The sequence below is a fragment of the Pygocentrus nattereri genome, chromosome 20, assembly GCF_015220715.1.
Source record: "Pygocentrus nattereri isolate fPygNat1 chromosome 20, fPygNat1.pri, whole genome shotgun sequence".
NCBI lineage: Eukaryota > Metazoa > Chordata > Actinopteri > Characiformes > Serrasalmidae > Pygocentrus > Pygocentrus nattereri.
In genome coordinates, this window is record NC_051230.1 from 10,967,078 (window position 1) to 11,185,831 (window position 218,754).

The following is a 218,754-nucleotide window of genomic DNA, read 5'->3' on the forward strand; positions in this document are numbered from 1 at the left end:
CTTTGATTGGCTGGTGTCTGCGAGGTGGGCGTGGACTGATAGGAAATAGTGGCAAAGCAAACCTATTTATTTGTTTGCTTATTTATTTTTACACAGCCACTTTATTAAGTATACCTCCTTGTGTTTATACTCTCTGTCCATTTTATCAGCTGCTATATATCAAATAGAAGCACTTTGTATTTCTACAACTACAGACTGTAGTCCTGTATACTTAATCTGTACACTTATCAGCCCCCTTTCACCCTCTTCTTCAGTGTTCAGGACTCCCACAGGACCACCACAGAGCAGGTATTATTTGGATGGTGAATCATTATCAGCACTGCCGTGTCACCGAGGTAGTGGTGGTGTGTTAGTGTGTGTTGCACTCTGACTTCACATCTACAAGGTGGACTAACAAGGTAGGAGTGTCTAATAGGGTGGACACTGAGTGGACAGTGTTTAAAAACTCCAGCAGCACTGCTGTGTGTGATCCACTCGTACCAGCACAACACACACTAACACGTAACATCAGTGTTACTGCAGTGCTGAGAATGATCCACCACCCAAATAGTACCTGCTCATTGGGTGTCCTGACCACTGAAGAACAAGATAAAAGGGGCTAATGAAGATGCAGAGAAACAGATGGTAATTTTAGAACAACAAAGTGCACCTATATGGTAAGCGGACCTGATTGAATGGACTATGAATGCAGATACAAGGAGGTGTGCATAAAGAAGCGGCTGGTCGGTGTATATTTATTTCATTATTATAAGACAGTAGTGCGTCCTGCTATGATGTATGGTTTGGAGACTGTGGCTCTGTCTAAAAGACAGGAGGCTGAGCTGGAGGTGTCGGAGATGAAGATGCTGAGATTTTCGTTGGGAGTGACAAGGATGGACAAGATTAGAAATGAGCAGATCAGAGGGACAGTGAAGGTGGAGCACTTTGGATATAAAGCCAGAGAGGCCAGGTTGAGATGGTTTGGACATGTGTTGAGGAGGAATAGTGGATATATTGGTCAAAGAATGTTGGAGATGGAGCTGCCAGGTAGAAGGAGAAGAGGTAGACCTCAGAGAAGGTTTATGGATGTAGTGCAGGTGGACATGGAGATGGTGGTGTGAAAGTAGAGGAGGCAGTGGATAGGGCAAGATGGAGGCAGATGATCCACTGTGGAGACCCCTAAAGGGAGCAGCCGAAAGAAGAAGATATGCATGCATGCACATAGAACACACTAGTCAGTGTTTTATTATTTTTTATTATTTGTTATGGGTATTAGCCTGTTCAGAGCCTCATAACTGTTTCTACACTTGTCTTGAAGAGGCTAAGAAAATAGGAAATGGTCACTTCAATCAACCCAAAAGCCTTATGTGAGTTCAGCCATGGTTCTGACTACAAGACCTTCATTTAGATAAACCTTCAAGCACAGTATAAAAACACTAATATTGAATATGACACATTAAAGGAGACTCCACAAAAGTCTGATTTCTTTTTTTTTTTTTAATTCAAGGACTTTGCTTCATACAAAATGTTAAGGTAGAAACAACTGCAGAATTCAAAGTCTGGCCATAGAACAGAAATCAGGCAACAAACAAGTCAGTCGCAGAATCCAGATAAAGGGTGTTCCAGCTCCGTCCTGTGGAAGGAGCTGTCCACAATGTTCAATACTGTGTTTATAGAAAGTTTTTTTTTTCCTTTTTTCCCCTCAACAAACCCCCTAATTCATATCAAAGGTCATTTAAAAATCTGAACAGAAAGAATATAGTGTATCAAAAAGGTACGAAGATAAACAATGTGTAGTTCAACATGCACATACATTGTCAGACCATGCAAACATTACGTTTTTTTCCCAAGGAGAACAGCCACATTAAACTAGATGTGCAGAAAGGACTTGGAGCAATTCAGTTTGGCAACAAACTATGAAAGTTTTAGGGGTTGAAGGTGACTTTTCTCCCCTCAAATAATAACAAATCTGCAGTTATGGATTAGGTGGAGTATATATGAAGTACGATTTGAAGCCACGATGGCGACATGCCAAAGGACAGTGGATGTATCAGGAGTGCAAAGAAGTTGTTCCACACTTCTACATGAACAAAGTGACAACTCGGAGTCATCGGAACAGTTTTAGTACGGCCTTTAAATGAAGCACTCTCCCGCGTAAGAGTGCACATATAAAAATATCCACTGTTCTGCTTCTCTTTTTAAAACACCTGCTTGTCTTTTACGATGTAAGTGGGTAACTGATGCATGCAGATACGTAAGATTGCAGTTTTTTTCTTAAAGATGTTACTGCTTGTTTCATCATTGTGCCTTTATGCATTCTAAAATATACTTTTTCATACATTTTTTTTAATCCTTTTTTTTATAGAAAAGATTTGGTCACAATCATGCGGAAGGCTGAATCTGGACATCCCAGCAAGTAAAGCTACAGAATGAATGAAGTGTTGATTTTTTTTTTCTTTTGTCTATTTTATTTGTCAAAAGTGTCTTCTTGTTGCATAGCCCTACTTAAACAAAAGTCAAAAAGTCCTCTCTTTCAGTAAAGTCCTGCCATTAGAATGGCTGAGGCATTACAGTCCCTATCCTCTTACTATCCCCCCATTGCTTACTGCATGCTAAGCCGCTAAATGGACACCAAGTTAGATCTGCAGTGCTACAAAAGAAAGTGGTGGCGCTCAGACACTGCGATGTGAGATTTGCTGTAATTGAGTTTCGGTCAGCTCAGGTATCCTAAAGCCACTCTGACTCACTTTCTCTTCTCCAAGACACAAGATCCCATTTGCAGGGCTTTTAATTTTTTTTCATTTTTGTCTCAGGCAGCTTCCAACACTGATACTGCTTCTCCATTCAGCAATCATCATGGCTAAATATTCCTCTTGTGTTATGGGCAGGATGAAAGCAAGCTAGCTGAAAGGCTATACAGCCAACAGCAGGGCGGTTAGGGTAGTTGTGAAAATGCTGGATGGAGGGGATCTCAGGGGAAGTACCTGATTCAGTGGCATGGATGGAAAACTTTTACCTAAACACAGACAAGCCCATCACACTAACTCTGTTTCTCATGCTCAGCTACACTCTGAAAAATAAACGTGGCACGAAGGGTTCTTCAGAGGATGCTATAGTAAATGAGGGCAAGTGTGAAGAACTCTCACTAAGTAGCACAGCACTGTGTCCTTCAACCTCACAAGCTTGACAGAATGCATGATTTTGTCTCCTTTTTGTGTTTTCATGCATCAGTGTTCTCACGTTTCAATGCATTGTGCAAAATACCTCAAACACTCGGAATCTTTCCCACTGCATAAAGAAATCTAATCTGAAAAATACAGATGTGATGATCAACTTTCAAGAAACTTCAAGGCTTCAATCTGCATTATCCACCCCGAAGTACTATATGTTTTTTAAACATTCCTCCCACCTTCAAGATCATCATCTGAAGAGGATTTTTTGGTCTCTTCAAACCCAAAAAAAAAATCACTAACTGGTCTACTGTGGCACTACAGTTGGAAGCCAGTAGGCATGTTTAAAGCAGATATCGCAATGGTTATAGTTCTCATTCTGCCCAGAGTGGCCCTTTTCAAAGTTCAAAGAATTTACACACAATGTAAACGTTCTATACAAATTAAAGATTTCTCCCAAAACCAAATGTCCTAGGCAAGAACCATTAAGGAACCTTTATCTTTGAGAGTGAATGTCACTCCGGCTTTTCCTGCAGTCTCCTCATTCCTGTCTTTATGTACCATTAGATAAGATAAGGCAAATATCTAACAATGCTGTCACAGCTGAGCTTCTTCACCAGAAGGGGAAGTGTTCATCACCTTCGCCAGCTCAGTCATTTTTAAAATCATGCAATTGTGTAACTGTGTGGTTATGTGGTCCGCTCTGGACTGATATACAACTACCTTAGTGTTCGTATTTTGCCCTAACTAGTATTTTGATTTTGAACTAAGCTTGTACCCCTCCCCCATTCCATGTTCTAAAATGTATGAAAAGAAACAAAAGCCCTACTAGAAAATGAGGAAATAAATGAACACAATCATACTGTCATTTTCATTCAAAACCTAATTCGAAACTGAAGGTACGGTTTCTTTTGCTTCCCGATTAAGGCCTACAGTCATAACACCTTGTAGTTCCAGGTAGCCCCTAGCTTACTCAGTCCCCTCTCTCATACGTGTTGATGCATTAAAAAAGTCTGAGGTCGCATCATTACTACGATATATTCAAAAGGTTAGGCACTTTGTAAGAACGTCTGGAGCAGTCTGTAAGAAACGGTAGACCTGACAGGATGGTGAAACTGTAAGCAATTTACGTAAAACACCATAATATCTTTACAATATAATACAAAAAAACGCACATAATGAATAGATAAAAGATCTACAACAGTTTGATACAAAAGAAATTACATTTCATATTTTGCCATATCCTCAACATTGTCACACACAGTGATATGTGCTAGGAATGGTCATCAGCAGCAAAACAACATTCATCACCTTCATGGACAGTGTAAAATAAATGTATGCATGAGTGTGTAATGTGTGTGGGTCACACAGCCTACAGGCATGGTCCAGTTTGTCAGAGAAAGGGAAATGCACAAAGCAGATAATGTTGCCTTAGCAACGTGTCTGCTAGAGTTTTTCAGCACTATAAGTTACATGTGGAAATCCCAGACAGTATCATTTTTCATGGGATTTTGCATTTTGGAGGGCATTTGCAGACACAGCTCATTGAACAGCTGGCCAGAGCCCTGCAGAACTCTGCCTTCTAAAACACAGACTATGCTCATTTTTTTGACATCACTTAGACTGTGTTTTCTCTTAGAAACGTGAGGAGTTAGGAGAAATAACCCCTGTATCTCAAACATCATGATCTATCAGAATTTAAGAACCCCATCGGGCCTATTTGGATAGATTTGAATACAAGGAAAAGAAAAGCAGTCTGGTACGTTCTTTTTCTCTGTATAATGTACATGTAGCCTCTGTTTTCCCTCCCTTGCAAATTTAAAAGCAAAAGAATGTCCACATATAAGTGATATACATTGTCCATGAAACAACAGATGATAAAACTCATCGAAATTTGACAAGAAACGGAAAAAAAACACAAAAAATCATCATCAGCAGAGGATCTGTGTGTATATGTGTATTTCTGAGTGTGTATATGTGTTAAAGCCATACTAGCACCATTCGTCCTCCTCTGCTTCTGGGTAGTAGGGTGGGGCCCTTTCGCTGCTGGGTACACCCAGGACGTAGTGGTACCCGTTAGGTAGCCCATGGGGCTGCTGCTGCTGCTGGGGCAGGGGAGGGAGGGTGACTATCTGCTGCCCTGCTGTCCAGGGTGAGCGGCCTGCAGGCTCCTCGAAAAGGCTGGAGGCCTGGGGCCAGAGGTTGCAGCGGGTGTCCAGTGGGCCCAGGAAGGGCTCGGAGCTGATCCGGGTGACAGGGGAGGGCGAGCTGGGGCCAGAGCCACACTGCAGGAGGGCGTTGTGCTCGGAAAACCCACGGCTCAGCCTGCCGGGGATTGGGGGGGCAGGCAGAGTAGCCTGGGTGCCCATGAAGGACACAGGGGAGGAGTTGGCGGTCCTGTACGCCACCGCAGGACGCGGGGTCAGGGGTGTCTGGGGCAACTGCCTGCGCCCACGGCTGGGCGTGCTTGCCCCTGAGCTCAACAACACCGGGCTCCCTTTAACCCAACCACTGCCCTAGGTGAAAATTGAACAAGCAAATCAAAACAATAAAAATGATGAGGGTAACATGTACAAAAAAGGTTAAGGAGAGGAACAGGTCCATGGAAAGGAAAAGACAAGGAAAGGAAAGGACAGGACAGGACAAGACAGGACAGGAAAGGACGGGAAAGGACAGGGAAGGACAGGGAAGGACAGGAAAGGAAAGGAAAGGAAAGGAAAGGAAAGGAAAGGAAAAGAAAGGAACAGAAGGGAGACACAGTACATGTACACAAAAGACAAAGAGGACCAAAGGACAGAGCCAACAGGATAGTGAGAAAAAAGAAAGGAAAGACAGACAAAATGCACAGAGAAATGGTGAAGAAGAAGAAAAGAGTAGAAAGAGTGAAAGGCCATGAGTGGTTGCACTAAGGGCAAAGAGAACAGAGAGTGAGTTTCATTTGGCAAACAGTAAAAACGTTAAACTCATAGACTATTAATCACCCGGCTATCAGTTCTATATGTTTAATAATATCCTTAGCAAAAGAATACAATCAATATGCCCTAATACTGCCTCAATCTCAATCCACTGACTCAGTACCCACACATAACTATTACTGATCATAAACTGCATCTCTAGAGTCCAGCTCAGAGTAGACCTCCTGACTAGCTGCCTCCCTCATCCCACCTGCTTGCTGAAGGTGGTCTCCTGAGCCTCTCCAGGAGAGGTGGCGCAGCTGGCAGGGGCAGGCTTGGCAGGGCAGTGCTCCCGGCTGCCGTAGCGGTCACATGAGTAGTAGCGCTGCTTCTCCGCCGTGGATGAATGGTGCTTCCTCTCGTGGGAACGGCCTCGATCATGCCCCCTCTCCCGAGACGAGAGGGTTCCCCCGAGGTCGGCTCCTGTGCCTGAGAACGAGCCCAAAATTTGAGCAGTTCAAGGAAAAAAATCAAAGCATGGAAATCAGTAAAACAAAAATCTCAATCTCTTGTTACTACTTATATATTCAGTGTTTACTTTAGCCTGAATAAACTGGCAAGGACATCAACCACAGATTCCTTGGTAATAATAGATATTTCTTTATTTACAAGGCATGGAAATATCCACAGTTTAAAACCCTTTAACCAAAGAACCATAAAGATATGAACCTCTTATTTCTCACTGTGCTATAAACCAGAATTTCTCACTGCAAATGCAAACTACTATTCTTGTAAACCGCTGCTGTTGGAAGAAAACCTTGTATCTTCATTTTTGTCTTTTTTTTTTTCATATAATTTGAAAATGCCTGTTGATCTTTACATGAAGAATGGACCAAAAGAAATGGCCAAAATGACTTGGAAAAACGTCTAAAGTATGTTTTTTCCCCTTCTCCTTTGATGTTACCATTTTGGAGATGGTTGACATTTGTTCCTAAAAAAAAGACTCATGTAGCATTTTTATTCATTGGCTTGAGATCAGGACCTACAAGACTGTAGTTTAGCTATATTAAGTTAATTTAGAGACAACTGCATGCTAGGCAATACCACTCAATCAATACATCTACAGCTGATTACGTTAAAATGATTTAGATGAAGATCAATTAAATTTAGTTATGATTCTTACAACCACTTGCTTCAATTTAAAAAAAAAAAAAAAAAAAACAGGAGTAAAAGCCTGCAGCACTGACTGATCAGTCTGGATCAAAAGGGAACTACAACATGTACGGAAGCGCTGATCCTCCTAGCCCCACCTCCCCTCCAGAATTCCACATTCTTGACACAGCAGACCGTGGTTCTTGTTCTATCCTTTTTTCTGTGAGTTCTGACATTTTTCCCCAGTGTGCATGGTCGGCCTGCTGAGAGGTGGCCATAAATTAGCAGGTCACTGGGTCTGCAGCATGTCTGTCAGCCCCTTTTATCTGGGTAATGGATGCCAGCTGCATGTTAAGGCTCTTGCTGCAGATCCTACTGCTGATGCTGGGGAGAAGCTGCACTGATCTCCAGCACATGTGAGCTATGGCTGAAATCTGCAGAACAAGTGCACAGCGGTATAGACTGAGCTGTACCAGCTCTTGCTAGAACTCATTTCATTCTGTACTCACTGGCACAGCAGAAATTCCTCAGAGAAACTGATTCCAGAAAATACATATCTTCTCTAACAACTCCACCTGTTCAACTCTAATGTCTGCACCTAAACACTAAAACTCTCTCTGGTCCAATCCATGTAAAGCTATTTTGTGACAAAGTTATAAAAAGCAATATACAACCTACACTGAATGGAATTGAAAAGATGGTAATGAGATGTTTCAAACAGTTGTAAAGCTAGAGTGACCAGATACCTCATATTTCCTGTCTCCTATTTCACCATCGTTTTAAGTGTCCCATCTCACTCTCAGAAATTATTCATTTGTTCCATGTGTCAGATAAAAATGATCCTTGCTGGAATTTGCATCGTGCACGATGCAAACAATATTTAATGTAATCACCACTGAGAGGAGCTCTTATAATATGCTGTAACATTGAAGGTTATTGGATAGACCAAATTTAGCCAATCATATCTAGCCCATCATCTTGCTAGGACCTTGAAGTAGCTAAGACTATGCTAAATCAGCCTTTTTTAAGCAACTGATATCAGAGTAAATAGCCCAAATGTGTTTATGCTCATTTAATAAGGACCTTCAGAAAGTTTTTTTGAGAAGATACCGCACCACTGGGCAAACTTAACTTGCCACATCTGACAGGCATTCATATGGGTCTTCTAATTCTCTCGATATGTCAGAGAGCTAGCCTGCTTTTGCAGTTAATATCTAATCTGGGTGTATATAGCTTCTCCCCTGTGTAAAAGAAATATATGTAATGTGTTATATTTTGTATGACCCTCCCAATCTCTCTGGACCACTGAATATCTGGTCACATGCAGAGCCCTCAAGGATCTACTATTGAAATTCTCCCAACATGGAATCTCTTACACCATCTTCAATGACACTATGCTCTCAAAGCAAACTCCCTGGCTAAATAATGGTTTAAAGTGGTGAATTATTCATTTAAACTGCTTGTGATGTCAAGACATCCAATTATAATACACAAATTATGAGACATTACTTACCAGTGCTAACCGACTTAAGAGGATCATGTTTTGAGCCTGTATGTGGGTGTGAGTTTGTGTGTGCCTGGATGCATGTCTTCACTGACCGCCAATGCTAGGAGGCTGGCCACTGGGTGACCTGTCCAGTGACCTCTGCTTTTTCTCTCTGTCTCTGCGGTGGTGGCAGCGGTGATGATGATGATGGTGGTGTGGTCGCTCCTGAACAGGCTTCTCCAGAGTGTATTCGTTTAAGTTAACCTCTGGAGGGCGCTGTGGTGCAAATGTGGATGCAGAGCGCCTCATAGGTGAGTCAGGAATAGGCTGTGGGAAGAACACAGGAAATATTTATAAATAACTACAGTTACCCACTTTTTCCTTGTCCAGTACGGGTCAGATTATCCTTATAAACTACTAAGCTTTAAAATGAGCTGTTAGCACAGTCTACTACCCCACCAGAAGAGATACACAAATAACAATATCACATCACACAGTGTGAGACGGTGCTAATTCAAGCTTGATTTGTTACAGAACTGGACCAGATTCTTTTTTTTTTTGCTCCAACATCTGATCCAGCATTTTTGCTGTTAGCCTGATAGTGATACCTGGTATTATAACTGTTAAATAAACTATTCTCTGAATGACACTATAACCGTATTTTAGAGCAAGATCAGTTCTGAGTGCCTCAATGCTGCCCTCTGCTGACGAGCCATATTTGACCATATTTGCAAAGAGGCCTTATCTCCCTGTCTAAAAACCTAGGTAGGTTTAAAGTCAGTCGCATGCTAGAAATACTTATTAGAGTGACACTCAAGGCAAAATACAATATAAAAGTATTAAAGGTCAGTCACAAGGGTGTTATCTCTAGGACACCTGCACAAGCCTGCTATAAAGCAGATTCATTTTAGCCATGACCTGCACTTTGGACTTAGCATTAAACACATATTGCTATCAGCTGCTGTGTTTAAGTGGTTGTTGTGTTTGAGAGTCAGCTGGAATGATTAAAGGTAAGGGATCCACTGAGACACCATACCTACTCAGTCTCTTTGATGCCTTGTTTAACAACAGACAACCTACTCAGACAACCTAACCCCTACTAATAACGGGGTAAAACACTATTTATAATTTAAGCTTATGTTTTAAATAGCACCCAGTGATACTTAAATTATAGTAATAGGTTGTGTGAAGCTATTAAGCATGTTCTCAGTATTCTTGACTGCAAAATAATTAGGATTCAAAATAATACATACTGCTAGTAAAGTTCCGGGAGAGTGGCGAGAATGACTTCTCTGTCAGTGCCATGGAGGACAGCATCAGAGGGAAGAAGAAGAAGAAATTATTTGTTCATTATACAACTATAACCTGACACATAGATGTCACATGCAAGACTACAGTTTCTAAAGTTTTGTGATGAGCTGACACAGATGCCCCTTCTAACTAGTGATTTCAGCTATTTTAAGGTGTGCCCATTGCTGACACAGGTGTGCACACAGAAAGCTCATATAATCTCCATAGGAAAGCCCTTCCAATAGAATTGGATGCTCTGGAGCGTCCAACAGTTTTGGGGTGATTTGAAGCAGCATCTGCTCTTGTGGCTGAATACAATCAAATGCTCACAGTAATGCAGCAAATTCTGGTATAACGCCTTCCCAGAAGAGTTTGTTACAGCAGCAGGGGGACAAAGGGGGGACAAACTCTCTATTAATACCTGGGACTTTAGAAGAAATGTTGAATGAGCAAGTGTCTACAAACTTTGGCACTCATAATGTCTATATAATATTACACATACTGAGATAATTATAAGATTAGTAAAAGAAGTAGTAAAAATATTCAACCTATTTCAAGACATTACTTACTTTAAATCATGTTATCGAGTGAAATTAATTTAATAAAACTAACATTATATATGTTAAGTAATCTATCTTAATGTAAATGATTCAATAAAGTTTTTAATGGATGTAATATTGAAAAACAGACTGAATAACCTTACTCTTATGCCCACACTCACTTCATTGTTTGTAGTGAATGAAATTTATTGCTTCAGAATAAACCCCTTGGACTAAAGCAGAGATTCTGCTATGTCCTGTGGACTCCACACTATAAACATTGTTTTGCCTTTCATTCATCAAGCAGGCTTGACTTAACTCACTACCCAATTAACAAGCTCTTCATGTGCTGGGTCAGGTAGATGCAAAGCTGTCTAAAGGGGTCCTCAGGACTGAGATTGGGTACCCCAGTGCTAATGTTTTATTGCTGCTTTTTTGTTCACCACCAACACCAGGTCCTGTGGAGGCTGTGGAGCTGTGTGAGGCTGTGGAGCTTTTGTCATTGTAAACCAAACTGCAGGCCTGGACTGAGGCCAGAGCTAGATTGGGTGAGGGGTTTCCCCGGATGGAATCAGAGGGATTTTAGATATACGAGCAGATGCTGAAACTTCACAGTCCAAAGTTAATGGTTATTATCAGCCTGCCAAGCACTTTCCTGAGGTTTGGCTCTGGGTGGGAATCTAATTTGGGTGTGAAACAGGAGAAACCCCAACATTTTGAAACTGTTATATCATCTCATCACACCGCAGACGTGTGGTATGGGTGTCGGGTGTCGGAAGGCAGATCATAATCAAGCTCTCACATTGATGGTTTGCACTGGAATCTTGGCAGAGAGAGTGGCCAATGAGAGCCTCTTAATCATGTTTGAATATCACTGGTTAAATCGGTAAAATCCTCATATGCTGCAGCTAAAATGTGAGTTTGCCACAGTTAACCAAGACGCAGGATTATTTCTCCACTTTCTTATCATTAAAATCTTGGTATAAATGCTAAAGCACTACATGTGAAACACTGATCACTTAAAATCTCAGAAAAAAGATACATAGTACCAAAAATGGCATATATATATATATATATATATATATACATATATATATATATATATATATATATATATATATATATATATATATATATACACATACATACATACACATCATACACATACAACCCCAATTCCAGTGAAGTTGGGACATTGTGTAAAACATAAATAAAAACAGAATACGATGATTTGCAAATCCTTTTCAACCTATATTCAATTGAATACACTACAAAGACAAGATATTTAATGTTCAAACGGATAAACTTTATTGTTTTTTGCAAATATTCACTCATTTTGAATTTGATGCCTGCAACATGTTCCAAAGAAGTTGGGACAGGGGCAACAAAAGACTGGGAAAGTTGAAGAATGCTCAAAAAACACCTGTTTGGAACATTCTACAGGTGAACAGGTTAATTGGAAACAGGTGAGTGTCATGATTGGGTATAAAGGGAGCATCCCTGAAAGGCTCAGTCGTTCACAAGCAAGGATGGGGGGAGGTTCACCACTTTGTGAACAACTCTGTGAGCAAATAGTCCAACAGTTTAAGAACAACGTTTCTCAACGTGCAATTGCAAGGAATTTAGGGATTTCATCATCTACAGTCCATAATATCATCAAAAGATTCAGAGAATCTGGAGAAATCCCTCAGGCAGCACTGGATTAAAAACTGACATCATTCTGTAACGGATATTACCACATGGGCTCAGGAACACTTCAGAAAACCACTGTCAGTGAACACAGTTCGTCGCTCCATCTACAAGTGCAAGTTAAAACTCTGCCATGCAAAGCGAAAACCATATATCAACAACACCTAGAAACGCCACCGGCTTCTCTGGGCCTGAGCTCATCTGAGATGGACTGACGCAAAGTGTCTTGTGGTCTGACGAGTCCACATTTCAAATTGTTTTTGGAAATCATGGACCTCGTGTCCTCTGGGCCAAAGAGGAAAAGGACTGCCCGGATTGTTATCAGTGCAAAGTCCAAAAGCCAGCATCTCTGATGTTATGGGGGTGTGTTAGTGCCTTTGGCATGGGTAACTTGAACATCTGTGAAGGCACCATTAATGCTGAAAGTTACATACAGGTTTTGGAGCAACATGTGCTGCCATCCAAGCAACGTCTTTTTCAGGGACGTCCCTGCTTATGTCAGCAAGACAATGCCAAGCCTCATTCTGCACATGTTACAACAGCGTGGCTTCATTGTAAAAGAGTGCGGGTACTAGACTTGCCTGCCTGCAGTCCAGACCTGTCTCCCATTGAAAATGTGTCTCCCATTGAAAAATACTACAACGACGATCCCGGACTGTTGAGCAAATGAAGTTATACATCAAGCAAGAATGGGAAAGAATTCCACCTACAAAGCTTTAACAATTAGTGTCCTCAGTTCCCAAACGCTTATTGAGTGTTGTTAAATGGAAAGGTGATGTAACACAGTGGTAAACATGCCCCTGTCCCAACTTCTTTGGAATGTGTTGCAGGCATCAAATTCAAAATGCGTGAATATTTAAGTTTATATCCATTATAAGTTTATCCATTTGAACATTAAATATCTTGTCTTTGTAGTGTATTCAATTGAATATAGGTTGAACAGGATTTGCAAATCATTGTACTCTGTTTTTATTTATGTTTTACAAAATGTCCCAACTTCATTGGAATATATATATATATATATATATATAAACCTTTGAAGAACAATTTTAAAGGTGCATAGGACCACAGCACTATGACTATGAGTCATTTAGGAAGGAATGATCATCCTTCATGACGGGAAACTTTAGCTCAAAGTAATATTTGCTTCAATCTGAAGGTTAGCCTGATAAATAATCCATTTTAACTTGATAAAAGGATTAAAACCACAGTGACCAAATGACAATCAAAATGAAAAGAAAGAAAAATGAATAGTGCAGGAATGGATCTAATGCCATTAAATGGACCCTCTGATCTTGAGTACCTACTGTCCAATTTTCATCTCTTAGTCTGAGCAGGAAGATAATCCACTGCCCACTTTCCATCTCTTAGCTTGAGCATAAAGTCAATACAGGCCACATAGCTGGCAGCCTTCCAAAGACTAATCACGTTATGCTGTACTTTTCTCCCTGCCCTCCAAAGCCCAACTATCCCATATTCATTAGAACTGCACTGTTAAACCAAAGCACTTTTGTGCAACAATACATCAATATTGCCTTATATCAGGTAACGAGAGAATTATGCTTCCTGCTGAGTCCATACACTGGGAGAATCAGGTAGGAGAATGCTTTCTCAACTCTCTGCACAGGAGCTTAAGATTTTGACCTTAGGCCTAAACATTATGCCAAGTTAAGGTAAAAAATAGTTTTGGAGTATGGAGTATTTTAATGCAAAAAAGGAGAAAATCCTCAATCTAGCAGGGTACCTGCATCTCTGCATTGAGTTTGGGCATGGACACTGCACGCCCTTGACCATCTAAACCAGCAGGTGCTACTGTGTTGGCACTGTTCTCCATCTTCCTCATCTCTACTGACACCTGCCACAAACACACACACACACAAACTCACACAATTGAAATAAAACCAAATTAGTCTGTAACTCTAAGGACTGAGGGATAACTGTTTAAGACAGAATACCTGGGCAGTGTTTGCATTTGAGATGTCCTCTGACTGGCCTCTCGAGATCGGTCGTCTCTTTGATCTATGAACCTCTTTGGTTTTCTCTGACACCCAGGATGAGGATGCTTTGATGGCGTTATCATGGCTAGATTTACTTCATAACAGAAAATAAAAAGGGTAATAATGATTTAAATATGTACTTCAAGAAAACCAAAATTGACATCAAGAAATCAAGTCTAAGCTTTATAAACAGTTTGCGAAACAATCTATGCATTCTCTTTGCACTTTTTTATGCATGTCTGAGTATGTGGATGTGCAGTGATTAGAGCCTACAGTGTACGTCCGTTGTTAAGAGTGGTAGAGCTGGGTTTGTGAGGCTGGCTGTCAACTGTGCTCTTGGTCTTCTCCTGCATGGGTGTCAAAGGCAGGATGGGCTCCAGGAGAGCTCTGACTTTATTCTATTCAGAGAAAGAGGAGAAAGAAACTCTAATACACAATAATGTGGCCGGTACCATTCTGACACTGTCCAAAGCAGAAGCTGCTTCACTGCTTCTGCATGAAAATGAGCAAGCGATTGTTTATAATGCACACATTTATCTCTTACTCTTGTGGACACTGGCATATAGTTAGGATTGAGTGATTATCTAAGATTATCCAAGAGTATATAAAGCTGCACCAAGGCAAAAGGGAGCTCATTTCTAAAATAATTTAAAATAGATATATTTAGATTTGTTTAAAATATTGTTTAGTCTCTGTTTCATAGTTTTGATTTCTTTACTATTATTCTAGAATGTGGAAAATACTAAAAATAGAGAAACTACGAGTAGGTGTGTCCAAATTTGTGTACTGAAGAGGAAATTAGCAACTGCTCTGCAGCAGTAAAATATAACTGAAATAGAGACAAACTGCATTTGGAGTCACTGCACTATATGTTCACTGTTGACATTGCTAACAGGAAAAGCAACGAAAGTGAACATTTCCTTCTTTTTCATGCTGCTCAGATGTGTTTGCTTGGTCACATTTTGCAACTCAGGAGTAGCTATTAGGGTCAGAGGTGGGTATGTGTGGTATCTCACCTGTTGGCCAGGTCCTGTCTGCTCTTTGGCCTGCTGCTGCTGCATCTGTAGTCTCTTGGCTCTGTTCTGCTTGTAGTAGTCAAAGATCATGAGAGCAGCATAGACTTTCCCAACTGTCAACTCATTGGCTGCAGGAAACAGTAATGCATCATAAATAAGTTAACCAAGATTCATAAATCAAATGTACATCTTTGTCCTGGCTATTCAGACACACAAGGACTTCTACAGCCTACTGGGAGGGTCATATGGTTAAAAGGGTGACAGAAAAAACAATCTGATTCTGACCACTAGATGGCAATAGAAGCACAGCTTTCTGTTCAAGTCAATTCACTTCACTTTTTAATTGCATGTGTAGTTGATGGTAAGTGGTGCTTACGTTTGTGGGGAGTCACCAGCAGGTCCATGGTCTTCTGGGACAGGTTTGGCCAGACGGTAGCCAGCTCCTTCTTCAGCTCGGCATCACAAAGACGCTGGGCCACCATTCCTACAGAGAACAGCCACAGAGAAGGTGCTCAGCTCCCAGAGAGGCACATTAAAAACTATCTCTTACAGATAACCAAATTATAATGCAGCTTGGAATCACATAGAATGGAACAATGCTTCATCCCAGGTTTTTGGGTCATGACACAATTATTTGTGTATCTGGTGGTATCATTCTCAAATCTCTCCCAGAGACCTGAAGGCAGTTTGGTTGATGGTGATTCAGCTGTCGAAACAGCTCAGTCATCATTGGTACATCAAGTGAAGTTCATTCTATATTATAGCATATTCTTTGACCTGGCAGAAATCCAAAACCTTATCAAAAATACATTCTTTATGGGTCTTCATTGGAACTCAAGTTAATGTACAAACAATACACATTTCTAATGGAATTTCCTCAGTATTTTTTGGGGATGAGCAGGTACAGTGTTCCTCCGAGGCAGTGAAAAGGACTGCGCAGTCAAGCATTGAAAAGCCATCAGGCAGTCCACTGTGATTCAGCAGACGGTACTTGCGCGCACACACACACACACATACAAACACACACACACCACACACACACACTCTCACACCTCTCTAATGAGTCCTGATGGGACACATGGCACTAAGCACACCACTAACACTCAATGAAGGGAACAAAATCAAGTCTGCATATGTCTCTACAACTCTGTCACAGCTAATCATTAATATCAACAGGGCCTTTTCTTCAGTTCACTTTATCACAGCAGAAATTTTCAGTGCTTTAAACATCTAATTCAACTAATTAAAAAGCTCATCCTGAGTTGATTTGTGTCTGTTTTGCTGCGTTTACATGTTGGTGGAGGACAGACGACAGCATATTGGATACTGCTCCGCTTACCAACCAACCAGCGCATCCCGCTGCCCAAAACCTTTGCTATAGAAAAAAGGAAACATACAGATTTTCTTTGCTATTTAATGAAATACAAGCTTCTACTTTCTAAAATTAAAGGGAAGTTCTGGGGACGTGATTAGAAGCTATTTTAGCTGTTTGTTTTTAGTAGCTTAGCTCCATTCACCCCCATTCAGGACTCACTAGTGGATGCCCTCTGCTGTTTTGCAGTCATGCTTTTGATATAACAGGGTAAATAGGAAGTAGCCAGGCTTCTCATCAACTTGCTCTGACAGAACTTTGAATGACTGCAGCACAATGGTTTAATTAAACTATTATTGAATAATAGTTGATAGATTAAGTGATTATAGAAATAATCGTTAGTTACAGCCCTATATAGTAGACCGCATGCTCGGACAGAAGAAAGGTCATGTGACTGACCTGAGGCCAGCTTGATCTCCAAAGCAGTGCGGATCAGGGCCATGAGTGTGGAGGTGAAGTGCACCGTGTTGTCGTCGGCAATGGGCATGTTCATCTTCACCAGACGCTGAGGAGAGTCAGGAGGGCCGTTAGAAACGCAACACCATTCTGCAGTAACTTAAAAAAAAATAGCAACCCAGGCCAGCAAGACGCCCCTGGCCAAAACCATCTGTGTGCTTGTGAGAGTCTAGCTGTAAATTTTGTTTTCTCACTCAGAGGGCCACACAGGGCTAAGCTGCAGTTTTCCACTATGTATCCTCTCAGTTTGAAGCACACAAAATGTTTTGGCCGAAACGACAGTGTACAAATACGGAGACATAACAGTATTCAAACAGTCACATTCACTTCTATAGGCTACAGTCTGCAACCAAAGTGCGTCGGTGAGAGACTGACACTGACAGGAGAGTGGAGAAAAGCATGTACACATAACTATGAGGGTGCCTCAACAGGTCACAGGAGCTCCACTCTGCTGACTTCTAATGTAGTAACACAATATGCTGGAGATCTGGAAAAATTCCAAGCTGGGACAGTCCTTTCTAATAGGGCCCGACCGATATGAAAATTCTTTCACTAATTCAAGCAAGGACAATGTTAAGAAGCTAAAATTTCTGATAACTGATATACACACTCAAAATGTGAACAGACACCAATAGCTTTAGCCAAACTGTGCTGAACCAACTGATAGGATTGTCAGTTCTCATTGTACATTGACATTAGCAGGTGAAAGAGTGACAGGCATATGATTTGCAGTTGCAATTTGGTGGCCAGCAGCAAACAACTCAGTGGCAGGGTGACACGTTGAGTTGAAATGTTCTCAGCTTTATGGACTACAACATGGTGTAGCACAAATCTAAATGATTGCCTTAAACACATTCTTCGGACCAACAGTGGACATGGGGGTGGGAGCTGCCCAGCCTCTCCTCTTTGAATGGTTCTTCATTTTGACATTTTGTTGCTATTCCTATCTAGTATCATGCAAAAAATGAAAGGGACATTTATAAACTTGTAAACTTATAACCGATCATACTGTAAAGAAAATGGCGATCCATTAACAGAAAAAGCTTTATGTATGTCAGAACTGGACAGTCTATGAGCCCATATGCAACAATAATAGCAATTTTAGTGTTTTTGTTGGTTTCTATTACTTCTCTCTTATTTTTCAACAGTTCTCTTCACATAAAGGTTTGTGTTAAAAATGATCTTCATGCCTGGGTTTAGGTTTAAAAGCAATGACAATTTTATTATTTTAAGCATAAACTACAAATGTCCCTTATATCATAGCTGCATGATCATTGGAATATAAAACAAGTAGTTTATATATTTTTTTTCAGTGTAACCTTAAAGGTATTACATTTGACATTTTAAACGTTAATATAGCAGTAAACAACTATTTTCTATGTAAAGACATAGTGGAGTTATGGCATCCTGAGCAGAGAATGAAGTCACGACCCCTCTGCATGTGCTGTAATCCGAGTTTCTCTGTTTTTTTGTTTTCATAGCCGGGACAGCCGCACATTCACGTAAGTCCCACCCAGTGAACATGACAGCCCTCCCCAAACAGTGACCGCACAGCATGAGGGCACAATTTAAGGGAATGGGAATATTCCAACAAGAAGCTGGTGAAGAAGAAGCTGACTTCAGCATCACTAAGATTTTTTTTTTGTGGTATTTTTTGTAACGTTTGCTAATATGTGATAGCAACTGGTTAGCTTCACAGCAGAAACTGTGGTGACAGTTTGCTACCCCTCTACCATTGCTACATTTCTTGCTGTGTTGTTGTTCACTCTAATGTTATATCATAGTATTTGCGTGTGCAAGTTTAGCAAAAGGTTTTATGGTCACAAAGATCATAAAAGGGATGTTGTCCTCGACAATGCATGTCCACAACTTGGGGGTAGAGTTTCTGAAGAGCACTGAAGGGAGGGTTGTGTTTCTTTTGCTGGTGAGTTCAAATATCAACAGTCATTCTCCAGAATCATACAGTGCTCCTTTAATATAAGATTTTAGCAATCAAATGATATATCGGCCAGGCTCTATTTTCTAAGACAAAATACTGCATTAAAGCTCTGTTCTAAGACATGTGCATATCACTTCTTGCCAATTCAGTCCAAACCACTGTTGGGTTCCTGAACAACTAGCTGTATGGTTTAATAGTATGGCTGTGAAGAGTTGAGCTCCCCTGAACTAAAAGAGCATACATCCACTTGCAGTAGCAGTGCAGAGACATAAAGAAAAAAAGTCAGAATGGAGAAAAGGAAGGGGACTGTCACACACAGCCAGGCGCTCACACACTCAGCCGGGGAAAAGAGCACGGAACAAACAAGAAAGAGAAGAGAGAAGAGAGAGCAGAGAACATGGTGGATGAGAGACAGTGAGCACGAGCAAGATAAGGAGAGAAAGAGAGAGAGATAGAGAGACAGTAAAGCTCTCAGGGTTGAAAGCGACTTAGGCAACACACATAGGCATATATGCACTGCTCCACAACAAAGAAGAATGAGAGGGAACAGCTGTTAGGGGCACAAGTCTACTCTAGGTTAAGAGGTTAATAATTAACAACAAGTTTGCTAAGCTAAATGTGGGGCCACTAAAAAGAAGGACCATACCTACAAAATATATTTTGTCTGGAATGGTTCAACCAACAGCAATCAAACACCAATAAGGCACACCATTGTGAGGGGATGGTTTAAAGTTACTCATTTTTAGTAAACATCTATTGCATAACATGAATTGGTAATCGAAATTGCTTGCTTTGAACTGCTTATATGGTGCACAAACAATGCAGTGTAAAGACGTATTTGAATAAATGTGAAAGGAGACAGCTTTGAAAGCAAAACAGACCAAGTATGGGGCTTAGGGTTCTCTTAAACATCACTAATTCAAACTACCATTTTACTAAACTGTAATACTGTGATCACCAGGTAGTGAAGGGGCGCAGTTGTCCAAGAAAAGGAGTAAGAAGAAGAAGGGCCACACCAGAAAGATCAGAGAGCGGGCAAAAAAAAAAGAAAGGAAAAAAAAGAAAAAACAAGGAAACAAGGGGCAGGAAACATTGCATAGCACAGAGATTGGCTGAAGGATAAGCCAATGGGAAGACAGGGCGAGCAGAAGTGGGGGAGGTGGGAAGTTGGGCAGGCGAAGTCAAGCTACCTTGTAGGCGACTCGTGGCGGACATTTCTTTCCCAAACCTAAAGGTGGGGACATGTGGAGCAGCATCTCATACATATCGCGGTACTTGATACGGCCACTTCACAGTGTAGAGAAAGCAAAAAACCCAAAATAAAAGACAAGGATGGGGAGTTAGAGAGACGGGAAGAGGAACAAAGGGGAGGAAATGAAATAAAAAGAAAAAAAAAGAAAACAAGGACAAAATGAAGAAGAGAAAACAAAACAAACAACAAAAACAGAAATCTGCGTTATTTAGATTTCCAAGAGTGTCATGGACAGGGATGCCATCCTTGCCCAGGCAGGGACAAAGATGGATCCTAAAGGTCAGAGGTCTGAAGGGATAGGAGTTGATCCCTGATGGAAGAAATGGAATGGAGCAGAGTGAGGTTCACACATGGTGTGGATGGTGACAGAATGGCCGCATTGTTTGGAGGATGTCTGCTTCTGCATGCTGAGAGACATCAGGTGGGGTTTCCTCGTTCAAGTGCTTGGAAACAAAGGTTTCAATGCCAGGCCTTCCATTAAACTTAGCACTTATCTGGATTTATTGCTACATCATTGTGTTCTCAGCTATGCATGTGTATCATGCATCTAATGTCATAAAATAGATGGGCTCAGTACTTGCATACATACACTGATTTACAGTATTAGCTTAATAGTAAGTATGTATGAGTATGTACTTCATACAACATTATATACAAAAACTTTGTGGCTTTGAAAGCTTTGTTTCCCAATCAGCATCATTAACCATAAGCCAGTCAAGTCTGAAAGGGCAAGTGCTTGTGTATAGGCAAGTCATTTAGTGCACAGCCATTCAGTTTGGGTCTCTGGGCAGTGGCGCACAGAGCCCACAAAGGTGGAGGAAGTTTCTGGGGTTGCAAACCTTGTATGCTACCCTATTAGGGCAGTTCTTCCCTAAGCCAAGAGGGGGTGAGATAATTCGCAACAAATTGTACATATCCTTATAGGAAATCCGTCCGCTGCGGAGAAAACAAGCAAGACATGACACACGTATAAGGACAGCTTAGAGAGTACATTAGCATAGGCAGTGGACTTCATTAGACATGTATGGGTACTCTTCGAACCCACAGGCATCCAGTCAGGTAGTGTATGAGCAGGGCACCTATAAATACTTAAAGGAAAACAGTTCCTTCACACATTATCTCACAGAAGAAGACAGAGGAAGGAAACAATGCTTAAATAAATCTGCACGCTCTAACCTGAGAACTGCAGAGGCTTTTCAGCCCACACGGACAGACCCTTGCTTTCTGTACCACTGCCAGACTATGTTATTGGTTATTTTAGAGAATCAAAAATAATCGCCTGGGGCGGGGGATTGCGGGGGTTGAAGCATACCAAGCGGCTGGGTCGTACTCAGCCCACACACGGATGAACTCGTCCAAGTGGTGCGGACCAAGGATGGAGGAGTCTCGTGTCAGGTATTCAAAATTATCCATGATCACAGCCACAAACAGGTTCAGCATCTGCAGAACACAGAGTCACAAGAGACAATAAAGACAGGAGTTGGTCTTTCAGGCCAGGACCTGCTGGTCCAGCACCAAGATTAATGTAAACCACTAATAGAGATGCAGCACAAATGCTTTTAGGTCAGTGTTAAAAGTGCAACTTCAACACTGCCTGAAGAGACACTCATTGCACATTAACTTTTAGAAATTAAAGCCTAGAAGAAGAACCATTTTTCTGAGACTTTTAGTTTCCATGGAAAATAAAACAGATCTGAAACAGCAGGGATGGTTATGTGGTAAAATCAAGACCCCAGCACCTCAGTAAACTTGTTTTTTTTTTGTTTTTTTTTTATCATTTTCAGACCCTGTACACAGAGAAGTTTCAAACAAGATGCAAAATGGAAGTATAAATGGCAGATACATAATTTAATAGACACAGAGAGAAAATCAAATAACAAACCAAATAATAATGTTAATAATAAGCCAAAGTAATTGACAGAGAGCACTAACCAGGAAGGAACAGAGGAAGATGAAGGAGACAAAGTAGAAGTAGGCGAAGTCACTGCCACACTCCTTCCCCTGAGTGCCCGAGCGCTCATCGCATACACGGTGACTCAGGCACGACAGCATGATCTCATGCCAGGCCTCCCCTGTAGCACTCCTGAGTTACCCAGAGATCATAAATACATCAGAACACATCAACGCTAACAGAGAACTACAAAATACAGCATTTGTACAGAGACAAACTTAAAGGAAAAAGTCCGCAAATATCTAATTTACGCAATTTTCCCCTCATAATTTGCTTTTTTAGCTTTATGTAGACAATGTAATGGAAGTTTACCAATTAGCTTTGTGCAAACTGCATGCCTAAATCATCACACACTTATCTCTAATCCTCACTCAGTTGCTAAGTAATCTTAAACATACTTGCTTATGTATAGAGCCATAAGCAACATCCCATATAAATAAAAATAATGAGCGGCCATGCCTTAGTAACGAGTGGGAACGAGATCCAAATGTGTGGCCATGACTTAGTAAGTCATGAGAATGAGCTAATTAAGTTGTGGCCACCACTTAGTAAGGCATGGGAATGAGATCATGCCTTAGTAAGTCATGGCCACGCATTAGGATCTCATTCCTATGCCTTAATAAGCCATGTCCATGACTTAATGATCTTGTTCCCATGCCCTATTAAGTTGGGGCCACACATTATTTTCATTTATACAGGATGTCCCCAAAGGGGCTCCTTAGTTATGTGGATGTGGACATCACTTACTGTTGTCTAAAAAAATACAAAAGAGCACCACATAGCTAAAAACAGGTTTTATAGTTTATCAGCCATCTTGCAGTTTGCACAATGGTAATGGGCAGATCATAAGCCTCTACTGCTTGCTAGCCACATTAGACTAACTCCAGTGCAAAGTTTAAACACCAAACACATTGACTAACCGGCTACATATGGGGAACTGTGCACATCTGACTTCTCAAACTATTCCTTTAAGGATGAGTGAACATAAATTGGTCTAAATGGAGGAAAAAGGTCCCACATAAGACATACAATACAGGTGTGGTTTGATTTTTTTCTAGGCCCGCACCAATTTATTTTCAAACCGCTACGTGCCCTTTTCTGGCACTGAGCCGACAGAGGAGCAGTGAGAGGGATTGGGACGGGTTCATTAAAATATGGAAATCTGAAGTCTTTCTGTGGTATCAGCTGCCCTGATTCTCCAGGTGGCACTTCAAAATGCATTTTCATCTTACTATGGGCAGGAGGAGGGAAGAGGTGGAAAGAGAGTAGGGTGGTAGAGGTAGAGCAGTATTTAACACAGCGTGCCTCAAGCAAGAGAGTGTAAACACGTCTGAGATAAGTACAGAACAAAAGGTTATGCTGAGCCAGATACACTCATGTACACACAAACACACTGTCTTATATCACAACAATAATGCCCTAACCAGGGGGCACAGTGAAGCGTAACACTGAGAGGACACAGACAAACCCCCTGTCTGCACAGCCAATTAACAGTTCCCTAAGAGACCCAACAACAGAGAGAGAGAGCCCTCGCTCTCCTCTTAGTGTGCAGTCGTCCACCCTATTAGCACCCGTCATAGAACTAAAGGATGGTGGTATGACTAGAATAATATTCAGTTCAGGGCATGCTGCTCGCTGGATGTCGTGCCAGGAGATGCAGCAGCTGGGGGGATGTGATGGGAGAAATGAGATATCTTTTTAATTCAAGAGTCGGTCTATGTGCACACTTCTCTTCTGTACGGCTCTAACTGGCCTGAAGTGGGGCACTGTATGAAGCTTCAATATAGTGCATAATTCAAACTCCATCCATCCATCCATCCATCCATCCATTTTCTAAGCCTAAACTTATAAAATAAGTACTAGCGCAATAAAATAACTCCACCCCAGTCACCATGAAATAGCTTAGTCATATTAGGTAAACCTTCACAGTAGCCATACAATGCAATTTCTGCAAATGTTAGAACACATTTCAAGGGTTTGCCCTGCACCCCCACCTACCCCCCCCCCCCCCCCCCCCCCCCCCCAACACCCAAACCCCCCATCACCCCCTGCAACCCACAAGGACAAGCAGTTTAGATATGTGTGTTTTATTTGTGGTGTGTGTGTGTGTGTGTGTGTGTGTGTATGATTTCAAGGGTTTCATTCCAAAATGTTTTATATCCAATAGTTAAATTGGTTTTAATTGTTTTTTTTAAGAATTAAAGCTGATTCTAATGGAAAACATAATTTAATTTCTCTAATAAATGTTGTATTAATCACAATGTAGCACTAATATTTATTTTTAAAAAAAAACTGTAATGTGGTGTAAAATGTCTTTGGTAATAAAGCCTTTCATTTGAAGTTTTTACAATATGCATTTTTGCTTGGAATAGGAAATGTGTATGATTTACAAAACTGGAAGTGAACTACACTGTTGTCAAGCAACACCCCACCCGATGAGACGAACTCTGTCACAAGACACAGAAGTAAGGGTTGAAACTACCTAGGAAGTTAGAGTAAATCAGGTGTGGTGCTCCTCCTAAACTGTTACTATCATAAATCCATTCTAATTAGCAGAGTGAACCATGTGTATTATTCGCTTGCTTCATATGTCTTCTTGTCTCAAACTTACAGGTTCAAGCTTCAGAGGTGTATCTAAGATGCATCTTTACCTGAAGAGCAGCATGAGAGCTTGCAGGAACGTGCGGAAGTTGTTGTGGTGGTTGATGGCAGTGTCCTCATTTAATTCGATGTTTCCAAACACCTGCACAGACAGCATAGCACCAAACTAAGACTACAGCTGCCAAGAACAGGTAGAAAAAGAATATTATACTATTTACATACAATCCTAACCATTTTCATGACTGATTAAAAGTCTGAAAACATAGTTTCAAAGTGTGGAATTGATATTTTCAACATAAAAATGATTAATAATAAAAAAAATTGGTTAACTGTAGCACATATATCCATCAGTGCACTGACCTGCATTCCTATGATGGCGTAAATAAAGAAAAGCATAGCGATAAGAAGGCAAACGTAAGGCAGGGCCTGGAAAAAGACAAAGTAATTTTATTAATAATGAATTATTTCCAGACCTTTCTTTGTTTAGACAAGTCCTTAACTGAGTACCTTAAATGACTGGACAAAGGTCCATAGGAGGATGCGGATGGTATAACCCTGGCGGAGGAGCTTGATGAGACGGGCTGCTCGGAAGAGCCTCAGGAAACTCAGATTTAGCAGACGGTTCTGAAGGATAACATCTTTATTTAATCATTTATTAATTTATTCATTCATCTAGCAGATGTCCCTTTACAAACTTTATTCCACATAAACAGGCCCTACCTAGAAATGACCAGCAGTGATATACCACTCTGTAAGAAAATGACCTTCATTCATCAAGAGCCAGATCTAATTTACACTAAACTGTACAGATGCACAATATCATCAGTACTGGCAGACTGTTGTTTTAAAAAACATAGTGACACTTTATTTTGAGAGGTCCTTTGTAGATTAATGAACTTCTAACAGAGTATCAGTAACATATCAGTGAAGTGGCAGGTGAGCAGCATCTGAATACAATGAGGTAATTATCTTAAAAATGTACTGTTGTTACATTACTTACATTATGTAGATGAATTGTCGATATGTTACATGAAGTAGGCTTTATATGGTACTTCAGTTAAGCAAAACCTAACCTTAACCCTGGCCCTGATCCTAAACCTATCAAAAAACTAATCCTAACTCTCACCCTGGCTCTAACCTACTCCTAACCCTAATCATAACCAAAACCTAATCCAGTTAAGCTCCAGTTACAGAATGGTGTTAGCTGCATGTCTATAGCAGCTTGTAGAGGATGTAGAGATGGTCTATATTAGATCTGTTACATGTTCAGTGACCTATCAGGTCAGATATGAACTTGGACACTTCAAATAAAGTGAGAAACAGCTAAATTGAGCAGAGTATAAACAAATGTTATTTATGCAGTTAAATAAAATTTTCTTGATAATCTACTGAATGTATAATGTAGTTTTGATAATGTACTGAATGCGGCTACGTCATTGATCATTGATATGAGTGTGTTTAGTGTTGTTTTTCTTATATATAAAAACGACCACTCCAAATAAAGTATCACCATAAAATATTGGCATTGGGCAGGTGATTGGATTTAACCATTATTTCAAATGTAATAACTGATTTTGTATTTACTGTACTCCAGAAGAGCAGGACATATACTTGGTCGTGCTGTGCAAAAATGTCTGAATTGTATTAATTTTCCTGCAGACCTTTAGAAACAAATGTTATATTTCTTCAGAATTTTAATCCAGTTAAATGTAGTCCCAATTTCTACATGTAATAAATGTTTAAGTATCTTAAGCATCAGCAGATATGTACATGAAAAATATTGCCATCAGCCCAAAACTCCTATTTTGGCTATTGAACTGCTAACACGCCCAATGCATCCACACTACAGAACCAGTTTCAAGAAGGTGAAATGGATATTCATTGGCACAAGAAGACGTCACTCACCGCCATCTACAAATGAGGGAAAACATCATGGCAGCCAAGATGGCGTGAGAACAACGAACAAGAAGAAGATCAAGCGGAAGAAAGAAAAGGTAAAGGGAAAGAGAAAGAGAGAAAGAGAGAGAGAGAGAGAGAGAGAGAGAGAGAGAGAGAGCAAGAGAGATACGAAAGAAACCATGAGGAAAACAGGAAAAAATGAGCAGTCATCACATACAGAGAAAGTTATATTACAGACAATAACATTAGTAACACTATTTGACAATGAGATGGACATTAGGACATACAGTACAGCAGTTTATTAGACTTGATACACTATACATGTAGCTCTGGGTGGAAAAACAAACCTGACCGTGTTAAATTATATGGAATTAAATCATTAATAGCTAAATTAAATGTACTTTTAAACATATCTTTAGTTTCAACCTGCATTTAACTTGCTGCCCCCTCCTTACTTAATAATAATTATTTGATCCAGTCAATTAAGCACTTCTGAAAAAGCAAATTAAAAGGAACAGGTGTGAAAGATTGTAACTGGAACTAATCTCTGCATGAAGGAGCAGGTTTGGTTGTCACTGTAATAGACAGTATTCGTATTTGAATGACTACACCATTTTTCTTTCTCAGGATTTGATTACTGTTGTATTAGAGATACTATAAAAACAATACATTAAGTGGATGAGTGTTCATCATGTGTTAGTCTCCACAATCAGAAGCCTCTTTAATTCTTTATTTCTTTGTCTTCCTCTTGTTGCTGGAGTTATTATTCTCGGCTTAGTTCTTGCTCTGAAAGTGTTCATGCAGGATGCTTTTGCCTTTCACTTACTTTAAATTCGGTGACTAGAATATCAGTAATGCTCCCCAGCACCGTCACAAAGTCAAACACGTTCCAGGCATCCTTCAAGTAATTCTGGAACGAAGAGGATTAGCAAGATCACTCACTCACAAGCTGGAAAAACTGCCCATTCAACACTCTCAGCATGATGTTCTATTAAAACCCATTATAAGGGCCATTTTTGCCACCTCAGGGTATTCCTAGATCGAAGTGATCAAGATATGACAGGCTTATACTTACCAAAGGGCCAAAAGCAATGATCTTAAGAATGCACTCCAATGAGAAGAGGGCAGTAAAGACAATGTTGAGATACTTCAGCATCGCTTCATAAAACACAGGGGCATCATGGAACTGTTGGGGAAGATAAAAATCCACACATTTTAAAGGAATTCATGAGGATAAAAACAAGACACTTTGGTGTCATAAGACAGTTGATAGAAGAAGTTAGAGGAACAAGAAAAGTTAGGCCTCACCTTAAGGTTAAGGCTAGCATTAGACTGCATGATATGCTGGCTTTACACGGTGAAACTTGCAGACAACATGCTTGAAACTTACATGGAACTAAATTTCACAAGCATTGCATAATGTAAAACCTCCATAAATTCACTTGAAACAGCCACCTCAATTTATGAAAACAACTTTTAATGCAACAGCGGAAGAAAACACAGATAATCGTTAGTGTTCCTCATCAAATGATACCATTTCACTCAACTGATACCAACACATCATCGACACATCATGGACAAGAACATATAAATTAAGTTTTCCTATGAAATGTATTTTATTTGCTGGCAACTATTTAGCTAATGTAAAAATAGTAAGAGTCTGAACAGCCACAGTGTTTGCTCTGCCTTGTTAGCCTGTTGAATGGTGATGTACATCGCTAGATCCTTCATTTTACATTCTCTTAGCCAAATGATGCAATGATTCAAATGTAGGCTAAATAACACATTGCTGGTACCTTTATCCAGCCAGAGCAATACAATGGGTAACACTTTATTTTGAGTGGTCGTCAGTGGACTCTCAATAACATATCAAAAACATAGGAGGGTTAGGATTAGGTTCTGGGTTGAGGTTAGGTTTATGATAAGGATGGGTCAGGTTAGGTTTGAGTAATGGAAGCAACACATTAACAATACATCTACTTAAAAGTAGTTAAAGTGTTAGCATACTATGTATGAAAAATACAACATGCAATATTAACAGCGGGATAAACAAATGCAGCACATGCAACTTTGTTTATTGTTTGATGACAATGTTTTGTCAACTGTCATACATCTAACCACATGAATATTTCACCACGTAAAGCCAGCCTGAGTTCTAGGGAAAAGTTAAGTTAATTATTTTGCTGAGCATCTGCAGTGAACCACCAAACTCTACAAAGGTAAGAAGAAAAGACCAGTCCCTGACCTTCATCATGAGGACCACAGTGTTGAGAGCAATCATAATCATGATGGAGTATTCAAAAGGTGGTGACACCACAAACTTCCACATCCTGTACTGGAAGGACTGCTGGCTTTGGGGCATATAGCGGGTCAGTGGCTTGGCATTGATGGCAAAGTCGATACAGGCTCTCTGAGAAAGAGGGAGCAAACGAGGAATTCATTCACAAAACAAAAACCATCACGCTCACAGCACCATCGTGTTTCAGTTTTTAATTAAATATAATCATTCTGTTCATGACTTCTGAACTGTGGTTTTGGATGGTAACATTTGGTAAGAGGCTTTCTGGAAGCGCATGTGCTCTCTCGAAGTCAAAACCGATTAAGAAGCAGAGCCAGCAGCAGCTTAATGAAAATTACCATACAAAGTGCAGCAGCTACCTAGGGGTATTGCTTCTCAGCATGGCCTGGAGAGAGACAACCAACTGCACTGATTGAGTCTGGCTGCGCTATGGCAGCGGCAGGGCCATCTCACCTCTCATATTTTCATCCCTATTTGTTCATTTAGTACATGTAATGCTAGCGGTCGAACTGGGAAGAAAAGTCGTTTTATTCATTTTTGCTCTGTTATTTTACCACAGCAAGCCTACAGTATACCAACTGCTGCAATTTAAGCAAGACAGTTAAAGACATGCTACAGACACAGGAGTACGGATATACAAAGGCAATAACTATTCTTAATTATTAAAGTAAGTTCCCTCTGCATTCTAATCAGACGAAGAAAATGGACACATTTGCATTTTGTGCATTTATTTTTGTTACTGAGGTTTGAGTTTCTGCTATCGCTGGTCAGACACCAACTATATCTATGTTTGTGCCTGTGCAGATTAGCTGGTTATGTCTTAGGGAGTCTTAGAGGAAAAAGACAAGAGATGTCTTCAAGTCTGCTCTTCCACTGGGCTAAATCAATCTTGCGTGTGAATCAATCTCGTCATTGCCAGGACAAACTCTACCTACTGCCATGGCTGTCTTCACTGCAAGACCACCACTGAGTATCAGACTGTAGCTGTACTGTAGCTCTACAGCACCATGCTGAGTTTATGTGCATTGTGTGTGTGGGTGTGTATCTGATATGTCTAAGAGAGGCTTGATCATCGTTCATTTTCTGTCTAATATTCTAGACCTAGGACAATAAGATGAACAAAAGAATTTGTAGAGTTTTGTTTAAAAAAACAAAATATTAATTCCTGCGTTATTATGACCCCGATTGAGTACAAAAAATGTTGACTTTGAGCAATAAAACAAATAAAATAGATCATAGTTTTGAAGTGTTTTTAGCATTTAGTGTTTACATTATGCAGTTTATTAATGAAAGTTTGTTATTGAAACAGTGTTTTTGCTAGTTAACTTCAGTTAACTAAAGCAAACTTTATGACTTAAGAATTTTAAGAGATTTCTAAAACGGAGTTTCATACAGTCAGTATCAGTCTTTTACAGAATGTCCTGTCTTTTTGACAAAAGGACATGCATAACAGATGAAAAGAAAAAATGAAGATATCACAAACATAATTCCAAATATCTTGGTTATCATGACACCAAGAAAGCTGAAACTGGACCAGAATTGTTTGAGCCTTTAAGCAAAAACAAAAAATGTAGTAAAAATGTGAACTGTGTTCGATCCGTGGTGATGCTAAAGCCATTTATGGGTGGGAGCCCAAGAGAGTGCAACTAGCCTTGCTCTCTGGGTGAGCACTGAGGAGGATGTTAATCAGCGCATGCATCTGTTAGCTGACGTAACAGAACTGGCTATTGGCACTTTCCTCTTAGAACATTTGGATGTCCAATGATGTTGTGTGAGCCTCAGTTTGAAAAGATGGTGCTTTACAGGTCTCAGAAGAAGCCTGTGCTAGCCTTCACCCTCTTAGCGCTGGTTATTTTGTCTTACTGGGAGTGTCCTAACCAGTGGGTGGAATTGGACATGACTAAATCGGGGAGAAAATTGGGGGAAAATTGTTTTTGAAGTTGGGAAACATGTCTATAATACTACTCTGCAGCAAGAGCAGGAGAAGCATTTAAAAATAAATAAGCTGACTAGGAATTGTAAGGTGAGGGCCTCTAATTTTGCCCTATACATTATAAACATTATATTATAAACATATAAAAACCAAAGGCATTCACATATTTGCCAGTGTTCAACAAGCAGTGCTTACATCTCTGTAGTTCACTGCACATGCAGTGTACACACGTCTTGCATTATCTGAATCAAATGTACTAGGAAGTAGGTCTGTTTTTAAAGCACTTAAAATGCTCCATGTGGTGCCTCAAGGATCACCACTAGGTCCTACCTCATTCTTCTCCAGAGTACACTCAGACAATGCCTTATCCCCCTGCTCCTGGAATGTGATGATTATCAAGGCCACAAAGATGTTGACAAAGAAGAAGGGGAAGACAACAAAGTAAACCACATAGAAAATGGACATCTCGATACGGTAGCCTGGACTGGGACCCTGGTCCTCAAAGGTGGCATCCACAGAGTGCTTCAGAACCCTGAGGAAAGACAAACACTCAATGTAGGCTCATTAGTGGACTATATACAGAACACATACACTGGGAAAATAGCCATTTTTAGCTATTATTATTGACTACCTTAGCCTTGAAGTTGGAAATTTATGAGCTGAAGCCAATTAAAGTGCTCTGGCACTTTTAATTGGCATGAGATTCATTAATAACATTAATCTCATGCCTATTAACCTTATATCATCAGCAATTTTTCACAGTGATGAAAAAAACAGCAAAATTAAGAAAAGTTAGCTCCTCTCAGTTCTAAAGAACACACTGTATTTAATTAACTTTGAGCTTGACCTAAAAACCTTTGTGTATTTTTTTTTTACATAGCATGCCTTAGTGAATTATATAATAGCCTATTTCATTTCATGATTTTATCAAGAAAAGCGAGCAGAGAGCAAAGAGGACATGGGAGTGGGTGTTGAATGCGTTGACCCATCAAGCCTGTGAACTTAAATAAGACATAAATCACATACAGTTACATAGATCGCATGAACATTATCAGAACAGAGCTCCGTCACCCATTGGTCTGATGGGTGCATAAGGACTATTGTGTTTAGCTCTCAGTGTGAAGCCTCCAAAGGGCAACACTTCAAACTGACACACACCTTTGAACTGAGATCAGAGGATGCCACAGTTGGGGCAGAAGGGCCAAAGGATATGCTTAAAGAGAACAGAGGGCTTTTTATGGGCTTTTATTGCCTTCAAAAACACATGCAGCAAATAAATATGCAAACATATACATTGCTACAAGTGAACAACTGTGCTGAATGATGAAAGGAGAAAAGGTTGATGGGGAAAGGCTCTGTTTTTTTGTGCTTCTAACAAGACAAATTGTATATAAGGCTCACAGTGTGGAACTGTATGTGTGTGAGCATAGACTCACGTTGGCCAGCCTTCTCCTGTGGACACAGTGAAGAGGGTGAGGAAAGCCCACAGTACATTATCATAGTGGAAATCGTACTTCTTCCATAACCTGGTTTCGGCTGAGACCTCATCTTTGTCATAGTCCAGGAACTGCCCTCTGGCAATAAAAAAAAAACAGAAACAAAAACATAACAAATATATTATATTAGAAAATATGAAAATGTATACATATTTTTACTCCTTGTAACAGTTTTTGTTTTGCATTTAATACATAACAACAACAACACAATAATAATAATAATTAATAATAATTATTATTATTATTGTTGTTATTGTAATTAGTTTATACTATTAATTAATAATATTTGGGCAGTTGTGGGCTGGAGGTTAGGGATCTGGCCCTGTGACCGGAAGGTTGCCGGTTCGATCCCCAGGGCCGACAGTCCATGACTGAGGTGTCCTTGAGCAAGACACCTAACCCCCAACTGCTCCCCGGGCGCCGTGGATAGGGCTGCCCACCGCTCCGAGCAAGTGTGCTCACTGCCTACCTAGTGTGTGTGTTCACTTGTGTGTGTGTGGTGTTTCACTTCACGGATGGGTTAAATGCGGAGGTGGAATTTCCCCGGTTGTGGGATCAAAAAAGTATCACTACTACTACTACTACTAATGACAATAACAACATTATTGTGGTTGTTGTTATAGTTGTTATTGCTGTTGCTGTAAATGATGTTGTTGTTATTGTTGTTGTTTTTATAATCTAAGCCCTCCTCTGCTCCAGTGTATGCCAGGCAGTCCTATCGGTCTATACATCTTATCTGGTTGAAGCTGCTTTCTCTACTCTTGTATAGTATGACTGTATGCCTACAGGGGGAGCTAGCGATGTGAGCTAAGTGAGCCTAGTATGGGCAGTGCTGCCTGTGGCGCCTGTCTATACCTGCAGTCCTTCTGCAGTCCTTTGGACTCATCTGTGCAGTAGAAGAACTTGCCCTTGAAGAGCTGCACAGCAATGACAGCGAAGATGAACATGAAGAGGATGTAGACGATGAAGATGTTCAACACATTCTTCAGGGAGTTCACCACACAGTCGAAGACAGCCTAAGGAGAACACAGGCATACAAGCACACACACACCAACGTCTGTAACCTGCTGTAATGTATGTGTTACTTTCTTGACAGCTGATTAAACCCCTAGAGCAAAAAGTTAACAAACACAGCACACAAAACAATTGCATTAGAGAAAAAAACAGCAGTTTTTGTACCTTCAGCTTTGGTAACCGTTTGATAGTCTTCAGTGGTCGAAGCACTCGTAACACTCTGAGAGATTTGATGGTGCTAATGTCTTTGCCTTTGGTCCCTCTATAAAATGCAAGTGAAGAGCAAAGAGCTTCATTAAACACAGAGTTAGTGCTCAAGGTACACTACGGCAGCATAGCTAGATTTCTTGTTCAAGACAAGACAGTAGATAGCAGAAAATCTGAAAACATGATGAGTTAAAGCTATGTCTATATTACCAAAAAGGAATCGCTAGCCAATGAAATACACCTGATTGACACTAAACAGTTGAAACGTATCTGATACCTTCTTAAAGTATTGCCCTATTACTTTATTGCTTATTCATCTGTATATTACACCCAACCAGGAATGAATTGTAACACAAAAGCACACAACCACACACAACGTAATCCATGTAATCCTGCATTACATGAGTGAGATGAGTTTGTAAATCCTCTGCATGCAAGCAAAGCAGTTATCAGTTAGTCTACTTCATGGAGACAACCTGCAATATTCGTTTACTCCTAAAGCCTCTACAAAATGTTCAAGCATGCAAAAATAACAAATGTACTAAATCAAATAAGGCTGTGCATCAGATTTCTAAAGAATAAACTGCAACCAATGATACAAAAGAAACTACACCCAAAGGGAATTGTTTCTTTGTGGGGAACCAGTGCTGTTATCGCAAAAAAGGGCTTTCCTACAGAGCAGCCATCATGGCTCAGACATCACTGACTTTACACAGGTGTTACTTCCTTAAAGGAAAGTTCCTGTCATTTCTGCAAAGTTCAATTGATGAGATGTACAGAAACTCAGAGTGGGTTGATGTGAAACGCTGCACTGTAGAGACACTTACTGATTTATTTACATAAAGGTCGTAGGAAAATTTTTTTCTGCACAGTTTTGTAAGTAATGCTGATAATGGTGAAATACACTTTTTATAAACTAATCTTTTAAAACTGAACAATAAAATAAAAAGCCTGGAGACAAGACGGGGTGTGTGGATCAACTTAGAAAATATAATTTCAATGGATTATGGTACAGTTATGTTCCTTGACGAAAGATACTGAGATGTACCCCTGAGGGTTCCTCCCCAGTCACAAAAGGGGTACTGCCCCAGTGACAGTGTCAAACCATTTTTTTCTGAGGGTTAAGTAGTAAATCTGAAAAAAATATGTTGGGGGCTATTTGGCCTTACAATGCCCTCCATGAACACTTTTTGGCAGGGGGGTCACGATCGTGAAATTTCAGCTGATTATTAACTATCATATGCAGAATTGCAATTAATCATTTAATAGCTTTGTCTTATTTATTGTATGCAACTATTAATGTACAAGCCAAAAGTGGCCAGACTGGCTGATCAGCTATCTTAGAGTTATAGAGTCTTGAGAGTGAAAATACATGCAAAAACACTCATTAAGAATGTTAGCACACAGGCTAAAACATTAGAATTAGCTACTTGGATAACAAATAAATAAGCATTACTAGCACTGCTCTCTAAATATGTTACAGCACCAAGTTAGAACTTTGTTTTTATAAGTCCCATTAATGCATTTACTGCTTTCTTATATTTACATGTATTTTTCTCAACCCAAAGCACACAATTCACATTTTGCATTTTGTGGCATAAAATGACTGATAAATGTTTGCAAACAGCTTAAATAATTGTGATCATCTCAAATAATAATATATATATTTCAAATAATTCCGTTTAGGCAATGATGGAAAATTGTGACAGGCCTACTTTTTGGAAAAAAACAATTAATTCAGCCAAATTTGCAACCATTTAATGTAAAAACTTTGTGAAGGAGCTTTTAGAGTTATTAAACACATCAGATATCTGGTTGATATTACCACTGTGAACAACTCTGATTCATTAAGTTTCTCTAGAATGGTACATTTCACAACAACCCACTTTGAAGGCCTTTATTGAATGGCTAAATTATGCAGAATTGAAAATTTGGTGGAATTCTCCTTTAAGCATATACAGCAAATCAACCAGAAGGCAAACAAACAAATCTATTTTTAATGAAGAAAAAATATCTCAAACAGCAACACCAAATGCAGCGCAACCTCAAGGTTCTATCTGCATGGAAGCCAAGCAGCACCTTCTGCAAAATTTAGCCATGCTCTGGCCTCTGGATGTCTGAAATAAAATTACAAGACTATAACATCATTTCATAGATTTATTCAATGCACAAGCGCTGCCTATGACTGAATGCTCAATGTTCAAGTAAACAACCCAGGGGTCAAACATATCCCACAGAACAAAAGTCCTGCGTGCAAAATGCAACAAAGGCTTCGTAATCCTATTTCCAAGCATGCTACTGAATAATTAAACCTGTTTGAATTTATGAGAACCCGTTAAATGCTAGACATTCAGTACATAGGCTTCTATGGTGGGATTTCTGATAATATACCATGATGAAAACTTCCCAACCAGCTGATGCTGCATCATTAAATCTTTTATTTTGTTTTTCTGGATCTGGCACAACCCCAGGGGTTAAAACTTTCTCCACTTCACATCATCTTAATGATGCATAGCTTCAGGTCAAAGCTCAGAGCAGAATACTTTAGAAGGACTACTGGGCTGTGCAGGTACCGTTTGGGTCTTCCAATGCAGCAATGAAACAGAAAACAACAACACATCACATCTCATTCAACTGTCACTCAGCAAATACAAAGGTGACAAAAATGATCCTGTGCATGAAGGATGCTGGGAGATGGATCAAATCAAAGCAACTTAACAAATTTACTACAAAATAATACAGCAGCACCTTCTGCAAATGAAAGGAAAATACAGCTGCGATTACTATCTGCCTACCGAAGACGTATAGAATGTTGATCACCATATGATAACACATACTTTACGCTGTCACTGAAATGTATCTTGCACCACAAACTTCAACAACCATCAGAGAAAAGATATACAACACTTGTGAGTATCGTCAACATTTAGGAAAATGTTTCTTATGTTAATATTTTGATGTTTATTAGATATGGATCCACACAAAAGTACAATATTTGAGACTTTAGAATGGTACAGAGGAGTTTAGCCTGATCCAGCAAGAGCTGTGCTCATAGCGCCTAGACCTAACACTAGACACATGCTAATATGTTAGCCCTAAGCCATTTATTTAGCTATTTATAATATATAATTACAATATAATAATTTATAAAAATATATAAATTACAATTATATGTATCTTATACTACAGACAATACAGTGAAGCATTTGTTACAATACAAATTGACAAAATATCTTTTATTATTATACTTCAATTGATGGCATTAAGGCAGCACAAAGAAACGCATTACAGTAATGTTTTTACTTCTGTAATGAAGTATTGTAACTCGTAATTCAGTTTCAATTCTCATAATCACATTATAGTTACTGACTTGATAAGGACCTCTAGATAAGATCTACAACATTAATTAATTACAATGTTAAACAATATCAATTAATTGAGATGCATTTGAAATGGAAATTTTGTCTAAATTTTATCAGTGCCTGTCTATAACTCACTATAACTGACAGAAAGAAAGAGCACACAAGAGAACCAACTTGACCTTAACAGGTCAGGCTGGATTTTTAGTCAGAAAAAGCTCAATAAGCTTCATATTTTGTTCATAGTGATTATATTTTTGAGGCAGCTGTTTTTGCACTGTTTCTTCTGTCTACATTTTTAAAAAGACAGGGCCATTTATAATTTTAATCAGAATAATCGGTCTTATTCAGATCAAAGGCAGGGATTGTGACAAACTTTTAACCCCTTAACATTCCAGGCTTATCATTCATTAACTATAGGGACTTCAATGCAAACAAATGGAGCTTTTCATCCGTTTTAGGTGTGTAATAAAACAAAGCCCATGGCTTGGTAAGGGGTTAAATGATGTTTACTCTGATTGGCTAGTTCTATCTGAGGAGTTGTGTTTTTCACGGAGCGTTCTAGTTTGTATAGATTTGAAAGTAAAAAGTAAAAGTAAAAGTAAAGTAAAAATGAAAGTAAATTAAGTAGTGAGACTGTTTTCCAGTAATAAATAAAGTAACTCCATCACTGTTTCAGAGAGGTAATTAGTAATGTCTAAAAGAATATTTGAATATTGATATTTTGAATAACTACCCTAACACTACACACCTAAACCTTACATTAAATAGTTATATTTTTTACATATTGAGATAATAATAAAATGAAATTTAACCTAATTTGAGACATTCTCCATCATAACTTGACCATCCTTCTACAACAGTCACTTTACACTACAGCCCTTTCTGAACCAATCAGCACGCACATACCAATCTACCCATAGTCTATTGCTCTTCCTTGAGAGTGTCAGCGCGAGAGTGAACAGCACGGCCACACACATCATGGCAGGGTTACTCCCCTGGTCCAGTTCTCTATACCGGCATGCACTTTCCCCATGCTCTCTGATGCACATTAGTCCAGCATGCTTTCACTTGGATGTCTGGGGCCTGCTCAACTCTAAACCACGACACAAAACTCACAAACTCACAGGTACTATGGAACATATGATGCCACACTGGTCTTCCTGATAGCTTTCTCAGAAATATCTCTGCATTCAACAGCTGTATTCATTTACTTATCAGGGACTTTGTTAAAAGCTATGAGAATGACCAGTGCAGAGGCCCCTCCTCTTACACAGAATTCACTACACAGAGCTGTTTAAGGCACACTGTCCCTTAACTCCAGGAAAAGTAGAGTTAGAAGGGTTCTGAAGCAAGAAAAAAGGAGGAATGTAGGGGGTTTCCCACCTGTTTACACTTTGATGCGATCTAATGGATGAACAAAACACATTAATCAAAACATTATGAATGCTCACAACATATCATCCAGATGACTTAACTAAGAGACAAAACAGAAATCAGCCTTGAAGTGCACTGGACTATGAAAAACATTTGTATTTAAACATGTATGCAAAGACATTTTTTGCTCAGAGTCTCTATCTTATCTCAAAATTTCCATTATTTTGTGTTTTCTTTGTACATTTATTTTCTTTTGCCATACACGGCGACCAAACAAAACATATCTGATGTGTGGCATTTGCCCTTTTATGTTTTCCCTGGAGCTTTGGGGCTAATACAGTAGAGATCTATGTCGACTGCTGTGTTCACATATTGGCAATAGATGGACAACAGCAATCTGGATATTTCATTGTTTTCAAATGAGCCACGACCGTAATTTTTTCCAGTGACAGTTGCAACACTCTGCAGACTGCTGCGTTGAGCAGAACATTGTGTCAAGAGTTATATATTGCCAATTTTTGCAATTAAATGCAATGAACAAATTAACTGGATGTTTTTGGTTTTTTTTTTGTTTTTTTGGGAGCCATGGATGCCAAACATGTTGGTTTTGATTTCCAGAAACCCATTATTTTACAACAAAAAAACAGAATACAGAGCGTCCCCTCCTTCTTTTTTCCACAGACAATCTACTCTGCTAAAGCTCTCTTCTCATAATCATCCATGTTTGGTGGTAACACTGTCACCATGCCAACTTTCTCCTGGCTTAATGCCACCATCAGTCACGCACCACTACGAGGTGCAGAATGACGGTACATGTTTATCAATGCAAACACATGAAAGCTACAGAGCACTGCTAGTGACATCCCATATAAATAAAAATAATGCATGGCCACAACTTTGTAAGGCATAGGAATGAGAAAAATAAAGTTGTGGCCATGACTTAGTAAGGCATGGGAACAAGATCTTAGTATGTGGCTACGACTTAGTAAGTCATGGAAATTAGAAAATGAAGTTATGGCCACAACTTAGTAAGTCATGGAAATGAGATAATTAAGCCTTGGCTGCAGCTTAATAAGGCAAGTTCTTATTTTAGCCGGATGTCACCAGCAGGACTCCATGGAAAACAACCTATGTTTGGATAACATATAGCAGAGGTAGTCAGTTATAAAAATCTGCATTGGCCTCTCAGGCTAGAAACGCACTGAAGTTATATAAGTTGTATTTACAAATAACAAGCATACTCCAGTTATTAAAAACTTTACATTAATAAGAATATTGCTCCCATTATTTCTTAGCAACATTAGCCTCATTGCTCCAGTACAAAATTTCAGAAGCAAATTTCATACACCAAAGATGTCTTAGCTGATTGGCTTGGGTTAAGATAAAAAATTGTGTACATTTGATTTCTCAGTGAACCATTTCTTTAAGCTACAACCCACTGGAATAACAGTCCAAGGCATAATCGTTTTAATGACTGGAAGATTGAAGGCGAAAAAAGAAACCTTGGAGAATTTTTGGAGATAAAGTTACAAAGGCTGGCATAAGAAAATGCTGTATGGCTGGTGGAACACTTCTAAACTGATGTTCACCTCTCTTCTCAATACTTAAACAGTGACAGGTTATTTTGGTTGTCTTTGTAGAACTAGGACTAAAAGGGAAAAACTGACAGAAAGGAAGCATCTGAGGTGGATGTAACAACTGCAGCTATTCCTTTCTAAAGGAACCTCAGAAACTTGGTTGAAAAAAGAGAAACACACTAAAACACACTGTAGCTGTTCACTGAAAAATCCAATTCATACAATCTCGTTTGTTCCTTTGAGTATGGATGCTGACGCCAACGAGGCACATCCTCACATTCCAGCTGCATAATTACTGCAGTAAATGATTCCGACCTCAGGGGGCTTGATGAGTTTGCTTGAAAACAAATTACCACATTTCTGTCTAATTAACCCAAAGCAAAAGTTGCTGATGAGTCCGACTCAGAGTGACATGAGTCATATGAAAAGGATTTTTGCTTTCTTGGCATAACTTGGTACATTACGCAGACACAGAAATTAGTAGCTTAAATGGAACTGATCACATGACCCAATAGAGCAGTAGAGAACATTCCCTCAGTGAACCGCATGGTGACATGCATTAGCGTTTAGGGAGAGATATTCTCAGTTGTCCTCATGCCTAGAGATGCTGGAGATGGAAGAAGGTAATGAAGAAGAGCGAAAAATGGCAGCATGTACAGCAGCAAAGAGAGCCAGAGTGACATATATTATACAACGTGATTAGAGGAAGTTCACATTGACAGTGACATGCACTGATATGAACTACATGTGATCACTGGGACTCCTCCATTGGGTGTTCAGGCTGACGATCAGGCTGATGTTCAGATTGCTATTAGATTGTATGGAGAGACAAGGCGAAGACGCTGGTTATGTATGTCATAATGGTAAAAATTTAACCCTTAGAAGAAGATGGTAGTAAAAGCAAGGTTTAATTCAATATATATTATATCATATAAAATTTATTATATAAAAATTATATTCAGTATAATTTTTGGGCAGCACTTTACTTGAAGGGTGTCTACATAACACATTCATAACATCTCACTGACACATTTCATCACATCACACTAACATTTATAAAGTGTACGTTTTACATGATATTAATATGGACTACTATGTCTTTGTGTATTTTTCAAAACAAAAGACCTCATTTTTTATTCTGTTATTTATTGGTCCTACAAGGGAAATTTGTCATTTTGCTGTCTAACCATTAAAATTATATTTATGGCATTTGGCTGATTAGCCAGAGCGACTTACAATTTGATTATTTTACACAGGCAGGCCAACGTGGTGTTAGGAGTCTTGCTTAAGGACTCTTATTGTTATAGTGTAGGGTGCTTGCCCCAGTAGGGGATTGAACCCCTGTCTACAGTGTAGAAGGCAGAAGTGTTAACCACTACACTATACCAACCATGCCCAATCTGGGAGCAGCATAGCGTCAGCAGAACAGCGCTACCTGGGGCGGTGGGGGGGTTAAATGCCTTGCCCAAAGGCACAATCAGGAACACCTAGTTAGTTGTGGCATTTGACGCTGCAACCTTCTAATTGATGGCTCATGTCTTACATTAAAAAACATATTTTCAGTGCAAATGCAAGAAAATAAATACGTACACAGAAGTTGAAAGTATAGGCCTAAGTGTCAAAGCATTTAATGACCAAAGGAGTAAAGCAAGGTCATTTTTATTTTGGCTGTCCAGAAAGATTTTCACTAAAAATAATATAGTTTTTTTAAATAAAATATGAGGGCTTCTATTTAAAAAGGTCTCTCAGTAAAATGATATACCAGTTTATACTAACACCATGTTAAACTTATATGCTTTGTGATTGTTGATTTAAACATTCATGAACATGTTTTGAAGTGTTTATGTAAGATGTTATGAATATGTTATGCAGATGCTCTTTAATTAAAGTGTTACTATTTTTTTACATGTAGCTCATTGACACAAGCAGACCATACTTGGGTTTGTAATTAGAAGAGAAAATATATTTATTATTTGAGTTTATGAAAAGTTATTTTGTGAATGTATTGTACATCTAATGTATATGGAATTATTTATGTAACTTGCAGAACCAAAGGGAGGCTATACTGTGTTCTTGTAATCAACAGGTGCAACTGAACTCTGGCGAGACAATTTCTTGGCTTGAATTTGGCAAAAGATTGTTGTGCACAGTGTTTTTGCTATGAACAATGAAAAATATAGTTTCTTGATTTTGAAACTAAAGGAAAACGAGGATGCTGTGCAGCCTCAAACCAGTTGATACTGAATGTATATCCTCACATAAATTATTATGTAATTAAGTATATAATAATGTGATTTCAATTGAATTGTATACAAAGCGAAAGCAACAACTCTTGACTTCTAAGGGTTAAACAATGAAAGAGAAGTTAGGTGAGCAAACAGATGAGAGAGAGTCACTGATTCAGGAGAGCAATGTTATGAAGAGACCGCAGGGGAAATAATCCTCTGCTACATCTCTGGTCTATGAACATGGCACAGAGCCGACAGGCTTACACAGAGACAGGCAACAGGACAGACAGGGAAAGGAAGAGGCAGAAAGAGAGAGGGGGAGATAGAGAGAGTTAAGGCATTACCCCATGAAGCTCCTTCACATGGTTCCGGTGAGAGAGAAAGAGAGGGAAAGTGGAGAGTGAGTGAGAGAAGAAAAGGGCGCTCACACTGTGCACACCACGTCTCTGACAGGACATCACAGCAATAATACATAGAGAGAGACAGGAAGTGGGAGAGACTACAGTTCTGGGTAAAAAACAGCTTGTTAGCTCAGAGGCTCTTAATACGTGTCTACAGAAAGGTGTCCTGACTAGGGTGTAAAATGATCTCATAAGGATTCAATTTTAAATACATTTTTTTAGGGAATTATTTGGTTTAACCTGATTTTGATTTAACCTGATTATTCATATACAATTAAGAGTTTATTTTAAAAAAAAAAAGAAAACAACAGTGAATACATAAATGTGACTTAATGAACTTGGGGTGTAATAATACACATATTTTCAGGTTCAAATGTCAAAGACCTCTGAAGTCTCGTTTGACCTCATGATGTCATTCTGTGGTCAGCGTCATGCCCATTTTTGGAACTCCAGGTGTCAGCTGGTTTATTCTTAGAGAAAAGTGACCAGTGTTTTTAAAAATCACTGCTATCCCACACTGCTAAAATGTTATGAAGCCGATAAATTCTGCTGTATGGACTGTTGCTGGGTCCTCTGAACAATGAGGTCACTAAGGATCTGTGACTGGCAGCTTCACCAAAAATACCATCTGCAAACCAGCAAGCTTCATTAATTGTGGTACAGCTGCTTCAGCAGTAGTAGTGAAAACTTGCAGTAGTTGGTGTTGTTATATAATAGTGTTCAAGTTTAATGGAAGACTCACTTTCACGCAATGTCATTTCAGTGCAGAAAAGTTATCTGACATGTAGCGCGTATGTATCATTACTTGTATTTTGACTGCTGAACACTCTTGTTTTTGAGGATCCTTTTACACCTGGAGGAGAAATGTACACAGGACAAATTACATCAGGTCTGGAATATTTCAGTTTACTGCAGGGCACAATGGCAACATTTTGGCATTCATTTTTCTCATAGAGAAAATTTGTTTAGACACAGTGGTCCTGATATGGGCAAGACAGTGACCACAGAATGACACATAAGGTCTACATTAGCATGGGTCTATGTAATACACACCCAGCTGATCACTGGGTGCACAGTGAACTGAAAAATCTTGTGAAAGCACAAAAACTCCAACACTCATTTTTTCAATTTTTTTGTTACTGTATAGAAATCATCACACCCTTATGCTGACAGTATATCTCAAATGAAAAGCAAAACCACATCTTTTTTGTGTTTTAAACGATGCAGTGGTCTGAATTTGTGCAGTGTGCAGTTCTGTGGTAGTTTTATTTTGTTTAGTTCCCTTATTTAGTATTATGAGGAACTATTCACACTGTAATAGAATATAGACAATATTACTTAATTAATACAGAATATAGACAATAAATATATTTTTGTGGAAAAATAGCCAAGAGTTTTAATCTGGCCAACATTTATATTTATTGGAATACTAATATTCATTCAATGACGAACATTATTAATATTCATTGACTATATTTAATTCAAATAGTTCAGTATTGATGTAGCTCTACTTTTACACTTCAACACTTCAAACTGGTGAAGCATTTCTACACCGCTAGTCCTGATACTTCAGAACAGGCTGTCCATTTGTTCTCAATGTTACATACAATTTCAACACATACTAGCATGTTTGCATGCTCAGGAAATGCTCTAAGCATTATTTTGTTTACAAAATATCTAATTGCACATTTCTTTAATGCCCATGGGAGTACAGTTAAAGCTGCAAATTACTGTTGAAGTTAATCTCAAATCAACACCCAAGAATGGACGCACATACACTAATGAAGAACCAAAGGGAGAATAAACTGTGTTCTTGTAATGAAACGGGTGCAATTGACCTCTGAGCAGTTGATAGTGAGGAAAGCGGAACAGCAGGAGTTGGCAAAACTCTTACTCGGCGCTTTTCTGCTGCGCTCGGCAGCCTGCTTGATGAATGGGAGGAATTTAGCACACATCAAACGTCTGACTGGGGAACTGTACAATTATGGTACACAAAGAGACACTGATCTGGCTGCAAAGAACAATGCATAAGCCTATTTGCAGGGAATCTTTCTGTGGAAACGCAACCTATTCAAATCGTTCACAACATTTGAAACTTAGCTCTGGCCATCTTTGAAAGTCTAAAGAAAAGCTAACCCAAATTTTACTTACGAGAATGCAAACGCCACCAGAGCTCCACTGACCACAATGAAGTCCAGAATATTCCACAGGTCTCTGAAGTATGAGCCTGGGTGTAACAGCAAGCCCAAATCCACCATCTTGGAAGGCAGGAAAAAGAAGGAGCATGTTAAATGGTAGAACACTGAATTTTTAGTAAACTTACATTCTAAACGAGCCTCACTTGTCCGTTTTGAAATATGAATAATGCGCTATGGGCTTTGACTGGTAATTAATTCATGAAATCTGGGTGAAGGAGAAGGATGGTAACCTAAAACCGTCATTGCTGAGGGGAAAGTGACATTAGACAGTCGTATCAGTGTCAAGCAAATATAGCACAGCACATTTAAGGAGCATCTCCTGTGAGATCACATTATTAACTACCTGCTCCGAATGCTGTCTCAAAACTGTAACTAAGCCAGAACTCACCTTAATCACCATTTCGAATGTGAACACACCAGTGAAGACATAGTCCAAATACTTCAGCACCTTTTAAAAAAACAGTATTTTATATCTCCATTCAGATAAACACAAAGTTTTAAATCACTCTTTTTAAAAGTGCTTGTAGATTAATTTATAGAAATAGACAATAATACAACATTAGCACTCTACAACTTCAGAGTTTCAGCACTGGGCTGCAGACATAATTTTGCATGTGCCAAGAATGACAAATGAAGCTGTAGATGATTCCATAATAACTGGAAAAGCTGTCATTGTGACTTAAGTTATAATAAAATTAATATGCAAAATACTTCATAAATGAAGCATGGTGACCGAATCTCAAGGCAGACTATTTGAGAACATTTTCTCTACATATATTACAGCTACATTTATTAAAGACATCAAAGGCATCTTGGTGTTCTCAGAATACTTGAAATACTGAATAAAACATCTAATAAAACCTTTTGGTTTTCTAGTTTACAATCTTTAAATCTGAATAGTGGAATTGACAGTTGACTTGGGCAGATGTGTAATGAGACTACAGTGGTCACCAAGCATTTTCCTGCATTTCCCCACCCCTTACCTAATGTTACTACTATCAAGAACTTCTAAAGATGTATACAAGTGGTTCTGAAGAGGTGTTAGGAACTAGATTTAAAAAAAAAAGAAAAAAAAAAGACAGATCTCCAAAACCAGGGCCGATAACCACTGGACAGTGCCATATTATTGTAGGCATTAACAGAGACACTGAGTGGGGATAAACTCACATTGTTGCGAGGGGCGTTGGCCTGGACCGGGTCTTCCGCAGCCAGAGCAATGCTGCTCATGGCTATTACCACCAAGATACACATCTCAAAGTAGCGCAGACTGACTATGTAGTGACACAGACGCCTCACCCTATATTTGACATATACACAGAACATGATGAAACAAGAGGGAAACTGGAGCATCATTTAATGTTATATAATTACCACAAGGCACTGTATTGAATATCACATTCAAGATTACAGAGTCTGCTTGAACAGAGTCTGCTCTTAAAGCACTGCAAATACCATTACCAAGGAGTGAGCATACACACAAACGAACATGCACAGAGGCTCTTTAGGATAGAGAACGGGGAGTCACACACATAACCCATAACTAAAACTCATAACTCAAAGCATATTCTCTACACTGACAGGCAGGCAAGGCTTTATGGACCTTGTATTTGTCTGTCTGCAGTTTTATGGGCATTTATGGACAAGTGCCAGCAGAGAATGGACAGAACGTAGACTTTAAATTGAATTAATATCTGAAACACATACAGTTTTTTAAACAATGTCACTATGTGTGTATACATACATATATACATGTATATAAATGCTATGCTGTGTAAAAGTCAGAGACCACCTTTCATTTATTGAACTTCCAGTTTAAATAGGCACTAAGTATATGTTTTTCATTTGTCAAGAGATATTTCTGAGGAAACCAGAATTAAGATAACCCCTTAGTATAATGAATAAGAAAGTTAGGAAAAATAACAGAAGTTTCTGAAACTGGAGTTAAAAATATAAACAGAAATAGACAACAGGGACTCCTAAAAACCACCAAAACTTTAGATGTGTGAAAAACTGAAAGCAAGTCTTCTGAAAAGAAAGGTAGCTGTAATAAAACCAAAGAATGGACATACTAAAAACTAAAAATTAGAAATAAAATTTGAAATATTTTTTTCTCTCTCTCACTATGACTGTTGCCAAAAAAATGTATAACTTACAGGCCATTTTGAATAGTACTTAAATAAATAAAGGATGCTGTCTGACCATAACTTTAACCTTAACCTAACCTTAGTCTTAGTATATTTTAGTATTATTTAAAAAAAAGATGATTTTATTGGCCCTGAAAAGGTAGGTCATCTCTAGTTTTCTGTTTTGCTTCAAAATTCTAAATGTAAGTGCACTAAAACAAAACATACACATGCTGCAGTCTTTCTCTGCTATGATCCTTAAGAGCAATGATGAAAAATGTATGTACAAAATACAGTCTTGGTACATTGCCAGTGTCTAGCTTAGAGCAGCAGTGCGTGACTGAAGAACCCTAAGTCTTGTTCACATGCACGCATATACTCACGGGTTAGTCTGGCTGAAGATGAACATAGAGCTGTAGGGCAGGATGGGCCGAGGGCCACTCTGGTTCACCTCCTCCAGGTTCTTCTCCGTCATGGGCACAGTTTCACTGTCAATACTGTTCACTGAGACAAGCAGATGCAACTTACATTTAAGAGACCAGGTATGAACCATAGATCTGTGCTAAAAGAATATTCTGGCTGCACTATTTAGCAGGTTTATTATGAGCAGTGCTTACTGGGTATGAGAGTGGTCTCCCCTGGCGGAGAGGTGATGGTGACCGGTATGTGCACTCCCAGACCCCCTGTGCGGCTGACGTTTCTCTGGTTGTCTGAATCCTCTGGTTTCTCCAGACCCCACCTATTCCCCACTGTAGGCTGCTGAGGCGTGGCTGCTGGAGAATCTCCGCCCATTTCTGTATGCCTTCAGGAGCAAATTTAAGTTCTTTCATACAATATGGAGCCTGTATTTCTGGGCAACAGTACTGTCTAGATTAGGGGTCAGCAATCCATTTGAATCCATAAGAAGAGCCATTTTGCCCCGTTTCAAAAAAATTTTATCATCTTTTTATTTAATGTTTATTTTATTGGTGTAACATTTTAACATCTTGGCTGCGTATAAGTCTTTGTGCAAAAGTACATGCTTAGTACATGTCCTGGTATAGGCAAAAAATAAATAAATAAAATAAAGGAAAAAGCAGACTTACTCCGCTCTGCTTAAAGCTTTTGCCTAGCCAAAAGCTGCTTTTCTTACGTCTCTGGCAGGATATTTTTCCGCAAAAATACAATGGTTTGTTGTAAAATATCTCTCAACTCTGGTGGCTGACAGTTTCTCATTGCAGATTAAACCAGCTGGAGTGCATGTAAATGCAAATAAGTCTGTCCATTCACCTCTAAATTATCTGTTTGTCTTCAATCTTTCTCTTCTTTTCTTTTTTGTTAGCTACTAGCTAGGCAAAACTGTATTACTATGTGACCAGCAGTCTGCGTGCCAATTTTCAGTGTTAACTGTTGGTCAATTAGCAGTTACACATTAATTCCAGCACTTAAGGTCATTTATTTAAATTGATTAAAAAAACTCATTTAAGGTCATTTATTTAAATGACAGTTATTTAAATGACAGTTAAAACTGTGTTTTATTTACTGGAAAGCACTATTTTACCACAAAATGAGATTAATTTATTTTTACCTAAAAATCTAATTCTGCTGTAGAGCTGCAAAGGGGCAGATAAAGAGCTGCATGAGGCTCCAGAGCTGCATCTTGCTGACCCCTGGCCTAGGAGCACACATGCTGTTTAAGGAATTACATGTGCTACCAGGATTGAAAGAAATACGTGTTTACAACCTATATGCTGCACATGAATGTCCCTTCAAGTGGAAACTTCAGAAACATTACTGATACCCGAGTCTACACCCTGTTATTGACCTTTACTCTTTCATCACGATAGTGGAAAGGATGGTTTCAGTGGATTAAGGTTGGTCGTTTTTTATTTTTCTAAATTGATTTAAAGAAATATGTTTTAGTTTCTCAAAACTATTGTAAAACAATGTCTCAGGCATCAGCCAACATATTCATAACCATTTCATGTAAAACCTAAACTTTAAGGCATTAAACATTCTGGTTTCTATCACCAACACTGAACAATTCTGACCCACTAAGGTTCTCTGCAATTACAAGCTGCTGTGTTTATTCCTTCCAGCTTAAAGGACAAAAGGGAAAAATTACTTTAAAAACAACTGTTACCTGTGTCCTGGAGACTTGCCCTCTTCCATCTGCCCGTTTTCTCTCTGCTCTTCACCATCCAGCGTGGACTGGGCCCTGCCTGCTCTCTGCCGGTGCCTCCTCCTTCCCCCGTTTACTCCATCCTCCCCACGCCTGTCTCCCTCTCGCATCCCTGAGCGTGATCCGTCTCTATGATGGGAGCGTCTCTCACTCCTACCACCACTGCTCAGGATGCCATTACCCTCTCGGCTGGTTCTATGCGAATGGTGGTGTCGGTGTTCCCTCTCTCCGCTCTTGGCCTCGTCTGTTGACCCCTGCTGGTGGTGGTGCCTGCGTGCCCCGTCACGGCTGCGGCTGCACTCCCCTTTGCCCTCTTTGCATTGTGTGCCCTCGGGCTCTTTGCTGCTGCGGCTGTGGTGGACGTGCCGCCGGCCTTCCCGTGAGTTTCCTGTCGTCTCTCCATTCTCCTGTGTTTCATCAGATTGACGTTCCCGCCGTCGGTGGTGCTTCCGGGGCAGGTGCGACTGCGGAGGCTCCATCATGTGGGGATCAGGGGCATCCTGAGGAGTCCCGGGCTGGCTCTGCATATTCCTAGGCTCGTCCCAGCAGCGTGGCTCCACCACCAGTGGCCGGTCAAGGTGGGTGGTAAGGTCAGGGCGCAGGTGCTGGCTGGAGGCCAGACGTGGGTTGAGCTCCTCAGAGTAGAGTGCCTCACTGCTGGCCCGCATGTGTTTACGGATCTGTGCGGTGCGCTGCTCCCACACGGACATCATCTTCAGAGAGCGCCGCTGCTCTTTACTGGAAGGAAAAAAAATCAAGGAAGAAAGGTTTACCATTTAAATAATGATGTTCATAAAGACAAAATTAGTGAGAGAATAGGGATATTAATCAATCAAGCACATTCTGGGGGAAGAAATGGACTTTTATAATTGTTTTTCTCCATCCATGTCAAGACCACCTTTTACTCTCTTAAGCTCCCCAGTGAAATGCCTTGAAATGCCTCTTTCATTTTCTTACTCACAGTTCACTGAAACAAGCATTTGATTTGACTTCTGCCGGAAGTGTGGGTTTTAATCCATACTAAGCATGAGAGGAATTTCAGTTTAACAATTATATGATGTAAATCAAATGAACAGATTAATGACAGTACTAAGACTAGACTTCCAAGTGAATACACAATGTGATTTTTCCTCCAATTAAAAGTCCTTTCCTGCTTCATGTGTCTTATTGCATTGTGTTTCATAAATGCCTTAAACTACACTTAGCATCTAATTAGCACAATAACAGAGCCATGCTTTGTTGTGTTAAAACTAAGCAAAAGCATTGGCTTCCTTCTGGGCTGTTGTGTGTGAGACAGAGAAAGAGAAGAGAGGGAGAGAAAAGAAGGTCTTTATGGATGTCAAATTCCATAAGTCAGTCAACCGTGACTGGACATGCTGTATCCGGTCTGCTAATGCTTGTGGATTATGACTGACCAAAGTTGGACCATGCATCCCAAACACAATATCAGATGCCTATGGATCATGACCTTTAGGGAGAGGGCATATGTGACTAAGCCTGCTTTGATGAAACTCTGGAATTGTATCTTAACTCTCCTTCCACACATTTGATTGACTGCAAACGTCTCCCATTGCAATCCCATTGCTGTTGCCATTCTGGGGATATTTCACATAGCAAGCCCTATGGCTGTCAGTTGTGACAAGAGTGCTATTTCAGTCAGAAGTGTGCTGGGGAATTGGTGAAACTTTGATATGAAATGATTTTCATGCTGGTGTGACACCTAAAGCTATAATTGGTTACAATTGGCCCATTTTTATAATAAACAATGAAAAGTTCTTTTTTCAAATACAAACTGTCATTTTATTCAACTCTGTGGTAATATCAAAACCTAGTTTAGCAAGCCAGGTGAACTTAATTTAAATGCATTTTGTTCATTTTGTTAAATGCAAATCCCCTTTTCAAATCATTTATCTATAATCAAAACCTTGGCATTATCACAATTAATAAAACTCCTGGAAAAAGTGGTAACTTTAGTCTCCCTGCATGAATGAATAGCAACCAAGGGAATCAAGTCATCTTAACTTACCTCAGCTTAAACCCCATTAAATTGACAGTATTAAGAGAAATCCTTTTTTTTACATTATAATGGACAAAAGAGGGGGTTTCAGATGCAGAAAAATGAAATATGGGTGAATTAATTCAACTCCAGTAAGCACCAATGCACCAATACACCAAACACAATGAAGAGTACAATGCTGGTACATATGGCTTATAGATACACGATACAAATTTAAGAATGTAAGTCCCAGATCCTACACAGTACCATTACCTCAAGTAGTGATGGGCAGGGGAGCAGACATAACTCCTAAAACACATACAGGGGCACACAGTCAAAAATACACAGACACACACCATAGGAGTTCTCACTTCGCCACATAAAAAAGGTTACAAAACAGAGAAAATTAACAGCAGAAATACAGAGGAGTATACAGAAAGACAGACAGACAGACATAGGACAACAACAAAGCAACATAAAAGTTTCAAAACACACACACTTATATGACAGAAATTAAAGAAATTAAAGCAGACACATACAGGGTGTTAACACACAATCACTTCACTTTTTGCTCTGTTGAGTCAATAAAGATGAATCAATCTAAAATGAATGCCAGATTACTTTGGTGGTTTCCACTGCACAAAGCACCAGAACTGTGCTTTTTCCAGTAGCCATCGGTCCAGTTACAAAGGATCCAGTTTTACAGTTTTTGATACCTGCTCAGTGTCTAAAGGTACTCAAGGGTTCTCTCCTTTGGTGGCACTTGTAGCTCTTTTATATGAAGATAAAGACACCAAGCACGTTTACATCACAAATACATGCACCAGAATGTGAACTAGAATGGTGTGTTGATGTATCAGTTATTAGGTTTAGAGTTATTACTTTGAAAAGAGCTCACCGAGTTGTCAAGCTAGCTAAGAAGCTAATACTACTAGCACTTATGCTAGCCTCCACAGAAAGAGCGCATTTGTTCTTCCTGTCACTGGAAACAAAAATATAAGATCTTTCTGATTCTACACGTGATTCTGTGTTACTGTAGACATTTGTCAGTCTACTGTCAGTCAAATATCTGTCAGTACAAGTTTTAAGCTATAGTGAATGGCCAGCCATTAAGTTTAGCTAACTAGCAGGCAAGGTAATTAATTAACCAAATTAGACTATAGAGTGGGAATAAAATATTATTACAGCTGCCTCTCAAGCACATGGAAAATAAAATAAAACATTTGTTTTTGAATGTGCAGCCACATAATAGAGATAATATTTTGATAGAATAATAGAATATCAGCAAATATAAAAACAAACCAAGTCGTTTCAGTAAATCTAATGCAAACCAGTCTGCTGTGAAAAAAATCTAATCCCACCTGCTTAGTCTTAGAGTTAGCACAGCTGAAAGAATGGCAGTGTGTTTCTGTGTGTATGTGTGTTTGCAGATGGTGGGCACTCCAGGGCTTGGCTGGCAGAAGTGCTGACTCACTGGGCATCAGCAGCAGTAGGAGCAGCAGCAGCAGCAGCTCTAGTAGTGACACTCATTCACATACAGACAGCTGGCTCTGAGAACACGGGACACTGCCAGTTACAGTGCCAGGCTAACAGCTAACAATCAACACATGGAAGAGAAACAACAGCTAAACCTCACTGCTAACACGTCAGCTAACAGCCCTCCATACATACATACATTGCTACATAAAGTCCACTGATGTCAGCAAAATTTTCTCCATCCCCCCTAGTGTAGTCAATCAACTGACTTGCTTATATGCTTTCTGACATTGTTATGACGCATTTTCCATAAAAATGGACAAAAGTACTTCACGTAGCTAAAACATATCAGCAGCCATCTTGAAGCCAGAATTTAGCCCATAATTTTGTTTCGGGGATTTTTTTTGATAAACTATTCCTTAAACCAAAGCACAGTGCTCTCACAGGCAAAACATCCAAAAAAACTAAAGCAGATTGATTCCATTCAGACTAACAAACCATGAAACGTCACTTAAAAACAGTGACTCTAAAGCTAGCCGAAACAACAATCTTTAGGCTTCAGATATTCTTTGGTAGTACCAAACGAGTACCCAAAATCTCATCCACAAAATAAAAATAGTTTTTGTTTGCTACTGCAGTTCAAAATATATTCAGGAGGCGGCAACAGTGTATGACTAGTAAGGCTGAAGCTTCTTGCATACGCTGTATGTCGCTACAGAAGCTGCAATAGTAGCCCTCTTGTTCAAATACAGACACTGAGGGTGTAACGAATTAGGAGCATTGTTTCATTTATCATGGTTTTAGTAAGCTGTTCTTATTTATTTATAATTATTAGGCTAGTTTGTCATTTTTTTAGCACAGAAAGAAGAAGTAAAGGCAAAAAGTGGGCCCTTGCAAGCTCAGTCATAGGTGAGCTACAGAGATTATTGCAGAAGATTGAGGCCATATGTCTATAGGAATGTGAAGAAGACCAGCCCCCAAAGATGCAGGGCAGGTACCCTTCTCAGCTTGTGCAGCCTTGTACAGTCTTCCTGGACCCAGCAGCAAGCTGACAGGATTCACTTCAATGCAATTGGACCACTCAAACTCTTTACTTCCACCCCACAATACAGCTCTCTGTGAACTTTACCTCCATGCCAAACCCCTCTGCCTGAGAGCAACCATGACAGAAGCAGCAACGGTGTTCTCTTCTTAATTCACTGCCAGAATTCACCACAACAAGGTTTGGGGGCTGTCGTTTCCTAATTTTAGCAATGCCCTCACCAGGGCCTAGTGGCATAAGTACCACTATACTTACATATCACTGCTGTCAGAAGAAAACCTCATATCTCCAAAAACTTTACAGAAAAAGGAAAAAAAACCTGTTTCTCTTTTAATGGAAGTCAAAGGATCCAGATTTTTTTTCCAAGTCATTTTAGGCTGTTTCTTTTGGTCCATTCATCATGAAATTTGCACTGAAAATGGCAAAAATGGAGATACAAGGTTTTCTTCCGACAGCATTGATATCTGAGACAATTCATGTATTTTTGTTCCTTTAGCTTCAATAGCCATTTGAAAAACAGTACAGCTTCTTGCAGTCTGAGGCTAGGTGACGTGGGTGCCTAGTAGAAATTTCTGATGTATATTAACCAAATCTGATACATTTCTTTTAGTAATTTCCATATATAAATTGATCTTTTTGAAGGCCTTTGCAGATTAAATGTGATGTAGAAAGTGTTGTTGTTTAGAAATTGTTTGTGGCCTGAAAAAAAGACAAACCTTCGGAATACTAAAAACAGAAACAAATAAATAACACACAAATACTTTCGCAGTATTCGGGCCGGTCCTAAATCACACTAATATAATATCTAATAACACAAAAATATTGCTCTTGAAATTCCTTCACCACAGGATGGACATGCATATGAGATTGAATATACTGTACTATACTGTAATATACAAATTCATAATGAAGCACATTCAGAGTTCTGATTTGGTATACATTTAAAGTGAGTGGAGATGGAGCGACACGGTGCAGAGGGTGTGCGTGGAATAAAGGACAGGAAATGAAGGAGCAAGCTGTAGCAGAGTAAAGAAACTCACGGTGAATCAGAGCCGGAGTGGGAGGAGCTGTGTGACAGTGCACCTCCATTTGGCCTTATAAAACTGCATAAACCAAACCAAATCAACAAACAAAACAAAAACAAAAACAAAAGATGGGAGGGGAAAGAAACAGCGGGTGGGCCTTGAGACAGTGGAGCTCTTAGTCACACTGACTCTGGCCACACCCCACAGAGGTCAACTCAATGGGAGTAACAGTTTCAACTAAGTCATGCCAGATTTCAACAGAAAGGTTTACATATTATTTACAAAGACATTTATCCTTCAGACATATGCAGCTTAATTATGGTCCAAGAACTGACCTTTTCAAATGGTCTCCATGAGAAGGATAAATGAGTTGTAAATGAACAGATAATTCAGAACAAGAGAGTTCCAAACTGATACCAAATCAAGCAACGAAAGTTCAAAATGTAAATGTCATTGACATATTTTATGAAAGAAATCGTAATTTTATCAGCATAAAGATTGTTACAGTAAAATGAACTAGTCATAATAACATGACAGTTATTTCAGTTTAACTATCAGATTTAGATTAAACTCTTGAGCCTACTAGGCTAATGCTCAGTTAAGAGTGTAATATAATGCAATTTGTTAGGTTAACTGATATTCCATGTCAAGGACAGATGCATTACTGTTTTATTGCAATAAAAGAACACAATGACAGTTATTTAACCAGGCAGCTCATATTACCAAGGACTGTATCATTAGATATAAACTTGAATGTCCCATACAGAGAACTAACTACTTGCCTAATGTGCTCCTCAATTTGTTTTTCCCTCTGCAATAGACTCTTCTCTCATGGCCTGTCTCTCAAACATATCAGTCAGGATCTACACATGCTGCGCTGTCTAAACTGCACATAGTCTGATCCATTCAACTGCTAAAATATCCATGCTGTTCAGTGGGGACAGAAATATTCATGTAAATAACTCAAACAAAACACGCAGATGAGTGTACGTGTGCAGACACACACAAACACACATGCAGTGTAAACTCAACACACACTTACACATACACTTAGTATTAAAGAATTCAGCACAAATGGGATTAAACACATACATAACATACACAGACAAAACAACATAAATATTAACAAGGAAAAGAAAAAGGAAGGCTGGAAGTGGTGTGGTCTAACTGCACTGGGGTGTAAATTCCCCCTCACTTACGCTGTGAGAGAGATGTTAGCAGCTGACATGGGGCTGACTTCCTTCACCTCTTTAGCTTTCTGCAGAGCCAACTTCTTACTGATAGCCTCTTCCTGTTCCTGCTCATCCTGAGAGAAACAAAAGACGAAGAGAAAGTATTACTGTGTTACGACCATCACCAGCAAATCAGAATTACAACATCCCAAAGCATTAATATCAGCAATATACTACATTTTGTGGGATACACAGCGTATAAGTAATACATAAATGATCTGCAACATACACAGTTGTTAGTCATGCACACATGGATCAACAGTTTCAGTTATTGTTCACATCAAACATCAGGACATGAAAAAAATGCTGACTGTGGCATAGTTGCTGGTGCCAAACTGAGTAGTTTGAGTGTTTAAGAAACTGTTGATCTCCTGGGATCTTAATGCACAACAGTCTCTAGAGGTTACAAAGGTTACATGGAGTATAAAATAAATGCCCATTGACCAGCAACTCTGAGAACGGAAACAACTCGCTGATGACAGTGGTCAGAAGAGAATGACCAGACTTGCTCCACCTGACAGGAAAGCTACAATAACCACTCTTTATAGCAGTGGTAATCAGAACAAACCTTGGGGGAGATGGGCTACAACAGCAGAAGACTTTATCAGATTCCGCTCCTGTCAGCCAAGAACAGGAGGACTGGAAAACGTCACATGCTCTCATGTATCTCAATTTCTGATTCAACATGCAGATGGTAGGGTCAGAATTTGGTGCAAACAGTAAAAATCCATGCACCTAACCTGCCTTACATCAACAATTCAAGCTGCTGGTGGTGTAATGATTTGGGAAATGTTTTCTTGGCACACATTCTTGGCCCCTAATACTAATTCAGCATTATTGTTTGACTGCCATAGTCTATCTTAATACTGTTGCTCACCATGTGCTTCCCTTTATGCCCACAACTGACCCATCTTGTAATTGCTATGTCCAGCTGGATAAATGCATCAAAGCACAAGTAATTTTAAACTGGTTCCATGAGTTCAGTGCACTGCAATATATATATATATATATATATATATATATATATATATACATATATGCACATACAGTATATTGCCAAAAGTATTCGCTCGTTTGTCTTCTCACGCCTATGAACTTGAGTGATATTCCATTCTTAATCCATAGGGTTTAATATGATGTCAGCCCACCCTTTGCAGCTGTAACAGTTTCAGTTCTTCTGGGAAGGCTTTCCACAAGGGTTATGTGTTAATGGGAATTTTTGACCATTCTTCCAGAAGCGCATTTGTGAGGTTAGACACTGATGTTGGACGAGAAGTCCTGGATCGCAGTCTCCACTCTAATTCATCTTAAAGGTGTTCTATCGGGTTGAGGTCAGGACTCTGTGTGGGCCAGTCAAGTTCTTCCACACCAAACTCGCTCAGCCATATCTTAATGAACCTTGCTTTGTGCACTGTTGCATAGTCATGTTGGAACAGGAAGACACCAACCCTTACCATTCCCACAAAGTTGGGAGCATGAAATTGTCCAAAATCTCTTGGTGCTGAAGCATTAAAAGTTCCTTTCACTGGAACTAAGGGGCTGAGCCCAACACCTGAAATACAACACCACACCATAAGCCCCCCTCCACCAAACATTATACTTGGCACAATGCAGTCAGACAAGTACCGTTCTCCTGGCAGCCGCCAAACCCAGACTCGTCCATCGGATTGCCAGATAGAGAAGTGTAATTCATCACTTCAGAGAACACGTCTCCATTGTTCTAGAGTCCAGTGGCAGCGCTTTACTAAGTTTGGAGGTCTGTAACGATTGAGAAAATTCTCTGCAGAAAATTGCCGACCTCTGCGCACTATGCGCCTCAGCATCTGCTGACCCCGCTCTGTCATTCTATGTAGCGAACCACTTTGTGGCTGAGTTGCTGTCATTCCCAATCACTTCCACTTTGTTATAATACCACTGACAGTTGACCGTGGAATATTTAGCAGTGAGGAACGTGGACTTGCACAGGTGGTATCCTATCACGGAACAACGACAGAATTCACTGAGCTCCTGAGAGCGACCCATTCTTTCACAAATGTTTGTAAAAGCAGTCTGCATGCCTAGGTGCTTGGTGTAATACACCTGTGGCTATTAAAGTGACTGGAACACCTAAATTCAATGATTTGGATGGGTGAGTGAATACTTTTGGAAATGTAGTGTATATATGTGTGTGTGTGTGTGTGTGTGTGTGTGTGTGTGTGTGTGTGTGTGTGTGTGTGTGTGTGTGTGTGTTCCTGTGATTCTTCACTGTACTGTAGGTACAGTATTAATGTGAACATTCAAACCCTGCTAGCAATGCAGGGCTCTATTACCTTGAGTTACTGAGTGAGATAAGCATCATTCAATGGTGAACAGCCCTTCCAGACAGTGTTATGGACCCAATAAAGGGCGGCAGTGTATGGCAGGGTATGGAGATAAGGTCGCTCAGTCTTTAATCCAGCATACACAACTCGCAAGGAAGAGATCCACGGTGTGCCTGCGTAGTGACAGACTGCTGGTACAGCATGAAAGAGTATCAGAGGATGTGTGTGTATGTGTGTGAGCTACCTTAGTGAGTTCCTGTGCATTGGCGAGGTTGTCAACAGCAATGGCCAAGAACACATTGAGGAGAGTGTCTGATCAGACATGTTAAAGTAATAAGACTTAAATACATTTAGCACACAGTTTACAAAGATGCCATTAAAACAATACAAGGCATTTGCTTTGGAGTTTTACAGTGTTACTCAGTATTTTTCCCAGGGTGATCTAAGAGTAGGATACAGTTTCCGAACAGAGTGAGGACGATGAAGTAGACAGAAGAGAACATACCACGCTTCACCCCTCCCTGAGATTCAATCCCATGATACATTACTGCATTCCAGTCTTCTCCTGTCAGAATCTGTAACAACAAGTAAAGTAGCTGTGCATCTGCAGGCCTTACCAGACCCAAAGTGCCAACAAGAAACTACACAGAATCAACTTTACCTGGAATACTGTCAAAATGGCAGCTGGAAATGTGTCAAAGTTTGTCGTTGGGGTTTCTTCTTCAAAATTAAACCTACAAGACAAAAACAATGAGTCAATTTTTAACCACGGAACGATTTGGCAATCAAATGCAAGAAGCAAGTAAGGTAATATAATGGACATCTGGATTAAGTTAAAAGTTATTAGTACCATTTTGTTATACTATTTTAATGTAAGTATGTAATTGCACATTTAATTACATAGTAATTTGCATAATAAATTAGAATTGCAATCTGTATCCACAAATCTGCTATTTTCATTGTCAACAAACACATGCAAAAAATGTAAAGACTGGTTGGTCTTTCTATTAAAAAAACAATACTGTACACACTACAATAACTTGTTTCCCAATCAAATCTTAATATATCCTCATATATTAATGAGCACAAATGTAGCATTGATTGAAAGCTGCATTTTCATAGAAACTTAGCGACAGGGGTAAAATATAAAAATATAAAACTACACCATGATTTTGTTATTATTAGTGATAATAACTTACTACAGATGCACCCTGGAAGTTTTTTCCATAAAAAGTTGCCTGAGCAGCCTTTTGCCCTTTCTAGCTAAGAGTCATGTCTAACTCAAAATCATGTGGACATCACTGCCTTTCAGGTACCAAAAGATGAAGACACAAGGTGCTCTTCCAGTCTACCTCACTTTAATACTAAATTTCAATTAAAACATATTTCCAAACATGACAGTGACTGCATTACTCTGGACACATACAGTGCAGCACTGCAACCTGTGAAACAAAGACATTCATACAAATGTTTCTGTCTGCTGTTTATTCCCATATGCATAAAAAGGACAAATGAACACTGTTTCCTGAATGTGCAATTGCTTCTGGAATAAACATGCACAAATCCTCATTCTACAATCCAATCTAACGCCCACCGTCCTGCACTTTTGCATTCTCTCTATAGGGACCTAATTACAATGCTACAGAAAGAGTTGAACAGGAGGGAAGAAACTGAGTTTTTTCTGTTTCTCTAGGAAAAGACATACTTCTTGGCAGTGAAACTACCCTTTTTCCTAAGTGAGTGAATAGGGGAAGCAGCTGAATGCATTAGCCTTCATTATTTAAATAAGAGATAAAAAAAAGAGATCTGAATTATTCCTTAAATATAATAATGATTATGAAACCTGTAAAATTTGAGTTAATTTACTGTTCAGTCAGTACGTTCTGTGCTTTCAGACTTTTATGTATCTAGAATAAGTAGAATATATTTGACAATATGTTAAAAAACATTAGAAAGGATAAAGCAGAATAGGTAGCAGAATATTTCTTATGTCTATGGGAAAGGCTTTGTAGAAGCCTGAGACTTACAGTCTGAGAGATTCCAATTTATTTGGTACACTTATCTCCCACTTATACTCACAATTAGTGGCCATTTTATCAGAAACATCTACCATATAATTACAAACAGTAGTCCATCTTTAGTTAGACACAATTAAAAGGGAATTCCACTGATTTTGGAAAACTTTGCATAAACGTGTAAATGTAAACGTAAACGTGTAAATGTAAACATTCAAAGTGGTTTGTTGTAAAATGCCCTCTTCTTACAAAGTAAGGAACAGCGATAGGAATAAAACATCCCAAGAGTTTAATGTTTCTGAAAGCTACCTCACAGAAAGTAATTAGTTAAACTGGTGAACAATATGTTGCCTGATGCCAGAGACATTGTTTTACCACTGTTTTGAGAAAATATTTTGACCTAAACCATTTTAAATCAGATCATGGTGGGTAGGTACAGTGGGGCAAAAAAGTATTTAGTCAGCCACTGATTGTGCAAGTTCTCCTACTTAGAAAGATGAGAGAGGTCTGTAATTTTCATCATAGGTACACTTCAACTATGAGAGACAAAATGAGAAAAAAAAATCCAGGAAATCTCATTGTAGGATTTTTAAAGAATTTATTTGTAAATAAATATTTGGTCACCCACAAACGAGCAAGATTTCTGGCTCTCACAGACCAGTAACTTCTTCTTTAAGAAGCTCTTCTACAATAGGCAAGCAGGTTGGTGTGACTAAATCAATGGTGGGAGGAATTGTAAGGAAATAGAAGCCATACAAGACCATTGATAATCTCCCTTGATCTGAGGCCCCATGCAGGATCTCATCCTGTGGGGTCAAAATGACCATGAGAATAGTGAGCAAAAATCCTAGAACTACATGGAGGAACCTGATGAATGACCTGCAAAGAGCTGGGACCAAAGTAACAAAGGCTACCATCAGTAACAAACGACGCTGAGAGGGACTCAAATCCTGCAGTGCCAGGCGTGTCCCCCTGCTTAAGCCAGTACATGTCCAGGCCCATCTGAAATTTGCAAGAGAGCATATGAATGATCCAGAAGAGGATTGGGAGAATATCATGTGATCAGATGAAACCAAAATAGAACTTTTTGGTAAAAACTCAACTCGTCGTGTTTGGAGGAAGAAGAATGCTGAGTTGCATCCCAAGAACACCGAACCTACTGTGACGCATGGGGGTGGAAACATCATGCTTTGAGGCTGTTTTTCTGCAAAGGGAACAGGACGACTGATCTGTGTTAAGGGAAGAATGAACAGGGTTATGTATCATGAGATTTTAGCCCAAAACCTCCTTCCATCAGTGAGAGCACTGAAGATGGAACGTGGCTGGTTCTTCCAGCATGACAATGATCCCAAACACACCACTCGGGCAACGAAGGAGTGGCTCCGTACAAAGCATTTCAAGGTCCTGGAGTGGCCTAGCCAGTCTCCAGACCTCAACCCCATAGAAAATTTGTGGAGGGAGTTGAAAGTCCGTGTTGCCCAGCGACAGCCCCAAAACATCACTGCTCTAGAGGAGATCTGCAGGAGGAATGGGCCAAAATACCAGCTACAGTGTGTGCAAACCTGGTGAAGACTTGCAGGAAATGTTTGACCTCTGTCATTGCCAACAAAGGTTATGTTACAAAGTATTAAGTTGAACTTTTGTTATTGACCAAATACTTATTTTCCACCATAATTTACAAATAAATTCTTTAAAAATCCTACAATGAGATTTCCTGGATTTCCGCACGATGGCGTGGTGCGTAGTGCTGTTCCGCCCGATAACCCTGACGGAGAAGCGGCTTAGAAAATGGATGGATGGATGGATGTATGTATATGCAGGGCAATAAAAGGCAAAATATTTCCCAAAAAAATTTAGCTTTTTTGACGAACCACTATTTCATAATTATCACTAATGCACACTCAGAAGAAACATGCAGGTTCACTGATTGTTTTGGCTAATAAAAAAATAAATACATTTGTATTGACATTGCAACCTCTGGTTTCTATCACGACCAATGTAAGAAAATCCAAGTCAGTATGTTTCTCCACAATAAACTATTTCACATCTAAACAACTCAACTACAGATTTATGCAGAAACGTGGAAAAAATGGTGGAATTCTTTTTTTTAGGGCTGTCTTTGAAGGTACCACCATAGGACCATCACTGAACAAATTTTACTCGGATGGCGAACCACCATAGTCTTACCATCTTGGTAGCAGAAAGGTAATGTGTTTCATGGTATTACAAGTGTATCACATAGAGCAGCGCTGCTGGGGTTTTATGCACTGTGAAGAGTATATCACATACATAATGTCATTTTGGACAGGTACCATAACTCATTCCTTAATCTCAGTCGATGCTAAAAAAACATGATGCATTACGTTCATCCACCTCTGAACACATTCAAGCTCAAAATGCAGCAAGACAAAGGCACTTTTCTATCTCACTGAGCTCTGCATTGGAATTCCAGTGAAATCTCCTGCCTGTTCCATCAGCAGGGGAAAATTGAGTGTCCTGAGGCTTCAGCCCGTGTCTCTCTCAGCCTCATCTCAAAAACATTTGTGCAAAGTATTTGCTTATGCAACTCAGCGATCGTTACTCTGGATCGTATGACTGGATGTTTACGCGTTTAAACTGATATTTACCTTGTGGCGAGAGTGCATGAAGCCAATTCCTCTGTTACACAGGCCTATCAATAATTCATGGCACGGAGAAACGAAAACCTCCGCTCTTCCATTCCAACACTGACATGTTTGTTAACGTGAAGCACAGGGAAAATGAAATGGCAGACCCTGGAGGAGTCAATGTTGCTTCTGATGAAAGTGACTTTAGTAGAGCGTGACTTTCCCTTGTCAAGGGACAACAATACAAGTTTGTCATTTTAAAGAGGAATTCCACTTTTTTTTTCACAAATCTCTGCATAAACAAATCATTAAGATGTAAAGAAAGTCACCGAGGGCGGTTTGATGTAAAATATGGCATTTTAGAAAACCTGCCAAGTCAGAAGTGTTTACAGAGGTGATTGATATGGCACAGTGTGTAACACCTCTGCCCTACACATTTACAGACTTTTGATCCCCAGCCCAGGTTTGATCCACTGCCCAGGCCAAGCACCCTACACTACACCAATAAGAGTCCTTGGGCAATACTTCTAACACTGTCTTTGCCTATCTCTATAAAATGGAATAAACTGTAAGTTACTCTGGATAAAAGCCTCTGCCAAATGCCATAAATGTAATGATAAAAACGACGTCTGAAGAGTTCAGTACACTAAATGGTAATGAATCTTATGCCTGAGACATTGTTTTATGATAGTTTTGCTATAAATGTTTGGCATAAAACATTTTTTATCACTCTTATCATAATCAACAATGCATATAAAAACTCATAAAGACACATGTAAGTTCACATGTCATTTTAGGTAGTAAATAAAATGTCTATAATACCCCTGGTTCTGATCACCACTACTGGATAGAACTCTGACATGTCACATTCCCTAGTACAGTGTGTTTCAAATAAAACACTATGAAGGACTTAGTACATGTCAATGAATGAATTACTGAATTATGGAGAAAATGAAAACAATTTTGCGGGAAGGAATATACATACAGTTCATCTATCCTCTAAATATGCACGCACAACCCAAGTATAATACCTCAAACAATCTGCAATGTATTCACTCTCTAAAATGGAAACCTCTGCCCTAATACTCACTGGCCCCCAAAGAGCTGCATCCCCAGCAGAGCAAACACCACAATGAAGAGGAACAGAAGGAAGAGCAGACTGATGATGGACTTCATAGAGTTGAGCAGAGAAACCACCAAGTTCCGTAAGGAGTTCCAATACCTTCACACAGACACACACAAATAAACCACACTCAGAATGCTTTCAGTCAATCAATACAGCATTCTGAATAACTTTGTTTAGGAAAGGAAATATGTCTGGAAAGAGTCTTAGAATACACAATAAATCATCAGTGCATTAGAATATGAACAGAGAACACTGGAAATGTACACTTTTATGCAGTAGTCTGAATAAAATTTGGACAGGTCAAATTGGATGTTTGTGATTTTGGAAGTGAAATGGAAAAAATATCTGTGCAGAATTAGCAAAAGGGCACATACAGTACTTTATGTTTCATTTTGTCCAATACATTAAAGCAAATGGCACATTTATGTTTGTTCTCTGTAGAGGGTGTGTTAACTTACTAGCAATTAGAAAATCATCAGAACATCTAGTTTGACTCTGGGTGCTTAAACATTTTCAAATGACTGTACATCCAGTGTCAAATATCATAAAACACAACAAGAGTTATTTCACTTCTCTTACTTTGTAACCTTGAAGATCCTCAGCAGACGCAGAGCTCGTAACACACTGATGCCAAAAGAGGCACCAGGTTTAACTGCGGCCCATATCACCTCAAAAATGCTTCCCACAATCACCTGCACAAAACAGACATGAAATACATATCCATTCTCATTCGTTCTGAAGTCATGAACATGCATGCAACCATAAGATAATTACTGAGTTATTAATCTTATTCAGTAATTAGTATGAATATATGCAAGTTCTACTTTTGTGAAAACGAATAACCAAAGTGTGTTGTCATGTACATTATTGACCCAAGTTATACCCAGTCTGGGAGCAGCACACTGTCACCAGCAGAGCACCTGGGGTACCGGGGTTTAAATGCTTTGCCTGGGGCATAACCAAGAATACTGAATCAGTCCTGGGATTTAAAACTCTGACCTTCCAGATAGTGACTCATCTACCCTAACACTAGGCTACTGGCCACCCCATGCAACATACAGACCCTTAGGGTTTAAAAGGTTAAGTACTAAGATAATTAATTTCATTACTAAGGCAATAATGGTACTGACAACAACAGCAGGGCCTGGTGTTTTAATGAATACTTGTCATGTGACAACAAAATGTTTGTGGAAAGACACCTACCCCAAAGTCGAAGCAGTTGAAGGAGGAGTGGAAGTAACTCCTGGGCCCAAGACCGTACATCTTCAGACTCATCTCAGTCAAGAACAAGCCCAGAAACACAAACTCTGCCAAATCTGTAGCCATAAATACAGTATACATTAGTAATGATGTACTATAAATAAATTACTTAATTTATATACCACATATAAATTCATCTATATACCACCCTTTAAACATTTTCAGTACAGGATAAGAAGATTAAAAAGGCTATGAAAAAAGGTAATTTTTCAGCTTGATCTTACAATAAGAACACCTTTACATAATTTGTAAAACACATTACAGAGTATGTAAAATATGATCAAACAGATGCTATTTGCACTCCTCTGTTAATAGTAATGTATACTATTTATACCAAAGCTGTATGCTATTTGCACCCATCTGTAATCATCAGTAGAGTATTGGTGGCCCACAGAGTATTACATACTAAATCTAAATTCTTTCAAAAGTGTGTTATTATACTATAAAAATTATACTTCTTGACCATTGCGCAATGTTTATGCGAGAATCTCATATGTATCTCATCAGCTCATCAGAACCACTACTGCAAAGACATTAGAAAGCTCTTAACTAATTTATCTAGCTAGCTAACTACACAAATAACCTGTTTAATTGTAATTGATTATTTGAATAATATTGATTTTTTTCCTGGCTTAGACCAGCAGATAATTATTAAACTCTTCATAACTAAAATTGGTTACAAAAGGAGAAACAGAGCATATGGTCTGGAATTGGGAATCAGTGTTTGATAACCTGCTACGGGGAATAATGTATGTAGTTGGTCTCCAGTGTACTCACAGAGTGCATAGGTGAGCCACTCGGGCTGCTCGTAGTGCACAATGGCCACACACAGTGTGTTCAAGCCCACCAGGCATAGCACAGTCCAATAGAAGCCCTGTGACTTCACCATGCGGCGGATGAAGAAGCGGATCCTCTTCTCTTTCCTCCGGAAGTACGAGGAGCTCTCATTCTTGCTGCTCTTCACACTGGCCCGGGCAAACGGAGAACCCTGGGGTGCTGTGGTGGGGTGCAGAGAGAATAACAACACTGCATTAGAGCTGAAGGCGGGGGGGCAAGTCCCCAAAAATCACATATATGCACTTCTGTGATCACAATAAGCCCTTCTTAATATTTAACTGAATTTGCTTGATTTAAATGTGTATATTATTTTCATATGAATAACACATATCACATCAATAACATTGTGTGTTTTAGACTACTCAATTTTGGCAATAACTGTGTTCGTGTAATATATTTTATTGTTATGGAAATTATATACATATTTGATACAAGCTAATTCAGTGCAGTGTGTGCTTTGGTTTCTAACATGATAGTTTAGTGGGGAACTCTTATGAAAGAATAGATCCCCTAATGGTATTTGAACATGAAACCACCACATTTCACTCAAAATCACAACAGTGAAAGTGTGAAAGAATGCATTTGAGGGTGGAGCAAGGATAAGTCAAGACCCACCAGTGCACCACTATATCAATACTGCAACTTAATTTTTCACCTGCTGAAGCCCTACTCTTCATAAATATACACTTAGAATCTGCAGTTGGATCCTTAATCAATCATGCATTAATAAATATTCTATGTGTTAACTGACAAAGCTGCATGGATGAAGCTGAGCTCACTTCCCAACTTGGCGTCTGCCTCCCAGCTTCTGTGCTATATTAAACCCTCAGTAACTCAAATTAAACTCAAATGTCAAGGGTGTGAAAAAAGGCAGAGGTGAAAAATCGGCCCATTAGCATCTCGTAACTCGCCCTGGGAGAGACGAGGAATAATCATTTCATGGGCTATTTTAATCTGGAAATTTGACAAAAGTGAAGCCTCATAAACTGGCCAACCCTTCATGTATTCTATCACCACCCACCCACCCCCTCCTCTCTCTTTCCCCCAACTTCATCTATTGAAACTGAAACAAAACCCCAATGTCTTCAAATTTAGCAGCACATCAGCATGGGAATGTGGGTCTATATTAATCATTGTGTTAAATCAGCTGTGTAGCCCTGCAGAGCTGAAAGTGACATTGAAAAGGTACATGAAATTCACAAGAAAACTCTTTATGGGATACACAGCAATACTGTGTTTAGGTCACCTCTTCAACAGTTCACTCTTGAAATCATAAGCTTCAACTTTATTTTAATGTGAATCAGAAATCATAAAGACTTCTTCGTTCCATGCCGTGGCACATTTATCAGTGAAACACAGCATTGTGGGGTCTCTGAGCTAGCAGAGCGTTTTCTCGCGATGATAGGTAGGGGTGGTGGGAGGAGGAGCTGAAACATATTATTGGTCAATATTATTTATCCCGCCCACTGGTGCACTGTGACCAAAAAATCTGACAACATTTAGAGAATGGGCAGAATTCATTACATTTTGATCAGATTATGGAAAAACAAAAATTTTGTTTACTGTTAAAAACATGACAAATCCCTATATCGGTAGGTTACCACTGTTGCACTGTGCTTATGCCATGTGGAAAATTTTCTCTTGGATAATATCATAATCTAGCAGAATTATGAAAGGCTGAATGACTTTTTTGAGTTACATGTTTAGCTTTCTGTTCCTCAAACAGAGGACAAGTAATATAACAGCCTAGTAGAAGGATTTTGTTTATTTTTAACAATAGATAAAATATTTTGCATATTTTTGTACATCATATGGAAGACAGTTATTTCAGTGCATGACCAGCCTTAAAACATATCAAGGAAACTGGACTATTCCACAGTTCACATGGATGTTTTGTAATGAGGCAGCTTGTGTGTTTTGAGGTCCAGTATTATGAATCATGGGCTTGATGCTTACCGACTGATGAGATGTCAGTGAAATGGTCTTCTCCTTCTTCTGCATTGATGAGGTCATTTTTGCTCTTCTTGGATCTTTTCAACACTGAAAACATGAGGGAGACACAGATCCTGAGCTTAGTACACACTGGCTCATACGAAAAACAAAGAAAGCTGGACTAAGAATCTGTGAGACACAGAGAGCAGCATGAGACCACTAATACACACACACACACACACACACACACATAATGCAGGTGTTTGCACTCATGCAGTAAGAGCTGAGTCATCAGACTGAGAGCACTTCAGCAAACATCCACTACTAACCTGATAAACGCCGAGCGCTAATGTCATAATACATTAAGCATATGATTTAAAATACGCAATCACAGAACAAGACATCTAAAAGTGAAGCTAATCATGAGCCCAAGCTATGGCAGTCGGGAAGCACAAGCAGTAAGAGGGACTCTAATTAAATTACAGTGTTGCAAAAAAAAAGGGGATTTGTTTGGAAGTGCCCTGCAGCTTAACAACTCTGTAATACACCGCTGGTCAAATTACATGTTTTGCTGATTTGCTAAGTGAAAAGGAGTTATCACATTCTCTACAGAGAATAGGACATTTCTCTGCAAATGTCAGTACACAATTTCTATTTATTTACTTTCAATAGTTGAACACACTCGAAAAACAAACATAAAATATAAAATGTACTTTTGCACAGGCAATATTCTATATTTTATTCTCCTCAAATGTGATAAATACAATAAAAACAAATACTAACTGTGCATAACATGTGCAGAAGTATGTTCCCTGTAGAGGATATGTCAACATATTTTCACTTAGAAAATCAACAAAACATGTCATTAGTGTGTCATCAAGGGTGCCAAAATGTTTACATATAGCTGTATAATAGCTGTGTATCGACTAGACTGCACTGGTGGAGTACCAGACGTTTGCGGATAAAAAAAAGGGTTTTGATATCCAGAAAGGGCAATCCACAAATCAAAGTCGAATTCCAGGCAAGAGTAGTCAAACACAATGAAGCTCGAATAAAGGTACAAAAGGGTCAGGCAAAAATCCAAGTAGAGAAAAACTCAAATCAGGTCGATACACGGAAGTAAATCATAAGAACGCTCAGTGATTGCATAACAATACTTCGTGAAGTAGGAGAGTTCAAACTGAGTTTATATATCCTACTTCCTAATCACAGAAAGTAGGTACAGGTGTGAATCCTCAATAGTCCGGGGATTGCGATCTCTGATAGGACCATGGTGGCGTCATGTGATCCGGTGCAGGATTCTGGGGGTTGGAGTCTGCTGAGCCAGCGTCAGAAACTCCTGACTCAAACATGTGATCTCCCATGGCATTCTGGGAGATTGAGTTCCGTCTTTTACCCGAGACCGTCAAAGGCATGACAACTGGATCATTTCTCTTCAGTACAGCCTTGTGTTAACTAAGGCTTATTAGCTCGATATTAAGCCGTATTATTCAGTAGCTACTAAAAAGTATTCAGGAGTTACTATGAAAGTAATATTATGTAGTTATGAGCAAAAGTCTTATTTTTATCTTATTTTCCTTTTAACATTGAATTTTATTATTTTAATAACACAATATTTATATTTATATTTGCATAGTGTTTCCCACCACAAACATTGCACTTTGCTCCCCAGACAATGAGTTTGGGCAGTCCTGCCTTGGGGTAAAAAGGCTTGCGTCATTAGAAGAGTACCCCTTAAAATCTCTGGCTTATTGCATTCTAAGGCTTATTATTCAGTACATTCTGTCACTTATTATTGAGGGACTTCAATGCAAAATGGCTGAGCAATTCTTAGGTTATAGAAGTGTGTAATAAAACTTCAAGCCTGTTAAAAGGTTAAGTGTTTTAAAGTTCCAAAACAACCCATTCCTCAGTTTGTACAGTCCATATGTAGAAAATAATCTGCCTGTTTTGAAAATAGTGTTTTTGTGATGTCGCAAAAACAATGCATTCTGTATATTAAGCAGCTTAGCCCCACCCAATCATGCTGGCATTATAAGGAGTGTTTCAGCATGGATTACTTTCTGAGAGAAGCACAATACAGAACAACCAATCAGAATGAAATCCATTTGAATACAGTATTTTGGCCTTAAACCACAGTAACAAAACCAGTCTGTTTAATTTTAAGGGATGAAGAGAGGATGGAAAACGGTCATGTAAAAATGAATAATGACAGTTCCAGTACAATAACCCACACAAGCCTTGAAGTAGTGAGGATAAAAGAACATTGTACGACAGTTAATTTACGGGGTTAAAACTGAGTGATCTTTCTATAATATTCCCACCTGGGTTGTTGCACTTTCTCTTGTACCAGGCACCGTCCAGGGGAGACTTCTCCTCTGCGTTCTTATCCTCCTCAGCAAGCATGACTTCCTCTGAAGCACAGAAAACATTTTTTAATGCAGAAGCACATACATATACAGACAGAGGGTGCATGTGTGTTATGGCAGACAAATCATTCAGTCAAAAGAATTTTTCCACTCGGTTGAGTGGATCTCCATCCACCAGTCATGCGTTCCTGAAAACGCACCGTTACTCCAGACCACACACCCCGCCGTTTTAATCTGCAAATTGCACAGATTTAAGCACTAGTGGAAGGACATGTTTGGCAGTGAGCCATTCTATATGGAAGGCCAAGCAAGCAAATCTGGAGGCTACTGTGAGGTGATGAAACATTTAGCTGATCCTACATGCCCTGGAGCTGGAGCTTTTCCAATAATGAGTTATTGTTGTGTGTGCAGGCCTGTTTTGCAGCGAGCTTAACAATCGGTTACATTTTGTGCCATTTTTTGGCATTTCTTAACATTGAAACAAACAGAAAAAATGCAGAAAAGATGTGGATTCAAACCCCTGGATCCCCGTAAAGAAACGTCCACTGTTTTTTCCAATAGTGCTGCATAGTTTTGTCATAAAGATGCACACAAAGTGATCGAGAGTGGTTTAGTGTGAATGTCTCTATTTTAGAGAAACCTATCAACTCGGACTACCAGCCCATGTCTGAAGCATTTAATGTCTCTAAAAGCTATGAAATGGTTATACATGAATCCTTGATGACACATTGTTTTATGATAGTTCTGAGATAAGATTTTGTCCTAAAACATATAGTTTAAATACATTTACCATATATATTTTAGATATGGTAAATACAGTACCCGAAGCAAGCTTATTTTTCCAGAGTTGACACATATAGGTTTACTGGTGGTTTTGGATGGTAAATAAAATGGCTATATTTGTGTTTTTCACTTCACAACCACTGGTTCCTTTCACCTCCACTGTAAAGAATCATTTCACATCAAATCACTCTGAATGACAGCTCTTAATTACTTTAATGACTGTATAATGTACAAATTTATAAAAGTGGAATGTCATAAAGTGTTATACTTTTAAAAAGTAGCTAAAAAAGTCTCTTAAAACCTTAATGTTTATTTTCTTAAGTATAATTTTAAAACCAAGTGGTATTCTTGAAAAAATGGGGCTCATTCAAGTTTTTTCTTAAATGTGTTTTTGAGAAAGTTCCTACAAAAAAGTGTACATCAGATTCATGACGTGTTTTCAAACGACAGAACTGTTCACACCTTTGTGCTCTTGAGTGTGTGTAGTTTCTGTTCTTACCTAAGAACAAATCCCAAATAAGAAAACATTGCTGAATTTCAGAATATTTGTAAAAACTGTGTAAGAAGAAATGACAAAAAACAAATGAGGCCCAGTGTTCTCAAATCTTATATTAACTTCATAACTGTCTCACATTTGTCTTAGACTGAAAGTGCTCACATAGTAAACCTCTAAAAGTGTGACTTTCAATAGGTTTCACAAAATATAATTGCTAAAATAGGCCAAGTAGGATTTTTCCTGTTGGGTATTACCTCCAGTATCAATTTGAGTTCTTGATTAGCATTTCTTTAATGTTTGTTTTTTTTCCTGTATTTTTTTCTCCTCAAGAAGAATAACCAGTTAATTCATATCATGTTTAATTTCAATAAAAAAATTGAAGAATTGAGAATGTCACTTCTTTGAGGAACTGCATTTACCTCTTTGGTTTTATGTTATTTTTTTTCTTAGGAAAGCTATGATGAATATGATAAGAGCTATCTGAAATGAGTTGCTCACTTTGGGACTTTTTGTTAGGTAAACTATGTGAACTCGCCACATATACCACAAGCAGTTTACTGGAATGTGTCTTCCCTCAAACTACCACATCAAGGGGAGATGGGGACAGAACTCCACAGAATAGAACTGATGGGCTGTTGAGAAACAATGACCATGAGGAAGCTCCATGCTGAGAAATGGCTAATTAACTCCTAGGCCGATGGTGAATTGAGCTTTTTTAGGCCATTTTTATCTGTGGCCTTGAGAACAGATCAACGTTGAAGAATGGAAAAAAGCTGCTTTATTTCCTCACCTAGGAGGGCTATAAAGACTTGAATCAACATGAACTGCAGTTTATCAAATTTATAGTATGTTCAAATGGTAACAAGGCCTTTAGACAATTCAACTTTTCATAGACGACTCAATAACAAGGAATATGTCTCACAACCTGTCAACCAGTAAAGCACGTACAGAGTCACATGCAGTTTCTAGGAGTGAATCATTGTAGTCAGAACCTGCCTTGAATACGTTTCGAGTAGGATTAGTTTTACATGACGAGGTGGGATAACATAATTATTAACAGTGTTTCTCTGAGATTTAAGTACAATTTAAATTCACTATGGCAGTCAATTTTATGGACTGCATGTTTCTGCATCAGCAAAGATTCTGGCAGATTTTACACAATATTAAACAAACTGTAGAAATAACCACAGGTTATATTAATCCCATGCAAATTGACAGGATTGTAAATATCCCATCATATCTTATGAAAAACTAGTTCTCACATATTTTTGACAAGTAGGTATATCTTGTACTCTCTGTGGCCCAAACCAAGTTTATATGTATTTTCTATCTCATATGCAGGACTGCAAATATTACAACATGTGAAATGACAGAAAGAAGTTGCAGCGATGTTTACTATTGGTTTTAAATTCCCAAATTAACAAGACCACCAATGACATTTTGCATTTACAGCTGGGTACATGGTTAGGGTAATCAAAATGACAATTAAATGCCTGGGCATTTAATGAACGTAGTGCAAGTGAAACTTTGTTGGTGTGAAAGCAGTGCATGTATCGAGTAGCCACTTCGAACTATGATAATTATACCAAGATTTCTTATCCTCTGCACATTGATCATAAAAATTACAGATGTCCTGTGGTAAAACTGCATTATCCAACGTCCCCATGTAAAACTAATACTGTCCAAATAGTACTTTGGACTGGTTTCCCACTCCCAAATCCCAACTACCAGAGAAAGAAACCTTCAGAAACAGAAACCTTCTAATCAGTGAAGTTGGCTATTTCATCCACATCTATTGCTAATAGGTGCACAATATTTAGCATACAGCCATGCAACCACCCACACAAACACAAACACTGCAATTAGAACAGATCATACTGAACACAGTGACTTTCAGTGTGGTACTGTCATGTCATCTTTCCAAAAACCAGTAACGTCAGTTCATCAAATGTCTGTCCTTTTTGAGCTGCCCTGGTCTCTAAGTGCTGTTATTGTGAAGTAAAAACCACCCAAAAGCAACAACAGCTCAATAAAAAGTAGGGATGCATAAACATTTACAGCAGTTGGCAGACAATTCTATCCAAAGCAACTTACAATTGAAAATTTTACGCTGGTAGAGCTGAGAGTCTTGCCCAAGGACTCTTATTGGTATAGCATTGGGTCCTTGCCTGAGCAGAGTATTGAACCCCAGTCTACAGCATAGTTGGTAGAGGTGTTACTCATTACACTATACCAACCTAAACCTACATAAGCATAAATACTGATACTGGCATGGAATGAGGTGAACGAGGCTCTTCTCACACAGAGAACTGTTTCTGCTGTTGTGGAACTGAACACAAAATCATTGGTCACTTTAAACATTCTGCCTTTGTATATTCCCACCAGGAATTCACTGTGAGGCACAGTGTGGTTAGTTTAGCTGCTGTAGGAAAACAGCTTTATTGGAAATTGAACATAGACAAAGCTGACTATAGATTCAGCTTGTCACTTAGCACATCAATCAGACCAAGCGTTTTGTACAATGTGAATATATCTGCATTATTTTATGTACAATTATATGTTTTGCTACTATAAAGCTGCAATTTACTTCAGGATGAAGGCATTTTATCTATCTATTTATTTATCTGTCTGTCTATCTATCTGTCAACATTAAAACCAATGACTGGAATTTACACCATTTGTCCAGCAAACTGAAGCACTATCAAACACAATGACTACCATTTAACTTCTCTAGTGCAAAGTCTGCTGCAAATATGACTAAAATATTGTATTATGCCCATATTATGTATCTGGCAATTCTCGGAGCAGGCCTTCATGAAAGAGACCTCAGTGCCAGTTGGCTGAAAGCAGAAGCCTTGGAGCACCTGTCGATAAAAACAAAAGGCCACTTGGTTGCCACAGAGCTTCCAGAGAGGGGAGGCACTGAGGCACAGAGGCCCAGACCTTTTGGAGCTGGGTTAGGAGCAGCTCCCCAGAACCAAGCTTTAACCTTTACGAGCACGACAGCATCAGTCCTACTCCTCTCAGCAAAATGACAGCACCTACACAGAAAGGCAGACCAGAGTCCAGGGCCAGGGAGAAATCACGTTTAAGAGCACTTATCTATAAAAATGGACAAACTACAGACAAAACCAAAGCTTCATGGTTACTACTGTTTTTAATTAGGAACCATACTTTTGTCCAATTTATAAAACAATTTGCTGTAAGGTGTAACAAACCCCATACGCAAATATATTTGAGATTACTAAACAAGTAGAAGTGGTTTAAGCCAAGTGCGTGATAATTTAGACAGGCAAATCCCTAATTACTTAGTAGGTCCAGTACAAAACTGTCTCTTTCAAAAGCAGCCAGAAACTTCCTTACACCACAGATAACGTTTTTTGATCTGTCAATATCACTCAAACTGAAATCAGCATTATACTAGTATGGCTCCAAGCACTATTACATACTGATAATTAGTGACATTTTGGCAGCCGATATATTATGTGCTCATAAATGAGAGTTATTGTATTGTTATACTATTTATTTATTTATAGGTGTCACACTGGAGAACAGGGCTGGAGCACCACACTACATTTCCATCCAAAAACTTTTGCAGAAAACATTCAAAAACCTGTCCAATGTGAAGAAAAAAAATACACTGCTCAAAAAAATAAAGGGAACACTCAAATAACACATCCTAGATCTGAATGAATTAAATATTCTCATTGAATACTTTGTTCTGTACAAAGCTGAATGTGCTGACAACAAATTCACACAAAAATCATCAATGGAAATCAAATGTATTAACCAATGGAGGCCTGGATTAGGAGTCACACACAAAATTAAAGTGGAAAAACACACTACATGCTGATCCAACTTTGATGTAATGTCCTTAAAACAAGTCAAAATGAGGCTCAGTATACCTATATGACCTCCCTACAATGCCTGGGCATGCTCCTGATGAGGTGGCGGATGGTCTCCTGAGGGATCTCCTCCCAGACTTGGACTAAGCATCCGCCAAGTCCTGGACAGTCTGTGGTGCAACGTGACGTTGGTGGATGGACCGAGACATGATGTTCCGAGATGTGCTCAATCAGATTTAGGTCTGGGGAACGGGCGGGCCAGTCCATAGCTTCAATGCTTTCATCTTGCAGGAACTGCTGACACACTCCAGCCACATTAGGTCTAGCATTGTCCTGCATTAGGAGGAACCCAAGGCCAATTGCACCAGCATATGGTCTCACAAGGGGTCTGGGGATCTCATCTCGGTACCTAATGGCAGTCAGGCTACCTCTGGCGAGCACATGGAGGGCTGTGCGGCCCTCCAAAGAAATGCCACCCCACACCATTACTGACCCACTGCCAAACTGGTCATGCTGAAGGATGTTGCAGGCAGCAGATCGCTGTCCACGGCATCTCCAGACTCTGTCACATCTGTCACATGTGCCCAGTGTGAACCTGCTTTCATCTGTGAAGAGCACAGGGCGCCAGTGGCGAATTTGCCAATCCTGGTGTTCTCTGGCAAATGCCAAGCATCCTGCACGGTGTTGGGCTGTGAGCACAACCCCCATCTGTGGACGTCGGGCCCTCATAGCAGAAAGGTACTGAGAAGTGGTCTGTGGTCCCCACCTGCAGAACCACTCCTTTATTGAGAGTGTCTTGCTAATTGCCAATAATTTCCACCTGTTGTCTATTCCATTTGCACAACAGCTGTGAAATTGATTGTCAATTAGTGTTGCTTCCTAAGTGGACAGTTTGATTTCACAGAAGTTTGATTTACTTGGAGTTATGTTGTGTTGTTTAAGTGTCCCCTTTATTTTTTTGAGCAGTGTAGATAAATAAATAGATAAAAAAGTAAAATCTGTTGCAACTTTATCAGTAGGTTATGGGGAGCCCAAGCCCAGAGGTATACAAGTTGCGACATATAGTAAAGATGGAAGCATGTCATTGATAAAAAAGAAGTTAGAAGTTAGGAGACATTAGGCCTGATTTTTGCAGGAAACTACACCATTTCATTCAGCATTTTTTAAGTGGGATGGAAACAAAAATCTAATTTATAATTTTATCAATAGTAATATATGCAGAAAGTCCATGGAAACATAGCTAATGACTGTTATTTGTGAAGCACACTACAGGCATATGGAAGAGAACAATAGCTCTCATCTTGTTATCAACTTAATAATCATCTATTGTATTGGCCCCAAAGTTCCATATTGGTGCATCCCTACAAGAGACATCACAGTGGGTAAAGTATGTTTGTGAGAAATACCTGCTTTACAGATCCACTCAAGGTATCCTGTGAGCTCTCTTTCAATCTGTTGCTGTCTGCGCAGCTTCAGAAACTCCTGCCTCTTCTCCACCCGCTCACGTTCCTTAGCAAACTCCCTGCACACACACAAAGACACACACAGTCATAAACACGCTATACTGTACAGGATCAACAACAGAATGATGCTACTGTGCGTATGGGTGCATGCATGTGTGTTTGTGTGTATATACCACCAGAGACATTATGACATAGGAGACTCTTCACTGGTTGAAAAATAAATGGAAAAGCTCATAACTCTCAATATGGCAGGGAAAGTCCTGCCTTTGAATAAAATCAACCAGTTGGCTTGCTGGTCAAGCTGCAGGCGGGAAAACATTTTCCCTTATTGCGGAAATATGTACAGGCACAATGGCTAGAACAAGCAACCATTCAGAGAAAAGCTAAAGAGAAAAAAAAGAGTCATTAATAATAGGATGATATCACTACAGGCCCCATGATATCACAATATGATGTTATTGCAATTTTTACAGTTCACAATATACTGTGAAGTAAACACAATATATCATATATATACAATATATTGTGATTTATTACCATAATTGTGTCACAATTGGCTCCTCCCAGTCCTATGTGCTTTTGTTTACCTTCTAGTCCTGTCTATGTGCTTTTGTTTTCATTGAGTTTTTCCCTGTCCTGCCCCCTTGTTTCTTGACTCCACCCTTCATTGTTCTCACCTGTGTTGTCCACCTGTATATTGTTAACCCTCGTGGTTTCCCTGCATTTAAGCCTTGTGTGTTGGCTGGACTTTGTTTGAAGTGTATTATATTGTTTGAATTGTTTGAAGTGTTTGATCTGCTTGGTATTTTTTATTCTGGCCTTTATTTGCCCCTAATAGATCTCACTTCTCTCAGTGTGTGCATCTGCCTGATCATCGTTCCCCCACTTTACAAACTGCAAATCATGCCTCCTTATCCTGGTGCGCTGCACTCTTGTTAATGAAGCAAACAGATGTGGGTAAATGTACATTTACAATTTTCTTTTTTTCCAATTTTAGTTCAGCTTCAGTCAGATTTAAGGGTGCATTAATAATTTCAAATTACTGTTAAGTTCAAGTTACTGTCAGTTACTGTTACTAATTACTGTTTGCCATGGGCAAATTCTAGTGTGAATTCAAAGCAAACACAGGTGAGTTGTGCCAAGAATAGACACTTATTATGAGTTTGTACTTTTATAAAGCTCTGTGTTGTGGCAAGAAACCAAAAACTGCTAGAAATCAATGCTTTTAAAATCAACAATAAACAACACTATAAAGTGGAGAGTTTATGGCGTACCTGTCTGAGGCACACAGAGAAGACTAAAACCAAAATGATGGATTATCTTCAAGAGCTATTTCACTGTATTCTTCTTGGGGTGCCTGGAGCTATTGTATTAATCTCTCCTAGCCTCTCTATCTCTCAAAACATATACTCTCTCTCTCACACTCTTCATTGCTTTCTCTCTCTCTCTCTCTCTCTCTCTCTCTCTCTTTCTCCCTCCCTCTCTCTCTCTCTCTCTCTCTTTCTCTCTCCCTCTCTCTCTCAAGATATTATTGCTGTCTATGAAACCTTTATGCTTTATAGGAAAAGCCCAAAAATCTGAACGCTTAGGTCCTCACTCTAATTCCACTTAATGCTTAGTCATAACCAATTCCACCTGTTAGATATCCCCTCAGTAGATGTTACCAAGTTGGTAGCAACTGTCTAATGATCTCTCTGGCTAGGATGGTCCTGCGCTCCCACCTATTACTCAGCATGGTTCTAGCCAATACAGACATCTGTTAGTTGACATAACAGAATTGTGAGGTAGCATTTTCTTCCAAGTGTGCTGAGCTGTCCAATGATGCTGCTTTATAGTCCAATCGAATGTGGCACTTTATGTGTCTTGGATGGAGGAACGTGCTAGCTTTTACTGTCCTAGTTCTGTAGCTTGGTGTGATAAAGGAAGACCTAATGTGTGCGTGGTATTGGCCACAACTTGATCAGGGAGCAATCTGAGAAAAACAGGTTGTCAAATATACATATAATCACATAATCTTGTAATCTCCATAGAAAAGAAAAAACAAAGAATGGGATGCTCTAAAGTATAATGGGATGCTCTGAATATAAAGCCCCCCAGGGTGGTGGAGCAGTGGAACTGTGTTATCTGGAGTTGAAGGGAAGTTTGTGATTCATTAATGGTCTTGTGGCTAAATGCAATCAAATTCTTGCAGCAATATTTCAAAATCTAGTACAAAGAATCCACAAATAGCAGAGGATGTATTACAGCAAAGGTGGTGCAAGGTCCTTGTTAATATTATATATTTTTTGGATGTGTTCTTGTGTTCTTTTGTGTTCATGTGCTGATGTTCAATAAAACTATACATTAAAACACAAAAAAGTAATATGAAAAATGAGCCATGAAGTAAAAAATGTGCACATATGTTCATCTCTGAGCATGATTTATAATCTTATTTCATAGTCTTTGGTATATTAAGCAATTCACACTCATTTCCATGTGGTTTAGCCCTTTACTGCCCTTTATGTATGAAGAAATAGTGACAGAACAAGAGATAAAAAGCTCCTCCATCGCAGCCACATGACCTGCCATCTGTATCAAGCCAATTAAAGGAGGAAGGGCTGCCACTGCTGCTGGGCAGGTGCACACGGTGAGCAGGGAGGGTCCACGGGCAGTTTGAAAACAAAGGAAAAGAGAAGACGCTGAAGGAGGCAGTGCAGGCTGAAAGAGAAAGGCTGTGTACTCCCCTGATAGAGTTATTGAGCTAGAGAACATGATCTTATTTATCTTTCCCTCCACCCACAGAGCTTCCCTCAGTTTCCATTAGCTCTAACCAGCCTTTTAGAGAGAGAGAGAGAGAGAGAGAGAGAGAGAGAGAGAGAGAGAAGAATAGAAGATAAGTGGGAGGAAGGAGAGAGAAGGAAAGAAACAAGACAGAGAAATATCCTTTTACCATGCCACAATATCCATGTTCATGAAAGGGAGAGAGTACAGACAGACAGAATACAGGAGAGCACAGACAAGACAGAAGAGAAAGAAGAAATAGAGAGATATAAAAATGGGAGAGAGAAAAGAGAGACAGTAAAGAGACAAAGATAAAAGAGACAAACTGAAAAACAAAGAAAAAGAAAGAAAGAAAGAAGAGAGACAGGGGGAGGGAGAGAGGGAGAGAGAGAGAGAGAGAGAGAGAGAGAAAGAGAGAAAGAGAGAGAGAGAGAGAGAGAGAGAGAGAGACAGAACCTTTTAGAAAAACAGTATAAGGGTTTCCCCCAGTCTGAATGATCTGCCTCCACAACTGTTGTGAGCTTCTCTCCGATTGGTGTTTCCGTCACACAGCAACAACAGCAACCCCATTCTCCCCTCCTCCACACCCCCTCCCATTCCTGCAATGCAGTGGCAGCGGGACTGTGACTGTGTGTGTATGTGAGAGAGTATGTGTGTGGGCTGGCAGAGAGGAATCCCTCACTTTAGTGATGTATGATACACAAACACACAACTGTATCTATTCACACACACATGCACTGAAAAAGCACATACACCAAAAAAAAACAAAAAAACACTGATAACCAACCAAACTCGAAGCTATGTACTTTTATCACTAAGCAGCTCCTTTCAGTATGACAACATAATCTCGAGACAAAAAGAGTGAGCGCTTAGCACACAGACCCACAGATATACATAGAAACAGGTGTGTGCACAGACATTTTGGGGAGGAGGGGGCTCAACAAACAACATGAACATACATTAGACTTAATTCACTTTGTCTTATTAAGACAGACAGTGTGCACTAATATTACTATCTATAGAGGGTTTGAACCCCAGTTGGTAGCATACAAAGCAATTTCAACTATTTTGCCATAACTCTATTTCAGAATGCCAAAGTGTATAGCATAAATCCATGTCTTACAATATCAAGAGCCTGGTGTGGCAAGTTAAACATCCTTACTTGCAGAGGTGGCATATTCAGATCCAGAAAGTAAAAATCCTCCCCAGGATTCTGCACCAACAGCCTGGCTCCTCTAGTTAGCTCAAAACAGCAGTAGAGCTTTCCAGGCAGTTAGAACAAAATCCAGCATTATGTATGCCAACATTATGTTTGGTTGTTCTTCAAAACAACCAAATTAGCCAGCATGACGCTTTCTTAAGACACATATCAGTAGGATGTCTAGCACTGTAGCAATGCAATCAAATTGGAGCTGACTCCAGAGGTGCTGCTACTGCACCACAGGGGGCACCCAAGAGCGATGAAGCTCAGTGGAGCTTAAACAGTGACTCTATTACTGAGCAAGGGGGATGCTAATACGGACACAGGCCGACAGTAGGACTGCAAAAAATGTTTATTTTGATAGTTGATTATTTATGTGAATTAATCAACTGATAATCAATAAATTGGCATAAATGAGGCCCTGTAAATGTGAAGAGCTGTAACAATAAAATGTTGAGCATTAAAATGTTCAGACTAACTGAGGTACTGTTCACCAAGATTTAACACCATGGAAAAAAAGAACATGGCAATAAGAAATAGCTAAAATAATAAATATGTAGATTAACCTCTGCTAGACCTTCAAATGGTTTACAAGAGAGGCCAAAAACATTCTTTACTTTTAGTGAAAGTTAACGTAAAAAGATTCTATCACAAGCAATTCTGGAATATTTCTATTCGACCAACATGTATTATGTATTCTATTGGAATAACATGTTCACACCATGTAAAAGGCAGCTGCTGGTTTTTGGTCAGTAGCGATATGTTGTATGTAAATACTTTATATTTAGAAAATGCTCCCAGAATGTATTTCTTTTTAACTTTAAGCCAAAATTGTTATTTTCTTTCACATCTGCTCACCTAGGTACTACAATATAAGTGACAATAACTGCTGCCCTCTTCAGGTTAAGTTGTTAACTCACTCTTGGTTGGATGTCATTTTGAAAATGTAACAGAAAAATCTGTCAAAGATTTTGTATTGTCAACATTCTCAATACAGTATCTAAGCTGCTTATCCTACTGGGTTGTGGGTGGTGCTGGAGTCTATCCCAGCGCCCATTGGAGGAAACACTCTGGACAGGTCACCAGTCCATCGCAGGGCAGACACACAGACATATACATTCAAACCTAGGAACATTTTAGCATGTTCAGTTGGCCTGACTGCATGTCTTTTTTACTGTGTTAGGAAACCCACAGAGACACAGGGAGAACATGCAAACTTCACATAGAAAGGACCCTGGTTCACCCAGCGAAGGAATCAAACACAGGCTCTTCTCGCAACAACCTGCCGCCCATGCCATGACCCTAGCTCGATTAAGAGGTTAAAGATAAGGAATGAATGGAATTAACATTGTTGAATAATTATATCATCCCTAGCCAAAAGTATATGAAATCATGTAGCTCCCACAGCTTTACTATGAAAATAAAAGCATCCTTTGCAAATTCATGTTTAACTGGTTCAGAAAAACTATTGTTTACAAACATCGTCATATGGACAATAAATATTGTTCAAACAGACACAGAGTGATCTAATCAGACCTATGCTTCCTACTGAGTCACACTGTCCATAGATTGGTATGATGAAGCGAGAGCCTTTCTCGCTTCTCTCTGTCTCTCCCTCACACTCCCCCTCTCTTCCCTCTGCATGTGGCCTTAGTCTGGCCTTTAGCTTTGAACACGGCACAGACAGCAGTGACCTCCCGGTGCCTGTGGCCAAGCACATACACATACAAACGTACATGCTGTGAGTGTAGAAAAAGAACAAAAAGCAGAAGATCAAACTGGAAAACTCCAAACACAGAGTACCTGAACTAAACAAATGCTGCAATAGTTGGACATGTATGTAGAGTAAATGAAACACTGGCTCTGTTTCAGTGTTCTCGAATAGTTGTTTTCTCCTGAGTCCTATATAAGCTACATATCAATCCAAAGGGCTAAAGAAGTTAAAAGCAACAGAACAACACAAGGAAGGTGATGTGACTTTGCCTCCAATGACTGAGGTTTGTAACAAAGCACACTTCTTTCTTTAAAGCAGATATCAAATAAGATTCATTAACATTGCTTTGTGATACATAGACATTACGAGTTCAAATTTTTGTGCAAAGTAGGAGTTTTTGGGTCAAATGGTGGTAAATATGAGAGTAAAAGAGCACTTACAAAATTTCTGGCCAATGTATAACTGCTCGCATGCATAATTTGGTGCACTTTAGCTGTTGCAGTGTAAATCTAACAGAATCATATGAAAAAGATACTGTCATAAAAACCCAGGTTCAGACTTTCTGTATTCATGCTGGACCCAAATTCAGCCCAAGAATTTACTGTCGGAGCCCAAACCGAACCGAACAAAATTCTTTCTGAGCTTGATATGACCATCATGTTTTAAGTCTGAAGATGTCCTGAGTACAAAAAAATTCTGCCCCAAAGTGACCCAAAGTGCACAAAATGCTACCAAGTTCTAAGCTTAAACTTAAAAGAGTAAACTTTGTACCAAATATGTCCTGGCTGACTACATTTTGGAAAAGTGCAAAGTGGATTTTTCAGTGAACCATTCTTTTAACATGCACATCCTACATCCTCCTGAACCTCTGCTCTCCAGCAGAGCCACCAATTCAGCCTCCGCCAAACCTTTCATCAGCTTGACTCGCTCAAACACTGCCAGCGCGGGTCTGTAGATACGCATTTCACACTTTGGAGAGACGAGGACAGAACGAGGCTGTATTCGTGACGCTGCCCACCACTACTAGACTTCAATACTGTACTGTAACACAGCCGTACTGCTACATATAATTCACTCTATATAAGACGCAATAAAAAGAAACCAGTAATTAGGATTGTGCATTCTGATTCATTTTGATATGATTGAACAGATATGCAGATACCCAGTAAACTGAAAGCTTTTTGGCTGATATTAACATATCCTAATGCACAAGCACTGGTAAACTGCTGCACTTGTCCTAGCATGCTAAAAAAAATCAGTAGCATTAACAAAAAGTAGGCAGTTCCTTTAAAAACACAACTAAAGGAAATCTATCGGGAACAATGGAGGTTGCCCTTTCAGATGAGGGTGAGGCATCAGTGATACTGTGATTGTGTTTATTTATAACAGTATCACATATTTTCTCATTGAAATTTGTTTAAATTAGATGAAATGGTAGTTGGATATTGTTAACAGTACATAACACTAGAGCTAACTGGTGTAGTGGTAAAATGTGATGACTCATTGTCATCTACAAAACTTTTTTCTTTTCAGTGGATGATATTAACTTGCTATGGGTTGTAGCCAACACTAGTTTAATTAGACTAGTTAGTGGTACAGGCACTCTGTCCGACACTTGGTAATGTGTTCATATTAAGGCACTCCCATTAAGGCACTGTAGTAATAAACTATAATATAGTATACATACTTGCAAATACAAGCAAAATTGTCACACTATACAGCCCTGTTAAAACCCAACCTACCTAACATTTTCAACAAACAATGAAAAGGTGCTAAAAGATGCGAGGAGGATTTAGTATGTGAGGAATGTATACGCCTCATGTTCAGAGCGCAATCTCATATATAGGAACAGTTCTGCGTTTCACACACCAATTTTTCTCTCACCACGTACAGGCATGGCCTGTTTTCACACATGTCCTGGCTCTCGCACTATCTCTCTCTCCACATACATCCATGCTTTTGTGTCACTATTTGCAGGCACTGTAACAAACACCCACATGAGCTGTGTCTTATGAGACTCGGTCTCATCAGCACCAGAGCAGAAACCGTTGTTTTATGGAAATAGTCTCCGTGGAGTGGCCCATCTTTGAGAGCCGCTCTTTCACCTTGAGTTCCAAAAGCTGCTCCAAATGAGTGGATTTCACAGCAAGAGACAAGAGGAGACAGTTAACTTGACTTGAAGGACAACTGACAGAAAGAAGGTGAGAGAAAAGAGAGAGAGAGAGAGAGAGAGAGAGAGAGAGAGACCATGTGGGACTAACAGAGTGCACAGAGAAAAAGTGCATCTGCATTTTGTGCAGTCGTTAAGGTTGCAAAGAGAAGTGTCAGGATGTGTGTGTGTGTGTACGTGTGTGTGTGTGTGTGCAGCAGAGAGAGGCAGACACAGATGGAGCGTGAAGAGAAAAAGAGAGAGAGCGATCTGTTCTCAAACCCTCTGAGGACCCACCAACTCCACTCTATAACCACCAGCCTGGGAATAACAGACATTCACCAGAGATAGAGAGAGAGAGAGAGAGAGAGAGAGAGAGAGAGAGAGAGAGAGAAGAGAAGTGTAAAGAAGAGAAAGCTTAATAAATAAAGTTCTTTCCCACCTAAACAGTTTACAGGGCAGAACCTTATAATTATAATTTGTGAAATAATAACAGTCAATAAGTGCATATTGTGGTTGTGTGGTTGCATCTCAGCATATTCAATGCAGCATCTTCTCACACATGCACATTTGAACCTGAGATCTCAAACAGTGTCATTGCATTTGTAAATGTTCTACTAGCATTTTTACAGCTTGTCTAGGGTATAGAACATATGGGGTGAAAAGTTGCATAAATATGATAAATATATTTAATTACAAAGAGTGGTTGTTGCTGTGATATGGGCCTATTAATCTCATTATTAATCCAGCCCATTTTAAAAGTTTAACATTTTTGCTAAAGTTTTGTAAACACTCCACATCAGCCTTGTGATTGTGATTGGTGAAGGTTCTTCTTAAATATGCTTACCCAAAATTAAGACTAGCTTACACTAAAACAGTGTAAATATGACAAAATATTCCAGTTATTTAATGGACAATGGAATGTTATTCACTGGATGTATATATTGTGCCCACAAGAGGACGATTACTCATATAAGAATGAAAGAAAGAAAGAAAGGAAGAAAGAAAGAAAGAAAGAAAGAAAGAAAGAAAGAAAGAAAGAAAGAAACAAAGAAAGAAACAAAGAAAGAAAGGATCAATGAAGAATAAGAAGAAAGAGCATGAAACAGAAAAAGAATAAAAAAGAAAAAAGAAAGAATATCATATCACACAGAGAGAGAGAGAGAGAGACAGAGACAGAGAAAGAGAGAGAGAGAGAAAGAACAAGAGACAGTAGAGAGACAGAGAACGAAAGAATTACAAAATAGAAAAAAATAGGAAAGAGTGAGAAATGCCTACACTATAAGAGCAAGTGAGAGAGAGAGAGAGAGAGAGAGAGAGACAAGAACAGCCAAGATACTGAGAAAGAAAGAAATAAAGAAGGAGAAAAAAGAAAGAAATTGAGAGATGCTTGTGTAGTAACACCATAATAAGAGAGAGAGAGAGAGAGAGAGAGAAGGGGGGGGGCGGGAACAGAGAAAAACCTGTTGTGCCAAACACAGGGCTTTGAAGGCTCCCCAAAGGCTGAAAACAGAGTAACAAATGTTTTGTGCCACACTGACACCAGAGGACTGAGCAGAGGAGCTGTTTGGTGAAAGAGTGCTGAAAATTAGATTTGCTTTCCGAGAAGTCATAAATTCAGCTCCCCTAGTAGCTACAGAACCACAGAGCACTCATCCAGCAAGCCTCCATTAAACCAGGGCGTGTGTGCAGTGAGAAACAAAAAACAAGGGGGGGAGGAGAGGATGGACGCAAGGCTAGCGAGAGAGAGAGAGAGAGAGAGAGAGAGAGAGAGAGAGAGAGAGAGAGAGAGCTGAGATTGAGCATATGCACATACATGTCTGTGTGTTGTTCCTCCATGACATAACAGTCACATCACAACTTATGGAGGACAAATCTAATTGTAACTAACAGTGCATTGGCATAATACAGCTGCCTAATCACATTTCCATCCAGTTCTTACTGCACTTAACACATAACTGCACTGTATATGCATAGGCTACAGGTAAACAGATCTTTAAATCTATAAACTGCAATGTCCTCTATAACATTTCTAACACTCTAATAGAAAGCTCTTCCCAATCCAACCCAACAGAAAACTGTTCAATCACATTAGCTGCATTCTCTAAATCCTTTTTTAAATTAATGTTATTTGTCTGTCTCCACTGTGAGTTCTATGCTGCATCCTAATGTCACACGGCGGCTCCAAACTGTCTAAATGTAAACGTGTGGCCAAACTTGACCACGTATGACAGAACCAGCTGCAAAAAGATTGAAATGTACTTACACGGCAGCAGAAGATGAACTGAGCCTATATTCATAAAGTGCCACAGAGTAGAAGCATTTATTATAATGATCTTACTGAGGAGCAGATTGTAGGTGTGGTTTCCACACTTACCATCTACTTTATTATAAACACTTACCTTATCGTTACCCAACTGTAGCCCATCTGTTTTCAAGCACAATTTGTCAGCCACCCTATCCTATCATCAGACCACAAAGTGTAAAAAAAGTGATGTGATACTTAAAAAGAAAGTAATGAGGCTACAGTGAAGATTAGGCTATATTTAGAATAACAAAGTTAAATATCAGAATGTAAGGCGCTTATTATTGTTCTGTTAACTTACTGATGTTCAATAAACTCAAAATGTTAAGGTAGCCCAGTTACCTACTTTTTTAAGAAAATTTCATGTAGGTTTCAAAACAGCACAATTCAATCATTGAGATGGGAATAAAGTTTCTCAGAGTGGTTTGATTGTACTAAATCAGACTAATGGAAATTAGCATTGTCGTTGAGGTGGTACTTTGAGCAAAAAGTACTTATAATATGAAGATTTTTGCATTACACAGTATTATATGTTCATTATTATATGACAAAAGTTGCAATATACAATGACTTCTTGTCCTCATTCAGCAATCCATGGTTGCTTGGCAACAATCACATACTCTGATTCTTAATAACTGAAAAGTGCGAAGTTATATTTTATATTTTATGTTGTCCACTTATTCAAGTAATCATGTATAAAACAGGTGTGGTAAATAGTTAAACCAGGTTGTGTGTGTGCTTATGGTTGGAGAGGTCCGTCCTGTATTTTTCTAACGGTCCCTTACACTAAAGTGAGCACAGGGTGATACCATGTGTTGAAGCTTCAGTAAAATTTGTAATGTTTAATTTGGCCATGAAACTGTAATTAATCTAGTGAGAAACACCAGAATTGCGAAGACGTTTGTGGCCTCTCAGCTTTTCCTTCTTCTCTAAAGCCTTTTGGGGACAATTGAACTCGTTTTGCCTGATGAGCAACGTTATACTTGTATTTTTGTTTTTCAGTCTGAAACCTGATGCTGTGGTGTGAGGATGTCAATGTACAGAGGCGGCTTTTTGTACAAGCAGAATATCTGCCTGCGGCATAAAGCATGTTAAACCAGCACAGCTGCGTTTCTAGAATAATCTCATCTATGTCAGGTACAATATTAGGATCCTGGTAGGATATCACATTAGCCAACATTTCAAAGCTCAGTTATGTTTACATGTAGTGACACTGTTGTTGTGGTTTCAATAAATAAACAAGGTTTTATTTTTCTTAAACTGTTTTCTCAAACTGGTAACTTGATTACTGCTACCTGGCACAGGTCTGAATAGCCATTTCATTTACTTATTTACCTAAACGTGTCTTCTGAGTTTTTTTGGTCCTTGGTTTTGACTGATTATTGACGTTTATGGCCTGAACTAAAGGATCTAACTCTAATAGTCATATGTTTCACCACTGTCAGAAAATGACCATTAAGGAAGGACTGGAGGGTGGACCTGAAAGGTAGGAGTATCTAATAAAATGGCCCATAGCCTATATACCAACAGAAACAATATTTTATCCTATTAAAAACTTTTTTCAGTGTAAAAAGAGTGGTTCTCAATTCGCACTCCCGTAGAGATCACCTAAAAAGCCCATCATAAGCTAAACCATTGACCATAAAAAATAAGGTAAGAGTCCAATTTAGCTAGTGTTTTTGGGTGTCTGCTGCAGATCACACTCACCCTGACAGCACACCCAGAACCAGGTTCAGCATGAAGAAGGAGCCGATGATGATGAGGGGGATGAAATACAGCCAGTTCCAGGTGTTTCCAGAGGCGTCATTGGCCTGCAGGAGAGAGAAAATAAACATTAAAACATATGATCACTTAGTGGCAATCAAATGTCAGCGTTCGTCCCGCTTCACTGTTCACCATCACTCAATAATAGTGATGATCTCTTTAGCACTTCTTACGATAGCAGCTCCGGCAGCAAGCGACTCCGCTAATTGTTTTCCAGCGCAATGCTATGGCCTGTTTCAGATCAAACTGATGAGAGGGGAATGATGGCCATAACTCTGGGTGGATAATCTTCTCAGGCTTGCCAGAAACGCTGATAAATGGCCTGTCTGCCTCTCTCCCTCTTCCTCACTCACTCTTTCCTTCTTGTCTGTATATGCAGCACTGAGGAGATCACTCCTCAAGTCATCAGAGCACAGAGAACTCATCTGTATTCTGGTACCATCATCACTTGAATTTATGAAAAGGCACATATAACATGTTTTTCTCTGATGTTGTATTTGAAAGCTTGACATAGTATGCAAACATTTGTACAGTTTCATATTCAATTCACTCCCCAATCCATATATTAAAACTAAAGGTTTTTCCACTGCATAAAATACCAAAACCTTTCACAATATAAACCTAGAACTGTACGTTTTCCACTGATCATCACTTAATATTTTTGTTGATAAAGATTGGTACAAACTATCATGGTACTTGAGGATGTGCTCCCTATTTGGTATCTTGCAGAATTATTTATGAAATTCTTACTTTGTAAAGTTTTTACTAAGACGGATGGATAATGGATAGATAGACAGACAGACAGACAGACAGATAAAAAGAACATAATAAAATGCACTTTTTTATCATGTAGTGCAAGAGAAACTCCTCTTAAACAGCATGAGGTATTAGAACAGCTGTTGTTACACATTTTATTGCAGATAATACAAGCAACATAACAAGTAATAAATAAGTAAACAGTTCCTCTATTTAGATAAAGACTCAAGTACTGTAATAGTATAGAGCAAGTTATTTATTAGTAGTGTCACTAAAGTGACATTTAGTTAGAAAGCTAACATTAACATTGTTAGCATTTATGCTAGCCTCCATAAAATGTATTTTCACACTCATCAGGGAAAACATGTAAATATATATTGTTCAGCATTAATGGTGTCTTCACAGTGCCTAGTCATCTATGTCACCTATGCCATGTGCACTAATGCACGCCTATACCATCACAAATTCTGGCTTTTGAGCTGTTTACTTATAACACGCTGAATGGTCTTTAGCCCACACGTCCACGATTTCCAAAAAGAATTTCAAATGTTGATTCATCAGATTACAGGACATTTTTCAACTTCCCCTCAGTCCATTTTAAATTAGTTTAAATGAGGCCCAGAAAAGGTGGCAGTGTTTCTAGATCCTGTTTATATACAGTTTCTTCTTTGCATTTTAGATTTTTAGCGTGCATTTGTGGATGCAGCAACTAACTGTTTTCAGAAGTGTTTCTGACCCCAAGCAGTGCCGACTGAGGGCCCAAAGTTCACAGCCAGAAAATACTGGTTTTTGGCTTTGTCCCTTGCAAACAGAGATTTCTCCACATTCTCTGAATCTTTTATTGATATTATGTACTGTAGGTGATGAAACCCCCATGTTCTCTGCTATTTTACATTACATGATAATGCTTAGTGGTGAGCTTGGCCTTCAGTTTGGGCCATAAATATTAAAATCCCTTTATCGTGCTGCTAATTTCTGTTAGCACCCATATGGAATTCGGTTACATATTTTAGATCTTGTATAAAGCAGTGTTACAGTGACTGTTTCATTAAAGATGGCATATTTTTCCTTTTCTAACTACTGACTGAAACACATTGGTCAGGCTAACACTCGTACTCGCAGTCATTGTAGGACTAAAGTGATGTGTTTTCAAAACTGGTTCTCCGCCTGAAATCAAAACATAACTGGTTGATTCACTTAATAATTAGGTTAGTGGTTAATCTGATGAGTTAGGCCTTCAATGCGGCTCCTAAAGTCTTAGCCAGTGGGAGAACTCACTTGGGTACATCAACATAAATACTACAAAGAAAAAAATCTGATTGCATCATTTTATTGAGGCATTTTAAGATTTTAACATATATATATAATGTGCAAAAGTCTTAGGCACCCAAGACACATTTTCAAAATCTATTTATTTATGTGTTAATGTGCTAAGGAAACTGTTAAAATTTAATAAACAAAATGTATAGAATATTAATTAATAATGATTTTATATATATATATATATATATATATATATATATGTGTGTGTGTGTGTGTGTGTGTGTGTGTGTGTGTGTTCGTGTATATATATATATATATATATATATATATATATATATATATATATATATAATATATATATATATATGTCACAAAAACAAATATAATTATGTATACTATACTATTCAGCTTACTGCCAGGTTTGTCCATCCATTCACAATGAAGTTATAACGAGTGTTTCGGCCCTGACTATTTGAAATGCAAATCAGAACAGAATAATTGAACATATAGTTATATGCAAAAGTTTAGGAACCACTGGCCTAATTACATATTTTGTTAAACGGTATATCAGTCTTAAAGACACAGTAGAAACAGCTGTCAACTTCTAAAGAATAAAGAGGGTGAAAAATCATAATGTAAAATGAATAATAACTGATTATTCATAACTGATGAAAAAACAAGCAAATGTCACAAGTAATATACTGCAGCATAGAAATATAACAGAAAAAAAAACATTACATTAATGCAGAAAAAAATCCAATGATTTAAGCCTTGCAAATTTTAGCTGGTGGCTGATTTTGTGGAGCATCTGCATCTTGTGCAGAATAGCGAGGGGCCTTTGGACGCTGCTGAATCAGCAGACATAAACACGATACCACGCAGCATTTCCAACATCCTCCCCCTTCCCCTCAATCCTCTTGTTTCTATGGTAACCAGTCCACAGCACCACCCCCTCCCCAAACCCTTCCTGTTGTCACTTTATCTACACTCATGTGCATTTCTTCTCAAATTGCATTTCTGACACAAAAGAGTTACTGCAGTAAGAGCTAAAGTAGACTGCTGCATCTCTCTCTTAATATGCCAACAGATCAGAGCAAATTTGTGTATATTTTATGAATTTATTTTCATTTACTACTGCTCAGTCTAACTCACTTGCCATTTCCTGCATCTGAATTAGAGGCGACCAGTCAATCATACATTGTAGGGGACAACAGGAACATTTTAACAATAGATTGAATTAGAAAGTCTGAAAGCAAAGCAATGTCTATGAAAACAGTTCTGTGCCTAACTATCACAAAGACCACTTGAATTAAATTGAGAGTGTAATCAATCAAAATAAAAAAGCCTCCTAAGAGGTTTTTTTTGTTTTTGCCTGTTCTCATCAAAATATTTCAATTTTATGTGATGAGGCAGAGCAAACCATTTCCAGTCTAATCCAACCATGGCAGTAGAAAAGTGACAGAGAAGCACATTTTATGCAGCCTCAGATACAGGGACAAGGTAAAATATTGAACCAGTCAAAGCCTCTGCAGTGCATGGAGATCAGCAAAAGCTGGTTGCCTTCACCTGTAACTCAACGTACAGATCTAATGAGTGCAATTAAAGGAGAAAAATGTTTTTGCAGTGTTGACTCTCTGAGCACCAGGCTCAAAAACTGCTCTCCTGCACGTGCTGTCGTCGGACCCCCAGGCCCCTCGTTTACTTCTGCTCTCATGGGTGTCATGGAGCTTTAAGAAGTGCTGAGTGCAGACCTCAGCTCTTGCACTCCTGAGCCCCAGATTAGTCATCGATACATGGAAGTCTCTCCTGCTTCCACTGCGAGAGCAAGTTTCTGTAGCCCTTAAACCTCTGGCATGCTGTTTAATTATTTATCTTAAAGAGTCAAACTCATGGAAAAACTCATTACTTTTTTAGACAAAACAGGTGTAAACTAACAGTGTAAAACCCAACATTTGGGCACTAAGCTGTGAAAATAGCCTATTTTGAATTTACTATCACAAAATATATACACACCCACCTATTCAGCCTAAAGTAGTGTTGTGTTTTGATATTAAGAGTCATATGAAGTATTTAAATATATATATATATATATATATATATATATATATATATATATATATATATATAAGTATTTTAGCCTGGACTTCTTTTTCACAAGGTACAGTACAGGGAAGCCAATTGGAACAGAGCTCATTTACATATATCAACATACAGTAGCAAAACCAGTCTACATAACTCTAAAGGATAAAAAGGAAAATAGGTTGGAATATGGTTACATAAAAATGAATTATGACTGAATACATGAACCCAAACAAATGTCATAAGTCGAACACAATTTAGCCCCATGTTTCAGCATGGACTGCCTTTTGAATGAGGAGCGATACAGGACAGTCAATCAGAAGAGAGGTCATTTACATATATCAGTCTGAAAGGCACATAAAAATTCAAGGGATAAACAAAGGTGGAACAATAACCATGTAAAAATGTTTTTGGTAGATAAAATGTCAACAAATGTCAAAAGTTATCAAATAAAATATGCAAAATGTAAGATCTGGGCTTTGAAGAACTATTATGTACTCTAAATTACTCAGTAACTATGAAACTACAGTGTAAGTTAATGTAGTAATTAGAGTGAGGACTGAAGTATGGGCCCAGGTACAGGCCTAAAGATTCAAAGAGTTAAAAGACTGACAAAAGACTTATAGAAATGCCAAATTAGCACAGAGAAACAGTTTTCGTTAACAAAATCAAATTATTTCTTATTTTGATAAACCACTATGAAAATTATTACTTTCAGAAAGCAAGATATCACCAAAATTTTAATATGCAGAGCACACAAATACAGTAAATTTGCAAATTTGTATTATCCACATTCTGGACACTTACACTAGATCAAGCAATGTTAAATCTACTCCTGAGCACTGTGAGTCATTGAGGGAGACACTCATGACAAGGATCATCTTGACTTGCAATATAACACCCACATACCTGTTAGAAGGTTAGAAACACACAGTTGAATTTCCCTTCATTATGAATCTCAGACATAGATGTCAATGAGATAAAACTAAGCCCTCAAGCTGGAGAGTCACTGACTAGCGTGCCACTTCTATGGTCATGTATGTACAACATCTCTCAGAATAAAAAATACTGAGTTCAGTTATTTGCCTTATTGTTAAAAAGAATTATGCTTACAGGACGGGCAGCATTTCGTCTGACACAAGCACACTATATATAAATGTCTCCGCTTTTTTAGAATGAGTTTATGTAAACGTTCTTAGATGTGCCACTCACTCTTGAAGCCATACAGTCCATATATGAAAAAGAAGCTGTAAAACCAGTCTATTTTAATTCAATGTTTTTGTGGTGTCACAAAAAACAACACATTTACACATATCCACCTATTCCACAGTTCAGGTCATGCTAAAATAATCCTTGAAAGGATAAGTTATAAGGAGCGCATGACCGCTTTCGAAATTAATTACAATACAGGGCAGCCAATCAGCCAACCAAACGTAGGTGGAAAGCTGACCATCACACCTACATGAGTCTTCTGGAAAGACTTTCCACAAGAATTTGGAGTTAGTTTATAGGAATTCATTCCCCATCACAACAGCATTTGTGAGGTCAGGCATTGGTGTTGGACAAGAAGGCCAGGATCAGAATCAGCAATCCATTTCCATTTCCAAAGCATTTAATGGAGTTAAGGTCAGCAATCTGTGTAGGTCACTGGAGTTCTGCCACATCAAACTCATCAAACCATTTCTTTATGGACCTTGCTTTATGCACAGGGGCACAGTCATGTTGGAATAGGAAAGGGCATTCTCCAAAGTGATCTCACAAAGTTGGAAGCATTTAACTGTCTACAATGTCTTTGTACGCTGTAGCATTAACATTGCTCTTCATTGTAAATAAAAGGAGAGCCCAAATCCTGAAAAACAGCCCCAGACCATTATCTCTCCTTCACCAAACTTTACTATTGGTACTATGCATTCCAGTATGTAGCATTCTCCAAGCATCCACAAACCTAGACCTGTCCATCAGACTGCCAGATAGCCAGATGAGATTCCTCAGAGAACATTTTTACACTGCTCCAAAGTCCAATAGCAATGCACTTTACATCACTCCAGCCGACACTTGGCACTACGGATAGTGAACTTTTATGCAGCTGCTTGTCCACAGGAGCCCCATTTCATGAAGCTCCTGATCCACAGGTCTTGTGAGCAGGTGGTTCTCCCTGATGCTTTCAATTCACAATATTACCAGTAATAACAGCAGGATGAATCTAGCAGGGCAGATATTTCATTGAGTGACCCTTTATTAGTCTCACAACGGGGAAATTTCACCTCCACATTTAAGCCATCTGTGAAGTGAAACATTACATACACACTAGTGAGCACACACACACACTAGGGGGCAGTGGGCACACTTGTCCAGAATGGTGGGCAGCCCAATCCACAACGCCTTGGGAGCAGTGGGGGGTTAGGTGCCTTGCTCAAGGACACCTCAGACATGCTCTCTGGGAATCGAACCGGTAACCTTCTGGTCACAGGGCCAGTTTCCTAACCTCCAGCCCACCACTGCTCCATGCAAAGGCAGCATCCTATGACAGTTCCTGAGTTCTTCACTATAACCCATTCTACTGCCAGTGTTTGTCTATTAAGATTGCATGGCTGTGTGCTTGATACTGCTGCTGGAGTTTTTAAACACCTCAATGTCACTGCTGGACTGAGAATAGTCCACCAACCAAACATAACCAGCCAACAGCGTCCTGTGGGCAGTGTCCTCTGACCACTGATGAAGGACTAGAGTATGACCTACACAAACTGAGCAGCAGCAGATGAGCTATTGTCTTTGACTTTACATCTACAAGGTGGACTGACAGGTAGCAGTGTCTAATAGAGTGGACAGTGAGTGGACACAGTGTTTAAAAACTCCACCAGCACTGCTGTGTCTGATCCACTCATTCCAGGACAATACATACTAACACACCACCACCACATCAGTATAACTGCAGTGCTGACAATGATCCACCACCCAAATAGTACCTGCTCTGTGAGGGTCCATGGGGATCCTGACCAATGAAGAACAGGGTAAAAGGGGATAACAAATTATGCAGAGAAACAGATGGACTACAGTCTGTAATTGTAAAACTACAAAGTGCATCTATATAGTAAGTGGAGCTGATAAAGTGGACAACGAGCGTAGGAAGGAGGTGGTCATAATGTTACGCCAGATCAGTGTATAACATATTGCTGCTGTTGGAAGAAAACCTCGTATCTCCAGTTTTTACGTTTTTCAGTTTTTGACATAATTTGAAAATGCCTGTTGTCTTTTACATTAGGTGTAAATTTCATGATGAATGGATGAAAAAATACAGCCCAAAATGACTTGGAAAGACGTCTGGTTCCATTGACTTACATTAAAATTAAAGCAGGTTTTTTCCTTCTCCTGTAAAGTTACTATTTTGGAGATACGAGGTTTTCTTCCAACAACAGCAATATGCTATATAACACACAGCATATCTGAAACTGGACTGTATGAATGGGCAAAGCCATTGAAATAGTCTGCAGGAAATGGATTTAGTGTTAAAAGCTGGGAGATTGAGACTCAATGGAATAGCACTGAAATGATCCCTTACCTATTTTCTGACCTCTAGTAGTACAGCTATATAAACAGTTCACCTGTGTTTGCTGTCTCCGTTCTGCATGAGAGGAAACTGAGACCTGAGAAGAGGCCATTTACAGAAACTCTCTCCAATTCTTCTCTCCCTACCCATTCTCTCTTTCTCTCCCTGAGTGTGTTTGGGTCTGTGCTCACAAAAAATCAATGAGCAAAGCCAGAAATAAAGCCTAGAAGAGAGACACTGAGATCAGCACTGAGCCTGTTTTCAAACAGTCATTGTGAGCTTCTGCTGCTTCTACATGTCTCCAGATGATTGAGCCACTCTACTATCCAGACATATAGATTTAATTAATTCCTAACAATATGGTTTACTGTGCTATTGAACATGCAACACAGAATCTGAACAGAAATAGCAATAAAGCCAGTCATATTTGCTGAAAGTGACTTTAGCTTTGTTTTGCTATTAATATTTTAGTGCCATTGCGTAACTCTGGTCATCATCTGCTTTCCATTTATGCCTATTATCATCCATTAACATTGATCCCTGAGACAGCGTCTTTATTGTTTTATTAAGGTTGCTGACTAGGTTTGAGGTTTGAGATTCATCTGAAGCAGGAGTGTAGTTTGGAGAGGTGGGGGTTGGCGGGGGCGACATTGATTTCTGACCATTACAAAAAATTTCTGATGTAAAATTCTAAAACTTGGTCATGGGCAATGCCATGCTCTTACTTTGTGGAAAACAAAGTAAAATGTAAAACCTGTGACAAAAACATTGGCTTACAATCAAGTAACACTACTATTGCCAAAATATTGACCCACCTGAAGGAGTTTATGGAGGAGAACTAAAGACACCTTAAGCCATATTCGAGCTGGTTTAGTCTTATCAAGGGAGGTGCTATACATTACAACTGATTACAAAGAAATCAGTGATTTTAATCCAATATGAATCTGCAGTGTCTGCTAAGTAATAAACCTGGAGGAAATTACGCTCTATAATTTGCTGAACCTGGAGATCTCGTGATAATAGTAGTCCTGTTTGAATCAACATTGCAATGACATAATAACAAAAAGGGGCAACAGAAAATGTTGCCTTCTTTATTTTTATTTTTCTGTGACCTAAAGACAAGGGTAGCTCCTAAAATGATGCTCAATGTGACCCAATTCAGTTCACGACAATGGGTATCACCCTACACTGAAATTAGATGTATAGTCTCCTCCCTGTTGCTAAATCTTTTTTGCTGCATATTTCACTGCACAACTTGCATGTTATACGAAGGTACACTGGCATGTGTCCATTCCCCACTCCCTCACAGATTTTTGTCTGGGCTTGGAGTTTGAGCCCTGCCTTCCTGCTAGCTCTCATGGCCATCATCAGGGCTCAGGGGAAGGGTGCATACCACATACACACAATGACATTTCGATTTAGCCTATTTGGGGTATTTTTGGGAAATTACACAGATCTATAATTCTTTAAGCCAGTCAAATCACACAAAGATTACACTACCAGACCTCCTCTAGCCCCAGTTATTCAGCTCATTGTTGTATGGAATCGAATCTTGGTATCGACTCCATTTCTTTCGGGCAGCCAGAATCAGAACTTTAGTCCACATTTTCTGGAATCAAACAGACCTACTAATAAAGCTCACCTGAGATCCCAATTTTTCAACAGATACCATGGCAATGGTTATGTGGCCCCTTTCTGCTGTCAGCCGAGCAAAAAGGCATGAAACATGCTGTTTTTAAACCTGTAAACCCAGCATTAGCTTACTGTTTCTCCTGATGGTGAGTACGTCACCATGCTATGCAAGTTCCTATAGGCTATTTTCCTAGGTAGCATACAGCATGCATGAACATCACAATCTTCAATTTCATGAACTTCATAATCTTCAATTCTAAGCAATATCTAGTACTATAGAATGTAGTCTTTTGATTAATTAGCCTTTCATGCCAAGGCTGAAGTTAGTTTGACCATTCCAATTTTCTGTTCCACCTCCAATCATACAGCAAAATGCCAGAATGTATTTGCTGGACCATATAAGCCATATAAGGTGTAACAGAAAATTCAGTGCAGTAAGTTGATATGTTAACTAAAGTTAGCTAATTAAGTGTGTTTAATGTTTTAAAAATAATGTTTCACTGTAATTACAGCTTTGAGATGGGTAATTTTCTAAAGACTACATTCAAAAGCTACAATCAAACATGATAGTTGGTAGTTTTCATCCTCACTATAGCAAAGTCTCTGGGACATAATGCTTCATAGGCCCCTCAACCTACAAACAAGCCACCCTCTAATAAAATTTTGGATACGCCACTGATCAAGTGGATTGTTTTGTCACTAAAATAATAAGAATACAGAAAACGCTGTGAATGAGAAATACTGGGTTCTGCTACCAAAAAAATAACACCCAAAACTTGTGCTTCAGAAAAGCCACTCAACTGCCAAGCCTTTGTTTACTGTCTCTTTCAGCAAACAATTGTTTTCTGCCTGTACAAGACCTAATATAATGGAGAAGTCTTGTCATTATTACACGGCTTGTCTAGCCTTTATTGAATCTATCGAAGGTGCCATCTCAATAAGCACAAAAGCACCTGGGTACCATTGAAGCCAGCTGAAAGCTACATCTCATCTTCTCCAGACAGCGGCAGTGAAAACGAGCACATAAAACGGGAGCGGAGGCTGCTCCTCATTTTTTCCATTGACCAAAAGTTCTAGTATACAGGCTAAGCGAATTATCTCTGGGACAGCCAAGGTCTGGCTGGCATTCTGCAGGAGCATTCATCCTCTATTAGGCCTCCTCCCTGCTGCTGTACATCCTATTCTTCTTCATCAAGCTCCCCGGGGACCTGTAGCACCAGCCTGTACTGCAACACTTACAGGAGATGCCAATTCAGAGAAGAAGACGGAAGGAAATGTGTTAGGGAGAAAAGCTACGGAGAAACTATAGAACATAAAGCAGTTCTCTGGTCATTGTAAGACATAATCTTTAATGCTGCACCAATTAACGGATTTAACCTCCTTATACCCCTTTAAACTAAACGTCTTATATGTTGGCCCACTTCATTTCCTCACTCGCATAACCTATTAGTTTCATAGCAGCAAGCAAATATTTTATAGGGACCATATGTCACATTTTTATCCCACACATGATATTTATGTGGGATTTGTACCAAAAACAATTAGGAAAGCTAAAATTAACTCCTTAAGATCCCAGTCTTATACTATTGTATTCTTAAGCTTATTTTTCTTAAGGCCAAACAGCTGTAGGTGGAGTAGGTAATATGCAAATGCATTGAATTTTGAGACATTGCAAAAGTAATTCATTCAAAATGGTCTATTTTCTAGCTTGTTAACAATGTTTACATACTTGGAGGGGGGTATAACGATATAGCACAATATGCTTTTCTAAGCATATCGTGGATATCATCAGCACTGAAAGAAAACTGACCACCCATATGTTTCACTGAAAAAGGAGCATAATTATATCCTGCGTAATTGGATTTAGTGCAAGACAGTATGTGACATGTTAAATGAAAAACACTGTATTCATAGTATTTATAGTTTTCAAATGCAGGATTCCTGGTGCATTGTGCCCATTCCATCTTATATTGTGGAAATGTTTTCAGGTATTTTGTATATTTTATATATTACATTCTCTAATAAATAAATAAAAAAATAAATAAATATATGATTTGATTTTACAGCACCATAGAGAGAGACCATAGAAATATGCTAAGGATATCATAATGCCCTTTATTTACTCCGGCCACTAGTCAGTACACCAACAATCACACCCAGACTTGTCCCCCTTATACAGACCCAAACTTGATTCATCCATACTCCCTGTGGGGCAATTTTTTAAATGGTTAACAAGAGATTAATCAATACAGCAATCAGACCAAAAATGCAGTATGCCAGCAAGAAGGGTCACAGTATACCACTGTGGCCCTCATATCAACTTAGAGACTCAACCCCTCCAAATTAGCCCTACCGTGCACAACACTGGCTTCATGGAACTGGCATAGCGTTTGTATTTTAACTACTGAATAATAATAACAAGTAACTGAAGAAGGTGTTAAAAAAGCAGTGCTAATATTTGTCAAGGTTTATTTATGTGGTGTAAGTACTGAGTAGGCACACGTGTGTGAGTGAGCTTATTATTTTTTTTACATGGACCAGTAAAAATGCCCCAAAAACGTTCTTTGGACAGTGATGATATGTAAGTAGGGATGACTGATAAAATTGAAATCATTTTGACACCATCAAAGAGCAAAAAAGTTTCTACAAATCCAGGTGGATTTAATCCCAATTTTTACAGTTTAGAAATATCAATACTGTCATTGTGTCACGCCTGCTTCCTGCACGGCTTGATCTACAGCCGCCTTGGCCACCTCAGACTACATTTCCCAGAACCCCTCACTCCCTCACATGACTCAGGACTCCGCTAGATCCACCTATCACCATTCAGCTTTTCTGGACGTCTAATCATGTTCACCTGTTCTCCTGTGTATATAGCCTGTCTGTTTGCATCTACTCTTGCAAAGTACTGTCATCTTAATAAGCCTCTCTCCATGTCTGTTAGCAATTTTCCATTTATGACCTTGATTTAGGTCTTGTCCTTTTGCTCTGTTTTGGATCTCTGGTTTTCAAACTCATTTTTCTGGTTAACTCACTGTGATTTTGCATCGCCCTTTTGTTAATAAAGCTCTTAACACTACACTCTTTGGCAAGCATTTGGCTCTATGTACATTACCCAGAATTAAAAATGATGATGCACTATGCAACAATTACTGATTAAGATTTCTATGAGAATATTTAAAATGTTGTAAGTCCCAAGACCACTAATTTGTGACTGCTGATCTGCATATTCAGGAGTCATTACACTTCTTCAGTGACCCCAGTAAATGAGCGCTACCTCGATTCTAGCCCTGCTCCATTAGAAAGAAGAAAAGGAAGAATTCAGGAGAAGCATATCATTTTCCGCAGGGAGCCTGCTGATGTGAAACAAATATTTCTGTTTTTCAGCTCAGACAACACACCAAGGGGACCCAATTAGAGAGAGAAGGAAAGAGAAGGCAGCACATGCACTCAGAATCTCTCTACAGGACTCTATGAGAACCAGCATAATTGCAGAATTACAACACTCTTGATTTGGTCGTGGTTTGGCGGCAGGAGCCATTTCCTGAAGCTGATGCTCTTGTTCACGGCATCCTGTTTCCCTTTCATTCTCTTTCTCTTGAGGTCAAACAGCTGCCAGAGAATTAGCTGAGGACAACGCTGGACGCTGTGAGTCCCTGAGTAGGGTCTGGCTGGGGAGATGATATAGAAGAATACCATTAGGGAACCACCCAGAGTCTTCTCTTAACCACCCTTTCAAAGCAGGCTATCAGCTTAGCCTGTAGAGTCCTGCACTCCAAGAGTTTCTGACCATGTCTATACAGACACATATTTACATTCAGTCCACTGTGAGCTAGCTTGTTGTTACATAACCAGTTTTCATATGGTGCATTCAGTCATGAATATTTCTCAGGAGAAAATGCTATGATATAGAGTGTATACTATTGATGGGTTCACAGGGTCAGCTGAGTCCCACCTTGTATCCACACTCATTGTCCTTTTATAAACTCCACGTACCATACATAGGTTCACTTTGTAGTCAGGACAGAGCAGGTATTATTTGGGTGGTGGATCATTCTCAGCATTGCAGTGACACTGGCATGGTGATGGCATGTCATGCAGTCTCCATAGATAAACACTGGCAGTACAGTCGATCATATTCAGTGGTAGGTGCATTGCTCAGTGACTTTAAATGTGGCACTGTCAAAAGCCTCCGTCAGTTTACATAATATCTGCCCCAATCTGCTCTGGTGAACTGTAAGTGCCGTTACTGTGAAATGGAAGCACTGAAGAGCAACAACAGCTCAGCAAACAAAGCAGTAGACCACACATACTCACAGAGCGAGGCTGTCGAGTGCTGAAGCACAGAGCACCTATCCTCTGTTGCATGACTCACTAGAGCAGGGGTGGCCAACCTTTCAGACACCAAGAGCCAGAAAAAAAATGCTCATTACTACTAGGAGCCACAGGCTATATTTACACAAACATTTACAGTTTTTAACCCAATTTACTACCTGTCATGTAGATGAGTTTAATGGGACTTCTGGCATTCTTTGTTTTCCACAATCCGTTTCAAATCTGGCTTGTATTCAGTTGTTGCTACTTGAAGGTGTTCTTTCACATGTGCATCAGTAAGAACAGAGCCATGCTTTGATTTCAAATGTTTCAGGGTGGAAAATACTGATTCACAAACATAGGTTGAGCCGAACATTGACAGGAGCTTCAGTGCAGCTTGTTTCACGTTGGAATACTCCTCCACAGGCACGATTTTCCAAAATTCCAGGGTTCCCTCAGAACAGACCTGAGTCTGTCATCTTTAAAAAGTTCAGTCAACTCCATTTGAGACGTAGCTTCATCTGTCACCAATGGGGGTTTCAAACAGTCTGAATCAGCAGCAAAAGGGTTAACAAGGAATGTAATGTGTGGCCTTTTCAGCTGTAGATCATGGAATCTGTCCTCAAAGTTCTGGCGTGCACTGAGGTAAAGTGGCGCTGAAGATTGGAAGCTTTAAAATTGGATAACAACGTTTGGCATATCAAACAGAACGGCTTCCCTTTCCATTCAGTAAAAAAATACAAATCCTCCCACTCTGGTAAGAAGGTTCTGTGTTCATCTTCATATTTTTGTTTACATTTCCCCGACACCGCCATGTTTCGGCGATTGGATAGCTAGTAGCCTGGCTCAACGCATGGTTCTGCTGCAACGTTCTCCTTGCAGGGGGAGGGGCGGGGGTGTAGCATCACCATGGCAACAGACTTTGGCTTCTTCCAGTGCAGAAAATATTCAAGCAGTGACTCAAATACACAACATATGCTACAAGTGTGCAAAATATATATATATATATATAAAATTGTAAATAGAAGAGCTGCACAAGTGCAGGCAAAGAGCCACATGCAGCTCGCAGGCTGCGGGTTGGCCACCGCTGCACTAGAGAGTTCCAAACTGCCTCTGGAAGCATCACCAACAGAAGGATTGTGCATCAGGAGCTCCATGAAATGAAAAGCCTAAGATCACTATGTGCAATGCCAAGCGTCAACTAGAGTGGTATAAATTGTGTAAATACACAGGACTCTGGAGCAGTGGAAACATGTTATCTGGAGTGATCAATCAAGCTTCATTATCTACACTACACAAGTGACCTGCACAGAGCCCTAGCCTCAGTCCCACTGGACACCTCTGACTTGAATTGGAAAGTCCATTGTAAGCCAGGCCTTCCTGTTCAGCATTAATATCCACCCAAACAAATGCTCTTTTGACTGAACAGGCAAAAAAAAATAGGATGATTTTATCCTGTGTTCCTGTTCCAAAATTCTCTTATCACCACTCTTCTTCTGCCATGGTCTTCTTACAGATTGGCTTGAGAGTGAGGCGACCATAACAGGAGGGGCACCTGGAGAGAAGCTGGCACCAACTGCCCTTTACTGGAAATGGACCACCCACATTCACCCCAGGAGGAAATAGGCTGGGCTATTTTTCGTTTACACATGCAACCATGCAAAATTTAGCTCTGAAAATAAGCATCATGCACAAACAGAAAAGATTTAAAGTACAGAGCAGAGGCCTGAAGATTTGTAACCAAAAACTAAAGCTGATTTTTTAAACAATTGCATTTGTAATTTATAGTGTGAAAAACCTTTTTTAAAGTTTCCATATTATATAAAAATTCCACACCAATTAAAAGCTTCTGCTAGAAACATACAGTGGGTTGCAAAAGTATTCAGCCCCCTTGAACTTTTCAACCTTTTGCCACATTTCAGGCTTCAAACATAAAGATATGAAATTGTAATTTTTTGTGAAGAATCAACAACAAGTGGGACACAATTGTGAAGTGGAACGAAATTTATTGGATATTTTAAACTTTTTTTAGAAATAAAAAACTGAAAAGTGGGGCGTGCAATATTATTCGGCCCCTTTACTTTCAGTGCAGCAAACTCACTCCAGAAGTTCAGTGAGGATCTCTGAATGATCCAATGTTGACCTAAATGACTGATGATGATAAATAGAATCCACCTGTGTGTAATCAAGTCTCCGTATAAATGCACCTACTCTGTGATAGTCTCAGAGTTCTGTTTAAAGCGCAGAGAGCATCATGAAGACCAAGGAACACACCAGGCAGGTCCGAGATACTGTTGTGGAGAGGTTTAAAGCCGGATTTGGATAGAAAAAGATTTCCCAAGCTTTAAACATCTCAAGGAGCACTGTGCAAGCGATCATATTGAAATGGAAGGAGCATCAGACCACTGCAAATCTACCAAGACCCGGCCGTCCCTCTAAACTTTCAGCTCAAACAAGGAGAAGACTGATCATAGATGCAGCCAAGAGGCCCATGATCACTCTGGATGAACTGCAGAGATCTACAGCTGAGGTGGGAGACTTTGTCCATAGGACAACGATCAGTGGTACACTGCACAAATCTGGGCTTTATGGAAGAGTGGCAAGAAAAAGCCATTTCTCAAAGATATCCATAAAAAGTCTCATTTAATGTTTGCCACAAGCCACCTGGGAGACACACCAAACATGTGGAAGAAGGTGCTCTGGTCAGATGAAACCAAAATCGAACTTATGTTTGGCGTAAAAGCAATACAGCTCATCACCCTGAACACACCATCCCCACTGTCAAACATGGTGGTGGCAGCATCATGGTTTGGGCCTGCTTTTCTTCAGCAGGGACAGGGAAGATGGTTAATATTGATGGGAAGATGGATGGAGCCAAATACAGGACCATTCTGGAAGAAAACCTGTTGGAGTCTGCAAAAGACCTGAGACTGGGACGGAGATTTATCTTCCAACAAGACAATGATCCAAAACATAAAGCAACATCTACAATGGAATGGTTCACAAATAAACATATCCAGGTGTTAGAATGGCCAAGTCAAAGTCCAGACCTGAATCCAATCGAGAATCTGTGGAAAGAGCTGAAAACTGCTGTTCACAAACGCTCTCCATCCAACTTCACTGAGCTCGAGCTGTTTTGCAAGGAAGAATGGGCAAAAATTTCAGTCTCTCGATGTGCAAGACTGACAGAGACGTACCCCAAGCCACTTGCAGCTGTAATCACAGCAAAAGGTGGCGCTACAAAGTATTAAAGCAAGGGGGCTGAATAATATTGCACGCCCCACTTTTCAGTTTTTTATTTCTAAAAAAAGTTTAAAATATCCAACAAATTTCGTTCCACTTCACGATTGTGTCCCACTTGTTGTTGACTCTTCACAAAAAATGTCAATTTCATATCTTTATGTTTGAAGCCTGAAATGTGGCAAAAGGTTGAAAAGTTCAAGGGGGCTGAATACTTTTGCAACCCACTGTATGTGTAAGCCAAGAACCATTTTAGAGTGGTAACTTCATAAGGCAGTCCAGGTAATATTTCTCCTAGTCTACATATAAAAGCAGATACACCTTTGTCTTTCTGTTATTTGGAAATATTACAGCATCCCAGTCTCCTCCATTAGCTGCTTGGCATGGTATCATGTTCCAGTAGCCCTGAAGGAAACAGCAGAACATTAGCTGCCATTTCTTCTCTGTCATTCAGCCATGCACACAACTCGAAGGACCAGATGTCTAGCAGAGATTAAACAAAGAATTAAACCAGTGTCATCTCAAAACACTGGTCAGCTTTGCTTGACCACTGCACCAAACTGCAACATGTAGGGTTAGCTCTCAATGCCAGATTAAGCCAAATCCTAGCCATGAATGATTTTTCAGAGCAGAATTCTCATAGACAGTTTAGCTGGTCAAAATAAGAGTTATAATTGCATTGAATTACCATATAATGTAATTGGGATATGCCCTAAAATGTACCATGCAAGACCTGGCAGACCACAAAAATCACCATCAGATAAACAGCACTTTTGCTTCAGATCTGAAAAAATGCACAGGTATTAAAGTCCATTCTTCCACTATGAGTCTGAAAGGATGTGTAGCAGTGAAGACATTACCGAGAAAAGGAAACAGAGAAAAAAAGAAAAGTTGCAAATCATAGAAACTCCTGGTTTTCTCAGAACAATGGACTGCCCACCCCGGAGCCCAGATCTGTTTTAAATTACTTGTGAGATGAAGGAAATCCAACCAACGTCTAAGGCCAAACTTTGCAGAAGAGAGAAAAATATCCATCTAGATTTCTTTGAACAATTTAAAGCAAGTCTCCTGAAAATAATAGAAGCTGTAGTAAAAGGTAAACGGTGGACAAATACTGAAAAATGTTTAGTTGTTGGGGCTTCTGTGTAACTTTCTAAATATATGTTTTTCCTGGTGCTAAAAATTAATAACTTGTAATTGATGGCTGTTTTGAATGGAAATTTAATAAATTAAGGGAGGTCTCTGACTTTGCATGGTGTTGTTGTAGTGAACCACTGAGGTGATTCATTTAGAATAGCCTGCATTATTTTGGATTAACTCAAACACCCAGAGGACATATTTTATTGGCCAGAATGTTCACAGTGTACAATAATGATTGGTTGAAGGTTAATTTGCAAATTGCAGACTTATATAAAATCAGTATTGTGGAGGCTTTTTTGCAATAATGATGAGCAAACTGACATTGTGCAGCTCTAGTTCAACACTGAGACCAAACCTATAGGGAAGTGAAGTGACCTCCTAGACCATACTGCTCTGATTCAGTTTTGCAGAGTTGAGTTTTACCATCAGCTGACCCTGGATGTAGAAGGGCAGACCGTTTAATCTGAAAACATTAGACGGAGCATCACATTACCATATGGGTGCCATGTAAACGATAACAGATAAGGCTTCCCGGCAGAGCGCACACATCTCTATCTCAAGCTCATCTTTCGCCCCATAACCCATCAGCAGCTGTTCTCTAGGAATGATGGATGGAGGGAATGATGAGAAGAATGAAAGAGTTTTAATGACAGGAGATGAGACATGCGGGCTCATGTTGGCCCCGCATATCCCCTCCTCTCCTTCCTCATGTCTTCGTTAAACCCATTGTGCATTACACCTCATGACAACTGCTGAAGCACTCTGTGCCCGATTACCTGACCATCAGACCTCCAGACACATGAGGAGCATGATGGATTACAGAGCGGTCATAGATGGTCCTCCTGCAGCGCAGAGCTATATTTTGCAGTAATGGCCTCCAATGACATTGTGATTAATCATGATATTTTTGGCACAGATGAGAGGAAGGAGCAGCTCTGTGTAATTAAGGTGGCAGAAACAGAGATTATTCATGGCGCAAGGTGGCCAAACCCCAACTCTCTGGAGTCGCTTCCATAAGTGTCGACTGATGTGGTACCAAGCATAAGGTCAGCAGTGGCCTCAGTTAGTAAATCTTCAGGTCAAAAATCAACACAAATAATCAAAAACTAACAGTGTCCAATGAGTCTTACATACAATTTCACTGAAGGCCACTTTATTAGGTCCCCCAACTTGTATCTACACTTATTGTCTATTTTATCAGGTCTGTGTACCATATAGGTCCACTTTATATTTCAACAATTACTGATAATAGTTTCATTGTGTTATCTGAGCTTTAATAGAGAAGGGAAGAACATTTAATTTATGTTAATTGTTATACTAATGTAATGATACTTCATTTCAAGTAATTTTGGACCACTTCTATTGGTCCATTCATCAAGAAATGTTCACACACTGTAGGCTCCTGTTTAAAAAATTCATCACCTTATTTTGTGTTGTTACCACAATTAATCACATCTCATTTGCTCAAATTTGACCCAAAAGAATGCTTCTTTGCATTTAAAAATTATATAGAACTATACAATATAAGCTTAATGAGGATGTATTTATTATTTTTCAGTTATTCAAGAATTATATTCATTAAGTGAATGCAAGGTTCACATATTAAAGCAGAGGGCAGTATGGAGATAAGATATTCCATGGTATTTTAAAATGTTCACGTTGTTAAATTTCTGTTCCAGGTCTATCTATTAAACAGCCAAATAAACATGTTCTGACCATTCACATTTTACCAGGGGGATGAACCAGTCTACAAGATTTGCCTTAAAATCTGACAGTGGTATCCAGATATGGAAACACATCCACCATGCATTCCCATTTAAAAATTACACAGATGCTGCTGACCTCCACTGTAGAGTCAAGGGAATCCTTGTCTCTGTTATGGTTTCTTTTTCTGTCTGTTGTGCTGCTAAATCAGGATCAGGCAATACCTCAGAAAACTATGCACAACAGTAGCTTAGCAACTGCTAACAGACTAACAGCTACAATTGTTAAAGGACATGTTTGATTTCGGCTCTTACTCCAACATCAGTCCCTCGACTATCAGATTTCAGACTTTAAAAGTGTGTAATCTGAGCATCAGTTAGCTGGAATTGAGCCTGTACAGTGGTGTGCTTAGCTAAGCTAACACACACCATAGAACAGTCTGGATTTCAGCTTTCACTCAGGCCAACTTGGCACTCTTAGAAATTAATTTTTATCTACATTTGTATCAAGAGCTTTGAAACTGTACTGTGGTGTGTGGCACTGACTGCCTGATTAAATGAAATCTGTTCAGATTGTAGCCAAACTACAAAACAGGTTTAATTTTGGCTTTCTGTCCCTCCAACACCAGTCACTTGACTTCACTAATACAATACAACAACACAATATCATCTAAACTTGTCAGTGTAGCTTCTGTAGACAAATCAAACCTTTCCTGTCATGAGCAGAACTGTTATTATGCTGGCTAAGGTTATGTTTATCATCAACACTCAGTTAGCAGCAGCATTTATCTGGCATTTGTTGTTAGATATATTGATATGTATTGAACGACAGATTGAAAATCACTAAATTCACTGAATTGGTGATCAAGTGAATGAAACATTTTAGCTGTTTGTTGTTCAACTTGAAAATAATACAGGATGAGAGGTCACAAGTGACGTAAACTTAGCACTTATGTCACTAACGACACATTTTGCCCATTTTTATGCGCTTTCCAAACTTCAAACTTATTAAACTTGGTTTGTCCTGAATATATATCGCTGCTGTCAGAAAACAAAACCTTGTATCTCCATTTTTGTCATTTTTCAGTTTTTGACATAATTTGAAAATATCTGTTTCCCTTAGTATGTTAATTTCACGATAAATGGACAAAAAGAAATTATTTGGGGAAAAGTCCAGTTCCACTGAATTACATTAAAAGTAGGTTTTTCTTTCTCCTGTAAAGTTATCATTTTAGAGATAACGGAGTTTTCTTCCGACAGCAGTGAGATATATGTTATATATGTACACCATATTACCAAAGAACTAAGTGGGTGGAGTCATTATTTAAAAACATTATGGCCTGTGATATACAGTGTATATTGCTGTTGTCGGAACAAAATCTCGTATCTCCAAAATGGTAACTTTACAGGAGAAGGAAAAAATCTACTTTACTTTTAATGTAAGTCAAAGGAACCAGACTTTTTTCCAAGTCATTTTGGATTACTTCTCTTAGTACATTCTTGACTATTTACATACTAAGTAAAGGGTAACAAGCATTTTCAAATTAGTTCAAAAACTGAAAAATGTCAAAAATGGAGATGAGGTTTTCCGACAACAGCGATATATTATTATATTATGCACTTTGCAAAGAGGTTTCAGAGGCCCCTGGGCTGCTCCAGGATCAGCAGAAAGAGTCAAGGAGCTGTGTTTGATGGCTCTGGGAAAAAAGAGGCTTATCATAACCCAGCAGCAGGATGCAGCAGATTGGCATATGTTGCTCCCCAGCATGTCTGCTTGCCAAGAAGGAGATAGAGCCTTCTGAGATACCAGCCCTAGATCATCATGCAAGTCTGCTCGTGAGTATGTTTGCTGCATTGGCTACGTTGGCATAAAACACCAACTTGCAGCAGCAATGACAACCAGAAATCTCTGTACATGATCACTGTTCATTTGTAGCAATGCCCATGTAAAAAGAGCACCATTCTACCATTCAGGACCAAAATACAAATTTACTTTTCTACCCAGATAAAGGTAGCAATTTCAGAACATGAGAACTTTCAAAGTAATAAAGAAAATAATCATTCACTCAAGCATAAAACGAATCAACACATCCATGACCAGACCACCACTAGCAGGAACATGCAGAACGGAAACAGGACTGATAATGCTATTGAAATCCCAATGGGTAAACAGTGCTCCAGCAGGGTTCTGAAAAAACAAATACAAAGGCATTGACACAGTACAGATGCAGCAAATCACAGCATCTGTGTTTCTTTACATACCAGGTGCAGGTGAAGGTCAGCACCCCAGAGAGAGAGAACCATATTATATCTATGACGATAGTGTTATTATGAGTTAGTGAACTAATTCATTCTGTGCTTCAGTGAAATAGACAGGCACAATGATTTGCTAATAGATGTAAACTATTGAATGATGGCAAGACATGGTATAATGAGATATTTACCTTGTTATCACTATATAATTTTAATTGTATGGTCATTCAAATTAGCAAAATTGAAATGAATGGAAGAAAGTTTAACTCTGTTTACTCCACAGTGATGAGTCACACCAAAGCAACGACCAAAGCTAGTACATCATTAGACTCACATTGTAAAGGATTTCCACCCAGCCCTCCATGGTAATGCACTGGAAGACAGTGAGTATAGCGAAGAGGATGTTGTCGAAATTGGTAATGCCGAAATTGGGGCCTATCCAAAACTCCCGGCAGTGTGTGCCGAATTCACAGGTCCGCGCCGGAGGCTCCAATCCACATGGAAACTCAGCTGCCTGCTCACCTGAGTGAGTAAAACACCAGAAGAGCAGCTATAGTTCAACAATGTTTAAACTGCTAAACAAAAAATCAAAAATTTGGAATCACCACTCACTTTTTTTCTCCAAACATACTTAGTGGAAAAGAGTTAAATTTTTATTTCATCAGTCCACAGCACTGGTTTCCAAGTACAGATCTCATTCGTGGTAGCAAAGCAGCACAGCACAACAGTGCACCACCATTCCTGTGTCATCTAAACCTTTGCAGATCTTTCGCTGTCATACAGGGGTTTTGATTTGTCTTTCTGGCCAGCATATAAGCAGTTCTATCTGAGACTTTTCTCTTTAGGATCTTGCCTTGACTTCCAAAGTTCCCCTCAACTGTCATTTCCTAATGACATTTGGAGAGTGGAAAAAGTGAACTGGATGCAATTTAATATATTTATTTTAGCCTTCTCTGCTTTGGAGGCATCAGTTAGCTTTATTTCAGATCTCTGACAGCTATTTAATGGAGTGTATATTTGCTGTCTTAGCATATAACACTCAAGCTATGTTGAGTGTTAGCATAAAGTTTTGAGGATCGAAGAAATGATTCTTTTCTGGAACTTGGGCAATTTCTAATGATAATTCTCGATCTTGTTTTTTCTTTTTTCAAACACAACATAATTCACTTTAATATTTGCAGAAAAACAATAGCTTTAGCATACAACTTTATATTAAAATTACTGCATCAAACTATATCATTAATATACATTCAAATGAGAACCATCTTTCTTTACCAGCAATACTCATTATAGTAGAAAGCTTTTGAGAAATGTGGTACTGATGACAATAAAAGTTAAACAAAAAATAAAAGATCATGAAAAGTGCTGCGTACCTGTGTCGTTCTTGAAGCAGGTGCGGTGGAATTTGCCCATGTAGAAGTCCAGGCCGATGATGGCAAACATCAGGATGGCAAAGAAGAGCAGCAGGCCGATCTGCAGCAGAGGCACCATGGCTTTCATGATGGACTTCAGGACCACCTGAAGACCTGGGCATAGAGAGAGGAGCTTTTGAACACTTTTTTTAAATGCAGAAATTTATCCCTGTCTGCTGTGTGGGCTTATAAAATGTGGATTTTGTTTTGCTGTTGCTGCTAATTCAATTTCTTCTACTATTTTTCAAAGAGAAAGCATCTTATGGAAAAGGAAAGGAGAGTTTAGAAATAAGTAAGTGTAGTAACTTACTGGGAATTCCAGACACCAGCTTAAGTGGCCGCAAGACTCGCACTGCCCTGAGTGTCCTCAAGTCAAAGTCTGCTCCAACAGTGGTCAAAAGCCTGCAGAGTGAAACGAGAAAACATAACGTTAGAAACAGTCTTTATAAGTATCATCCTTAGCGAGTAAAAGGAAATTAATATATAATGAAAGAGACAGTGACTATTGCATTTAGCAACATTGTCAAGAAAGCTCATCAAATGCTTTTACACAGTTGAAATGTGCAGTCAGGCTGCATGGTATGGATAAAAAATTCCCTCATGGTTATACTACTAAATGGTGATATGATACAGCATCATAGTCACACTGGTGAACACCAGATGAGACATGGATAAAGACTGACCTGCACTGCCTTGACCAAAATGACAGGTTTATTGGTGGAAAAATGAATGTGACATGGTTATAAACTAGCCTGCATCGATTAAAATCTATTACCAAAATATTGATATCCGTTGAATCATACAAGTGCCTTGATTTAATGGAATGTCTGAGATTGGGTCAGGATGCTGACAATATATGCGCACACACACACACACACACACACACACACACACACACACACACACACACACTTGTGTGACTTGTTTTTTTTCTGTCTTTGCACAGCTTTTCTTTGTAGACAAGTGTGAATTACATTCTCCCCCATTGTCAGTTTCCATTCTGCAGCCAGTAGAAACGGGCCTCCCGCGCTTGACAATAGTATGTCTTGTGATGTCAATTTAATGCCACTGTATTGTTATGTATTCTTAGTTTTATTTCAACTGCTTAATTTAAATGACAGACCACAAGAGGTGTGATTTTCAAAAAAATCCATTAATTTTTCCATAGGCAGAACTGCTTAGACCTAGGGCTCTCGTTGGGATGCTAATTGAGAGCTACAAAATGAGGACACGTAATCAGAGGTCTGTGGACCGCATGGTAGTTTAGTCTCTTTCACATATAATTTGCTTTAAAACAGGCTATTTCTCAGCATTCCCATGTTCTTTGCGCTGGCTTCTCATAGTGCTCAGCAGAGAAAAGGGCCCTCCTAGCCCTCTTGGGAAGTGGCATGTAATCACTGCATGTATGCCTGAAACAGGCTTGGCCCAGTCTCTCTCTCTCTCACACACACACACACACACACACACAGCCTGGTGAGCATGGATCTGCGTGTTTCGGATGGTAGAAAGAAGTGAGGTCAGTATGCATTAATAAATTTATCTTCATCGCTCCAGCCCCATCACCCATTCCCTTTCATTCTCTCCCTTTCATCTGAGTCCAGCCTGAGCCTGGCAAGTCAGACAGTCTGGCCTGGACAGCACAGGCCAGCAAGCCACTGTCCAAAGCTTCAGCTCAGGATGCAGTTACAGGTGAAAGCCTGGATGGGTGAAGAACTGTTCTTAAAAGATGGGTTTTGGCTTTTTTAGCAACATGATGGAGAGAAACCAAAAAACTAACAATAAGGAAAATGGCACTGACAATGAAAGATGGAGAGGAAAAGAGAGACATGGGAGGGGAGGGACAGGGAGAGAGAGAGAGAGAGAGAGAGAGAGAGAGGAGAGAGAGAGAGAGAGAGAGAGGAGAGAGAGGAGAGAGAGAGAGAGAGAGAGGAGAGAGAGAGAGAGAGAGAGAGAGAGAGAGAGAGAGAGATAACAACAGACAGAGAGAAACTGTACTGACTAATTTAGAAAGGTTTCTAAGGAAAATAACGAATAAAATAAAATGTCAAATAAAATGAAAGTAAACAGAAAATAAAACTAGAATGAGCATAACAGAGAGAAAGGAAGAGAAGGGAGAAGGAGGGCTAGAGAGAGAAAGAGTAAAAGAAAGAAAATGGCAGAGGAGAGAGTTTCAAGAAAAAAGTGACAGTGAGACATAAAGAGAAAAAATATTCAGTTGGGAGAAAGAGAGAGAAAGAGAAATAGAGATTGTAATGACTAATTTGGAAAGAGATACAGGTTTACAATGTAAAAACAAATTAAAGAGATGTGAAATAAAGGGAAAGAAAGTAAAAAGAAAAAAAAAACGTAGAGCATGAAAGAGGGAAAGGAAAAAAGGGAGAGGCAGGGGTAGAGAGAGAGAAAAAGTGAAAGAGAGAAAGAAAAGGACAGAGGAGAGAGTTTCAAAGAAAAAATGACAGACATAAAGAGAAGGAAATTCAGTTGGAGAAAAGGAGAGAGAGAGAGAGACAGAGAGAGAGAGAGAGAAAGCAATGGCTTATTGGCTTGTTTAGGGATAAATGAAAAAGGAGTAACAAAGAGAGAGAATGTGCAGATGCAAAAGGAAAGAAAGAAAATGGAAAGAAAGAAAATGATAGAGAGAAAGAACAAGAACGCTATAGAAGCATTCCAGTATATGGGACTGGGAGCCATTTGTGTTCTCTTCTAATAGTGTATTTTATAGCACTCTTCATTTTCCAATGTAGGGAACAATGGTCAGAGAACATTTTCCCCTTTTACACACACACACACACACACACACACACACACACACACACATATATATATATATATATATATATATATATATATATATATATATATATATATATATATATATATATATATATATATATATATATATATATACACACAGTGTAGAGAATAATGTAGAGAACAGCGATTAAGCGGTAATTACATTCTCTAAAGTAAAGATTTTCCAGTAATGGGAATAGCAATCTGGGATGTTTCTGAACACAACAAAAGACTGAACTAAAAAAAACAGCCACAGGCCAACAAGCCAGATCCAAAAAACAGCTGCAGGATAACCTTATAACAACTAATCAGCTATTAACAATTAGCTAATAATCAACATACTATCTCACAAAGTACACAGACCTCAGCTCAACACAACATAAATGCACACTTAAATACATCTTCATCGTCTCTGACCTGACCTCATATAAATGCATTCACTCTCTTCACTAAGTGTTAATCTATATAACATATCCAGCTAAGAATATGCTTTAAATGTCTGCTTTAAATGACTATGTAAAACAACAGAGTTCAGACTCTCTGAGTCTGACCGGATTCCTCCAGCATCATTAGTGGAGTTTGGTAAGGCTGTGTTGCGGCTGGAGCAGCGGCGGCTGAGAAATCAGCCATGTGTTCTAGACAGCCACCTGGGAGCCCCAGTGCTGAGGCGCTGAATTCAGCTCAAAGCAAGCCACAGCAAGGTAAGATATCACACAGGGGACATTTCAGGTGTTCTGAGGTGAACGGAGGCTCATTAATTGGGATGTAGTCAGAGATCTCAGTATTTGATCCACAAAGAGCCCATTGGGGAAAATGTTTCAACTACACAGTCTCTTGTCCACATTGTAATACATATTTTTGTTTCCTAGAGTCATTGTTAAAAAACTGTGTAATGCTGTATACGGAACCAAAAATAGTTTTTCTATTGTTGTGATGACAAGCTTGTAACAATAGAAGAACCTACTATGCAGGTCCCTTGGAAAAAAGGATCTATATAGAACCATCTACAGCACATTGTCCACCAATATGAAGAACCATTTCATTAAGCAATGAACCATTTACTCATGTAAGGGTTCACTGAGTGTTCGAGCTTCTAAACAGACCCTTTTCTGTACTGAAGAACCTTTGAAGGACCATGTTTTTAAATGTGTATTTGAGAACCTGTCTTCCTCATTGTATGATCATATAAAATCTGACAGGACTATAGTCGATGGTGACCTGTCTGCTGTAGGCAGTCATTTGTTTGGATGCTTTGTTTTTTGGTTGAGGAATCAGTTTGGGAGCTGATGTAATGTTTACTCTGATTTCCACTGTTTTGGTTCATATTTCTACTGCATGTGCACATCTTTTAGCACATACAGCTCTCATCTGTAAATAAACAAGCCCAAATTGCAAAGTTTAATGAGGAGATAAAAGTTAACAGATCACATTACACAGACATTTGGTCACAAATTGCACTTTAGATATTTTCATATCATTAAGTAAATGGTTAACACTGCTATAAAGCATATAAAGCAGAAAAAAAACAACTTGAATACTGCTCTCTCCTTTACCTCACCTCAGGGCTAAGATCACAGCCAACACTTCTTTTCCAGGTTCCATTGTCCCACTGATCAAATAGTTAAATTACTGGATGTGACTACAAGCTCGCCAGCATGTCTTTAGTGCTGGAGTTTGAATCTTCTATGATGCCACCAGTGCTGTACTCCCACTAGGCTTCATTTAGCACTGTGTTGTGCATTAGGCTGAGATCAGCCACCAGGTCACACTGAGAACAAAGCAGTGGGAATATGGAGAGCCTGACTGAGTGCTAGCGAGATTTTCCCTTTGCCACAGATGTAGCCAGTAAGCCAAGACATGTTTGCTGTACTAAGTTTGCTTTTTTGGTTTTGCAGTAAAGTATGAGCCTAATAAAATAGAAGTATTGTAATCAAAAAGGATTGTGGGCAACACAGACTTCCATTACTTGTTAGCTATGTTAGCATTTTTAGTTCTAATCATGTCATGGCTAACCAATTATAAGGTAACGTAAAATTGTGTAAATCTGATTTTTAGTGAATCATTCTTTAAAAAAATCTATTAAATGGTTCTAATGTGTGCCATCCTAATTGTAATTAGTTACGGAGGTCAATTATTCTCCATTTCATCGATGATGATGATGATGATGATGATGATGATTATTATCATTATTATTATTATGATCAGACCTACTATTATTATGACACTTAATCTTCATGATGGGTAGAAAAAAAATCATAAAGAATTCATCCTATCATGGAAAACCACTTTTTTAAATTACGCCTTTTATATAATATACAAACATGGTCAGTTTCAGTTCTTTTCTCCCCAGTTCGTACCGTCTATATATACAGAAACTGCTTAAACAGCCTGTTTATAAATACATTGTTTTTGTTGTGATGTTATGAGAACTAATTTACATACATCTGTCTATTCAGCCTACAGCAGTTTAGCCCCGCCCACTCATCCTGAAGTTGTGAGACCGCTTTTTGCATGAGGCACAATACAGGGCAGCCCTAACATCATTTACACATATGAGTCTTAAAGGCACAGTAATAAAATCAGCCCAGTTGAGACAAATGGGAAAATGATCATGTAAAAATTAATTATGGTACATAAAACAATTTTTTCTTTAATATATCCTTGAAAATGGTTCTATACAGCACCAAAAAGGTTTGCAAAAATTATATGTTTTGGCACTACATATAATATGTTTCTGTTAAGAGTACATAGCCTAGTAGAACCCAAACTAAGCATATGGAAAGTTAAAGATATTAGCATGCACAGGGTTACAAAATTAATTATAATTTTTAATTCCAATGTCAGGAGAAAGTTGTATTCAATGTTTAAAGCACATATCAGATCAGGTGACTGCTTATAGAAGATTGTGCTCAAGGTGAAACCTGGTGAGATGTATAAAATCTGACCTTGATCCAAAAGGAGACATACAGCAAACTGTTACAGGCATAAATAAAAGTTCACTGCAGGTTTCTTTCTCCATCAATCAATTACCCTCTCAAAATCAGGTTTTCCCTCTTAAGTATATAATCTAAGCAGTCTTTTCCAGGAACACTTCTCCTACAAAGTTTCCTAAATAGCTGGTCTGCGCTGAGCAGCACCCCCAGCAAGGAACATCTGGATAAAGCATTGCAAAAGCTCATCTAGAGCCCCTACCACAGGCACGCACAGGGAAATTAGCTAATGGACTTGCAACAAACACAGTGCTGATAAGCCAGCTCCATTCTCACCCAGCAGAGACAGCATCAATGCTTAACGCATGAGGAAGCTATGAAAAGGGGTTTGGCTCAAGCTGTGTTGATTTGCAGTCTGTTAAACAGGAGATATCATACAAAACATCACTCAAAAAAGATTCTGGTGAGCAACAAACAGTTTCATCCATCCATCCATCCATCCATCCATTTTCTAAGCAGTTTCAGTGAATATTAATTGAATGTGGTTTATTTTTAGATATATATCAGGCAAAGCTCAAAGATAATACAGCAATATGCCTTAGTGGAGGAAACACGGCTTAATTTACTACATTAAAGAAACTCTCGATTTCATGTAAGCCTCTCAGTGGTAGAAATATTGACATTTAGGACTGACCGAGTTATTGTGTTTGAAATGTTGAAAGGGAAAAATGGCTGAACATGCATACCCATAGTAGGTTTGCATAGTATGTACATGCAAAATATGACATTTCTTTTCTGCTGCTAGCCAGCATTATGGCCAAAAAATATATTCTGTGTAAAAGCTAATATTTGTGATGGTCAAATAAACCTGTTTTTGTAGTTTAGCAGTAGATTATTACTCAAGAATATCCCTTCACAGAAGCATATATATCAACTAAAGTAATTAAAATGTTTTAAATACACAACAATATCAGAACATTCATGTAAGCACCCAGCAGATTTTCTGACCTGGCAAAAAAGGTGCTGAATGTTGTTTCACATTCAGATTTTTTAGGTCATTTCTCTTACACATGCATCACATATAGTCATATTTACATCTACAACTCTCAGACACTGCTGGAGACTGGCAAATATTACAGGTAATTCACATCAGAAGCAGCTGGTAATCTGTGGATTCTTCTCTGTACTTCTTTTCTGTGTGTTCTTTTTTTTTAAACTAAAATATGACTGAAACATCCTTGACTCCATGCCGCTTATTGAGACATTAGATATGTAATACTTAGTTAAATGGGATAACTTTAGCATGGGTGCATGGATGGATGGATAGATAGATAGATGGATGGATGGATGGATAGATAGAAAGATAGATAGTTAATATCTGTGCATCATTTTTCCTCTTAGTGGCAACACATAAAACAGATGAATGCTCAGCTCTGCCACATTGTGTTATTTTCACCTTTTAACAGGTAAAATGACAGCGTTCTAAGATAGTGCCATTTGAAGAAAAGAAGTATAAATGGCAGAAGGTGCTATTTTCACTCTCTACACAGAGAGGTTAAGGATATTGGAACACCACGTCTGCTGATAGCCCACCACATTACCACTGCTTCAGTACCATGGAGAGCTACCATCGGTAAGACTTCAGGACCAAAGGACAGTGGCAAAAAATGGCAAAGGCAAAAATGACTGATTCCTGAGCAACCTGCCTGAAGGCCATAAAGCAGTGTAGATACCAGCTTTACACCATGATACAAGCAGGTTATCTCAACATCCCAACAGGTGTTCACCTCTCTAGACTTTTCCCATACAGAGGCACTGCTCCAAAACAATCAATAAATCTCTCTTCAGATTACTTACATCATTTAGACACAGTGATTTTAGCCCCCAAAACCCAGAGCCAAGCTGCCTTCAGCACCGACATGCTTTACAAATGCAGAAGTGCTGCTGCCATTCAGAGACGCAGGCTGTGAGAGGCAGGTTATTAGGAGGACCCATATAAGCCTGCAACGCTGTTTCCCTGCTGCCCAAGCTGCCCGGGCCCACCTCCTGCACAATCACACAGACACACAGACACTCACACTGACAGAATGGCAGACTGCTCACATCAAAGCCATCCTTCAGAGAGGGAAGAGAGATAGAGATACAGTAAAGGAGGAGAGAGTGAGGAGAGAGTGAAAGAGAGAGGAGGGAGAGACAAAGAGAGTGCAGAGAGATGGAGACAGAGAAAAAGAGAAAAGAGTAGGGTTGAGTACGAGAAAGAAACAGAGGGACAGAGACACGAAGATGGAGAATGAGAGATGTGTGAGAGAAAAAGAGATAAAATGGAGATAAGAAAGTGCAAGGGCAGCATATTTGGCAATTAATCTAACACCACTGTTTCAGAAAATTTACACAGAGACTGCTTTATAATTCATCAGGTATAGAGAGGGATGAATAATGCATTTTTTATAGAGCTACCTCTGAGCATTCTTCATAAACAGACGCATTCTGAGAGTGAGCATCACCAGAACCAATTTCCCAGTTCTGTTCTGATTTTAGAAAGCAATGTGTTCATAGACCCGAGCTCTACATCTACACTCCCCGTTTAACCATATTGCGGTCTCACTCTTTATGCTTCATAATCATTTTCTCACATGTGTGTAAATAAAATAAAGGCCTGTATGCTGTAGTCTAAAATCACAAGATGTTCTCACACCAGTGAAAATAAAACATCAATAAAGAGAGCAGAGCACATCTCACCAGAGCACATCTCCCATTTTAATTAAATAGGAGGCCTTACTGTTCAGCTGAAGAGTGGCACTCTCCATCTGGCCTCCAAAGCTTGCTCCAAAAGTGGAAAATCTCAGCCTCTCTCTCTGGACCCTCCCTCTCTAAGGCACCACGACAGTGTAAAGTCACTGTGATCTAGGAGTGGAGGGGAGGGGTGGTGGGGGAGCTGGCGAGAATGCAGATTTGCCATGTCACCATCAGCCTCCACAGCCATCACCACTCAAACCGGGAGTGCCCTTCACATGTAAAGCACATCATTGCTGTCATTTTTTTTTCTACATCATAGAAAGTTTCTGTCATAGCTTCAAATTCACATAGAATAAAACCTATTCACACTAACTTACAATAAAAGCTCAGAACATTTTTGCCTGGAGACCAATGTTTTTCTATGGACAGTGATGGCATATGAAACTCATACACATATTGGGATATTGTAGCATGGCATGGGCTACCCTGGGCTCAAGGAGGACGCTGGAGGCAGGATTCACATTTGCAGCAGCCATTACTTTAATTCTCACTCAAGATAAACACAACAAACAAACCAACCAACACTAAGCTATGCTGGCCACTTTTCAGTGGCTTAAGCTAGCTGGACTTCAGTCTTGTTACTCAAGCTTTTCAGCTCTTCATTCTGTCCTCTGCTGCTACTCGTCTCTTGCTCTGTTCCCTCTCAGCTCTTTTTAAAGGCACTCAAGCTGCCAGCCAGATCAGCATTAGCTGGCATTCATTAAGGAGCACCGGAGCCGAGAGGGAACGACAGCTCGCCGCTCCACCTCCTCGTTACCGCCCCGAGCTGGCAACTCGGCCGCCTGGGTCGAACATGAGGTGTAGTGAGGTGGCACTGCGTAACCAGGGGCAGGGCCCAAGCGGCGGAGCTTGGGATTCGCTCTTTGCTATGGTGCCTTTCGTGGTCGGCACCAGCATTGTCCTCCTCCTCCCACCATCACTTCCATGACTCGTGTCACTTTCGTCCTTCGGGAAAGCTCGGGCTTTTCGCTCCGCCCCCTCCACACTCGTGGCGCTGTCCCTGGCGTCCTCGCCGAGGTTCGTTGCCGCTGAGTGTTCGGGCCCCGCCATGTGTAACAAATCTTTGGGCCCACTGGTGAGCCCTGGCCATTTAAATGGTTAATATCTGCATGGCAAGCATAGGTTTCAACATTCCTCTACATATTAGTTTTCATCACTAACTGGTTATTGATTTTTTAAGACACTGAAAATGGCTGTTTGGAGTGAGATGGATGGATGGATGGATGGATGCATGGATGGATGGATGGATGGATGAAGAACCATTTTTCGTAAGATCCTCCACAAAAATGTAAAGGTTCCAGGGCAGTTTCCCAGAACCATACAAGCCAGAGAATTTCAGAATTTAAGAATCCTTTAAAGGACCAGCCCACTGACAGGCCCCAAGTTTTATTACACACCTCTATAACCCAAGAATAGCCCAGCCAATTTGCACTAAAGTCTCTGTAATTACAGAATAATAAGCCTTGGTATGCATTAAGCCTTAAGAGGATAATGGATGTTAATGTAAATAAGAGAAGGTGCAATACAATACATTCAAAACAGCAAGTGATGCAACAAATGTGAATGCACATTTCCCCATAGTAAAAGACCGAAATAAGAGGAGGGAGACACTGGGGAAACCCAGTTGCCCTGTAGAACATTCCCCAGAGAAACTAAACACTCCTTTGTGTTAAACAACATTACCAAAATACCACAGCATGTGCACACTTTCTTTCAACTTCTTTCAGCATGAAAATGCTCTTAAACTGTGCCACTCGCAGGGTATTTAATTCACAGTTTGCCAAACATTTTGTTAAGCATGCATGCAGCCCTGTTATTTGGGCCTGATGTGGGTTGTGTTTATGCAGTAGCTGTGGAGTGCATCTCGTACACGTCTGCAGCTGTGCTATTCGTGCTATTCCCTCTTACACTTTCACACAGCAGCATATATCTACTGTAAGCTGTGAGCTGAATTTCACTCTGGACTTCAATGAGGCAGGATCTAACTGGCTCAGCATCCCTGCAGTAGTATTTAAATCAGGGATGACTGATAGCACTTAATACTATCACATCCTGTGAATAACAAAGACACATAATTGTTGCTCTTCCCCTCTAACCAGCAGGGCTATTATCACTCTCAGAAATAAAGGCCCAACTGTCACTTGGGCGGTATACCTCTTGTCACGGGGGTGGTAGCCTCAAGGGTACATCTCAGTACCTTTAGTCAGGGAACATACCTGTACTATAATTCATTTAAATTATATTTTCTAAGCTGTATTGGCTCTACACACCCCGTCTCATCTCCAGCCTTTTTATTTTATTGTTCTATTTTAAAACCTTCGGTTATGAAAAGGTACAATTATGTACCTTTCACCTGGGAAAAAAATATTTAAGAGATGCAATTGGAAATTAAAACAACTGTTGTATCTTTGAGGGAACATTTACATTGTTTGTACCTTGATGAACAAAAACTGTAGCTGCACAGAACCTTTATTTCTAGCAGTGTATGAAGATTTGATTTTGTAAGCGGAGGGTCTTTTGTATTCAGTATCTGAGATTTGCCCCCATTTATCCAAACTTGTTAAGCATATTAAAAAAGTGCATCATTCAAAGTCAGCAGTTATTGTTTTCAATACTATAATGTAATTACAGAATGCTAGTCTGTCCTCCCAGCTTTCAAATAAGCATTAGGAAGCAGTAGAAAAAGGAAAAGAAATTTTGTATAAATGACAAACATAATGCTAATTTAAAAACTTAATTGTAAAAAAAACCTTAAAATTGTAGATATGTTTTTGCTAGAATATGTCTGATTTTTACTAGGTAACTTAGCATCTCTAGCATGTCACTGATATAGGTAGGGCCTGCTAATGCATCATGCATTTCACAAGCTTATGACAGATGGTGACTGGCTCTGAGGTTAATAAGCACTTCGCAGGTATGAAGCTACAATGGCACCACCAGCGCTACAGTGTTTACCTGCTGTTAGGATCCCTCTAGATCAGCACATGGAGCTTTCACTCTAACAAACCCTGCACATCCCTGTCTGAGCAAGATTAATTACAACTGCGGCTGACTTGACAAATACACAACACGCTACACTGCCATGTAGAATATGTTACAGCACAAATAGTATATTATACAACATATACTGTATTATGGGAAAGTGCTATAGTGCCATATAGTTACTTTTATGTAATACACATATCCATCTTGACTTTCATATTTTCAGATGATACGGGCTGAATTCTAAAGCTGTCTGACAAAGCAATATTGACACAGTGGAGTGGAGTGGAGGGCTTTTCCAGCGTTGAGCCTTGGAGGGGAACGCTCACTCAAGAGAGCTAGACTCATCTCCATAGCAACAGAGGTGGATCCACCGCTCTCACAGGAACACAACAGAGAAATAGAGCAATACAGAGAAAGAAAGAGAGAGAGAGGAGGTGGTGCACAGAAAGAGAATGACACAGAGAAAGACTGATAAAGTGGCAAAGACTGAAAAAGAGGCAAGGAGGGAGATGAAAAGGGTTGAAGAAAGAAAGAAAAAACAGCAACAAAGAGAGAATGAGAGAGAAAATAGAGAGAAAGAGAGAGAGATTGACACAGAGAGCAACACAGCAAAAGAATGAGAGAGACCAGAGAGGGAGAGAGAGAGAGAGAGAGAGGGAGACAGAGAGAGAGTTAGAGAGAGAGAGCCAGAGAGAGAGAGAGAACTGACCCATACTTCACCACAGAATAGCCCACCCACTACAGAGAAAAGACAGGACATGCTATACATCCTATTCTCACATGGGAATTAAGCAGTATTATAATGTCAAGTTGCTCTAAGACAGTAAAAAATAATCACAACAAAGGAACGTGAACTGGCTGTAAAGCCACCAGCACGTGTCAAAGCATCTTTCATTGCACTACAAGTCTGATAGCCCTCCTCTGAAAAAGATGCATACATCTAAAACACAACATTAGATGTTCTATCACACCTATTTCCTACATCCATTACTAAACTTCACAGTGATGAAGCAAAATACAGCATATTTAACAACAAAGTCAACAGCACATCTCCATAGCAACCAAGGCTTACGGTAAGAAGGAGTGCAGATTCTGGGAAATACCATTACCACCTTGCACTCTAACCAGAGACCAGCATCTCTCTTACATAAGGCCCACTCTTATGTACATGCACTGATAATTTAAACATTCAGGTTTTAAACTCGTTTCCGTAACACTTTTTAAATACATCACAGTGCTTAGTTGAACTGCATCCCTGTTTGAGAACAAACTGATGGAAGCTGAATTGTGACAACAAATAAGCATCAGTGTTCATGGAAAGCCTTGTACTGTGCCTCATTCAAAAAACAGCTTAGGCTGAAACACAAGTTCAGGGAAAATGGGCAGGGCTAATGTAATGTAGGCAGAATAGGTGGATATGTGCAAATACATTGTTTTTTGTGACATTTATGCAGTTTAGTTCCATAAAACAAGCTGCATGGACTGCAAAGTGAAAACATTTTGAATCTTTAATAGTGTTTCTACATCAAATCCTACATCAAATCCTTTTCATTAAATACATCAAACTACATCAAATCCTTTTCATTAACTACATCAAATTACATCAAATCCTTTTATTTTCCCTTATATGGGCCCTTTTAAAATTGTGTTTATTAGATGCTACAGTCAAGTTTTCCCCCATTTGTTATCAACCAGGGGAACTCAGCAAAGTGATTTTTTTAAAAAGTTTTAGAAGAAAGTATTTAAAACCTACGTTTGGATTTACAGCATAAGGCTAAAGTGGCACAGCTTTTGTTAAATATGCACTAAATGGATAAATAACAGACTGTATCAGGGATGACATGGAGACAATGACTGATCTCAAAAAAGCAGCTCTTAGACTTGTCATATAGCCACTTTATGAAGACACAAAAGATGGGCTGGAAGATAAGGAAGTACAGGTCCAGACCTGTCACTGTTTATGTGACAAGCTCTCTTCAGCCCAAATATGAGGCAGGATGCCAGAGATGAGGGCTCTGACCCATGCTCTAGTATCTATTCTCTCACTATGATAGAAAAGCAGCAGAGCTGCAGGCCTTCTCCAGGGCAAAACCAGTGTAGGGGTACCAGCCAACCAACCACCTACATGTTTCTTATTCAAGTTGCATTTGCAAGGGGAAATGAGCAGGCTTGTGTTATTGTAAAGGACTGAATTATTTTACTGGGAAGAATTTTGGCTTGTATTTCTCCTAAAATAGAAGTTTGTTAGGTAATCGATGGTCTGCATGCATAATTCATGGCAGATGGTGTCCTAAAGCAATAAGCCACGAGAGGCCATGCATTACATGATTTTACCACTATTGGGGGTGTTGTTAGGCATGACACGAATAAACAATTCTTTTACAGTGCAATAGGCTATGGTTGCCAGGCAACTGTTTTAATACATTTTAAATGTAATTAATTTGTGTGGTTGTATGTGCGCAGTGGTGGCTTCTAAGGCATTCCATTATGTGACCATTTATGCATTTCTCACATTTCTCTCCACTTGTGAACACTTTGATGAGACATTGTTTTAATAGGTTTAAATCTAAACATTATAAACCACATACACACATTATCTATGCCACTTATCCTTCTGGATCAAGGGGGGGTGTAGTCATTGGGCGGAAGGCATTAAACACCCTGAACAGGCTGCTAGTCCATCAAAGGGTACTTTATTATATAAAATTTAAAAACTAATATGATTTAAGTAATTCCAAAGTTCTGATAGTGCTTGTGTGTCTTATGTCTTGGGGTGATTTAAACAGCAAGATTATGTCTATTATTAAACATTTAAAGTCATTATGTCTATTATTAAAGATTTATGTCTATTATTAAAGATTTAAAGTCTAAAAATCTTGTGTAAATATAACAATACTTAACAAAGTACATTATAAGGCAAAATAATATCAAGAAAATAAAGTTCAGTTATTTTCTTTAGTGCATTCACTCATGTATAAAGTGCAAAAGTTAAGAAATCAGCATATAATAATCAAAACTATTCCATGTCTGGACAGCTACATAAAAACATTTCATCTGTTATATTTTAAAGGGGCTTAATGATAGGAGGTGTGGGAGCTCATCAATAGGTAGCGCTGACAGAAAGACCTCAGAAAAACTAAGCATGACAGAGTCTTAGCGACAGCTAAGAGCTACACACACCACAGAATACATGCATTTTCGGGTTTCACTCTGACACCAGTCAATCGACTTTTCGCTCTCAGATGTCTCAGGTGTCATTTTAGCACTAGTTAGCTGAAACCAAGACTGCGATAAATGGCATGTGTGGTCTGCTAACTAAGCTCAAGCTAGCTTAGTCCCTTCACTGACAATAGCTGTCCCTTCAACGGCACTTTACTCCATCAGATTTGAATCATTATCGTTTAAATTTGTGTTGGCGCTTAGTTAGGCAAATCTGATAGAACGATGTGTTAGGGTCTACACGAGCCTCCAGACTGGGGTTTTTCAGATGTACACTCCAAACAGAATGTTATGAGAAAAAAAAGAAAAACCGACACAATGGCTGCACAAGCAACCAAAGAATCCCACAAATGTGAGTATTTTATTCATTAAAAAATGCAATAATCATTGTATTGTCTTAATTTAATGCTATTTCGATGCATTATGGTCCTTTTCTTAAATAATGCTCATTTTACTTGAGAGACGTCCCATTCTTTAGTGGAGGATTTCAACCACTACCTCAGTAACTCAGTTCCAAGGGGCAAGGTGACACTCGAAAACAAGGGGTAGGGATAAAAATAAGAAATGCAACTGGGCCGTAGAGTAAGTCACTGCATTTATGCACCACTGCACAACTACATGTGTATACTGAATATTTCACCTTGGATTCAAACATAGCCCAGTCAATCGGATGTTAGAAACCTAATAAGACCCTTCAACTCATTCAGTACAGTATGCAGTATTGAAAAAAGTACTAAGAATAGAAGATTTCCAAAAATCACAAAAAGCTAAATTGTAAAAATAAAAATAAAAACTGCATTTAGTCCATTTTTGTATTCAGGGAACTAACACAGACACTTTTAAAAGTGACTATGTATAAAACACCTAAATGAAAGTAAAAGCCTGCAAAACAGCAACTGCAATAATTCTTATCAATGCCAAAATCCCTGCTTCATGAATCTCTTATTATATCTGCTGTATCTGTATTCTTTTTCATAGAAGTCTAGCTCAGGTCACTATGAGTTATAATTATTTCTGGAAAAGTCATTAAAATGATAGATCATTAAAAGACATCCCATTCATTAAAATGTCGCAGATTCATTTGAAACTGACGACTTTGACTCTGTACTTCCTTCACGCTGGAGTAGTTGTCTATATATGACTCATTAGACAGTAAAGACTTTCCTAGCATGCTTTTTAAAAAGTAATAAAGTGAGTACCATGAGAAATGACATAACATAAAAACTGAAATATGCAGTACATAACTTTATAAGGACCCTTAGTAGACTTGTGGCATCACAGAGTTCATTTCAGTTAATAAAATGGGTCTCAGTGAGATCCATTTCTCCATCTGATATTCATCCGCAAGCTGCTGCAACACCCGCTCTCTGTACTGAGTCCACTGAGAAATAATCCACTCACAGACTGGAGTAGTTATGACATGAAATATGCTATATAACAGGATGGGCTGTCCATTTTACAGCCCAAATTCTATTCAGCTTCAACTTTATTTATGTATCACTGTTCACACTTTAAAGGGAAAATCCACCCAAAGAAATGTTCCATTTTAGAGAAAGCGACAGAGTCAATCAGAGCAGTGGAGACAGGAACTAGAACACTTTAATGCCTCTTCTTCAGAGAAAGTTCTTGCATGAAATGACTACAAATACATTAGACGCATGAAGGGTGCTGTAAGATCAATCAGTTTGGGTGACCTGTTTTACATCTCAACAATTTAATTATGAAGAAATTTGGAACAGTTTGTGGAATTGCCCTTTAAACATATCTCATGGCATAAAATATAAAACCATAAACAAAGTAAATTTAAAAAAGAAGAATTGGGATAATAGGAATAAAACAAAAATATAGAAATGAAATAAAATCAGATATACAACAAAACAACAAATATAATGAAATGTCAATAAAATAAAAATGTACAATAAATAGATAAATATATATATATATATATATATATATATATATATATATATATATATATATATATATATATATATAATAAATCACTTTATTTAAAAAGTTAGCTTGGCTGCTGTAAATAATGTATAATTTAATACATTTTTATAATATGTTATAATACATGATTACTGTTCTGTTAACTTATAAAAAGTTCAATTACTTTTTTATATATAACAACCTTTTCTTCCACTTTGTTTTTAGCATAGACTTCATTTATTAATGTCTAAATTATTCAATGATTTTAACTTTAAATGACTTTCCTCTTGCTGTACACTTTTTACTTCTGATATAATTTACAAACCTTTTAATATCACTAAATCTTATTTATCCTGCTTTTTTCCCTCAGGATCTTTTGGAAGTACATTTCAAACACAACAATCTACTGCAAAGAAATTTAATGAACAGACTTCCTTACTTTCTTCCCGAACAAATAATCCTGAACAGTGATACTAGATAATGCACCATGTTAAACTGTTTCTCTGGCAAAAGATGTGAAATATGTCTGTAGGACACTAAAAAAGATGAATTTAAAAAGAACAAAATGAAGCCATGCAGCCCGAGTCTTCTGCCAGGCCTCAGACTGAGTGAGTGATGAGTTAGCTTCTTGCTCTGCCCGACCTGCTAATGCTATTAACGCATCATGACTTCCTCTCTCGCCAGACTGACATCCTGATAGCGCTGCCTGCCCACCAGGCACGGCACATGACGCACAGAACCGCAGTGATGAATGTTTCAGGTAAATGTTCACCTTCAACGCTGGGCTCATATGAGTTTCTCACACAGTCGTAAGCAAAAGTTTGAACATTCTCAGTGAAATGACGTGTTTCATTGATTTTCTAGGTGAAAATAGGTTAACATCCTCTACAGCTGTGGCATTTTCTATGTGTTTCAATGCATACTTTCTGTTTACTTGCTTACAATTTAACACATTGGACAAAAATAATAAAACAGTTTTATACCTTTTACACAACGAATATATTATATAGTATATACTTTCATTTCCAAAATGTTATTTCAGCAACTAAGCAGTAATTGTGTGTTAATCTGTGCAGAAGGATGTGTTAATTTATGTTCATGTAGAGAACATGTAATTAGGGCATCCAACACATTTGCATACAACTGGACAAAAAGCTTAGTGCAGTAGCTTAGTGAAAAAATGTAATTGACACAGTTTTCCCTTCATTGAAAACTGCCAAGTACCAGAAGTTAAATATTAGCATCATGCTAACTGCTACAAATTCTCAAATAGACTTTGTGTTAGTTCTTACACTAATGCCTACAGAATTGGACAAAAGTACAGACAAAACTCAGGCTTCAAGATGGCCATGCAAAGCATTTTTGTCCATTCTTTTTGGTTTATTTTTAAGTATCAGTTCAAATATTTAACAAGAGAGAGAGCAGAAAGATGAGGAGGAGGAGGAGGAGGAGGAGGAGAGAAGAAGGCAGAGGAGGAGGGAGGGAAAGAGAGATGAAGAATGAGGAAGAGAAAGAGGGAGAAACATAGAGGGACAAAGACAGGAGGGAAAGAAGAGAAGAACAAGAAAAAGAGAGAAAAGGAGAGAGGGAAAGAGAAAAAGAGAATGAGGGAGGGAGAGAGGGAGAAAGAGAAGAGAGAGGTGGAGAGAAGGGGAGAGAGACAGACAGAAAGAGAGAGGAGAAGAATGAGGAGAGAGAGGCAGAAAGAGAGAAAGACAGAGAGAAAAGGAGACAAAGAAAGCAAGGGGAAGAGAGAAAGGAGAGAGACAGAAAAAGAAGAAAAAGACACAAAGAGAAAGAAACAGGAGAGAGAGAGACAAAGACAAAGAGAGACAGAGAGAAAAAGAAAGAAAAGAGACAGTGATCAAGAGAGAAAGAAAAAAGAAAGAGAGAGAGAGAGGGAGCGAGAGAGAGAGAGAGAGAGAGCAGAGAAAGTTACTCTTCAGGTTAATTCAGTTCTACACAGTGATTAACACTTTTTCTATCATGTGGAGGAAAAGGGGGGTGATAAAGACTTGGCTAGGACAAATAGCAGTAAAGGAGAGGGTTAGAGGGAAGAAAGAAGGAACAGAGGGACATTAGCCCCTCTCCTACCCCACAAACCACACAGCTAAACAGCCCAGGCTGTTTGTGTTATTGGCTCACTGTGCCTTCCTGCTATTCATCAAAACACCTTCAACCACAACACCTCACTGACATCTGACTCTGCACTGCTGGAGGCAGAACGCTTCAGTGTGCCACAGCTCATACTCCCACGCCCACACCCACACACAGACTTTGTTTCACTGGCTTCTTATCACTTACTGCTATTCATCAGAATACTCCATAACATAACAGACCATCAGCTGACATCTGGCCATCGAGCTGCTGGCAGCAGAGCTTATCCTTACATACACATACACACCCACACAACTCAGCAGTCATTTACAGCAGGCCCTTCTACAAATAAATACATACATACATGCATCTAATAAACACATACATACATAAAATAATCATCAGCACAGGAACATTACACAATATGAGAATTTAGCCATATATATACAATTGTATGCAGAAGTTTGGGCACACCTGGTCATCAAATTTTGTTGATATTCTGAGTGAAATTAAGTAGTGTTGTAATTGTAATGTAGTTGTATTTTAATGCACAACTGCTGCTTATTTGCTGAATTTAACATACTGGGAAAAAAAATAAAACTGTCCTGTGCAAAAGTTACACCATAGTTTTTATTTTATGTTTTATTTTTTCCAATATGTTAAAATCAACAAATACAATTGTGTAAATGGTGTGAAACTGCACACTAAATTATATATTTCAGTTTGTACCCAGTAGAGAATGCATTAATTTATTTTTACCTAGAAAATTTATAAAATAAGTGATATTACTGGCAATATTCAAACTTCTACATATGACTGTTACAGTACAGTGCAAAAGTCTCAGTAGTACGTTTCTGCAAATAAAAGACTATGTAACATTTGAATAAATATGTCACGGTTGGCTCCTCCCAGTCCTGTCCATGTGTTCCTGTTTTGGTTTTGTAACTCCGCCCCTGATTGTGTTCACCTGTCCCTCATTGTTCCTTGTATTTAAGCCCTGTGTTTGCCCCTTGCGTTTGCCAGTCTTTGTATCTTTGTATCTGGTCTTTGTTTGATGTTGATTCTAGTTTTTTGTCATGTCTGTCCCCCAATCTGTCCGTATCGGTTATATGAACCTGGACTGTTTTGACCACGACCCTGGATTTGCCCATAATAAATCTCGCCTATCTCAGCGTGTGCGTCTGCCTCCTCGCTCCCCCTTACAAAATATAAATAAAAATACAGTAAATACTGTCAAAATTCCAACTTTTCAAAAAGTTGGCCAGTCCTCCAAGAATACTTAGAACAGCTGCATTTCAATTTGGCATGGACTGGTCTGGTTTCTGGATGTAGTCAAATGTTCATCATACCACATTTGCACATTCGCTCGGCTCCATATGTTCATGGTATGCAGTTCTCTGCTGAGTGTTCTGTCAGAAATTGGTTGTGAAGAACCTGTGAAGACATCTAGAAGCAATTCTTGCCTGGAAGCGGTCCCTGTCCGTTAGTTTCGTCTTTCTGTAAAATATTTTGAAGAGAATTTCCTGTAGACTGGAACTGCTGGTAGACCCGTATGACTGTATGCTTCAATACACCTGCAAATTCAGCTACTTTCCTCACAATGTGATCTTTGGCACACAAATGTCATCACTCCTTTTTTCCAATCATTAACGCCTGCTTTGTGACCCATTTTCCACACATCGAATGAGATAGATAGATAATTAATGCCAGGCTGCTCAAGGAAATGGTTGCAAATGGTTAAGCCAACACGTTGACATGCATAAAATTGTATTTTTGTATTAATATTACTTGTATATATCCTTGCCCTATGATGGACTGTGTGTGTGTGTGTGTGTGGGTGTGTGTGTGTGTTTATTCTGATATTAGTGTTTTTCAGAGCAAATACATGCTTGCTGCCCAAATAAATACGTATTTTTAGGTATAATTTTCCCAGGTGCCTAAAGTACCACATATATCTGTATTTATGTAGACCAGACATGCATTAATTTATGATTTTCCCATATGGGATCGCGCTCAGCTAACAAAGTCAGTGGCTAGAGCTTAAAATGACCCTTTTTATTATTCCAGACACATTCTTGTGTACACATTTCATACATAGCATGGTATTTTAGTCATAGCTTTCTTGTAGCTTTCATTTTCATTTCTCAGAAGGAAACCTGACTGGACCAGCATGACAAGTTCGAAATAGTGGAGTTAATGCGGGATAAAAACACAGACTTTTAAAGTAGTTAAACAAGTTTAACAGGATATTTTGCTTTCAGTTGTTGTTTTTTTTCCACACTTTTTGTACCATGAAAGTAACTTTTTAAAAGTGTTTTCCAATTAACTTCCAGTGTTTAAGTTTTGATTTGATATTATTTTAATTTGTGCTTGTAGTCAGAAGATACATATACTCATGTACAGTAAGTTGTATGGATGATCATATATCTACAATGATCCTCAGACACTTTTCAACACAATAGTCAATGCAGTATAATAGTGCTAAGAATAATTCACCACCCAAATAATACCTGCTCTGTGGTGGGGATCCCAAAAAGTGATGAATGGTCAAAAGGTGACTAACAAATTATTCAGTGAAACAGATGGACTCTGTAACTGTAGAACTACAAAGTACACCTATATGGTAAATGAACCTACTACAATAGACAATGATTGTTGCTAAAAGGAAGGTGTACCTAATAAAGTGACATGTGAGTGTGCACTGCCCAAAAACATCTGTATGTTGAAACCAAAAGCTGCAGCAGTGACTGACTCTCTTTTTTTTTCAGACAATGTTGAAATATTACCCTTCTTTCGAGGTGATGGCATTTGGCGGCACACCAAAGAAAAGAATGTAATAATGAAACTGACAGAAAAGCAATGATGTATTTCCTCCAGACACATGATATTTCTTTGTGTAGATAAGTGACAGATTCCACCGATCTCTCTCCAAGTGACAGAATGGCCCCATTCATTATTATTTGTACATGAGACCAATAAATGGGAATTAAACCATAATAAAATGACACCCAAGCAAGGACAATCAGTTCAGACAATGCATTTCTCAGTACAGAGATAAGAGAAAACAATACAAAGGCTTCTTCTGAATGGAACATGAAGATTCATACTGTTCAGTCATAATGCACATGCTGATGAAGGCCAAGACTGACCAGCAGAAGATGAGATCTGTTTTAATACCAGTTGAAAGGATGCATTCCATATGTAGTAAAGTATTTTAGTCACACCTTTTTACCTTGTAACTTTTGTTTCCGTTTCTCAGAAAAAAGGAAACCTGTTTGGACCAGCATGACAAGCTAAAAGAGGGGAGACTGGGCTGTTTTTGAGCATAGGACTATACAGACACCATAAAAAGCTATGGATTCATACATTTTACTTCATTTTCCTGTGATTATTTCTTATGATAACAGAGTAATCAGTTTAAGCCAATGAAAATGCAATTTTCATGCAGATATGTAATCTCAAGAAAACAAATTTTTGTTTCTTAAGAGATTATTCTATTATCTTGGAAAACATTTTTTATGCTGTGATAATGACACAAACAACTTGAGATCTCAAGAAAACATATGATAATTAAGCTAATATCACAGGAAAATGGGGTAAATAAATGAAGTAAATCCATGATCTCTATGTGGGACACAAACTAAAGTGGAGTATAATGTAAAACACATTTTCTATGTAGTTAAACACGAGCTATAGTAATGTCATCTGTCAGGTATCTACAAGATATTTTCAAGATTGACCCTATAGACTTTTCTGAACCAGAAAAGTAAAATTTTTATCATACTAAAGACCACACTGTGAGAACGAGCCAGGGAAAAGTACACCCTCCAAATAGCAAGGTTAGTTATAACATTGTCTTAACCATTTATATGTATATATATATATATATATATATATATATATATATATATATATATGTGTGTGTGTGTGTGTGTGTGTGTGTGTGTGTGTGTGTGTGTATGGGGTAAGCTCCACCCATCATTCCATCTTAATTGTTCACAAATGTCAGGTGCTCAAAACAAAGCTGGAGCTTTATTTGTAACAGGGACATTTAGGCTGTTTACATAAAAATGTTCATTTAGCTTAAATATTAAAATATTTTTTTTTCTAGTAAAAACCAAACTGTTATACTCCTCCAGTGTTTTTCATTTGTTAATTATTATACATTCAGTCATGACAGCACATCACAGCAACCTTTGCCCAATCAGAGCACAGAGAGGGAACAATAAAAGTGAAAGAATGAAAGTGCGTTTCAGATGTGTCCTCTCTCAGCGTAGCAGGTATGTCTCACATTCCTTTAAGATATTTTAAGTAAAAGAATCTAAACTAAGAGAACAAATGTAGCACCAGGCAAAGGGTTAAATCATGTACATTTAGGTAAAAAAGTAACTGGATAGTTTAGATAATTGTGAGTTGCTTGGTTTCAATTTATTGTCAAGTATAAGTGTCTGTATGCTGTAACTCATTCATGTCCAATAACTACATTTACTAAGGAAACTAACGTGATAAAGTTCAGATATTGTAATATTTTGGATGAACCTCTATTAGTACCCTTTTCATTTTATTGACTGCATGTCATTTTCATACTTTCATTCACAATCAGATCTGGATTTTCTGCCACTGTTAAAAAACAGAATTCCTATATGATCAAAACACTGAATGAATGATAAATTAAGTAATACAGTTCATTTTTTTGTCATGTGGCTTGACTGATTTAAAAAATTCTTCAGATCTGTGCTCAGACAACAAAAGAAAAAGCAATTAAATACATAAGTACAATTTCACATAGCATCATGAAAGGGATAATGCTTGTCTTTTGATCCTCAGACTGACTAAAGAACACCTTTCACAAAATGGATCTATTAGACTTCACCATAGGCTTACAGAGATACATGGACAAAGGGGGCTATGAGACATACATCATGTTCCATGGCACAACCCTTCGAAATGCTCTCCAGATCATCCAGAATGGCTTTGTTCCCTCCCAAAGTGGCATGCTAGGCCCTGGCGTCTATGTGACTAGGAGTTTTCAGAAGGCCTCTGCCTACCCAAAACATCCCCCTCCAGGCGAAGAACAAGCTATTCTGCAGCTTAGTGTGCATGTAGGTAAAGTGATAAAGATTAACTATCAGGGTCATCCACTCCAGAAGACCTGGCACCAGGTGGGATATGACACTGCTTGGGTTCCGCCCAACTGTGGGGTGGTACCTAGTGGTCTAGAGGAGGACTGTGTGTGGGACCCTCAGAGGATTGAGGTTTTGGCCATATTGGATAGTAATGGATGCCCTAAGAATCTGTTTGGCTTTGGGCATCGATGTCCTGCACCTCCAATCTTTTCCAGCCCATGTCCAATACATATGGTGCCACCAATGATGCCAAAACCACATTGCATGCCTTCCCCATTTTTGTTTCCCTATCCACCTGCTATGCCTCCCCCATGGTGGTTCCCATAGTCCTCACATATTGCATGTGGGGAAAAACTGCTGATTTTACATGCACTCCTAAAACTAAAGATATCAAAAGGGTTCTTTGGGATAATACTACAGAAGAACCACTTCTGGTTCCCTAAGGAATCTTTTAATTTGATCTTTCTTTAAAACACTCAATTGAAACAATCATGATGGAGCCAGAAGTGCTTATTCTATGGTCTTGCTTCAAAGAACCTGTTTTGGCACCTTTACTTTCAGGAACATATTGGATGGAAGAGTCTGGAAGAGGAAACACTGAAAAATATTTTGAACATTTCTACCCATTATGATGTCCAGGGGCATTCCAGGTGCTCCTGGAGATCTTTTCAGCTGACTGCTAACATACTCTACAATGCCTGCACCCAGCGTGCCATCCCAATGTGCTATCCCCAGCCAAAAACCCACTGGCCACATAGACTCCATCTGAAAGCACTGCTTAAAAATGCTTCTCCAATGAACAATCTACTGGCACATTCTTTAGGGAAGTAGTGGTTGTTCTACAGCATTGTTAAAGCGAACCCTTTTGGTTTCATTTGGCTTGTTTATTTTTCAGAGCATAAGTTACGTTAGTGGCTGGAGGGGTTTATACTGGCAACCTGTTTTCAGTATAACCTTAACAGCTGGTTTCCTTTTGTCGTAATACATGGACTCTTTCTCATAGCCCAAATGCAATACACATTTATGTTATGCAACTCTTGTTCAATAAACTTCAGTAGTGACATTAACTACTTTAGGCTTTCCTCATACAGTATGATGGCAACTTTTAAAAATGATGTTGTATGTATAAGCCCTGTGATGGACTGTTGGCCTGTCCAGGGTGTTACCTGAGTTCTGCCAAATGACTGCTGGGATAGGCTCCAGCAACCCTGTGACCCAGAAGTTTAAGTGGCTTAGAAAATGTGTGTGTGTGTGCCTGTGTGTAAGCTTAGAACTGCAGTGCTCCACAAATACTACACAATACAATACAATGCTTAAACTTTCTTTCCTCATTCTCTTTTAAGGTGATGGCATGTTGAAACAGTGTGTCTGTAAAGCACTCTGCATTACAACTGCTTTTACAAAAGGTGCTATATAAATAAATAAATATCTGAGTGATTGAGTGATTTATTAAGGTCTAACTCTGTAACTTAAATGGTTTTTGAAGGTACACTACAATCACTTTTCCATATTCCATATTACTTTCATATTAAAAGGCCTGGAGATCAGATCGGGTGTATCGAGTCCGAACATACAGTTTGTTTCTCTTTTTTTCTGAGAGTGTACAATGGACATGATTTGCAAAATCTACTAAACTCTTACTTAGTAATTTTACCCAACCAGTTAGTGTGACCAAGCTGTATGGCAACAATGACTCCTTCACAAAAAACTTTTAAAAATCACCCCAATTATAGAACAGCTAGCTCAAAGCTTTTGGTATTGTACAGAAATTTCATACCATTGACTTTATTCTGCCTACAACATCCCCATATGCTACTGCTATACCTTTTTTACAATAGTGCTGATGCAAGTGTCTTCCCATACCACACTCCTATCCTCATCCTGCTGATTTCATCACTATCCTCAGTGCATCCCCATATTTAACTCCCATGAGTCCCTCTGCTTCTTTTCAAAGAATCCCCAGTAGGATCTCGTATCCAAGTCTCATCCCTCACCACATGGGTTTTCACACTACCCCCAGTGGGCTCCCATCCCAAACAACTTTCCACATTATCCTTCCACTTTATGGATCTATGTCTGTCTCTTCACAAGAACAAAACCGGCCATTCCAAAAGGGGGTATTACAAATCATTCCAAATGACAAACCTGTTTTGTAAACTGCTATTTACAGAACAACTGCCTGATGACATGCCAGGGGATTTGGCACATACAGTTCACCAACACCAGCATTTTTCACAACTTTAATTTGCTTTCATTTGTTTGCCAGGACACTATGAGCAAAAGGGTTTTACCTGTAATGCAATAAACAGATATTTACAAACGGATCAGCATAATTTAGTGCCAACTAGGGTTGGGACTCCATCCCAAAAAAGTCGATTTTGCAATTCCAGGCAAAAGGGAATCAAAGCTTTGCTTGTATCCACATCCACAAAGAGTGAGAGATATTCTGCGGCCACTGTCTAGGCAGCCTGTCCGATAAATTTGTCCTTCCACATCACATAGTTTGAATGAAACACTGTTTGAAGTTTTTTTGAGTTGAATAAAACCAGTTCAATTGATTAATATCGCATTACAGACTTTTTTCTAGGTTGAACTGTCAAATCATTTTAAGGTGTAAGTTAATTTGGATAGCAATAGCACCCCAAACTGCCTTGCTGGTCAAATAGGTTAAATAATTAAATGAACATCTTGTGCCCCTGAGGTGCAACTGGCCTAGACAACAGACAGAACAGAAGAACATTTGAGAAATCAAACAATGAAGCTGCTAGTATCCCCAGAACAATTGACTGACCACCCCAGAGCCCAGACCTCAACATAACAGAGTGTGATTGGGATTCATTTTAAGACTGGACTTTAAAGGTGTGAAATAATACCACTGCAGATTTCTTTGCAAAAGTGAAAGCAAGTCTCTTGTAAAGGAGGGAAGCTGAAATAAAGGTAAAGTGTGGAGAAAATTATAGTATATTTAGTTGTTGAGGCTTCTGTGTGAGTTTCTTTTAAGTAAATATGATATAAATATAACATGAATAAGATATGTTAAAATACATTAAATTAAATAAATGACTTAATATTGTACTTTATTTGCCAGAGCTCCCTTCCTATATTTAGATTTTTGGAATTGATAATATTATTGTTTGGCATCAATTCTATCAATCCCCATCATTGGGAAATTAATTCAGTGAGTCGACTCAACAATCTGTGATTTCTGGAATCTAACAGCCCTAGTGCCAGACCCCATTCTCCTGCCACAAAGAGAAAAAATCATCTATACAGAACCACATATTATTTCTGTCTCAGTTTCTTACTATATCAGGCATGATACCTGATTGCTCAGTCCTTTCAAAGAAACTTTAATTCAGTGTCTGTGTGTGCTTCTAGAGCCGCTCCTATCAACATGCCTGTGAGTGATGGCCTGAGTGACACACCCTACAACACAATCCAGATAGGAAACTATGAACACTTACATGAAGCAAACAGGAAAAACTCAGACAGCTACCTCTACAGATCATATCAAAACAGATCAAGATAGCTTTGACATGAGACAGCTTTGGCACAAGAAGCAGTTCCCCAGTGAAGAGGTGCTGAGAGGGTGGAATTCGTAACCATAGCTCTGAGTTAAAAGAGACCAAGATAAATACACACTCTTATAGGGTGCCACAAAGAGGACCTTTGAGTGATGCAACTGAAGAACCTTTAGGGTCCCTAAAGCGCTTTGTGACTGTAAAGAAACTTTTTTTAAAACTTAGAGAATCTTTATATAATGCTTTAACCAATTGAATGGTTTCTCTTAGAACATTTACATCATGTGGTGGTTCCTTAAACTTTAAAAATGTGTCTTCCCACTCACACATCTCATTTACCAAAATGTTTCTCTATAAAATCATACATTGAACGTTTCCTTAAAGGTGCCATATCACGGAAAACGGTGTGAAGTAACACTGCTTTAAAATGTACCATTCACTCTTGGGTCCATACAGTGTGTATATGGAAACTACATCACCAAAACAGTGTTGTGTTTGTGATGTCAGGAAAACTAACACATATACTTGCATGTCACATGCATATTGTTGGTATAGTGTAGTGGGTAACACGTCTGCCTTCTCCGCTGTAGACCGGGGTTCAATGCCCACCTGGGTAGGCACCCTACACTAAAACAATAAGAGTCCTTGGGCAAGACTCGTAACACTACCTTTGTAAAAATGACCAAATCAAAGTTGTTCTGGATAAGAGTGTTTGCCAAATGCTGCAATTGTATTTCATTTTCTTCTATATCTATATTACTGTTCAGTCTACAGCTGTTCAGCTCCATCAAATTCACTCTGAAGTTATAAGAAGTGTTTCAGCCCAGAATGATTTATAAATAAGGCACAATACAGGACAGCCAATCAAAACAGTGACATTTACATATGTCAGTCTTAATGAAAAGTAACAAAACCATCTTGTTTAGTTCTAAGGCATAAAGAAATGGTGTGTAAAAATGGATAATGATTTTTTGGAGCATAAAAAACAAAGAAGAATGCAGGGCCCTTTAAAGAGCCAAATTGTACCAAATTTTACCAGTGATTCTACTTTGGTACTAATTTGCAAAGAACCCTTTTGAGCAAACACATATTTTCATTTGCATCTGCAAACAGAGCACTGTTACATGAGGGCTTCTCGAGCTACAGTATCAAAAACTAGCCTACAGTGATTCCTGACCTATATTTTTAAAAAGTGCCAAAAAAAGGGGTCTCTAGAGCGATGCCAAATAAGAACCATTTTTGGTTCTCTAAAACATCTTTCAAAGGATGTTTTTATGGTGCACAGCCTGCATGTTTGGATAGGCTTTTACTTTTGATATCTCTTTGTGAGTGAGTTGCAGGTCTTTCATCATGATGAAGGGCGGAGCTACAGGAATAAAAGTGGACACACTGCTGGACGTGGAGTCCAGAGTACACACTAAGAAAAGGGAGAGTGTCTGGTCTTCTCTGGGTTTATACTTTGTGCCTTTTCCTTATGTTTCTACATGCCTTTATGTTTAGAGATGCATAACTGTACTGGAATCTAATCGTTATTGGTAGATAATTGCTTTAAGAAATGATCAGCCAGATGTTTAGTTTGACTGATATTTCAAACTGATATTTGATAACATATTTAGTACTTTGAAAAAAATTGTTAATCAATGTATTTTTACAGTCACTTTAGCTAATTTACTAAACAGCCAGGCTCATATTGCACTGCTAACCTTGTGGTCCAAGTTCAAGTTTGCCTGCTTTGGTGGGCGAAGGAAAAAGACATTGAGGAGTGAGGACTCTGAGAGATATTTTAATATATTATACTAAATTCTTGTAGATTTGCCTCAGTTGATAACTTACATGAATGAGCTAAATTAGTTATCTAGCCTGTTATCTATTTGTCTCTGTCTTCAAAGGCCTGCTTATACCTTCCATGAACATGTGTTTTGCAAGATGTAAGTATCCCCACTATGATCTGATTATGACCAGATTAGTTCAGAGGTGGTCAGAGATGGATCTTGACCACATTTAACACAAATGTGAAAGGAATGTGTTTTCATTATCTGTATACAATTACATAAGTGAAAAGAGCATGAATGGCAGGTGGCAGAATAAACAGTCAAACAAAAGATGGAGGATACATGAGCCTGGATACACCCTGAACAGGTCACCAGTCCATCACATGGCAGACAGAGAGACATGCACATCCACACACCCAATCACACACACACATTCACATCCAGGGGCAATTTAGCATGTCCAATTAGCCTGACTGCATGTCTGGACTGTGGGAGGAAACCTACACAGACACGGGGAGAAGATGCAAACTCCACACAGAAAGGACCCCGGTCGCATGGTCAGGATTCAAACCCAGGCCCTTCTTGCTGCGAGGCGTCAGCGAAATGATAATAAATATTAATTAGGGACTTGGACCTGTATTTCCGTAAGGCTGCTTTGTGATAGCATAACATAGTTTTGCTTGTTTCAAGCATTAGTTCTTGAAACAGGCAACATGATCTGCTAGTAGACTAAGAACAATTAGATACAACTGAACAGAACTGAATAAGCAAAGGTGAACAACTTAAATTTCTGCTGTGCTGGTAAGTGTCAGCGTCTTTTGATGTCACTTAAAATAATTAAACTTATTCAAAGCCCACTAGAAACATATTTATATCATCATCAACTTATCAAAACCTTATAGCTCATAACATAAATTATGTCAGTTTTTCATTTTTGATCATCATATGATGATATCAGTTGCCTGTTACATTGCGTGAGTGGACCAATAGAAATGATCCAAAATGGCAAAACAATAAGGACTTATATAACCTTTTTTTGTTTTTTTATTTTTTCCTTCTATAAAGTTACACATTCTATTTTAAAGATTCAAGATTTGCTACTAAAGAGATGCAGAACTTGCTGAATCATAGAAAGTTATTGACCTTAAATCATGTAAACTTTAATTTTTAGTTCTTTTAGTGCAGTAGTTCTGAGCAAAAAAATTAGATTGGCCAAAACGAAAAATTTAACCCAAACAACCATCTGTTGTAAATTTACATCATAATAGTCTCTAGAGTGATATTGACTGGTTTAAAGTCAGGAAACCCCCTTTCTGATTATGCATCTTGAAGGCGGGAGCAACGTTTAAGAAACTACAACTGCTTTGAGGTGGATACTTGAGAAGGCTGATTAGTGCAATACTTTGCACTAGCAAAAGCTTTAGGCGTGAGCCAGAAAGTAGGATATACATTCTCTTCTTTTGAATTTGATCATTTTACACTGGTAGGCCGAGGCAGTGTTAGGAGTCTTGCCCAAGTACTCGAACTGGTATAGTGTAGGGTGTTTGCCCAGGTGGGGATTGAACCCCAGTCTACAGCATAGAAGGCAGAGGTGTTAACCACTACACTAACCAAACCAAACCACAGACACTTGATCAAGGAACAAATAAAGATTAATTTTTATTAATTACAAATTACAAGCCACCCGGTCTATATTCTCAGTTCTTACAAGAATTCTCTGAGTTTCTATCAGACTTAATGATGTTTTCAAGTAAAATAATAATTGTCAGAGATTTTAATATCCACATTGACAACCCTCACGACGCATTAAGTAAGGCAATCATATCTATCATAGACTCCATGGGATTCACCCAAATTATAAAAGGGCCCACACACCACCTCAACCACACTCTAGACTTAATACAGATCTTTGGTGTAGACATAGTTAACTTAACTGTTCTTCCCCAAGAGCATTACTTAATCTCTTATGAAATCCAGTTTAGTGGTAATGTGCGTTCATCACCATGATATCAGGTTAAGAGGACTATAACGTCCTCCACAGCTGGCAGCTTTATCAGAAACCTCCCGCAGTTATCAGCTTCTGTCAGCTATCCATCTAATCCTACTGAGTTAGATACTATGACCAAAATAATACTCTTCGATCTACTCTAGATAGTGTAGCTCCATTAAAAAGCAAAATAGTACGGCAGAAAAAACTCGCCCCGTGGTATAATGATCACATTTGAGCTTTAAAACAGACTGCCAGACAACTAGAGTGAAAATGGTGTCTGACCAAATTAGAAGTATTCCAGTCCGCCTGGAAGGAGAACCTTATAGACTATAGAAGAGCTCTTACTACAGCACGCTCAGCCTATCTCTCCTCTCTCATAGAAAACAATAAGAACAATCCCAGACTACTATTTAGCACAATTTCTAAACTAACAGAGAACAAAACAATCACTGAACCCCAGATGCCATCAGCCTATAGCAGCAATGATTTTATAAATTTCTTTAGTGATAAAATTGAAAAAATTAGACAGAAAATTCTGAACACACAGTTAAACTCCACAAACCTGCTGGCTTATAATGCCAGTAAGTTTACCTTACTTCAAGAAAACGAACTAGTTAAAATATTTTCTTCTGCAAAACCATCTACCTGTATTTTGGACCCAATTCCTACAGGTCTACTCAAGGAAATCCTACCAGAAATAACCAAGCCTATTCTGTCAATAATAAACTCCTCTCTTAGCTTTGGATACATCCCAAAAACTTTTAAACTTGCAGTAACTAGACCACTGATTAAGAAAGCTAACCTCGATCCCTGTGAACTATCAAACTATAGACCTATCTCAAATCTCCCCTTTATATCTAAGATCCTGGAAAAAGTGGTAACCAAACAATTCAGCTCTTATTTGCATAGGAATAATCTACATTAAAAATTTCAGTCTGGTTTTAGGCCATATCACAGTACAGAAACGGTACAAGGAAATGTGTCTTTGCTAGTCCTCCTTGACCTTAGTGCAGCATTTGACACAATAGACTACTCTATCCTACTAGATAGACTAGAAAACCTTGTAGGGGTAACAGGAACAGCTCTTTCCTGGTTCAGGTCCTACCTCACTGATCGCTATCAGTTTGTTAATGTAAAGGGTGAATCATCTGTTCTTGCAAAAGTATTGTATGGTGTTCCACAAGGCTCTGTTTTAGGGCCTATATTATTCACAATATATATGCTACCATTAGGCACCATTATCAGTAAACACGGCATAAATTTCCACTGCTATGCTGATGACACTCAGTTATATATATCCTGCATCTCCGTAATATTGCTAAATTAAGAAATGCATTATCCCTGCAGGATGCAGAAAAGTTAGTTCATGCATTCATTACTTCAAGGCTAGATGACTGTAATGCCCTGCTGTCTGGATGTCCCAGCAAAAGCCTCAACAAGCTTCAGCTAGTCCAGAACGCTGCAGCCAGAGTCCTCACAAGAACCAGAAAGTTCGACCATATTAGTCCAGTTTTATCAGACCTGCACTGGTTACCAGTTAAATTTCGCATTGATTATAAAATCCTATTACTGACCTATAAAGCTCTAAACGGACTCGCCCCTCAGTACCTGAGTGACCTTCTCTCCTACTATGAACCATCACGCCTACTTAGATCACAAGGTGCTGGCTTACTACTGGTACCTAGAATTAATAAAGTTACATCAGGGGGGGAGAGCTTTTTCATACAAAGCCCCCCAGCTCTGGAATAATCTTCATGTTAATGTTCGGGACTCAGACACAGCCTCAGTCTTTAAGTCTAGGCTAAAAACTTACTTGTACAGTCAAGCCTTTGGTGATTAGTCTTTCCTGTGAGGTCTAGACTTGCTGGAGTCTCTGCTGCTCTGTTATACTGTAATCTGTGGTCAGCCACTCTTTACAGAACTGACTCTGTGTTTTTCTTTCCTTTCTCCGCCGAGCTGATCAGCTGCCCATCCTATGCGTCTGATGCTGTTGCCTCTTCTGCCTTGATTGGTGCCGCTGCTCACCAGCCTTCTGGACCGGTTTGACCACCACTGAGCTTCTTACTTTACAACGCTGTGCAGTCCTCACCCTCAGATCTTTTCTTTTCCCACTTTACTATAATACTTCATACTAGTAATGTTTGCTATCCGGTGTCGACCATAGGAGGATGGGTTCCCCTTCTGAGTCTTGTTTCCTCTCAAGGTTTCTTCCTCTTTTAGGGAGTTTTTCCTTGCCACCATCGCCACTGGCTTACTCATGGGGGCTTGGAGCTTGGATTTCTTTTCTTTTCTTTTCTTTTCTCTTCTTTCTATAATACTGATTGTTCTGTAAAGCTGTTTGTGACAACACCTGTTGCACAAAGCGTTATATAAATAAATTTTGCTTGCTTGCTTGCTTTGTTTATCATGGCTGTCATATCAAAACCATGTATCTCTAAAAATTTGTAAAAATTTTTATTTTTGTACACTGCTCAAAAAAATAAAGGGAACACTCAAATAACACATCCTAGATCTGAATGAATGAGATATTCTCATTGAATACTTTGTTCTGCACAAAGTTGAATGTGCTGACAACAAAATCACACAAAAATCATCAATAGAAATCAAATTTATTAACCAATGGAGGCCTGGATTTGGAGTCACACACAAAATTAAAGTGGAAAAACACACTACAGGCTGATCCAACAGCCTGGGCAAGCTCCTGATGAGGTGGCAGATGGTCTCCTGAGGGATCTCCTCCCAGACCCGGACTAAAGCATCCGCCAACTCCTGGACAGTCTGTGGTGCAACGTGGCGAGCACATGGAGGGCTGTGCGGCCCTCCAAAGAAATGCCACCCCACACCATTACTGACCCACTGCCAAACCGGTCATGCTGAAGGATGTTGCAGGCAGCAGATCGCTCTCCACGGCATCTCCAGACTCTGTCACGTCTGTCACATGTGCTCATTGTGAACCTGCTTTCATCTGTGAAGAGTACAATGGCGAATTTGCCAATCCTGGTGTTCTCTGGCAAATGCCAAGCGTCCTGCACGGTGTTGGGCTGTGAGCACAACCCCCATCTGTGGACGTCGGGCCCTCATACCATCCTCATGGAGTCGGTTTCTAGCCGTTTGTGCAGACACATGCACATTTGTGGCCTGCTGGAGGTCATTTTGCAGGGCTCTGGCAGTGCTCCTCCTGTTCCTCCTTGCACAAAGGTGGAGGTAGCGGTCCTGCTGCTGGGTTGTTGCCCTCCTACGGCCTCCTCCACGTCTCCTGGTGTACTGGCCTGTCTCCTGGTAGTGCCTCCAGCCTCTGGACACTACGCTGACAGACACAGCAAACCTTCTTGCCACAGCTCGCATTGATGTGCCATCCTGGATGAGCTGCACTACCTGAGCCACTTGTGTGGGTTGTAGAGTCCGTCTCCTGCTACCACGAGTGTGAAAGCACCACCAACATTCAAAAGTGACCAAAACATCAGCCAGAAAACAGAAAGGTACTGAGAAGTGGTCTGTGGTCCCCACCTGCAGAACCACTCCTTTATTGAGAGTGTCTTGCTAATTGCCAATAATTTCCACCTGTTGTCTATTCCATTTGCACAACAGCTGTGAAATTGATTGTCAATCAGTGTTGCTTCCTAAGTGGACAGTTTGATTTCACAGAAGTTTGATTTACTTGGAGTTATATTGTGTTGTTTAAGGGTTCCCTTTATTTTTTTGAGCAGTGTATATCATGTGAGCAGAGCTCATATGTCACAATGAAAAAATCAACAGAAATGCTCCAAATTACTCAGAATAAAATCTTGTCAGAATAACTTATATTAGAACATCTTTTCACTATTAGCATTACAATTTTTTTGAGAGCGATGATGAGTAATATTGTAATAATATTTCTCAATTGTTCAGGAGCTTTTAATGTAATCCAGTTTAACCTTTTAGAAGAGAAATAAGTGAGATTTGATTTACATAGCTCATAAATGATGAATTATCTTGCGGTCAGTTTGTTAAAATCCATAATAGGGTCCATGAGGACAAATACTAAAGCCCCTTAGCAGATTAAAGAGAATTTCAGGGAAGAACTGAACAATAATTCGAAAGTTATGGGCCTCCTTTGCAGGCATGATGACTGACTATATGTAAAAGAAGTTTTCATATTATGCTTATATGACATGATTTCTTTTTGACATGAATCATTTTATTACTTGTAATGTATATTTATTATAAAATTCTGATAATTATATATATAATTAGGTGTTGACGATTTAAATTGTTCAAGTTAGACTGAAAAACATGGTCCTCTTGTTGGCCTGTTAATACAGATTTTAAAAGGCAACTCTCTTTCCATTCCTCCTAAATGGTAGAATCATTATGACTACTTGCACTGATAACCATAATTTAATTATCAATAAAAGAATGGAAAAAAACAGAACAGTGCTGACCCTACAATTTTACTGCTCAGTAACAGCTTCCTAATCACAGCATAGCCCTTAAGTGTACACACACTGGACACACTGGATGCTAGCACAGCAAACTGTAGAGTGTACAGTGGCATGGAAAACATGATTCATGGCCATATGCTCTTATCCATGACGATTTCCCCATAGTGAGGTACTCACCCAGGTCACGTGATCCTAATGGCACTGCCAAAACAAACAGCAGCGTGGCATATTTCCAGAGCAGCTCACCTCTGAGACAGTTAAGAGAGGGGTGCTCCGTAAGAGGCCTGACATCACTAATTAATCACTGTGATAAAAGTAATATCAAAAGAACTTAATCACATCTGATTTAACTAAACAGCTAATTAAACTCCATTAGCTGGATCTCAAATGTTAATTACATTTTTATGTAAGTCCTATAAGAAAAGCAGGAGATCAATGTATTGTTGTATTTTAGCTCTAGTGTTACGTCCTGTGTCGATGTTTTCCTTTTTTTCCTCTCTCTCTCTCTGAGTGTTCTCAGGTGGTCCTTGCTGCATGACTGACGTCATGATGACTGGTAGTGTTTTTGTAATTTACTTTCTCTTTTTTTGTTAGTTTAGTTACTTATATTTTTTATTTTTATTAGACTCTTTTGTTTGTTATTTTGGGCCTCCCTGAAGTTATGTTTCCTTTATTTTTTGTTTCCTTGCTTCAATTGACTGCTGAAAATAATTTCAATGACTGGATGAAAGTGCAAAGCATCAAATAAATTGTCAAATCCATAGTTGATGTGTTTATTATTATTTATTTATTCAATTTTTTGGGGTTCCTCTGGGTTCTCCGGTTTCCTCCCACAGTCCAAAGACATGCAGTCAGGCCAACTGGACATGCTATATTGCCCCTGGGTGTGAGTGTGTGAGTGATTGCGTGTGTCTGTCTGTCTGCCCTGTGATGGACTGGCGACCTGTCCAGGGTGTATCCTGCCTTCCGCCCCACAACCGCTGGGATAGGCTTCAGCACCCCCCTGCGACCCTGAGGGAGAAGCGGCTTAGAAAATGGATGGATAGATAGATTTTTTTGTTCTGGTCTAGCGTCTGAGTGCCCAGTCTTGCTTCCTCTTTGTGCATCTTACCCCTAGGAGACGTAACACCGAGTGCAAATGAAAGCAGGACCAAAAGAGTCAAGTTCAAAAGTCCTCTCAAAGACCAAGCCTTAATTAGACTTTATCTCATTACAGTAAATATTACTGGAAAAATATAAAACACAAAACAACATAAATGCAACCAATGCCCACTCTGAATAAATCCAACCAGTGCTCACTCTCAGTGATTCCAACCAATGCCTGCTCTAAATAAATCTATGCCTGCTCCGAATGAATCTACCCAGTGCCCAATCTAATGCAACCAATGCAATCGCTCTAAATGAACCCAACCAATGCTTGTATCATGAAATATCATGAAAATTCTTGAAGGCTTAATTAAGTCAATTAATTTATCTATTTCAAATAATTCTTGTTTGTCAGTTTTAGAATTATTATATCAAGATATGTTCTGATTTCTTTCTGACAGAAATTAAAGTCAAACTAAAGCCTTTAAATTTGCAAAATGAACTGTTCCAATCAGTAAGACCACCCACCTGACATCATCAACACTTCCAGTTCTTTTACTTGGATCTGCTGCCTCTTGTTTTTAAGAGACTGTAATAAAGTTTATACAGAAAAAGACATGTGCCATTTAAGTTGGATCAACTTGCGTTTTTTACAGTGTAAGCCAACTCCTCTCCTAAGAAAATATAGAAACAAAAACAGCTCAAAAAGTAGCCTCGTCACAATGCCTAAGCGCCTCTGACAGTGAGTGAGGATTGCTTACGTTTCTGTGGTCATCTAGTGCCATGTTTGTGAGGCTCAGGCACATAAGACTGGATTCAGGTGTTTTATAGGGTCACTACTTCCAGTCCAGGATGAATGAAAGCTTTTTACTTGGCAGTTCTCCATTTGCACTAGCATACTGGATGGTAATATCACAAGTGCAGCCAGCAGAAACGCCAGACTGTCTCACACACACCTATATTTATATGCAAACACACACACACACACACACACACACAGACAACCCAACAGACACACCAATACACACAGACACACACTGCGAGGTAAGCTGAGAGCAGTCGGCCTGGAAAAGCTTTCTGAAATAGCTTTTCTCCCACTTCACTCGGCCCATCTAATGCAGGCCGGCCTGTAGTACAACCTTCTCTGACCTCTCTAGGATCCTGTGGGTGTATGCTCCGGACATGCTGAGACAGACCTCATGGCACCAATGCTCTTTTATTTTTAACCCTCAGAAGTCACAGTTGTCTAACTCACAAAGCAATTAGTTGTGCAATTAAGTAATTATATTTTAATGCTTTGAATGTTTCTAATGGTTAAACCTGCTTGTGACTTCCAATTACAGGAAATTTCCAGCGTTAAAGTTCAAACAATTGTGAAATATCACATATTAAACATTTTAAAAATTCAGAAGACAAGGACAGGTATATGAGCCATTTTGGATAGTATAATAAAATAGCAATACTTGTGTTGTAGACATTGTGGCCTATCACCACAACTGTAAGTACAAGTCTGTAAGTTTCTTTACAATAAACACATCTGACCACTCTGAATAACTTTGTTTACATCTCAACCATTGAGTCAAACAGGAATTGGTGGAGGAAAATTGGTGAAATTGTCTTTTTAAAAAAGCGTCTTTGCTATGATGCCACAGAAGAACCATTTTTGGCTCCTTAAAGGCCCTGTTGATAGACTTTTGATGAACGATTTCTGTAAATGAGATGCATTAAGGAAGGAATAAGGAGTAAGGAATCTTTTGAAGGTTTGAACAACTGTCATAAGAAATAAAGATCGATAGAACCATATGCCATAGGCTCTTACTGCAGTAAAAGAATTAATAACTGACTTTCAATACTGTGGATTTCAGAAGAAACACTGAATAAGCAAGTGGACATACACTATATTTCCAAAAGTATTCACTCACCCATCCAAATCATTTAATTCAGGTGTTCCGATCACTTCAATGGCCACAGATGAATAAAACCAAGCACCTAGGCCTGCAGACTGCTTCTACAAACATTTGTGAAAGAATAGGTCGCTCTCAGGAGTTCAGTGAATTCCAGCGTGGTACCGTGATCGGACGCCACCTGTGCAACAAGTCCAGTCATGAAATTTCCTCACTACTAAACATTCCACAGTCACCTGTCAGTTGTATTATAACAAAGTGAAAGCGATTGGGAACGACAGCAACTCAGCCATGAAATGGTAGGACACATAAAATGACAGCGTGGAGTCAGTGAATGCTGAGGTGCATAGTGAGCAGAGGTCACCAACTTTCTTCAGAGTCAATCTTTACAGACCTCCAAACTTCATGTGGCCATCAGTAGCTCAAGAACAGCATAGAGAGCTTAATGGAATGGGTTTCCATGGCCGAGCAGCTGCATCCAAGCGTAATGCAAAGTGGTGAATACAGTGGTGTAAAGTGCTACCACTGGACTCTAGAGCAATGGAGACTCTGTTCTCTGGAGTGATGAATCACGCTTCTCCATCTGGCAATCCGATGGTCGAGTCTGGGTTTTGCATTTGTCAGAAGAACGGTACTTGTCTGACTGCATTGTGCTAAGTGTAAAGTTTGGTGGAGGGGGGATTATGGTGTGGGAATGTTTTTCAGGAGTTGGGCTCGGCCCCTTAGTTCCAGTGAAAGGAACTCTTTTGGTTTAGCACCAAGAGATTTTGGACAATTTCATGCTCCCAACTTTGTGGGAACAGTTTGGGGATGGCCCCTTCCTATTCCAACATGACTGCACACCAGTGCACAAAGCAAATTCCATAAAGACACAGATGAGTGAGTTTGGTGTGGAAGAACTTGACTGGCCTGCACAGAGTCCTGACCTCAACCCAACACAAAACCTTTGGGATGAATTAGAGCGGACACTGCGAGCCAGGCCTTCTCGTCCAACATCAGTGTCTGACCTCACAAATGCGCTTCTGGAAGAATGGTCAAAATTTCCTATAAACACGATCCAAAACCTTGTGGAAAGCCTTCACAGAGGAGTTGAAGATGTTATAGCTGCAAAGGGTGGGCTGACATCATATTAAACCCTTAAGAATGGGATATCACTCAAGTTCATATGTGTATGAAGGCAGATGACCAAGATCTTTTGGAAAATATTGTATATATATATTAGTGTATGTTGTACATACAGATTGTCTTCCCTACTTACTAAACTGATGCAAAAACCATTCAATAAGAAGTTTCACTCAAGAAAATGAAACTCCAAACTTAAAATCTAATCTTAATTTAAATCACTTAATATTTTGTGTTGAGTTCAAGTAGTTGTCCTTACTGCAACTGTCCATCTGCAGCTATTACCCAGCCATAAGGCAAAAACTGGACTGGATTTATTTTGAAAAGCAGTCAGAAAAACTAATGAAAAAAAGTTTACTTACCAGAAGAAATTGTGCAGTTCTCTCCAGCACTGTGGCCTGCATTTGATCACACTATGCATCATTTGTCATAATGTCAGGGACATTTTCATTAGGGATACAGCTAAACAGGATTGCATTTATCATTTGTCTTTAAAATGTTCTTCTCCATGCTGGCTCTAAATCGGGTAAACATTAATCTATAGCCAGCTGAGCCTAAAGCAGAATGCACCACAGCTACTGCTGCTACTACCACTACTGAAGGAAAAGCTGTGAGAGCTAGAGAATGGCACCTGCTTTAGGTGCTTGCATCAGAAGAGCCACTTTAGTCTGAGTGAGCGTGAGTTTGAGAGCAGGATAGAGTGTGTGTGTGAGCAAGAGAGAGTGCATTAGAGCATTTTAGAGAACATATGAGGCCTTGGCTGGTTTGCAAGGCTTCACTAGAGTCCAATTCCACAATTAATCTAAAGAGAGATGCTGCTATTTGGTCATTTACCATCATTCCCTCTAAGGATGGGGGTTACTTCACGATAGGTCCTATTTGAAAATTTTTCAGAATACATAAAATATCACAATCTTTAGATTTTAATTTTTGCTAGCAAGTTGAAACAGACAAAATGCACCAGTAAAACAATAATATAAAATAAAGCTTTCATCCAACAACAGCAATATTTGAGAGGACTCATGAAATTTCTCAACCTCTTATCACATGGGAGCCTGGATCTCATCATTATTTTGACCAGGGCACCACATAAACACCCATGAAGAAATCTGATTGGACAGGACTCTCACAGTATACAGTAAAACAACATTGTGATCAGGAAAGATGGACATCTGCATACTATAGTTGACAGACAGTTGACAGGTACTGTGTGTGTGCATGTGTTTCAGTTTAAGTACTCTAGCACAATATGGCTGCCCCTTAACATCGGTTTACTTTGTTTTGCTTGTGTACATGTTTCTGTTCTGGCCGAAGACACTGTAACGGCACAGATATCTGCCAAGAGTGACCTTCCCCCATGGCTAGAGTCTTCTTGGGTTGGCTGCCTAAGTGATGTTATATCGCAGCTACAATGTTTCCAGGGCAGGCCACTGTATGTCAATCATGACAATCACATGTTGTGTTTCTATGATACCTGTAGAAGAGAGTGGCAGCAAGCTGGCTGTAGAAAAAACCTCTGACACAAATTCAACAGCTAAGATTGAGTAAAGCACATACACTGCTGTCAATACTCACAGCTAAACTGCAGCTTATAGGTGAGTGTTTGAGTGTAATCCCACACTGAAGTCACCTGAAGAGACAGCTGTGTGTTCGTTTCAGAGACTGTGTGCATGTGATAAAGAATGGTGTGATTGTGTGGGGCTCTTACTAAACTCCAGTACAGAACAGATGGAGCCGAGCTGTGGGGAGAGATTTCACTCTACACACTCCAGACGAACATAAAATTCACCATCACTCACACACATTCCTCTCCACTCCATCTGATTCACCACCCATCAAATACTCTACACACTCACACACACACAGACAGTATTACCTGAGCTACTTCACACTGTATCCCAATATCTTCAACTTCAAATATGCAACAGCCTCAGCAGCTGCTGGGACATCAGTGCTGCTCAGCCTGAAGAGGCTGTATGACATCACAGCTGTCTCCGAAATTCCACTCACATTCAGACAAGTTATCTCACATCAAATAGAGAGAGAAAGAGAAGAGGCAGTGGAGGTGTGGGGGGGTGAGAGAAAGAGAGAGACAGAGAGAAAATAGGCAGGGAGGAAGTGGAATCAGGAGATTGCTTCAGGAAGTGCAAACCCTGCAAAATCTATTTAGTTCAGGAGGAGTAGAATTAGTGTGGTCAGTTCACTGCGTTCTGTTGACTAGCACAGTCAAAATCAGGCACCATTGTGTCAGAAACCATTTAAGTGTCCATTAAAGGTCCCAGCTTTTTTTTTCTTCTTTTTTAATTCAGAGTTTGATATAGTGTGTAAACTTTGTTAAAAAGTGCTCTGTTCACTACCAAGTCTATTTAACCCAAACATGGAAATGAAGCTGCAAAATCTGCATTCATTGAGTTCTTTATTTTTGTGATGTCACAATAAATTACACATTTAGCCTCAATTTAACCTCAACCATTTACATTGAAAATGAGGTCAAATACAGGGTAGTACACCGCTAAACTATTATAACAACTAAATCCTATTTCATGTTAACCCCTTGAAATACCAGGGTTATTATACACTGAGGATTATTATTCTGTAACTACAGGGACTTCAATGCAAACTGTTTGAGCTGCTCTTAGGTTGTAGAAGTGTGTAATAAAACTTTGGGCCCACTGTCTGTGCAAGTTGGCCCCGACTCCCCCACATTACTCAGCGCAGGCGTCTGTAAGCTGATTTAACAGAACTGGTGGTTGGCACTTTCCTCCAAGAGTGTTCGGCTCTCCAATGACACTGCATGAGCAGCAGCTCAAAAAGATGCGGTGGCCCTTCACAGGACTCTGATTAAACTTAAAATTAAACTTGGATAAAATTGGGAGGGAAAAAATCAAATGTACAATGGTCTGCTGTTGATAATTCTCTAATAACAAATCTAAAGCTGTGTGAGGACTGCTCAATACAGATTTATATTGTGGCAGATACACAGCATGCCTCATCGAGCTACTGCATCCTAAAACAAAAAAACAGCACTAGGACAGGCTGGACCACAGCTAAACCTTCCACACTTGTTCCACAGACATAGTACAAAGCTCCTGCTTGTTCCCTAAGGCAGCAAGAGCAGCGACAGGACACATTATGCCACTTGCAATACCTCAGCCTTCATCAACACAGCTTGTTCTTTTCACTGAGTTCTTGCAGGAATCTGTCCAAGTCACATGATCCAAGCTCACAGCTTAAAAAGACTTTGAATGAGACATCTAAATATCACTGGCTGCTTTTCACTGAAACAGGCGAGAACAGGTGTGCTTAATGGGTCACATTACAACCAACTTTGTAAGACGAGCCAAGATCAGATAAAATGGAACTTCAAGTACAGGATACTGTACATTTTTATCCTCCCTGTTCCTATTAATTTCACTCAGAATAAAAAGAATAACTGGAAATGTGGATATGGAAGGCAAATATAACTCCAGGTAGAAGATCAAATAAAGCCTCAGTGAAAATGATATGGATCATCCTCTGTCACCTCTGATAAAGACATCTGACAAAAGACCTGAAAGTGAGCCAAGGAAATCATACTGCAATTAGCCTATTCATGCTCAAAAGACAGACAAAGAAATTTGGTTATTATTGGAATGTTAATATTACTGGATGTATTATTATTATTAAATTCTATCTAAGCTTCCAAATGTCATAATCATCTAAGAACTGGTCCTATTATTAAAAGATTGCAAGTTTGATCGCTTCCAATGCCACCGCCATCAATGGCTGGGGCGTTCTAGAGTGCATAACTGGTCTTGCTCCCTCTACCCCATTACTCAGTATAATGCTAGCCAATCTGGTTAGCTGATGAAACATAATTGGCAGTTAGTGTTCCTCCTCTAAGCATATTGAGCTGTCTAATGACGTGGTAGTGTTTCACATATCTTGGAGGCAAGCATGTGCTTGCAGGGACGTGGGAAGGTATTTTCAGTTCCAGCTTCTGAAGTTTTTTGTAGCATATACATGATAGCATATACACCTTGATGGCATGCATTTTTTTGTGTATTTTATATGAAATAGAACATGTTGTAGCATGCTCTAATGTGGTGGGAGAACAATATACAAATACAGTACTATTGACACAAACCCACTAATGTGCACTTAGGTCACCCTGCATTCACGCCTTCTGGACGCAATGTAAATGAGCTGAGTGGCGGCCTATCAGATGGCTAAAATATGGTGTGACAATCATTTGTGCCACCCAAAGTCGAGCTACACGTTGAAGATTTACACCAAGTGGGAAGTATAATGGTGAAAGTGTGGGCCATTTTTACATTAAATCATAATGAAAAATGTGTGTTTATTTAAATAGTACATAATGACTGTAGAATTTGACAATGTACAAATGAAATCTAAAAAAATACAAACCCCATCAAGTGACCATGTCAATCAAAAACTCCTCTTACAGAAATAAAAGAGTTTTATGTGATATGTAAACACAGTTAACATTTAAATTCATAGAATTCACATCCCAGTCCATAAGTAAAATCAAGCTGCAAAAAACAGACAGCTTTTAATTCAGTGGTTTTGTGACATTCATTTATATATGCCTATTTAGGTGCAGAAACAAAAATAAACATTATTCTAGGGGACAAGGTGAGTCTGGAAAATGCTCATTATGACTACTTTTGTTACATAGAACCTCACAAACATTACATGTGGGTAAAATGAAAATATGGGATAAAAATGTAGGATATGGTCCTTTAAAGGAAGCACACACAGGACTTTACTATGCTCAAATTATTTTAAAATAGCAGTTAAAATTAAACATCCCTTTATGTTTGTCTTCACCCTCAAAGCTTGGCAGCATCGTGTTGTAGAGGGAGCAACAGCTAGAAGGTGGAAAATGGTTAAATTGGGTCAAAAATGGTTGAAAATCCAGGTGTGCGAAACAGTAATAAAAATAATTGGTTATGATAAATCGGGCATAGTTTTTTGTGTAATCAAGCTACTGTTATTAAATAGACTAGGCTGAAAAATGAAAACTCTAACATAAAAACTGATCACCAGACAGAATGAGATCCATTAAACAAAGGTATAGTGCAATAGACCTACAACAGGTTTGCCTTCTGTAAAGAAACCCACTCTTACACTTCCTGAATAATAAGCTACACACAACGTTGTTTAGGTGGATATACAAGCATATCGTCAATATGTTCTGCTTCTCAATGTATCTCTTACACAATATACATCCATATGGCATACATCATAAGCTCCAACATTATAATCCTACACCCTTCACCATCTATCTTTCTCAGCAGGAGCAGAGTGTAACCAAAGTCAGGCTGTGTAATCTTCCTTCAAAGAACAAAGGCAGCTCATTAAGAGCGATCAATGGAGGAGAGGACACCCAAGACTATTCTGCTAACCACAACATCAACACCAGCATGAAGCTTCATACCACACCCACAGAGAAAGAGACAGACAGATATATAAATATATATATATATATATATATATATATATATATATATATATATATATATATATATATATATACACATATATATATATATATATATATATATATATATATAGATAGATAGATAGATAGATGATCGAATGAATAGATAGATAGAGGGATAGACAGATAGAAAGAGAGAGAGAAAGAGAGAGAGAGATGTAATACTAGGATGCACAGCCATAAAGAAAAGTGGTGTAGCAAATCCATTCTCTGTGTGTTTGGTTCAATAGTGTATTGATCAGGGTGTGAGCTCAGGGAGACAGATATATTCTCTTATTAGTAAAGCCAGACGTCTTATTGGAGGAGTGCTAGAGCTGTGCAAATGGCTTAAGGAGGTACATATTACCTCATTATTTCCCTGCAAAAAAAAGAACATCTAATAGGTTAATTATACTGAAGATGAATCTGAGTTAAAATAGGTAAAGAAGTATGTAAAAGAAGGGCAAAAGCTTTAATGTAGGCTGAGTTAACAAGGCTTTATTGCATAATTGCTAATTATTTCGGCCCATGCCTACTGGCTCAATTGTCATGAAACGTTTACACAATGAAGCTGCTGACGTTTAGATGTTAAATATGTTAAACAAACAAATACAAAGGACATTTGAAGGTATGTATCCACTATTCCAATACATAATGACGATGACTTAGAGTGATGCTGCTGTATATATATAATAGATGAACATTACATCCGTGATATAAACCATGATACTAACCATGATATAATTTGAGAGATATCCATGATAAAATCTCTGTAGCCAAGTGGTGTGTTCTTAATTTCTTGTGTGCTTTACTCATGGTATTCAGGACACATCAGTTAACAATAAATATTTTTTTGCTGGATTTTTCAGATAGTTTAACCCCTTAAAGGGGCAGGGCCTGCTGTGGGGCCCAAAGTTTTATTACATAAGCTAAGTATAGCTCAACTAGTTAGCATTGAAGTCCTTCTTATATATATATATATATATATATATATATATATATATATATAAATATATATATATATATACAGTGTATCTCACTTTTGTTGCCAGTGGTTTAGACATTAATGGATGTATATTGAGTTATTTTGAGAGAAGAATAAATTTACACTGTTATATAAGCTGCACACAGACTACTTTTCATTGTGTTAAAGTGTCATTTTGTCAGTGTTGTCCCATGAAAAGATATACTTAAATATCTGCATAATTTGAATGAAAATGCCTATTGTCTTACATTGTGTGCGAATTTCATGATGAATGGACCAACAGAAATGGCTCAAAATGACTTGGAAAAAAGTCTGGTTCCATTGACTTACATTGAAAATAAAGTATGTTTTTCCTTCTCCTCTAAAGTCACCATTTTGGAGACACAAGATATATATATATATATATATATATATATATATATATATATATATATATATATATATATATATATATATCAGATTTTCATGACCACAACCCTAAATCAGCAGCAAACAACTCTCATGCTGTCATACTGTCCTCATCCATTTCCATTCAATCCCAGCATTCAGGAAAACAACACTACAGCGCCTCTATCGACAAGCAGTCAACAGCACAATTATCACAGCAATGAGGCCATCATCCATCCTGAAGGTAGTGGACAAGAAATAGCGTTTTACACTGCATTCGTCCCCCCCACCCCTCAATCGTCCAACAGTCATCAGGATGCTGGTAGCATGGCTAAATCACTGCCTGTAGCGGGTCACTGATAACAGAAGTGGACGGCTTCTGTAATGGACCTCCACTGTAGCCCCCACTGCAGTTATCACATCAGGCCACCTTGATTAAATCAAGCGGCCTGACGCTCACAACCAGCCAGCCACCACGCCACCCAGCATCAGGCAAAGAAGGCTGACAGCCCACTGCAAAATGTCTGACAAGCTGTCAATAAGGCTGACCTCGCCCAAACAACAGGCCTAAATCACCCAGGAGAGAGGAGGCGTCAGTGCCTGGGAACCTTAAGATATTACTATGCTGAACTTAGCATGCCTTAACCCTTAAAAATCATTTTGATATACTAATCAAATGTAATACACAATAATGCACCTAGGTGTGTAACAATTCAAAATGTACATATACTGGTTTAATATGAAATGGTGGTGTCATGACTGAATACACATTTTGACATTAAAACGCTTCCAATTAATATGGTATTGTTTCATTTTCAGGATATTAGATGTTCAACATTATAAAAGTGCAACATTTGAGTCTTTGGCACTGTGGGGTTTTGTCTGTTTTATTCAGACTAGTTTCCTAGTAGCACAGAAACACTAAACAAGAGCATATACCACCCATGTGTTTAAAAGAACTGTGGTGGTTATGTGTATCAGTGAGAATAGATATAAAAGTTCCTTCACTTGTTTTTAAAGCTCTGAATGACCAGCATCTAATACCTCACTGAAAGTCTGTCTGTGTACATTGCTACATGATATTACCTCTGCAGATACTGGCCTGTTGCAAATATAGAAAAAGTGAAGAGGCCTCCTTCTGTTACAAAGCTTCTAAAGCGTGGGACTTAATATCACCTTTTTTGAGACATTTCTAAGAAACACATGTACTTTTTTTTTATTTTATGTGGAAAAAAGTGTCTTAATGCTGTGGTGCTTTAAATTATATATTACGCATACTGGTTTGGCTCAAAAAAAAAGGACTCATGTCAAACCAAAACATATGCAAGGTGGCATCACTTTGTGCCACATCATTTATAGTGGCTGTGTTTACATACAAATATTTTTACCAATCCAATTGAAAAAATTCTGATTATAGGTTAAGACCGGGGTGTTTTTATGTTCCCTTTACTCTGATCTGGTGGAAAATCTCCAAATTTTCCACCATCTCCAAATCCAAAATTATATGCATGTGTAAAGTAGCACTCTGTAGACGGTGCCATGACAACAAGAATCACGTGAGTTCAGTCCGAGTGAGACAAGCAGCAGTGAGCAGTGCTTGTGTTTATAATTACTTTAAAATGATCTTAGACATGTACTTCACCTGTGCTTATCAAAAAAGGGTGAGAGGAAAATGTTGTGTTCTGAGACACATAAGCTGGACACGCGTCCCACCGCCGTCTTTTAAAGTTTAAAGCATAAACAGTTTCTCTTCCTGCCATGTTGAACATTATAAACTTTCACTAAGACACGACGCACATGCGTGGAACGTACTTAAACTTTCAGATTGGGAATGTACTCAGATGCAGGCGTTTACACGGTTATTATTCTTCTGTTTAACAGATTATTTACAGGATTATTCACCCCATTCAGTTGGACAGAAATCCGATTGGCCTCAATCAGTCTAGCCTATTCCAGCTGAGGTGTGTACATGTACATATTTTATTCCGATTGAGCTACTAGCTCCAGCACCCCCCCTCGTGACCCTGAGGGAGAAGTGGCTAAAAAGTGTGTGAGTGTGTTTGTGTGTGTGTGTGTGTGTGTGTGTGTGTGTGTGTGTGTGTGTGTGTGTGTGTGTGTGTGCGCGCTACTAGTCGGATTATTAATGTATTATTAGGCTGCATGTTAATGTGTCTACTGATTGTTTAAAACAGTGCAAATGGGCTATAGCATAAGCCCCTCCCCTAGTTTAATCTGATAGGACACACCCACACCCACTTAGACCCACTGACAATTATACAGGATGCTTTTGTTACTTTTCATTTAAGACTAATATATATATCAAAGAACCTCTGTTCTGATTGGATTTCCGGCTCCAACTCCCCCAGCGACCCAGAAGAATAGCAGCAATAAGCACAGAAAATGTGTGTGTGTGTGTTCTGACTGTTGGCTGTTGCATGTTTTTCTTCTTTCAAAAAGCACTCACAGCTGAAATACACATTATAACATCAGTGTAAATGGGTGGGGCTGAACTGCTGTAGGCTGAAAAGATGGAGATATGGAAATTAGTCAAATGAGTTTCATGACATCACAGAAACAATAAATTCAAAATGTGGTATTTTTACAGCTCATTCCATGTACGGACTGTATGGACTGGGGAGTGAACGGCATGTTTTAAAACTTTAACAAAGTTTACATGCTACATCAAACTATTATCTAAAAAAAATCTAGCAAAACAAACATTATCCGTCCATAGTCAAACTTATATGGACGACATCAGCATCAAAAATATATCTAAATATGATATGAAATATTTCCTTCTCTATTTAGAAGCACAAACATGGTATAAACGGAAAGTTTATAATTTGCACTTTCTCCAGATTTTATCTGCTTGCTTCAAATTAGAAATAATGAATACTTAACTACTCCATGTCTTTTATTGCCAGTGATAGCTGCTATGTTTAAGGGTTAAATGAAATATGTGCGTGCATATTTTTCATTTCTTTTACTATTTTGCCTCATCATCCTCCACTGTACATCTTTGACTCATTCCATCTTGCTCTGCAACTGCTGCTACATAATACATTACTCTAGCTTCCCTTTACTGGCAGAAGCTGCAGAGAGAAAAGGCTCTGTATCCTGCAGCTCTGTGTGCAGGCCTTTTCCGCTGCAGGAAGAGAACTGCTTCCCCTAAATCTGTTTATTGCAATGAGGTGGCGGGCTGACGTAAGCCCCGGTGGATGGGTAAAGTAAATCTCCCAGCCATTAGTGAAAGTGAGCCAGGACCCTCCCCAGCGGAGGCAATAACCCATACAGGGAGCTGCTCCGACGCAAGAGCACCCCCGTCACCGCTCCGTCCCCCAGGACACCTCCACCTCCCCGGGCTGTGTCAGCTAGCAGAACAGCTAGAACAGCTCATACAACCAGCAATACTGGCCTCTGTGTACAAATACAGACTGAACCATTACTCCTTCTCTAACAACACACCTCCAACTTAAATATCTGTTAATGTAACTTTAAAACGTGATTTTTCTGCTTTAGCTGTTTGCATCTCAACTATTTCAGTTCCAGCTCCAACTTCATATATATAATGATGCCTCCCTCCCTCTCCCCCCTTTTTCTCATTCTGTCTGTCTCTCTCCCTCGCTCCACTCCACCTTTTTTCTCTGTCTCTCTCCCACTCTTTTTTCCCACTCTGTCTCTCTCCCTCTCTCTCTCATTCTCTTTCTCACTCTCTCTCTCTCCCTCTCCTACCTTTTTCTCATTCTTTCTCTCTCCCTCCCCCTTTTATTCTTATTCTGTCTGTCTCTCTCCCACTCTTTTTCCCATTCTGTCTCTCTCTCCTTCTCTCCCTCCCTCCCCCTCTTTTCTTTTACTCATTCTTTTCCCATTCTATGTCTCAACATTTTTTCTTTTTTCCATTCTGTCTGTCTCTCTCTCTCTGCTATCTCTCTCTCTCTGTTTCTTCCCATTTTGCTCTCTTCTCTGTGTTTCTCACTGTCTTTCTATTCAGAATTTTTATTGCCACAAATTGTTCACAAAAGGAGCAGCTACTGCTTTCAAAGGATATAAAACTAATTAAAGACTGGACAAAAAATAGCAGTACACGGATTTCTTCAGTCCGAGACGATGACTGCATTTCTACAAAATTCTTCTCAAAGCTTTTTAGTTAGTGTATAAGTTGTAGTGAGCTCAGGAGTTCAGTGAGTGTAATGGGTGCAAGAAAAATTGTACTCAATATTTCTAAAATCAATGAATTATAGGCATACACATTTGCAGTGTTCCAGCATATCCAACAATGCCCCTTCATCCACAATACAAACCGATCTTCTCATGAAAATGAGCATAGTGCTAGCATAGTGTGGACACCATTACCATAATCTGCAGACTCACCCTGTCAGCACGACGACGAAATCCATTACATTCCACCCATTACGGAGGTAGGAGCCTTTATGAAAAGCAAAGCCAAGAGCGATGATCTTAATTCCAGCCTCGAAGCAAAAGATGCCAATGAAGTAGGGCTCTGTGTCATCCTGCGGGGAAAAAATACCATTTTATAATTCTTTACAGTATCACTTTCCAACCTCTCTTTATCAGTCAGAATTAAGCAGGCTATTTTGGTTACTGCGCCTTTAATGCTGACATGTAAATGACCTTTGTTCTGATTGGCTGTGCTGTACTGTGCCTCATTCAAAGAGTCAGGTTTGAAACACTCCTTTTGACTTGAACATGAATGGGTGGGCCTAAACTGCTGTAGGCTAGATGGATGGATATAGACAAATGTGTTGGTTTTTGTGACATCATAAAAGCAATGGATTCAAAACGGGCAGCTTAGTTTCCACATATGGACTGTATGGACTGGAGAGTGAAGGGTAAACCACTGTTCACATGCTAAATCACACTGTATACTACAACTCTTTATTTTAAAAAAGTGGAATGAAAATGTGCTTTTCCATGATATAAGCACTTAAATAAGTTTCTGATCTGATTGGATTGTCTTGACAGATATGCCATGTAATTCCAACCACAAAGACAAAGATAAATTCAATATCCTCTCCCTTACTTGATGTCAATGTGTCAAGTGCAGCACATGGCTAGCTGAGTGAGTGGATCAATTAAAGAAGGCAGCAGGGAGACTCATGGCCTGAATGAGTGACATCTTAATTTTATACAGTCCCCTGCTTTTGGCACCCCCAGACCCTCCGTACGAGCAAACATGGCCCTGAGTACTTACGCTTTTAATGGTGCCATGTAGCAACAGAGTTCAAAAGGCAACTCTGAAGACATGGTTTTAATTACCAGGATGGAGTGATGGGTGGATAAAAGAGTGGCACAGTGTGATGCTGATTGGTTTGCAAAGCAGGAAAGAGGAAATCCTAACAGCTGCCGACCACTCACTTTCCACCCCCCACACCCCCTGCCCACAACCACCCCACCCCCCTATGTGCTGAGTCGTTTCTCATGACAGGTGCTTCTACTATTCACCCAGGCATCTTGTTTATGTATTTGGTTTAGTTTGTATTGTATTTCTCCTATCATAGCAGCTGACCTGTCCATGCTCCACCTACAAATGTGTTCTTTCATGGTTTCAAAGTTGCTAGGTTGGACAAGCTAATATTTTAAAACTGCAATCTGATGTATATGAGCATTTCTTAGTATGCTGAATGGGATTTTTCCAGCCAAGAACCCACAGGGCCTTCTAGGCCTTCAGGGAAGGCTTAATGATTTGTAATGATTTACATTTGTAATTTTTAGTTCTTTTTAATTTAATGGTATCACCATGCTTACATTGATCTCTGCAAGTATTGTAGTTGCAGTCTTACTCCATTGTTAAGTTCGGGTCGATAATAAAAGGGTTAAAATCTTGAGATGCCCAACCGAAAATGATCTAATCAGGATTTTCTTTCTCATGGTATCTAAGTAGATTTATTGAAGTGAGCTCTCCCATTGGTTCTAACTTCACATCTGGAAGGCTGGTGTCCAGCACAGTTTGGAGATTTTCCTGCTCTTAACACACCACATAAAATTGGCAATTAGCTGCTGAGTAGAATCAGGTGTGTCTGAGTAGGAGAACAACCACATCGTGCTGGTCCTCTGGCCCTCAAGCACTGAAGTTCACCACCCCTGCTCCAGGTCTTCTGTAAGTCCTAGTTACGTAATTCACAGTACACAGTGATAGCCTGAACAATGCGTTTCTGTCAGATGTTAGAAATATAAAACAACAGCAGCTTTATGCCAGGTCTAGCTTTAATAGTCATGGTTAACCACTGGATTTTTGCGAATGTCCTGTAAAGCATGCATAGGAAGATCTTTACTTGTAATAGCCTATAATAACGGACTGTCAGTTAATAGCGGATTTACATATGAACTAGATCATGACATTGCAAAGATGACCAGGCACACTGTCCAGTTATAAGGTACTTACCAGTCGCTGTGACATTGGAGTCATGTCGCCTGCAGGTAAATGCTGCTCCAAGGCCAGGACAATGCAGTTTGCTATGATAGTAGCGAGGATCATGTACTCAAATGGAGTGAGACAGTCAAGGCAAGAACACATATAAAACATTTTTCTTAAAAACAAAGGTGCCAAAAAAGGGCTCATTGGGAGTGATACCAATATAGCAAATCTATAACTATCAAAGTTCTTTTCTAGATAACATTTAGGAACCTTTATTTGTATTACGTACTCTCTACAAACAAGCTCTGAGAACAAAATCCTCTTCCCACTGAAATAGCAATGTTATGTGTGAAGGGAAAAACTGTATTAATGTTAATATACATTAAGGTAACAAGGTAAGGTAATTACCTGATCAATGTTATTTAAGTTATTTTCCAAAGTTATTAGCTTTTATATTTCTTTTATGTTTACTTCCCAAGAAACTCATTGATTTGGTTGCACTGCTATCAAATAAGCTGGAAAAAATAATTTTTTTTGAGACACGGTCAACAAAAAACAAGCAAAAAGTTCTTACATGTATCTGGTGCTAGAACACCTTTAGATGGCAATGGTTAGTAATGTTTGTTTACTTGAACTCAAACTGCTCCTGGTTGGGAGCTACTGATTATTTACAGCTAGGAAGCAAGATAGTTAATTACCTAATATGGCCACTTTAGGTTTCCACTTTATTTGTAATCATTTAAATGGCAATTAAATCTTTGTCTTAGTATTCTAGAATGTATTTCAAGCCGCCTTTTTTGGAACATTTCAATTGGTAGATTCAATATAAAATGTTTAAACAAAAAATGAAAAAAGGCAGCTGGCAAAAAATAATAAAACCTACAAAATAGTTACAAGGTTTTGATATGACAGTGATGATTTTAAAAAATGGCCCAGTTCACCAGCAGTGTAGTTCTATTCAGTAGTCTAGGGACACTAAGTGGCTTATAATGAACATTACGGCCACTATGAATCACCGTTATGGTTATTATGATGAACTTGAGCTGTGGATGCCTACTGCGTTTCTAAAGATATGCTAGACCTGCTATGTCTTCCAACATCACTCATGCATTGTAGAGTCACAGCTATGATCACAGAGGCATTAGAAGCACATGGCTGCCTCACAGCCTTAATTGCCCAGTTTGCAGATGCAGTAAAACTGGGATGTGGCTGCGTTAATGGTGCAATGGTTGCACTGCAGAAAAGGCGAACCCTCACACAGGCCAGACAAGCTAAAAGTGGTGCCTAAATTGCGTCAGCATCTTTCTTATTTACCGTGGCACTAATCGGGACATATATGTCAGAGCAGAAGAGCTTGACAGAGTTTAACACAGTGAAGCCCTCTGGCTATAAAGGCCATTTTAAAAAAATCAATACTCTTAAGTATCAAGTATCTGCTTGAGTCCTACATGAAGACATCTTTGTTGTCTGAAAGTGGCAAAAAAGCCAGTTAAATTATAATTAATATCACTATCGTGCAGTATATCTTCAAAAATATTCAGACCCCCCCCCTTCTAGTTAGTGCATTCAGCTAATGTTAGGGGCACCTATTGCTATACCTTGCGTATTCTCCACTGAAATGCATTGCCTAAAGAAGAGGATGCTACAGGCCACTGAGCTTTGGGCTGTGGAGCATTGGAACTGCATTCTCTGGATCTTTGGGTTGAGTTGGAGTGGTGCTGATCCAGAACTAATCATCCAACATCAGTACCTGGCCTCACTAATGCTGTTGTGGCTGAATTATAAAATCCTCACAGCAATGTTCCATTACATAATGTAAAGCCTTCCCAGCAGACTAGAACGAACAAACTTCCTATTAATACCATTGATTTGAGAAAATGAGCAGCTTTCTAAAAAACTTTGACATATGTAGCTATATGTTTTTATGCCATTGGTAAATTTCCTAAATTGCAGGAAGCAAAGATGCATTGAATTTGCATAATTTGTACATAATTTTTGAAGGACTAAAATATATTTAACACAGTTCTGTCTGTTTACTGTCTTTTGGCATGTTGTGGATATATTCTATGCACATCAAAATTATGAGAAACTACATTTGAGTCATGTAAAGTCAGTGCATCGCTTTTTTCAGTGACTTTTTTTTCAGACTGATAGGTGGTAATTACATTCTGATCGAGTTTCTTGAGCGTGAGCGAAAGCACTACAGGAATCAACCTGTTCGCTCGTGTGGAGAGCCACCCACGCTGCAAAGACTGCCATGTTTGGTTTACTGGGCAATCCCCACTTCCTTGCTGCTTTTGCCATTGCGCGCCTGGAGCGAGTTGAATGCGTGTGGGTGGCTTCAGCACCTTGGAGAGCGCACAGATCTTCACCAGCCTTACTGTTTCTGTACTGGAAACTGATTCAAAAAGATTATATAAGGCATGATTGTGAATAATTCACCAATTTTTCAAATGTATAAGTGAAATGAATCAAAGGAATACAGGGATTTCTTAGGTGAATGCGTTTAGACTTTGTTCTTCTGATTGCAAGCCTACTTTACTGTGTAGAAAATCTTGCAGACTCGCGAGCTCTCCCTAAATGTCTTGCATGACCACGAAAAGTAGTAGCAATATCTTCATGTAATGAACAGCTGCATTTTAGGTGCTTATTACTGCTATTCCCACAGGCGAGTCTGCACGCTAATTTGGGCGGCCTAATGCAAGAAGTGTTTTGGTTGCTAGGAGCGACTGGGAGGCTCGGCTGATTCCACAGGATCAATACTGCATTGGCTTTGGAGTGAAAAAGAGCCCAGAAAGCACAAGCCCAGTGTAGCACCGCAAGAGGAGACGGAGGCCACACAGTGCCAAAGCCTGTTACACTAAAGCACTCGTGGGTATGAATATGCACTACAAGCAGCATTCAATATCTGAGATTTTCATTTAGTCCTGTTTGACACTTTTCTGTCAAATCCATTGTACCACCTCCTTCTAGTACCCTGATTCTACTTCTTCTATCCTCATTTACTCCCAACCTTCCACTACCTAATTCTATAGCCCTCTCCACTGGTACAATGTGTTCTTCTGCCATCTCCTGCTACCCCTGTTCTGTTACCTTCATTCCACTGCTCAACCCCTACTATTTCAATTTCATTACTCCATTGCACCTACCCTCATTCTGCCACCTGAAAACTGCCCCATCTCTATTCCACCACTCCACTTCTACAAGCTTATTTTATTACCCCAATTTAACAACATCTTTTCTGATACTCTCACCATTCTACTCCCCTCAATCTACTTCCTTTTGTTTTACTTTCCCAAGGGAACTGCCCCATTCAGCTGTCTACAACCTTCTTTCCTTCTACTCACACTCTACCATTCCTATTTGTCCATCCCCTTCTGCCCTGCCATTCTACTTACTTTCATTCTGACCCCCACATTCTATGCTATTTCCTCTATTCTAGTGTCATTATTCTACTACTCCTACTCTACTAATCTTATTCTTCTATCCCATTCTGCTACTCCTCTTCCACTCCCCATTTTTCTTTTACATTATTTGACTACTTGAAGTGTGCTGCACCTATTCTATGGCCTTTTACTAACCTTATTCTACAGCCACATCTTAAGCTACTACCCACTTTCTTCCATCTCAGTTCCACTCCCCTTGTTCTAATGCCCAACCTCTATTCTGCTCTCCTTATTGGAGTACTAACACTTACTCCCAATATTCTAAAAAATGAAGCTCTATTTTCCCATTGTACTATCTCTGTTCTACTCACCTCTCTGCACTACTCCTTATTTTCCTTCTCTAATTCTACTACCCTGTATTTACTACCATTACTCTCATCCTCCTTATTCTCAGTCCACAATTACACCCTCCCAATTCAACTACCCAACTTTAACCATCCCTTTCTACTACCTCTATTCTACCACCTTCATTCTACCACTCCTCTTTGACTACCCCTTCTGTTCGCAATTCTATATACTTTCATTCTACTTCTACCCCAAGTACACCACCTCATTCTACTACCTGCCTTCCTCTACCTCAATTCTACATGCCTCGTTCTAACTCCTACTATCCCTATTTTATCTCTACCCCCTAACCTCTTACCCCAAATTCTACTATCCCAGTGCTATTAGCCCTTTCTACTACCCCTATCTTATCTTTCCTCATTCTATTACAACCCCTTATTCTCCTACCCCAGTTCTACTACCCCTTTCAATCACCCTGTTCTATCTCTTCTCATTCTTCTACTACCCCTTATTCTCCTTCCCCAACTCCACTAGTCTAATTCTTTTACCCATTTCTACTACATGTATTCTACTACCCACACTGCACTACCCCTTATTCTCCCACTCTAATTCTACTCCCCTTTTCAGCCATCTCTGTTCCACTCTCCTCATCCAATCCCCTATTCTCCTACTCTAGTTCTACTACCCTAATTCTACAACCTTATTTCATTCTACTTCCCTCTTTCCACCTCCCTAGTTCTGTTCCCCCTTTCTACTCCACCTGTTCTACACCCGCTATTCAGCTCGCGCCTTCCGTTGCTGTTTGTTTAGAGCGCGTGAGCCAACACCCCAGTTAGAGCCTGTTGGCTTCCCTAGCGCTGCTTACGTATGTTCCTTTCTACGCCTGACACCAAACTAACTCTCCAACCCTGAAACACCATCATCTCCATCACGAGCAGAGCCTCGTCTTCTGAAACAGAAGCCCCTAACACAGCCTCAGCTGGAAAGTCCGGCACCTCCTCACCAACACAATGTGCTTTGTCATACAGAGTCACCTGTGTAGGTGCTGGTCAGGGGAGAGCGCGTGAATAAAGGATATGGCCACTCGGTTATTTTCTTTGCATACTTCCGAATCACGTTATCCTCGCTGAAGATGAAGAGAGAGCGGTTAACGGTGAGGCAGTTCTGTTTGACGGGTATGGGGTTGTAGATGGCCATTGTGCGGGCTCTCTGGGCCATTGTCTGTTTGTACATCCGCTGGGCGCCCGGGGGGCCTGGCTGCCGGCTCGCGCCTCTCCCCGGACCCGAAGACGGAGAGCCTGTCCCTCCATAGCGGGCCGGCAGGTCGTCTTCGAAGCGGGCCATTCTGGAAACGCACGGATTGGAGCTCGGAAATCAGGCTGGGCAGGAGACAGGGCAGGGAGAAGAAGCATCACAACGCGCGAGGTGCTCCCGGCCACGAGGCTTCATCCGTACGGAGCGTGCATCCCATCCAGCAGCACGTTCGCCAAGCACAGCGCGCGAGGGGGGTGAAAAATAGTTTTTTGTTTTGTTTTGTTTTTTTTGTTTGTTTTTGTTTTTACAGCAAATCGTAAACGATTCCGGCCAAAAAGGGGACTAAACACATGTTTTCAGTTACCTCCATTCAAGCAGTGTCATCCCAGCCTGAAGTTTACCTGCCCATGTTACACAATCCTTTCCACAGAGATGCGCCTCGTGCCAGCTGCGTTCGTCTCCCATACAGCGGGAATGTGAAGTGGCCGAAAAGGCAAGAAATGACGCCTCCGAAATGTGAAGCAGCTGAGTCAAGTTTTCCCCTTTTCAGATCCCGATTCGATGCTGTTGCAGATGCTTTGGGGTGGTGGTGGTGGTGGGTGTGGGGGGATTTCTTCACCTTCCAATCCTCCGTCTCCTACCTTCTCTCTGAAAGACAGTAACGTCCCATCACTGCAGTCTGCAGGACCTGAATCGTTTAAGGAGAGGAAAGCGAAACAGGCGCGGTTGGCACTTGTGTAGGCAGTCCGCTGGCGATGGGAGCGCGAGCCCGTTTCCTGCAGCAGCAGCCGCTGCTCCTTCTGAATCGGGCCACGTCACACGTCACGTGACGCAGAGGCCCCACCTGCCCCGTCCCAGTATCCATGGCACGAGGGGGCAAAAGGGAGTAAATCAGCATCAGTGCCTGCTGATGCGCGAGCTCCGTGCCGGACCGTGCCGTGTGTGCCATAGTGACCACTGGGGTATTACAGTGAACAGTGTGTAGGCTGAGCACGAGTTGATCTGCAGAGCTTCTGAAATATTCAACAATGTCATACGCAGCGCTTAAAACAACTTGTGCAAGGAGAATCAGGATTTACTTATCCGCCGTATGAAGGTGATGGCTGTCAGTATGTGGTGGGAATAATGTGTATATACATGCACATATACACAGAACCCCACAGGACCACCACAGAGCAGGTATTGTTTGGGGGGTGGATCATTCTTAGCACTGCTGTGACTCTGGCGTGGTGGTGGCGTGTTAGTGTGTGTTCCACTGGTGCGTGTGGATCAGTTACAGGAGTTTTTAAGCACCTCTGTCTCACTGCTGGACTGAGAATAGCCCACCAACCATGGAGGTAATTAAATGGATAGAGTGTGCTTAATGAAGTGTCCAGTTGATGTATATATAGCTTTTCTGCTATCACAGTCACTAAGCTCATATAGCGCTGTTGTCAGAACAGAACATTGTATCTTCAAAATGGTAACTTTACAGGAGAAGGAGAAAACACACTTCACTTTTAATGTATGCCAATGGAACCAGACGTTTCTCCAAGTAATGTTTGCCCATTTCTTTTGGTCCATTAATCATGAAATTTTCACACAATGTAAAGGTCAGCAAACAATTTTGAATGATGTCAAAAACTGAAAAACAAGAAAAATGGTGATATAAGGTTTTGTCCCGACAGCAGCGATAGTTTTATACGTAGGTACAGACAACTTTCAGGAATTCTTTTGTTTTCATAATAGACATTGTTGCGAGTCTTTTTTTTTTCCATACTAGACATTATTGAGTTTCCTTTACACATGCAAGAAAGGCCAATGCTACACTATGATTAAAACCACCTTGACTAAAGAAATGAAAATATGTTTTTAGTTATACACCAGCTGTTATTCTTTTCAATACATATATCCAAGAATTATATCCAGAATTGGTACAAATGCACAAAGCAAGGCTCATAAAGGCATGGTTGGTTGAGTTTTGTTTTGGATGAATCAGACTGGGCTGCTCAGAGCCTTGACCTCAACCGCATCAAAGCTTTTGTGATGAAACAGAACAGATATTGCGAGCCAGGCACCTCTCATCCAACATCAGTGCCTCACAAATGCTCTTCTGGACACACTCCAAAATCTTGTAGAAAGCCTTCCCAGAAAATTGGAAGCTGTTATAGCAGTAAAGCAGGAGGAAGGGGGGGGTCAACTCCATATTAATGCCAATGGATTTAGAATGGGATGCCATTAAAGCTCTTGTGGGTGTAATGTGTAGGTTTACCAATACTTTTGTCCATATATTATATATCCACCTTAAAGGCACAGTAACAAAAACAGTCTGTTTACATATAAGTAAATATAAGATCATAAGTACATAAAATCAGCCATTAGAAGTGAACTTAAAAATATATATACAGAATTACAGTGAATACAGGCCCTTTAAATTGTTAACCGTGTGCTTTATTTGCACCTGGATTGTATGTGTGCTATGTCATCTAATTTCCCCTAATGTATCAACATGTCTAAAGTAGGCCTTCACGTTCGTATGCCAAAAAGCTACTTCCAGTATGACAAAGGAAAAAAGTACAGTATAAAACTACAAAATGACATGCTACAGTGAAACATCAGCTCATCAGTAAAACATGTAGGAGGGAGAGTTGCTGCCCTGAACCCTTGATTTAGGACACTATCAAGGGCTATAATGATCCTTTAACTAGCACAGTTATGTTCATTGATCTCTGACAGGAGCGGAGTATGAATGCTGTGGAAAATCAGCACAGGTAAGGTTTCAAAATGTTCTGCATTTCTAAATCTACTATGCCCTGAATTGCAGTGCTTTAACCCCAGTAGAAATCCACAGTGATAAAAACCATAATAAAACCGCAATAATGTGACTGTTACTTTACAAACTGTCCTTTAAAAATCTGTATTATTCTACCATGTTGTATGTATTAAGGTAACAAAAAGGTCAGTCGTTCAAATGTTTTCATTAGGCACTGGTGAATGTGCAATAGATCAGTCTTCATTGTTCCAGGTTATTTTGTCCCTTTTTGGAAGCAGCACAATAGAGGACCTAAAGCAGTAGGAGGCAGTGCACTGGGCCAAGCATTGATTGAAAACGTCTAACACAGCAGCACCAAGGTTTAATGTGGTAGGGAACATTGACTCAGAGCCAGCCATTTCCTTTTGTGAAGCTCATGTGTCTTGGCCACGGAGGGTGCCGGAGGTCACCACTCCATCGCAGGGCAAACACACAGACACATACAATCACATATAGTTTAGCCTATCCAGTTGGCCTGGAGGAAGCCCACATGGGGTGAACATGCAAATTCCACACAGAAAGGACCCTGGTTGCCTGGCCAGGGAATCATAACCAGGCCTTTCTTGCTGTGCTGCCCAATGACTAAACAAATACCTTTTAAAAATCAACATTAATGTATGTACATGAAAAATGATGCATATTGGCATTTTCTCAATATCAGTGCATCCCTATCTTTCATTTCCTGTTTAGAAAAACGTCATGTGATTTCCATAGAGTGAATACACTTTCTAACTTTTATCATCGACATCCAGTGAAAACAGTGGCTGCACCTTCCAACCAGTGAGTGAATCAATGGTCCCAACTCCATGTGTGTAGTCCTTTCTGTCAAGAAGTTCAAATCAGACAGTGGAAAAACAGCAGAACAAGCTTAAAACCCAAACCATCAAACATAAAACACACTGCCACAGTAGACATGAAACATTTTTATGGGCCATTTATTTCATTCTTTTAATGATTTTATGTGTGAATTAAGTATAGCATTTGTTGTAGGGTGCCTAAACAAGAATCTGACGTAGAATCAAAAACAGGTTTTGGGTATTTTTAAACAATTCTTTCATATATTTTAAGAGTTTTGGGAGTTTTGACACATTGTGCTTAATACAATTTTGCACCACATTTTAAGGGTTGCAGAAATAAGATGGAAAGCACTATGTAGGGGGTGGCAGCTGCCACCCTTTGACACCCCTTTGATCTTTCCCTGCTTTTGGAGGGCCATCAATGGAACTTGCCATTTAAAAGCTGTATTAGAACGAGAGGACAACAGTCATGGAGTCATTGTAACAGTGACTGGAACTATGGATGGTTTGAAGGTTTGAAGGTTCAAACTAGGGAAATGCATTGTGTTAAAAAGTAGTGGCATTAAGTATTTATCATACAACATTGATGCCACTAGTACATACGCATCTGGACAGTTAACCGGGGCACATACTCCGGAAGCTCATTTGTTAAGATGATGTGGTTAAAACCACCCATGAACATAACCTGAAAATAGACCTGTACCTGCTGCTCTAAGCAGTTCTAAAATGAGGAGATAAGGAGTTAAATATGAATGTGTTAAACATCAATAATGTATCCAGGCTGCTCTGCATGTGAGGATGTCAGGAACACTGAAATGGAAACTTCAGTACTGATAACACAGTGTATACAGAAAAATAGTATACAAAAATCCCTTTATTCCCTTAATTATTTCGATCAGCATTATTGCCAACAGTATCGAGAAGCATGATTGGAAAATATATTTTTGAAAACCTATTAGAAAAGTGTAAAAATCTGAACAGCATCTTGCTCAACAGCTTTTTCCTAAACTTGGCTATGTTCAGACCATTAACTGAACATCTGTTCAAGCCTCAGCTGCTCAAACACATCACTCATTAAATGTAGTAGATTGGTGGCATGCTATAAATAATACCTCTTTTTCCCCCCCAAGTGAGAATCTTCCCATCCTCCTAAAGCCAATCAATTTTGAGATATCATTTCATCCAAAATGAAAATTAAATTTTAATATGCTGTAAAATGTTTTCTACTGCATTAAGTTGCAATACAACCCATTGCAAAAATGATGGAATCGCCAATCTTGGAGGAAAATCTTTCAATTGTTCAATTTTGTAGAAAAAAGTTGGTCACAGAGACATGCCACAAAACTTTTTTTTTCCAAAATTCCAACCTTCTGGCATTAAGAAAACAATAAAAAAAGAAATAAATATAACTGTTGTAGTCAGTCAAAATTGTGTTTGTAGATCAAGTAGAGGAAAAAAATATGGAATCACTAAATTCTGAGGAAAATATTACGGATTCATGAGAAAACACTGCACCAATAGTATTTTGTTGCACCACCTCTGGCTTTTATAACAGCTTGAATTCTCTGAGGCATGGACTTAATTAATGACAAACAGTATTCTTCATCAATCTATCTCCAACTGTCTGTTATTGCTGTTGCCAGATCAACTTTGCAGGTTGCATCCTTGTCATTGGGCATTTTCTTTAATTTCCATATGCCAGGCCCACTAAAGTAACAATTGTTTTCGGACCATAAACAGTATGATATTTTTCCACATTTTGATTTGTTTTTATCTCATGTCAGATTTATCTGATATTAGTGAATCTGTAATTCACAAATATGTAAATGCACACATTATGGTATACAGTTACATGAACAACCTTGATCAAATTACATTTTTTGTGATTTTCTAAGCAAAAATAAGGTAACATCCTCTACAAAGAACTTTAATAATAAAACATTTTCCTGCATTTGTTATTGCTGAGTTTAATATATTGGAAAAAATTTAATGTAAAATATGAAATGTGCCATAACTTTTGCACAACCATATTTTATGTGTAAAAGACATTTTAAACTGGAATGAATTTATATGCGAGTCTGCATGAAAGAAATTATTCGCTTTCAGCTTTTGTTCCCTGTTAAAAGTTTCTATTCATTGACAATAAGAAAACAGAACGGAGGGCTGAATTGATGAATGGTGTGATGAATGGATGAAAGAAATGAACTGACGGACTGATGGATGGCTAGAAATGATGGATGTACTGATTGATTCACTGATTTATGAACAGCTCTTGTTCCCTGAAGAAGGGCCTTACCAGAGCTCCTCTCCAAGCCTATATGGCTTTTCTGGAGAAGAGAACGGCACGTGGGAATCACAGGTCCTCATGCTTGGTGAACACTCGCACAGGAAACAGATTGGGTTCACACAGGTGGTTCATAAACCTGCTGACATCGCTGTAGAACTGGGCATCAACACCAACCTACAAAACAAAGATTAAAACCATTCAGTCCAGAAAAAACATAACACAATAGAGAGGTACTTCACTACCTACAGCACACCCTGCTGGCCAGATGTATTCCAAAGGATCTTGAACAGTGTTTAAAATTTCATTAGCACTGTAAGCACGAAAGTCTGTAAAAATGACTTTATTGTCCAGATTGAACATGTATGAGTCGTTTTCCTTGATGTTCACTCATCCAGCTGAAATGATCTCACCAGCAAAGCCACTGGGCAAATGTATTTGACACAAACAGCATGAAATTTATTATGGATGAATAATTAATAATAGCCATTACGGTTCCCTTTGCCTGCTACATTTCATGTTCAATTAAAATCTCTCTCTGCAGAGCTCTGATAGTTACTATTTAAGGTGTTGGGCATGAAAAATCCACAGCATATTCTATTTAAATAGTCCAACAGCATTGAAATGTTTCCAGTTCTATACATCTTGCTGTCTTACTCATTAGTACAATGACGCATCAAAAAAATCAGTCCCTTATGGGTAAAAAACAATTGCTTTAATGGAAGTAATTGCTTTTAATGGATATGAGAAGGAGGCCATACTTGCACCTGAAAGTAATACCCTGCAGAGATCTCACACCTCAGCCTATTCTGAGCGTCCAACTCCAAAAAGAGTCATTTCAATTTAAAATTTCATCTTTTGTAAAACCTAACTATTAAAATGCACATTCACATGCCTATACAACATCTTAATATACTTAATAACCACAGCTGGGTGACTGGGTGGGATGACTCATTCAAAAGCTTTGCATCTGAGAATTGCGGGGAAGAAGAAAGCATTATAACCACAGTCGTTTCCGGCACGTTCTCCAGCTTGAGCAGGCATGCTTACGCTCAAGCAGGAAGAGTGTATCTTCTCTACAGAACTTCTGCAATATGCCCCATCTGAAAACAGTGGAAAGAACAGTAAGGATAAGAAGCACAAGTAATAAGGATAAGAAGGACAAGCACTTCCAATCAGGCCAATGGCTTTAAGGGATTACAGGGAAAAGAAGTGCAAGAATGGAATAGCAGAACAATCCATTCAGTTATTCACGTAATGAAAGCTTACACGGTCACTATCAATTATACAGGCAATCAAGAAATCCAGTAATTATTTTAGGGATGCACGATGATATCTGTAATATCTGTATCAGCAGATATTTGTTTAACAATTCCAGACTTATTACATACTAAGGATTATTCAGTAACTACAGGGACTTCAGTGTAAACTGGTTGAGCTATTCTTAGGTCATAGTGTGTAATAAAACTTTGGGCTCACCAAAAGGCCCTGTCCATGTAAGGGGTTAAAAATATTGTTATACTTCCATCTGATATTGAATATATCTATTGTACTCTGGAAGAGCAAAACATTTAGGTAGGTTGGCCTACTGTGCTAAAATGTCAGTTTTACAATTTTGTTCATTTTACTGCATTTATAACCCTCTATAAATAAGGTTTGTATTTTAACTCAGGTCCATGTGGAATTCTGATGTATCCTCTTCAACATTGACCTCTTCAGATATAGAAAATGGGTAACACTTTATTACCTCAACAGTGGTAAGAAAAAACTTCTTTACAGTAGTCCAGCCTTCAGGTAATAAAGACATGAACAAATTTCCCTGCATCCTGCAGGGCAGCAGTGCCCAATCCTGGCCCTGGAGATCTACCGCCCAGCTGAGTTTAGCTCCAACCCTAATCTAACACACCTGATCCATGAAGGCCTTCAAGTGCATCGGAATATATGAGCCAGGTGTGCTGTTTCTGAACTCTCTAGAGTGGTAGATCAGGACCAGAATTCCACACTTCTGCTGTTTGGATTTTTTTTACTTAGCAATTTTTCAAACATAAAAGAAGGCTATTGTAGTAATATTGTTTGCATTGGTATCAAAAGCTAGATCAGAATCGATCAAGATGCCATTTTTCACAGATGTGCCTGATGCAAGTGAGAAGCTACCAGGATTAGGCATTTAATCCATTTCTAGCAACTTTTGGACCAAGACGGCCCACTGCTGTTTTGTCAAGCTGAGTAGGAAAAAGCTATTTTATGTCCAGTCTTATGTCTTTCACACAAGTCTCACACTAAACAAGTTAGTTTGCGATCTGGTTTGGAAGATGTATACAATTGTGTGGCATCAGCACAGCAGTAGAAGTTGATGCCATGTTTACCAACATCAGAACTCAGTTGTAAGATATATGATGCAAACAGCATAGGTCATAAAACAGACCCTTGTGGAACACCATACTTTATTATTGCTAACTGCAACTACAAAGTTCTTTACAAACTAAAAGTGATCAGTCAGGAAAGATCTGAACCAAGAAAAGGCTATTCCTGAGATACCTACAAGTTTTGTTCTAGGCTGTCTAGTAGCATACTGTCAAATTCCAGACTAATATCAAGCAAAAGAAGTAAAGATACATAGCCTTGGTCAAAGAATAACAACATGTAGGAAAGTGGCATGCTCCATCAACCTGCAGAGGAGCTTCTCTGCCCTTCTGGGCATGAGTCAGCTTCTTGCTTGTGTTCAGGATGGTCCACACTTCGGAACTGACACTACAGCAGTCCAGAGAACTCCCATGTTACAGACCTGAAACTCACCTCTCTTAGCTGAGGGGGCGATCTATGACTACGAAAGAAGCCACGAAGTGAGAAAATGAAGCACATGACTAATTGATCTAATGGCTGAAATAAATATTTCAGGACTACATTTACACTGATATGAGTGAAGTAACTTAATGAAAAGAAAGCAGACATGGAAGCTTACTTTCCATCCTACAGTGCTTCCAAGACCATCTCCAGTGATAGTTTTTTTATTCAAGGACTTTGAGCATTTGTATCAATCCATTCATCATGAAATTTCCACACAATATAAAGAGAATCTACTGTGTTCAAATGATGTAAAAACTTGCAAAAATGTAGATACCATCATTATTCAAAAAAAAAAAAAGAAGTAAGTTTGTTGCTTTTGGGTTTTTTTTTTCTAACCATAAAAAACGTTTAATTTAATGAATGACCACTTTGAATAGGAATCAAATAAATGTAATCTCTGACTTTTGCATAGTGTGGCATTTTTTAGGCAACATTTTCTGTAAAATAAATTAAGGAGCAACACGGTGGCACGGTGGGAACCTCACAGCAAGAAGGGACTGGGTTCCATTCCCTGGCCAGGTCACCAGGGTCTTTTCTGAGTGGAGTTTGCATGTTCTCCCCATGTCTGTGTGGGTTTCCTCCAACAGTCTAAAGACATGCAGTCAGGCGAAGTGGAGATGCTGAATTGTCACTTGGTGTGACTGACTGTCTGTGTGTCAGTCCTGGGATAGACTGCCAGCCTCTCCAGGATGTTTCCTGTCTTCCAACCAATGACCGCTGGTAATTTCCAGCACACTCCGTGACCCAGAAGGATGAGCGGCATAGAAGATGAATGCATAAATAATCTAAAATTCCAAAGCAGGTTGATGCATTGTTTTCATTACATTTATTTTACAGTACTGTAGTGACATTTGTGTATTTTAGTAAGTAATAAGTAATATATAATGTTAATAAAAATAATAAGGAAATATTTCAGATTTCAGATGCATTGAATGGTTTCCTAAAAACTTATTGAATTATGTCATGGTGAGGTCAAATATTTACACCCTGAATAAAGAGCATAGAGTCACAAAGCATAAAGCATGTAACTGTGAACTTACTCTGCTGAAGCTGAGTCTCTCATCTCTAGCAAGGCAGCTGTGGTGATAAGCAGGCATGGCAGTAAAAGGGTCAACTTTGGGGATGGTGACCTCTTCAGTGAGGGCAGAAAAGCTGGCAATGGATCGCTGAGGCACAGCTCTGGTGGAATAGGTGAGATGTGGCCATCTGGCTGGGTCTCCATGAAAAAGAGTAAAAAAAAAAAAAAAAGCCCAGTATGCATTATATGCACTGTTTTTTTTCTTCTCTGTAATAAAATTTGCTGGACAGTATGAATGAAACAAATGAAGTGCACTGATTCAGGCTGAAGCTTTTGGCTTTGATAGCCTTATAAAATATATATCTTTATATATCCTTATACATAAAAACACAGTAGAGAGCAAGATCAGCACTCCAAGTTCACGATTATGTATTCAGCAGCATGAGTGCCAAATCAAGTCTTGTTATTCAAGTCCCAGAAGACAGTTTTATTAAAACATCAACAGGATCTTTGACAGTAAAATGTATAAACATGCCTAAGTCAACATCATTGAATATTCGTATGGATCATTTATTTATGGGGAATGAAAATGCTCCAAGTTTATAAGTCCCAGACTTTGCCACACCTCCTCCCTGCTCAGAACCTGGGCAGCTACGGTGTTTGACCACACCAGCTTGGTGGTCCTCACACAGCACCAACAGGGGACCTGGAGAGATCTCCTGCTTCTGGATTGTCCCTCTGATCCAAAATCAGTTTTGGACAGACAGAGGAAGGCAGTTGATTTAAATGATGAATTAAAACTGACTTTCACCCTTTTAATTCAGTAATTTAGCTCCAGCCATATTGTGCAGTAACCACACTGAATTATTCTGTAAGCACTGAAAGTAACTCAATGAACATTTACATTATGTAGTTATGACCTGAAGGGTAGTCCCACATGGAGACATAATTCAGGTGAATATTTCCACCTCTACATTTTATAAATGTTTGGAATGAATATCAGCCCAAACAGATACATACATTAAAAATCATTTGGCATCGGCTCAATATTGTTACGTCTCATCCTAGCCAAGTATCATGGCCAACTATCTGATAAACAGTCAGACAGCCAGAACAGGTACTCATATAAGCACCTGTAATACAAGGTACAGAAGTGCATTGTCTAAGGCAAGACTCTCAAATTAAAATGCATGCGGCATTGAACAAAACTGGAGCAAATACAGCCTTCATTTTAATGCTGATCATCAACTCTGACTACTTTTTTTTTCCAACATGTAAGATCTTCATACACCGATCAGGCATTACATTATGATCCTTGTTTGCACTCTTGTGTCCACTCACTGTCCACTCTATTAGACACTAGCTACCTAGTCAGTCCATCTTGTAGACCTAAGTTAAAGACAACAGCTCATCGTCTGCTGCTGTACAGTTTGTGTTGGTCATCTGTGGTCAGAGGATGCTGCCCACAGGACGCTGTTGGCTGCATATTTTTGGTTGGTGGACTACTCTCAGTCCAGCAGTGACACTGAGGTGTTTAAAAACTCCAGCAGCACTGCTGTGTCTGATCCACTCAGACCAGCGCAACACACACTAACACACAATATAGTAAGTGGAGCAGATAAAATGGACAATGTGTAGAAACAAGGTCATAATAATATTGTTATGACTGATCTGTGTATGTTAATCTAAAATATATCCAGGCACATAGTCAGAACAATTCAGAAAATCATAAATGTAGAGAGTGCTTGCAAAAGAATGAATCTCGATGGCATTTTTTAATCAATTAAAAAGTCTTTATCGCAGCATATCTATGGACAAAAAAACCTTGCAATGACAGTGATATGAATAGCACTTGTTTAGTCCTATTACTTTGCTCGAGTTTCTTTCTGATACAGAAATATATATCACAACACAAAATCAACAGTCCAAATAACATCAACAGACAAATAACATCAACAATAACATAGAAAATGCATAGAAACAGAAGCATGTGTGTGTTAAAAAGCAGGATATGCCTACAAATTTAACAACAGAGGGCGCCAATGGGCAAAAATGAAGATCTTCACTTAGTCCAAGAAAAATAGCTTTTCATTTATAAACTTAACACGTTACATTTGGTTAAGCTTCTCTTCTCTATAACCTTTCCCATACTTAATAAACCTAATTTTTTAACGTAGAAAAAAAAAGACCTTTCCTGAACAACCTGCTTGTGTTAATAAGCTACAGTCAACTCTTAACTAAGGCCACCTATATGTTAAATGTTTCTGATAAAACAGCCATTAAGTGTAGGGACATGGTAGAGGTACTTTATAAACTACATGTCATCAAATGGGGGTCAGTTACAAATGTGGGAATACTGTAAAGCACCAGAGTGGACATGGTTACCTTGAGTGCATCTGGAGGAAAAGCCATTTGCACTGAAGGATTAAGTGTGTCAGTGTGGACTGCTTTTTGAATTGGGCACCAAACAGGGCAGCCAATCCGAACAGGGGTTATTAACATATGGCCAAGCAAAAATTAATTGTGATTCTTGGTACAGAAGATCCTACAAACATTTTAGGTGGATTTAAAATACAAGAAAAACGTAGGACACGGCCCCTTTCAAAGATAATTGAAATAAAGTGTCCTCTAACCTTTAAGTAAAATGCCCAGCTCTATATAAAACAATATAGGGCATCTGGAGGAAAAACAACTCAGATCACATCTCAGATCCACCAACATACTTAACAGTGAGGATGAGGTTTTTGTCTCTTCTGACCACAGATTTCAGAGACTAGAGGAGGCTTTGAGGGCACAAGTTCCCGAGTTTTGGGAGCTGTTGCACTGAACACTCTGCCGCCACCGAAGGACAATCCGTAACAAGGCACCCCAAGTAGACCTGAAGCGGGGGACCTAAGTGTACAGACTAAGAGGTAGGAATGATGTATGGAGGAGCAAGCCCAAGGATGACTTTGAAGGTTATGGGCAAAAACTTATACTAAATTTGGAAGGAAGCAGGTTGGACAACAAGTGTAATGAGTGTAGAGCATTTAGCGGGAGTTTTTTTGCTGAATCACTAGCGATCGCTTAGTCATCTTATCATTAAGAATTCTCTTCCATGATTGCAATATTTATAATGTCATTATCACAAAGATTTAATCTTACTGCAGTAATGATGTATGCATTATTGAGAGAAGCCCCATCACCAATATATTAGCATGAAATTGTTGTTTTTCAATCAGACATGAACAGGCAGAACTTTGTGAGAACCATCTTAGTTATTATAGTCACTCAAGAATGTAAAACAAAATATATTTAAGCATTTACTTAACACGTTTCTTTACAACTGGGCTGGCTACAAACACAGGTCCAAAATGACATTATATATACCCAAGATATCTGTGCTCTCAGATAACTTTTACCAAGGACTTTTTCAAAGCTTTGTAAATACACGGACTCTGTAACCTTGTCCCAACAATCAGCAGCCAAGGGCTCCTCTAAGCAACCGCCCAGCACTGAAAATTAAAATAATCGATGCCCACAAAGCAGGAGAAGGGTATAAGAAGATAGTAAATCGTCTTCAGGTAGTTGTTTCTTCAGTTTGTAATATTATCAAGAAATGGCAATAAAAACAAAGTCAAGAAAACTTTGAGAGAACAGCACTTTGGATCACTAGAAGGACAAATCACATTCTATTGAGCAGTTTCACCCACACAAATAAGACCCTCATGGAAAAGTCAACAGAAGAAAACCTTTCCTGCGTCCTCAATACATAATTTAACATCAGAACTCTGCAATGGAACAGCTAAACACATCAGAGGACATGTTTCCAAAATGCATCAGGACTGGTTTATACATTTTAAGTTTATATATCATAAATACAATTTATGTGCTGCAATAACCAAAGACACCAAATTTCATGAAAAGAACACCTCGCCAATGACTAAGTAGGAGGGTGGACTGATCGATTATGCTTTGGGCTTGAGATGCAGCCAATTGCATAAGGGACATTTGTAGAAGAAGAAAAAAATGACTCAATTAGATTGAAGTCTGTTTTTAAAAAAGAAACGCTGAAAAAGAGGATGACTCCCACAACGGGACAATGATCCTAAGCACACCTCAAATTCCACAACACTCTGGTCTGACGAAACGAAAATAGAACTCTTTGGCAATAACTCAGCTCATGTTTGAAGAAAGATGGGTTGTGCTTATAATCCTAAGAACACCACACCCACAGTAAAGTGCACAGGGGGAGCATCATGATATAGGACTCTCTGCAAATAGCACTGGGACATTGCACATCATCAAAGGAAACATGAATGGAGTGCTGTACAAAGAGAACGTATATGGGAAATCTCGGTCAAGAAAGGGGAAAAGATGGATGTTTCAACAAGAAAACGACAACATGCAGCCAAAATAATTTAAACACAGTATCTGCAAAAAGTAGATGGTGCTTGCATCTCCTCACTTCAATCCATCAGAGGGACCCTTCTGAAATTAAACATGGTTTGCCAAGAGGAACTGACTAAAATTTAAGCACAGTACTGCCAAAAGTTGCTTACTGCTTTCCATGGACTTCTCGAAGCAGTCATCACCAACAATAGGTTTCCAATGAAATACTAATACCATTCATTTGAGGTGTTTGAATAATTTTTCCCCATCAGTCTCCCAATAACCTTACAAATAAATGTAATACATGACTCTATAATGCTGATCCAGGTATGCCTTGCATGTATAATTCTGTGTGCATTGGCATTGACATACGTAACCAAAAATATCTGCATTGGCCAATTCTAAATCTCTTTGGTTGATTCATGTTTGGAAATGAAAACAAAACATGATTTACAATACTTACCATTTTTGCATTTCCGTATTCAGCCTGTTCTGCACTTGATGATGAGCTCTGAAACTCCCAATAACACAATTTTCTGATAACAATGAATGAAGACACAGCTTTTCAACTAAATAAAGGAAAATATATACAAAAAAAATCTTTATTCGTCACATGATTAGAATCATTGCCAGTATTGAGGACATGATAAAATTGGGATGATTAGAAAAATATATTTTAAAAACCTCCTCAAACGGCATTAAAATCTGAACAGCATCTTGCTCAACAGCTTCTTCCTAATCTTAGCTATGTTAAGGCTTTCAACTTAACATCTGTACAAGTCTCTGCTTCAAACACATCAGTGATTAATTGTAGTAGATAACATGCTAAAACGAAACTTTTTTAATCGTGTTTTTCCATTCCACTTAAAACAATTGACATAATTTCATCCAAACAAATCTCTACATTTTCTATGCTGTAAAATAAGCTTCAAAATGTTTTCTACTCATGTGCAATAATCTAATCTGTGCATTTGTATAAAATATCCAATTCATGAAGTTTGATGAAAAAATTAATGAAAAATTTACAGTATATTGACATGATCGGTTACTGTCAACAAATATGATCATATAGTGGCACATAAAACAGTTCATGGCTGCAATCTACAGTAGTTGTTCTCGAGGCAGACCTCACGGTTGGGTTACTGTTCTGGCAGTGCTGGCCGAGTGAATGCGCTCAGTGCTGGCTACCTGAGCTGAGGACTGGACAGTGGGCGTCTGGGCTGAGCTGTTCACATGGCTGCGGCCCAAGACAGCCCCCGAGTGCCTGCACTTCGGAGAACCACACTGACAGCTGAAATACTTCCTCTTGATCTCCCAATACTGATCTCCATAGTCAAACCTGGGAAAAAAAGAACAAACAACAAACTGGGATTAGAAACATTACAGGGAACAAAAACAAGCATTTTTTTCCCCATACATCATCATTTAAACAGCAATAATATCAAAAGAAAAGTCATTTAATGTTTTTTTTGTTGTTTTTACTCAGGACACTTGTAGAGTGTAGAGAAAGACTGGAAAAAGTTCATACTGCCCCTAAAAAGCAAACCAGCTCTACATTTACTCATTCATGCCTCCTGTGACCTTGCTTCACACAGGGCTTTACAGTGGTGCTGAAATCTGTAAAGGACACATTGATATAGCCTGATGGAATTCTCTCCATTTAGAGAGAGAAGGCCTTCCTCAACCCGCAGCGGGAACAGCAATAACAGCTTAGAAGCAAAAAGACTGACTACTCTTGTTGACCATCACAGTTCATCTTGAACAAGGCCAGAGTGTCTGGACCCAAAGTGATGTGGGCTGCAGCCTTCTATCACTCCAGCTGCACCATCACTCAAACACAAATGTCTCCACAGGACTAGCCCAGGGCATTTGTGGAGCTCTTCTAAAGCATGGTAGCTTCTTGACGCGTGCTGAAGAAGTGGGCAATCCACTTGCTCTACCTGCTGTCAGGAGAAGCCCAGCTCGCTGCCCAGCAAATGGCACAAATATGTAATCCTTCTGTAGTTACTCAGCAACATAGACAGTGCCTCAGAATGCTGACACTCAGAGAGTTTGGCGGACCCTTTGCCTACATGCAGCAGCTATGGGACTTATGTCAAAGACAAAATTGTTGATCTGGTGGTGCTGATGCAGCTGAGCACTCATCTGCCAGAGGAGACAGCTGAGCAGTGCCACCGACTGTCATCGCTTGATTACGGCATCCAGCTGACAGACCACCTGCTGGTGTATCCAGGGGTAGGATGCCCTTCTCTCTTATCTCTCTTATCCTTGATCCTCAGAAGTGAGAAACACTTCCTACACTGTTGTGTTGTGTTCCCATCCTTCTGCACTCTGTATAGATGAATGGATAAGTAATAACCTGATGGACTGATGGACAGCTAAAATGATGGATGGACAGATTGATTGATGAACAGATACAGATCAATGCATTTTTATCTGTGCATCATTGATCAATGCATCAATGCGATGCATTTTTCTTCACTGAAGAAGGGCCTTACCCAAGCTCATCTCCAGCTTTTATGGTTTTGCTGGCGAAGAGAGCTACACGTGGGAAACGCAGGTCCTGGTGCTTGGTGAACACTCGCACAGGAAACAGATTGGGTTCACAGAGGTGGTTCATAAACCTGCTTACATTGCCATAGAACTGGGCATCAATGCAGTAGACTTCACCAACCTACAAAAAGATTAAAATCATTAAATCCAGAAAAACATACCTCAATTTAGTGGTTAGGTACCTACAGCACACCCTGATGTTTTCCAAAAAGTTCAATGGTTGACAAAAAGTGTTTAACATTTCATTAGCACGCAAGTCTGTGAAAATGACCTTATTGTCCAGATTGAACATGTACGAGTCGTTCTCCCTGACATTCGCTTCTCCATCTGAAATGATCTCACCAGCAAACCTGCACACAAAACAAATCCACTGGTTAAATGTACGACACAAACAGCATGAAAACAGAACAAAAGAGGCATTCCACCAATTTTTAAGGTTAAGATGTGAACAAAGTAGAGTGGTCTGATGATGAAAATCTCCATTCTAGAGAAATGTATAGAGTTAAAACTGTTCATAGTCGTGGTGACAGAAACTAGGCATAGGAAGTATTTCATATTTCTAAAAGCTCCCTCCTAGAAAGTCATTAAATGAAATGGTAGCAAATGGTGATGCCCGAGACATTGTTTTACAGTTAATTAAAAAATGTGTGTTCAGGCTAAAACTTTGTTAATGTATACTTGTCAGAGAAGAGCATACTATTTCACCATTTTTAACATTATATAAAACTACATAAAAGATTTTGTTCTGGTAATACTGCTATTATTATGATCTCTATACTTGTTGCAGACATTACAACCCCTGGTTCTAATCACCATCACTGTAAAGGAATCAGAGTTTCTGCATCAGTCTGAACTACTTTGTTTACCTCTCGATGATTCAGAATGATACAGAAATTTTTACAAACCGGTGGACTGACTTTACATAATGTGTCAGACATGCACAATGCTCAATATATTCTGTTACAATAATCAAGCAGTGTCTAAATATTCCCAGTTACACACATCTCATTGGCTGACTTAAACAAATGTTTTATCATGACTTTTCAAAAAAATAATTTAAAAGGATAATGCTTAACAATAGTTTCATACTGTTACAAAGCAATGTAATTGCTTTTAAGGGACGTGAGCAGAAAGCCATACTCGCATATGAAGGTTCCTTCAGGAATGTCCTGCAGAGCTCTCACACCCCAGCCCATTCTAGCAGTCCGGAAAACCTGCAGCCGTACCCTATTGAGATAACAGCATCAGGAAATGTTCAATTTAATTTTATCTACTCTAATTCTGAACTAGTAAAATGCACTCAAAACATTCAGAAGCCTATGCACCTTCTTAATTACTTAATAGCCACAGGCTGGCTGATGACTCATTCAAAAGCATTATTACCGGAGTTGGTTCTGCACCACTCTGTTCCGGCACGTTCTCCAGCATGAACAGGCATGGTTACACTCAAACAAAAAGGGTGGATCTTCTCTAGAGAACTCCTGCAACAGACGCCCCTCCTGAACACAGCAGATAGGACAAGTGATAATCAGGACAAGAATTTACAGTGAGGTGACCATGCCTATGGCTTTCCAGGATTACAATGTGGAGAAATACAAGAACTGAGCAGCAGTTAAAGTTCAAAGGCCTGAAAAATCTGGTGGTGCCAAGGGTAAATCAGTGAAGATACCATTAATGCTGAGGAGTTCATACACATTTTGGAGCAATGTATGCTGCCACGCAGTCTTTCTCTGAGACATCCCTGCTTGTATCAAGACAATGACAGGCCACATTCTACATGAGTTACAAAAGTTACAAGAAAAATTCCACTATCCACTTACTTTAACAATTGGTTTCCTCAGTTCCAAAACGATTACTGAGAATTGTTAAAAGGTGATGTAACCCAGGGAAAACATGCTCCTGTTCCAACGTTTTTGGAACCAGTTGAAGTCAACAAATTTAGAGTAAGTATTTACGCAGAAATACAATACTGTTTATTAGTGAAAATATGAAATATATTGTCTTTGTACTTTTTTTTTTAACTGAATATCGATCAAAAAAGATTTCTGACTAAACTAGCAAGCCTTAGAAAGAAACCTCACTTCACTGATGTTGCCAAATATGTATATAAATGGGTGTGTTCATCAGGCTCCATTTCCTGACTGACTTACCTTGTCATACCAACAGCGCATGCTGAGCTGACCACATATACAGTTACTCGAGGAGCAGTCATCTTTGCATGTGCAGTGCTTTAGCAACAGAAAAAAAAACAGATACACAAGGAATCAGATAAAAATCAAGCCCCAATTGTCTTGATTGACATGTGTCTGTATTACCCTCTTACCTGTAAATGTGTGATATTTTCATCGATGTTCACCTGAGTGGTGAAACAGTTCTCAGGGACATACTTAAAGTCATTTGGACAGGGCTCTTGGTCCACTCCATTCACACAGGCCACAGGGACCTCCTCATAGCCACGCGACAGATCTCTGTGCAAAACCATATTATATAAACATCAGAACGCATGAAAGGCAATACAAACATCAGTTCTTCCAAGCTGAAGTACTGGGGTCAGAAATCAGATTTAGATCAGAAATCAGGAATATTAGCTTTGATTTTTAAGCATGCAATTTCCAAGTACAACACAGCACAAAGTTAACACAATAAATACTGATATGAGAACATTTAATTATCTTACTGTCTTATAAAGATGCAGTACAAGTAAACAGCATTTAAAGAGTTGTGACAAGAGACCAAAATGATCCAGCAACCTGCAGAGGAGCTTCTCTCCTTGGCTGTCTCTGCCTTTACGGGCATCAGTCAGCTTCTTGCTGGTGTTCAGCACGGTCCACACCTTGGAGTTGACATTACAGCAGTCCAGAGGAGTCTCTCCATCCTTGTTCTTTAGGTTCACGTCTGCACCTCGCGACAAGAAAAGCCTGCAGAAAAGCATCAAATTACAGCACTTCAAACTGTAATTATCCGTGTTTCAAGGAGTTACACCCTTCTCCCAAGAGAGGAAGAACCCTTATAGTACCACACATCTGGTATATGGGTCATTTTAATAGTGTTTCAAACTGGGGGTCAGAAAAGTGTTAAAAAATGAAATTTCATTTAGCATGCATTGAAATCTACTTATATATTTCAAAAATTCTGAATATTTGTCACTGTCACAGAAAATCAGTACTAAGTAAAGTTAGTTAAAACAAAAGCAATAAAAAGCCATTGTTTCAGGGATATCAGGAATGGGTTTCAGGAATATTTTCATCATGTGAATTTCTCTAAATGAGATGTAGGAGTTCAGGTTTTCTTTTTTAAATGTCAAAAGCTGAATGCTACTTCTGTTTTAGAGAGTCTGTTGGGTTCTTGAGTATAATTGTTTCTCTATGAATCGCTTTTTCAGTGTGTCTAGTGTGTGATGCATTATTTTCAAAAAATAAACATATCTAACAAATAAATGTCAATATTTAACTTGGACTCTCCCTGGCTTTGACCCACTCCTCCTCTCTCAGACACATGCAGCTAATTTCAAAGACATGCAGCGCATTTCAAAGACATTAAGATTCCCATATATGTACCACTTTGATCTGTTTCCCCATTTTTGAACCTTGCTGTGTCTTGCTGTTCTGGCTCTGCCTTTGCTTTTGCCTGCTTGTATTTTGACCTCTGCCTGTTAGCAGTACAAAGAGTATTGGACTGCCCTATAAAAATTCACTTCGCATTTGCAATCTGCTTCAGCCTCTACATTAGCAATGAGCTACCATCTCTTACTTTACAACTAAATCAAGTGGACTACCAAGATAGGAGTGTTCAACAGACCGCTACCATCTGTAACTGTAGAACTATAAAGCTCTCCTATAAGGTAGAATTATATTATATATATTAGAGCAACATATTTCCACTTTGAAATTGAAATGAAGTGGCATATTAGATGAAAATATTTTTAAGGGGTTCCCAAGTGGAGCAACCATCTACACGTTGGCCCCATCATCAGGAGATCGCGAGTTCGATCCCTGGTGATGCTACAGCCATCCATAGTCCAAGAGAGCACAATTGGCCTCACTCTCTCTGGATGGGTAGGATGGCCAGGACTCAACACGATGCTAGTCAGCGCAGGCATCTGTTAGCCGACATAACAGATCTGTCGGTTGGCGCTTTCCTCCGAGCGCGTTTGGTTGTCCCGTGACGTTGCGTGAGCGGTAGTTCAAAAAGAAGTGGTGGCTGATTTCACAGGTCTCGGAGGAAGCCTGTGCTAGCTTTCACCCTCCTAGCATTGGTAGCATCGGGTGATTGGCGAAGTCCTAACTAGCGGGTGGAATTAGAGATGACTAAAATTTGAGAGAAAATCGGGTAAAAAAAGAAAAAAAAAAAATTTAAAAACGAAACTGTTTTATTTTTCATTGTACCAAACTGTGCTAGACGATCATGACTCATTTCGTGTAACTGAGATGGGTTGGCCTTAGGTATGTAAACACAAGCATAAACAAAACTGCTGTATGCTTTGTCTGTTGTTGGTCATCCGCTCCAAACTCACATGACACAGTCCAGCTGGGTTTGTCTGACCGCGATGTGCAGAGGCGAGTCTCCATGGATGTTCACAGCGTGCAGGTCCGACCTGTTGTCCAGCAGCAGCTGAGCGATATCATCACAGCCTGCGAACGCGGCCCAGTGCAGACAGATATTCTCCTCCTAGATTAGAGTCAACATAATAAATCACTATTTAAAAAACACATTATTTTGAGATTGCATCCCCTCCAAAAATTTTAATACACTCCTACATGCTATTTACACCTGCCACTTCATGCATCTCATATCAAAGGTGATGTGGACATTTATTTACATTCTATAAACACAAAGGTATCTTGCTTAGACAAATATGATTTGCATCACTGCTTCTTTTCCCACATTACATGGAAATCCTGGAAGATATTTTGTTATCCATGATTAATTTGACAAATGGAAGAGCTTTGTTTATAGCACCTACACAGTTCTGTTCTAGAGGAGTAAATATTGTAAAGATTACTTCTGCAGCTTGAAGAAAAGGCTCAGCTGCATCTGAAGTGATTTGAGTGACCAGATATCATTCTCAAATGCTTGCTGCATTTACACTTGGCTTTTTTGACAATCAGATAGCTCTCTGATTGGGCCACGTGATAAAGTGTACATATACTCTTGGACTAAACAAGATAACTTCAGTGGAGAATCCTTGCTGAATCTTTGTGATTTTATATTTATATAACAGTCGCTAAACATATAGAATAATTCCCTGGAAACAGAAGCTCATTTTAAACTCCAGGTTTGCTGTGTAAAGACCCCATAGATTCCATTCACCTACCTTGTCCCTCATATGGATGTCAGCTCCCTTGGCAATAAGCAGCTTTACCTGCTCTTTGTGCATGTTTTCAGTCGCCCAGGTGATCGGTGTCCACCCTCCATCATCCTGACAGTAATGAGTACACAGAGTCATTCAATCCGTCTGCACAGTTACACACTCTACATGTCATCAAGCATAAGCACACCCATTTCTAATAAATATGGTCCCTGAGGTGAGATCACCATTTCTACTATGAGACAATAAAATACACAGTATCACTGTTACCTTACAGTTGACATCTATAAATGAAGCAGACAGGAGAAGCTGCAAAGTGCCAGTGTGGCCTCCTCGAGCCACCATGTGAAGACACGTAGATCCTCTTATATCCTGTGAGAAATAAACAACAGGTACATGTTTAACACACCAGCATGATGTGAAAAGCTCAGATAGAACTAAATTTACAAAAGGCAGACTTGCTTGTCTGATAAGGTAGTGCACAGAAGTCAAAGATCACTTTTTATTTATTTTATTAAAGTTATTCATTTTTCAACATTAGGCAAAAAAGCAAACAGCATTTATTTCACAGAAAATTACCCAGAAGACTCAACAAATAAATATAAGAATAATGTTTTCTATGTTTAGTTGTTGAGCCTTCTTAGTAATATTCTATGAAAAAGGGCTGGGTTGTTTTTATTTTAAATGATACTGAAAAATAATTAACTTTATTTAATTTTATTCAAAGGTGGTCTCTACCATTATTCAGAAGGCTCAATACCTAAAGATAACAATAGAAAATTCCTTTGCCTTTATTAGAGCTTCCATTATGTTTAGAAGATTTGCTTTTAATTGTTTTTTTTTTTTTACAACAAATTTGTTGGGATGTTTTCCCCCAAATCTGCAAAATTCAGTCACACAAACTGATTGCATTTTCTGCTGCTCAAGATCCAAATAGTCTCAAATAATCTGTCTCTTAATCGGTTCCTAAAACCTTACTCCACAATTGTCCAGTTTCAGTGTTTGTGTTCTAGTCTATTGCAGTCTAGTACAAATTTCCCCTCTTTTTTGTCTACTTCTTTTTCTCAGTAATTTTCTCAAGGGATTTTCCCCTTTTTTATGAAAGTGGATTATCTTAAATGTATTATGCTTTTAAAATTTCTCCTTTAGCTTTTTTTAAACGCACATGAGAAAAAAATCTGCAAGGTAGTTAAGGTGTGTTTATATCTTTGAATGGTAAAAATGAAACTGAAACTTTTAAGCTTTTGACTGACAAAATATCGATTTTACATCATATTCTACCTCAAGATCATCAGTTCAGTAAGAATGAACTTGAGTTCATATGTTTGCTAATTACAAGCAAAAGCTAACATACACAACAGTAAGTATGTGTAATTTATGCATGGAAATTCATACAAACTGAAAGGTGACGCTTTTAGTCCTAGAAAAAGCATCACACCTTAATAAAAGATTCTGTTCTGGAGCCTGTTCTGGACACAATGCAGATTACTGAAAATACTGAAACTGACTTACTCATGTGGTGAAGTACAACTAAATTAAGCTCCAGTTCAAATTCCTATAAAATGAAATAAAGTTCCAACAGAAAGATGCATACCTTATGTGCTGTGGACGCCCCAGCTTTCAACAGGTACTCCACCGTTTCCATGTGGTTGTTCTCACAGGCATCCATCAGAGGTGTCCGCTGCTGATTGTCACACATGTCCAGGTTCGCACCCGCCTCAGAGCAAAACAGAGATAGAGGCCTTCAGAAGCGTGCTCACCTTCTGTGAGCGTGCCTTCCAAGAAGCAGGCATATTTGAGATTGGGGCTGCATGATTCTTTATTAAATGAGAATCATGATTGTTGGCTAAAAATTGTGATCTCAATTCCCACATAATGATTCTGTGAGTAAAGAATGCTAGGATATGTACATTTCTTAAGTTCAAACATTACATAGCTTGCAATGTGTGCATAATAGTAGAACAGAGATCTAACCACAAACATAAATAAATCACATTCTAAAAAGAATCTGTAAATCCACATTTATTTAAGGTCACACAGCATTGGGTCATGGCAAAAAAGGAAACATGGCAGCTTTATGTTTCAGCATAAATGTTGCAGAATGTATGTTTTCTAGATTCAAACTGCAACAGAACTCAAATCAAGACTGTAATCGTAAAATGACTAATTACTGTATTTGTTTTTTGGGATTGGTAATGATGTGCTATGTGAACGTTAGTAGTGTCATTAGGCCTCAAAATACCTGAACTAGAATGTGGCAGATTTCTTTGTGGCCCTCAGCAGCAGCCGCATGGAGAGGAGTACGCCTCCTCTCACTTTCCATCTGCAGGTTCGGGTCCACCCCTTCTACTGATTCGAGCAACAAACCCCAGAAAACAAGACTTTCATTCAGAATTTTTAACAGATGACCTGAATAAGCTACACAAACATCGATTCTACACAGATAATTCACAAATGGCACTTTACCAAGCATATGCATGACTCGCTGAAGCTCGCCTCTCTTAGCTGAGAAGTAGAGCTGCTTTGGGGGAAGCTTTGACTTCTTGTACCTTAGAAAGACAAGAATTTATTAAATTAAGCACTTGATGAATTGATCAAATAGCTGAAAATGTTTCAGGACTACATTTACACTGCTATTTGTGAAGTTTCTTAATAAAAATAAAGCATGGATATGGAAGCTTACTTTCCATCCTCTAGTGCTTCCAGGACTGTCTCCAGTGACTCTGCTGCAGGTTCCCCAGGCTTCGCAGGAGGTTTTCTGCAACACATAAGGCGGTATCAACAGATCACACATACACTCTTTGTAAGCTGTTAACAAGGAAACAAGGAATGTGAAGAGCAAAGGAACAGCAACAACTCATCTGTAAACTTACTCTGCGGAAGCAGAGTCTCTCTTGTCTCTAGGCAAAGCAGCTGTCGTGATGGCAGGCATGGCTGTAACAGGGTCAGCTTTGGGAATGGTAACCTCTTTAGCCTGGCTTGCCTCCTCCCCACAGTGAGGGCAGAAAAGCTGACCGCGGATCACTGAGGCACAACTCCGGTGGAAGCGGTGAGAAATGTGGCCATCTGGCTGGCACTCTATGAAAGTTCCCTGTAAAAGAGTCAAAAGTGCATCATTTTTTTTTAGTCCCTAAAATTTCCTGGACAGTATGCATAAAACATCTCAGACAATGTGCAGTGATGTCAAACATTTTAGATGAAGGTTCAAGCTTTTACGTCCTATTGAATAGGAATGCACAGTAGAAAGCTAGTTCACCACTGCAACTCATTTACAATAATGTATTCAGTAGTATGAAGCCTTATTACACCAAAGACTCCCAAGAGTCAGTTTTATAAAAACATTAACAAAACTACTGACAGTGAAAATTATAAACATATCCAAATCAATATCATCGAATATTTGCATGGATCATTTACTTATAGGGTAAGAAAAAGCTGTAAGTCCCAGAGATCCCAAACTCTCCGCCTTGCACTTACAGCCCTGCAGAAGAAGCCACAGCCTGGGCAGCTCTGGTGCTTGACCATACCAGCCCGGTGGTCCTCGCACAGCACCAGCAAGGGTATCCGTAGAGACGGCCGCATCATCTCCTGCTTCTGGATCGGCCTCCGGCATAAATTCAGCTTTGGATGGGCAGAGAACAAGAGTGAAAAGTGATTATCTGAAATTGACCTTAACCCCTTGAAATGTAGGCTTACTATTCAATAACTGACTACTACAAGACATTTTGTAACTACTATGAAATTAATAATGTGAGTTATGCAGGCATGAGAGTGAGGAACTGAAGTAGAACAGAGGTAATAAGCAAAGAAGATTTGTAAAATAAGACAGATAAATAGAAAAAGAAAGAGGAATAGTGGTTAGTAGGGAGGGAATGAGAAAAAAGCAAGAATAAGAGAATAAAAAAAATAAAGAAAACATGCCTTTCCATCTACACTCTCCACAGCCATGCACTTTCCCTCTGCCAGCGTTACTACATCCTGGTTCCTAGGCGTCTCCATGCGGCAGCTGCAGAGTGGTGGCTCCAGCATCTCATCTGCCTCCATGTTCTCTTTATCTTCAGGCAAACCTGCGAAACATCAGCCAGGCTAAAGTTTTCTGAAGGATGATGGGTAAAGGCCAAATGGTGTTTCCATCTAAGGTTTGGCACTTAACATGACAATTAGACAACCATGATAACAATTAACACAGGTTGAAACCAGATTGTTATTTGGCCCTTTGAGATGTCTCAGTTGTTCCCTTTACCTCTTATAGTGTGTTGTCATCTTGGCAACTGCTGTATGCACAAAAATAAGTACAAACAAAAACATTCTAGACTAGATTTAGATACACAACAGATGGAAAAATAAACTATAACCACTAACAGTGCAAGTGTGGCAAGCGTTCACCCTAGAGTTGAAAACAGCCTAGCTGTCAACACAGAGTACCTGTGCGTATAGCTGTGAACATGCTTTCCTGGGCCAAAGAGTACAAAGGAAGCTCTGTGTATTCTTCACAGACATTCTGAGGAGCTTTCACAGTTTCATTCTTGTTCTGAGATTCAGCTGTAACTCCTCCAGCTGTTCTTCCACTCTGTTTCTCTTGGTCATCAAGTTTGGTTCTGGGTTTGAAAGCCTCCTCGAGTTGCAACTGCACCCCTTTAGTCCCATGCAACACCTCTTTCTGAGGAAAGAAAAAATATGATCATCAGTACAGGCGTATGATGCAATGATAAAGACTAAGAATTCAGTCTGTTCACATCACACAGGTGTGGTGTGGAGTTGCAGCATGGCACAATCACATAAGAGGTGAGCGGAGACTTTTTACAAAGTCAGAGAATCTGTGTTTCTCTTGCTTCAAGATCACTTTTAATACCACTCCATCACACCAGCATGTTGTAACGATTTTTAATGCAAGAAATACTCTAAAAATGACAGCCAAAAAGTAAGAATGTATGACATAGCTTCACTTTTGTTGAGCATGACATTAAAATCCCCTTCTTTGCTGATAACACAGTTCTATAATATGCAACAATTTAAGATAACAAGAAGACTGCTCACCTGGCTGTTTGAAGAGGGTAAAGTGAGATTCTGCTTAGCTGAAACTTTGGTTTTCTTCTTGGGAACAAAATTGTACAAACCCATCTTCCTCTTCTTTTTCCTCACCACTACATAACCAAAAAAAAAAGTGTGCAGCATTGAACAATGCAGTAGTTGGCACTGCCTGGCTGAAAGAGAGGCTAATCTCCTTTTACTCTGAAATGAGGGTAATACTGACCTGCTTGTGGTTTTGCTGGGCCTTTGCGCTTCTGAGGTAGTTTTGACTGAGGAGGTGGTGAAGTGCTTTTTCCAGCATTCAAGATCTTTATATGTTAAAATAAAATCAAACTGTCAAATACCATTATATGCTGACTCATAGTACTGAAAAGGGTCTGGGATATGTGCCAACTATTTGGATACTGCACTGAGTGGCCATATTTCTTAGGTACACCCATCATGTAGGTCATTTTGGTTAATGGCCATTTTTTAAGAAACGCCTACCATATAGGTGCACTTGTAGGTTTACAGTTACTGACTGCAGCCCATCTGTTGCTGCACAGTTTATCAGCCCCCTGTAGCCCAACAGTCAGTGGGAAGGGGCCACCATAGGATCACCACTGACTACATATTATTTAAGTCATGGTAGTGACACCAAAATGGCATGTGGTATGTTAGTGTTTGTGTTACTGCATTTTTTTTATAAAAACATGTAGACTTACTGGCTTCTTTATTACTCTACTGTATTGGTACACAGTTACATACTACAAATCACCTTGTTCATGAAGGACTAGATCAGTGCTTCTTTTATAAGGTGTGTTTGCCCTGGACTACATGATGTGTCTCAGTATGTTTGCCTGAGTGTGCATTTTAGTACAAGAGCTGGTCTGATTTTACTTTTTGGACATATTCTGAGAAGAATCTATTTCTTGAAAAGGATGACTATGCTTTCAAATGTTGAAGGTAAAAGAGGAAGAGGGCGACCAGCAATAAGATGGGCCGATACAATCAGAGGAAGCATAAACATGTAGCTCTATTTCTACTTAAAGACAAATGACAACATAGTTACTGCTAACTGTGTAATGAAACACTTTTTCCTCTTGTATAAATATACTTACATAGAATATGCTGCTGTCTGAGTATAGAAAAGCATGAACCTAACAAATATACCCATAATTACAATTTCAACCAATCAAAATTTTAAAAAGTAGAGCTGACATGATTGACCAGATAAATGTGAAGCAGAAAAGGGAGGAAGAGCTGACGTAGTCAGGTGGCCAGTTTTAAGGCAGTTCAGCTGTAGACTTAAAAACTTAAACTTAAAAAAAACCTAAATTCAAATTTTGACTATCTGGAGGAATCTCTGGTGGAAATGTGTACTTGCATGTAACATGCAGTAGAACACTTTGTAATTCTGGACGTGCTCCTTTCACTTGCCTGGAGTGCATGAATCTTGATGACTGCTTGCGCATTGAAAGAGTATTCAAAGAGAAATCAGTCTAGGTTTCTCTTCCCAGGATGCAAGTGAATCATCTATTGTTATTATATCTCCATCAGTATTATATTGGTTTTACATTTGAGACATAAACACTAAACCAGACCTACTTTTTGAGACTCTGCGTGTGATGTTAATATGTATGACATGATCCAAATATCCACTGACAAAATCAGACCAGACACCTCAGACTTTTAAATTAATACTTCAGGCTTTAGAGGTTGACCCACAGAAGCGCAGGCACACCGTACTTTAGTCTTTTTCCCTCTTGACTTCTGAGTAATGCTACACTTCTTTCAGTTACAACAAAAATGTCACAGTGTCTGCAACTAAATAATAAAGCAAGCACAAATATTACCTTAGCAACAACTATAACCACTATGTATACAATAACTGCTTCACACGTTTGGATGAGTAATTATTAAAAATGAATATTATTTATTATAATAATAATTTTCCCCAGTGGGTATCAAATCAGACAAACTGAGCACAAAAAAGACGATCTACAGCCTCTAACTGTACATCTATTGATACACTTGGTAGAGAGGAGCTAATAAATTGTGAAGAAGGACTACAGCCAGTAACAATAAACCTACTAAATGCACCTACTCGGTCAGTGTTTCTGACAAAATGGCCAATGAGTGTGTATAAGGAAGGTGGACCCATTTAACTGGAAACCCAGTGTATAATACAAGTATTCTGCAAGGATAACAATGCTAAAAAGCAAACATGCCATCAAATGTGGGAATACTGTCAATCATCAGAATGAATGCACTTACCGTAAGTGCGGCTGGAGGAGAAGCTGGTCTGACCATGGTCTTCCAGGCCAGGCGTGACTGTACAGGGGTAGAACTTTTCCTCACTTCCTCAGAGCCCTTTAAAGCAGCCCCGCCCCCTCCAGTCTCCCCAGAGGCTCCTGCACACAAAGCCTGCAAGCTCTTCACTGCATCAGGCGTTGCGTTGCTGGATTCTAAGCTCTCTGTCATGCGAAGCTGCTGCATTTCTCGGAGAGATCCTTCACTGCCTGAGGTGATATGGTGAGGGGAGGTTGCTTTTGCTGCGGCTTGTCCAGAAACTGAATGATGGCCCAGTTCTGTGCCTTTCTGCTCATTTACTGGCAGCTGTTGTCCACCAACCTCTGGGCCTCCACCCCTAGGTGTGGACTTTTTTCTCCCCCGCCTTGAGGGATCACCAGATTTATCCATACCTTAAACAATCAAAGAATTGCAAACAAGAATATAATGATTTCAATTTCATTAGAAACAATTATTCAATGGAAACCACTGTCAATGATCTAAACTAAAGGGTAACATGGACAGAGGAGGAGAGGGCAGGGCTATGGCATGCATGCGCATAGACTGACTGCTTTTCCTAAAGCTGCTTATTAACAGTAAATGCTTTTAATCTGCAGTTGTTTATATGTTACACACTGGAAAAGCTCCATTTGAAAACTTCCATTAGAAACAAAACACATATAACTATTTAAATATTGAAAATGTATTTACTTTTGACTTCAGAAATGAAAATGAAATTGAACCTGGAAATAGAAGATTTCATTACACTGTTAGTTTCATCATTAGAAACTTATGATGAAAGCACTACAAAAAAAAACAAGGCACAAAAAACCCTCTCCATTCAAACTGCCATAAGATAAGATAAGGCTTTATTGTCGTTCACATCACATGTGGTACATGAAGTAGAATGAAACATTGTACTCACAGTCAGGTCACTTAACTCCCAAAGTAATAAACGATAAACAATAAATAGAAGGTGCAAATAAATGGGGTGGACACATAACAGCAGCATGGACCACAGCAGTATGAGTACGAGGTAGAAGGTGTACATCTTAATACTGGTAATGTATAAAGTGACATGTGTAGGGAATATATATGGTTATGGCCAACATAGGTCTGTATATGTTTATGGTAATATTTATATTTCATATTTATATCTTTATATGTAACATGTGATGCATTCATTGAACTCACCAGCTCTTTTGGGTTTGGCACTCATAACTTGGACCAGCAGCTCCTCCCTCCCTACTGCAAAACCCCACAGGGCAGGACTGGACAGCACAGAGCCAGTGGACAGTGGAACCAGCTACAAACAGAAAAAAGTGAAATTAAACTAGGTCGGTAGAAAACGTCTCTTACAAGTTACAGGTGTTTTTACATTATACACAATAGCCACCACCATGCAGAGCTCAATCTTCCCCTACTGACACACATTACTATGACAACTAAATGCCTTTACAGTAGAATTAGCTACAGGATTTTACAAAAAGCTTCTTCACAAACGAGATATTATAGGAGCCATACACTGACAGAATTCACAAAAAATGTACAGATATTGTCCAAATGTGAGGAACTAGCTCTCTGCACGACTAAAGAAAGTCCACACTCTGGTTAGCTAGCTGGCTAACTCCCCAGCAGCGCTAGCAAAACCAAATCATCAATCAAAACATTACAGTCGGGGCGACAGAGCGAGAACAGCAAACTGCCAGACGGGCGAAGGGCGTCACATTCATGCACGTATGGAGTAAAATTAGTACCTGTTACCCGAAAAAGGCCTGCATTTTAGGAACAAAGACAAAAACAAAGAAAGTTTGGAGGTTGGCTTCCTCTCTTCATTTCCCTCCAGCCTCTAACATGCGCTCTGTGATGAGCCACGCGGCGCCCCCTGCTGGTAGTGCTTAAAATGTTGCCAGTGTTGGACTGTGGCCGTGAAGCCCACCTACACTGTACAGCCTATTTCTCTTAATTGATCTCCAGCATCCCCCCGCGACCCTGACGGAGAAGCGGCTTAGACAATGGATGGGATGGATGATCTGACTCTGAACTCGTACTACGTGTGCAGATTTTCAAAACGTTGTTCCCAGTGGTCACACATACTTCCTTACTTTACTTAAAGGGAAAAAAAAAAAATCACATTTTCCACATAATTACGTTGTTAAGATGTAAACAAATTGGCTTGATATGAAGTGTTCTGTTCTAGGGAGTTAGAGGAGATAGGAACCAGACATCTGAAAATTGTAATGCTTCTTTTATGGTTGATATGGTTACATTAAATAATGCCTGAGGGGGGTTTTATGATAGTTCTGAGATGATGTTTCAGCCAAAACCATATTTTTTAGAATTACATTCAAGTTCAAGTTCAAAGTGTTTGTCATTTGCACAGAGGAAACAAGTTTCCTTATATAAAAGCTTACTTTGCTCCTCGCTAAGAATGCCAAATATAACATTAAAAATACAAAAGAGTATATATACAAGCATATATATTAATCAAGAAATAACACACTAAATATAGGCTACTAATAGAGGTTGTTAAAATTTACACCAGGTTAGGTTACAATGTATAAATTACAGTGGTATGGATAGTGCTGTGCCATGCCGGGAACATGATTATCTGCAGCAGAAATGAGTGGTAAAGTGCAATAGTGCAATTGTAAACATGTGCTACAGTAAAGTGACAATAGTTCATAGTAGAGAGATACATGCAGGGTCGTTTTTTTTAAACCATTATCAATATTACGTATAAAAACATGACAGGTGTAGGTTCACTGGTTTTGGATAGTAAATAAAATGGCTATCCTTGTATTGTAGATGCTGTGACCCCTGGTTCCCATCACCACCACTGTAAAGGAAGCTGATTCCATTTTATGTCAACCCACTCTGAAAGACAGTTTACACTACAACCACTGAATTATGCAGAATTTTTAAAAAAATGGATGCAATTGCCCTTTCACTCCACTGCAAATCACAGTAAAATACACTTTTAATTTCACTCCTTTCTCCAAGATACTGTGAGAAAAATCTAACCAATTAATTCAATAAATAAATAATGTATAAAAGTTAAATCGGACACCTAATCAGGAATTTGGATGGGGGTAATTTTCCTCTCATTTTCTAAACTGAAGAGGAAAATGTTGGAATATCTTGCAATACTTTTGATACCAAAGTACATTTACAAGCAATTACTGTTGTGCTTTAGCTAAAGTAAATATGTAAATATAACATTTTCACTTGAGTAATGTTTTAGTAAGAGTCTCTGTACTTTCACTCAAGTTCGGGATTTGTTTACTAATTTTCCCTGCAAATTAATATTTTTTTGGTACTTAAACCTAAATATCATACTTGGACCTTAGGAGAAAAGGAAGGAAAAAAAAACAAAACATACGGGTCCTTTATATGGGATGTTATGACAATGTTTTATACATTATGATGTTACAAATTTCATCATTTCTAAAAATAAATTCAAGCTCATCTTGAAATTATAAAATGTTTCTAGTAATGGTATCTAGTACACAAGACAAAGCAAGACATTTAGCTTTGAAAACAGATTTATTTAAATGTAATCAAATATCTTTAGAAGAAAATACAATAATTTTTACAAAATTCATAGACACACAATATATTAAAAAAAATGAAATAAAACATTTCCATTATTGCCCAGATGTGTCCTTTTTCAACAGACATGTACAAATCTAAAATTGTAATACGAGATCTACCAAACTTCTTATCACACTTTAAAATATCACAATGTTGGATTTAAGAATTTTTGCATTTATGAGATGTATACATGTGGGTGTTTTAAACAGCAATATCATGGTTATGCATTGTGGGTATATCTGTCTGAAAATGGAAAAAGACTTCTACTACGGGACTCTATAATGGTACATTCATTTACTGAACGCTGTTTTTTTTCTGGCATTGATTGATAGCATATCACTTGTGAATTTGCCAAAAATGCAAGAACAGCATTTCAGAGCATCAGCGATAACAACGTGTGTATTAAATATCACAGTAAAACTTATTACTGAATATCGGCGCAGGTCTAGTTTTCCAACACATTTATAAGACAGGCTCGAAAATCTTATTAACCAACAATCAGTAAATCAGTAAAAAGAACAAACAAAACCAACTAGAAACATGAACAGAGACAAAGATTTTAGTGACTAGGGCTCGTTACTGAAAGTGCGCAAATTAGGTTAATTAGCATAATGATCCACAATAATAGTAATAACAACAATTTAAAACTAATAACTTTTTCTCTTGGGCCATCCAAATGATACAAAATGCAATGACTTCCAATTAAAAACTAATAAACAATAATACATTTAAATTAGTGGCATCACAGATGTCACTCCATGCTTGCAGGAAGAAAAAAAAAATACAAACAAACAAAAACTTCACGTCTTTTTGCTCTAATCACTTCCAATGTGAACATGGTCCCATAGCCCCGAAAGAGCAAGAATTCTAAGTCCTAAAGTGAGTGATCAGGGGTTATTCCTTAATACAGACTGCATAAATCCTTTAGGTGTTGGTGCAGCTGTCTTCATAAGATGGCGGAGGCTCTGGAAAAGATAAAGCAAAATATTTGGTTAACATCTTTCAAATGAACAAATATGACCAAGAGCACACACACCTAACTGTAAAATATTCAGTAATAACCATTTATACCACTAGGGTGTGCTACACAGCAATGAGAACAGCATTTCCATATTTAGGAGAGGCATGAAGTGGATTACCACTGACAGTTACGCTCTTCTTAAGAAAGAATGGAAACATTGTTTACTCAGAAAATAATGAGAATAGAAACTAAAGGAAGCTTCTTCAGCACCTGCCCATTGGATTCCATTATACATGTTTTGAGTCAAGGATTTTTCTGTTTAGAAAGTTCAGAGAAATGTATATCATTGCCTAAAGTTATCAACTGTGTGCTACATATGCAGGTTGAGAAATTGGGTATTCTTTAAAAGCTAAGATTTACAGATGGTTTCATTTCATTTTATTAGCTGATCAAGTAAATATGCAACTCCATTACCCCCTGAACTCTTGACCAAGAGAGCCTCACTGAATGGGTACAAAGAGGAAAAAACTGTTTAAATCAAAAGCCACTGCAGGTAAAGAAAAAAACTGTATGGATGTAATGTCGAGCACACTACTCATTAATCTGTGACAAGTCAGTCGTCATTCAATGTGCATACCATATTTTTATGTTCGGTGGGGTTTGATTTTATAAGGCTTAATATATTTTACTCAACAACTATATTAGGTACACCTACATTGTACCTTTATTCATTGCCATTTTATAATATCCACTTTGTAGTTCTACAACTACAGATTATAGTTCATCCATTTCACAGGATGCTGCTAGCTAGATATTTTTAGTATGGATACAGAGCTGTTAAAAAAAAACATCAGGAACATGGCTGTGTCTGAGATCTTATACAACACAACACATACTAACATGTCACTACTATGTCAGTGTCCCTGCAGTGCTGAGAATGATCCACTACCCAAATAATACCTGTTCTGTGGTGTCCTGTGGGGTCATGACCATTAAAGAACAGGGTAGAAGACAGCAGGTTATGCAGAGAAACAGATGGACTACATTTTATAACCACAATTTAACAAAATGCACATTTATGGTAAATTTACCAGATAAAAACAAAACAACAAATGTAGATCCAAGGTTTTCCTTGTTAAATAGCCAATGAGAGTATATGCATCATAGCAAAATGTGCATTCATGCATCTGTGCAAGTATATGTGAGTGTGTTAAAGCCCAACAAAGCACAGAATTACAAAAATTCAAGAACCACTGCTTTAAGGAGTCACCGTACCATCTAGTAGTCACCACTGGATGAAGAAAAAAAAAAACAAAAACACAAAAATGAAGATATGAGGTTTCCCTTTGACAGCAATGATGCACAAAAGAAAAGTGAATAGGTCACAGGGCCTTACCATGTGGGTATGATGAACTCCTGTATTCTGGAGGCAGGATGAGGGGGCAGTTGGTTGGGACGGGTGGGGCATTTCCCTCCGTGAAGAAAGGGATGGTGGCTCCTGTGGAGATGCAGAATTGGGGTGCTGAAGCATTGCTGCTGTTGTTGCGCTGGTTCTGTGGGAAAGAGAGGCCTGGAGCATAGCTAAAGGCATTGGGGGAAATGGCAGCCTCAGAGCCGCTGGCCTGCTGCTGAGAGTGGATCTTGGTGGGGATCTCCTCACTGTGGCGAGAGCCCGCATCCAGCATATCTGGCTCTGGCGGAGGGGCGCTCGGGGTGATGCAAGTACTGCGGGGCCGTGGACGGGGGGCAGGTCTGGGGGCTGTCTGAGGAGGTGTGGTGGTGGAAGCAGAGCGAGATGCAGTGGTGGTTGTAGGAGTGGTAGAAGTAGAAGAAGGGGTTGCGCGTGGTCTTGGGAGAGGGGCGGCCGGCCTGGATGGAGTGTGGAGGCTAGGATCGATCGCAATATTTCCAATGTGGATGGGCAGAGTCAGTAACACTTCTGGGTACTTCAGAGAAACCTGACAAATGAGAGATGGTTAGTGATTAAAAAGAGGAAAAACAGAGGGATGAGAGTGATATACAGTGGCTCAAAAAGTATTGGGCACATTAGCCATTTAGTTACGGATAAACTCTAATAAAGATCTTTAGGTTACGTCATAAAATATTGAACAAAATGATGCGTTTCTGAGAAAAACACTTTTAGCATCAAACTCATGACAAATTCTTTCTGTGAAGAAACCCTGGAGAAGAAATCCACTAAAGCTGCACTAGGAGTACAGTAAAGCACAGAGGCAGAAATGTTAAAGTCAGAGGCTGTGTTTTTCTACAGTGGTGTCAGTGAGCTCATGTTCTTTGATGGGAAAAGGAAGAGGTATGATTAGCTTAAAAGAAACAGGAAATGCCACATCTAATCTGCCTCAGCTCTTACAACAGTGAAGGTGGATAGCGAGAGATTTACTTCAGCTGACCTTATTCTCATATAAGAAACTGCAATATATGGGTTATAGTACTACATGTCACATGGACTACATTTAAGTCTTTGAAGTCATCGTTTTCACAGGCAATAACAAAAACAGGACATAATTTGATGTTAAGTATTACTAGCTTATAGCTTAGAGTAATTCTTTATAATGTGTGGATTCCAAACCTTGAGGTTACTGTCATTCATCATCATAGAAACAAAAGAAAAAAAAAGACGTACAGACTCAGGACTGTTGATCTAGAATATCCATTGAATGTAAATGTAGTTCTATAAACAACTATGCAATTAATTGTAAGTAAGGGTTCGGTGCGATCATGAATCATTATGATTGTGATTTCAATTTATTTACAGAAAAATTGGTCCTTTATCCTTTTTTAAAATCCAGGACTTTATTAGCCAAATTTGCAAAATAAAAATTATTTGCTCTTTAATGAGCCAAACTGGCATTTTAAAGTCAACGAAAAATCAGCTGCCTATTTAAATAACATTTATTAATCAAATAATCAAGTCAAATAAAGTGCTACATTGCAAGTAAAAGGCTATTTAGCACTGTGTGTATTGTACAATAATTCATGCATAATTATGCTATGGCATTGTAATACAGATGTAGCATTAGCATTCAAATACAACACAAGTGCACTTTTATACTTCATTCTTTGTGGAATAAAACTAACAAATTGACCAAAATAAAAATAATTATTCTGCCAATACTGATTGCATGCTTGGAGATAAAATGTATCCTCAGTAAACACTACATATGTAAGCAAAACAGCAGTAATAACTTTCTACTTCAAGGAGTTTAACAGTAATAAATAATAAACAAATAGAGGGAAAACCATAGAGTATACAATACCGTGGGTGGAGGTAATATTAGGAAAAATAGTAAATGGTGTTAATACTGTGCAATGATATAACACTCACCTGAATGAAATAGTTAATCTTGATAAGATCACAGCCAGCCAGAGAAGACTGGGGCAGAGGAGGAACAATGATCTGCTCTTTCCACTCAGCCTGCTTTCCTCCCTTCACTCCAGCCCCCTCTACTTCTGCTATCGCCCTCAAGTCTTGCGTTGGTCTCTTTGTATTATACGTAACTTTCTGATAAAACACACAGCAGAGTAATGTATAACTACACAGATTAGCAGGGATGGATTAAAATGGGAATTTTTGGCCATTACCGATATCAGATTTTTTGTCTTAATTTTTTTATATCTGCTGATGCCAATACCAAAGCCGATATATAAACACTTATCAAATGCAGAAATTGTGAATACATAGGTTAGTGTTATGGATAAATGTAACATTTATTTCTTAATGGTTAAGCGCACCAAGTAGTACCTCAGTGTCTTTCACTGTTTAAGACAATTTGTCCAATACCAACATGGCATGATTCTGACATCATTGTCCATCCTTACTTAGATTTGAATAGTCTTAGCTCTTTTCTGAAGCCTCATTCTCTGTTTCAAAGGTGAAATACTTATATAATATTGTTACCTGCATCAGGCTTGCCACCACGTGGCCTGTGGACTTCCCTGATCGGTTATCAATTTCAGTGGACACTTTGATGACCTGACCTGGAGCATAGCCTCGCAGGTCACTTTTAGCCGTCAGCACAACTGTCCCATTCTTCACCAGATTGTAAGAGAAATTCTTAGTTACAGATGATGAGCTTGGCTCCTGTGAAAGACAAGGCAAACTGTCCATATTTTGACCATCACTTTAAGAGGGCTGTCCCAGTTACTCAACAAACTTGATTAAAAATAGAAAAATCATAAAAATATGGTTCTCTTTTACAATAAGAATCTTAAAGATTTTAATAGCTATGTCTGGATTATTATTGTTCAATAAAGTCTTCAGGTATTTTTCCCCCATTTGTTGCTCAATTCATCAACAATGTAATTGTCAGAATACTCAATTACTAATTTAATCTCTAGTGACAGCTCTATGCATTAGTAGACAGACATTACTGATTTGACCTTAGTAAACTAACATTTATGTCAGCAACTTCATTGAGGTTAATGTTGTTCAGCATATAGAAGGGCTTCTCTGTCCGGTAGTCCTTTGCAAAGCGGGGAGTGTCGATAAAGGCTCTAATTCTGTACATAATCCTTCCATAGGGGCCTTCATATGATGTTGGAGCTGTGGCTGGAAAACAGAGAAACAAATACAAATCTTCAAAAAGAAAAAAAAAAATCCTTCACTTAATAACCCGATTTCAAACATGAAAAAAACGTATGACTTTCCAAGAAAATAATCGAGAAGCTTTACTGAGCCATACCATCTTTTTCTAAATGGCACAGTTGTGAGGGGTCAGGTACTATAGCAGTGTCTGCCTCAGCAGTAAAGAGAAATGTAGTACATGCAATTAGAAATTAGGAACTGCTTCAGCATGCTCAGGCATGTGTTTGTTATGAGATGGCTTGTTCTTGTACATTTTCCTCCTAGCCCTTGAGGAGGAACAGCCCAAAAGAGGAACAGCTAGGGGAAGTTTCGGGTGCATCACAGCGATGCCACAGCTCTTCCTGACTAGGCCAGTTATTGTTTGTGTATCTAGTTGCTAAGAAAGATGACTGCAAAGTCTAAAGTAGGCTACTGTGTCCATTCTCTTCATCTCTGTTAAAACAGGTTAAAGGTTGAATGTTTATTCTGCTTAAGACTTTTCAGTTATAATAAAACTTTTACCTCTGATTGGTTGCCCTGTATTGTGCCTTATTCAAAAAGTAGTTTGAGGTAAAAATATAACTTCAACATCAATACAAAAGAAAATAACTGCTGTAAGCTTTTTATCCCTCCTGGAAGAGAAACTTGGACCATTACCATGTTTAACAAGACCAGCTGTAAAATATTTTACTGGCTGGAACAAAACAACATTCAGGTTAATCTGGCAAACACTGAAAAAGCTGAACTGAACCTGATACTGTGTCCGTTTAACCTTTTTTTTTCTTTATTTTGCAGAACTGTTGTATAACAGCAATATAATATTCAAGAATGTATGTTACCACAAAATATTATTTTTGGGTTGTGAATGGAACCAACACCACAGCTGTGATGTAATTTACGATAACATGTATTCTGTTACTTAAATTTATTCCCCATCTAGCAAGCTTGCTTAGCCCTATTTACCACTTATTATATAGTGTTTATATTAATGTGGTGTAAGAGCATAAAATAAATATTAATTTTAGCTTTTAATCCACACTATATAAAATCTGGGGATTTGGAGACCTCTCTGGTGAAAGTGTGTAATCACATGCAACGTGCAGAAGAACATTTTGTAACGTTGGCTGTGCCTCTGACCTTTTCCACAAGCGGATGAATCTGATGATTGAGAGTGCACTAAATAAAGTAATGAAAGAACTTCATACAGGACTTCTGAGGACGCAGATGAATCATCTACTATTGTCGTCAAATAATGTTGAATTTGCTTTTGAAATTTTAAAGAGTGAGCCGGACCTTCTTCAGGAGTCTAGGCATGTAACTTTACGTAAAGATGTACAAAATCTCCAATGAAAATCCAACCTTTTAGCAAGCGTTTCTTGTCCCTCCTGACTAAAGCTACTTTTTTCAATTTTAACTAAAAATTCTTACATAGTACACCATCAAGTAGCAAAATTAGCTGATTAAGGTTGGCAGCAAAGGCCTTTTTTTTGTACCCATGTCTTCTCTAATTGAGACCTCGAATCAACTCTACCGCAACCTCAACCAGAAGACATGAAAAAAAGGAACCACTGCAAATTGTGGTGTTCAAGTGCTCTGTTCCCACAGTAAAGAAACAAACATGGTGCCTGACTCATATGCATCAGTGTGAATGTAGAAGAATGCAGGGAATCAGGTAATGCCTTTGAGGTCATCACTCTGCAATCTTACCTGGTATGAGAAATTTGAAGGGAAAACTGTGCTCGCCTTGTTTCAGAGTGCCTAGTAAAGTGGAAAAACACACACACACACACACACACACACACGTAGTTAATAAGCATAAATAAACCACATAACTGTGTGTGAAACACACTGCCTTCTACTGAAATGAACATGCTCTTTGCTCTTTAAACATTAGTTGTTGAGTATTCCTACATACTTCTTGAGAATTATAACAGCCATGATTAATACTTCCTGTGTTCTTTAAAGATAAACACAAGTGTCCAGGAAGTCCAGACAGCATTAGATCAGTATGGCTTTCTCACTTACAGCCAACTATCCAGACTACAAACAGCAAAAGTCTGGAAATTTGAATAGTTCAACTAAGACCTCAAACTACATTGTTAAAAATCATATGAAAGAAGGCTGGTCATCACTCTGATGATTTACTCAGTGATCTCGTAATCTGCTGAAGGTGCTAAGAGTATTGATTGATAAATAAAAAATATAAAGTCAAAGCTGTATTTGAACAGGCTAAAATCACTGAATTAATCATAGCAACAGATAGTTTAGAACTAAAGCAGCTAGGCTTCTACCTGGACTACAATCAAGGTTTAAAGGATCCTAGTACAAAAAAAATTGTTTATACATTATTAACGCATTAACTAACAGTTATAGTTAATACATGTTGGGGTCTGTGGGACCCATTTTCAATGTTTACCAAAAGAAAAATGTATTTATTATTATTGTAACCTCAGATTTTTTTGGCCTTTGCTCTTTTTCTGTGAAGAACATATAAAATAACACATTTTCCATGACTTCAGTGACACTGTTCACCCCCTACACATTTATATTACACGTTGTGCTGGGTGAGCAGGCGGGGAATAAAAGTGTGGAGGTGCTGTGTCCCTCCACTCTGTTCTCTTCCTACATGGCCTGCTGTTAGTTTGTGTGTGGGTTGACAACATGGTCAGACTGCCTACAGCTGCTAAGGGAGAACCCTATGCTGGCCACTTCTGATATTGTAAACATCTAATATTTTTACATAAAACGGCTGTATTGGTTAAAAAAAACAAACAAACAAACAAAAAAACACAAACAATAATGTGGTGGGTCCTTCAGACCAGTGAATAACAAACATAACACCACACAAGGGCTCATTTTAATACATTTTATATAATAAATGTACCTCTTTACATGGATTGGACAATAGCAGATAGGAGGTAGCATGGAAATGAATGTTCCATTGTGAGTACCTTTATCTGCCACTGATAGAGAGCTGCTGAAGTACTGTTCTTCCTCTACCCAGGCTGTGTCGTTTGCTTTGTTGGTCACGCCACAGTAACCCTGGCAGTTCACCTTGATTTCTGCAAGTCAGAACAAAGCAAATGATAGAAAAAGGAGATACATACATGCATAATGACAGCTGACAGAATGATCGAATGGTAATGAACACAGTGTAAATAAAGCTACCTGGCACTTTTAATTAGCGTTCATGTCAGAAAAGACTGGCTGAGGTGAAATCACATCAAAATGGACAAAACCAGCATTTCTGACAAACAGACAGTGGCCTCAAGATGTGAAGTCTGCACCAGCTTTGCTGCTCCATCCAAAATCATTTCTCAGAATTCAAATATGATCATTTTCTCGAATGGTTCTTTTCAAAAGATTCGGAATGAGTCAGTATGCCACAAAACCTTGATGGCAGGTGTAGATTAACCAGAAAACTGCATCATGAGAACACAGGGGAAGACCATATGACATTTATAGAAGGTAAACACGTATATACCACATCTAATCCGACAATTAATTAAATCTTTACAAGATGTTCATATTATCTTAGAGATTCTTATTATAGATTGCACTCTTGCTCTCCGTCTATTGAGTCGGATAATGACATTTATTTCTTTTTTTAAAACTCTTTTTAAGAACAAAATCTGAGACCAAACCTAACTAGTACCTGAATTAACTAATACTGACCAATGTTATTTAATATAGACAAAAATGAACTCCAGAAGGTTTAGTTAGATAATACATTACTGTCTGATATGACTCCCAGTTGTCAACTGTCAAATTACAGAGAAATCCAAAAACTTTAACTAAAGAAAATATAAACACAGGGGTGGGGCTTTCCAGAATTTTATCAGGTTTGTTAGTTTGTCTTAATGAGCTCTTAGTCTTCTATTAAGCCTGGCATGTGAATATTAAAACACAAATCCCCCCCCATCAAGTTGTCTGTTACAATAAAAAAAAAAAAGCAATCCATTACTGGTGCTGCACCATTACTGAAACCATATGATTCAACATCTGCTGACGTTATCACAGAACTAGTACACCGGCCTGCCCTAGTGACGCAAACTGATACAAACTGATGCTAGCAAAAATACTGCAAGACAAAAGAAGATGATGTTTACAGATCTCAACACTCCGTGAGAGTACTTGTGGTATATATGAATGGAAATCACTACTTGCCTGACTGAAATCACAACTTTCGATGAAAGTTCATTTACTGTGTGTCATATTGGAAAGAAGATACGCTTGATTTTATTTAGTCCTTCACCCTGTTATATAAAAAAAAAAAAAAAAAAAAAAAAAAAAACTGTTGCAGGACCCAAAAATATCAAGGCAACACAATGCAGTCTTGCTCAAGGATTCTTGGTTCTTTATCAAGTGAGGAACCAAACCTCAGTCTGTTGGATGGAGGGCCAGCAGTGTTTCCCATCACACCAACAACATTTATGAAGAATATGATGTAACCATTATAACTTCCATTGAACATGCACTCTCTCTCAACAAGTATTAAATTGGAGAAATTAGAGTTTTAGAAACTGCTTGTCGGCATGCTATTCATCAGACTTCCTGGCAGTGTGGCCCATTCCCGTGCTTTGATTCCCCACACAGGCAACCACACTGTGCTGTATAAACAAGCGTCATTGGGAAAGCTTAATAATGCTACATTAGTCTGCCTCTGTGAGATGGTTAGACTAGAAATTGTTCTGGAAATGAGCGTCTTCCCAAGGCCGTAATTGTAATACAGACTAAACATGGCCTCAAATGTAATTTCACTGGCAGCCTAATATTGGCTGAATAAATCAGCCTTTGTAAAGATGGCATCAAAGCAAAAAAGCTGTTAAGAAAACTCAAATCTTAATGCATCATGTCACCTTGACATTCTCTCATTTATTATACAGTGGCTTTCTAATGCTTGATAAGGTCAAAATTCTCATACATACTGTGAAGTCTAAATCTAAAAGTAGCAGTAATAACCAATTTATTGGCTTAATTTAATGTAAAGAAAAAAAGAAAAATCAACACAAACAAAATAATCTGTGAATTCTGCATTTTATCTTTGCATACAAATAAAAAAAGATCATGTATAAGAACATGGCATGGTAGGAATGCATGTTTAATTATCATGAAAATAAAGTACAAAAAGTCTATGGTCCTAAAATACTCTGTTTCTTTAAAGAGGATATGATCTCTTATTTTTCCTGACATCTTTTACACTACTTTTTTTTCTTCACTCAATAACTTCCTATATCAATAGCAGAAGCACTCAAACTTTAAAGCTTTGACATTACAGAACTACAAAGTCCTACTAAACAACTCAGCCGCATGAATTATTCCATTTCATTCTTGTCCATTTTGCCTCACCAGGAATGCCAACCAACCAGTTCTTCACAGACTTGACCATCAGTAACGCCCTAACAGAGTGAGAGCAGGCTCTCTTCTATTCTCTTCATATTGCAGTTCCCCACAACAATACAGAGCTGTCACAGATGAGCTTGATGTTTACACAGAGTCAAGTCTCCAACATTTCCACTCCATATAACATCTACAGTTCCAACCAGAAGAGTGTAATTGTCTAAAATGAATTTGCACAAACCAGTCAGACTTCAAGTGAGAGCTAAATGCATTTCATCAAGCATTAATCATACTTTCCAGATTAAAGGAATGGTTCACCCAAATTTAAAAATGTACACAGTGTCACCTTTTCTGGATTTTAACATTTTAGATTTGCCTCGTGGCTCCAAAGAAAAACTAAAGCAAAGTTTAGACATCAAACATGTCTAGGCTGATGAAATAACTGTGATAATGGGTGAAACTGTGCACATTAGAATTTTTTACGCATTAGCTTCAAAGCTATGGTGCAAAACTAAAGAATCAAAGTTTAGGCAAACACATCTTGCTACATTTAGTGCGAGGAGAAAACTGCAAATGTTTTTTCCAAGAACAATTCCAACTATTTGGATGTCACTCTGAATCATCATTTCCATAAAACAAAAAGAAGCAGTTTATGGAGCTTGTAACCCAAATAAGCGTCAAGCGACAGGTGCAGTAATGACAGTATTGTCAGCCCTGAGACTGCTGAAGGCCAGTTGGGGGGCTTCTCACGCCTTATTGTGCACAGGTGGCACAACAGCTGTATCTTTGTTACAGGTTTAGCCAATCTTGGAGCTTTGTTGTTTTGAATAATAAATGGTAGAGTGAAATATAAGGAAGGCCACTGATATGCGTTGCCTCTAAATAGATCATGCACGTTTTAATATAATAATTACACAAGTGTAAAATCTTTATATCTGTCATTGCAAAAACTTCAACATTTTATTACTCTACCATTTTTATTTATCACTACTTGAAAATATGAATTGCCCTTTACAACCTTTCATGAAAGACTGATAAAAAAAACTGTCCAAAATCACCTGGGAAAAAAAACTTGTTATATAACAAGTTATAATTTTTTTTCTTTCTCTTATAAAATTACCACATTGGAGACATGAGGTGTTGCAACAGCAGCAAAATATTTACTGAATGACAGAGCAATAAATAGTCCAAACGTATGAAATTTGGCCAGTCGTCACAACACGTCATTTATGAGCTTTGTTTAATATTACCAGGTATAACTATTACAACTAGTGGTTGAATATGACTGAAGATTAGTTGCTCCCCTTGCCTGTTCTTTGCAATGATATCTATCCATCTATAGGTCATAGATATTAACCTCTTTACTTTAACTTTTCTATAACTAACAACAGAACAATCCAAATAGTCGTAATCTTACCGGAATCGCCTTTTTACTGCACACCTCATAAGGCAACTCTTTATAAAAGCTGAACACAATAGCGCATCTTGCCACCTGTCTCTCCAGGACCACGTGGTTTACACAGCATTCAAGAATAACAATAACGCTAGAAATATCTTCATGAACAATGGTCTCTCAAAGCCATACAGAACAAAGACTCCAAATGGGCCATTAAAACAGGTGGTTGCTGTCCTAAGATGATTTAAATGGCTAACTTACATTCAAATGGTATTTTAGGGCTGAAAATATTGTAATTTTTAAGTCAAAATCAATCTGAAACAGTGCAAATCACAAGAGCTGCAATTCTTATAATACCCTGCATTATACACAACATAGCCTTAACATGTTTTGAGAGATTTCATCATAACATTGGACTTCATTCACCAATCTTCCTAAAATGCTTTCCTAAATTTGTTCTTGAGAAAGGTCCTAAGAAGAGGTCTACATCAGATTCATGATGAGTTAAACCGAAGAACTGTCTGCACCTTTGTGCTTGTGTGTGTGTGTTACCCAAGAACAAATCCCAAATAAGAAAACATCAGTGAATATCAGGAAACTGCATAAGTAGGTTTTTAAAATGACTGAATGGGGCCCCTTTGAGTTTGTGAACTGTCTGTAGACGAGTCAGACCAGTCAGAGCCACAGCATTCGAGCCTCAAGCCAGAAAATTTACCTTAAAATACAGGATCTAAAAGGCCCGGACCTTAACTTACATAAATAATCACAATTTAAATCTGAACATTGATCAGAAATATCACAATTAGACATGTTCCCCGAATGGTTCAGCTCTATTGTATTTTTTTTTTCCACTCTAAAGTCCACATCTTATGCGGGTATATGTAAAAAAAATAGTTTTAATTCATTTTTACATGACCATTCATTTCAGCAGACAAAAGTATGTTTTTATGACAACACAAAAGCATTTCATTCAAAACTGGCTTTTTTTGCAGCGTAGTTTCCAGGCCCTATGGACAGGACAGCAAATGGAGCATTTCCATACCTAAACAAACACTTATGAGGAAAGCGATGAAGTGAGGAAACTGATTTTCCATGAACCAGAGCCTTTAAACACAAAGGATAAGAGTCAGTATCCTATGGTGGATTCATTGATACCACCAAAAAGGCATATTCTTGGACGATCTGCCAGGTTTTAAAAGTAGATTATCAGGGGCAGCTTAGTTTAAGGTAAATTGTGAATCATTAACCGTCTAGACCGGTTTCTGAGTTGCTTGTGGGCTGAATACAAACGACGCACTTGGAGAGAAAAAAAAAAAACAACAGTAGAGCAAATGCTGAACAGCAGATTTACAAGATGCCAAGCGTTTTTTCTAGTTACATTTTCTTCAACCTCAGAAAAAGACTGTCTATAGTGAACTGAGTATCGCTAAGCTATATGAGAATAAAATATAATTTCTACATCGTGAAAACATAAAAAGAAAAAGGCGCTCCACGTTTAGTTTGTTTGACACAGCCAACATGGTATGACACCATTGCCACTGAAAGTCTGTTGTTGTTTTTCTCTATGGAGGTTGGCTTCTTATTGGAGCTATCCGTCCCACCTTAAATGGAGCAGTTCGGGCGCCGTTGAGGGCTCGCCTTATTCGAAGACGCTAAATTTAGCCTCGTGTGTCGTTAGAATGTTTGAGAACGTTGATAAGCTTGGTTAACACTTCCATCACGTCGGTTTCGACTGTATTACATGTTAATAACTTAACTTAGCTGCTTGACACAGAGGTTTCACCCAAGCAGGTGTGTGAACTTGTAGAAGGCCTTCCTTTCTCAAGGTGCTGCTCTTTCGGCTTCTTTCGTCGAGGAGAGACGGGCTAACTTCCACAGCCAGTTTCGTTAGCTAACTGAACTGAGCTAACCTAACGCTAGCTAACCAGTAGTCGCACTTAATGGAAGCTGTATCAACAAAAGCAGAATCAACATTCACATGATGTGTTTACGTCCAGACTAGTGGCCATATATCGAGGCCTTTCGGCCAAATGTGGTGAACACCTTGTTCACGAATGTCGTTGTTACAGAATAAAAAGAAGTCGTGCACAAAACATTAACCAGTTACACTTAATGACCAAATAAAATATGACCTCACGTTTGCGGTGAACACCTCGTAGTTGAATGTTTTTACGGGAAAATACATTTTTGCCTGGCATTAACCGATGAGAGACACCCAGGAAGGAGGTGTTTACCACAGACTTTCCGTCATCTTTAATTCAGCTGGAAACGCCGTTCCTACCTTTGCACTGTATCGGCTGGGCTGTGTTGACTTTCACGGTGCCGGAGATGGACTCGCCGGGACTATAAACCACTTTGTTGTCTTTTAGAGTGATCTCAAACGCCTGAAGTTTCCCCATCTTCTGTTGGGTTTTTTGTGCTTCCAGCCACCGCGGACGGGCGGCTGACCTGCACGTTTCGGCTCAGGGAGGAAACTTTCTCCACCTGAGTTTCTTCCCGTCATCATGACATCACGGCGCTCACCTGGTGCGGCAGGCGGAGCTGGAGCTGATCCAGCGTCAAACACAGCTGAGCTGTACTCAAGTAAAAGGTGTTCTATACTGTACTGAGCATTTTTAAAATGAGAGCCCTTTTGCTTTTACACAAGTATGTCACTTTTCTAATATCTATTTCACAATGATGAGCAAATGGACAATCAGTATATTTATTAAAGGGCAATTCCATCGAAATTTAAACATTTCTGAGTAGTTCATTTGTTGAGAAGCAAAGTCAGTAGGGTTTTTAATGCAAATTGGTTCACTGTAGAGAAAAAAAATCATTACAGTTATGGTGACACAAATATAGCCATTTTATTTACTATCTACTATCTTTCACTGTGGGAGGAAACCAGAGCATCTGGAGGAAACCCACACAGACACAGGAAGAACATACAAAAACACAGAAAGGACACTGTTTGCCCAGCCAGGCAATCAAACCCAGGCCCTTCTTGCTGTGAGCAACAGTGCTACCCACTGCACCACCATTAATTAAGAGACCCTTATTAGTCCCACAATGGGGACTAACCCATCCGTGAAGTGAAACACCACATACCCACTAGTGAGCACACGCACACTAGGGGGTAATGAGCACACTTGCCCGGAGCGGTGGCCACCCCGATCTGCAGCACCCTGGGAGCAGTTGGGAGTTGGTTGTCTTGCTCAAGGACACCTCAGTCATGTACTGTCAGCTCTGGGGATTGAACCGGCAACCTTCTGGTCACAGGGTCTGATCACAGCCCTTTTATTTAGTGTAAATAATGGGAAAAAATGGCCAATCTGAGAAACTACATTTTCTTGTGGGACTTTTGCTTAAGAATGCCCTGCGTATACTGCTTCACCATTAATGTGTTTTAAAGACACATTCAGACCAACATTTTTTCTCAAAACTATCATGAATTGTGAAATATTCTGACTTGGTAAGTTTCTATGTGGAGCATTTCACATCAAAACACTTTGACAAACTTAGTTTACATCTTAACCCTGTAATAATGCAGAAATGTTAAAAAATTGGTGGCATTGCCCTTGAAAGCAATGAAATCAAGGAAACAGTGGAGAGAAATTCCTAAGGTTAAA

At 39.1% G+C, this 218,754-nt stretch overlaps 3 protein-coding genes across 26 annotated transcripts; all 3 read right to left on the bottom strand.

The window, feature by feature from the left end:
- Positions 1-1,580: 1,580 nt before the first annotated feature.
- On the bottom strand, positions 1,581-171,338 carry cacna1ba (calcium channel, voltage-dependent, N type, alpha 1B subunit, a). Of its 23 annotated transcripts, none has more exons than XM_037531401.1 (53): positions 169,824-171,338; positions 165,042-165,147; positions 163,010-163,149; positions 112,401-112,492; positions 112,052-112,204; positions 111,013-111,200; positions 88,695-88,798; positions 76,802-76,917; positions 70,227-70,316; positions 67,927-68,010; positions 65,911-66,129; positions 65,077-65,189; positions 64,453-64,565; positions 63,838-63,969; positions 58,788-58,860; positions 58,584-58,701; positions 58,371-58,438; positions 55,794-55,900; positions 54,610-54,672; positions 51,325-51,360; positions 49,017-49,793; positions 47,512-47,696; positions 47,278-47,398; positions 45,939-46,068; positions 45,160-45,219; positions 44,725-44,831; positions 42,517-42,528; positions 38,377-38,397; positions 36,205-36,213; positions 33,590-33,686; positions 33,266-33,426; positions 32,351-32,488; positions 31,245-31,446; positions 28,928-29,092; positions 27,758-27,868; positions 27,509-27,592; positions 26,689-26,694; positions 25,291-25,407; positions 25,144-25,209; positions 24,834-24,925; positions 22,164-22,314; positions 21,544-21,671; positions 20,170-20,266; positions 16,984-17,089; positions 15,589-15,696; positions 15,213-15,340; positions 14,470-14,594; positions 14,155-14,290; positions 13,944-14,054; positions 9,935-9,973; positions 8,795-9,008; positions 6,315-6,532; positions 1,581-5,665 (listed from the first exon to the last, which is right to left on the bottom strand). In XM_037531401.1, exons 1-53 carry the CDS (start codon positions 170,087-170,089, stop codon positions 5,141-5,143), a joined length of 7,128 nt encoding a protein of 2,375 aa, XP_037387298.1. In that variant the 5' UTR covers positions 170,090-171,338; the 3' UTR covers positions 1,581-5,140. The 23 variants fall into 23 exon arrangements, with proteins under 23 accessions (XP_037387298.1, XP_037387299.1, XP_017546699.1 ...); XM_037531402.1 differs by lacking the exon at positions 20,170-20,266 and adding an exon at positions 21,071-21,167 and having other exon boundaries at positions 169,824-170,089; XM_037531418.1 differs by having other exon boundaries at positions 5,518-5,660; positions 169,824-170,089.
- Positions 171,339-184,681: 13,343 nt separating this feature from the next.
- On the bottom strand, positions 184,682-201,127 carry ehmt1a (euchromatic histone-lysine N-methyltransferase 1a). Of its 2 annotated transcripts, none has more exons than XM_017691209.2 (24): positions 201,028-201,127; positions 200,465-200,576; positions 199,256-199,683; positions 197,223-197,307; positions 197,006-197,112; positions 196,394-196,628; positions 195,890-196,035; positions 195,446-195,589; positions 194,842-195,059; positions 194,652-194,726; positions 194,435-194,517; positions 194,211-194,314; positions 193,563-193,685; positions 192,239-192,340; positions 191,975-192,079; positions 191,174-191,328; positions 189,411-189,578; positions 188,984-189,128; positions 188,811-188,888; positions 188,044-188,159; positions 187,801-187,887; positions 186,932-187,010; positions 186,606-186,781; positions 184,682-185,446 (listed from the first exon to the last, which is right to left on the bottom strand). In XM_017691209.2, exons 2-24 carry the CDS (start codon positions 200,487-200,489, stop codon positions 185,236-185,238), a joined length of 3,195 nt encoding a protein of 1,064 aa, XP_017546698.2. In that variant the 5' UTR covers positions 200,490-200,576; positions 201,028-201,127; the 3' UTR covers positions 184,682-185,235. The 2 variants fall into 2 exon arrangements, with proteins under 2 accessions (XP_017546698.2, XP_017546697.2); XM_017691208.2 differs by having other exon boundaries at positions 194,211-194,317.
- Positions 201,128-202,797: 1,670 nt separating this feature from the next.
- Positions 202,798-217,620, bottom strand: arrdc1a (arrestin domain containing 1a). Its single transcript, XM_017691003.2, has 8 exons — positions 217,425-217,620; positions 211,359-211,469; positions 210,115-210,165; positions 208,238-208,392; positions 207,742-207,924; positions 207,169-207,345; positions 205,222-205,783; positions 202,798-203,829 (listed from the first exon to the last, which is right to left on the bottom strand). Exons 1-8 carry the CDS (start codon positions 217,540-217,542, stop codon positions 203,789-203,791), a joined length of 1,398 nt encoding a protein of 465 aa, XP_017546492.1. The 5' UTR covers positions 217,543-217,620; the 3' UTR covers positions 202,798-203,788.
- Between the last annotated feature and the right edge of the window lie 1,134 nt (positions 217,621-218,754).

What these genes read in the sequence shown, in the direction of transcription:
- cacna1ba (XM_037531401.1), bottom strand. Translation starts at nt 170,089, where the DNA reads ATGGCCCGCTTCGAAGACGACCTGCCGGCCCGCTATGGAGGGACAGGC. An exon ending in CTGCTTCAAGAACGACACAG is followed by an intron (nt 111,201 to 112,051) that starts GTACGCAGCACT and finishes TTACTCACTCAG; the next exon opens with GTGAGCAGGCAGCTGAGTTT. An exon ending in ACAGGAGAAGGCTGGCCAAC is followed by an intron (nt 31,447 to 32,350) that starts GTGAGTCTATGC and finishes GTCTTTCCTCAG; the next exon opens with GGTTCTGAAGCACTCTGTGG.
- arrdc1a (XM_017691003.2), bottom strand. Translation starts at nt 217,542, where the DNA reads ATGGGGAAACTTCAGGCGTTTGAGATCACTCTAAAAGACAACAAAGTG. An exon ending in CTTCAAATTTCTCATACCAG is followed by an intron (nt 208,393 to 210,114) that starts GTAAGATTGCAG and finishes TCTGTTTTCCAG; the next exon opens with CCACAGCTCCAACATCATAT. An exon ending in ATGAAGTTGCTGACATAAAT is followed by an intron (nt 207,925 to 208,237) that starts GTTAGTTTACTA and finishes TGTCTTTCACAG; the next exon opens with GAGCCAAGCTCATCATCTGT.
- ehmt1a (XM_017691208.2), bottom strand. Translation starts at nt 200,489, where the DNA reads ATGAGTGCCAAACCCAAAAGAGCTG. An exon ending in TGCCAAACCCAAAAGAGCTG is followed by an intron (nt 199,684 to 200,464) that starts GTGAGTTCAATG and finishes TGATTGTTTAAG; the next exon opens with GTATGGATAAATCTGGTGAT. An exon ending in GGGCGTCCACAGCACATAAG is followed by an intron (nt 192,341 to 193,562) that starts GTATGCATCTTT and finishes TATTTCTCACAG; the next exon opens with GATATAAGAGGATCTACGTG.